Source organism: Mytilus galloprovincialis, chromosome 10 (assembly GCF_965363235.1).
Source record: "Mytilus galloprovincialis chromosome 10, xbMytGall1.hap1.1, whole genome shotgun sequence".
In the NCBI taxonomy this organism is placed as follows: Eukaryota; Metazoa; Mollusca; class Bivalvia; order Mytilida; family Mytilidae; genus Mytilus; species Mytilus galloprovincialis.
In genome coordinates, this window is record NC_134847.1 from 21,560,390 (window position 1) to 21,847,744 (window position 287,355).

The window sequence follows — 287,355 nt, forward strand, 5'->3', positions numbered from 1 at the left end:
GGAGATAATCAATCCAAATGACTTCATAGGGGTGAACAATAAAGATTTGTTTGATTTTGTCAGGTTTGAGGTAACGGTAGATTATCCTTTGTGTATAAAGTATTAAGGGGAGATAATCAATCCAAATGACTTTATAGGGGGATCAACAATAGAGATTTGTTTTATTCTGTCAGGTTTGAGGTAACGGTAGGCTATCCTTTGTGTATAATGTATTAAGGGGAGATAATCAATCCAAATGACTTCATAAGGGGTGAACAATAAAGATTTGTTTTATACTATCAGGTTTGAGGTAATGGCAGGTTATACTTTGTTTATATTGTATAAGGGGGGATAATCAATACAAATGACTTCATATGGGGTGAACAAAAAGATTTGTTTTATACTGTAATGTTTGAGGTAACGGTAGGTTATACTTTGTGTATAATTTAAAAGGGGAGATAATCAATCCAAATGACTTCATAGAGGGTGAACAATAAAGATTTGTTTTATACTGTCAGGTTTGAGGTAATGGTAGGTCATACTTTGTGTATAATATACACTGTATATTGTATAAGGGGGGATAATCAATCCAAATTACTTCATAGGGGGTGAAAAAAAAGATTTGTTTTATATTGTCAGGTTTGAGGTATTGGTAGGTTCTACTTTGTGTATAATGTATAAAGGGGAGATAATCAATCCAAATGACTTCATAGGAGGGTGAACAATAAAGATTTGTTTTATATTGTCTGGTTTGAGGTAACGGTAGGTTATACTTTGTGTATAATGTATTAAGGGGAGATAATGAATAGAAATGACTTCATAAAAAATACTTAAAAATTCTTAAATACACCTACCTTGACTGTCAGGTTACCATAAATTTCAATATAAATAATATGCAGATGTATATTTAATGGTAACATTCCAAAGTTATGCTCTCTGTGAGATGCAACAAAGAGAGCATAACTGAGAGCCAGTGTGTTAACAAAATTTAATTTTGTATGAATATTCTAGATCTCTCCAAAAGAGGCGTGGTTAGAGAAACAGCTGTATTCACAAAGTGCAACCTATAGAAAGAGACTGATATCATGCAGAAGTATTTCTGGAGATCATCTGGTTTTATCTTTCGGAAGCAGTCCACATGGAAAGATAATTATGCTAAACGAATGATATGATGATTAATATATAGAAGTGTAAAGATGACCCCATTACCCCTTAAAGTACTATATGGAGTCATTGTCATTCATTGAATACCAATTTTAGTGGATTTCGTTGGTACAGGTGAAATTTGAAATAAGATATTCAACGGCTGAAAATTTGTTTAAAGGCTTGAAAGCAGACTAAGCAAAACCCCAAATGAAGTATCCATGAATATGTAAGTTTTCCTTAATCCATGAAAATTGGTACCCACAAAAATAAATGAATCCACAGAAGATTATTTAACTGATTGATTCACTTGACTATGAATTGGAATTGCATAAAAAATAGAAAAAAGAGACAGGAAATGTCTTATATACCTGGTATACAACAAAGAAACACTTTTATTTTTATGCCCCACCTACGATAGTAGAGAGGCATTATGTTCTTTGGTCTGTGCGTCCGTTTGTTTGTTTGTCCATTCGCCCATTCGTTTGTTTGTCTGTTCCGCTTCAGATTAAAGTTTTTGGTCTAGGTAGTTTTTGATGAAGTTGAAGTCCATTCAACCTGAACTTAGTGTACATGTTCCATATGATATGATCTTTCTAATTTTAATGCCAAATGATAGTGCCAGTGGGGCGGGCATCCGTGTACTTTGGACACACTCTTGTTTTATTGCTGCTCTTCATAATCAAGTTTACAGCAAAAAGAACATTTAAAAAAAATATGTAGTTTTGAGTTGTTTATTTATGAAAAGGATGATCACTGTAGACTGATGTTGATAGTTGTAACGATTTTGGTTTGTTTATAAGGTTGTAAAACATATACTTTTTACTCTTCAATAGTCGGTCATTTATGCTGGATAGATTTTTAAAAATTATTTTGAACATTGTCTGGTTTTCTAACCAGCGCTTCTTTTAAAAGTGAAATTTGGTTTTGTGAAAAAGTACATACAGTTATGTATGTAATACTACATTATAAAAGTGATTATCATTAAAATTAGCATTTCAGATTGATAATTTTCTAAAATTTCTCTTTTTGTCAGTCTTGGGATAGTGAGATTGCAGGATAACAAGATATTTGAATTTCATTTAAACTCTTGGTCAAGTACAGACATTGTTAAGTAGCCCATACAACGTTTTCTGCCTTTTATATTTTCTGAGTTTCTTTCTTGATACTTTTAATTTCTCCTGCTAGTCCCGCATTGATTATAGTAAACCTGGACTATTTTTATTAGCTCACCTGGCCCGAAGGGCCAAGTGAGCTTTTCCCATCACTTTGCGTCCGGCGTCCGTCGTCGTCGTCGTCCGTCGTCTGTCGTCCGTCGTCCGTCGTCCGTCGTCGTTAACTTTTACAAAAATCTTCTCCTCTGAAACTACTAATCCAAATTGAACCAAACTTGGCCACAATCATCATTGGGGTATCTAGTTTAAAAAATGTGTGGCGTGACCTGGTCAACCAACCAAGATGGCCGCCACGGCTAAAAATAGAACATAGGGGTAAAATGCAGTTTTTGGCTTATAACTCAAAAACCAAAGCATTTAGAGGAAATCTGACATGGGGTAAAAATGTTTATCAGGTCAAGATCTATCTGCCCTGAAATTTTCAGATGAATCGGTCAACCCGTTGTTGGGTTGCTGCCCCTGAATTGGTAATTTTGAGGAAATTTTGCTGTTTTTGGTTATTATCTTGAATATTATTATAGATAGAGATAAACTGTAAACAGCAATAATGTTCGGCAAAGTTAGATTTACAAATAAGTCAACATGACCGAAATGGTCAATTGACCCCTTTAGGAGTTATTGCCCTTTATAGTCAATTTTTAACTATTTTTCATAAATCTAAGTAATCTTTTACAAAAATCTTCTCCTCTGAAACTACAGGGCCAAATTAATCCAAACTTGGCCACAATCATCTTTGGGGTATCTAGTTTAAAAAATGTGTGGCGTGACCCAGTCAACCAACCAAGATGGCCGCCACAGCTAAAAATAGAACATAGGGGTAAAATGCAGTTTTTGGCTTATAAATCAAAAACCAAAGCATTTAGAGGAAATCTGACGGAGGTAAAAATGTTCATCAGGTCAAGATCTATCTGCCCTGAAATTTTCAGATGAACCGGTCAACCTGTTGTTGGGTTGCTGCCCCTGAATTGGTAATTTTGAGGAAATTTTGCTGTTTTTGGTTATTATCTTGAATATTATTATAGATAGAGATAAACTGTAAACAGCAATAATGTTCATCAAAGTAAGATTTACAAATAAGTCAACATGACCGAAATGGTCAGTTGACCCCTTTGGGAGTTATTGCCCTTTATAGTCAATTTTTAACCATTTTTCGTAAATCTTAGTTATCGTTTACAAAAATCTTCTCCTCTGAAATTACTGGGCCAAATTAATTCAAACTTGGCCACAATCATCTTTGATGTACCTTGTTTGAAAAATGTGTCCGATGACCTGGCCATCCAACCAAGATGGCCACCACGGCTAAAAATAGAACAGGGGTAAAATGTAGTTTTTTGCTTATAACTCTGAAACCAAATCATTTAGAGGAAATCTGACAAGGAGTTAAATTGTTTATCAAGTCAATATATATCTGCCCTGAAATATTCAAATGAATTGGACAACCAGTTGTTGGGTTGCTGCCCTCCAATTGGTAATTTTTAAAGAAATTTTGCTGTTTTTGGTTATTATCTTGACTACTATTATAGATAGCGATAAACTGTTAACAGCGATAATGTTCATCAAAGTAAGATCTACAAATAAGTCAACATGACGTAAATGGTCAATTGACCCCTTAAGGAGTTATTGCCCTTTATAGTCAATTTTTAACAATTTTCATTAATTTGGTAAATTTATGTAAATTTTTACCAAATATTTTTCTCTGTTACTAATGGGCAAAGTTCATTATAGATATAATTGTAAGAAGCAAGAACGTTCAGTAAAGTAAGAACTTCAAACACATCACCATCACCAAAATACAATTTTGTCATGAATCCATTTGTGTCCTTTGCTTAATATGCACATAGACCAAGGTGAGCGACACAGGCTCTTTAGAGCCTCTAGTTTTACGTGTTTCCATGTTCTTAATGCCCCTTTACCATCCTCTTGAAATTGGAATACAACTTCAAGGGGAGTCAAGTACAATTAACAGCAAGATTCTTTCATTCAATGGGAGATAACTCTGTAAAATCTGTAAATGATTTTTTTGTGCAGTTGAAATTCAAATCATAAACCCCTTGAATTATTTCTTGGTATTCCATCTTCCATATGAATTTCACAAAAGATGTATAATGTCAATTTTCAATGATTTTCATGGTGTGGAAAAAAGACTTATAGATCTATTAATACATAGGTAGGTACCAGTATGTTATTCCTGTTTGGAAAAAAAATAGTATTGTAAAAATATTTTAGAAATATTATTTTCATGTGGTCTGAATGTTTATAATGAGTTTGATCAGAAATCTCCTCTTTCATCTATCAGTACAATAATATGTCTGATGTAATTACTCAAAAGTGTGTTGGGTTGCTGTCAACCATATGTTCTCAACATCTTTCACACATTTGAAGACTTTTTCTATTTAATATACATATAGTATGTCTGGAACTTATACATGTATTTGTTAATCCCAGAGTATATCAACAATGGTCCTTTCAAACCATTTTGAATAACTAAGCATTTTACATTTCAGGTTAGCATCACAGCTTGTCCATAAGGATGGAGGCTGAGAATGACCATTGGATGGGACTTTTATGGTAAGAATAAAAATAAAGATTTATGAACTATTCAGCTAAGAGAATGTTAATGCCACAGTTTTTATAGTTGTTGATCTTAGGTTTAAATGTTTTCTTTAGTTATAACTCAATGTTAAACTCGAAGGGACGTAAAAATTTTAGGAAATCTTGATGTTTTTTCGTTATCTTTTAAAAGTGTTGTTCACCTGTAACCATAAAATCTATGAAAATTGGTACCCCACAAATAATTAATCAACAGTATTCAAATTACATAAACACTTTTATTTGTTTCAAATATGCCTGTGTGATATCTCAATGTTTTTTCAGTGCTTTTAATAATTTGCAGGGATAAATGGGCATTTTCAGCAAGAGGTCTTTAGAACTTCAAGTACTGCACATTGTTTGTGCAATTTTATGCTGTGCTATGTAATCATTTTTGTTGTACAAAAATTCAGCTGAATGTCAATAATTATGTCGTTTCTATTTTTAGATGCTACCTTATGTGAAAATTCTGGATGTACAAACTGCTCCAAGACGCCATGGGGAGCAATGTGTGTTTGTGAACCAGGGCAAATATTGAGCTCAGACAATAAAACTTGCAAAGGTAAATGTAAACTGTAAATGAAAATATATTTGCAGACTGTTTTTTATGCCCCATCTAAGATAGTAGAGGGGCATTATGTTTTCTGGTCTGTGCGTCCGTTCGTTCGTCCGTCCGTTCGTTCGTTCGTTCGTCCGTCTGTCCCGCTTCAGGTTAAAGTTTTTGGTCAAGGTAGTTTTTGATGAAGTTGAAGTCCAATCGACTTCAAACTTAGTATACATGTTCCCTATGATATGATCTTTTTAATTTTAATGCCAAATTAGAGGGTTTACCCCAATTTCACAGTCCACTGAACATAGAAATGATAGTGCGAGTGGGGCATTCGTGTACTGGGGACACATTCTTGTTTCATTTTGCATTATCTTTTTATACGACCGCAAAAATAAAAAAAAATTTGGTCGTATATTGGTATCACATCGTCATCAGTGTCATCCGAAAAACAGATTGTTTCAGGATAATAACTTTTGAATAAGTAAAAAGAAATCAATAAAATTTTAACACAATGTTTATAACCACAAAAGGAAGCTTGGGATTGATTTATGGGGTTATGGTCCCAAAGGTTTAGGAATTAGGGGCCCAAAGGGGCCAAAAACAGCATTTATCTAGTTTCAGGACAAAAAGTTGTGTATTAGTATTTCAATTGTTTTGAAATTGTACCACAATGTTGAATACCATAAGTAGAAGGTTGGTTTTTATTTTAAGGGGTTATTTGGCAAACAGTCTAGGAATTGAGGGCCAAAAACAACTATTTTTCTAGTTTCAAGACAATAACTTGTGTGTTACTGTATGAATTTCTCTGAAATTGTACTTTAATTTTCCTTATAACACAAGGAAGGCTGGGATACAGTTTGGGGTTAATTTTCCTGAATATGTAGGAATAAGGGGCCAAAAAGAAGCCTTTTTCTAGTTTACAGACAATAACTTGTGTTTAAGTGTAATGGATGTCTACAAATTTTTACATGATGGTTCAATACCACTAAAGGAAGGTTGGGATTGATTTTGGGGATTATGTTCCCAATAGTTTAGGAATTGGGGGCCAAAAAGGGGGCCCAAAATAATAAGTTTTGTACTTTTCAAACAATAACTCATGTTTAAGTGTAGGAATCTCTCTGAAATTAAACCACAAGTTGCCATACCATGAAGGGATGATTAGTATTAAATTTTGGGGGTTATGGCGTAAAATGTTTCGGAATTAGGGGCAAAAAAGGGGAAAAACTAGGTATTTCTGGACAATGGACAATTATGACAATTTAAAAGCTGTAAGGGAGGTAATTCTAAAACATTTAACATACAATGTTGGGTATGTCTGGATCTACTTCCCTTACAATACTTGTATATTATGTATAAAGAAATATCAGGTTTTGGACTAATTGCAAAAAAAAGGGGATGGCAGTTGTTTTCAATTTTTTTTTCTTCAAATTTCTCAAATTCCCAATTTTTAAAAAGTTAAAAGAGGAAATCTTTAATTGCACAATATTGCGCAATAGATTTGTAAGATCTTGACATTTGTTTTGTGTCAGAAACTCATATTATGTCAAAAATTTGATAGCAATCCAAATTCAGAGCTGTATCAAGCTTGAATGTTGTGTCCATACTTCCCCCAACTGTTCAGGATTCGACTTCTGCAGTCCTATAAATCTGCGCACTGCGGAGCACCTGGTTTGTACAGAAATAATGCCATTAGTTTTCTCGTTTGAATTTGTTTTTCATTGTCATTTCCGGGCCTTTTATAGTGAACATTACGGTATGAGCTTTGCTCATTGTTGAAGGCCATACAGTGACCTATAGATGTTAATTTCTTTGTCATTTTTGTGTCTTGTGGAGAGTTGTCTCATTGGCTATCATGCCACATCTTTTTTTATATTGTCTATTTGAAATGAATTCAGTTTTCAATTTACTCTAAAAGTTTAGTGGCAAGTAACAATGTATCACCATTTTATAACATTTGATTGACTATAAACTATAAAGGAGACCAAGGTGAAGTATAATGTATCTATAGTGCTATCTACATGTATATGTCGTGTACAAGTTGCAATTTTGTACAGGTTATAACATGTACAAAAATATTGTACATGTTATAACATGTATAATGCAAAAATACAAGTTATAACATGTACAAAAGTACCTCATACATGTTATAACCTGTACAAAATATTGCTTAAAAATGGTTTTAACTTGTACAAAATTTAAGATAAATCTTAATGAAGTAAAATATACATTTAAATTCACCAATGCATAAAGAACAACAATAAATAGGCCAGAACGTGACTTTTTCTGTAGAGGACAATGCTCACAAAGTTTCAGAAATATATTTTTCATGACTTATGTTGGCAAAATGTGTTTTCATGTAATTGTATGTTTTATGCAGTCCATCATGGCTTAAATAAGTGTGACACTATTTACTAAAAGCTTGCATTCCCCAATGACAATTACATTAGATACTACAATGTAGTAACTAAATTCTTCCAAAAATGTAAAGAACGATGCCTAATAATGTCGGGTAATACTCCTCCCTCTTGTTTTATAGCATGCAGACTACAACAATGTCTTATATGCTTACTCTTTAAAAGCAAGAGAGAGCTGAAATATTCTTCATTGGACCACGCTTCATTATTAGCTCACCTGGCCCGAAGGGCCAAGTGAGCTTTTCCCATCACTTTGCGTCCGTCGTCTGTCGTCTGTCGTCCGTCGTCCGTCGTCGTTAACTTTTACAAAAATCTTTTCCTCTGAAACTGCTGGGCCAAATTAAACCAAACTTGGCCACAATCATCATTGGGGTATCTAGTTTAAAAAAATGTGTAGCGTGACCCCGCCTATCAACCAAGATGGCCGCCATGGCTAAAAATAGAACAAAGGGGGAAAATGCAGTTTTTGGCTTATAACTCAAAAACCAAAGCATTTAGAGCAAATCTGACATGGGGTAAAATTGTTTATCAGGTCAAGATCTATCTGCCCTGAAATTTTCAGATGAATCAGACAACCTGTTGTTGGGTTGCTGCCCCTGAATATGTAATTTTAAGGAAATTTTGCTGTTTTTGGTTATTATCTTGAATATTATTATAGATAAAGATAAACTGTAAACAGCAATAATGTTCAGCAAAATAAGATTTACAAATAAGTCAACATGACCGAAATGGTCAATTGACCCCTTTAGGAGTTATTGCCCTTTATAGTCAATTTTTAACCATTTTTCGTAAATCTTGGTCATCTTTTAGAAAAATCTTCTCCTCTGAAACTACTGGGCCAAATTAAACCAAACATGGCCACAATCATCATTGGGGTATCTAGTTTTAAAAATGTGTCCGATGACCCGGTCAACCAACCAAGATGGCCACCATGGCTAAAAATAGAACATGGGGGTAAAATGCAGTTTTTGGCTTATAACTCAAAAACCAAAGCATTTAGAGCAAATCTGACTGGGGTAAAATTGTTCATCAGGTCAAAATCTATCTGCCCTGAAATTTTCAGATGAATCGTACAACCTGTTGTTGGGTTGCTGCCCCAGAATTGGTAATTTTAAGGAAATTTTACTGTTTTTGGTTATTATCTTGAATATTATTATAGATAGAGATAAACTGTAAACAGCAATAATGTTCAGCAAAGTAAGATTTACAAATAAGTCAACATGACCAAAATGGTCAGTTGACCAATTTAGGAGTTATTGCCCTTGATAGTCAATTTTTAACCATTTTTCGTAAATCTTAGTAATCTTTTACAAAAATCTTCTCCTCTGAAACTACTGGGCCAAATTAATCCAGACTTGGCCACAATCATCATTGGGGTATTTAGTTTAAAAAATGTGTCCAGTGACCCGGCCAACTAACCAAGATGGCTGCCACGCCTAAAAATAGAACATAGGGGTAAAATGCAGTTTTTGGCTTATAACTCAAAAACCAAAGCATTTAGAGCAAATCTGACATAGGTGAAAAATTTTATCAGGTCAAGATCTATCTTCCCTGAAATTTTCAAATGAATCAGACAACCTGTTGTTGGGTTGCTGCCCCTGAATTGGTAATTTTAAGGAAATTTTGCTGTTTTTGGTTATTATCTTGAATATTATTATAGATAGAGATAAACTGTAAACAGCAATAATGTACAGGAAAGTAAGACCTAAAAAGAAATCAACATGACCAAAATGGTCAATTGACCCCTAAGGAGTTATTGCCCTTTATATAGTCATTTTTTTTAACAATTTTCACAAAATTTGTAAAATTTTACTAACATTTTCCACTGTAACTACTTGGTCAAGTTCATTATAGATAGAGATAATTGTAAGCAGCAAGAATGTTCAGTAAAGTCAGATCTACAAACACATCACCATCACCAAACCACAATTTTGTCTTGAATCCATCTGTGTCCTTTGTTTAGTATTCACATAGACCAAGGTGAGCGACACAGGCTCTTTAGAGCCTCTAGTTAATATCTTTGAATCTACTCTTCAACATTTTTGTCCTTCAGCATGCTTTATGTAAATTTAAAACTCAAATTTTTTTTATAAACTATAAGATCATTGCATGAAGCGAATGTCATTTTGATGTTTTAAATATATATCCTCTACTAGCTTTGAGAGCATGTATTTGTGGCCTTTGGATGTTGTGTGCTCCATGGCCGGGTTATTGTCTTTTAAACACACACCCCATTTCCATTCCCAATTGTCTTTGTAGACACATCTATCCTGGCTATCCTCTTATGTATTTTAGTGTCAACTAGAATGAAAGTATTTTACTATGCCTTTAAAGTGGACACTCACAATTATAATTCATCAAATAAAGATATGTCCATAGATATAGTCCTAAGAGGAGCATAAGACATGTCCTAAGATATATCTTATGACAGGTCTTAGGAATGCTTTGTAATACCAACCCCTAGACATTAACTGTATCAAAAAAGAACAAAACACACTAACAAAGTTACACGAAGGAATAATAAAAAAGTTATGAAAATATTATTGAGGTTAATAACATCTGTTGCAATAATAGAAACATATTCTTATTTTTCGATTTTGTACAAGTTAAAACCATTTTTAAGCAATATTTTGTACAGGTTATAACATGTACGAGGTACTTTTGTACATGTTATAACTTGTATTTTTGCATTATACAAGTTATAACATGTACAATATTTTTGTACATGTTATAACCTGTACATAATCGCAACTTTGTACACGACATATATACCATTTGGCTATATGACATAATAATAAGATGCTCTTATGTTTTTTCTATTGTCTTCAAACAAGAACAATTCCTTCAAATATTTTTTCTTCAAATTTTGCAGATGAAGTTGTACTGTATGATGAGCAAGAGTCGTCTGCACCTAAGAAGGTAAGATAATGTCATCTTTACATTATTCTAGGCAATGTATATCAATCATGTCAATGATACATGATTATCGGTCTTGTGTAGTACAAAAGGATTGATAAGTTATCAGGTCAATGTGACCTATGATGTACATTTGACATACATAGTCAAAACATCAACCTAACAATGTTAGATCTGTAAATTTGTTGTAGAGTTGTCACTGGTTCAGACATACTTTTTTCATTTTTATGAAGCCCATGCAGGTGGTCCTGTAGTCTAGCGCGCCGGTTACAGTGCAGGCGATTCGGTGTCACGATATCTCAGAAGCATGGGTTCGAATCCCGGGGAGGGAAAACAAAACAAATTGCGAAAGCAAATTTACAGATCTAACATTGTTGGGTTGATGTTTAGACGAGTTGTATATATACAGAATGTACACAGCCATGTATCACCATCACTACTGGTGATCCGATGGATAAATCTGTTGTAGAGTTGTCACTGATTCAGATGTACTTATAAATATAATTATTTCTATGACTGTATCTTACATTAATTGATAGGATCCTTTACTATAGATAATTTAGCTGATCTGTAAAAATAACATCCTCATGCCTTATATATCATGTACTGTAGTACGCCGCTTGATTAAAACTGACGTGGAAAGGTAACACCCGGCCACCGAAAGCTTCATTTTTATGAAGCCAAGGTGGTTGTGTGGTCTAGCGCGTCGGTTACAGTGCAGGCAATTTGGTGTCACGATATCTCAGTAGCATGGGATTGAATCCCAGCAAGGAAGAACAAAAAAATTTGAGAAAGCAAATTTACAGATTTAACATTGTTGGGTTAATGTAGATGTGCATATCAACAGGAAATTATGGTTCAATTTTTTTTCTAGGAGTTATGCCCCTTTGAACTTATTTGCTTCAATGTACTTCTGCAACAGTTTGTCATCTCAACTCCTCTGAAAACACACAACAGAATTTCATGAAATTTTGTAGATAATAGGACATACTATGTATATTGACAGGAAATTATTATTCAATATTTTTTCTGATACAATTTTTTTTTTTTATACTTATTTAATTTCTCCAATGACAATGTGGGGAAGTGGGGTATGTGAGCGTGCTCACTAAGGTTCTTTAATTTTACATGATTTCCAAAGCATCAGTAAATACAGGTGAGAGACACAGGCTCTTGAGAGCTTCTAGTTTATACTTTCTAAATAAATTATATTATTAACACTAGAACAAGCGAGACAATTCAGTGTGTTCACTCTTGTTTATTTTTGGTTGTATTTGGATGAAAGTTTGTTTTTAATTATTTTTATGCAACTCTCAAAAGAATGGCAAGACAATCCTCACTGTGAAAATTAAGCCATTGCATAGTAAATATGTTAACACTTATTAGACTGCAGTGGCTTAATCTTCCTTTCCACAACCAGTCAAACCATGCATACATTCATAAATAAACTATGTTTTCTTTTTCTCTTAGGTTCATCTATCAGTATGTATGTGTTCCCTGTGAGCAGTTGAAAGAATCAACTTCCTCCCTTCTCAAGATAGTCCAATGTGCCGTCCAAGAAAATGCAGAGAGGACAGAAAAACTGAATGATCTGAATTTCAAAGGTACCCAATCAATACAAAGCATCACCCATCTTAAGAATCATCTTGTTCACTGCAAGAACCAAGACAGTGCTAAAAGTGTATTGTTTGACACTATGAGTGAAGATGATGTCTTGTTTTAATATGTGACTGGTCGATGAAATATCTTCCAAAACGATATCGAGAAGACCAAACAGATTGGTTTGGAAAGTGTGGTTTACCTTGGCATATCACAATGGCATTCCAGAAAGTTAATGGCTTGGTTGAAAGTTTGGGTTTTGTCCATATCTTTGACTCCCAAATATCACAAGATAGTCTTACAAAAGAAGCAATCATGCTGGATGTCATAGACAGCATTTTAAAGTTCAGTCTCTGCCAAATTTAACCTGTGGTCTGACAATGCTGGGTGCTACAAGTTGACAGAAGTGATGTCCACATTAAGCAAAAATAAGAAAGTCTTATCATATGACTTTTGCGAATTCCAAAATGGTAAAGGCCCATGTGACAGGACTGGAGCAACTTTAAAATCAGCTATACGAAGACACATCAATCAGGGAAATGATGTACTGAATGCATCTTCAATGAAAAAGGTATTAATTTTAGCCAATTGATATAATGTGTTTTTCCTATACAAGTTTTCTTTGACTGATATTTTTAAATGAAGTTTTTTCACAACAATAAGCCTCTGACACCCCTTTTCATTTTTTTGCTTGTTTAAATTCCATTTCATATTAACTTATATGACTGAAGGGATTGGATCTTGTAAGATATAGAGAATCTAACACGGGAAATCTCAGACGCATGAGGGTAAGCTTTCTAGTTCTCTAACAAGGGCTTGCCAGAGTTTGAGAATAAAGACATCTTACTAGAGTGTATCATTTTCATGTAATTGCTGAAAATCAATAGACAAGTGACAAAAACCAGGAAAACAAAATAGACAAGCACTTTAATAAACATGAAATAACTAAAGGAATACACACAGAAAACATAAATAGACATATATTACTCATGCTCATAGAAAAAAAAAAAGAAATACATGATTAACTTGAATTTCTGACAGATCAGGTGAAGTACAGAGTAAGTGTTGTGGAAAAGGAACATGCAAAGAAATTCCTGCTATTGGCTCGTACTCAAATTTCTCTTTTGAAGAAGGAGGCATACATGTATGGAAAGATCATGGCATTGGAGAAGGTATATGCATGTTATTAATTCCCTTCAGTAACCATGGTAACTAATGTTTGGTTGAATATTGTAAAGTTAATGTCAATCATTTTTTATGCCATGAAGACATGAACTAGGGTTTTGTAAGCTTGCATACTTGTACATCTATAGCAGCCTGTCAGCATCAAAGTGTAATAGTACACTTGGATAAGGTTAAAATCAGACTTAGCCGCATCTCAAACTCAACAATTAACTATAATACTGAGCTTATATGGTAGTTTGCAGTGGCGGATCCAGAACTTTTCCTAAGGGGGGCCTCGCTCCAGTCATGCTTCAATGATTCCCTATATAATCAACCAAATTTTTCCCACGAAAGGGGGGGACCGGGCCCCCCAGCCCCCCCCCCCTGGATCCGCCTATGGTTTGTCAGCATGAGGATTACATTGACTTTAAAAGTGTGTGCTCTTATATATGTGTAGTTATCACTCTGACCTATGTTATGTATGATAACTCAAGTTTCCTTTGACTAAATTGAACAAAATTTATACACATTATTTATACATCAATTCCTCTTTTCTAAATGAGCATTTTTGATATTTCATATCCTGAGTTAATGTACATACTGGTCAACCTGATCAGGCCATTTGTAACTTTGGTTTTCTTGTCTTGCCTTGATTTACCAGTATGTTAAAATACAACTAATTTGTCTCATAGTTTTAATTTATTTTGGCTAATTTCTTGTGCTCATGCAAACTTAACTAATACATTAATGTGCATTTATGTTCCTTTTTCAGGCTTGTTGATAAAGAATGATCAGATTCCAGCAATCAACATCAGATATATCACAGTATTAAAGGAACCTGATGATATCACATTTCACCAGTTGCCTAAAAGAAATACAAAACCAGACACAGAAATTTAGTAATACAATGCACAAATGACGGCTGCTCAGAAGAGTTTTCCACTGAAAGGGAGCTTCTGAACCACCAGTTAGTTGGCAAATGCCAAATTGAAATTGAATTTAATTCTGGTTTGAATTCTGACATCACAAAGAAAAAGTATTATGAAAAACTACCAGAGTCTTCCTTTCTGAAAGGTGTGTTAAATTTGTCTGCTGAAACCAAACAGATGGTAGGGTTAGAGAATAGCTTGAGACTTGGTTGGGCCCTCAAGACAGAAAGAAAGTCCAAGCACTTTAATTAAAACCATAAAGACTACTTAACTGAAAAATTGGACAAAGCTAGGTCTCAAAACGGGAAGAAAGGAAGATCCCTTCAATGTTTCAGAGAATATGCTGCATGTCAAAAATTCTGATGGCACAAGGAGGTTTGCTTATGATGAGATATTGTCTCTACAGCAAGTAACAAGCTTCTTTTCTAGAATGTGTAAACAAAACAAACACCTAGAGGATGGTCTAGAAGCAAGGAGGGAAACCAAAATCTACCATTAGACAGGAAATCCTGAATGAATGATCAGACTTCTTCAAGTTTTGAAAGGAATTGAATATTTTTAGTTCAACCACCTCAACAATTTTTGTATTTTTTATGTGGAAGACTTGACATTTGGGACAAAATAGTCAAAACTTGTGATTATATAGGGGGTGACCTCAAGTATTTCGGCAAGTAAATGTACAAGGGTCATGTAAAATTGAATATAGGTATATATATGCATTATTGTAGTCTCTCAGTATCCATGTAGAATAGGTCATTGTGACCTAAAATTAGGTTATTGAAACTACACCTGTATGAGCATATTGATGTTGATAATGTGTAGGGAAATGTGACCATGTTGGTAACAATTTCAAAATGTAGATAACCTATATACTTTTTACATGCTGAGTAAATATTGTAACTAGATGTACCTTTACCTTGTGTAATCTAAATATCATAGACCTTTAAGCAAAACTCTTATTCAGGTTTTTGTCGAGCCATCGACTTTAGTCGAAAAAGCGAGACTAAGCGATCCTACATTCCGTCGGCGGCGTCCACAAATATTCACTCTGTGGTTAAAGTTTTTGAAATTTTAAACTATCCTTGATTTCTACCAAACTTGGACAGAAGCTTGTTCATGATCATCAAATAGTATCCAGAAGTAAAATTTGTAAAACTAAAATTCCATTTTTTCCGTAGTTTACTTATAAATGGACTTAGTGTTTCTGCCGGTAAATATTACATTCACCCTGTGGTTAAATATTTTAAGATTTTAATAACTTTCTTAAACTATCCTGGATTTGTACCAAACTTGGACAGAAGCTTGTTTATGATCATAAGATAGTATCCAGAAGTAAATTTTGTAAAAAAAAAAATATTTTTTTTCCGTATTTTACTTTTAAATGGACTTAGTTTTTCTGCCAGAAACGACACATTCACTCTGTGGTTAAAGTTTTTAAAATTTTTATAACTATCTTATACTATTTTTAATTTGTACCAAAATTGGACAGAAGCTTGTTTATGATCAAAAGCTAGTATCTAGATTCTAGAAGGAAATTTCGTTTTCTTCCAGTTAACATTACATTCAGTCTGCAGTTAAAGTTTTTAAACATTTATTACAGTGGCGGATCCAGGGGGGGGGGTTCCGGGGGTGCGCACCCCCCCTTTATTTTTGCCGATCAATGCATTTGTATCGGGACATATGTTTTGCACCCCTTTGCACCCCCCCTTTGCCCTGGGTTAGCACCCCCCCTTTCGAAAATTCCTGCATCCGCCCCTGTATTAGATTCATAAACTATCCTGGATTTTTACTAAACTTGGACAGAAGCTTCTTACAACCAAAAGATAGTATCAACAGGAATATTTGATTGATTTATTTCCTCGTTTTTGTTGAGCCTGTGATTAACAGAAAGAGTAGGCGAGACACTGGGTTCCGCGGAACCCTTAAGAATTTTTAATTCAATTAACTCTTGGCCTCTAGGGACATTCTTTCAATTATTCAATATGATAAGTGCTTGTGATTCATTTGTAGATTCTTAATGCTTTGACCACATAGTGAAAAGTCTAGATAGATTTATTCTTGTCCATCCTTACACCTGAGTGCCTTAATTTTTAGCTCACCTGGCCGAAACAATTTTTCGTAAATTTTTGTAATCTTTTACAAAAATCGTCTCCTCTGAAACTACTAGACCAAATTTAACCAAAATTGGCCATTGGAGTATCTAGTTTAAAAAATGTGTCCGATGATTTGGCCAACCAACAAAGATGGCGGCCATGGCTAAAAATAGAACATAGGGGTAAATGTAGATTTTGTCTTACATCTCTGAAACCAAAGCATTAAGAGCAAATCTGAAATGGGGTAAAATTGTTTATCAAGTCAAAATCTATCTGCCCTGAAATTTTCAGATGAATCGGACAACCGGTTGTTGGATTGCTGCCCCTGAATTGGTAATTTTAAGGAAATTTTGCAGTTTTTGGTTATTATCCAGTCCTGAATATTATTATCGATAGAGATAAACTGTAAACAGCAATAATGTTCAGCAAAGTAAGATCTACAAATAAGTTATCATAACCAAAAGTTATTGCCCTTTATAGTCATTTTTACCAATTTATCATAAATTTTTATACGACCGCAAAAATTAAAAAAAGAAATTGTCGTATATTGGTATCACGTCGTCATCGTCATCAGCGTCGTCCTAAGACGGATTGTTTCCGGATAATAACTTTTGAATAAGTAAAAAGAAATCAATAAAATTTTAACACAATGTTTATAACCACAAAAGGTAGCTTGGGATTGATTTTAAGGGTTATGGTCCAAAAGGTTTAGGAATTAGGGGCCCAAAGGGGCCAAAAAACGGCATTTATCTAGTTTCAGGACAAAAAGTTGTGTAATAGTATTTCAATTGTTCTGAAATTGTACCACAATGTTTAATTCCATAAGTAGAAGGTTGGGATTTATTTTAAGGGGTTTTTGGGAAAACTGTCTAGGAATTACGGGCCAAAAACAAGCATTTTTCTAGTTTAAAGACAATGACTTGTGTGTAACTGTATGGATCTCTCTGACATTGTACCACAAGTTTCCATATAACACAGGGAAGGCTTTGATTCAGTTTGGGGTTAATTTCCCCAAATATGTAGGAATAAGGGGCCAAAAAGAAGCATTTTTCTAGTTTACAGACAATAACTTGCGTTTAAGTGTATGCATCTCTATAAACTTTAACAAGAAGGTTCAATACCACTAAAGGAAGGTTGGGATTGATTTTGGGGGTTATGGTCCCAATAGTTTAGGAATTAGGGGCCAAAAAGGGGGCCCAAAATAATCGTTTTTGTAGTTTTCAAACAATAACTTTTGTTTAAGTGTATGAATCTCTCTGAAATTAAACCACAAGTTTCCATACCATGAAGGGATGGTTAATATTGACTTTGGGGGGTTATGGCTCAAAATGTTTTGGAATTAGGGGCAAAAAAGGGGGAAAACTAGGTATTTCTGGGACAATTAAGACAATTTAATTTAAAAGCAGTGTACAGTAAGGGAGATAATTCTAAAACATTTAACATACAATGTTGGATATGTTCGGATTTACCTCCCTTACACTACTTGTATATTATGCATAAAGAAATGTCAGGTTTTGGACATATTGCCAAAAAAAGGGGGGTGGTGGTAGTTGTTTTAATTTATTTTTTTCAAATTTCTCAAATTCCAAATTTTTGAAAAGTTAAAAAAAGAAATCGTTAATTGCACAATATTGCGCAATAAATTTGTAAGATCTTGACATTTGTTTTGTGTCAGAAACTCATTATGTCAAATATTTTATCGCAATCCAAATTCAGAGCTGTAACAAGCTTAAATGTTGTGTCCATACTTGCCCCATCTGTTCAGGGTTTGACTTCTGCAGTCTTATAAAGCTTCGCCCTGCGGAGCACCTGGTTGTAATCTTTTAAAAAAATCTTCTCCTCGGATACTACTAGGCCAAATTTACCAAACATGGCCACAATCATCATTGGTGTATCTAGTTTTAAAAATGTGTCCAGTGACCCGGCCAACTAACCAAGATGGCTGCCATGGCTAAAAATAGCACATAGGGGTAAAATGTAGATTTTGGCTTATAACTCTGAAACCAAAGCTTTTAGAGCAATTCTGACTGTGGGTTAAATTGTTAATCAAGTCAAAATCTATCTGCCCTGGAATTTTCAGATGAATTGGACAACTGGTTATTGGGTTGCTGCCCCCTAATTAGTAATTTTTAAAGAAATTTTACTGTTTTTGGTTATTATCTTTAATACTATTATAGATAGAGATAAACTGTAAACAGCAATAATGTTTAGCAAAGTAAGATCTACAAATAAGTCAACTTGACCAAAATGGTCAGTTGACCCCTTAAGGAGTTATTGCCCTTTATAATCAATTTTTAACAATTTTCATTAATTTGGTAAATTTTTGTAAATGTTTACAAAATATTTTCCTCTGTAACTAAAGGGCCCTGACAGTTTAACTATAAAATATATTTGCTCCAAGTCAGGAACTATTGCATTAGTGCATTTCACAATTATTTTATGTTTTCTAGCCAAAAAAGGTTCAAAAAAAATTTGTCCCTGCTCTGATCGGCATGAATGATTGTATTCTACGCCCCCTCTTTCAAATATCCTGGAAACGCCCCTGAGTTGGACATGTACACCTTACCGTCATTCCATGCACCAAATATATAGCAGATCCATTGCTTATAGTAATACAGATATGAACTTTGCCACATAAACTTAACCTTGTTCACTGATCCATTCAATGTAAAATCTGTAACACTTCACTGTAAACTCACAATCTTAACATGAGCTAAATATATGAAGGTGTTTAGAAACTAGAGGTGCTAAAGATCCTGTGTCGAAACAGTTCAAATGTCCTCTGTGGTGCACTTATTTAATATTCATTTTCCATAAATTTAATATTTCCAAGGGACATAACTTTAAAAAAAAAAATGATCATCCACCATTTCAGATCTGATCCAAGATATTGCTGATATTAACCTACATTAGAAGTTGATGAGGCTATTTGTCATAACTTTAATATTTCTAAGGGATATAACACTTTAAAAAAAAGTTGATCATCAATCATTTTAGAACTTGTCTGAGATATTGCTGATATTAACCTATGGTATAAGTTTTATAAAAATCTAACGGGAATTGTACCTGTGAGAGCGCTAATGAAATCATGTTCCATAAATTTAACATTACCAAGGGGCATAACTATTTAAAAAAGTAGATCATCAACCGTTTTAGACTATCCCAGATATAGCTGATATTAACCTATAGTATTTTAAGTTTTACAAAAGAGGGGTGAAAGATACTAGTCATAGATTGAAAAAATAAACTGACAAAGCCATGGCTTACAAAAAAAAAGACAGACAAACAATACTCCACAAAACACAACATAGAAAACTAAAGACTAAGCAACAAAAACCCCACCAAAAACTGGGGGAAATCTCATGTGATCCAGAAGGGTATGCAGATCCTGCTCCACATGTGGCTCATGTTATTTCAAAAATCTGGCAAGAATTGTACCTATGAGAGTGCTTACAAGACCTGACGGATTGACAGACACAAGGTCTGATGAACTCTCAGTATTTCCATGTTCCTGCAACGTGTTGCGCGAGTGACAAAAACAAATCATTCCTCCATTAAGAACAGTTTTTGGCCAGGTAAGCTTAAAAGGCTGTACAACCAGCATCATTGTAGACTTACACATCAGCTAAATATGTGAAGGCATTTAGAAAAAAAAGATTATCACCATTGTTTTCATGAAATTTTTAACTTAAGTTTCAATTTTTCTAAAACAGAAAATGATTACTGTAAATTCAGAAATTATTGGGAGGTTTTTATTTTTACGAAAAATGCGAGAAACTTGTGAACGCAATAATTTAAACTAGCATTTTGAAATATTTTATATGAATTCAGACTCAAAATCGTAAAAATTACAATCGCAATACAGTCTAAAACGACAAAATCGCAATAATAAATGCATGCAATAATTTCTGAATCTACAGACTATCTAGTCCATGCTATGTCAAATTTTCCAGATACACAGCTTTAACAGTAGTCAGAATAAATATTGAGGTCAAAACACTAGTCATTTATTATACATAAATTCTAAGCCAAAGGGTATATTTTTTGCTTCATGTCCAGTGGCAAATATTTCATACATATCAGACAAAAATGACAAGTACATTAAAAACCAATTGTTCTACGGTCTTTCCACCAGTACGGATCTATTTTGATGTGAAAAATATTAAAATTAAGTTTTAAATGTCAAATGACAGCTTAATGTATGTTGATTCCAAAAATACATGGTTTCTATACCAAAAAAATATAAATAAGGGAGATAATTTTTTTACTTCAGGTTTGAAAAATGTCACTTCCGGTATTGTTTGATAGTTAACTTGACACTGATTCCAAAAATATGAAGTTCTATATACTTTTACATTAATTTAATACAATATACAGCTACTTCTGGTTTACAAAAGGTCACTTCCAGTTAGCTTTTTCAAGGTCAAATGGCTTGAAACCTAATGCAAAAATGCTCATGGCTTTATCATGTACTTACTTATATGAGGTAAAAGCAAAAGTCAAAATATAGAACATGGAATCAACTTTTGACATTGCCCCCAATTTCAAGGTCATGAAACAAGGGCTTCAAATCAAAAGACCCTAGGTCTCAATTATATATTATGAATGAGTTATATCACCATACGTGTAATTTTTTATATAATAGGGGAGAAAACTCCCATTAAATGTCCTTGTACCCTTTCAACTCAAATTTACGTGATAAGACATGTCGCAAACAACAAACAATTTGTCTGAAAAATAGTGATAACAAGCCAAAATCATTTTTTTTCATGACCTTGACCTTTGACCTTGACCTCATTTTCATTTTTATGGACCAAGGACCTCAAATCAAAAGACCCTAGGCCTCTATCACTTATGGTTTTCCAGTTACAAACACATTTCACATATATCAAATACAAAAGGGGAAATAACTCTCATATGGAGTCTTCCTGAAGCTTCTGTTATAATAGAACCTAACATTCTGAGGATATAACAAGCAATTTTGGAAAAATAAATTTGTCACTTTCTCTCACAGCTGCGGAGGAGATCTCATAACAAGAAAAACAGTGTTTGGGGAGATAACTCTTACAAAGAAAAGTGTTTGGTTAAACATGGTCAGTTTCAAAGCATATAGACTGTATGATATATATACAAAAAAAACTTAGCGACATCTTTTGAAACAAAAATACAGCACAAGAAAAAAATTAGGTGGAAGAAAAAAAAATTAAAGACCAATTCTTCAGAGAGCAATTGAAAGTCTTTCCACCTCGATAATAAGAATGAAATTTAAAAAACAGTGTTGGAAAATGTCACTCCTGGTTTATGTAATTTTTTTCTTCAAACTGATATATAAAAAAATAAAGTATAGGTACTTTTCCATAGGATTAGTCTATAATAGTCTACTTCTGGTTAAAATAGGTCATTTCCGGTTGACCAGATAAATGATGAAATGTCTATAATCAAATACAGAAGACTTTATTGTTTTATAATGAAACAGTAATAAAATTTAACAAAAGTCAAAATCTAGAACGTCAAATTGGCCTTTGACCTTGACCTCAATTTCAAGGTCATAGATCAGTTATCTCAAATTGAAAGAAACCAGGTCAATCACTTGTATGGTTGTGGAGTAATACTGATTTCAAATACATAATTGGAGAAAACTCCTATAAGGGTTGACCAAAACACTTCGACTTAAATGGGTCGAAGTTGTGCCCTATCGTAAACAGTAATTTAGCAAACACATCATATCATTAACTGTTAAGGTTTCTTTTGAATAAAGATAACAAGCAAAATTCTAAATTTAGAACATGACTTTGACCTTGACATCAATTTCCTCCAAATGGCCCAAGGACTTCATATCAAAAGACTTAAGGCATCTACGTCCTATAATGTATGAATTTATCCAACATATCACACATTTTAAATTTTCTAAGGGAAATAACTCCCATAAGATGTCATCTGATCACATCAGTTGAAATTAATCAAACCATTCTTGAGAGCAGACAAACAATTTGGTGAAAACAGTTTGTTGAAATCTTTTACGGTTTTAGGGATATAATGATAACAAGAAAAAGGGGACGTGGGAGATAACTCCTATAGGAATAAGTGTTCGGTTACACAGGGTGAGTTTTTAAATCCCCATTACTGTACAACATGATTGACCAAAAATCTTTCAATGTGTTGTAAAACAAAAAAGCATCTCAGACGGCTGAAGAAAAAAAAATCAGAAGAAAAGCAAAAGGTCTTCCCGCGAAAAGTCCTCTAAGTGGAGATAAGGCCAAATAAACTAGTATGTGTGGTTCCAGTTACATCTAAAAATAAGTATGGGTAGGTACATGTAGGTAGAGATTTTTTTAAAACTTTATATTGTTTTGTTTTTTTACAGAGAGTCTATGGGAGCAACATTATGACTTTTACAGTGCTTAATGAAAAACTAGAGTGCATGTCTGGCCTTTTTTTTTTTTATTAGTCATTGATTTTATGTTGATCGTCCTAAATATAAATCTTTACTATAAGTAGTACAAACTTGACATTGATCCAAGAAAATGATTGATTGATCGACATTAGAATCAACGAAAAAGCTGAAGACCCGTCACTTCACGCGTCACTTACAGAACCACGCACAATTGATCAATTGCAAAGTTCAAATGAACCCGCCGGACCAGTGTTAGACTCTATTAATGATGAAAATGATTTGGTGACGGTCATGTTGGATGACCAGTTGTCTCTCGGAAGTCTCACTGAACGTGTTTTTGAAACTGACAAAGTGTGCAAAGCGATTCTGTATAAAGAGAACGATGGCCTTGAATTTCATAAAGACATTCAAAGAGATATACCACTTAATTGTATATTATAAAGTGTAATACCCCCTTTGTTACCTGGTCAGGTTGTATGTACATTAGATGTGGAGATTTACAATAGGCTGACCAGCTCTCTTCAGACTGATGCAATGACGATCAATGAAAAAGTTAGCGAGACGTTTGAGGAAGAGGAAATTGTACTGAGCTGTGAAAGGACGAGACGTGGGAGAACTGTTAAAAAAACAAGACACTTGATGGATTTCTATTAATTCTGTTCATATTATATTATATTTTATAGCAAAACTTAAACAAATATTTAAGGCCAGATATAGGTACACAGGTTCATTGGTTTTCTTGTCTTATGCCTTCACATGTGGGTATCTGTTTCCTCTAAGTATTTGGCGATTTTCTACAAATTTAAAAAGAAAGGATGCTGACAATGTCAGAGAGATACACTCCCTCCTCTAAACAATATTACATGTATTTAACGCGTTTTCCAGGTCACCTTAAAATATTTACGTTATCCACTTGACCATACAAAGTAAGGTGTTCTCGAGGAAAGGGAAAAATAGAGATGACACAATAAAAAAACTATGTCTAATTTCATGATCCTCATACATGACCATACATATCAAAAATGAGTTTCTTGACATTGGGGCATGCACAATGCACCTTTGACAACATATTAACATTGTGTATTAATTTGCGTACGAGTCAGAGGCAGGCCTTGTTCGTAAAATCAGTATATGCTTTCATAAATGCCACCTATTATGGTCATATATTCATTCAAATTTGTATTAAAATCGATTGATCTAAAAAAAAAAAAAAAAAGACGGTTGTTAAGGTGGGAGATGGAAGCAGAGGGGGGAGAAAGGAGAAAGGTACCCCCTTTCCACCCCCTCATACATGTTATTAGATCATATGGGTTAAATTTAAACAAATTAACATTAATCACAATCAATTATCTTTATTTTTAATTTTACTAATCATAGTAATATTATTACAATTACACGGATAAAATGAACAAATGAACAATTGAAATTAAATATTTGTTTAATTGTATATCTTGATCCTAATTTTGGCACTCTCAACCGATGTTACACTTGCTACCACAAGTAACGTACTAATATTTTTTACATTTCCATTTTTGCAGTTCGTGTATGTTCCTTAGAATTTGCATTTTTTTTGTAAAGTTGCTAAATATTCTAAAACAATTGTCCTCCCACATTATATTTACTTCCGATATTTTCAATTTTAGTGATCATAATTCAAATATTTTACTGAGTGATCGACATGCTAAATACAAGAGATTAACAGATGCAATTAGCGTGAATTTTTTAAGTCATTAAAATATAAAGTTTTTTTTCAATTACAATTAAACTTTTTTTATATCAATTTGAAAGTTGAGTTATATTGATCTGTTATGTGCATCTAATTAACTTTGCCAACTTCTTAATATAAGTCAGACCGTACGCGTACGGTCTGACTAATATTAAGATCGACATGCTAAATACAAGTTAACAGATTCAATCTGCGTGAATTTTTTAAATCATTAAAATATAAAGTGTTTTTTTCAATTACAATTAAACTTTTTTATATCAATTGTCCAGACCGTACGCGTACGGTCCAAATACTCATACGAGTCATACTGGAACATATATCTAAAGTTATTTTAATTGTGCATAAATGTATTTGTATCGTACATGTATGCCATAATCCTAAATGGATTTGTGTTTGCAAAGTTAATCACTACTTTTCATTTTTTTTTATACAAATAAGGCCGTTAGTTTTCTCGTTTGAATTTTTTTTACATTGTCATTTCGGGGCCTTTTGTAGCTGACTATGCGGTATAGGCTTTGCTCATTGTTGAAGGTCGTACCGTGACCTATATTTGTTAATGTCTATGTCATTTTGGTCTCTTGTGGATAGTTGTCGCATTGGCAATCATACCACATCTTCTTTTTTTATATATACAAGCACTACGTCAGTGGCCATATGTATCGACAAAGTTTTCATGGTATACCTCATATACAAAACGTTTCGGGACATTTTAGCAAATCGGTCACCCAATTTAGCGAAAAAATTGGATAGTACATCCATTTTAGCGAAATAAGAAAACACGTAGGTCACTTTACGGAAATTGCTTCGTGTTCCTTCTTCTATTTTGATTTGGATTGTAAGGATACGAAGTGGATGATGTGTTCATAAAACATTTTTTTTTTTTTTTTTCAATTTCTTTTATTTATATTTATTTATTAATACATGACTTAGGACAGTTTTCATCTTTTCTTATATACTTGAATATTGCGTACTATAATAAAACTTATAACGAACACACATTTCGCTAAACTGTGCTATATAAAAAAAAAAAAAAACAGACATGTAAACATATTTCTGATGATTGAGTTCAGAATAAAATAAATAGTACATCAATCTCATTCGTGTATTTCTCATCATACGACAGACAATCTATAGCTAGTGCTTTCTGTATGGTGTGATTTTAACTAATTTTGTAAGGTCTCCGGCACAGCGACTTTTAGGGTATACGATACAGTTTCGATCCCATGGTGATTTTTTTACGAAAATTTGCACTTGAGCTATTTTTCAACTTAGCAATTCAAATATGTTATAAAAAATATACCTTCATGTGCTTAAAGATGCCGTCGAAATTTTAAAAAAAAGCGAAAATTATTTTTTTGCATGTCACAGTTTGACGTCGCGAAACTAATAGTTTACGTTAGCAACGTCATTACCTCTCCTGCATGTAACTATATCGTACAGCACTTTATACGTTCAAAGGCCAAATTTTTGTACCCGTACCTTTATGTTGATTGTTTGTCTGATATGTTGAGGGATTTGGTAGCACAGTCTTCTCTTAAATATAGTTCTAAGATAAACACGATTATTTCATGTAAATATTCCGAATATTTTTATGATTTATTCTCTGAACTCGACTTTCAATTACATTCATCTTTGAAAATATATAATGTGGCGTTGTCCTTATTTGTTAAAGCCTACAAAGTTGATAAGTGATTGCATGACAGTAATCATATATTAACATCATTTGTGATTGACAGTAACCTCACACTACAACCATGCATATGGCACAATACAGCTTATATATATGCTACATTTACTTTTGATCCTTTCGGGACTGGTATTTTGAACAGTTATAGCGTTTTAAAGTGGGAAAACGTTATTGGAATGACCATCTTGGCTCACTGTGGCATTCAATGCGTAATATTGAAAGGATTTCTTAAATTCAGAGGTAACTTGTCCGTTAAACGTAAACGCCGTGAAGAATTTCATACTTCCCAAAATATATTTGACCGCACTTTAAAGCGATGAGAACGACAATTTAGACATTCGTTTTGTGTTGAAGTTGAAAACATGACAACATCGAACCCTAATGAATTTTGGAAATTTTTTTTAAAAAAAATCGGACCTCGTAAACCCCAGAGAATCCCGATGGAGGTATACGGCGAAGATGGAACGATTCTCACGGACGAAACTATATTGAATAAATGGAAAACGGAATTTCAGAACATATACAATACGGATAATGCCGCTTCAAATTTCTACGATGAATTTTATAGACAAGTTTCAACACACAAATCGTCATTAGAGGACAAAATGCTTGACCCGCTTTATAATGAAAATCAAGAAATAAATACGACTATAACCATCGAAGAAATTAGACGGCTTGTGTACAAAACAAAAAACGGCAAAAGTTGTGGTATAGATAGTATTGGGGGAAAATTTACAACTCGATATAAAACATTTACCTTAGTACTTCTGCTTGTGTTCGTGTGAACAACAGAAAGGTCCATAATAGCGCAACTCAGGTGTGGCATTCTTCCACTCAGGTTAGAAACTGGTCGTTTTGTAGGTGAAGACGAATGTGACCGTTTGTGTAAAATGTGTAGCGATAACTGCGTGGAAACCGAATTTCATTTCCTTATCAACTGTAACTTTTATAACCAATCTAATTAAAATATTGATCTCTGATTACGTTATACTACATATGAGATCTAACAACTATCAATATGTAGTTTCACTTCTGACTATTTCACACGTGACTTTTTAAACCAATTAGAATCAACCTTAACAAATCTTTGCAGTCCATTCGATACATAAATGTATAATATGGCTTATCTACATCATGACGATATGTCCTGAGAACATCGAAAGATACAACCCGACAGTTTGTTACTCGCTTCAAAAACAATGTCGATAAATAAATCATTCTTGTAGACATTGACATCGAATTAACATTACAAAATAACCTTCAATTGAGATGTTTCTCTAAGTAGGAAGCCTAAACAGACATGAATAATCTTAATTTGTTCCGCTCAGTCCCCCCCTTTTTTTTCGATAAAACGAACAGTGGCCAACTTTCAATCGCAGGGTTTTGTTACAATTTACCGGGTTTACGAACTCCGAAAAAAACAACAAGGTTCCATACTACAAATGAAAGGCAGGCATTGAGTTTGGAGGAAATTATTCCAAGGGGGTGGCGTTTTTCTCTCCAATTTCTTTAAGAGTTTATATTTGTTTTTTCTCAAGAACTATGATAACATTTGTTTGAATCCAAAATCTATAGAATTAAGATGGGCAGTTCAATTGATGCATATGTTTTGCGGTGGAGAATGGAGTTTCTTAAGGGCAAATTATTGTCGCAGGAAAAATGGGACACCAATATCGCAGACTAGGGTGAAGATTAAGACGCCATAAACCACAATGACTTTAGGCGTGGTAATATAAAGTGTGGGCCATTTTCTGCATTAACCGAGTTGTCCAATTTTAAGATACCCTATTAATATATTTGACTGAAATATTTGCATGCAACAGAGCTCTATTCTGTCATTAACTTGCATACCAAAATGCGGCTTTCAAACCATACTGAATTCTATATATTTGAAAAACCTAAAGTAACTTTACTTTAATTGAAACATTTTAAACAAGGCTAAAAGAATATATAAAGTTACAAGTACCTGAAGCAGTGACTTTCGTCTTCCACCTTCCTGAGTGTGATATTGACCAGTGAATATCTCGAAAGGTGCTTTTATTAGTGTACATGTATATATATGGTTAATTTTGACGCGCTTTGACTTCATGCACAACTCATGCCATTTGAATATATTTATATATAAATGAAATTTAAATAATGATAAAGAATTGCTTTAATTTTCTATTGTACTAATTTAAATATTCAGTACGTAAAACAAAACATAGCGTACAAAGCAATACATTGTTTCAAAATATGCAGCGCAAAACAATCGTCAAGAAACATGAATATGATATGAATGTGAAACATATAACACTGAAAACACAAATAACACAATATGTTCAATAATGAAACAAAATAGATACATATATATCCGGTGACACACCCCCCTATATATAGCTACCTGCAAAAAGTTCCGTCTTGAAACCAATATATCAAACCTATGACACTTTTGAAATTTGGGCAACCTAGATGTGCATGCGATAAACGCCTTTATACCATATAGCAATGACCAAAATTCAGGACACTTCAATAGGATTCAAACAAATAACAACAACAAAAAATATTAAAAAGTCAAATAAAATTAACAAAATTTCCCTCATTACTATGAATTGTTGTTGACAAACGATCAATCCAAATTCTTGCAAATCAAATGTAGGGTGTACCTTATCCACTAATCTGTTCCACAAATATCTAGATTTCCCACTCTTACATATAAATATATATCATTCAAATAATAATAAAGAATTAGGTCCGATCCATATATGCATACTTTTTCAAAATATGCATATGGTCTGAATGTACACTTTCGGTCTGCCAGATTATAAGACGTTGTTCAAGTTTATTCGATACCTATACATGTGTATCATTAAAAGTATAAACATCACAGTTCAACATAACCGAAATCTTAAATTAATATAAAAAGTTCAATTGAAATTGAAATAAAAAATTAATGTTTTAACTTTTAACTATTTAAAAGTTAATCTCCTGTACAGTATATCATGGAAGAAAATGGACATAAATTATATAAAAATCAGTTCCAAAAAAACTAAAAAATATTATAATAAAAAAGTGTTGAAAAGTAAGCAAAGAATGAAAAAGGTAACGTTGTTACTGTGAGAAGAGTATCTCTGAATGTAGGGTTGCTGATATTATTGGTATGGATGCAATTTTATACAAACTATTATTTGGCATATTGTTAGGTTATGTGTGCAATAGAACTTTTGACATACAAAATTGAAAATGCAATTTGTAAAACAAAAGGAATTTCATTGCATGCTGCTGCAAAACAAGCATGGAATGCAAATGCAAAGGAACAGGCATGAACAAAACATGTAAATGTAAGAAATCTGATGTTCCTTCCGCCAGCAAGTGTCACCAGGGACGAGAATGCTAAAATAAATTGAAACAGACAATTAAATACAGAATTATTCAATTTTAATTGATGTAGTGTTTTCCACTTTATTCCCTTAACTGTCTTATATTAATAAGTAATACTCAATAAAAGTATTTTGATAAATATGTGTCTAAAATAAACCCATATGTTCCAAATACATGTATGGTCAAGCTCGTACTAGACCATATGAGTATACTCGTACTGGACCGTACACGTACAATCCAAATACTTATATGGTCTGGAATATATAAACATAGGTACTTTCTCCTTGTAATGATGTATGAAAGTATAACAATAATTATTTTTAAATCATTTCATTGGATGGACCTATTCTTCAATGTAGTAAATACTCATGTACGATTGGAAATTTTGTTATGTAAGGCCATGTAACTTTGTGTAATTACAAATGACTTAAAAAAAATTAATAATTACATGTTTGGGAACATTCTTTAGATATCATAATATTGGAAAGTATTATATATATACCATGTATACATGGGCTTTGCTCATTGTTGAAGGCGGTACTATGACCTTAGTCCTATAGTCATAAGTTGTTAATTTCTGTGTCATTTTGGTCTCTTGTGGAGAGTTGTCTCATTGGCAATCATACCACATCTTCTTTTTTATATAACATACCTTGATCCTATTGTAGACTAAAACAGACCAGCAGCAATATAACATTTTTATTCCATTCCATACCTCAGGACTATGACAATCCAGCAACTTTCAGCAGCAGTACATGATGTAAATTAACTCATTCAAAATAATTAATTACAATTGCAAACTGTTTATTTAGAAGCAGTTTGACAACTGAATAACCATCTTGAGAATGATTTATGGTCACGTTTATTTTCCATCTTTTCAGCACATCAAACTAATAATAATTTATGACAGAATTCTGTAAAACAAAAAAAGACAGAAAATTTAATTCATTCAATCATTAATGAAATTGACAGTTGATATTGTGATACATAATTTTTGGTGTATATATCAAAAATGTATTTGAGAATAAAATTAAGATATAAATGAAATAAATAGACAATAAACTAAAAGTCTATCCAGATACTCTTTTTGTCTTTATCATCATGATCATAAATTCAAAGTATTATATCATTCATTATACATACAATATAATAATTACATGTACATGTACCATAGGCTAAGATCTGCATGTTAAAAATCTGGAGCTGGTTCACAACCTAGATCTGTATTGCCATTCTCAGATTCATCTCCAGATGCTTGTAGTGGCTTTTTCTGTGTCACTGTCTGTGTGTTTTAAGAGTTCCCTCCACCGTGTTATTTGTTTGGCCCAGTCACAAATTGAAAGAAACATTGTCAGAATCTAGGGTTTTTCAGACTGGAGTCCAAACTACTGTTTGATCAGACACTAACCTGAAATTAAAGAGTTTTATAATTAATCTTCATAAATTCCATATTTGTGTTACATTTATATATGTAAATGTCCAAAAATCATTTGTTGAAAAGCTGATAATCATCCCAAAATTTTTAATTTATATTGTTGACTTTGTATGACAGACAAAAATTTCTGGCCATAACAAGTTGTACAATAAGCTGTTTATGGTTTTTACCTATGATATTGTTTTCTCAAATAAATATATAGATCTGACAAAATGTCATGAGGAATCATGGAATATATATATGTATCCTTTGCATTTATATAGATTAAAAAGCGGTTTGGAATGAAGTGTGTAAGCTTTTAAACAAAGTGCTACAAATGGCGAAGTTAGAAGTCATCCCTTTATAAGTTTTACTGATGCTATCTGACATCATCAGTTAGTTGACCGTTTTGCAATATCCTTTTCACAGATGATCATGATGATGACCGAAATGTTTGTTCTGTCCTAACAAGAACCCTGCTTTTGATGGGGTTTGTAGTTTTTCCATGTTGTGTTTGTGTACTGCTGATTTTTATTTGGTCTTTTTCTTTTTTAGCCATTGTGTTGTTTTTTTTCCATATAGGAGTTTGAAGGTCCATGATGCATCTTGTATCTTTGGTCCCTCTTCATAAGATAAAACTACGGTATATTAATGGGAACATGACACCTCAACCTTTTACAAAATAAATAAAAATTGTAAGTTTACATGTTCATGATGTACAAGTATATGTGCAATAACAAGCCATTAAATGCACACTGACACAACAGTGTTTATCATTCCCTTTGCTTATCTTCTCTGCATCCACCTTTGTTAAATTTACCAACCTTATTCTTGATTTGAGTTTTCAGAATGGATTATATATAGTTACGATGTACACATATATATAGAGAGAGATTTTAACTTCTATGTAATTTTAGCTCTTGTGGAGAGTTGTCTCATTGGCAATCATATTTTTATAGCGAATCACTGAAGCATGTCTGGAGCCCCCTCCCCCATAGTTAAGTCAGCAGGACCTGTACACAAACCTGAATTTAGTTACTAAGCTATTGTGACTAGACGGTGAAAACAAAACGAGACAATAGTCAAACTACAAACATGCATTGACAGAACAGGCATATTTGAAACTGCTGTTCCTCAATATAAATCTTAACCAGTCATGCCAGTATATACTAATTTAAAGCACAGAGAAGGAGATGTGCGAAGAAAACTCAACAAAGAGAAAACTGGCACATTGGCATTGGAATAATTCGCACCTCCCCCCGCCTACTGAAAATTTCTCTATCCGCCAGTGGTGGTTTTAACTACAGTTTGTGGTAGTAAATTCCATTGAATAATTGTTCATGGGAAGTATATACATGTATGCCCATTTGTATGTGTCCTTGGAAAGTTGGATGTGTCTGTATGTCTGAGTATGATTTTGTCTTGTTCTGCTGTCTGTTTGTTCAAGAATATGGGATGGATGGCTACAAGACAATGTATTACTTTATAAAATAAAATAAGTCTGGCGTCTCTCAGCTAGTGGTGGCCATTTCAACTGATTAATAGATATAGGAAGATGTGGTGTGAGTGCCAATGAGACAACTCTCCATCCAAATAACAATTTAAAAAGTAAACCATTATAGGTTAAAGTACGGCCTTCAACACGGAGCCTTGGCTCACACCGAACAACAAGCTATAAAGGGCCCCAAAATTACTAGTGTAAAACCATTCAAACGGGAATTAAGCATGTTTGTGACACTGCTCGTGCAATCGTAGTTGTTGTGAACATAACGAGCAGCTTGTCTCTGTACCTTTTCTAATTGTATCTGTTGTTCTTTCATATGGGGGTCCCAGACACTACAGCAACTATATTCCATTTTGGGTCTTACTAGTGCCTGGTATGCTCTTGGTTTTGTTTCTGTGTTTGTTACTTTTAAAATTCTTTTTAAATAACCAAATGATCTCTTCCCATTTGATACTATCATAACTATGTTGTCTATATGTTTGTTCCACTTCAGATTCGATTGTACATGTTGTAGGGTAATGCCTAGATATTTTGTGGATGTAACTTATTCCAGGATGTGATTGTGGAGGATGTAATTATGCTGGTTATTATTTTTCTTTTGTTAGACGGGAAGGTTGGTACATTTATCAGAGTGAAATGTTATAAGCCAATCTGACTTCCATTGAGCTGCTGAGTGTAGGTCAAGTTGTAGCTTATGACAATCATCTTGTGTTTTTATAATTTCCCCGTAAATTATGCTGTCAGCAGCAAAGAGTCTAAGCTTGCTGTGTTGTATGTATTCTGGTAAGTCATTTATATAGATGAGAAACAGTATTGGGCCCAATACTGTTCCTTGTGGTACACCAGATGTTACGGGTACTGAGGTGGAGGAAATACCATTAATGACTTACTGTTTGTGTTCTGTCCTGTAAAAATGCCTGAATCAAATTAAGTGTGTTATTTTCAGTACCATAGAATTTGAGTTTGTAAAGAAGGTGACCATGTGAGACTTTGTCCAACGCTTTAGCGAAGTTCATTATGATCAAGTCAATTTGTGTGTTTCTAATAATTATTTGTTTGTGCTAGTTTTTGAATGAAGTCTATTAATTGTGTCTCACACGACCTTGGTTTTCTGAAGCCATGCTGAAGATTGTATAATGAGGGGGATAGGACCGTTATCAGGACTCTTAAATAGGGTATTTTTAAGCTCGGGATTCCGTAGTCCAAATAATTATGACGAGACGTCATAATTATTTGGACTAGGGATTTCGGGATCTGGGGAATTCTTTTTTTCGAATGTAGGGAGTTAATTTTACATAGATTCAGGACATCAGGATTTCCTGTTTTAAAGCAGCCTGTGATTTCAGGATCAGGACCCCTCCTACCCTCCCCCCCCCCTTTATATTAAAATATATGATGTTTTCGAGATGAGACATGATGCTACTTGTAATGATGTGCTCCACGAGCTTGCAACGTATGCAGGTTAAAGATATTGGCCTGTAGTTTACGGGTTTGTATTTTTCCACCTTTTTGAAGTCTGGGGCAATATTAGCATGTTTCCACTCCTGTAATACTAATAGGTGTTTCTCCAGTTTCAAGTGATTTTAAAATGTTAATGTACGAATTGGTGAGATAATTTTGTTCCGTTGCCCGTAGGAAGCATGACTTTACAATCTCTTTGCTTCAAAATACCTGAAAACTTTGACTTTGCTCATAATTTAGCCCTTAAACTTTGTGCTGAGGCAAAATATCTGTTAATTCGTTTTCCAAATCGTCTTTCATCCTTTGTCGCCATCTTCAAACATTATTATGAAGCCCTTTTCATTAGGACGATTTTGATTGGTCAATATAAATACTTTCTCGGGTCAAAAAAAGGTCACAAAAGCGAAACCTCTATTGATAGTTGTTAGATCTCATATGTAGTATAACGTAATCAGAGATCAATATTTTAATTAGATTGCTTTTATAACAATCTGCGACTGCAACTTTTCTCACAAATAGACAATTTATGTATACTATCAAATGAAGAACATTTTAAATATTTACTATGTCAACATCCGAGAAAAACTGCTAAATATCTATTGCAAGATTTCAGTAAGAGAAAAAAACTTTTTATATGAAAATTTTCGATAACATTTATTTATTTTTGTTCGTCGTACCATTGAAATTTATGTTTAAAGTGACTTATGGACCCAAAGGGTCGGGTGTTCTAATTATTGTTTTTATATCTCACTGTATTATATAATATTTTGTGAAAAACACTTGTCACTTTAATAAATAATTTACTTACTATAGCGTAAGTCATATTTTCGTTTGAACCTTATCATATGGTATGTCAACAGGGAGCATAGGCTGCATTTGATATAGCATAATGCTGTATTAATTATAGCATATCGTAGTGCTGTATGAATTATAGCATATGCTATATATTATAGCCTAAGCGACATTATTTACAGCATAGGGTACATAAATTATAGCTTAAGCTGTATAGTTTATATAGCATATGCTGTATAGTAAATGTAGCATACGCAAAATAATTTACTGTTTACCCTTTCCGTTCGCAATGAACAACCGTTGATGGACTTTTGTCTGAGCATGTTGCAAGAAAAATTGCTGTCCCTTTTCAATCTACCGGTAATTTCATTGTCCAGTGGCAAGTTACATTGATATTTTTTCATCCCGGACGGTATCTATTACAGGACATACCTATTGTATTTATTGTAAATGTTCTCACCCCGTACATGTATGTAATACTTGCAACTGAAAATTAAGCAAAAGTATGAGTACTTTATGAATACTAGTATATTATTATTATTATTTTTTTTTTATTTTGAAGACTCTCAGGGGGATAAGTTTTAACAAATGGGATTATCCTCTTGAAATAAAAATTATTGATTTAAGATATTTTTCAATTATTCAGTTTGTGTCAGACTATTGGGGTGTCGGACTAATGGGGTGTCGGACTATTTGGGTGTCGGCCCAATGTGATGTCCGACTATTGTGGTGTCGGACTTATGGGGCATCGGAATAACGGGTTGCCCCGAAACTAGGTAATAATTGTCCTGCTGTGCCCTATTTTTGACATTTTAAACCTATGATGTCTGTTTGTTTTGTTCACGCATCGTTGTCTATATAATCTGGAATTTGACTAGTGCGACTGTCATACGAGTGAGAGGTTTAGCTACCTATAAAACCAGACTCAATCCACCATTTACTACACAAGAAAATGCCTGTACCAAGTCAGGAATATGACAGTTGTTATCTATTCGTTTGATGTGTTTGAGCTTTTGATTTTGATATTCAAGTTGATTAGCGGGAACTAATATATACAAAGCAAGCTATCAATATTGTTTATTAGCTGTTGGAAAAAACAAATCGATGAATTTTCAGACAGTAAACTTTTATATAAAACAAATTGTGGTTTTGAAAAATATCCCAGTAACATTAATTGATCAAGAATTTTGAACTTAGAAGAAGTTTTATCAAGTTAAGTTACGTGTATCTTCTCATTAGTTACAAATAGAACTATGTAGATATCACGATATTCCCCGAATTAACAAATATGTAATAAATGTTCTTCCAATATTGCAAGTTGGAGAATAAAGGCTAATTTTCTATTTGATTGCATTACAAAGAGGTCACAGTGATAGGAATTGTATCATGTTTATAGCTAGTATTGGAATATGTAATTCTTATTTAAATCATATCAGAAGTCAAAACAAAATCATCTGGTTATTTAGCAGTGAAGATTAGTTAAAGAATTTACATTTGATTGGACATTGAGAAATATATATATTCATCTGAATCAGTATCACAAACATACTAGCCGATTTACTACAGAAAAAAAATATGATTAGATACATTATTTATTCAAATGATCTCACGAATATCCTTGAGGCATCGTCCCTTGATATCAATTTTATAATTTTGTTAGTCTACATAGGTTATTCAAACGAGCACATAACAGATTTCTTTATTTTGAAAAGGCTTTAAACGGTAAAATATTATCGGTATCGTCTCCGTTTTTGTTTTTTTTTCGTCGAATCCCAGCAGACGAATTTTAGCATGGGATTGCATTGCATTGTTTGTCTTTATTTGTTTTTTGTTTTAAAGCACTCATTAAATTAACTATCTACATAAACATGCAAGGTATATCCTATTAAAAGTATGAAAGTTTGGCATTACACACGGAACCGAATATATTTTACTATATCTATAGACTGATGTCTGATTTTTAACCAATGAGAATAGTGGAAATTATCTAATGCAGTCCTGTCGAGCATCAAAATATTTTTGTCTGCAAGTCGGATCCCGTAGGAATTCAGCAGCTGAAAAGTGACCCGTTCAAATTCTTTTAAATTCAGTGTAAGTTCAATCAATCACAACTTTCCAAAGAAGAAAATATCAAACAAAGGATTTGATCCTGTTCCAATGTTTCTTAGAGAGTTAAAATTAAGAAATAATTCGGGCTTGAATATATCGTGATTTTACCACGGCAGAGACAATATATATACACATGTGTATATATGTATCTGACCACGGGTTGTCCATTTATACCCATATTTTACTTATATGTATATCGTGATTTTAGCACGGGTTGTCTCTTTATGCCGATATTTTACTTTATATATCGTGATTTTACCACGGGTTGTCCCTTTTTCAGTTTATGCAAAATATCGACATAAAAGGACAACCCGGTGTAACATCACGATATAATTTCAAACCCCCATGAATAATTTCGATTCTAATACACCTTATTGTTATTCCCAGCTGACCCGGCCGCTTGTACTTTTGACGTCAACAACAATCACTTTTCCATTGTTGCATCAGATATTTTGTTTTATTACGTCAAAACTGTACAGGAACCTGCGTGATATCAAGTAATGACGGACAAATAGCGATGAGGTGTATAGGACAAATACCGCAATTCTTTTGTATCAAAGCGCTATAGGTGGAGGCAAATATTTGCCATTCTCATAAATATTAAAACGCACTATTAAATTGGCCTTAAAGAAAGGAGCAAACTGAAATAGTGACATGCTTAAAAACTATTTACAATAACATGTTTAGACAGCGGTCAAATCATAGTTTTTTTTGTGTACTGGCCAGCAGGACAAGTGGACTGAAAATTCTACTGGTCCTGCAATAATAACATTCATTTGACAATCACTAATATAATAATAATCTTCTAAGGTTTACAAGTTGGACATGTTTTATTGTCTCGAGGTATTTTTAGATATCTGCCCTTCTCAATGAGCAAATTATGGTCATGATCAGTAATTCTAATTTTGGTAAATCAACGTCTAGTTTCAAAATTTGGATATCTTAGATAAAATTCTTGGTCTTGTTTGACTTTAATATTTTTGTAAAGAAAAAATTTGTTATTTTCGTTCAAAAGTTTATTTTATTTTTCAGTAATTCTGAATAAAAGTTGCTTTTAATATTCCTAATCCAAGCTTAAGTCTTTAGTTTGTTTATACAGTGTACTTGTTCCATATTTTGACAGGACATATTCGGAATCCAGAGCTTTCCAATACATTATAGTGTTTAATATTGAAAAAAATAATTGATTGCTAGCATGGAAAAAACAAAATAAAAACTTTTGCGCTACCCCCCGCCCCCCCCCTTTGAAGTTAGTGCTTGCTCCTTTATGAAAGCCATTTTGATGATTTGCAGATACATGTACTAAAAATATTTTGATTACGCATTAGAAAACGTAGGCTGCATCAGCGTGCTTACAGACGAAGAAAACGGATTGAGATGTTAAGGAGCACTACATTTCTATCTTTCCTGTTTGTTTCTTTTTCTTTTGTTGGCATTTTTTCTTCAATGAGTATTTGGCAAAAGGGGGGGAGGGGTAATTTTTTTTTTATATATCTAAGTGTATTTTAACAGATCTGAGATACTTACAAAAAAAAGTACCTCACACTTTTTTAAGTAATGCATTTATTAGTGAGTAGTTGTTTGAGTAAAGACTAGTGGCAAATATTTCTGTGTACGTCCAGTCAATTTAAGAAGACCTTTTCAAACAAATTATTTCTTCGGAAATGGTGATGCTTTTAGTCTTGATAAGGGGTTAATAAAGCTACATTGAGTGTTATTTATAACATAGAAATATATCAAGTTTATACATATATCTGGTAAAGAACTTAATTAATAATTGTTATAAATATCAATTTTATTCACAAATAGCTCCTTCTTTATATATACATGGTAAAATTAATGTTCTAAATGCCTAGTTTTGTGTACACTTAACCTACACAAGGCCTACATTGACTATCGACTGCATGTTGACAAAACATGATTTAAACTACATGTAAACATTAAGTTTTATCAATGGGAACGTAATTTTGTTTAGTTTACATGTGAGTTACACTATACACAACACCGAGTTTAGGTCAATGTGAACACGGCCTAAGAGAATCAAAAAGGTTACAGGATACATTAACAGGGAAATTTCCTAAAAAGGCTGCATGTGTTTTTAATGAAGACAGTGCTTTCCTAGCTTTTTTTGGCTAAATCTGTTAAACTTGCAGTTAGATTTCCATTATTTTTTGTCAGAGTGCCCAGAAATTTATACTCAGTTATATAAATGAAAGAAGTTTACTATTATTTTAATTTTTTTTATACAGGCGGTTTAACTCCTTCCAAAATTCTACATTTTGTGAAGGACGCTCACCAGCGATATTAATTAACTTGATCATTTGATTCCAATGCAATCTGATTTTTATCGACAAATTTCTACTGGTCCGCCGGACCACTAGCTGACAAAATCTTCTGGTCTGACTACCGGTCCACCGCTAATTTCGACCCCTGTTTAGATAGTTTTGGATGAATTTAGATGATAATTTACTTTATATGTCTTAAATGTATAAAAAATTTGGGTTATAACACATTTTAGCATCATTTGTTTACGTTTCCTTGTTGTGATGATTTTCGATTTCATAAGCCTGAATTTTCCTGTAAAATGTTGATATTCTTACGTCATCATTCTGTGAAGTCGGGTAGTTATTCTTTAAAAGCATACATTTTTTATGTGGGAGTCTGATCAGAACAGCCAAGGCAATATATTCATATTTTACCACAGGTGTGTAATCAAAGCTTTGAAGGACATCATGTAAGAATTTGCAGTATCTTAGTATTTAGTAGTATTCAACACTACAGTACAGATCAAGACAGCTTAACTTAGCCCCAAGTCCAGCGTTGTCGACACCTTTCAGTTTCTTGTCATGTCTGTTAATTCCTTTTCTTCCAGACATAAATGTAGTAGACTGTGAAACTCCAATGAGGAAATAGGGAATTTTTATCAGGACTCGTACTACAGAGTTCAGTCTGTGCAAAACTTTTGACTATTGTAGGGTTTGTCAGACCGAAAGATTTTTTTCTTCTATATATGGTTAACTAAAAAATCTAAAAATTTCTGTCTGAATGACTGTCATAAAGTGAAAAATTAACTGAACTTGTTTTAAAAATGAAGTTGTAGAGTTGCCAATGAAATAAATCCATTTCCTGAGACTGTGCCTGTATAGCCCTGATAGTGATACATCTTAATGTTCACAATAGTCATACCTGCCCACTTTCATTTTTTGTGGGGGAATCATGGATTTTCCCCATGAAGGCTCCCAATTGGAAATTTAAAACAAAACAATAAATTTTACCATTGGTATAGCATTGTAAAATTATGAAGAATCAAATAAATAACAAAAAATTAATTTGAAGGCCCTTTTAAAGGTTTTGTAGGACCATGGCAATCATCTTGCATGTAAAATTCTCATGGGCATTTTGAAATGTTGGCAGGTATGAATCTTCAATTTTACAGCTGTCTTAAGAAATTCATGACTTAACTTGTGTGATAAAATAATCACCTTGCCACCACTTTTCTCCAATCAATAACCAAGGGAAATTGTTAAAACATAAGAATATGGGTTAACTCTGCCCCATGGACAACTCCAAAACTCCTTATGAATTTTTCTTCAACAATGCAAGGAATGTTTTTTTCTCATCAAAACCATTTTGACAAATTGACAACATTCTACTTTCTTCAATGCATTACTGGCTGCTGGTGCATGTATCTACCTTTAATCATCCTTGGTGGGTGGCATACATGTATGTACATTTTTATTTCAAACAATTAAATTTCATTCATTAAGTTAAACAATATTGATTTAGATTTTAATGCAGTAACAGTATTTAGTCTCACTCTATATCTAGATAGACCCTTTAAAAAAAAAATCACATGAAGCAGCAAATGAGATATATAGTGAACAATTGGAGTTATCCCTCTTTGTACTAATTCTTTCCTCCAATGTATATATCTCTAGTTTGTTCTAAATTGTTTTGAAATAAAAAAAAATGAGGGGGTAGTAAGGAGTGTCCTTTATGTTTTCTATATTTATATCATTCAGCACAATCACATGCAGACTGGTTTGAAAAAGGCTTTTAGAGGCAGCAAAATTTTATCACTGTATCAATTTATTCAGACAACAAGTCCAGGTATTGCAATAAACATATAAACAGTTGCCTAGCAAACAGCTCTTTAAAATACCAAGACAGTATAAGTACTTGGAAATTTAATTCATAAAAGTATAAATTTGATCCTTTTCTCCCTGAAGTCTCCTTTGTGAGTCGTCACATTTTCCTGATTAATTGGTCAATGCTATGTTTTCATGGTTAAGTCTGTATCTCAGATTCTCAAAGCAATTTGCTGTATGGAATGCATACCATTACAAGGTACAAATGTACAAGAATATGTCTTGTCTGGCAAGTTTTGACCTTGACCTCATTGTCATGGTCCATTGCTAAAAAAAAAGTTTTCTTGGTACGTTTTGATAGTCAGATATACTATAAGCAATAAATACATGTAGGAGAACTTTGTTGTTGTATGGAATTATTGTAAGGTGTCCATGTCGTCTGACACAAGTGATTGGGTTCATCTAACCTTGACCTTATCACCATTATTTATTGGGAATGTTAAATTTTGTAATACTTGTTGTATAACATTTTTCAATAAGACTCAGCATAGTTTCAATCATGATCAGTAAAGCTGGTGAGACATTTCAGAGTAGGCACTCTTGTTGTTTCATAAATTTTACTTTTAAGGACTCAAACATGCCTGTATTTAAAAGGATGTACCTGACATTCTCATCAAAATAAGATTTTTAGCATTTTGCAGCAAATACTGCTGTTTGGTGCACAAAAATAATTTTAAAGGATCAATCTTTTCATGGATTTTAAAGCCCTTGCCATAGCAGAGGGGGCATTAAGTTTTACCCTTGTCAGTCTGTGCGTTTGTACAGAAGTCCCAACTTCCTAAAATTGGTTTCCATTCTCTATGTCTCTTCAGTGATGTAATTAGGGATCAATGTCCAAAATAGAAATTTTTATATTCTCCCTTTCGTGAGATCAAATTTCATGTCTATCATGTTGTTAAGCATTGTCATGTCTCATTTTCATGGAGATTATTTGGCTCCACCCCCTCAGTCATGGTCTATTGACTTTGAAACTTTTTCTTAGTTTTCATGTATTAGTTTGTTATTAGGTTGGTTAACAAATGGTTAATGGATAACCACTAGTGGTAGGTCAATGGTATTTAGTTTGCAGTTGAATAAGCATTGGCATATCTCATAACCATGGAGGTTTTTTGACCATGCCCCCTCAGTTATGGTTTATTGACTTTGAAATTCTGCTTAGTTTACATGTAACAGTATTAGTTTGTGTTTAGGTCTGCATAAAGGGAACTACTTATGATAAGTCAATGGTACATGTATTTTGAATACAGTTGTATAAGCATTGGCACATGTTTAGCCATGTACTTTCAGTCATGGTTCATTGACTGTGAATATTTGCAAAACTTACATGTTAAAGTGTTGCTATTTTAATTTCAACATTTGCATTATCAAAATACAAAAAAGCGAGACATACCTCTGTGATAACAGTTTATTACCATATAAGACTGAGTTTTTGAGAATCAAATCAGTCAATCAATGAAATTGTTTACCTTTGTTTCACTTTTAATGCTGAAATTCTATTCTTTTTGATAACTGAGCAAACCTAATTCATGTGTAGCTATGGGGTTAAATGGAAGGTCACATGAATATGGATGAATTGAGGTTGAATTAATAACCTGTAAGGTAATAAGTTATATGAAATTCTTATTAGCTTATTTTGACAAAATTGAACCAAACAAGAATTATTATTTCACTATTTCACTTTCATTCATGATTTAATATGCAAACAAAACATATTTTGATTTTATTTTTTTATATATACCGGTACCTCGTACACATAGCTAATGCCCCTTAAAGGGCCTCTAGTAAAAATTTAATTTAAGAATAATACTTATAAGATTTTTGATCAATATTACTCTTTGGCAGTCTGTGCTTATTATAATTAATTGACCCTAATTTGAAATGTGATAAACTATATGTGAAACAATACACACACAGCATTGTAAACCATGTTCATCCAGTGTTCACTTGTCTCAAGATGATTTACTTAATTTAAGTCTAATGGAAATCAATTCTGTGTTAGAATATATAGTTTGGTCTACAATAATGTTAATACCTTTTAAATATAATTTAATACGCTTGCTTGTTTTGACCTGAAAAGAGTCATTGTTAACATTAAAACAATTTAAAAGTGAAATTAATACCTATATACCTATTGTAAACAATAACTAGTGTATTTATGTACACTAACACCATAGGATTAGAGGAAAAGCAGATTATAATGATCCATCATATAATATTGACTATTTCTACCTGGTATTGATTTGGAGTAATTATTGTCTTTAACACAAGATAAATCAGACATGTATGCTGGAGAACCCCCAAGGTAAATATTCCATTATTTATTGTTGTTTCTTATATATTAAAAATTAGCAGGCAATTCAGTAATGGATTTTTTTTTTCATTTTGAAATGTTTCCATGACAATAAGCCACAATGTTGTATGGATGCAGCAGCCATGTTAGTCATGTCAATATCTTGATTATATTGTAGCAGTATATTTTACAAAATGCAGTCTAAATGAAATTTTGCCTCTGTAACAGACTTTTTACATTTTGAATTTTATTTGAAATATTTTTTACAGTTCAGCTGAATTTTTTTTATATAAACTTATTTGTATTCATCCTTATTAGATTGTTTTTCCTTAAAAACTTAATGTAAAAACAAGATAATAGTACAGTTTATAAATAACACATAGCTGAGAGAGTGATAGAGCAGATTGTTACCCTGAGAAAACATTGTCAACTGTGGCAAAGTCATGTTTGATTGACCATGCTTTTTCGAGGGGCACCAATCTGCTCTCTCACCCTCTCAGCTACATGTATGTGTTATTTATTAAATTATAATGAATGTCCTATATAAATAGCTATCATTATTGTCTTTTACCGATGAATTTTATCTAACAAAAGTATTTTCAACGACCACATACATGTACTTCTGAAGATATGTATATTTTTTATTTTTTCATTTTGACAGTCGAATAATAAAATCTGAGTCAAAATGTAGAACTTAAGCATTGTCTTTAATTACTAGATGTAAATTCAATTCATTGTCCTTTAAATTATTGATTTTTTATTGGTCTTGATCACAATTTCTTGAAAAAAAATATATAAATACAACTTATAAGTTTTATATTAACAGCTAGCCATTTAGTTGTGCTTCATTTTTATTGTCAACATGTCAGACATTTACTCATAAACACTTTTACCAATTTGCATAATACTTTGGTGAATTGTTTATATCTATTGAGGTGAGCTCCCCTTCAGTTTTTTATAAATTTTAGATTTAGACTTTCCGAGGTATGGGGTTTATTCATTTATACAAAAAGGGGGATTTTCCAGTTTGGACTATAATTCGATAATGCTTTCGCCAACTTACAAGAAATTTTGTGGAATTGTTTATATCTACTGACATGAGCTCCCTTTTGATTTTAATAAATTTTAGAGGTTATGTTTTTCGAGTTTTGGGGTTTTATTTAAAAAAAAAGGGGGATTTTCCAGTTTTCAGACAATAACTCAAAAATGCTTGCAGCAATTCTCATGAAACTTTGGGGAATTGTTTATATCTATTGATGTAAGCTCCCTTCTCACTATACAAATCCTTGTCCATGCTAATAATTTTTTTATTAAAAATTTAATTCTAATTTTTAAAAGAAATATTACATTGGAAAAAAACTAGGGACTAACAGCTGCATAATATAATAAACAATAACATAGGGTTACTGCATGAATATTGGGGAATATTGTCCCGAGTAGAATTTTATATTGCACAAGCTTGTGAGTGCAATATATGTTCTACGAGGGACAATATTCCCCAATATTCATGCAATCACCCGTTTATTGTATAGCAATATAATATTTGAAAGTAAAAATTGGTTTAAACTAAGATTTTGTCGTTGATGACGTCATGAATTTTGAAGATTTATTGCACTAGTGCTGTATTGGAATTTATTGCACGCTAACTTTAGGTTACTTTCTGTGGGAAATATTATATTGCTATACAATAATATAGGGTTATTGCATGAATATTGGGGAATATTGTCCCGAGTAGAATTTTATATTGCACGAGCTTGCGAGTGCAATATATGTTCTACAAGGGACAATATTCCCCAATATTCATGCAATAACCCTTTTATTGTATAGCAATATAATAATTACAAGTAAAAACTGGTTTAAACTAAGATTTGATCGTTGATGACGTCATGAATTTTGAAGATTTATTGCACTAGTGCAATATATTACAATTTATTGCACGCTAACTTTTGGTTACTTTCTGTGGGAAATATTATATTGCTATACAATAAAATGAGTTATCCAACTTTGACATAAAAATTAAAAAACACAAAATTTGTGATATCAGATAAAAATTGAGGATAAAAGTGTACACTCTAATTGAAAAAGAACATAAATGCATAGCAGCTGTAGCCCCAATGTAATTTCTACTTTTAGTGCTAAAATGCTATATGAGATTAGAACATGTGACAGTATGCATTCCATATTGCTGCAATATGAAATATTAAATTTTTCCCAAATTGTTTCATGTGCATATAAAAAAAACAATTGAATTACTTCTTTTGATAAACATTCATGATCAACGTGTATTGGTGTTAAATCTTGTTACACTTTACAAGTATTATTTTTTTTTGTCTTAAGGTCAGCAAATGTAAAAATAATTTTGTATAAGCTGTTTAAATTGACAATTATTTAAACCGTTACCCGTTACATTCAAGCACTGGTAGTATTCATTGCAGTGACAAGTTCATTATTGTTGGGTTTTTGTTTACTTTATAGACTATTGTTATTACACATTGAAATATGTGACAAAGTAATTTAAATGAAACCTTTCTTTGTGTCTATACCTATACACAGGTATATCAGACCCGTTATTATTTCTACGTTAAATGAGATATTGAAGGAATATCTTTATATCTGTATTTATACTAAGAGTGCAGGATAAGGGATGTGAATTGTTCATTGTTATCAGCTGATACTATTACAGAATCAATAAGGACTGGATCTCTAGAACGTTTTGATAAAGTAAATACCTGGATCAATAGAGTTACCTGTAATAGCATGTTGACAACCATTTAGCGTCACAAACTAAGATGGCCGATTACACTTCCTGATCACTTGTTTTGGGGTTTTGTCTCAGATTTTTTTGACAGTTATTTGATTCTGTTGATAAAATGGAACCCAGCTATAAAATGGGGAAGTGGAGTCCCCAGGAACAACACAGGTACATGTAAACTCTACTTCAGTCTTGTAATAGCTTTAATTTGGAATATAAGAGAAGTACTTAACCTACATATTGACATTTTGACATTTCAAAATCATATGTCCAAATAATCAGTACTTATTGTTGTGTGAAGAGAAATTTTTCATTATATTTAATGCAATATAATTAAAAAAATTATATGGTTCGATGTCACAATTTATTGAAGTGTATAACAATGGGCTGAAAATGCCAGCCATTCCAAATTTATACATGATCTAATATGATGACGATTATATAAAGGATATATAGGGAAAGTACTGGTTTTAGTCAAAGTGGGGAGAAAGCAAATACATCAAAACGCATGTCCATTCAAATGTTTGTTTACATATATAAAAAAGTGTCCAAGGCCTGCATGCTTTAGCTTAATTGGTAGTTACTTAAAACTTCAATTGGTCTGTTGTAGAATTGAAGACTGTTGTATTGAGATTTAGATTGATTGTTGTTCGCTTTATGTCCAGTGGCAAATATTTCATACACATTCATGATGTAAACAAAGAAACGATTACATAAATGTAATATAAGGGGGTAGAATCTGGAATAGGGTGTCCACTAAGATGAAGGGGGTAGAATCTGGAATAGGGTGTCCACTAAGATGAAGGGGTAGAATCTGGAATAGGGTGTCCACTAAGATGAAGGAGTAAAAAACTTTAATATAATACAAGGGGTAGAACCTGGAATAGGGTGTCCACTTAGATAAAGAGTGAAAACTTTAAATGTCAAAGTGCTGGAAAATGAAGATATATAACTTAGGAAGGGAAAGAAATTTAGCATTGCAACAGGCCAGCTATTATGGATCCCATAAAGAGTCAAAAGGGTTCTTAACATGCACTCAATCTGCTTCTGTTTTAATTTTTATTTCACAACTTTTAAATTTGATTTTGATAAAGAAATCCACTTTGTTTAAAAGCAGACCACCAAGAGGACATCTGTGATGTAAACAATCGTTTGAATCTAAACATTGCTTTCAACAGTGGCAGGATACAAGGAGACAAAAAACATGATACATGTAGCATAATTATACAGTTATTACCTACATGAAGGTCTTTTCATACACTTGTATATGTGTTCCGGACCATATGAGTATTTGGACCATACACGTATGGTCATGACCATATTGGTATATACTCATATGGTCCGACCATACACGTATGGGTGGGGTAATTAACACTCTGTTACAGTTTACTTTTAATACTTCTAAACTCTTCATATGGTATGACCGTTCATTAAAAAGGTATATAGGTAATTTTATTATCATATAATAATAAAAAGATTAGCTAAATAAAAATTAGAAGTTTCACATAGTTAATTTTACCTACTTGTCAAAACTATAATAAACACATTTTATACCGATGGTCATTACCGATGGTCATCACCGATTTGTTATTACGAGTGTATGGCAATATGTCGGCTTAAAAAATAAAATTCCAAAATTTCTTAATGAACTGTTACACAAGAAGTCACTGGAATGTAACATAGTTTATTTAAGTTGTCTTTTAAATATGGTGTATTGCAATCAAGTTACGATATTTGAGATCTAGAGCTTCTTAAAAACACCATATACATATCAGAATGACCTCAGTATCACTGTACGCAGCTACAAAAAGACTAGCTTTTCACTCGCAAACAAAAGGTGTAAATGAAAAGGATATGGTCCAAATACTCATATGGTCCAGAACATTTGCACAGTAAAATGGTCTATTGCAGTTTTATGAAAATTTAATTGAAAAGTTGGTCTGGTCAATATAAACTAGTTTTGGTAACAAAGTTCTTAGGAATATCCTATTTGCTACTACCACATATTTAGAATTACAGAGAACTTAATGAGAAAATTAAATACTTTGTAATTTATTCTACTTAGAGACTAGGTAACTTAAGTTCAAGTTTCACACAGTCTTGGTCAAGGTTTTCAACTTTTTTGTTGTTCAAGATTATCATGATTAGGGTTGATTTGATGAGTCAAGATAGTTCTTACTGATTATTGTCTTGCTTCATTGAAGTCTTAAAGTTGTTTCTGGCAGTGGCAGTGTGAACAAAGCTTTAAGTTTGTGATTACGTCATTTTAAGGGGAACCACTAAGTTGTGGGTCAAACATTTGTAAGTCTAATTTCTATGTTGATTATATGACCTATGGCTCTCCATCATGGTCCATTTACTTTGAATATTTTGCAAAGTCTACATGAAAGTCAGTGATAAGTTCACTTAAGATATGAACTACTAATAATAAATATAAGATATTTGGTATGCCATTGTATTAGCATTTAGAAGTTTCATTTGCTTTGAGATAATATAGCACTGTCCTCTCATCAGGGTTCATTTAACTCGAAACTTTGGAACCTGGTGCTGGTTTATATAGGTATAACCCCTGTAGTTTAAAACACTTCAGCCTTTTACCATACACAATCTCCTCTCTTCAGTTTGTGTTAATGATGAGAAACATTTCTTAATAAATTGTTCTCATAATTCAAATATTAGATTAACATATTTTAATTGCATTAACAGAGAAAGTAATTCATTTGCTAATCTCACTGACAATGACAAAGTTATATATATACTTAACCCATCAACACCAACACAAGTGAATAAACTAGGATCCTTTATAAAAAAGTCAATGGAACTGAGGACAGGGGACCCTTTAATATTTACCTGAATTTGTGTATATATATTGAGTTACTTAGTTATTGTCTTTATTTGTTTTTGTTGTTGTTATATGTCACAAACTGTAAAGTTTATATGGCAAATTCGCAATAAAACTTTGAATTGAATTGAATTGAATTGAATTGTTAATGCCTCATTCGTCAAAATCTGAACCTTTTGCTGATAAAGGATAACACTACAATGTAAAAATGATTATCTTTTTGAAGTAGTATTTGTCTGTTAGATATTGATTTTTTACTGCATTAGTTACTGTATTAGTCCTTAAAACTAACCTTTTATTATTTAAGGATGAGTCATACTGGGTAAAGGGTTTTAATCAGAAAGACAAATACTCAGTGCCTTATGGTCTAAAGAGATATATTGGTATTTTTAACTTTCTTAATTGAAAAGCATATATATTTTAATTATACGTACCCGCCTACCCAGTATATACTCCTCAAAAAAATTATTCTAGAACATATAAATGGTACTGTAAATTCAGAAATTATTACATGCATTTATTATAGTGAGTTTGTCATTTTTAACTTAAATGCGATTTTAATTTTTGCAATGTTGAGAAAATTCTGTTTAATTCATATAGAATATTTCATAATGCGAAATTAAATCATTGAGATTATAACCCTGTTGCATTTTTGGTAATAATAAAAAAAAATGCAATAATTTCTAGTAATCACTTATTCTGTCCTTCCAACTATCAATGTGTTAAAAACAAATGGTTTTTGGATAAAAGCTAGAGTATCCCTTGACCTTGATTGAATGAAACATAAACAAATGGAAGATACATGTATAAGGCAGGGGAAGAAGGCGATTGGTTTTGGAGTCAATAGGTCACTGTTATGGACAATAAATAGACTTTTTTTTTAAATAGTTAAGGCATGGAAACTTGCATTATGATTTTTACCATTTTGGGGCAAAAAATTGAAGATAGAAAAATTGAAAGAGCAAAAATTATCAACAAGACTAGATCTATCAAATTGTGAGTCAACTTCTTATAAGATTTATTGCCCCATGAGGACAGTTTTTTTCCAATTGTTGCCTTTCAGGCAAAAAAGCTACAGTCTAAATTAAAAATGTTTATAAGAATGTAAACAATATTTATCGTCAAATTCGTCAGAAGTGCTGAAATACTGTGTTGACCTCTTGTAGGAGAGATTGCCCCTAATTTGATTTTTATCAATTTTCCAAATTTCAAATTTCCTTTCAATCATCCCAGTGGACATGACACCCTTTTGCAGAACCTACCTATTGTATTTATTGGGTAATTTATTCTCCTCCTAAAAGTGCATATTATAAGCCATAAAATACTTTTTTCACTGGACGTTGATGAGCTGAATATCCAAATACGTCACACAGCCACCTGAAGGGGGATGTCCAAAATCGTAAGGTTGACAATTATGGATATCTCCCGACTCATAGAGCCATAACTGCTTGATTATACTGAACAAATATTGGCCTCACTGGGGGTGAATATTAGAGTTCACCAAACAGTACAAATTGTCCTTACCTGTGATGCATAAAAAGGGTTATGTACTAGCTGTTTCTATTTGTCCAAGTTATTCATGGGTCCTACTGATTTGAATGAAAATATCTGAATTAATTCACACCTCATGATTTTTATTCTAGTCAAAAGATTTATTCAATTGTACTGTGAGGTCTAACAATAACAATTATTCAATCAATCAACAAATTGTAATATACGATTAAATATCTTGCATAACAACATGTACAATCAATTATATATAGTAATCCTGACTTCATAGCAAATAAAACATCATGACATCCAGCAATAAGATTCCATGTTTTTCTAGGAGCTTTAATCTTTAAAGAAGAAAAATATTGCATAAATTCCCATGAATAGAATAACTCTGGATTTCATCCTTTGTGTAAATGTAAATTGATTGTGTAATTTTTTTTATTTCATAATAAAATGACACAAATTAGAATAACAGTACTAAAAATTGACAAATATTATGAAAATTGATGATGTTAATTTAAGGTAATAAATTTAAGATTTGCAATACGATACGACAGCTGCACTCTTAAAACATACTTTTTTTTTTAATTAATCCAAATTAAATTGCTTAAATAATTGTTTTAATATGTCAAGAGAGAAGATATTGTTGCAATTTTCTTAAGAAAATGTAATAACCTAGTTCCAAAAAGGAACACTTCCCTATGATATATTTCATGTAGTATGATGTTGGGTCAGGTTACAGTATTTAATTACATTTTTTACCTTAATAATTGTCATTTGTTTACAATTTCAGTCAAATTTTATTTCATGATAATTAAAGGTTAAACAGAAAATGTTAATTACCTAAGTTCATTGGCACTCACATATAAAAGCTAACATGACATATTACTTTTCAACATTGATTTCTTATCATATGACACATATATACATGTAATTAATGAAATTAAGATAAATCCAATTAACCTATGGGTATAACTACATGTGTAGACTTGTTGTCCATTTAATAATAAAAGTAGGATAATATTATCATTGTTGTCCATTTAATAATAAAAGTAGGATAATATTATCATGGTATCTATATTTGACAAAAAAGATTTTATCAAGTAAGTGTATATATATAGTATATTTTAATTAACGTTTCCTAATATACTATATCTTTTTATATGTATATATTGTAAATTAATCAAATAACACACTTTAGAGTCTAATTAGGACATCAGTACTAGTAATAGTATGTCCAAGGATTTTTATAAACCAAACAAATCCATAGCCTGTCAATTGCAATAGGGCTTTAAACTGCAAAATCTGTTAAAATATTTTAAATTTGAGAGCTTGTCATTAGTATTTAGGTAGGCTTTATCAAAAAAGATACTTTGCTTCATGATGTCATTTACACAGATACCAATGTGAGTAGGATATATCTTTTGGGGTAATGCCTTGGCTCAAATTAATTCTACCCCAAAACTAGGTGTTAAATGAACTTTTTGTCTCACCTACAACAAAAGTTACAGACTGCAAACATAGTGATTACAATCTGTTGACAGCATGAACTATTGGTTAAAAGCTTTTATATTTCAGAAGATGGACAACATGTAAGCATCATGCCTCGATGCAGAAGTCTCATGTGACAATGTTTTAGTCTGTCTTTTGGTCCATTGTCGGTCACCTCATTTTCATGATTCAGTGATTGCTTGAAAAATATGTATTTTAGTTTAAAATACTCATGACATTTATTTGAGTAAAAGGATAATTATATATTAATATATCAGATCCTCGCAAGGTCTACAAGTCTGTTAGACAGAGTTCACCTGACCTCATTCTCATTTCATGGATTAGTGATCAAGGTGAAAGTTTTCATTGTAGAGTCCTTACCTCAGATACTGATAGCCCCAAAGAGGTCAACTATCTTTGGTGTATGAAATGTTTGTAAGCAGGTTTCATCTGACTTTGACCTTTTTTCATTGCTTATTGGACATTATTTAGATTTTGTAGTTTGGTCTATTCCTCATAGACTAAAATCAGTAGGTCACTGACTATTTTTGGTGTATGTACGTAAACTTGTCCCTCTGGTAGGTTTTGTATGACCTTGACCTTACAGACAAACTGTCATGGTTAATTTGTCAATGATGAGATCCATGATTTTGTCAGTTTAACAGATACTATCAACAATAGTTCAAATATACATTTGTATTTGGTGTATGGAATGATTGTCTGTTTCACTGTCTGACTTGGTGGCCTGACCTTGACCTCATTTTAATGGTTCATTGTCCAATGTATTTTTCTACCTAGTACATGTAATCTTGTTCATATTGTGTGATACCATTTGTGTTCTTTCTTTTCCAGTCCATCTGCAGATCCTTTTGGAGACAACACCATGAGTGGACCTCCTGGAAGGTAGGATCAGATAAACTTAATTAACAATACTGTGGATTCATTTATATTTGTTGGAAATCAATTTTTGTGGATTTCGTGAGTACAGGTTAACCACAAATTTAAATGTTCAAAGAATTGTAAATTTTCTATATGCTTTGTATGCAGAGATGTGCAATCCATGAAATCAAATATCCACGATTATGTAAGTTTTCCTCAAACCACAAAAATTGGTACCCACGAAAATAAATGAATCTACAGTATTTTACAAAATTTATTTCAGGCTATATATAAATAAAAACTGGGAACATATATATTTATTCAGTTTATCTCATATATTATTTACAAATAAATTTCTGTTAATTGAAACTACTTAGCAAGTTTTAACCTGATTTTTTATGCCCCCGTCGTAGCGGAGCATTAAGTTTTACCCCTGTTCATCTATATGTTCGTCCTAAAGTTGGTTTCTGTTCTGTTACTTCAGTCAAATTTCATGAAACATACCATAATGCTGATTGCCACATAACACAGATAAAGTTTGAATTTCAGTAGCATCACTTTAACCGACCTAGAGTTATGCCCTTGTCAATTTTGTTAAAACCAAACTGGTATATGGATAGGTCCTCTACAAATATGTCAAATGGTCCTTTTTTGGTTCAAATTGAATTAGGAATTAGGCTATTGCTGTCATTCTATGGTTCAGATTGAATAAGTTTTTAAACAGAACATGATTTTGTGACAGTGGTATATATATTGATCTTTATGTTGTCACAAAAATACTATAGTACATGTATTTTTGTGACATCATAAAGATCAATATATATAAGTGGTGTGCCCATGAATTACTTTGTGTCCCTTTCCTTTAAAAACAAAATTTCCTTTAACTATAAATAATCCTTCAAAAACAATTCTAGGGAAATCACTTGTCAGTGAACAGGTGATGATACAGGTCTGTAAATGTTATTATTAGATGTATATTCAGTGAACTAGTGAATGATTATTTTCCATTTCAATTTCTTTTATCCTTCAATTCTAGAAGTTTTGTGTATGCAAAAATGAGTGTTCGTTTCAAGTTTTAGGCTTCTACTTAATTACTGTGAAATTCATTTAATTATTCACTAAAAATTATTGAATTGATGGTTTATATTATACAAAACTTATTTATTCTCTTTATTTCAGTGTTGGTGATGATTATAATAATGCAATGAAACAACAAAAGCTAGAAAAAGAGGTAAGAAGAGAGATTTGAGAAAACTTGACATCTCAGAACTGTAGGATTTTTCCCTTCCCTTTAAAAGTTGAGACCATTCAATATTGTCAGACTTTTACAAGACAACTGAAAGTAGCCATTATGTTGCAATTAATTACTTTGATACCATCAATATTTTACACCAGTATTCAAGTTTTCACAATTTGAATATTGATTTGACATAATATCATGAATACTGTAGTAATTGTAATGATAGAATTATTAGTGTACAGTATAAACTTCTTATTTTATCAAGAAGCAAGAAAACCTTATGTAAAAGAGAGGCTAAAGATTCCAAAGGGACATTCAAACTCTTTAAGTCGAATTATAAACTAACAAGGCTTAAAGAAGAAATTAAAAGACAAACAATAGTAAACAAAATAAAACACAGAAAACTAAAAACTGAGCAACATGAACGCCACCAAAAACTTGGGGTGATCTCAGGTGTTCCTGAAGGGAAAGCAGATCCTGCTCCACATATGGCACCTGTTAAGTGCTCATGTTAGTACAAACAGGTTATAATTAGGCAGGACGCTTTTGGGGGAAAAGGGATAGCAATGTAGTTATAGCAATTGGAACATTTCCATTGTCATTTGTGAAACGATATTCAATAATGGTCAATCAACTCGTGATGGCGTCCGTAAAAATTTACAAAGGGACGATTATGTAAGATGTTCATAATCTCAAATATTTCTCTTGTTTTGATTTTATCAATATATGTGTGCATTATTTTAAAAAATAATTTTCATAGCAATGAATTTTTATAACAAAATCAAAATTTGATCACAATGAGGAAGAAAATAATATAAGTTATCTACGTTCATATCCGTAGATATGGATATTTTAACACCCTGAAGTACCCAAGTACACCATGAGGCGTAGCCGAAGGGTGTACAGGGTACTGAAGGGTGTTAAAATATCCATATCTACGGATATGAACGTAGATAACGAATTTATCCCCGGTCTTAGTCAGAATCGGGCGAGTTTTTATGGAAATTCGGGTACAAAGTGTAACGTGAAAACAACGTTTTTTTCATTATCTAAAAAAGTTTTATTGAAATTTGGAAATTTTACATAGTTTCTACTGGGTGTAGGGATTACCTTTGGTAGAACCCTACAGGTAGTCAAATATAAGACGTTTTTAATACGGAGACAGAGAAACTGGATTGAGTCAAATTTGGCGCTCAATGTTGTGAGAGTTACGTCATAGATGGTGTGACGTCAACGTGGGTCATTTGCATAGCTAGGTCAGTAGTCCCATTCCTTGAAAATTTGGCAGTCAAGTGATGCATTTAATGTAATGAGTGAAAATGATCGGCATTATAGGACAAAATCGTTAATGAATTAAATATTTAATTACAAACATCATGGATAATCTACAGAATTCAATATTTTACAAGGAGCAATCATAAAACTTAGGAAAATTTGCGTGAAGTTCCCCGGGATAATGGTTAGCAACGTCCGGGGATATGGGTTAGCAACACCCAGGGGCTATGGGTTTTGTAACGACGTGCGTTAACCAATCAAAATCCTAGATATATACTAAGCCGGGGATAAAGGTTTTTTCTTATACAGCTAGTGGCAGATTAAAGAAACACTTATTAAGGCTGTATCTTATAAATATACATAAACTCAAAAGATATAAAAGAGTTTGAATTGAAAAAAAATTTAATATATTGTGATTTGAACAAAAATGAAATAATCAGAATCAAATTTCTCATTCAGCCCAATAAAGAATGAAGGGTAATAGATACATTTTTTTCAACAACGGTTTTAAATTAACACAAATTTTTAATTTGTTGAGTCTTGCCTTTGAAGTTGTCAAACTTTTTACATTTTCAGAGAAAAAGAATTGAAGACCAAAACAAGAAAAAAAGGCAACAGTTAGGACTGTTCCAGCCAAATGAAGATATTGGACGACCTAATTCTGGGGGTCGTAGGAGAGGTCGTGAAGAACATCGCCCTTTAGTGGGTAATTCTAAACCCTCCACACCCACAAGTTTTGGTAAGACATAGATAATAACAGATGTACTGGGGGCCTCCCATTACCAAGAGGTCTAGGTAGTTAATCTACTGCATCACTAGCCTGTCAAAAATAAGGTTGTGAGTCAAACTCTGCATGGTGTGTTTGACTGCTACCTTAATTGACTAGAATTGTCTGTTTAACTGCTGTAGGTTAATGGTTATCCCTGTGAACTCTTGGCCTTCTTCAACCGATAAAGAAACTGATTGCCACTATTTAGCCAGTAGTACTGAAATATGCTTTAAACACTACCACCAATCAATCAATAAACTAAATGTGCTTATTTGACACAAATACAGTTAATATTTCACTTTACACCGAAAATATAAAGACTTGGGATAAGTCACCCAATAGTAGGGTCAGTCAGGTAACCATAAACAGACCTATATTTTGTTTGGCCTTAGGAATGTTCCTCACACTGTTCTCTCTTGTTGTATCATTATTTATCAGAAGAAACAAATATTTTGATTTCATTGAAGATCAAGTTTGAAACATTTTACATCAGCATTTAAAAAAATCAATGCATGCCACCATCATAGATGAAACAGGCCCAACTAAAAATATTTACAAATTACTATTTTCTTGGTGTTTTTCAAAGAAATTGATACAAAGATCTTACTATGTATATGCAATAAGATTGAAATACAGTTGTACATTAATGTTGATTTTGGTTTGAGTTTTTTTGATTGCCTAGACCATGTCACAAAGGCAAGATTGAGATGGTGATGGTCAGTTGCATCAGCCTCAACAATGTAATTAGTTTGAGATTCTTTCAGTACTGCAGTATGTTGATAAAAAAAGCACTGCTAAAAAGTTAAGGTGTTAAGGATATATTTGAGTTTAGGTTGTGTATTTTACAGAATATGTTAATCCAGCTGCATATGAGGACGAATCATTTCCTGAACCACAACGTGACACAGTTACTGTGTTGAATGTTACAACAGATAGTCACAGTGATGGTGATAGTGATATACCAGAAATATCTGCAGGTCAGTCTAATACTAACTCAGACAAACCTCAGGTCCATTGTACACTTCATTCAACCCACCATGATTATACTTCTCTAATGTCAGTAATGGGTCATACTGTGGATTCATTAGTATTCATTGGATACCTATTATCGTGGTAAGGTCGGTACCAGGGAACCACAAATTCAAATGTTCAACGAATTACTCATTTTCTATTGGCTTTGTAGCAAACAATTGGCAAATCCAAGAAATCAAATATCCACGAACATGCTGGTTTACCTCAATCCACGAAAATTGATACCCAAGAAAAAAAATGAATCCACAGTATATGGATTAGTAAAGTCCCATGAGACTCTGCTGTCTGATTTTAACAGTATGAAGATATTTACATTTTGGTTTTAAGAGATAGCTCTACACCTTTGTAAGTTATCTACAGTTGTAAAGGATATTTCTGAAAAATTTAGTACAATATCTAGTTTGATTGTACCAGTATATATTACGTCTTTTACGATATATGTAAGTACTACTGAACCAGTTACGACTCTACAACAAATTTCATCCATCAGATCACCAGTGATTGTGATACAAGGCAACCAAGTGCAAAAATATAGTGTAAAAAATTCTGTTGAAATGACTTGACTTATCAGATATGATGCACATGAAAACAACTTACGTAAATATAAAAGACACAAAGTAGCTATCCTAAAGAGTACTTGCAGTTACTGAAATCTAATTAAATTAAGCGAATTAAAACTAACAAATAAATTGTGTTCCCCTATTTGGCGGTCCCCAAATTGAACCTATTTTGACAGTTTTTTCACCTACATGTATTTATACAGACAAAAGTTTGTTCTGTGTTTTTATTTTGAAGATGTGTCCTTATTTACTATATGGTTCCATCAATTTTATTTAAAATCCTTATTGAATCATGGAAAAATTGGGTTGAAATGACCTCAAAACGATCCAGGAATCTGTAATGAGGAGTACCCAAACTGCATCCATGCTTAAATTCACATCCTTAAAAATCATATAACATTATATTTTTTTTTTTATTTCTTCGATTATTTAAACAATTTGATGTTTGTCCATGCTTACTATTCAATTTTTTAGAAATGGATGCTTGTAACATATTTAATTTGCTCATTTTTGAACCTGACTTTTTATGAATGTCACATTCCTTTTTCAAGTGAATGCTTCATCTGTTGATCTATACTGTGAATGTTCTATTTATATTTGAATATTTTTACCTTTGAAGAAAGACATGTATAATTTCAAATGATAAAAATACAAATTATTTAGTCTGAAAGAAAATTTTTATGACCATTTTCCCAGCAATTTTTTTTTAATAGGTGCAATTTGGGTACTCGGTGCAATTTGGGTTCTGTGATGTTAGAAAGTTAAGGAATAGTTCTAAACATTGTAAATAGGATTTTTAGTTTAGCAATGTTGTCTTTACTTAAGCTGAATTGGAACGTTAAAAGAAAGATTGAAGTTGAATATATACATGGTTTATATTTTTATTAAGACATATGTCTGTTGCAGGGTAAGTCTAAATCAATATTTCAGTCAATGCTTTCTACAGTACCCTTTTGTCAGTGTTGATATTTTGTAATATTATTGTTTTTTAAGAGTTTTTAGTAGATAGATTTATGGTGTTGTCTGTAAAAAAAGAGTTGACATTAAGTTTTCTATTATCTATCTCTAAACGTACTTGAGATTTAGAATCATTCTGATGCCGATTTAAAATACAAGATGGCTGCAACTATAAAACTAAATTTACACAGGGTCCTTATGGAAATAAATATGAAACATTTTTCAATGAGTCTTTACTAAGCATAGATAATGAGGTAATGAGTCCACTGACAACCGGGCAAAACACTCATGAATAGTCAATGTTGTTAAACACCTGGCCCCTAATAGTAGTAGAGTAAACTGTCTTATTCCAGAGTATGTTTTTCATTGGATGTTTTATGGTGTGGGTGTGTCCTACTGTCCCTCTGTACACAAATTTGCAAGGACCTAGAGACACAAAGTAAAAATATCATCTGAATAATACAGTTTAGAGGCGGCATAAAGCAACATCAATCAATGAATCTTAATTTTAGCATTGGGTGTGTGAAGACAGATTTGCATAATACTTAACATTTTCAAAGCAGTAATCTGTGCACATTTAACTCTTCTGTTGTGGCATTAGGCAGTCAAATCACAATGAGATTAGCATAGATCTCTCAAACAAGCTTAAAGTGTTTAGGAGAATTTAATAATTAAATCAAGTACAAGATGAACTGTTGTAGATATAATTTATTTTATTGGCTTAAAGTTGTTTCCTTGCTTTTTTGTAAATGCAGTGTTGTACAGAATCTGAAATGTGTCTTTCTTCCTTTGTCTATGTTATGTTGTATAGAAGCTGGAATGTTTCCTGTTTCATTTGTCAGTGTTATGTTGTACAGGAGCTGGAATGTTTCCTGTTTCATTTGTCAGTGTTATGTTGTACAGGAGCTAGAATGTTTCCTGTTTCATTTGTCAGTGTTATGTTGTACAGGAGCTAGAATGTTTCCTGTTTCATTTGTCAGTGTTGTGTTGTACAGGAGCTGGAATGATTCCTGTTTCATTTGTCAGTGTCATGTTGTACAGGAACTGGAATGTTTCCTGTTTCATTTGTCAGTGTTATGTTGTACAGGAGTTAGAATGTTTCCTGTTTCGTTTGTCATTGTTATGTTGTACAGAAGCTTGAATGTTTCCTGTTTCGTTTGTCTTTGTTATGTTGTACAGGAGTTATAATGTTTCCTGTTTCATTTGTCTGTGTTTTGTTGTACAGAAGCTTGAATGTTTCCTGTTTCATTTGTCAGTGTTATGTTGTACAGGAGCTAGAATGTTTCCTGTTTCATTTGTCAGTGTTGTGTTGTACAGGAGCTGGAATGATTCCTGTTTCATTTGTCAGTGTCATGTTGTACAGGAACTGGAATGTTTCCTGTTTCATTTGTGTTTGTTATGTTGTACAGGAGTTAGAATGTTTCCTGTTTCATTTGTGTTTGTTATGTTGTACAGGAGCTGAAATGATTCCTGTTTCATTTGTCAGTGTTATGTTGTACAGGAGTTATAATGTTTCCTGTTTCATTTGTCTGTGTTTTGTTGTACAGAAGCTTGAATGTTTCCTGTTTCATTTGTCAGTGTTATGTTGTACAGGAGCTAGAATGTTTCCTGTTTCATTTGTCAGTGTTATGTTGTACAGGAGCTAGAATGTTTCCTGTTTCATTTGTCAGTGTTGTGTTGTACAGAAGCTGGAATGTTTCCTGTTTCATTTGTCTGTGTTTTGTTGTACAGGAACTGGAATGTTTCCTGTTTCATTTGTCTGTGTTTTGTTGTACAGAAGCTGGAATGGTACCTGTTTCATTTGTCTGTGTTTTGTTGTACAGGAACTGGAATGTTTCCTGTTTCATTTGCCTGTGTTTTGTTGTACAGAAGCTTGAATGTTTCCTGTTTCATTTGTCTGTGTTTTGTTGTACAGAAGCTTGAATGTTTCCTGTTTCATTTGTCTGTGTTTTGTTGTACAGAAGCTTGAATGTTTCTTGTTTCATTTGTCTGTGTTTTGTTGTACAGGAGCTTGAATGTTTCCTGTTTCATTTGTCTGTGTTTTTTTGTACAGGAACTGGAATGTTTCCTGTTTCATTTGTCTGTGTTTTGTTGTACAGAAGCTTGAATGTTTCCTGTTTCATTTGTCTGTGTTTTTTTGTACAGGAACTGGAATGTTTCCTGTTTCATTTGTCTGTGTTTTTTTGTACAGGAACTGGAATGTTTCCTGTTTCATTTGTCTGTGTTTTGTTGTACAGAAGCTGGAATGTTTGCTGCTTCTTTTCTGATTGATGCATTCCATAGCAAACAATGTAGGAATCTGTTGTTCTCAACTGTTTATTGATTGCACAAAAATGCGTGCTGATTTCTTAGAATAAAATTGTCATTTGTCAGATGTTGTTTATAAATAAAGATATACTACATAGGTTAAAGGATTAAGGTGTTCTGTTATTAAATATGACATTCTCCATGCTCTGATCTTAATATTGAAAAAACCCAGACAAACCATATATTTTTAAAATTAGATTTCAATGTGAATCAATTTAATTTAGAATATAGTGTTTCTACAATTTTGTAGTATTGAAATGTTGTTTTATTGTTCTCATAGAGGTCTTAAAATTGTGCTTTACAAGTGAATCATACATACTTGTGTATGTCAATTTGAATTTTTCTCATACTGGTCTTCTCATAGACAAAAATATATGATTTTTAGTATGTTTTGATCAATGTATATGTACATTTATACAGCACTAAAAATGTAAAAAATAATAATTATGTCACTAATAGGGGATGGCAAACATATGTGCATGCTACTATTTATAATTGTTGTACAATGAAAACAAGTCTTGCGATAAATTTGCATGGTAATATTATTGCATGTTTGTCCTCAATATTTGGTGCAGGTGATGATATTCATACTAAAAAAGGAAAGAAAAATAAACATGCCGGTCAATGGACATTACCGCCACCAACATATGATAGTGTTTCTTCACAAAACACAGATCCTCGTACAAGGAGCCAAAGTAGGAGTCCTATTCCTCAAAACACATTTGAAATACCAAACATTGATCATCAGCAACAAAAAACAATGGAATACTCCTCCTCATCTCAGGATTATAATGGTGATAATGATGTCTCTATTCCTATGTTAGAAGGTATTGGCTAATAGGACGTTCTTTGTTAAAACACTTGTCATAATGCTTCATTATGTATTACAGCTTATTTCCTAATGCTTGTAGAGTAAGACTTTGGTTGGCTTCTTTGCTTTGTTTGTATAAATGTTTATTCAAGCTTTTTACTTAAGATTGACATCTTCATAAATAGGTATGTAAACCCGTATATATGATATTTAAATCCAATTGGACGTTATCCAAATATAATTCTACAAAATGTACAAACAAAGCAAGCAAGCTAACCAAAGTGTTGCTCTACATACAGTAGGAAATTAGCTGTAATGTAGACCAAAGAAATTATTTTATCTCCTCAATTTTCCAAAAAGGTATCATTTTACTTATGCATGTTTTATCCTGGAAAATATGACCCACGTGACAAGTGTTTATATCTAATAATCATAATCATAGTTATATATACTACTAATTTTAGTTATTAGGTTTTAAGCTTCAAAACTAACTCTGCTAGAATTTTTGGTGAAGGTTTAAATGGATGTTTATTCAAAGTCATTTCTTTTTGTACATTAATTTTTAGCACAAGTTATGTAAATGCATGCTTTATAATGGTAATAAGTAAGAAAATATTTTGTTTTATACTCCTGACGCATCTAGTTTTTAGATTCAAAGTCAACAAATTTTATCAGCAGTCTGTGCTGTCAGCCCCTAGTCTGATACCCCAGACTAGTAAAATTTTATTTGGACTAGTTGGTTGTGGCAAAACTTTGATTAGACACATAAGAAAAACCTGGACTATTGGTCTTCGAAATTAGCAGTCTGAACTGATTTTGGTGCAGACTTGATCAGTAGTCAAGAGATGGTTTGTCTTACTTGTTTGAATTACATTACATTACATTTCCAGATAGCTATCGCTGCAAAAAATAGTTTTACCATATCTAAAATATTGTATTTTTAAAATTTTATTTGAAATACTTGGTAATTAGACAAATGGTTTACAACTGATTTGGCTCAAGTTGCATTAAGATTGTACCCTTCAAAATAGAATGGATTGACATTGAATTCCAAAATTAAAGTTGACTTCCAAAGAAGACCATAATTATTGTGAAAACTGTTAAAACTCTCTTTCAACTTCTTATATCCAAAAAAGTTGTTTCCAGGAAGCAAACGGTACATAAATAAAATTTTGTCTTGTGTTGACGAAAAGAGAAAGCGAGACCTAGCTAGGCATGCATTTCCCATGGAGATTGTATGGCCTCACCCCTCATCAGAGTTCATTGACTAGAAAATTCGCCATAGTTATCAAGTAAAAATTAAATTTTACGGTTAATAGTTCTGCTCACCAAACATTTTTTAGTTAGATGACCTTCGGTTTGTAGGCAAGGCTTGATTATGATTTAGAGAAATTTCACTTGTTTTATTCCTTTACCGTAACATGAAAGAAGTTGATGAGGACTTGTATGCTTGGATGAAGGCCTTGTATCATGTGTTGATAGCAGTGCTTTTCACTTCTAGCTGATATTCCTGACAAAAGTGTTGATATCTTTAAAGTACTGAGTTAAATTGGCGACAAATATTTTTTCTTTTTGGTTCTGTTTTGAACTTCATGAATTCGAACTTTGTGAACTCATATAGAATTTCATTTGTAACATTCATAAATATTTTTGTAAGTTTGTTGATATGAATAAAACCCAATCTGACAGGAAAGCAATTGTGATTACTGAATATTAAATTTAGATAAATCAGACTTACAAGTTACAGGTAAAATAAGGTAGGGAAAATCTAGAAACTCAGTTTCAAAATATAGAAATGATCTGTAGTTTTGAAATAAAACACACAATATTTCAGACATAGATTTATAAGTTTTGCATTTAATTTAATGATTGCAGATTGATATATATATTTACCTTTTGTTTTATAATGAATACATGTTCTTGAATAGAGGGTTGTTATACTCAAGTCTGTACATGTTCATAGGATTCTTTAAATCTTGGGGTTCACTAAATGAGGTTCTATATATACAAACATGGCTACTGCAAATCAGTTAGTAGTGAAAGAGTTGAATGATTTGTCAGGTGACTTACAGTACGTGACAAACCCTGGATTTTACATGGAGGATCCAGAACCCTTTCATTTAAATCTTGGTAAGACTTTTGTAATGCAGATCTTAAAAAAATAAATGTCTGTGTCATTTTGGTCACTTGTGGACAGTTGTCTCATTGGCAATCATACCACATCTTCTTTTTTATACTTAGTAATTAACTTTTGCATAAGATTTGATTTAGTATTTAATAATAATAAGTTTCCAAAAATAAAAACATACATGATTTATAACATGAGAAAAAAACTCCCAGCTTATGAGACCTAATTAAGTCAATCTTCTTATCTCAGTTGATGTAGCATTAGTGGAAGAGACTAAAATATTTATAAATAGATATACGTGATTTCTTTTGACGAAATAAATAAAGCATTGTAAAAAGTGGTCTATAAAGACAACACTAATATATTGGATAACTTTTATCAAAACATCTATTTAATTTGATAATTTACAGTTGGCTATCTATCAAATCTATGTCTTTATTACCGAAAAAGTTATTTTGTAGTTTCATAAATACAACATCTGATCAGCCATGCACATTTTTGTACTGATGTAATATTATAATAAATATTCTATGGTAGGCTTGTTTAAATGGTCAATATGTTATCTTCTTTATTCAACTGATATCAAATAAAGTTTAAAAATTTGGAACAATATCAAAAAGTCTGTGTAACTGCAAAAATTCTTATTTCCGTTAGGTTTTTTCATTTCTTCTTTAATTTTGTATTTGATTTTAGAGTCTTAAAAGTGATGTACACAAAAATATATTAACCACATAAACAATACATTGTAGTTACCATAACCAATTACTATATTTGACAATATTGAACCTGAACTAGATAACGAAATGAACTTAGTTCTTATAAACATATGCTATATAAGTTTGAACTTAATTAAATCTTCAAGTGGGTGACTAGAGTGGGTTTGATCAAAGGAATGGAAATATACTATGTACTATCCAAAGGCTCTACATTTCCTATATGCCAGTTACTGATTATGTCTGAAATTAATTGAATAGTTTTTGCTTTAATGATTTGGTAAAACAATAGTGCTTTATGATAGTATTTTTCAAAGTGATGAAAAAAATTATAGAATAAATATGTATTCATTTTTTTCTCGCCAAGATAGAGTTTAAAAGCAAGACATTAAAGTATGCTGTTTTCCGGCGGCAGCAACATCAACAATGTATTAGTTTGTGATTAGGTCAGTTTATGGGGAACCACTAGTGGTAGGTCAATCATATGGCAGCAACAAGTGAAAAACTTCAAGTCTTTATAATTAATATTTGCTGTCTCTTGGCCTTGGCTAAGCATACATATTTAGCAAATCCTAGTCTGCTCAGAGTTTAATTAATTGTCCTTGTGAACTGACATGTTAAAAATCCTAGTCAGCTGAGAGTCTAATTAATTGTCCTTGTGAACTGACATGTTAAAAATCCTAGTAAGCTGAGAGTCTAATTAATTGTCCTTGTGAACTGACATGTTAAAAATCCTAGTCAGCTGAGAGTTTAATTAATTGTCCTTGTGAACTGACATGTTAAAAATCCTAGTCAGCTGAGAGTCTAATTAATTGTTCTTGGGAACTGACATGTTAACAATCCTAGTCAGCTGAGAGTCTAATTAATTTTTCTTGGGAACTGACATTTTAAAAATCCTGCTCAACATGTCAGGCTAGTTTTAAGCAGGGTTCAAATTCGTATCCCATTTACATGTTCTAATCCTGATAGTGCATTTAATTCTCTGGATATGAAAATGTATAATAATTAGAAAAAAAAACTATTACCCTTATGGCATTGCTGTGAATAAGTTGTTTCTTGATAAGTATTGGGACTATTACTCATCAACAGTCTGTTGATAGTCTGTTGATATCACATATTGTTATGATTATTTAACGGACTAATCAGCTTAATACATTGACAGTATAATACAGTCACCAGCTTTTACTATAGGCAGAGCATGCTAAACAAGACACTGTCAAACATCAGATGAAATCTTTAGTAGTGAATCTATTATTAACATTTACACATTTTAATGTAATGTCCCTTGTAGTACTACATAGTTTTGCTTCCATTTGTATACAATAATACTGTTTTACTAAATTAGCTTAGTAATGGTGTAGGTTATATAACCAGTAACAGTAACATTGAAAACAATATCTTCTCAAACCTATTTGTTTGTTATATATGATTTTTGTCTTGCAAAAGTCTGATTGTAAAAAAATACGTGCAATTAAATGTATTTCAACTTTGTCTTCCTTCATTAATATCTTATGAATATGAATTAGAAAAATGTGATTCATTGTAACTCTTTATTTAGTTTATTTAATGATTATGAAGAAGAAACACAATTTTGATGAATTGCATAGTTACAGAATGTATGTGAAAGGATTTTTTCCACTATTAAATATATAGTTAGCATACAGAAGTTCAGAAAAATAAAAAAAACTATGTTTTATTCCAGACACAGGAAAAAAAAGCAAAAAGAAAAATAAGAAACCAAACCGACCTCCCCCTCCTCCATCAACACAGAACGATATGATAGCAGGTGGTAATCAGGGATCTATGGGGAGCTTAGAAGACGACAATGAGCCAGATGAGATCAGTGTACCAGTGGCTCCATTATCCATGAAACAGTCTCCCAGTACAGCTAAACTGAAAAATATGTATAATAGTGAGGTAAGTGTCCAAAAATAGATTTAGTCATTTGGCTTAATTATATAGGGTATTGATTTCTTCGAAAAGTTGTCTCATAGGCAATCATACCACATCTTCTTTTTTATGCCCCACCTACGATAGTTTATGTTTTCTGGTCTGTGCCTCCGTTCGTCTGTGCGTCCGTCCGTCCATCCGTCCGTTCAGGTTAAAGTTTTTGGTCAAGGTAGTTTTTGATGAAGCTGAAGTCCAATCACATTGAAACTTATTACACTTGTTGCTTATGATATAATATTTTTTTTTGAAGTCCAATCAACTTGAAACTTAGTACACATGGTCCATATGATATGATCTTTATAATTTTAATGCCAAATTAGATTTTTTACCCAATTTCACGGTCCATTGAACATGAAAAATGATAGTGCGAGTGGGGCATCCGTGTACTTTGGACACATTCTTGTTTATATTTATGTTTATGAAACGTTAGTCTGTTAGTCCTCTTCTTGTAATCTCAACTCCTCTGAAATTACACGCCAGAATTTCATGAAAAATTGTAGATAATAAGTACATACTATGTAGATGTGCATATCAATAGGAAATTATGATTTTTTTTATAGGAGGTATGCCCCTTTGAACTTAGAATTTTGGCCTAGGTAAATATACTTGTGCAACTGTTTGTTTTCGTAACTCCTCTGAAACAACAAAACAATATGTTATGGAACTTTGTATAGATAATTAAAACATACTATGTAGATGTGCATATCCATAAAATATAGGTATCAATTGGGGGAATGTGAGCCTGCTCACAAAGATTTTTTAATTCCATAATGTGCTCTTCATGTTAGTTATGTATGTTAGGCTGCCACCAGTGTCATATGCTACATTCCACTGAAGCATGTGAAAATAGAAGATTATTATTTTTACACTCATGAAAACACTGATGTTGATACAACTTATACTAGGATAACTGAGGGAATCTGAAGTCATGCTATCGTTAGAATTTCCATGACCTTTGCCTCATTTAAACATATAATATTGACCTTTATCATTCATTTATCAAGTTGTTAATATGTCAGTTTCTTGTCTTAAGTAATTAAATGTCAACTCTGATTTATAGGTGTGTTGTTGGTTGATTATAATTGTCTGTCACCTTGGTTATAATTGTCTGTCATGATTCATGTGAGGTTTGGTCTATTAGGCCAGTTTCTTGGTTACAATAGATCAACTGGGACTGTCCCATAATCTCTTTTTAAAAGATGTATGAATCAGATATTAGTTTACCACACTATCCTAAATTACCAACCACAGCAAAAGTTACACAAAATTGCTTCAGTATATACTGAAGGTATTTTAATCCATAAAAATCTAAGCTATTGCTGGTCAAATTTGCAAATTTTTAAGTAATTGAAGATTAGTAACTTACTCCTAGTATTTTATATTTATAATTTGCTCTTTCAGCAGGCAGATATTTCCGAAGGAGTAAGTGAATAAGTGTGATGACCTTTACACCCTGTATATTCTAATATTTGCTGCTATTCACTTTCACTTTTGATATGTTTACTCACAGCTTTTTTAGCAATCACTACATTTTTTTATCCAGGGGAGAATTACAACTAAAAATTACACTGTCACCTTGGAGACTTGGTTGTATGTAGTTATTATTACTGATGGCATTTCTAAAATGATATAGCACTAGCATTGATTACATAGTACCTTGTTCCAGTCCAATAACAAATATGGCTCCCAGAGACAATCTTTGACTCTGATTGGCAAATTTTTAAAAATCTACTTTGCAAAGTGAATGATTTAAAACTTTATAAGTTTATAACAAGTTATCTTCTCTTCAGCAGATGGGTTTGAATCCAGTATAATTACAAACAGTACACATCTTTATCAAACCATTAGTATATACCAGTACATAAATTTAAATCCAGGGCATTGCAATATTATGACCTTCTGTTATTTCACATCCCATATTTTATGGCAATATTCTATAAAAAGCACAAATGTTGTCATTCACCATAATAGCTAATCAAACTTTAAACAGACTTATTCACAAGGGATATAGTTAAGATAATGTTGTCAAGTCAAGTGTTTTGGGTATGACCGTAATATTACGGCCCCTGCATTGTAAGGGTTAATAATGGCTCATTTTCTGTAAAAATCATATACAACACCTACTTTAAAGCTCAATAATGTTTTATATTTTAGGGAAACACAAATGGTGATGATTCTGAATTAGGAGCTACTGGTCGAAGCTTTACACCCGAAGGAATAGAAAAATTAGATGACTATGTATTACAGCCAGCACCTCAGGGTCAAGTCATCAAATGTCGAATAACACGAGATAAAAAGGGCATAGATAGAGGAGTTTATCCCACATACTACTTACATCTAGAAAGAGAAGATGGCAAAAAAGTGAGTTATATAAGATGGTTTTTGTTTATTTTGACCAACACCATTTAGAAGACATAGCTAAGCTGATATTTATATTTTATCATTATTATACTGGTTGTATAGGTAAATAAGAGTCAAAATATTTATTGAAAGATATGATTAATCAGTGGAAATTCTTATCTTTTGGCCCATGCGTTATAAAAGTGTGTCAACTTCAGTAATTCACCATACTATATCACAATTTTTTATTTGCCAATTTCATTCATTATTATTTTATTTCCATTTGTATACCCCACACAAGAACACATCATAACATCATTTGATTGGACAATTTTGAAGGAATTTCTTAATTTTTGGCTCATTTGACACACAGTACATGTAATGACACTCTCAGACCATTGATATTTCTCCTGACCCCTCAAGTAAATGTGTAATGTTAGAATAGTACACTGTATTGTTAAAAGTTACAAACATTTAGCTATGATGGTGATGACATATTTGTGAAGTGTACTATGTAAAATTATTTTTATTTTACAGACATTTTTATTAGCTGGTAGGAAAAGGAAGAAAAGCTATCCATCTAACTATTTAATTTCAACAGATCCAACAGATTTATCTCGTGGTGGAGAATCCTATGTAGGCAAATTAAGGTATGGATTGAGGTGGTGAACTTTTTATATGATGTTGCATCCTTTACATATAGTTTAAACATATTTATTTATAGTGGATTGGGAAACAAGTTTTGCAACTTATATTAATCCCTTTCCAATTTGCGGGTGTGAGTGCTGCCTTGTAGCGGCATTAGCCTGCTCTTTTTCGAAATCTACAAGGGTGTCTTTAACATGCAAGAGATATGGCTCTCTCTTTACACGGGCCATCCATTTATCGTCCCCTTCCGACGGACCATCATCGTTTCCTTAAGACCATACTCTCAAATGGTATCAAGGGAGAGACGAAAATTCAGTCCCTGAAATTTCATCCGAGACGGGAATCGACACAGGAACCTTTGTGTTAGTAGTCCAATGCACTAACCACTACACCACGGCTCACATATCCTTTACATATGTTCTGTTGTAGAACAAAAAAAATAATCATTTAACTTATAAGATGATAGACAGTATAATATATGAGCTGTGCCAGATAGAAATCAGCATTTACATTGATAAGACTTTGATTGATTTTGGAATATTCAAATACAAAATAAAAGCTGATTGGTGGTATGTTTTGTATAGAGGTCTTATATCATGTATATCGCCTTAATTTTCCAACAGTTAAAGACTTTGCATTGAGATTTTTTTCAACCCAAAACAACTAAATACATGTACTGATATTCATTTGCATAAGGTCGATTTTTATCCGATGTAGCTCATATGTGATGTGCATTTTCATTAGGAATGTTTATATCAAAATGTGAACAATAGAGTGCAAGTTAATGCGCTTTTATACAAATTAAAATTAGTCCTTATGTTCAATAAGAAATAGTCGCAATTGATATTCTTTGTATGCAGGTATGCAATAAAATGTGGATTCATTTATTTCGTGGGAACCAATTTTCGTGAATTGAGGAAAACTTACATTTTCTTGGATATTTGATTTCATTGATTTGCCATCCTTAAAGAAAATGTACTTTTCATTGAACATTTAAATTTGTGGTAAACCTGTACCCACTAAATCCACCAAAATTGGTACCTAACAAGTGATAATATATCCACAGTATATGAATAGTCTGAAGAAGACATTTTTATAGTACTACAGATCAAGGTTTAATTTTATTCTATGTCAAGTTCAAGTTTTGTCTTCTGAAAAAAAAATGGAAAATGTAATGTACATTAACTGCCTGTTATGTTGCAGAAGATGTTCAGATTGGAATATGAAATTTTGTTCAATGTCATGTGGTATAGTCTCAACCAATCAAATGTTGATTTTGAAAATCATTTATAAAAAACAGCTCACAACTCATGTGTATTGATCATTATGTTTTACACCTCACTATATAGCTATAAAGGTTCATTATGTGGTTACCCTCCGTAATGTGGTGAAGGCATTCTGATCCCATTTCACATGCCAAAATATAGTAATGGATTGGTTATAAATGTTTGTATTGCTTATAATTGTAGGTCAAATATATTGGGAACACATTTTACGTTATTTGATCATGGATGCAATCCTAAGGATAATTATGAAAATGCAAGGAAAGAACTGATTGGTGTAGTTTATGTAAGTAAAATTCTTAGAAATTTACTGTTCTGGTCTCAACCAAGAATTTAGTTTAAATAGTATTTAAGGGGGTTCGCGGGTCTAAATCATTTATATAGGATTTCTCTATATTTTTCTATAAATGAACTTTATCTTATAGTTAATAGAAAAATAAAATAAAAAAGTGGGGTCACCGTTTATTTGCGCTCATAATCTGCCTTCGAAAGAAGCATACATTTTTGTAAAGGTGGGTTTTTTCTGTTGAAGTAATAGGAGAAATAAAGGTAATATCGAAATAAAAAAAAGAAATTTATTACAGAAATCGCTCAAATTTTACAATAATTTAGTTCAAGTACAGCTTATATGGAAATTATATTAAAAAATATAGGTCACCGATGAGTTAAAAAAGATATTTCAATTTTAAAGCCAAAAAATGGCATTTTTCTACCAAAGGGAGATAATTTGGAACTTTTTCAATGATGTATTCATTTCAAAAGTCTTCTGGGGCCAACACGAATTGATTGTTTTGAATGATTTTTGTACCATATGATAAAGTAACAACTACAAAAGGTAACAAATAAAATTTGTAATGAAAAACAAATGTTTAATTTTTTTCTCAAATTTTTATACCCTCGAGCCTCCTTAAATCACTTTGAATATCAATATATAACAAACATATTGATATAATTTAATTTTGGATGTAACATGTCTTCTGATTGGTTGACATTATTTTGTTTATCATCTCATAGACATAATTTTGTCATGTGATCATGACATCATCAACGTTTTAGTGGTTTATGCTGGTTTAAATGGAAATTAGAATTAAATTATAAGAAATGACTGTATATTTTTTTCTGTCTATTTGAAATAACATCAAAAATGTTTTGCACACTTTAAAATAACCTAAGTCTTAGCAGGTTATGCAGTGTGCACCACATTTTTTATGTTATTTCGAATAGACAGAAATAATATTACAGTCATTCCTTAAATAACTAAAATTACACATTTTGTATATCATTTTCATGCTGACAATTTTGTTGTATTGCAAATGTAATAATTAATATCATTTATTGTTTTAACAGGAAACCAATGTGTTAGGATTTAAGGGGCCAAGAAAGATGACCATTATTATACCTGGTATGAATTTGGACCATGAACGAGTTGACATTAAACCAAGAAATGTAAGTTTTGTACAAATATTTGACCCAAACAGTCAATATGAGAAATGTACTATCAATTTGCTTAAGTTTTGTTTCAACTTTCATAGTACTGTATGGCTATACTGTTGAGCTGGTTTCATATTTAACAGCTAGTTTTTTGGTTTTGATGAATTCTAAATTTTCAGTTGACTTAATGTATGTGGAACTAAATGTAAGTCAAATAAACTTATCAGAGATACCAGGTTTGAAATTTTATATTTACGCCAGACGCACGTTTTGTCTACAAAAGACTCATCAGTGACGCTCAAATCAAAAAATGTTAAAAAGGCCAAATAAAGTACAAATTTGAAGAGCATTGTAAGGTAAATCCTAGGTAAATCTTCAAATGCACAAATCAGACCGCACCTTTGGTATACAAATACATATTGTTCTTTGAAGAAAATTTTTTGGAAAACAACTGCATTTAAAATAAAACACTAATTAATATTTGGACAAATAATACTTAAACCTATAAAAGCAAAGATGTGGGGTGATGTTTTTCTTAAATAATACAAACTATAATGCAACTTTATTTGTTGAGTGAACTTATTGAAAGGTGTACATGTTTTTTTTAGTAGTTTTATATGACATTAACCTCATTTTCATTTTTCTTTGTTTACGGTGAACGTTAAGTTTTCGTTTTTTTGCCAGTTTATCACATACTGTAAGAAGTAGGTCAGCTTTTTTATGCCCCACTTACGATTGTAGAGGGGCATTATGTTTTCTGGTCTGTGGGTCCGTCCGTCCATCTGTCCGTTATTCTGTTCGTCTGTCCTGCGACAGGTTAAAGTTTTTGGTCAAGGTAGTTTTTAATGAAGTTGAAGTCCAATCAACTTGAAACTTAGTACACATGTTCCCTATGATATGATCTTTCTACAATGGAAAATGATGTTTAAATCATTTGTATTTATTAAATAGGACAATAGAACTGACAAATGTTTAAATAGATAGAACAATTAGAGATGATTGTTTACAATTCTGTTATAGGATAATGATGGTTTGATAAACAGATGGAAAAGGAAAAACATGGAAAATATACTTGAACTGCATAATAAAACACCTGTATGGAATGATGGTGAGTATAGGATTATAATATTATAATTAGTCAATTGATCTATAAAGGGGGGGGGGGGGGGGGTCGGAGGGTCCCTGATCCCGAAATCCCATGCTTAAAATCATGAAATCCAGAGGTCTTGAATTTAAAGAAATTTAAATCCTGACATTCCACAATTCGAAAAAAAGAATTCCTGGATCCCAAAAGGATCAATCCTGAAATCCAGAGCTTAAAAACAATCCTGATGTTCTGAAAAAAGGTCTGATACTCCCGTCCCCTCATCTATCAAATTAGAAAATCCTTTGATGTTTTATTTAATCAAGATTTTCAACATTGTTCCTATTGCAAATTAAAATGGAAAATGATGTTTAAATCATTTGTATTTATTAAGTGTGACAATAGAACTGACAAAAGTTTAAATAGATTAAACAATAAGAGATAAATCTGTGGAAAAATTTCATTTTGTTCTCAATAATTCACACAACTTTTTCATAGATAAAAAATAGATTGTGTGAATTTGGCTTAAAAGGGCTTCTTCTAAATTAAATAAAGCATCAGTGAAAATAAGTTGGTTAGCAGTAGTTGTTAGGATATGAGATACATTTGAAGTGGGTAGTTTCCGCCCTTTTACTTTTATTATTGAATTGAATTGAATTGAATAATTTCAATGTACCTGTATTCAGTAAAACAATTATGTATATTTCAGAAACACAGTCATATGTATTAAATTTCCATGGAAGAGTAACCCAGGCTTCAGTGAAAAATTTCCAGATAGTTCATGATAATGATGGTAAGTCAGAAAACATATTGGTAAAGAAGTAAATTCAGTAAGGGCCGATTTTGGCCTCAAATTTCAGGTTCATCTAACGAAAGATTTTGGACACTTTTTAAACACTTAAGTGTCTATTTCAATTGATTCAATTAGTTTATGTGAAAGAGTTTAACTGATTAAGTCATTAAAAACACTCTGATTCAAGCTTAAATATGACAAATCTATCAAATATGCCAAAAAACGTCACTTTTCAGATGGTGTTTGTCAAAAATGAAAGTGGCCACATCTGTGTTCATCCTCAACCTTTATATATGTTATGTATATCATTAAATACAACTTACATTTCAATATTATGAATGAACACGAATGCGGCCACTATTATTTTTGTCAAAAATGAAAGTGGCCGTATCTGTGTTCATCCTCAACCTTTATATATGTTATGTATATCATCAAATACAACTTACATTTCAATATTATGAATGAACACGAATGCGGCCACTTTCATTTAAGACCGAAACCGTCTAAAATTTAACTAAAATGCTAAAATTGTGAAGATTTCAGTAATTTAGCATGACTTAATGATGCTAGTCCTTGATATATGTGCATTGTATTGTAAAAAACAGCCCATACTTATGTAGCAGAAGCATTCTACTTTCCAGTAAATAGCTAAAAGATTACATTTTCACAATTTTGTAAAACTGCTATATAGTCTTACTGAACCTAGTCCTTTATAGAAAGACATTTCATACATGCCAACATCAATGATTTAGTTGATGACCATTATTTCTCCTGGTACATTGTATAAACAACCCATCAGTGTAGACATAAAACCAATACTTGTACCAAATATCCAAGCATAACCAATACTTGTACCAAATATCCAAGCATAATCAATACTTGTACCAAATATCCAAGCATAACCAATACTTGTACCAAATATCCAAGCATAATCAATACTTGTACCAAATATCCAAGCATAACCAATACTTATACCAAATATCCAAGCATAATCAATACTTATACCAAATATCCAAGCATAACCAATACTTGTACCAAATATCCAAGTATAAACACTCTGAATATACACGCCATAAAAGGCTATATTAAATATCAAAGACTTTGTAAAGTGGATAGTTGCACAACAACGGCAATGCTGTATATTAACATAATTCATACATATATCTTCACATATAATATATAATTTAAACATCAGTATCAAACAAAAAACTCTTCAAATATAAAGCTTAATAAGCTTTAACCAGAAGTAAAATTTACCAAGAAAATTTGAATGTTCAGATTGACGATGTCGTGCTGAATGATTACATGGGCAATAAAATACAGTGAAAATAATTTTGAAGCAGGAAAATCTAACGCCCTCTATGCTACATATGATGAAAACACCCAGGAGAAATTAATTTCACTCTAATGCACTGCCTGTTTAAACGAATGAAATTACAAATTTTCAAAGTTCAATATCCATGAAAATGCCATGTACAATTAGTTAAGATCGGTGTAAAAAAAGGCTTGTTTATTCACAATCTAGCCTCACTTTAAAAAGGTAACAATTGCTATCAGCAGAGCCCAGCTGATAAATGTCACCGACAGTTACAAAGACCAACCTTGTAGACAATAAAACTTTCATCATTTTCCTTTTAAAAAAAAAACAGAAATGACTGAAGAATGTTGCATTCCACAGTCCAGATTTTTATATAGTCAATGGGCTGGTTACCATTAATTTCTTATGTCTGTCATACATGAATGAAAAGAGACGAAGAATGTATGTAGGATTTTTGCCAACAAGTCAGCAATCCAATGACACAAACAACAAAAAGACAGAAATGTGTCATAACAATATTCTAAGTTCTAGATTGACACATATATTGACACATATATAATCTTGTAATTAACCTTTATTTCTTTTTCAGTTGAATATATAGTGATGCAGTTTGGCCGTGTTGCAGAGGACGTATTTACAATGGATTTTAATTATCCTTTATGTGCATTACAAGCTTTTGGAATAGCAATTAGTAGTTTTGACAGCAAACTTGCCTGTGAATAAATTCAGTATGAATGTATAAAATATCAGCTTTAAACTTATTAAAAGTGCTCATCTCCAGAGTTGGATACGGGATATGCATGAGGAAACATTTCTTAATTTAAAAAATTGCATTATCTGTTTACTGTGTGAAAGATTAAATTATGTGTCTTATTTTTACATACAATTTTATCGTCAGGTTAAATGATTCAGCAACTTATGTTTTATTTTAATTCTGACAATAAGCAGAATAAATTGGAATCTGTTTAGCAAGAGGCTATTAATAAAAGAACTATCTGCATTGCCAGCATTCAGAAATTGATAATGTATTATCAATATTTGGAAGCCATTTAATTTTTGTGAAATATTTGATTTCGAAGTAGTTGTAAAGTAAATTTATAAATTTACCCCTTCCTGTATGTCTCTTTTTATAAGAGTGACATTATTTTGACATCCTTCATATATATGTGTTAAGAATATCAGAGAATATTAAAGATTTACTTAAGAATTGATGTAAACTTGGGTGTTAATTGGTTGTTATTGAAGGCCCCAAGGTGTTAGATTTTTTATTGATTTAATGCTATTTTTTTTCTTTTTACTTTACTTAATATACTTAATGAAATTCAAAATTGGAAAGGATGGAATAGTTTGTTAATAGATTGTATTGATCATACATACCTGCCAACTGTCACTATTTGTGGGGGATTTCCCCCATGGAGGCTCCCAATTTGAAATTTTGAAAGTGAAATTTTGTCTAAATTTTCAAACTAAATAATCAATTTTACCATGCATATAGGATTGTAAAAGTATGAACAGGCGAATAAACATCTTTAAATAAATTAATTTGAAGGTCCGTTTAAAGGTTTTATAGGACTATGAATGCCATATTGAATGGAAAACCCCCATGAGCATTTTGAAATGTTGTCAGGTATGATCATATAGCAATGGCATCTGTCTATACTTTCATTTTGAGTCTCATTAGTTGGTTGTAGTAATGTTTACCCCTATTATGTTTTAAAGTTGAGATTTACAGAGGATCCAAATACATCAATTTCATTAGCAGCTATAAATAGATTAGTTTTAAGTTAGCATGTCAATGAGGTTGTATGAAATGTAATACATTATTATGGACATATGTTTGTTCTCGTCACTTTTTTAAATGTTGGTTATGTGCAATTATTTCATGTAAATTTGTTATATGTCAATAGCCTAATTTTCAACTCATAACTGGACAAAGTTTTTGGGTTATTGTTAAGGGGGCAAACAGATGCTAAACAGTTGAACTATGGTATATATTTGTGTTTTTATGTTATAAAATGCAGTACTTATATATGAATTAGCAGTGTGTGAAGTCTATAATATTTTGCCTTACTTGCAATTACTCTGGTCCAATTTTTATTTTGAATTTTAACTCTGAAAGTAGGGGAGATAAACAAAATAAGAGCTGAAAATAAGGTCTGTTTAAGGACTTGATGTTCATTTTTTTTATTGATGTGCTTTATCTTGTTGATTCTCATGACTAATTATATTATTATATAGTATTTATTTTAAATTATAGATCAAATTATATGTAATTATGTAAACATTGTAGATAATTTTATATTGAAATGTTGTTGCATGTACATAGATGTAAATACAGATGTCACCCCACAATAGTTTTCCAAACATACATATTAAAGTATTTCCCTTAAATCAAGCTTCGGTGCAGTAAATGAAGAAGAAAAGTTATTGCTTTCACTGTTTTTTTTTCTAAATTTGAATTTTTGCTTCAGAAATCAACCACATGCATGAACCAAGATAATTTATAATTACATGTTTGAAAATTTAGTTAGTATCAGTAAATTTGAAGGCAAATAATTCAGTCGTTAAGTTCTGCTTCTCTATGAATGATATATCTCCCTGATGCCCTCTTCAATGATATATATTGTAAATTATTTTCTTCTTTTGGTAACAATTGCAATTTTTTAATATAATTGTTTGAGAACATAGTATTTATCTTTGTGGGTAATTTCATCCGTCCTCTAAAGGGTACATAGTTTTTCTGCCATTTTTTGTTCAATTTTGAATATACTCTGCTGTCCATGCACAGTTTGACTGCTTAAATAGATTAACTAAATGTTGGTTAGAAGAACCTTGTCTCTTACTGTGGATTCATTATTATTTGTTGGATACCAATTTTCGTGGGTTTCGTGGGTACAAGTGAACCACGAATTCAAATGTTCAACAAATATCATATTTTCAATAGGCTTTGTATACAGAGATTGGCAAAACCATGAAATCAAATATCCACGAATATGCAAGTTTTCAGCAATCCACGAAAATTGATACCAACGAAAATAAATGAATCCACAGTATTCATTTTCTTCAATTTTTAGTTTTTGTTGGGATGAAGTTGATTTATTTGGCATTATAGACACTGTTTGTCTGCTAGTCTGACAACTTGAAAGCTTTTGTAGAACACACACTATTGAAATGCATAACAGTTGAACATTTAGGGTAAAAAGTTTCATTGCATTTTTTCTCTCTTCCTTACTAAAGTTTCAAGGCTAGAATAATTTAAATTTCCTAAATGTTTGTTTAGATATCATAAAAATATTTTTGAATCAATTCATTCCACTATTTGAAATAGAGTAAAGCATCATTTGTGTATTTAAGACACACAATACTTGCAGAGCATACAGCCTAAAACTTCAAACACATTAAGATTTATTGCCCATATACATGAACTTTGTTAGTGAAATTCTTATGTTTTATCATTTATGTTGACATGTGTACATTGTTTGACTTGACTAAAGGATAGGTTTATCCCTGCCCCCATTATCCATGACTAGTAGATAAATGTTAAAATATTTTAAGAAAATTTAAGAATCATACTCAATTTTTAATTTGAGTACATTCTCTTCAACTTTCAAAATTAACAAAAACTGAATATGTTCACAAAGGCTGATTCTATTGTTTGTATATAAATTGCAGAAAATTCAAACTTTTCATTCCTAATCATTTGAATTTGGTTTTCATATAACATTACTATTAGTGCTTAGTTTTGCCAAATATTATGCATATTTGATTGCCTATTCAAAATGTGTTATAGTTGTGAATATCTTGAGTACCCCTTGCAGTATAAACCATTACCAGAAGATAGTGTTGTGAAAATGTTTTAAATCTTGAGAAAAAAGGTCACACACATTTGAAAGTTGCCCTCCCTAGGTCCTTGTTTATGAATAATGTAAAGTTGTCAATGTCATATCTTAAATACTAGTACCTCTTAGGATTTCTTGATGAAATGCATACCACACATTTGTCAATCTCAAGAAGTGTACAGTGCCACACATGTCCTAGTGATATTAAATTTTTAAAGTTTTAAAAATTTGGAAGGTTGTAAAGATTGTTAGTGGTGCATAATTATGAAATGATATGCCCAATTAAACGTAAGGTCAGAATACATATGATATTTTTATCATAAATTCATTAGGCTGTGATATACAAGAGCTATACAGGATTTTGCACCTGATACTTTAAGGTTGTTTCAAGTATTTCATTTTCAGTGTTAGAAAATAATAGAAATTTGATGCATTGAGTAGCAGAATTAATATCAATTCCAAACATATCTAATTATTTTCCACCCTTTAAGTAACCATGGAAACATTTATTATCAATCATCACGGAGAGAAAAAAATCAAACTTGACTCAAAACTTGATCATATGATTTGCATTATAGTTTGTATTTTATTTTATTTGTTTTGTTATCTAGTCTTTAATATCCCACCACTCTAAATATCCGTCCTATTTTGTGAGATTATTAATATCTATATAATTTATATTTCAAAAATGGTTGTTATCATCAACTCTTACCTCTAGATCAATCCAAAAATCAAATAATCCTTTCATACGAAACGAAAGTTAAGTGTAGGTTCCTTATGAGAAATCATCTAGGGATATTTTTTAAACTTAATTTGAAGAGAAATGTAAATTATAAGAAAATGTTTGAAATGCACTGTGCAGTTATTTGTACTTAAGAAGCAGAAAACCTTGTTTTCTTACATATATCCTCTTCTACAATGTTTAAAAAAATATATACTACTGTGGATTCCTTATTATTTGTTGGATACCAATTTTCATGTGTTTCGTTGGTACAGGTGAACCACAAATTTAAATGTTCAATGAATTACCAATTTTTCAATAGGCATTGTATGCACAGATTGGCAAAACCACCAAATCAAATATCCATGAAAATGCAAATTGTCGTAATCCACGAAAATAAATGAATCCATAGTATAAAGTAATACCAATTATCATATGTTGATTATTCATTTATAGATGATTTGTTATTTTATTTTTTTTTATCTCATATTGAAGTAAATGTTTATAATGGAGCACTTGCATTATCCAAGTATTTGCTGGAATATCCATATCAATGTATCATATAAAACGTATATGAGGAAAGGATAAATTAAGTTCAGTTGGCCGCAATGAAGATATTTTATAATGCCTTTGATTTTAATTTAGTTTTTATTGAGGCCGGGGCTAAATCATTATTTAATACAAATCTGCCTGGTGTCGATCCGTTCACGTATTCAGAAATGTGAATAATGCAAATGCTCTAGTAATGGTAATGGTACTAAGATACATGTACTAATTTTATGTTAAGTTTTACTTTGGTTTTATATCACAAGCAGGAAACTGAAAAAGTTTCTTAGTTTAGGTATAATTTTGTCAAATATCTCATTTATATAAGATAAAGAAATAGTATAGGGAAAACTGACATTCCATCAAACACCGTCCATGTTATGAAAGTGCTGTCTTGTGAATTGTCGCAAGAAGATGATCTGAGGATAATAAAATGTTCACATAATTTGTCTTGTGTTACTTGATAATTATTGCATCTGTTGCTTGAAACAAAATGGATCAAACACAAATTAAAACATACTTGACATTCATACCACATCTTATTTTATGCCCCACCTACGATAGTAGAGGGGCCTTATGTTTTTTGGTGTGTGCGTTCATTCGTTCGTCGGTCTGTCCCGCTTCAGGTTAAAGTTTTCAGTCAAGGTAGTTTTTGATGAAGTTGAAGTCCAATCAACTTGAAACTCAGTATAAAATTGAGAATGGAAATGGGGAATGTGTCAAAGAGACAACAACCCGACCATATAACAGACAACAACAGAAGGTCAACAATAGGTCTTCAATTATACATGTTTCCTATGAAATGATCATTTTAATTTTAAAAAATGCCAAATTAGATTTTTGACCCCAATTTCATGGTCCACTGAACATAGAAAATGATAATGCGAGTTGGGCATCCATGTATTATGGACACATTCTTGTTATATTATGTAGTCTTCTTCAGAGTACAATATATTTACTTTAAAAAATTAAAGTGAGCATGCATAATATACTAAACTGGAAAGAATATAAGAAGTTTGACAAGATAATGATGACCATATGTGTTTTATCTTTGTTGATAAATTCAGATAATATACCACAAGGTATAAAGATTTTAAAACCTATTGGACAATTGAATATTTTTGTCATAGGAAAGAGCAACTTTTCCTTAAAGCAAGATCTTTGTGTCCAAATTTTATCCTGCACATATTACCCTTTTATTTGGATATAACAGTAAAAAAAAAGAAAGGGTTTGAATCCTTGATATCCAACCCACATTGACTGATTAAATATAACCCCTAATAAGTCATTGTCTCCATAGGAGCCCAAAATGACACAGAAATTAACAACTATAGGTCACCAGCAAGCGGGAGATTTCATCCTTTTAGCTGGAGTCTCCCACTCAAAACAGGAGGGTTGGCAGGTATGCTGTATGACTTTCAACAATGAGCAAAACCCATACCACATAGTCAACTATAAAAGACATCAAAATGACTAATGTAAAACAAGTCAAACAAGAAATAACTCACGGCCTAATTTATGTACAAAAATGAACGAAAAACAAATATGTAACACATCGGCAAACGACAGGCACATACCTATAGAATGTGGTGGGGTTAAACATGTAAGCAGAATCCCAACCCTCCCCTAACCTGGGACAGTGGTGTAACATTACAACATAAGAATGAACTATAAAAATCAGTTGAAAAAGGCTTAACTCATCAGATGAATACAAATAGAAATACTAGACAGAGCGGATGTGGCCGGTACTTGTATTTCCCAACAAAAAACACTAAAAAAAAAGTACAGATCTGAGAGTACTTGCTGTAACTCTCAGCTAGTTCAAAGCCACTAACAACTTATATCATGCATCTATAATATTTGGTGTAAGGTGTACATGTCCAACTGGTAGGTGTCATCTGACCTTAACCTCATTTTCATAGTTTAGTGGTTATACTTAAGTTTTGTGTTTTGGTCAATTTTTCTTGTACTGGATGCAATAGTACTACTTTAATTGATGTATGGAATGATTGTAAGATGTACATGTCCAATTGACAGGTGTCATCTGACCTTGACCTCATTTTAATGGTTCGTTGGTCAAAGTTAAGTTTTTGAGTTTTGGTCTTTTTATGCCCACGCCATAGTGGAGGGGGCATTAGGTTTTTCCCTCGTCTTCAACAATGAGCAAAGCCCATACCGCATAGTCAGCTATAAAAGGCCCCGATAAGACAATGTAAAACAATTCAAACGAGAAAACTAACGTTGGTTTCTGTTCTCTATCTTTAGTTTGCCTCAACCAAATGTTATGCAACTTGTATACAATGTGTGTTACCTCAAAACACAGATCAAGTTCAAATTTTGGGGGGTGTCAATTTTATTGTTCTAGAGTTAGTTATGCCCATTTACAAATTGAAAAAACAAATCATTTCTGTTCTCTTACTTAAGTTTGCCTCAACCAAATTTTATGAAACTTATACACAATGTTTACTACCAAATATTTAGATCAAGTACAAATATGGGTAGTGTCTCTTTCACCGTTCTTCAGTTATGTCCCTTATTTTATAACTTAATATGAAATGATGCAAGGCATCATCTGTCTCCCATGGACACATTCCCCATTTATTTTCTAATACTATATGCAATAGGTCAACTATATTTGGTGTATTAGTATTTTATGATGTACATGACAGTCTTGCAGGTTTTATTTGGCCTTGACCTCAATTTCATGGTTCATTGTTCATTGTTAAGATAATGTGTATTGGTCTGTTTATTTAAACCAGAGACATATATACACATGTATTTATGTCTCTGTTTGAACTATAAGCAATAGGTCAACTATATTTGTTGTATGGAAGGATTGTAAGCTGTAAATGTCTGCCTGGCATGGTTCATCTGACCTTGAAATCATTTTCATGGTTCATTGGTCAATGTTTAGTTTTCTTGGTTAAGTCTATTTCTTAGAAACTATAAGCAATAAGTCACCTATAACTAGTGTATTGAATGACTGTAAGGTGTACATGTAATTTTTGTTTGGTCTATATGACCTTGACCTCATTTTCTTGAATCATGTGATACTTGTAGTAAAGCTTTATATTCAGGACTATCAACATAACATCAATGGTGAGTAAAGAAGGCAAGACATTTCAGCATGTACTCTTGTTTAATTACTTATTAGATTCATAAATCATCCTGGATTTTTACCAACCATGGTCAGAAGCTTAATTAATAGAAAGTTTCTATAGGAAAATTTAAAAAATAAATCCCATTTTGTTCAGCCTACAACTGACCACCAATGTAGGCAAGACACTGCATGGGTTCCGCGGAACACTTACAAAGTTTTTATGCAAAAGACAAAAGAGGTTAACCCTTGTTCATATGTATGTCCATCTGAAATTACATCTTAACCAAATGTTTTGAAACTTTGCCCATCACCACCAAACAGATTACGCAGACAAGTTCAAATTTGGGTGGCATCTTTTTTGTCGAGCCTTTGGCTTTAGTCGAAAATGCAGACATAGCGATCCTATTTTCCAGCGGCGGCGTCCACAAATATTTACTCTGTGGTAAAAGTTTTTGAAATTTTAATAACTTTCTTAAACTATCCTGGATTTCTACCAAACTTGTACAGAAGCTTGTTTATGATCATAAGATAGTATCTCAGTCTAGAAGGAAATTTTGTTAAAATTTTGTACCTGTTTATCCCTATTTTACTTATAAATGGACTTAGTTTTTCTTCCAGTAAACATTACAGACAGTCTGCAGTTAAATTTTTTGACAAAACATTTATTAGATTCATAAAATATCCTGTATTTTTACCAAACTTAGCTTCTTACAATCAAAAGATAACTACTTGTCAAAAGGAATATTTTCATATTATTTTTTCCTCATTTTTGTTGAGCCTGCGATTAACAGCAAAAGTAGGCGAGACACTGGGTTCCACGGAACCCTTACAAATTTTTACCATTCTAGAGTTATAAAATAATTTAATTGAGAAATTTAACCGCCTAACTATAACAAGAAAACAATTTACGAAAAACAAATAGGACAGACATGCATGAGCCAACAACAACTATTGAACTACAGGCTCTTTTTAATTGGAAAAATTGCTCAATGAGCCATTTCTGAACTTTCTTTTCCCAAATAAAATGTTCTGAAACTTATAACCAATGCTTATTACCACCAAACATATAAAGTGCAAATCTGAGTGGCACCACTTTCACCATTTTGTGTTATGCCATTTTTATGCCCCCACTTGGCGAAGGGAGCAATAAGTTTTACTCTAGTCAGTCTGTCCATCCACCACAGTAAAAACTGAGGTCAACAAATGAATCCAAATCATTAGAGCTGAAATTGTTCTCATCTGTTCAAACAAGATTTTACTACAAAATAGTTGAAAATTGGATGATTCTGGAAGAAACTTTAGTTTGCCTCAACCAAAGGTTATGAAACTTATAACAATGCTTATTACTAGTATCACAAAATACAGATCAAGTATAAATTTTGATGGTGTCATTTTGACTGTTCTAAAGTCATGCCCCCGTTTTCAAATAAAAATTTTATTTAATTTTCCTTCTGTTCTCTAATTATACTTTTGGGGTAGTTTTACTACTGCAATCACTACCCAGTCAACACCGAGGTTGTGAGTTTGAACCCTGTCCGTGTGGTTCGACTTGACTCCAATCTTAATTGACTAGGAATGTCATTTTTCCTATCAAAGGACAGTGTTTTTTTCGAGCACTCAGGCTTCCTCAACCAATAAAAACTGGCCAGGCCGCAACGAAATAGCCCAAAAGTGGCACCGGTTAACTGAACACCAACAATCAATCAACCAGTCAAAATATTTTTTTTTTACATAAATAAGGCCGTTAGTTTTCTCGTTTGAATTGTTTTACATTGTCTTATCGGGGCCTTTTATAGCTGACTATGCGGTATGGGCTTTGCTCATTGTTGAAGGCCGTATGGTGACCTATAGTTGTTAATGTCTGTGTCATTTTGGTCTTTTGTGGATAGTTGTCTCATTGGCAATCATACAACATCTTCTTTTTTATAACTTTAGTTTGCCTTCACCAAGTGTAATGAAATTTATGCACAATGCTTCATACCACAAAATACAGATCAAGTTTGAATTTGGTGGTGTCACTTGTACTGTTTAGGGAAGTGTTATTTTGCAGGTTGCGGGTTGCAGGTCACACATATAAATATTATACATGTATATGTAAAAAGGTCATACATTTGGGTAATCAATACATTTAAAGTCTACCCCATGACTGATTGATTTACAAATAATTTGTTATAGTACACATACTGTAGGGTAGAAGTATTTTGTCAGTAATCAGTTGTCAGTATTTAATTTTGTCATGTTTTTTTTTTTTTATCATCTTCAAATTCAACAATCATAATTTATAGTTTTGGTGCTTACCCTACTGCTCATTTGCATTAATAGTTCTAAACTTTGAAAAAACTACCAATTGACATAGGCTGAACAGGTTCTATGGAACACATTACTCTGTCTTAATCTAGTTACATTTAAGAATTGAATGCATCTTTTTGTCACTTTATTGGGGTGTAAAAGCGTTGACCGAAGTACATTTTGTATGAAGCACAGTAGCGCATCATCCTAAAAATGTGCGCACGGTCAAGGCTTTTACATGTAAATTGATAGATTTCTATTTTTAGTTGAAAGTTTATAATTTTTACACCAGAAATTAAGCTGTTTAATGTATTTGGATACCCTGCCTTTAACATTGATAAAAGAATTGTGTAAGTTAGATTCAATCCCTCATGGTAATGTCCTTGTGATTAATCTACTACTTTAACCAGCAACCCCCAACCAGTAACCTGCAACCCGCAATCTGCAACCTGCATTTTAGACAATTTCGTTCATTTGTAGTATATTTAGTATTCTCAAGCAATTGTTATAAAATGCGGGGATGGTAAATAGCTTAACATATTGTGTATACTTTTGTCCATCGATGAAGTCAGTGACTAATATGATTCAAAAAACATTATCTAAGAGGCATTTTTTTTGTTTGGCTGCTGTTCTTTTGATTTTAGTGCAGTTAAATCCTTCGGATCATTGTGGGTGCCATATTTCCCATTTAGGTTTAAAACCTGCTTTGTATTTAGAAATAAGACGATGAGGTACGACTTCAGATTTTTCCCACTGCAGTAAATACCCATTGATGGCCTTCGGTTGTTATCTGCTCTTTGGTCAGGTTGTAGTCTCTATAACCAGAAGATTTGGACAAATGTGAATTAGAATTAAATCAAGTTCAGACAATATATTTTAAGTGCTAAGTTAGGTAAACTATCCTCCTTTAATAGTAGACTAATTGGACAGATAAGCAATCTATCTGTCTGTAGAATTAGGCTACTTCGAAAGGAGGGTAGTACACCTTACATAACAATGACTTCATGGTTCAGCTAGAAAGCAAGCTAACCAACGATATTACCTTTAGCTACACATTCATCGAAATTGGCTGTAACAAAGTCAGAAGTTTACTAACAACCAATAATGCAATCGGTTAGCAGACAGCTGGGTATAAACTCCATTAGCCATTGAGAAATCTGAACTAAAAAGTATTTTGTATAAGTGATTGAAGAGGGTGGTAAAGGCTTATTTTCGTGCAACGTGATCGCCGTTTTTTATTTGACGTTCAACATGTTTTTACTTTTTTATTTGACGTTCAGTCGTGCAAGATGGGTGCCTCGTTCATCGTGTTCTGCTTATTTAATTTTACATGCATCATGATTTTCAAAGTCTTATTTTGCGTGCTCGGTATTTTTTAAATAAAATTCAAACACTTGGCAGGGATCGTCAAGAAATACTTTTTTAAAAGCCGTAAACCAATTATATCATAAATGTGTATACTAAATCGGGAATACCAAGTAAAACAAAGAGTTAATATATACAAGAAGACAGTGACTCAGTCACAAAAGGTTCACATGAAAGTATTTATTTTTCGTGCAACGTTTATTACAGAATCTATTTCACGTTCAACGTGAAATTATGTCTTATTTCACGATTTTTTCATGCAAGCACCCCCCTTTACCACCCTCATACCTGTCAACTGACCCGGAGCTAGTAGTCTCATTTGAAAAAATAAATTTTAGATGATGACAAAAAGTAAAGGACATAAGACTGTGATACACAAATTTATAAAAATCTTTAAAAGTGTTATGAAATAATAATAAATAAGATTTAAAATGACTTAACCAAGTGAACATGCATTGATGTTTTGGTATCTTTGATATACATTATAAGAAAATGTACCATAAATACTGAAATTCAGCTCGAAAAAGTTCGTACGCGTTATGACCTGAGATTTGATTCTTCAATGCAGGTCATGACCTGCATTTTCATCGTCACAGGTTGATAGGTATGCACCTTCATTGAAACAAATGAACTTCACACAGAAGAGTAACTCTTTAGGTTGACTTGAACAATACTTGCAATGCCTTTTTTTCACAAAATAAAAATAAGAATCACATTTTAATTTTAATCAGACCAGAAAAATTAGAAAAACCTGACATGATAAGTATGAATATTTAACAGTATCAATGTTCAACGTGATCAAGTATGTAATATTAATAACTATCAAAGTTCAACGTGATCAAGTATGTAATCTTAATAACTATCAAAGTTCAACGTGATCAAGTATGTAATCTTAATAATCTTCTCAGTCTTCTGATCAGTGCTTCAACAAATCCATAGTGGCTTCTGTTTTTGCAAAAACTCTGAAAAAAAATTTTAAAAAAATTAATAAATAATATGTACAAGATATATTTTTTTATTTCCAATTAAGGACCCACAAGGGTATAGAGAATACAAGTATAAGGAAAAAGAACATTGATTAGCATAGATACTTATCGCACCACTGGTAAAATATCACGATGTGATTGGTTTAGCGCCGTCACGTGGTGACCCCCTATGGGACTGTAGGGGGTTAATAAATTTCATAGGGGTTTCATCACATCACATCTACTGTTAAGGTGATGTTGTCAATCAATGTTGTTGTGTTTATTGTTTATTTTTTCCACAAAACGCAACAGAAAAAGTCCAGTGTGTGATAAATTCATTATACAGTTAACTACTGACCCCCTACGGATCCATAGAAAGTGAATAAAATCCATAGGGAATTCGGCCTCCGGCCTCACTCCCTCACTTCCCAGTAGCAAACCATATAACTTATAATAGAGTTTACACACACAATTACAATACAATTAGACTGTAAATAATAAAACCCTTGCTTTACTATATTTAATATATTTAAATGAGAAATTTTTACATCTAACTCATATTGACTTGAATAAATTTTCCAACAGCATTAAGAACCTGATTGTCTATGTAATTACTGTGACTTGATTATAAGTGAAAAACTATCTTTTGTAGTTCATTAAAAAATCTGACCCCTGTTCCATCAAATATATCAGAAATTATGTAAAAATGTCCTCACAAATTTAGGCATGAGAGCACTTATAATGATTTTGGATATTGTATACTTTCTACAGCAATAACTTCTACCAATATTTTTAATCCTCAAAAGATTTATGATGTTAACCTTTTCGATGAAGAAAAGTAACAGCTACTGCAATGTCATTTTAATCTATTATTTACATTTCAAAGATAGATTAGTGGTAATACATCTGAGTTACTTCTATTATAAACCTTTTATGATTTCTTTATTCATGTTGATGAGAAAGATTGGGGCAAGAGCACTCTCAATTTACCATAGTATATTTCCAAAGGCCATTACTAAAGAAAAGTTATTGGTCATTGCTGATTTTCAACATGCTTTAGCCATCAGCATTTCTATATCCTTAAACACGTGTTGGTTCCATTGATTGTAATTTTGTACATCCTTTGATTTATGAACTTAAGAATGTTGACAGATTTACAACTTTGACAGATTACCTGATTGATCTCCTGTATTTTTTTCAGAAGTGACTCACTGACAACATTAGTAACATTACTCTTGAATGCTGCCAATTCTTCTCTAGAAACAATCTTTGACATCTCATCTGGGTCCTGTGTATACTGGTGTTGTTGTTCTAAAATACTTCTTGGTGATCCAGTTAAATCTAATTTTCATGAGAAACATAAATTTTTTTATACATAGACAGTCACAAATATTCAATATTTAGAGTAATAACAGATACAGTTCGTAAATTTATAAAATTCATTTATAGACTTTTTGACCTGGAAAAATGTGCATATCTCAAAATTTAAATTATAATTGATACAGCAAGGTTCCTACTATATGAAACGAGAAATAAATACTGTAAATGTACTTTTTTTCACAGAAAATTTGCAGAAGGAATATTTTCTCTTTAATAAATAAACGCTAACATAAATACAATGTTCATGCATATCAAAAACCTTGAATACAATGTGAAATATGACCTTGACAATTGTAAATGAAAGTATGATATTTGTGCTGATTTTAAAAAAAATCTCAGGGGAGATAACTTTGTAAAAGTTAAAGGAAAACAATAGACCCAAAGGGATAGAAAATTCACACTGGCCCAAATGCCAATGGATGGCAAGCTGAAAATTGCAGTACAGCTTCTTCTAAGTGTACACTAAAACATAGGCATTTTACATCTTATAGTCATAATATTCAACTGAACAAAAAATAATGCATATTTCAAGAAGTGAACTTAATGTTTAGAGTTAATTTTTGAAATTTCAGAAATTATTGGGAGGTTTTTATTGATGTGAATAATGCAACTTGGTGAGTATTGCAATAATTAGAACTCTCATTTGGATATCTGATACAAATTTTCCTGAAATTGCAATAATTAATCTGTCCATTTAAAAAAAAAATTGCGACAGTAAATACATGCAATCATTGTGAATTTATATTATCTTGACCATAATCTTACCTTGTAAACGCCTCATCTGTTGTTGACGCTGAATATGAACTTGGTAGATGGAGGGCTGCTGGTCATTAGGAACACAGTGTACTAAATAATATTCAAGGTGTCTCCATAATATAAATATACAATTCTCTATAATATCTGATAATTGTTAAGAAAAATGTGCAGACATTTGAGATAGAAAAATAACACTAACCACAACTTTGCAACTGTAAGAACTGCTCCATAAATTAACCACACGAATCTAATCGTAACTAAATACAAGTTTTAACATAAAGTAGATATATTTTGTCATATTAAATGACCAAAATAAGTGTAATTTATTTGATGTGAAGTGTTTTAAAATGGTTTGTGAATTTGGGAATGCAATACGAGGCATTTTTTCAACACCCTGTTTGCATTCTGTAAACCATCTGTGATGAAATTAATGCGATTATAATAAATTTGAAGTGACAGATTACAATTTCTATACACTTAAAAACTTAGTTTGAATGGCATTTTATTGATGTTATCAGAAATAATTAGGACTATAGTAAGTATGTTTTCAACACTTGTCCATTTCCATTTTATTTCTTTATTAGCAATGACCCAACGATAAAATTAGCTACAATTAGGTAGTGTCAAGTCCCTCCAATATATATGCTCCTGTGCAGAGTTAAGTCAAAGTGAAGAAAATCCCATATGATGGAAATATACATCTTACAATAATTCTATTTGTGAAATCTGTTGCCCTAAAAATGCCTCCTTTTAGCAACTAGTATTGAAAATAACTATTATCATTTGCTGCAAAAATGAAATGTACAATTGGCCCTATTCTTGCTAAAATCATCTTATTTTTATGAAATGTCTCGTCTTCTTTAATAATCATTGATATTATGTTGATAGTCCAAAATATAAAGCTTTATTACAACTGTCACATAAACTTAACATTAACAAAGAAAATTAAACATTGACCAATGAACCCACTGGTTTCCTAAAAGGGCTTCAATGGTTCCATAAACAATCAACCAAGTTTTTCCCACAAGAAATGGGGAGGGGTGCCCCCTTCCCCTAAATCAGCCTCTGTGACAGATTACACTTACTCAAAGACTGGTATTTGTTGTTTTTTTCAAACCATATAGTTTTCTCTATTAAGTCTGCATTTCATAGCTGGTAGTGTTATTTTCTGTGATTTACGATAAAGTATAGAACTAAAATACTTTTTTAGACAGTTCTCTTCATTAAAATTGAACAACATCTTGATTGTTGGTGGTCTTTCTGATACCATTTGTGGTGTTCTTTCTTTTACAGACCATTTGAAACAATTCACCTTTTGAGAAACTAGAGGACTATGGGTAATCTCATTGCTCGTACACCAAAATGAAAATATTGTTACGTCATTGGTTGAATTTCAGTTGTTTAAATTGTTTATAACCAATCACAATGTTTTGGTGTAAGTTTTTGAATATATTACCCAGAATGCACTAGATTCTGAAACGGCAAATTGGCACAATAACTTCTGTGAGTTAGTCTCATCTAGATATGCAACAGCAGTACATTTGTTTGTTGCTTAGGGTCACCTTATTTTTCATCCCTATTTATGCAATTATTACCATTATTTCATATCTTATCAGTGTAAAAAGTAATATCACAACTTTAAAAGCTCAAGTTTCCATGCTTTATTCTATGTAATATTAATACCTTTATATATAATATGTGCACTTACAAATTAAATTATCATAAACAAAGCTTCTCACAAGGCAATTTATCTTCCAAATGTCTTTCAGAAAGAAAAAAAAAATCATCTGTTAATATTTTGTCACTGAAAATACCAAGAACAAATTCACTGTACTAATAGTTGTCAAAGGTACCAGGATTATAGTTTAATACACCAGACGTGTAATACACCAGACGTGTACTAAACCATTCCTCAATATGAAAACATAACAACCATAACAACCTCAGAGGAAGTAATTTTTACAGTAATGCCAACCAAAATACTTGTTGGACAATAACAATGGTGTGAATAAAACATTTAGTTTGTGCAAAAAGAGTCTTGGGTAAATTAAATACATATACAGTGAAACCTGTTCAAACTGAACCTCTTCAGGACTTAGGATTTTGTTCGGTTTTGGTCTATGTTTGGTTTTATCAGGTTCACAACGCACATTATTTTATATGACGATGCTTAAAAACATGTTTGGTTTATGCAGGTATTCAGTTTATGCAGGATTCGGTTTAGTCAGGTTTCACTGTATATAGCTAGAGTATTGTTTGGAGGATACATGATAACTGTTGCATTTCTCTCCATTTATCATTGACAATTTGTGATAATCTTCTCCTGGCTAACTGCTGTCGTTGGTGTGAGGCAATCTTCTCTGTCATAGGTACTCCAGAATACTGAAGAAAAACAAATCTGACTAAAATATAAACTATATCATTTCTACCAACTAATTAATTCTCACTTTAAGCCATAGATTCAGTAAAAATTATTGAATTTAAGGAGCCTCATAACTCAATTTCAAGATATCCATAATTAATAATGGACCTCATGAAAAATTTCAGGACCTCTGATTCCATTTTGGATTTCTGGATATATTTCAGTACCTTCATAACTCTGTTTTTGGATATCCAGAATTATTTCAAGACCTTCACAAATAAATGATTAGAAAAGCTTTTATTTCAGGACCTTTTAATCTAATTTCAAGATATCCTTAAGTATTTATTGAGGGTCAAAACAAATTGAGGACACCCAGAATTCAAATTATGAAACTGATTGATTGTTGGTGTTTTAACGTCAATTTTGGGTTATTACCTGGCAGTCAATTTATATAGGTTGAGGAAGCCAGAATGCCTGGAGAAAACCACAGACCTTCGAAGGAATTCAATCCTAGTCAATTAATATTGGAGTCGAGTGCAACTCACACCCTCAGTGTTGACTAGCTAGTAATTACGGTAGAAGAACTACTTGCACCACATGGTCACCGAGGCCCTAACGAAATTGAATAATAGAGTTCCTTTAATATTTCAAATGGCACATATTTTTCATGAAAAGTTTAGATTAAAGTCATAATAATGGAGGTCAATAAATATTTAGGAAAATCTTGAAATTGATTTGTGAATGTCCTGAAGTAATTGTGGACTTCCATAAATATATAAGGACATAATACCAGAGATACTATTCATAAATAGACCTGACCAAAACTTTTCAAGTCACAGGAACAAGACACAGTGTGTTTCAAAGGGGCCTCGTTAGCCAAGTGGTCTAAGTAGTTGCTACTGTAATCACTAGCCAGTCAACATTGAGGTTGTGAGTTCGATTCCACTCGTGTGGTTGCACTCAACTCCAATCTTAATTGACTAGGATTGTCAGTTTTCCTATCGAAGGTCGGTGATTTTCTCAGAGCTCTTCGGCTTGCTCCTACAATAAAAACTAGCTGCCACGAAATACCCTAAATGTGGTGCTTAAAAGTGGAGTTAAAACACCAAATATCAAATAAAACCAATGTGTTTTAATATACTACATGCAACTAAAACAACCAAGGATACTGATGTAAATGAATACCAAATCATATTTATTCTGAAATGAATTTAATAAAAAAAACTTTTAACATTAAGTATAGACCAAATCATATAATCTGACAACTATGCTGTAATTCACCCCTGAATTACAAATATTACCACAGATAATGGTGCACAAAACTAAGACAAAATGATGGTAATGACTTACAATTCTTTTTAAAAGCCAGGTGAAATCCATACTTTTTTCTAACAGGTAACACATGAAATTTTGATACAATTTTTCCTACAAAGATTGACACAGGTGAATTTAGGTTTTTCTATGTTAGGGGTCATCCATAATTGTCAACCATTTTCCAAAGTGTACAAAACATACACTTTTTCAGACCCCCCACCCTCCCTCAAAAAGTGTACATCAACCATTTTTAGATTTCAAGACAAGAATCAATCATTCTTAATAAAAAGAATATCCTGTCTATTATAGTTTAGTTTAATATAGAAATTTGCTTTGAAAATAAACTGAAATATATCTGACTGTTTTATTCAATAAATACAAAAAAAAAAGCATACTGTAAAAATGTTGATTTTTTTACCCCTTCCCTCCATGTGTATGTTTTGTACACTTTGGAAAATGGTTGACAGTTATTGATGACCCCTTACCTCTTTCAAGTCATCTGTACTAAGACTGCTGTGCTGTTTGCGTTGATGTTGCTGGTGACTATCATAAACATACATAAAATTACTAGCACACTGACGCAGCTGATAAACAATGACGCCAAGACTTGGAGTAAATGGTAAACTAGATACAGAATACTCTGAAAAGAAAAAGAAAAAACATGTATATATAACAAAGCTAAACCTGTTAAAAGTTCTCTGTTTCTTTTAGACAGGTAATGGATTAGAATCCTTGCCTCTTCAGTTTTTTGTGTGTTTACTTTTTGCAACAAGCATGCACCCCATGAAATGTTTTTCAATTTACCTAAGTTTTTTGCAAGATGGTTAAACCTTTTGTGAGAAAATGTCTGTCATGTGACAATGGATTGATGGACAGACAGACAACGGTATGCCATAATATGTCACGTAAACGGGATTATAAAGATTGGATACACAATCCTAAAGTGTAATATCGAAAAAAGGCACACTGTCTCATACCATATTTAATGCATTTCAAATTCACAACAGAATACTCAACCTCTGAGGAGTCAAACCTTGGATAAGTCAATACTTTGGTCGGTCCCATGGACTTCAAAACAACGAGGTTCAACTGTATTTTATTCTTCAGTAGATTCAACTGTAAGAGATATGGAATTAACTATTGTGCAATGTACTATCTCTGTATTTTTACCTTCACTGCTCCTTATATCCCTGGACAAAGCCTCTTCAAGACTGGGGCCAAACAGAATTCTGCAGTATTGGGATGATAGACCTAAAGAATAAATAAAGTTTGTAATAAAGCATCATCTAGCTTAATAACCACTCAGTCTAAAAATCTATTTTATTGTGACCTAAGCTTACGTCACTGAACATGAGAATACAATAAATTCCTTTGTCAAGAGCAGCTGGATACAACCACAGAGGTCCCACCGTGTACAGTTGGGGCAAAAATGGACACAATATTCAGGTTTGATACAGGTCTGAATTTGGATTGTAATTAAATATTTGACACATAATAGGTTTCTGACACAGAATAACTGTCAAAGAACTTGATATCTTAAATCTGAAATGAGAAAAATTGCCCCTCCCTACAAGTTTTTTTTTAACCCCTTCATAATTTTCTTTTCTCACCTCCCCTTTTTTTCCCCAAAATTTTTTCTTTCCTTTAAGATATGGTCATAATCCAATTGAGTTTGCAACCATATTTACCCATTTAAATACATTACAAAAGTCTTGAAATAGAAAATAACATAATTAATCATGGCTTAAATTAATATTCCTTAATCAGCATTTAATAGTTACTTCTAAAAATAAATTGAGAGCTAATCATCTCAAGACAATACAACATTTCTTTATACATGACTTACAAGATGGTCCACAGTGGGCATCTTTATACAACCGCAAAGGTCAAACACTGAACAGTTGGTGGCAAGTATGGACACAGCATTCAAGCTTGATACAGCTCTGAATTTGGCTTGTGACCAAATTTTTAACATAATAATATGTTTCAAAAAAAATGTCAAGATCTTACAGACCTAATATGCCATATTGTGCAATTAAAGATTTCTTCTAGAAACTTTTCAAAAATTTGAAATTTGAGAAAATTTGAAAAAAAAAATTGAACCCCTTAAAAAATTAAAAACCCCCCAAACTTTTTGAATCCCTCCTGAGAGCAATTAACCCAAAACTCGATCCCAGGCTTTTAATATATTTAATATATAGAACCTTGTGGTACAATTTCATGGAAATCCATACACTTAAACACAAGTTATTGTCTGGGGACCAGAGAAATGCTTGTTTTAGCCCTTTTATGGCCCCTAATTCCTGCATGAATGAGGCAAAAAACCCAAACTCTATCCCAGTCTTTCTTTTGGCATTTTGAACTTTGAGGTACAATGTCAGAGAAATCCACACACTTACACACAAGTTATTGTGAAGAAACTACAAAAATGTTTGTTTTGGCACCTTTTTGGTCCTTAATTCTTAAACTGTTGGCACCATAACCCCCAAAATGAATTCAAACCTTTTACTTGTGGTATTTAACATTGTGGTACAATTTCAGAGCAACCAAAATACTTATACATAACTAATTATCCTGAATGTAGAAAAATGCTTGTTTTGGGCCCCTTTTGGGAAATTAATTCCTAAACAGTTGGGACCATGATCAGCAAAATCAATCCCAACCTTCCTTTTGAGGTATTGAACCTTCTTAATAAATTTCAAATCAATCCATTCACATGAACTTAAGTTATTGTCTGGATATCAAATGTGTCTTCGTATGACCCAGACGACAATGACATCATACCATTATACCATCCTAATTTTTTTTTTGTGGATGATAAAAAGCAGTGTAAGGGAGATAATCAAAACATTGTGTTTGGATTACCTCCCTTACACTGCTTTTAAATTGTCATCAGTAATGTCTATTAATCAGGAAACCATTGTTTTTACCACTTTCTTGCCCTTAATTCCTAACTGTTTGAACCATAACCCCCCAAAGCCAATCCTAACCATCCATATGTGGTATGGAAACGTGTGGTATAATTTCAAGGAGATACTACACTGTTCCACAAGTTACTGTCTGGAAACTTAGAAAAATACTTATTTGGGCCCCTTTTTGGCCCCTAATTCCTAAATGTTCGGACCATAACCCCCCAAATCAATCTCAACCTTCCTTTTGTGGTTATAAACTTAACCTTGTGTTTAAATTTCAAAGATTTCTATTTACTAATACTTAAGTTATTGTCCTAGAACCAAATGTCTTCGGACAATGCTGACGCTAACGATGTGATACCAATATACCAGGCTAATGCCTCTTTAAGGAAGCACTTGCACCCGAAAAGTGGAAAGGGATTAATATAATATAAGCAAAACTTGTTTCCCAATCCACTATAAATACATATGTTTAAACTAATATACAAATTTTTTCTATCGTATAAAAACTTGGTCGTAAGAAAAATACTGGAAATAAAAATGTTTTTTTCAAAAAGTTTATATTATCACTTTAATAATCATAAAAAAAAAATCTTAACAAGAATGTATTCTTAGTACACGGATGCCCCACTTGCACTATCCTTTTCTATGTTCAGTGAACCATGAAATTGGAGTCAAAGTCTAATTTGGCATGAAAATTACAAAGATCATATCATAGGGAACATGTGTACTAAGTTTCAAGTTGATTAGACTTCAACTTATCAATAACTACCTTGACCAAAAACTTAAACCTCAAGCTGGACAGACAGACAGATGGATTGACAGACAGAAGTAAAACAGTTTAACCCCACTTTTTTAAAGTGGGGGTATAAAAGATAATTATCTTAAATTTTTCAGATAAATTCTCAGATGTTTATGGTTATGTTGAATACCTGATGCTGAAATGACTGTCCTACAGTATGATGTGACATACCTGATGCTGAAATGACTGTCCTACAGTATGATGTGACATACCTGATGCTGAAATGACTGTCCTACAGTATGATGTCACATTAGCTGCTATTTCTAGGTAGGTCAGTAGTAACTCCACACCAATATCTCTCCCTTCCTGGCCACTCTCAAAATTTTTCCACTGCTTAGTCAATTTTTCAGATAAACAGAATTTGGGGAAAAGGGAGATCATCTGACGTTCAATCTGCATCTTATGTGCTCTAAACTCAATTGCTAAAGTGTCAAAGTCATTAAATTCAACATCAGGAACACCTGGAAAAAAATTAATATGATTTCACTCTCTTGACCAAAACAAAAGGTTTGATTATTTGACTCTAGGTATTTAGAATATTGAATGAACTAAAAAAATGTCCTATGGATAGTATAACAAGATGAAGCTTGGCGCCTTGTATAAAGAAGCTATGACTTGTAGTTGCTGAGAAAATTGTGACAAAACTTTATATATGTGCATGCCATTTTTTAAAAGACACAAGTTTGTGACAAACAGATAAAGGGAAGTAAACATGAAACACTGTACTTGTATGGTCGTATGATTTGTTGTTTATTAAGTGTTGTATATAACACAATCTAATGATTCATAAGTGTGTTGTTTTCATCATTTGATAGATTGATTGGTGCTTGCTTTACGCCACATTTGATTATCAAACATTATCCTGCACATGTACCATTTCATTATATACATGGGCACTGAAAATCCTTTTGGAATTACATGTAAAAATAATTTATCGCTATTTTACAATTTTTTCCTTTGATTTTGCTGAATGATAATTTCCATTCTCATAATGAAAATTATCGTTAGAAACTAAAGGGAACACATGCTGTTGTCAAGGAAATTAACAATGTCTTCATAGCTAAAAATAGCAATAAACAGATTATCATTGGTCATCTCTTCTTGATTGCTTTTCTTATGTTCCCAGTAGCGGCTCAAGTGAGAAAATCAATCTCGTGGAAATAACCAACGATAATCTATAAATATCTTTATAGGTTCCAAATAACCTTACCTAATCACAAACTAATATATTGTTGTTGACCAATAGTGGTTCCCCATAAACTTACTTAATCACAAACTAATATATTGTTGTTGACCAATAGTGGTTCCCCATAAACTTACTTATCACAAACTAATATATTGTTGTTGACCAATAGTGGTTCCCCATAAACTTACTTATCACAAACTAATATATTGTTGTTGACCAATAGTGGTTCCCCATAAACTTACCTAATCACAAACTAATATATTGTTGTTGACCAATAGTGGTTCCCCATAAACTTACCTAATCACAAACTAATATATTGTTGTTGACCAATAGTGGTTCTCCATAAACTTACCTAATCACAAACTAATTTATTGTTGTTGACCAATAGTGGTTCCCCATAAACTTACTTATCACAAACTAATATATTGTTGTTGACCAATAGTGGTTCCCCTTAAACTTACCTAATCACAAACTAATATATTGTTGTTGACCAATAGTGGTTCCCCATAAACTTACTTATCACAAACTAATATATTGTTGTTGACCAATAGTGGTTCCCCATAAACTTACCTAATCATAAACTAATATATTGTTGTTGACCAATAGTGGTTCCCCTTAAACTTACCTAATCACAAACTAATATATTGTTGTTGACCAATAGTGGTTCCTCATAAACTTACCTAATCACAAACTAATATATTGTTGTTGACCAATAGTGGTTCTCCATAAACTTACTTAATCACAAACTAATATATTGTTGTTGACCAATAGTGGTTCCCCATAAACTTACCTAATCACAAACTAATATATTGTTGTTGACCGATAGTGGTTCCCCATAAACTTACCTAATCACAAACTAATATATTGTTGTTGACCAATAGTGGTTCCCCTTAAACTTACCTAATCACAAACTAATATATTGTTGTTGACCAATAGTGGTTCCCCATAAACTTATCTAATCACAAACTAATATATTGTTGTTGACCAATAGTGGTTCCCCATAAACTTACCTAATCACAAACTAATATATTGTTGTTGACCAATAGTGGTTCCCCTTAAACTTACCTAATCACAAACTAATATCATGTTGTTGACCATTAGTCAACTGTGAAGAGCCCTATTTAATCCCTACTTTGAATTACTAAACAAATGCATTATTTCTTCCTACCTCTTGACTGGGCTCTAGCTATCACAGCAGTGGTCAAAGATAACTCCTTCAAAGCTTGAAGATCTTGTGGTGGCTGTCTGTCTCGTAAAATGTTTAGGAATATTTCTCCATGGGAAAAAACAAACTGCAAAACCTGAAAACAATTAAATTAACATGGAGTCTACTATATATATCTATTCCTATAAAAATTAAAATAGAGAAAAAATATTATAGTCAAAGTTGTCCCACTTAAAAATTTATGATTTATACTCTGTGAAATTAAGGAACATCTTGAACTTAACTGTTGACAGTTGAAAAATTAGGCATTCAAATTCTGATGCTTAATCAGAAATTTTATTTGAATTTGACCAAATTTATTCACCAAAGAAAAACATATCCAAATCATCATTCCATAAAGGATACAGACTACATTGCAGTTTTTAAAGAAGAAATTCGAAAAATTGTAAATTGCCAAATTTCTTTTATCAATCATCCAATAAACAAATTTCTTATATTAATTAAAAGACATGGAAGCTTTACCTTTTTTACCAAATTACCTTGAGCAAAAACTTAAGCCTGAAGCAGGACAGATGGACAAGCGAACCAAAGGACCCATAGACCAGAAAACATAATGCCGTTTTTAGGTGGAAGGTGGGGCGTAAAAATCTTTTTTTTTTTATTCAATTGCTGAACCATGAAAATGAGGTCAAGGACAATGGACATATAACAGATGTAAACTTCGTAACATATGGCATCTCTATGCAAAGTTTCAAGAACCATGACTTCCTTTTTATAAAATATAAATGTTTAAGTTGTGAACTTACGCTGCCACAGCCACCTGATTACTATATGTCAAGCCTCTATAACAAAAGGTGCAGGCTTGACAAAAATTCAATGTGTTACTGTATATTGCAATCATTACAAAATGTTATATCATAAGCACACAAAATTAAATGCTTTTGACCCATTACATTATAAATGAGTACATGAATCTTGCACATTATAGGTACATACCTGATTTCCAGCATCCTGATTCTCTATACCACAGGAGGTAAGTATGGCTAGACAGAGTTTTAGACAGGCAAATAGTAACAGTCTATACCTGGCCATGGGACTAGGAATAAACTCATCTTGTGTCAGCCCCAATTCATTCTGTAACCTATGGCATATAAAAAGACATTATCTATCAAGAGACAGTTTGCATCATTTGCAACATTTATTAAAAGAAGCAAAAGAAAATTACACAACTTCATCCTTTATTCAGCCTTTTAAACCTTTTTTTTAGGCAAACATAAGTCTTTTCAAGATGAAACGCCCTCTGGTGCAAATACCTGGAATCTATGATGAGTTTATTTACAACCACTGGGTCAATGTCAATGTCGGTGGAGTTTTTTTTCCCCGTGGGTAACAGACCATATCTAGGTATTCCTTTGGAGTATGTGAAGAACAAAATAAAACATGTAATGTTGTAACCGTAAATTCAGATGATTCTTTAAATGTTTTTATTATTGACAAAAGTTGTGACATAATAGATTTCAAATAAGATAAAAAAAAAAAAAGTCTTTCAAGTGCCGATCCAGGATTTTGAAAACAGTTTAATATCCCATGACTCCCTTAAATATTGTCAAATCAAAATGCAATATGATCATACAATGTCCAACAATCCTTCAAGTATAACAGATTTCTGTCAAATGGTTTCAGTACCACTCACAGGGTGACACAATAATAAACATTCCCTTTTTAATGGTTTTACACTAGTAATTTTGGGGGCCCTTTATAGCTTGCTGTTTGGTGCGAGCCTAGGCTCCGTGTTAAAGACCGTACCTTGACCTATAATGGTTTACTTCTATAATTGTGACTTGGATGGAGAGTTGTCTCATTGGCACTCATACCACATATTCCTATATCTATGAGTGCACATGCTGATATGTCTTGCCAGTTTTACTTATTCAATTCATGTTGAAAGTCTGTAATATGAAGTTTTTACTACAAGTATCTCACATAAACTTAACATTATAAATGTTCTATGAAATAACTTCAAAAATGTGATGCACACTGAATAACCCACGTAGTGGGTGATTTTAAAGTGTGCACCACAAGTTGTTTCGAATAGGTAGAACAAATATTTGAGTCATTTCTTATAATTTAATTCTTAATTCCATTTTAAACCAGAGTAAATCATGAAAAAACCTTGAAAAAATTATGCCTATGAGCTGATAAACAAAACAACATCAGACAATCAGACCATGTGTTACATCCAAAATTAAATTATTAGTTTGTAGTAGCATTCCTTTCAATTTAAATCCCTAGTCAGCATAAGATCAAATTTATCAACATACCTGCTAGTCTCTGGTCTCATATCAAAGTAGTTACATGATGAAAGTCTGCTAACCTGCTAGTCTCTGGTCTCATATCAAAGTAGTTACATGATGAAAGTCTGCTTACCTGCTAGTTTCTAGTCTCATGTCAAAGTAGTTACATGATGAAAGTCTCCTTACCTGCTAGTCTCTGGTCTCATATCAAAGTAGTTACATGATGAAAGTCTGCTTACCTGCTAGTCTCTGGTCTCATATCAAAGTAGTTACATGATGAAAGTCTGCTTACCTGCTAGTCTCTGGTCTCATATCAAAGTAGTTACATGATGAAAGTCTGCTTACCTGCTAGTCTCTGGTCTCATATCAAAGTAGTTACATGATGAAAGTCTGCTTACCTGCTAGTCTCTGGTCTCATATCAAAGTAGTTACATGATGAAAGTCTAGACATAATTCCTGCTCTTAGTAAAGCATGAGCTCCAGCAGTGGATTCAGCTATCCTTGTCAATAGACTCTGAATTAAAAACATGTACCAAAAAGTGATGAGTTATACCTTTACTCTAGAAACTTAATAACATTGATGCTTACGAAATGGTTAAAAAGTTGGATGTATGAAAAGAGTAATTGTTTGGCCGATGCATTTCCGTCAAAAAACTTTGATTTTAGTGAATGTCATTTGTGTGTTTAGGGGCGTCATCACTTCTGTTCTAATGTTGAGCGAGTGGTTGGAAAACTATAATACTATATTGTACAAATTTTTCGGCAAATTGAATTCTCATAATTGACAATCAGTACTCCTGTGATTAGGGAATTGTGATTAAGTATCTACAGAACAAATATTATTTCTAGATTATCCTGCATAATGATGATCACTATGACGCTTGATGAACTTTAATAGTGCAGGGATACAGGCGATCCCCGCTATCTGGTAAATGACGTCATAAAGCTACGCATAATTGACAAGTTTTTTCCAGTGAGGGAAAAAGGTCTATTGTTATCTGCTACTTCAAAATCCATGATGGAGTATGACATCCCAGTCACCTTAATCCTTGTTCAGATTCCTAAATAGTTGAGAGGTGATTAAATTTTTTAAAAAATAGGATAGAATAATATCAAAATGAACATTTTATAACATAAGCTACTTTTCTTTTAGATTATAGTTGGGTTTTGAGATAAGTTATCAAAATATGATATAATAAATTACATATGAATTATAACTAAAAATAACTCAAGTTGATATTAAGCAACTTCCAATTCTCACTCGTTATTGAACAGATAAATAAAAGAAAATCTTACCATTTTAGATTCATATATATAAAGAACTTTAAGCTGTGGGTTTGGACCCAAGAGACTCTGGAGCTGGTTATCATCATTTATCAAACTATCCACTAAATGTTGTAAATATCCTTTTGATGTCATAAAGTTTAACCACTGCTGGAATTTGTCCATAGATAATATTTTGTCCAACACAGATAATGCCAGCATCTAGAAAGATAAAATGTCTACAGAATATTAGTTACAGGAAATAATCTGTAATCTAATTTGTTAATTTATATGGAGATTTGTCAGTTTGCTTACATATAATTAGTTTGCTCTGATATCTTTTCTAACAGCAGAAGCATTTCTTTTGTACTGGGTGTATTGTTGTTTGTTTGTTTAATCCACATTGGCTAGAGGTATAGGAGAAGGGTTGAGATCTTATAAGACATGTTTAAGCCAGCCACTTTTTGTGTCTGTCACAAGTCAGTAACCTCTAGCCTTTGTTAGTCTTGTGTGTTATTAAAATTCTCGTTCATTTGTATGTTCTTGAGTTTAGTGCAGAGACAATTTTGTTGAACTAATAAACATTATTAAGGGTCCAGCTAAACCTGCCTGCTGGTGTGAGATTTTGAATTGAAATGCAAAAAGTATATGTATAAAAGGTGTATGTTAAATATATATTTATAAGTAATTCAACTTTTTGGTTAGAGTAAATATTATGTTTTTGACCTACCCTAGTCATGCTAGTCAATATTATGTTTTTGACCTACCCTAGTCATGCAAGTTAATATTATGTTTTTGACCTATCCTAGTCATGCTTGTCAATATTATGTTTTTGACCTACCCTAGTCATGCTAGTCAATATTATGTTTTTGACCTACCCTAGTCATGCCAGTCAATATTATGTTTTTGACCTACCCTAGTCATGCTAGTCAATATTATGTTTTTGACCTACCCTAGTCATGCTAGTCAAATAATTTTTTGGCCTACCCTAGTCATGCTAGTCAAATAATGTTTTTGGCCTACCCTAGTCATGCTGTCAATATTATGTTTTTGACCTACCCTAGTCATGCTAGTCAATATAATGTTTTTGACCTACCCTTCCAACATCATGACCATCACATGCATCTCTACATACAGTATCCATAAAGTGATTGCCATAAGACAAAATGGTGGCTACATTCTCCTTGGTCAGCTGATCATATTCAGAATCTGTACCAGATAAAAGTCTTTCTCCAATTCCTTCTACTGATTCTCCTATCATAATAAATAAATAAGCTATCAGTGAACAGTACAGTCTAGTCCTTCATTTCCCTTTAAATCATAGTCTGTACATTTTCACAGGGGAGCCAAAATTAAGGCACTATCAATGTGACTAAATTGTTTCTCTATTCAATTGAAAACAAAGTGCTGATGATAAGATGGACTTAATCGCGTAGTGGAATTAACTATTTATGGATTCTTATAAATTCTATATATAACTTTTGGACTAGTTTAAATCTCGGTCTATTTCTGAAATTTATTCTTACATACTTTTAATTTTTTAACCCTGTATGCTAACATTGCCTATGTAAATTTTAAAATTGTTTGTATGCACATTGAACGACAAATTTATGTGACGTATAAAATTTTCCGACGTCAGACACTCAAATCAATGAATGTGTTCGTAGATAGTAGATGTTTTTGTGTTCTGTTAAATTGTTCCTTTTAAAATTGTGATACGATGATGACTGATGTAACCTTATTTTGACTATTTTATTTATTGTGTCTGTTTATTTAACGCATCAATGTAAATATAACGGAATTTGATGAGACTGTCATTAAAGTGAGAAGGTTAGCGCTATAGAACCAGGTTTAATCCACCATTTTCTACATTTGAAAATGCCTGTACCAAGTCAGGAATATGACAGTTCTTGTCCATTCGTTTTTGATGCGTTTTGTTATTTGATTTTGCCATGTGATTATGGACTTTCCGAATTGATTTTCCTCTAAGTTCAGTATTTTTGTGATTTTACTTTTAAATAATCAGGTTTTATTTGGCGATTTGTGAAAGAAGATAGAAGAAAAGGATGCTTTTTGCAGGAGTAAACATCAGTGGAAAAAAGTTATATTTACGGATGAGATGATGATTGTGATTAAACCTGATAGAACACTTAAAGTTTGGAGGAAGTCTTATGAAATATTAATTTCCAAAATATCTTTCAGCATTTATTGTGAAATGAACAGTGCATGTTGATCTTTCCAAACTTTATGTGCAGTTTAAGTATGCTGTTAAAATTTGTGACAGATGGTATTTTCCATTACATCATTCTGGTTTACTTAGGATAATTCCTCGCTATTCATAGATTTCACCTCTGAAAAAGATTGTGTTGTGATGGTGATATAATTGTTAACTATATAATGTACCTTTCTGCTGACTTTTAGGTTTCTCTGCAATCTGTAGATAGTACAGAAGGGCTCCATATAAGTTTGCCCTCACCCTCTGTTGACCCCCACCTAAAAATAAAAATATCCAAGACTGATCATTGCCAACAACAGCTAGTTTTCATAATTGAATAACTATATCGTCTGAAAACTGGAAAATCAACCCTTTTTATGAATGAAATCCCATATCTCGGAAACATAAAATCTAAAATTTATCAAAATAAAAAAAGAGAGCTCATGTCAATAGATATAAATCAATTCACTACAGTTACTAAGTTGCATAATGCGAAAAAATAATTAATACGAGATTTATGTTGATTAACTCACCAGAACACATCACATGATCAATTAACCCTTTCAATACAAGCTGAAGCGAGGTTGCAAACAGTGTACGTGAACCAGAACTTTGAACCCATGGGGTTTTACTTCCCGGGTCCTCTAACATACTGGAGTATTTTGAAGAGCTTTCCCTGTTTACTTGGGACTGCTCTACAACAAAACATTGTTTCAAATTGGCCATCAATGTTAGAAAGGTACCAGAAACAGGAGCCGTCAATTCAGTCAAAGCATCTTCTTCAGCCACCTAAAATATACAATCCTTGGATCATATACAAATCGTTTTTCTTGATTATTCTTAGGTTTATAATTTACAATATACAATCCTCGGATCATATACAAATCGTTTTTCTTGGTTATTCTTATGTTTATAATTCAATCTGTTTAGTTTTAACCATTTATACCAAACATTTAACATTTACACAAAGGGTAAACTTCAATTTGCTCACTTAAAAATAATCTGTCATACTGATATTTTTTTTTAAATGAAAGTGCATTGAAATGAAAACAAGGTGCAAGAATGATTTCTAAATCTCTAGTGCCAAGATATTACACTATAAAAACTCACATGCCGAAGAGGACCTGGCTTGCACATTTTAGTATGAGGCAATGGAACAAATAATATGAACTGTATTGGCTCACTAATGATTAAAAAAGTGTGATTAAAATCACAAAAATGTAGTTGTTTAATCTGAAGTTGATGAACAAATTCATTACTCATGCTGTTTGACACTATAAAATTTTTTAACATCTTGCTCTTTGGGGAAGTGACCATATATTACTAGGCCAAATGAAAAACTTTACTTATGCAAATTTTGTCCAGGATTGCTGAAGAAATTGCCATTTATAGGCATGGAGAGTTGTCTCATTTGCACTCATACCACATCTTCTTATAGCTATATAGAATCAGTAATAAGTAATGAAATGTAAATTGTTCAAATGTTTGAAACAAGCCATTTTAATCACACTTATTCACCAGTATTCTGCCGAAAAACTTTAGAATCCCAGAGTGAGCTGCTGCGCTACCTAACTCTTTTCAAATAATCTTTGCAACAACATTTTACATACGTGACTTTTTGAAAAAAAAAATCTGTATGGTTGCCATTGGTTGGCGCATTTTACTTAGTCAAACATGCCAAATACTAAATAAGTAATACCCATTCAGTTTTTGAAGAATCAAATTTTGTTTTACCATCTGATGAATGTATCAATGATCAAGATTATATATGGACCTTCTTTATTTGAAAGAGAGATTATCTGATCTTATCTTAATTTCACCCTACCCTTTTGACAATGGTACAGGTTTAACCAAGTTTTTCTCCAGTACCAGACAATCAGACAAGCTTTATGTATTACACAGTGTAAATGCATAATCATTTGAAGCTGAATGTACATAAATAAGTAAACAACTTCTATATAATTGTGGATTGTAGTTTGCTTTATGTCCAGTAACAAATATTTCATGCATGTTTAGGGTTGAAACAGATTAACAATTAATATAATAGGTGTGTCCTGTTATAGGGGTCGGCCAGAATGAAAACTGAAAATTTAAAAGGCCATTTGAAAATGAGTGCAAATTCAATATGCACAGAAATGTAGCCTTGCAACAGACCATGAGGCACCTGCAGAATCCTCAGAGAGTAGGGGCAATGGTGGCACTGACTCCCAGATTTAGAGTCCACATTGTGACTGGACAATGCTGAGAATTTATAAATGCAGTTCAACCAAAGTGCCATCTTGGTAAGAGTTTCATTATTTGTCAAGGATACTGAGGAATGACAATATTTCTACTGTGGATTCATTTATTTTTCATGGGTTCCAATTTTCATGGATTGAAGAAAACTTGCATTTCTGTGGATATTTTATTTCTTTGTTTGGCAAAGTCTGTATATGTTCCTTTAGAAAATTTGCAATTCATTGAACATTTAAATTCATGGTTCCCCTGTACCCATGAATTCCACAAAAATTGGTATCCAACGAATATTAATGAATCCACAGTATATGAAAAATAATTGCGTACTTTGCTGAGTAATTCTTGTAGAAGCTCAAACAATACAGTTTGTCTAATTTCCCTAGGCATCAGATCTTCTGGACACGAAGTTAACCAAATCTCTGCAACTTGTCTCCAGGCATCATAGGATTGCTGCTTTACAGACAAACTTTTTCTCACACTATTACGGGAAACAACATTCTTCAAAATTCCTTGAACCTCCTAAAAAAAAATCAAATTAATAGTTGATGTGTAAAATCTTTTCATATCAAAGCCAGTTCAAACTTGTCTGACCAAATTTGAGCACTTACTTATCTAAAAAGACCTTTGTGTTGTAATAGGTTCAAAATATTGGATATGTCAAAGCCCTAGTTATCAAATTACAGTACTTTAACTATCTAGAGTCGAAATCAATTGATTTTCAAATAATGGTAACTAAATTATATTTTTAAATCTCCTCAAAGAAATTAACAAAAATATGATGAACAAGAATGTGTCCTCAGTACACGAATGCCCCACTCGCACTTTCATTTTCTATGTTCAGTGGACCGTGACATTGGGATAAAAACTCTAATTTGGCATTAAAATTAGAAAGATCATATCATAGGGAACATGTGTACTAAGTTTAAAGTTGATTGGACTTCAACTTCATCAAAAACTACCATGACCAAAAACTTTAACCTGAAGCGGGACAGACGGACGAACGGACGAACGGACACACAGACCAGAAAACATAATGCCCCTCTACTATCGTAGGTGGGGCATAATAAAAATATAATTTTGGGAAGAAAACAAAACATTTAAAGTTAGAAATACTGAGTAAAATATTAATTTTGGATCTTGTCAAAGACATGGCAGAAAAACAAATCTTGAGAGGAACTCACAAGAACGGCAGACAGACCAATGACACCTGGTATTGCAATACATCCTCCCTTCCATCAAACAAATCATCTCAAAATTATCCTTCTTTTGACTGAGGTATATTGCCACTTTTTACTCTTTTAAAAGACAACATTATCAATTTGATTCATCATGACTATCATAATATTGCCATTATCATAAAGGCCTTCATTTAGTAGATTAAAAAAGTAACCAATTATTGTATCATCCAATAATCTATTTTTAGTCAAATTTACAGGGCCACATAAACACAATATTTTATCTAGTCCTTTACTTCAATTTCGACACAACTGATATTTTACCTCTAGAATTCTAGGTCTGTTGGCTACCATAACATTACTCTGGACATTAGATAATTCATTGAGTAATATACTGTGTAACAATTTAACGTTGCAATAGACGGTATCATCTTCTGTCTTTGACTCAGTTTTCTGTATTACTTGTTCTATCATACCAGGATCAAAATACTCAAGTGTGAGCGGCTGAGGATATACTTGAGTAAATTCTACCGAGTCTAACAGGCTTAAGATCTTCCTTCTTATCTGACGACCTGATAATAAAAATGATTACAACTTTATATTCGATGTGTTTATTTATAATATATCATGAAATCATAGATAAATATAACCCAAAATTTTCACAATTAATTTGTGCACATTTTAATGGATATTTTTATACATTTAAAATAAACAGCTGAAATAGGAGTGCCAGGAAGATAGTTAAACTTGGAATATATAATTCAATCTACACAAATTTAATTGGGAAAAGGGTGTAAAAGGGAAGGGATTAATTTTGTAAAGTTATTTTAAATTTTAGTCTAGTAATATCTTAATCATTACTGGATTAAATGTCCAGTAACTTAAATATCACCAATAAGAACAAAGACAACTTCTTTTACTGAGTTTATTATTAAAAAGTCCATTAATATCCCCCCCCCCCCCTTTCCCCAAAAAAAACAAACAACCAAAACAAACAAATAAAGAGACCCTACCTTTAGACCCAATCTTTTTTATGACACTCTGGTTTTGGCAAACCAACATTTTTTTTTTTAAATGTATCCCTACACCAAGAATTGATAGACCAAGAAAGGAGTCTGTTATATATTTTGTATTGATCAATTACTTTTAACAGATCATAACTTTTATTGATATGATAAAAAATATGAATCCAACACGCAATGTTTTAGTTTTATTTCGTCATATTTGATATTTCATTATATTAAGAAACAAAAAATTACATGCATCCTGGACTCATCAAAATCTTTTGGGACTCACCACGAAAAATTCCTTGTCCGAACCCTGATATGCTAGGAAAGAATTGGAACTAGAAAAACTGACATGTAAAATTAAGAAGATGTGGTATGATTGCCAACAAGACACTCTCTACCAAAAGATATAAAGATATAAAAGTCTCCTTGTAAACTAAAGTTAGAGCAATACTGTCCCAGCATTGAATCTAGAAATGTTATAGTTGTTATAAATCAGTTGAGTTCATTATTGTTATTTTATATCTATCATAACTGATTTTTTATGTTTGTTTGTATATTGTGCTGGTAAATACAATTGCAGGGTTCAAGCTAGACTTTGAGGGTTTTAGTAACTTTTACGTAATAAGATAATCAACCTTTCTTGTGTACCAGCTTAACAGGATAATAGAAGAACTTTAAAAGTACTAATTGCATAGGGTTTAATACATGAACAACAAGAATGTGTCCTCAGTACACGAATGCCCCACTCGCACTTTCATTTTCTATGTTCAGTGGACCGTGACATTGGGATAAAAACTCTAATTTGGCATTGAAATTAGAAAGATCATATCATAGGGAACATGTGTACTAAGTTTGAAGTTGATTGGACTTCAACTTCATCAAAAACTACCTTGACCAAAAACTTTAACCTGAAGTGGGACAGACAGACGAACGGACAGACGGACGAACGGACGGACGGACGGACGGACGGACGAACGGACGGACAGACGAGAAAACATAATGCCCCTCTACTATCGTAGGTGGGGCATAAAAACATCAATATTTTCTTTTTCAGTATTTCATTCTATACAGGGACTTATGGCACTAATAAAATGAATCTATTGGTCTATGTTCCTGTTCTTATAGTTTGCTTAAGTACTGTGTATGATACAGAACAGAAAAAAATGATTGAATATTAAAGAAAAAGAATAAAGAAAAATGAACAAAAAAATGAAGAAGTGAGAGTAATGGGTGCTTACAAATTCAGAATAGAGAAAATGTGTATTTACATATATATATAAAAACAAGAGTGCACACACTGAAATGTCTCGCCTTCTTTACTAATCATTGATATTATGTTGATACTCCTAAATATAAAGCTTTATTATGACTGTCACATAAACTTAACATGAATCATGAAATGAGGTCAAGGTCAGTTGAACCATATGCCAGGCAGACATGTACAGCTAACAATGCTTCCATACAACAAACATGACAAATATAGTTGAGCCTATTGCTTATAGTTTAAGAAAATAGACCAAAACACAAAAACTTAACACTGAGCAATGAACCGTGAAAACCAGGTCAAGGTCAAATAAAACCTGCGCGACTGACATATAGATCATAAAATATTTCCATACACCAAATATAGTTGACCTATGACATATAGTATTAGATAAAAAGACCAAAACTCAAAAACTTAACTTTGACCACTGAACTATGAAAATGAGGTCAAGGTCAGATGACATCTGCCCGCTAGACATGTACACCTTAGAATCATTCCATCCAACAAATATAGTAAACCTATTGCATAAAGTATGAGAAAAACAGACCAAAACACAAAAACTTAACTATAACCACTGAACCATGAAAATGAGGTCAAGGTCAGATGACATCTGCCCGCTAGACATGTACACCTTACAATCATTCCATACAACAAATACAGTAAACCTATTGCATAAAGTATGAGAAAAACAGACCAAAACACAAAAACTTTACTATAACCACTGAACCATGAAAATGAGGTCAAGGTCAGATGACACCTGCCAGTTGGACATGTACACCTTACAGTCCTTCCATACACCGAATATACTAGACCTATTGCTTATAGTATCTGAGATATGGACTTGACCACCAAAACTTAACCTTGTTCACTGATCCATGAAATGAGGTCGAGGTCAAGTGAAAACTGTCTGACGGGCATGAGGACCTTGCAAGGTACGCACATACGAAATATAGTTATCCTATTACTTACGGTAAGAGAGAATTTAACATTACAAAAAATCTGAACTTTTTTTTCAAGTGGTCACTGAACCATGAAAATGAGGTCAAGGACAATGGACATGTGACTGACGGAAACTTCGTAACATGAGGCATCTATATACAAAATATGAAGCATCCAGGTCTTCCACCTTCTAAAATATATAGCTTTTAAGAAGTGAGCTTACACCGCCGCCGCCGGATCACTATCCCTATGTCGAGCTTTCTGCAACAAAAGTTGCAGGCTCGACAAAAATGTGAACAATATATCAATTAAAATTACCACCAGCAGTCTTTGGAGGTCATCTTGATGGATAATTCATTCATTGGAGTCTAGTTTTAAATAAACAAAAATGCTGATACATTGTAATGAGTCAATGCATTGTTTCTTTAGGACTTTTTGTAATTAGAAAGAAAGTTTCAGTGTTATAAATTAGACATAATAATTTGGGTTAAATTGGTTAACATGAATTTGACAGCTTATGCCCCTTTAATGTAAGTTAAGTAAATTAAGGGTAGATTTTCTCACCTTGAAGCTGTTTGGTTGTGTGTGAATGAAAGGATGACTGGAAATAGGAAGTGTCAGAAAACTTATCAAATCCTGTGTCTACTGTCTCATCAATACCCGGAAGTATACCTAAAACAAAGTCACATGATCAGCAATCGGGAACAAAATTTACAATTTATATTTTGAAAAATTTGATACCTTGCAGACCCAATGGCAGCCTTCGGTTGTTGTCTGCTCTATGGTTGGGTTGTTGTCTCTTTACATATTCCCCATTTCCATTCTCAATTCTATTAAAGTATCATTTCAAATTTTTCAATTTTTTGGATACCAAGATAAAAATCTACAAATATTAATAATCTTTCTAAATTTTGTATGTCAATTTTGATTGTCACTCAGTTGGATCAAGATGCAACAATGGCTTCTCTCCAATATTAGATTCTAGAATTCATTACTATGACCTCCTTTTTGTTTATTTTATATTGCAGATTGACTTGATTTACAATTTTAGCATTATTGACCCATTTGTAGATCATGTATTGCTGATCATATTTGCTGTTTACAGTTTCTTTTTTTTCTTCTTTAGTATTTGACCAACACATAATGACAATAACACCTATAAGGAGTCAACTCCCCGGCCCAGCCACCCCTTTTCTCGGAAAAATTTGTTTGATTATAAAGGGAATCACTGGAGCATGAACGAAGCGGGCCCCCTCTTAGGCAGTCAATGGCTCCCACTTATGAAAATTTCTGGATCCCCCATTTGACAATATCAAACTAATCACACAAAAATCCTCATTGAGATATTATATGAAGAAGGCAAATAAATATGTTTTGTTTCTCCTCCCACACTGTTAAACTTTACACATATATACCTTGTTCTTAATACACCCCCCCCTCCTTTTTGAGATGTAAACTAACTTTACACATACCTTGTTCTGGATCATCAATATGATCATCAAGTAAAAGTTTCATCAGCCGCTGTGTGTGTGACCTCTGACGGTTTAAAGTTGTCATGCGTAACTCTATAGCTACAGTTCTCAGTAACCAAGACTGGTGGTTTGTCACAAAAGGACCTAAAAGATCAGAAAAAAATAAAATGCAGAGAATCGACAAAAGTCGCAGGCTTGACAAAAAAAAATCAAAATGTTTTAAAACATTAACAGGGGGTAACGTCGCAAAAGGCAATCCCTACGTTCAGATAGGAATATGATACTCAGAAGGGAATATGAAGATTTGTTCCAAATCATGTGGGAAAGTTTCAACCAATCAAAATCAACATGCAGTGGAATGATATAAGTTATTGATATTATTGACTTTGAAAAAGCAATGTTTCTTTGCATTTTTGAGTGTTATGAATTTGTTATGAATATACACTACATCCCTCTTTTCCATAGTATTTCAACCTTGTTACCTTTTAGACAAATTTAAAGAAACATGACTATTTTTGAAGCATTTCAGATAAGAACTTAATTGGGTAAATGGCAATTAAATATGTTAATATAGATCAATATTTTACAAAATAAATTTTAACTAACCATTAAATGGCACGTGCTGGAGATGCCTGTACAGAAAGTCCCAGGATGTTCTAAGATATCTTAAGATGGCTGCTGATGTATCTTTGTTTGCAGCTAACATATAAACCAACTTGTAGAAGAGTTCTGACAATTTTGGGGTCTCTATCAATGCTTGTGGTCCTCCAAGTGTTCCTATTCCTTTATCCAAAATTGTCAACAATGAATGAAGACAAGTCTTCTGGGATCCAAGAATACCTTTTTGAGTAAAAAATAAAACAAATCTTTTTACTGGTTATCGAATTATATCCCTGGATACATGTGAATGATGCGCACTAAATTGCACATTTCTTGAGTATTATACATGGTTTAAAATGCAAGTATGCTCAGCCCCTAGGAAGGATAAATAAAACATGCACTATTATTGAAAATTTTTACCTATATAATTGTGTTACAAATCATAATAGGAAACTCGATTTATTAACCAAAGCAATATGATGACTGCAGGACTGTATGCCCCAGGAAGTTTAAGATAGCAGGTGTCTAGAAAACAAAATTGTTACTTATACTTTCTCAATAAGCATCCTGAGAGTATTGCATGGCAATACATAGTCCCCTATCTCAATAAACACATACATATTTGTAAAGGGTTTGGCATGTGAACAATAAGAGATTTGATAAAGCCAAAAAATTATTTTTTTTATTTTTCATGCATTCCCATTTGTTAACAAGTGAATTTGTTGGTTACTGATCACTAATGATACCCCCGCCTGCTCAAAAGTATAAGGTAAACAAAAAGCTGTTGAGTGATGAATCTGAAAACGCTTCACATATAGCTGACTAATAAAAACCCTGATTTAAATACATTTCAAGTATAAACTTTGAAATCATCACGGTTCTCTAGATATAGAGCAGAAACAAAATTGTTATGGACAGACGGACAGACTGATCACTATAGGGCGACCCAACAATAGGGGAATTTATAATTTCTTTTTTTCATATTTACTTCATTGTAGGCTAGTTTGTATACTTTTTATATATCAATTGAATTATAATCAAGTGATTGTTTATAGTATGTCTCCTGTTTACATTAATGTTTACAAACAAATGACAAAGCATCTATAATGACATATATGAAACAGTGTGACACTTTCCAATTTATCTTTTATACGAGGACTTACATCAGTACTTTTTTTTAGAAAGTTTATTAGGTTCTGTGTCACTCTCAAGTCTTTAGTTTTCAATTTATTGTTTTGTGGACCGTCTTATTTTTGGCCATGGCATTGTCAGTTTCCCTTTATATATTCATGATATTCTAAAGCTATTTTTGTATCCCATCTCAGGATCACAATAATAAAAATTTATCTACAAAATAAAAAAATACCATAGCGTGTTGACAACATTTATTGTTTACTACTTACCAGGGTCTTGTAAATTTGTTTTGTTGACAGGTTTGGAAAGTTCAAATCCCAGCAGGTAGTGAGCAAGATTTGGTGCAGGCTGTTCTAGTGAGTAAATTATAGTGTGAAGTAAATACTGTCTTGTAGAATTTCTCACACCAGATAATGATACCTCTTCATCTAAAAAACACAAATCTTACTTTCAATATAAATCAAAGCTTTTCAAGTTTAGAATAGTGCATAACTCTAGATCATATTGTGACTTGATTTTGTTCCATTTCTTTTGAAAACTTTTCTGGTAATCCGAAATTTGTCAATGTTTTACTTTTGCTTGATAAAGAATTACGTGTATCTTATGAGTCTTCTTCCAAATAAAATTGTACGCCAGAAAAGGTGAGGTTGGTTTTGATTTAGCACCACTTTAGCTCAGTTAGATCATCTTTAATGTTACGTACTTGGCGTTTTAGAATCTAAAGAATAATGGGTAATTTCATTGTTCGTACCCCAAAATGAAAATAACTTCACATCATTGGTTAAATTTCCATTGTTTATGACATTTTTCACCAATCAGGACGTTTTAGTGTACACTTTTAAAAATATTACCCATGATGCATTAAATTCTGAAACAGCCAATTCACAATCTTCATTTTAACTAAATCTTCTATGTTGCATTACTGCAGTTTCCAAACTTATGATTAAAAGTTTTCTTTATTAAGATCCACTACCACTTTGAACATATACCACCCATGTTTTCAACACTCCCCTCAATTAAAGTGCTCCAATACATCACAAGCTCAAATTTCTTTTCTAAATCATTTTTTTTAGAAGCGATTCACAATTGCATAACAACTACCTTTTCAATTAACTGTTTATAGACTTTTCAAATTCATGCTGAAGATGACGACCAACTTCCTATAAACTGTTAAGAACCATAGCAGTTAAGGTGTAAATAAACTCATCATAGATACCAGGTTTAATTTTTATTTAGGCCAGACACGCTTTTTGTCTACAAAAGATTCATCAGTGACGCTCGAATCCAAAAAAAATAACAGTATTAAGGTACTATTTCTAATGCACCATAATTATAACACTGTTTAGACCAATAGGATACTTTTGGAGACTTCATCAAATTGAAGGTATTGCTAGGTTTAGAATTTTTATGAATCTTTCAAATTTCAAATTAAACCTGTAAAGCTATATCAGTCACACATTCAAATTCATGAAAGGTAATATACTTAAATATGGTGATTTCCTTATGTTGTATACACAGATCTAGAACAAAATCTGGAATTATTTTTGAATTCCTGAAAATTGAGATATGTATCATGAAAACTAACCAAACTTTCATCACTAACTATCCATAAAGGGCTTAGTTTTCATCATACAATTTCTTATCAATTTTCAAGAATTCATAATTATTCCAGATTCAAATCATACTACATGAGTAGCTCAATATAGTTTTTGTCTTCCCTGTGTAGAAAGTCTCAGAATTAGAGACATGGGGATTACAACTTGGTGATGATGGCGTAAAGGTATATAATATCTAGAAAACAGAATTTAAAACAAATTTCAGTCTAACAATAGTTGTCACCTTTAACCAAATATCAATTGAGATTTTCCTCACCTATGGCACAAGCAGGCATGGGGTAATCGTAATCAGTAATCGTAATCAGCTGTAATCGATTACATTTTTCAGTGTAATCCTATGTAATCAGTAATCATGCCATTTCTGATTACAAGTAATAGTAATGTAATCGATTACATGGCAAAAAACAGGTGTAATCATGATTACTTTTAGATTACTTTAAGATTACATTCATATGATTACTTGCTGATTACAAATCTTGTATATATATATGAAAATAGTTTTTGATAGACAAGATGAAAATAAGAAAATGTAAAGCTTGAATGAAAAATCATGAAACTAGTAATCACAATGATGGGACCTTGTTTAATGTGATCATCTATATAACAAATCTGTATACTATAACCAAGTGTTTAATTTTTTTAACAGTTTACAAAAGGAAATTTACTCTCCAATATTTCTTTGTGAGATTGAGCTCTTATGATACAAGAATATGCCTTGAAAGCATATTTCCTTGATTGAAAACTTCTGATATTAACTCCAATTTCATATCAGTTTACCCAATATTTTTACATAACTACATTGAAATTCAAATGCAGAAAACATTTAGTTCCTATTTGACTTTGATGGTCAGCATAAATTTATAAGCCCACTTAATTCAAAATGGAAGTTAAACCCAGGTTTCATTTATTGACAAAACTGAATAAATTTTATTTTCCATAAATTTGTGTATAATATGTGCTTTCTTATTTTTATTCTTTATTAACTTTGAGCCTTAAGGCTCACCAGTATAAACAAGTACATGTACAGTGTATACAGTGTATACATATGGCATAATATTACAAACAATATGCATAGTAAACAATAGGTGACGTCAGAAGTTTCATCAATACAAAATATCTTTTAATACAGTAAACTGTTTCTTAATATAAAGAGAAATGTATAAAAGTTAAAAAACTGTTTTGTGTTTTCACCTGACAATAATTCTATTTATTACTAATTAGATCAAGTATTAAAAAATTTCAAACAAATAATGACAATCAACCACTTTTAACTTTATTGATATTGTTATTAAGACAATAAAATTTTAATACCCAAGCCCACCTATTGTTTGTTTAAAAAAATGGAAGTAGTGATTAACACCTGTAAAAACATTAATGGATGTGTCAATTATGTCCCAACAGACAATAAAACTATACTTATTTAATTTTTCCTTATTTTCAGTATTTTGTTAATTAGGCAGTTGGTTACAATTTGTAGTTAAAAATAAAGTTATATCTTTTACATAGAGAAAGGACACGTGTCTATAGCTATTTTATCAAATTACACATTTTACACTGTATTTGTCTATAAATTCTTTTAAAAAGATGAATAAATTAAGGCTTTTAAAAAAACCCACCAAAATAAGCTTTATTGTGAGGATAAAAAGTTATAAAAAAACTTTGATATAGCAATATACAATGTAATCATAAGTAATCTAAAGTAATCATGATTACAATAAAGAAAAGTAATCTAATGTAATCGATTACATATGAAAAAGGGTGTAATTGTAATGTAATCGATTACATTTTATTAGCAAAGTAATTGTAATTTAATCGATTACATTTTAAAGTAATCGACCCCATCCCTGGGCACAAGATAGGCAAAGTTGGTCAAGAAATTTCATCCCCAAACCAAAATATTGATGTATGGGTGGCATTAATCATACTTTTAAGCTGAGCTTGATTTAATAAACACAAAGATCACGAATACAAATGAACAAAATCACAAAACAAACCTTTTTCTTCATTCAGAATAATCATGTTGTCTTGCGATACTTCTGGGTCATCAACTTCTAAACATTCAACAAATCCATGCAATAATTCACTTTTAGTTTTCTGTAATAAAAACAATTTGAAATTAAATGAAATAGAAAAATATAACAAAGTAGAAGGGACAAGGACATACCTGCTAACCTCTGATACCGTCAAAGAGGGAGATCTCCCCCTTATCTATGACAGCTTAGTGGGAGATTCTGCACAAACAACATTTTCAAGTGTGACCTGTTTATTCATTCATCTACAAAACACATACAAGTGTTAATAGATATACTTTATTTCTTTAAATATGGTTATATGATCCTATACAAGGTGTGTTGCGTCTTTTTTCTTTTTGCATCATCTTTTTTTATAAATGCATCCCATCAGAACAACTGTTCAATCTGATATCTCTAGTTTCAAGTGATCAACCATATACTCATTTTTTATACATAAATTAGACCGTTAATTTTCTTGTTTGAATTGTTTTACATTGTCACTTTGGGGCCTTTTAATAGCTGACTATGTGGTATGGGCTTTGCTCATTATTGAAGGCCTACAGTGACCTATAGTTGTTAATTTCTGTGTCATGTTGGTCTCTTGTGGAGAGTTGTCTCATTGGCAATCATACCACATCTTCTTTTTTTGTCACAGATGGTGCATGAATTGTATACACATTCACATTATATTCAATAATCTTGTTCAATACATTTGTTATAAATTTCAATTCAAACAATAAATAGAAATTTAATTCTTTTAAGTGATTTTTAAAATATAATTATTTTTTTTTGTCCTAAGGCATACACAATCCTTTAATCCTGTGTTGATCTTCATTGAAGTTACTGAAAATATTTCATATTGTTTCCAAAATAACTGCTCAAACAAATATGTAATTGAATTGATATTTCTCAAAATATTTCTTAGGTTTAAAAAGTCAAGCTTGGTCTGTAATTTGATACATAAATACCCAATAAAATTGAGAATGGAAATGGGGAATGTCAAAGAGACAACAATCTGATTGCTAAGTTAACTTTATCACTACTCAGCTTATTGAAGAATTTATTGATATTTATACATTAAGCTGTACTGTAGAAGTAATATTATTCTCTAAATAAATTGCTTTGCTGAGGGCAGCTGGATAGGACCGCAGAGGTCCAACCCTTAACAGTTGGGACCAAATTGGTCACAATATTAGCACTTGATACAGGTCTGAAATTAAATTGTTATTAAACATTTGACACATGAAAGGTTTCAGACACAGAATAACTGTAGTCAAAGAACTTAGAATTTGTTATATGATTTTAATTTATATTTAATTTTTTGCTATTGTGCAATACACTATGCTGTTGCGAATTTCCCTCAAGATATAGTCATAATTTCAATTCAAATTTCTAATGGAATTTGCAACCATAATTACCCATTTAAATACATTGTCCTATCAATGTGATTGGATAACCTCCTTTAGACTGCTTTAATATTGTTTTAATTGTACATTAACCAGAAAACCCTTGTTTTTGTCCCTTTTTTGCCCCTAATTCCTAAATGGTTTGAGCCATAACCCCTTAAAGTCAATCCTAACCATCCCTTTGGGGTATGGAAATTTGTGGTTTAATTTAAGAGAGATTCATACACTTAAACACAAGTTATTGTCTGGAAACTACAAAAATTCTTATTTGGGCCCCTTTTTGGCCCCTAATTCCTCAACTGTTTGGACCATAAAACCTAGATTCAATCCTAACCTTCCTTTTGAGGTTATAAACCTTGTGTACAAATTTCATGGATTTCTATTCACCTATCCTAAATTTATTGTCCTGAAACGAACTGTTTTCGTACGATGCGGATGAAGACGACAACAACGTGATACCAATATACGACCACAAAAAATTTTTGTGGTCATATAAAAATTGTCTTTCCTTGTGATATGTTTTAAACATTTTTTACGCAACTATAATGGGTCACCATATCTTTTTTGCTGTAATAACTGTGTATACGTAATATCTTTGGAAAAATATATACAATCTAGATATTTGATTTGCCATATCTCAGAGAGTATAACTGTTACGCATAGATTTTTTTTCATGTTCATGTGCAGCTCTTGATAGTATAGTTGCATATGGATTCCATAAAACTCTATGACGTGATAGTATAGTTGCATATGGATTCCATAAAACTCTATGACGTATTCAATGGATCGCATCAACTCTTCATTGTGTATCTCCATATCAAAACAAACGATATCATCCATCACCTTATGAATTAATAATATACAAACAATAGAATACCTGATCAGCTATGGATTGAAGAGATCACCTTATGAATTAATAATATACAAACAATAGAATACCTGATCAGCTGTGTATAGATTGAAGAGATCACCTTATGAATTAATGATATACAACCAATAAAATACCTGATCAGCTGTGTATAGATTGAAGAGATCACCTTATGAATTAATAATATACAACCAATAAAATACCTGATCAGCTGTGTATAGATTGACAAGATCACCTTATGAATTATTGATATACAACCAATAGAATACCTGATCAGCTGTGTATAGATTGACGAGATCACCTTATGAATTAATGATAATCAACAATAGAATACCTGATCAGCTTTGTATAGATTGACGAAATCACCTTATGAATTAATGATATACAACCAATAGAATACCTGATCAGCTGTGTATAGATTGACAAGATCACCTTATGAATTATTGATATACAACCAATAAAATACCTGATCAGCTGTGTATAGATTGAAGAGATCACCTTATGAAAGAATGATATACAACGGTTTTACAACCAATAGAATACCTGATCAGCTGTGTATAGATTGACGAGATTTAATTATATACTGTGAAAGTACATTAATTCGTGGGTATCAAATTTCGTGGTTTGAGCAATATTTACATGTTCGCTGGTTTTTAAATTTGTTGATTTTAGTTTAAAAAAAAAAATTAAATTGAAAAATTAAAGCCTTTTTAAAAAAAAATGTAGGTTACAAATAGCCTGAATTGAAGGAAAGTGCAATGTAAACATTTACCCCGTAGTGACAACACTAATTAACCCAAGATAAAGTGATCAACAGATTTAAGACCATCAAAGGTGTTAATTAGGCCATAAACATGTCACCTAAAGAAAACAGTAACATACACAAATGCTAGAAACCTATCTTGAATTGTCAAATAATTCTTATCAAAATCAAGCCCATATGTACGAGAACTATGAGGATATAAAGTGAACACATTATCATACAAGCATATCAATACCGGAAATCTGTCTTTCATCGATCAAAAATATTTTTTATGAGAATTAAAAGATCAAAAGTTGTACTGTTCAGGTTATAAATATTAAATGGGTATAATCCTGCATGCAGTTGTAGTTCTGTGACTGTTATTAATGTATTCTCAGATTTGTCATGGTTCAATATATTCTCTAGATCATATCAGAAGTCAAACCTATATGGGGATCTTTCCATGTCTTGATTTTGAAAATGGTTGTTTTTTTTCATTGGACACTTAAATTCGTGGATAAAGTGATCCAAGAAAACCACGAAAATTGATACCCCACGAATAAAAGTACTTTCACAGTACAAGCAATAGAATAGCTGATCAGCTGTGTATAGATTGACGTGAATTATTAATATACAACCAATAGAATACCTGATCAGTTGTTAATAGATTGATGAGATTTAATAATATACAAGCAATAAAATACCTGATCAGCTGTGTATAGATTGATGAGATTTAATAATATACAACTAATAGAATACCTGATCAGCTGTGTATAGATTGATGAGATTAAATAATATACAACTAATAGAATACCTGATCACCTGTATAGATTGATGAGATTTAATAATATACAAGCAATAAAATACCTGATCAGCTGTGTATAGATTGACGGAGATCACCTTATGAATTAATGATATACAAGCAATAGAATACCTGATCAGCTGTGTATAGATTGACGAGATCAGCTTGTATGCCTGCAGCTCTGCTCACACTGAATAAAATCTTCATAGCTGACATAGCATGATAAGGCATAACTTGGTTAAAAGTTATGTATCTGCAAAGTAAGTAATGTATATAATATACTATGAAAACTTTAAGGTATCTGGAAAGTAAATAGTATTTATAATATACAATAAAAAGTTTAAGTCTAGACAGTAAGTGGTCAATGTATCATTTTCTGTATTAACCAGGTGCTCCGCAGGGCGCAGCTTTATACAACCCCAGTGGTCGAACCCTCAACAGTTGGGGCAAATTTGGTCACAATATTCAAGCTTGATACCGTCTGAATTTTGATTGTGATCAAATTTTTGACATAATATAGGTTTTTGCCACAAAATTAATGTGGTTCAAGATCTCACACATCTATTGCACAATACTGTGCAATTGAATATTTCTTATTGAAACTTTTCAAAATTTGAAATTTGAAAAATGTTGGAAAAAAAAAAAATCCCTTACAAAAAATGGTAAACTGAGATCCCCCCCAATTTATTGAAACCCCCGCCCCCTTGGAGCAATAACCCTTAAACTCAATCCCATGCTTTCCTTTGTAATATTGAACCTTGTAGTACGATTTCAGAGAGATCCATACACTTAAACACAAGTTATTGTCATGATTGTTTGGAAACTAGAAACATGCTTCTTTTTGGCCCTTAATTCCTACATATTTTGGGCAATTAACCCAAAACTTAATCCCAGCCTCCCCTTTGTTATATGGTACATTGTGGTACAATTTCAGAGCGATCCATGCAGTTACACACAAGGTATTGTCTGGAAACTAGAAAAATGCTTGTTTTGGCCCCTTTTTGGCCCTTACTTCCTAAACTTTGGCCGACATCATACCATTATACGAACCCAAAATTTTTTTGGGGTCGTATAAAAAAACAATGGAAGATAAGTTTGAATAAATCAGTATTGCCTGATGACACAATTATTGCCTTGTGATTATAGTTTTTTACAAATAATATCTTTAGTGTGAATAGTGATTACTTGCAAAATTTTCAAACACCTTACAAATTTATTTTTGCATTGTTTGGAACCAAAAGAAAACTTTGACTCATATAGAAAGCTGGATCACTATCCCTATGTCTGGCTTTATGTGACAGAAGTAGGCTTGACAAAAAACCCAAAAAAAATTCAGCAAATTTTATGTTTATAAAAGGGGAATAACTTATGAACGGTAAAATTGATGCCACCAAATTTGGAACTTAATCTGTGTTTGGTGGTAATAAGCATTGTGTAATAGTTTTTTTTAACATTTGGTTGAAGCAAACTAAAGTTAAAGAACAGAAACCAATTTTGGTGACATACAAATCAGAACTAATCTATAAATAAAAGACTTACTTAGCCACATTAATTAGATGGTCAGATTTTCCTGTTCTTGGGTTTATCCCTCTTAAAAGCCTGTCCATTTGAGAAACCATTATCGAAACTCCCATTTCTCTACAAGCATCAAAAAACTCCTCTGCTTTGTCTAAGGTGTATTCAATCAATTGTAGACAACAAAGTGAAGCTTTTTCCATGTACTTCTTTCCTGAAATATAACTGAAAGCTCATTTTAAACTGTATATGGATTGAAATTACAAGATGCATTGGTGATCATTTTTTCATGCTTACACTTTCTGTCTATCTTGTCTATCTGTATAGTTTTCATAATCTAAATGGTATCTCTTGATTTAGAAAAAGCTTCTTTAAATTTTTAATGAAATTCCGTGTAAGTTTATTGATGTTTGAACTTTAACCCTAGACTTCACTAAATGTTGAATTAAAACTGTACAATTGATATAAAAGTTTCAGACAATTTGTTAACATCATGTCTTGTTTCCTTGACATTTTTTATTTTTAAAGAGATCTTTTAACCCCTTTATACATGATATTTTTCAACAACAGTCCCTATAAGGTTATTATAACGGGTCTAAATCATACCTGGAACATTTGAATAGGTCTCTAATACTTTTGCAACATCATCAAGAATTCGTAAAACCTGTAAATGTAACATAGAAATTAACATTATACTTATGACAAAAATAATTAAATTATTTAACTGAACCACTTTAATTTGCTGTATTTTCCTTTTTGATGGGGACATTAAATCCAAAGCTTTAAGGAGCATGCAATGCTCTATGCACATTGAAGAACTCTCACTAATTGGTTGTCAATTGCTAAATCTGCCCCTAAATAATAAACCCTCTTCATCCAAGGCAGATTAAATCTTCCTTTTATATAATATCTGAATTTACAGTAATATAATTTTTGAAAGCCACTAGAAACATTGATTAAATAAGCCAGGAAAATGAGGAAATGGTCAGATAAACTTATTTAAATCAGACAACTCCTTCAAAAAAAAAAGTACAATATCTAACCTTCTTTAAAAGTCCTGAATGATTGAGCATGTGTATGAGAGTTATCTAACCTTCTTTAAAAGTCCTGAATGATTGAGCATGTGTATAATGAGAGTTATCTAACCTTCTTTAAAAGTCCTGAATGATTGAGCATGTGTATAATAAGAGTTATCTAACCTTCTTTAAAAGTCCTGAATGATTGAGCATGTGTATAATGAGAGTTATCTAACCTTCTTTAAAAGTCCTGAATGATTGAGCATGTGTATAATAAGAGTTATCTAACCTTCTTTAAAAGTCCTGAATGATTGAGCATGTGTATAATAAGAGTTATCTAACCTTCTTTAAAAGTCCTGAATGATTGAGCATGTGTGTAATGAGAGTTATCTAACCTTCTTTAAGAGTCCTGAATGATTGAGCATGTGTATAATTAGAGTATGTCCTGGAGATTTGTTAACAGCTACAGTTCCTCCGGTCTGTAACTCGACCATTTCATCTGTAAAGTCTTCAGCCCTTATCTCATGGCATTTCAACAGTTTAACAAATATCTCCAAGGCAGCTGAAGCAACTTTCCACTGAAATGCAAAATTATTTGAATATTTCTACACTACATGCAATACATATGATTGTGCAAAGAATCATCAGACCTATCTACTTTCAATGGAAGAAAAGCCATTTTGTGTGCCAAAAAAAAAAAGAAAATGTAAAGCCAAAAAGAAGAGTTTTTATTGCTGATATCGATCTTCATCTCAAAATCATTAGGAGACTTTCAATATGAAGCAATTATTTACACCACCTACAAATGAAAGATTGTTCCTATCACTGGTTCAAGTGGAATGCTTTGCTAAAACACAAATGTATGTTTGTCTACTAGCTTGCTGCTTGTGTATAGAAATTTCCTACCAAAGGGTGGTGGTTTTCAACCAGCAATCAGGCCTCCTCCACCAAAACAACTGATTACAATAAAATTGCACAATAATGCTGAAAGTGTCATTAACCACCAATGTTATGCATCAAATATTAAAAAATGCAAGTAACACACTGTCCACAACCTAGACTATATAAATCAAAGGATGCTAACAGTGTCCCCTGACCAACTGTCTCTGCTGACATGAAGGATTGCTGACTCAGGAATATTTTAAAATGTCAAACAACAAGTAATTAGCATCATTGTGAAAATGGTTACCGTATCTCGCGGACTAAAAAACGCACCCCTAAATAAGCCGCACGGCCGTTTTTGGGGGGGAGGATTGTTTTTGTCCTTACATAAAACGCACCTGAATATAAAGCGCACCTTGAAGGAAACGTACATTTATTCTACTGACCTTAGTGTTATGAATGTTCTCTCCTTTTGTAACTCACACCGTTATATGTTTCATTTCTATTTTCAGATTAGTGAGAAAGTTGAGAGTATTTTTGTATATATTTATTTGTGTCATATTAAAATAAAACATCTTAATAAAATAATTATACTTTTCTCATTGTTTTAATTATGCCAGTTTCGTTTGTTGTTGTTTTTTGTCAACAATGGCCATGTGTTGACAGCTTGGGTGTCCATTGAACCTTGTTGTTTTGATTAAAATTAGTATGGTGCTGATTGCTTGTTTATTGTTTGAATTGGAATTAAGGATTTTAATTAATCTTGAAAATGTATTCATTAAAGGTCACCCAAGCCATAAAACTGCCATTGTTTACCTTGATTGCGACCTACTTACCTGTACCCACGTGTTAAAACTGTTCACCCATAAGTCAGAAAGAAAATTAATTAAATCAATCTTATGAATTTTATTGTTGTTTATAAAATAAAAGTTGAAGTTTTAAAAGTAACAAACATTTTTCAATTTTAATTTGGATGAATACCACAAACAAAACCATTCAGTTTCTGCAAGTCATTGTCTATTTTTAAATGAAAGTGATATGGGCCACGGAAAGGGGAATTCAAATAAGACGGCCATAAGTAAATGTCTTAGCAGATTAAATTATAAAAATAAATATCCTTTTTTTTTTTATTTAAACATCCGATTATATGTGGCTACAATATTTCATAAAGATATTTCATTTTGAAACACAATAAAACGACAAACAGATACTCCTCAATAGTATATCCTGTATGATACCTCTTTTCAAACACGCTTATCTTTCTTTGTTTATGAAACACTTTAAAGTGTCTATTTAAGCATATGCATCACCATCGTTATTAAAAGAAACTTGGAATATTGGGCAGACACACAATCACATTCTTAATTATTTCATTAGAAAATTTTATTTTAAAACACATTAAATCAACAAACAACTACATATTTATGATAAATACACAATCAATATCCTGTATGGTACCTCTTTCAAAACACAGTTATCTCTCTTTGTTTATAAAATGAACACGAACACATGGTTATCAACTTCCCAAACCAACAATGATTGAATGAAATAAAGAACAAAGGATAAAGTAAATATATTTATTCATAACAAAATATGCCACATTAACAATTTATCAAGTCACTGCAAGCACTTGACAATCTGACTGTCTCCAGAAAAAAAAATCCAAATATTTTTTTTTCACGCTCATCCTGAAAACAGAAAAAAATACATACATAAAGCGCACCTGAGTATAACACGCAGGGACAAAGACAGAGAAAAAAACCTGCGGCTTATTTAACGATTTTAACGGTAATCTTTAAAAAAAGTCAATTGGCGAAAATTTGTCACTACAAATAAACACACAAAGCTCTGAAACGACAGATAGATTTCTTATACTTAATAGTGTTACAGTGAAACCTGGCTAAACCGAATCCTGCATTAACCAAAAACCTATATAAACCAACATGTTCTTAAGCACCATCATTTCAAGTTGTATGTGTTGTGAATTTGATAAAACTGAACATTGGCTAAAACCAAACAAAATCTTAAGTCCTGAAGAAGTTCGGTTGAAACAGGTTTTACTGTACTATAAATATGTGGTGACTGATGAGACATTGAAGAAATCAAAATGATAAACTGATACATGGTTTACCTTTTCAGCTGGATCCTTGTATGCTCTGGTATCAAACTTTAAAAACACATCATCTCTAATAAAACTGAGATACGGATCAAAACCTGGAGATCTTAGCCCTGTGACTAATCCTGCTGGCACAGGAATATCTGACAAAGAGTTTATCAGACCCAGGAAAGCCAGGATCATTGGATATTCTTCATTTCTAGTCTCTATCTCTTCTAGCTCTATCTAAAATATAAAAATTAATGGAGCATGAGCAAATTCATGATCACCAATTAGAAAGATAAATATTAACGGGGCATTAGCTGTCAAGTTCATGTTCACTGTGTTATAAACATTGTGTTAAAATTTTATTGATTTTTATTCACTTATATTAAAGTTGAACATATTTAAGACATAAATCTTACTTGAAGTCCACTTGGCTGCTTCCCTGATCCAGAACGAGTTGTTGGTATAATCTAAAAAATTACAAGAATTATTATCATGCTATTAAGCAATCTCTATGCGTTTTATATATTTTTTTATTTTTTTTTATTTTATACTTGATAGGATAAGAGACACTCTATACACACCTTTTAACTATTTTTAAAAAAAATCCTTAAATACAAATTGTAAAACATAGTAAAATGTCAAAAATGCTTTAAAATCATCCAATTTAAAAAAAAAAAATCTTTTGAAACTTGTAGTATAATTTCAGAAAGATCCATACACCTTTCCACAAGTTATTATCTCTGAAAACTGGAAAAATGCTTATTTGGGCCCCATTTTGGTCTCTATTAACTGTCAAGACCATAATTCCCAAAATCAATCCCAATCTTCCTTTTGTGATTATAAACCTTGTGTTTAAATTTCATAGATTTCTGTTTACTAATACTAAAGTTATTTTTCGGACGATGTGATAACAATATACTGCAAATTTTGCGGTCGTATAAAAAGACAACTCAATCAAATCATATACATATTGTACCTGAGAAACTTCTAAGGTTTGCCACAGATTAGCAGCAATATCAGGTGTTTTAGCTATAGCTGATAGTGTCAGTAGTATCTGTGCTTTAAGACCTGGTGGTACACTGCATGTTAGAAGACCAAACAAGCAGACAATCAAGGACCACTGTTGGTTTTCACAAAAGGCTATTCTACAATTCTCATTCTGTAAATAAATAATTACAATAAAAAAAGGCAAAAAACAAGAGAAGAAACTCTTAAATATCTTATAAACAAATAATAACTAAAGAAGTTTTGTATCAAACTTAAAAAGCAACAGATTCATTCTTTTCATGAGGAATGTGTATGTTTTTACAAAACTTTCACATGCACACCCACTTGCCTAGAATAATGTATCACAGATAAAACTGTAAACATCACCAACATCACCTTTAATCCAAAATACATTAAATGCATATAATTAAGCAGGATAGACAGACAAACAGACAGACAGACAGAAACAGATGCAGAGTGCAGTTCGTTACAATTGCAGCCCTGAACAGTCGGGGCAAAATATGGACACAATATTCATAATTGATACAGGTCTGAATTGGGATTGTAATTAAATATTTGACAAATAATAGGTTTCTGACACAGAATAAATGCTTATTTGGGCACTTTTTTGGCCCCTAATTCCTAAACTGTTGGGACCACACACATCAGTTCAATTTATCATAGTTTTTCAAGAAGACTGTATTTATTAAGACTGACATCAGTTGTGTAATTATTACCACTGTATTTACCTTCTCAGCAATAACATTGGCAAGTCTCAAGACAGATATAAGTCCCTCTAATTCCTTTAATGTTATGCCTCTGATATGGGGAGCTCTTTGTGACACCTCTGAGGAGGTTGGTGTCTCTCGTCTCAAGCTTGAGTAGTATTGGTTCAGAGAGACAAAGATATGGTTCCAGGATACAGAACTTGAGGGACCACCTGTAAATCATAAAAATCCATTCCAGTTTATGAAAAAGTTTAAAAGCATGCACAGCAAAATTATTGACCCTGCTTTTTTATTTTGTACCACTATAACATGAACATGCATCTAATGTTTTTAATTTCAAATGTCTTGTTGTTTAATGCGATACATAATACTATATCTAACCTTCCATATGGCATGTGGAAGATTATTTTAGGTGTTTTACCATCATGACATGCAGAAAGTTTTTTGTTGTTTCTAGAATCATGTGTGAAATGAAATTAAACTGTTGAAAAGATTTTTATGTTAATCCCATTACATTTATCTGAATACCTGATGCTAGACCATTTGCTTTCAGTAGTTCAAAACAATGGAGTGCTGACTGCGTGTTGCTGGCTAAACCTGTCAACATGTTGATATAAGGTACATACAGTGAAGGTGGCAGTAGGTCTCCAGCTAGACGTATAAACTTATTTAGAGACACCTGAAAAATGAAACATAATAAATAAAAAAAAGCTTTTTTTCAAAAATAAGACCTTAGAACTATATAACTAGAGGCTCTAAAGAGCCTGTGTTGCTTACCTGTATTTACTGATTCTTTGGAAATCATGTAAAATAAGGTTAAAATCATAATTTATAGTAAAAGATATCATTAGATACTATAATAATATCTAAAATATTAGAAAAAACTGCAAAATTTCTGTAAAATTACTAACTCTGAGGAAGCAACCCAATGACTGGTTGTCAGATTTGCCTAAAAATTACAGGGCAGATATATCTAAATCTGATTTACATTTTTGCCACCAGTCAGATTTGCTCTAAATGCTTCAGTTTGAGAGATATAAACCAAAAACTGCATTTTACCCTATGTATTTTTTTTAGCCATGTCTGCCATCTTGGTTTGCAGGCAGAATCATCAGACAAATTTTTTAACTAGATACTCTTATGATGATTGTGGACAAGTATGGTTACATTTTGTCTTAGTAGTTTCAGGAGAAGATTTTTGTAAAAGAATACAAAAAATTAAAGAAAAATTGGTAAAATTGACTATAAAGGGCAATAACTCCTGAAGGGGTCAACTGACCTTATTTGTAGATCTTACTTTGCTGAACATTATTGCTGTTTACAGTTTATCTCTATCTATAATAATATTCAAGTTAATAACCAAAAACGTCAAAATTTCTGTAAAATGACCAATTAAGGGGTAGCAACTCAACAACAGGTTGTCCGATTCATCTGAAAATTTCAGGGAAGATAGATCTTGACTTGATAAATAATTTTAAACGATGTCAGATTTGCTCTAAATGCTTTGGTTAAAAGCCAAAATATATATTTTACCCCTATGTTCTATTTTTAGCCATGGCGGCCAGCTTGGTTGGCTGGCCAAGTCAACGGACACATTTTTAAAACAACATACCCTAATGATGATTGTGGACAAGTTTGGTTTAATGTGGTCCAGTAGTTTCAGAGGAGAAGATTTTTGTAAAAGTTAATGACATCAACGACGACAACAAAGACACCAGACGCAAAGTGATGAGAAAAGCTCACTGGCTCTTTGGGCCAGGTGTTTGACAAGAAAAACTTACCACAATACAGATCTTACAGTTGCCAGTTTGGACAGTGATGCTACATATTTTTTTTTAGCCACATAAAGATAAATATAGCCCCACAAAAAGTACAAAGTAATAATATGTAAAAGTGAAAATTCTAAAGTTTAAGAAGGCAAATAAATATAAACAGCTGCACCATGAGTGCATGGTACACATGTCGCTTTTTCAAAGAATGAAGTTTAAAACTTGTCAATGCAAACAGGAATGTGTCAAAGAGACAACATGAACAATTCAACCAGAGAGCAAAAAACAGCCCAAAGCCACCAAAGGGTCTTCAACACAGAAAGAAAATCACACACCTGGAAGCAAACTTCAGCTGGCCCCTACACAAAAATGTGTACTAGTTTCAGTGTTCTCCCCAGGGCCTTTTAGCATCATGGTAATGTGATTCTATATTGCTAGAATGTGATCTGAAATTATTTTCTTATAGATAGTGTTATAGATGTGATGCTATAATTTCTAGAAACAAGATGGTATTTCATAATTTCCTTTTTACCAGGATGATGTAAATCATTTCTAAGGAGAACAATGCTAGTTTAGCAAACTTTTTTTATAACTATGATTACCTGTTTTTGAGGAGATCTGTAATGGTAAACAGATTCATGCATATTACTTTCTTGAGGGAACCAGTATTCAACTGATAAGTTCATTCCAAGAGGATCTTTACCATATATATTTCCTATCTGTAAATTAAAAAAAAAATACTGACCAATAAAGCATACACATGGTTCATTTGACCTTTTGGCACAATTTATAATGCATTTTTGTTATTCAATAATTGCTTCCTGAGTTATATCTTGTCTCACTATTTTTTACATTTTGTCCCAGGTTAACGTTGTTTTTTTTTAATTTTTTACATATATTGTGTCATAGATCAAATTATCGTTCAGCGTATAATGACTTGTTTTTGTCACTATCTCTTTTGATTTTCAATTGATATTTTATAGTGTGTCTTTCTATGTTGTAATGTTATACCACTGTTTCAGATTCTTGTGAAGGTTGGCACCTGCTAAAACATTTAAAACCGCTGCATTTGTATGCACCAGACTGTACTTAGTCAGGAACCTGTTGTTCAGTGGTAGTTGTTTGTTTATGTGGTTCATAAGTGTTTCTTAGTTTTTATATAGATAAGACCATTGGTTCTCCTGTTTGAATAGTTTTACACTAGTCATTTTTGGGCCCTTTAATGCTGGCTGCTTTGGTGAGATCTGAGGCTCTGTGTTATAGACCTTACTCTAACCTATAATGGTTTACTTTTACAGATTGTGACTTGAATGGAGAGTTCTCTCATTGGCACTCATACCACATCTTCTTATATCTATATATGAGTATTCTAAATATATTAAGTTGTGAATGTTACTACAATTTCTGACATTAAAATCATTATAAATGTTTTACCAAAAGTAGAAGATACTCAAATCCATGGCTTGCTGATACAACATCTGATTCTTCCACTAAAGTCTGTGAGGCCGATAACCTTGCTACCTCATCACTTCTATTTCTTAATTCCTTTACCTTAAATCAAATATTTGTCAAGATGTGCTTATTGTTATCTTTCAATCATTAAGTACCATTAGATAAAATCTTGTCTTATTGGAAGAAACATTTATATTTCTTAAGAAACAATGAAAAACATAGAAGTAGAGTACTCTGCAGTACTCTGGTGTGTAGTTTTTTCCTTAGCAAACAATCACCACATCTCCTGAATTTTATATTGATTGCACGGTTTGTTACTCCTGCTGTGGGGACGTAGTAGAACCCTATTTTTGGTATATGCCCAGTTATGGGGTTTTTGCTTGGGAAAGACCTGTCTAATTCAGGAGATAACATTGCTACTTCATCTCTTCTATTTCTTAATTCCTTTACAGTGAGTTGACTGTTAGTGTTGCTCTCCATCAATTGCAATTCATTCAAAATTTTGACCAAATTGCAATTTGTTTTATAAAATCAAATTGTTCAACTGGTCAGAAATTTGAACCAACTGCTGTAGAAAACCACAGCCAAGTCATGAAAGTGCAAGGTGATAAAATAAAACATACTTACAATCCTATAAGATTTTAACTCCACTTTAATGATGTTGTGACAAAATTAGTTTTCAGTTTGTATAGTTATATTATATTCATTTCCATGCTGAAGGGGAACTGTTTATTTTGAATTGCTATTAAATTGTCCAATCTAAACTTTCATATAGTTTTTCTTTCTAAAAGTATTCTATATTTATAAGAATCAGACATTATGTGAATTAAAACATTTCATATTCAGTAAAATATGTGTAAAATTGCAATATATGTTTGTAGGAAGTTTCCATGGGGGAGATAATAACTTTTCTTTCAAAAAGTCTTTATTCAAAAGAATAATATTTTAGGTTATCTCCCCTGAAAACTTATTTTACTGAATATATGATGTTTTATTTAAAATGATATCTGATTCTTATAAATATAGAATACTTTTAGAAAGAAAAACTATATGAAAGCTTAGTTTGGACAATTTTATAGCAATTCAAAATAAACAGTTCCTCTTCAGCATGGAAATGACTATAATATAACTATACAAACTGATAAACTAATTTTGTCACAACATCATTAAAGTGGAGTTAAATTCTTATAGGATTGTAAGTATATTTTATTTTATCTCCTTGCACTTTCACATTTTGACTGAACAATTTGTTCAATATTCTGACCAGTTGAACAAATTGGTTTAATAAAACAAATTGCAATTTGGTCAAAATTTTGAATGAGTTGCAATTGGTGGAGATCAACACTAACAGTCAAGTCACTGTAATTTAAATAAAATATTTGTCAATATGTGCTTACTTGTTATCTTTCAATTAATAAGTATTTTTTCAAAATGTGTCCTTACTTTACAAATGCACAGTGGTTTGATGTCATACAGAGAAGGAAGTATGAATGACAGATGTGAGGGAGCAAGGCAGGTGGATATATGGGGTTAAATTAACAAGTCCTCACCATTCCCTATTGGGGATTATCATAACATTCCTATCTTTTCTCAAAGGAACAAACCAAGACCCAACTTTTCAAGGAGGACATCAAAAGAACTGATTGAAGAATTTAGTTTCCTGTTTGTATTTAGAACATTTTGTTTTTTTTTAATATATGAACTGATCAACTAGAGAAGTTTATGCATGATACAAGATGATTTGATGAAGTGAGGTTACAAATCAATTCAAATACCTCTCAACGTTAGCAACAATATTATGTAAATGTATGTATTTGTCGATTATAAAAGCTCAGAGAGCTTTACATGTTTATTTGTTATGTAACATACTGACTATAAATAAAGCTTTGAATTGAATTGAACAGGAAAATATAAACTTAACAACATGAACTTCATAATCTATCAACAAGCAATTTCTAGAAAGATATTTGTTTACCTTGAGTGGCATAAAGAAAATAAAGTCTGTAATTAGTCCATGGATTTTCCTTAAATAAAATTCCTGAAAAGAAACAGAATTCAACATAAGTTTAATGCTTATAGCTAAAAAAGAGTGCACATGCCGAAAAGACTTGCCTGCTTCACTAATCAATGATTTTATGTTGAAAGTCTAAAAGATAAAGGTTTTACTACAAGTATCCTATAAATTTCACATTTTTCAGATCCATGACAATGAGGTCAAGGTCAGATAGACATGTATACCTTACAATTATTTCATACACTAGATATAGCTGACCTTTGCCAACATGTACCATACCTGTCAACGGACCCTTATTCTGCGAGTCACACCTGCCAATTTCACCCTATACCTAGGTTTTTTTAAATACCTGCCTGGTCCTCAAATAACCTGTGAATTCCGAAATGACTGTTTTCATCAGGATTCTTGACTGACAGCTTGATTGCCCATTAAAATTCTTAATTCAGCCTAGACAGCAAGTTCAAATAGCTGTGATAACTGTCAAATTATGAGAACCGTTAAAGTGAATGGCTTCACTTAACAGCTTTGGTGTCAAACACATTGTTAATTAACACCAATTACCGTAGCTTTAGGTCATAAATACTTTGTCTATTTCAAAATTGTTTAACAATAAATTAAAGTTACTTCCCATTTTTTGTCACCTTTCACAATATACACTTTTTCATGGTTTATTTTTGTGAAAAGATTAAATATCAACATAAGTTGAATGCAAATACCAATCATAATATTAAATTCTTTTCTTTTTCTATCATCTTTATATGTTCATAATAACATAAAATATACATTCACCAAGTTTTATAGCGTATAAAATCGATGTATAAATACTTTATAAATATGACCTAAGGCCAAATAAAAAAGTATGTGTGGTTCCAGTTACATCTGAAAAAAAGTTAGGGTAGGTAGGTAGGGATTTTTTTTTATTTTATGGTTTTTTTTTACATTGAGTCTATGGGAGCAACATTCTGACTTTAACAGTGCTTAATGAAAAATGACAATAAAATCTTTAGGGTAGGCTACTTTTAAGCCGAAAAAGTAGGGACGGTAGGGTTACTGGAACCACACATATATTTTTATTTGGCCTAAAGTAAACGTGTTTCACACTATTTCAGTTCATCAGCAGTATTAACCATTTTCACAGTATTTTTCAGTAAAAACACCACTAGCTTGGTAAGAGGACCTGGGAGCTTGCCCCCTCCCAAATAATAATTTTCGAAATAAATGGGGAATTTTTCCATAGGACAGGATGATGCACCTGCTATTATATCATATAAAGTTATAAAGGGACATAACAGAAGAATGGTAAAAGTGACGCTACCCAAATTTGTACTGAACTAAATATTGTGTATAAGTCTCATAACATTTGGTTGAGGCTAACTAAAGTCAGAGAAAGGAAACCTACTTTCGGATGTACAGCCGGACGTAGACGGACAAGGGTAAAACTTGATGCCCTATCGCAGTGGTATAAAAATACATGAAAAAATTCTGCATTTGGAGAGCTTTTGGAGTTAGTTGCCCCCTTTGCAGCCGACATCATTTCATAACTTTATGCCACCTGTCATTTAATACTTTGAAACAAACAATTGATAAATATAGATTCAACAACTGCAACAAGTGTATTACGATATTTCTCCACTTGAGACAGTTAAATTATAATATTTAAAGCGTGAGGCTTGCCGAGCTTTTTAAATAATTAAAATTTAACTGTTTAGAATGGAGAAATATCGTAATACAGGAGTTACAGTGGTGGAATCTGTTTCTCTTATGATTTTTATTCTTTCTTTTCAAAGATTTGAGGACAGTTGTGTACTTTTGATGTGACGTCATCAGGCATGGTGGCCTTTTTTCATGACGTCACTATAAGAAAACAAGAAAATGTAACGTCACAATTAAATTTCAACCAATCATTTGCCGAGAATATATTTTTCACTAGTGAGGAGAAATATTTTACTCACACCGATCAGGAAATGTGAAATAGCACAAAAATTAGAGAACAGCTGTTCCAACAGCTGCGGAAATTCCTATCTCTATAACATCTTTAGATATGTAATTTCTGTCACTGCTCATTCAAGTACTTTAATGTAAAAAAAACAAGTGAAACTGCGAGCTACTGCTCACTGATGATACCCCCACCGCAAGTGGATAATATTAATAGTGTAAAAATATGCAAGTGTTCGGTAAACAGGAAGTTGTCGAGTGATGAATCTGAAAACGCATCACACGGTATAGCTGACTTATATTAATCCTGAAATCAAATTTCAGAAATCCTTGTATTGTAGTTCCTGAGAAAAATGTGACGAAAATTTTCAACTTGGCTATCATGTGTAAAATCATACAAGTGTTTGGTAAACAGGAAGTTGTCAAGTGATCAATCTGAAAACGCATCACACGGTATAGCTGACTTAGATAAACCCTGAAACCAAATTTCAGAAATCCTTGTATTGTAGTTCCTGAGAAAAATGCGACGAAAAATATTCATGGGACGGAGGGACTGACTGACGGACTGACGGAAGGACAGACAGAGGTAAAACAGTATACCCCCTTTTTTAAAGCGAGGGTATAATTATTCTGAAATGGAAAGGAAATTGTACTGGCTTGGATTAAATTTGTGGTCTGTATTTTGCATTCAAAGTATGTGTAAAATACAAAATATCTGTAGTAAACCCCTCTAAGGGATGGTTTGTGACTATTTGTAACACAAGATATGACTGGCCTACAGACACTGAACTGAAATACTGATGAACTGAATCATTTCACCTCTAGTATAAGGAACATCAATAATATAGCATTCTTTATATTTACCTCATGATGGAAATTTTCAATAGCCACTACAGCATTATCAAGAAAGTGGAAAACATTATTGTCTGTTGCCATTGAAATGACTATTTCATCTTCTTCACAATATTCATTTACACCTTTAAAAAAACAGAATAAAAAGTATGACAAAAGTGCCCAATTAGTTATTAATAACATATTATCCAGCTGCTAGATTATAACAATCACACTTGTTTTGCCATTCAGTGGATAGAATGCAAATCTAGGGTGGTAGAATAATGTAGCTTAAATGCCTTAAAAGGTTTAGACTACAATTGAATATAAATAATGTGTAGATAGTTTAACCTACTGTATGATTACTTAACATTCAAATGCATATAAAATTTATTTATCTGATGGTATTCCAGTATATTTAATTCTAGCTTAGATAAAGCCCCTTTACAATTTCTGAAAGCCTTTACCATCTCTTTTAATGCTGCATATATATACTGTTAATAGACATAGGAAGATGTGGTATGAGTGCCAATGAGACAACTCTCCATCCAAGTAACAATTTATAAAAGTAAACCATTATAGGTCAAGGTACCGCCTTCAACACCAAGCCTTGGCTCACACCAATCAGCAAGCTATAAAGGACCCAAAAAATTACTAGTGTAAAACAATTCAAACGGGAAAACCAACGGTTCGTTGGTACTAATTTTCATGGATTAAGGAAAACTTGCATGTTCATGGATATCTTAATTTCATGTTAAATATGATTTTTATTGAACATTTAATTTGTACTTAAAACAATAATAATGAATCTACAGTATCTTAAATGCAATGAACAGCAAAAAATAAAACTAACGGTTCTAAAGAGCCGGTGTCGCTCACCTTAGTCTATGTGCATATTAAACAAAGGACAAAGATGGATTTAGGACAAAATTGTGTTTTGATGATGGTGATGTGTTATTAGATCTTACTTTAATGAACATACTTGCTGCTTACAATTATCTATATCTATAACGAACTAGGCCCAGTAGTTACTAAAAATTGACTATGAAGGGCAATAACTCCTTAGAGTTCAATTGACCATTTGGGTCATGTAGACTTCATTGGAAGTCTTACTATGGTGTATATTATTGCTGTTTACAGTTTACCTCTTTCTATAATAATATTGAAGACAATAACCAAAAGCTGCCAAATTTTTTTAAATTACCAATTCAGGGGAAGCAACCTAACAACAGGTTGGCTGATTGGTCTGAAAATTTCAGAACAGATAGATCTTCACCTTATGAACAATATCATCCCCCCCCCCTCGTCAGATTTGTTCTAAATGTTCTAGTTTCAGAGTTGTAATCTAAAAACTGCATTTTACCCCATTGTTCTATTTTTAGCAATGTCCGCCATCTTGGTTGGTGGGCGGGGTTATCCGACAGGTTTTTTAACCTAGATACCCTATTAATGATTGGGGCCAAGTATGGTTAAATTTGGACTAGTAGTTTACGAAGAGAAGATTTTTGTATCAGTTAACAGACGATGGATGACGGATGATGGACGCCAAGTGAGAAAAGCTCACTTGGACCTTCAGGCCAGGTGAGCTAAAAAATTTTATGCATGCATAAATTTTACCTTACACTTGTGTTGCAATAATAAAAGATAAAAGTGTGTTTTTGAAAGAAGATCTGGAATTGTAGACAGATGTATTATTTCCTAACATGTTTTATACCTGCTGGTGTTTGGTACTGTGATAGTTGTCTCAATGTCAATCCCCAGGACAGTTGAGCCACACCCTGAAGACCAGGAATGGACCATGTCCTGTCATTGGTTAACTCTTTGTGGACATCAGCTATATACGTTCCATCAGTAATAAGTGGTAATCTTCTTATGTAATCTGTAAGTACACAACATTATCCCTGCTATGAGTACATGTAATTGTAAGCAAGCACAACAAAACATATAACTTCAAACAATAGATAAGTACTTTTAACATAACAAGATGGCTCTGACAATAAAAAAATTCAACAATAAGTATTTGGTAAATAGAAGTTGATGAGCCATCACACAGTATAGCATGCTCACATAAAGCTTGATACCAAATTCTAGAAAGTTTCCAATAATATCATAGCACAGTTTCCTTGAAAGTGATGGTATAATTATTTGACACATAAAACATTTTTTCGATATGTTCTAGTAAAACTTGTTTCCCTGTTCCAAATCCTAAACTGAATGAAAAAGAGTATGGGTTTTGCTCATTGTAGAAGGCTGAGAGGAGACCTATACATTAAAGTCATATGAAACCTCAAATTAAAAAAAAATCATGCATATGTTTTTTATAACTAAATGGATAGTTTTCATTATACAACTTATGTACATATACTTTTTTTCTGAGGAAATTTCTTTAATTTGTCCACATTTAGAGGAAGATTACTTATTTTTAATTGCTTGCTTACAGGAAGCAATTGGCAGACATATTTTTCATATGCATAGTGACCTTAGTGTGACCCTCCTCGTAAAAATTGTGTAATCACAATACGCATGGATCTGTCATTAAAATAAACAATTATCTGACTGTACATGTTAAACACACGCTCAATACCCATGCTTTTTGTTGATTGTTTACTATACGGTGACAATCGGTAAACTTTGGCTTCAAAACACGGCATTTAATGAGCAGCCATATTTGTTAAATCATAACAGACAGAGAGAAATAAAATTGACGATTATACGATATATTTGCGTAAAAAAAATTATAAAATTATGCACAGAGAACTAAGTTTATGATATATACATGCATTGATTCAAGAATTGGATAAACATTATTTTTCACCAGTCACTCCTTTCATGTGACTTTAACTTCTATGTCATTTGGTTTCTGGTGGAAAGTTGACTCTTGACAATCATACCAAATCTTCTTTTCAGGTTTCTAATTGCATTATGGATAATGTCAACTTATAGTTAGGTTGACAAGGTGAACATGTTTTTAATTGCATATATGCAGGTTCTCATGGTTTACAGGTTAACATTTAGAATTGATGAATTGAATAAATTACTTTTTAAATACTCGACAGAAAAATACATGGAATGCATTTAAGGAAATAGTTGTCAAAAGAGAACAAAACTATTACCAATAATTAAATAAAACATACAAATTTAAATAAATAATTTCTCCAAGCTTGCTGAATATTCCTTTTGATTCTGAAAGGAGAATGCTATAAATTCATGGTTCATATTCACATCACATTAATATATTCTGGTCATGATACTTGCTACTGGAAGACATGGCCTAAACAAAGCAATGTTTTACTCTGTGCATGTGCTTTTTCTCATCTTACAAATTAAAGGTAATGGTAATTTGGTACAGTAATACATACTAATTCACTGGACCAGACATTTACTGGACTTTGCCCAATGTCCGGCGACTTTGGCAACAACTTCTGTTACACAAAATAATACTTTTATAGTCATGTTTGACCCAACAATAAGATAATTCAGAAATGAAACTTTATGTTATCTTATAATAGGCTAGGTGTTTACCTGAATTATTGTCATCTTCAAGAACACTGACATCAAAACAATACAACAATGTTATGATAAGGCAGAGAGTTACTAGATCCAATGTCCCATCAGCAATACAACTTCCATTCTGCTTTAGGAAGGCTATTAAACGTAAGGTGTCCTCTTTCTCTAAAGGACGTTGTGAGGCCAAGCAAAATAAACAATCTGCCAGAATAAGTTTGATCTCGCTGTAAATATCTTGTAGCTGTAATAAAACAAATAAAGAATCAAAACACAAAATATCAGTTTATATTTACTTTAAATATGTTGTCATCAATGCTAGTTTCTTTAGTTGCATAGAAGGCTAACAATTACCTCTTTTGCCATTCTAATTTCAAACAAGAAAGAACACAAAAGACATGTAATCTTCCAGCAATAGTAATATCTATTAACTTTTAAGCCCTCTTCCATCCCTCCTGTTAATAGTTCATATCTCAGTTGTTGTTTTTTTTGTGTCACTGATGAAGGTAACTTTTACCTGTAAATCTAATTTCTAGTAGAATCATAAGGCCTCACTTGACAGCCTGGGTGTTAAATATACTATCAATTAATTATTTTGACCTCAGACTGACTGCTGATATGTAAGAAAGGCTTTGTAAATTTGAAAACATTTGAAAGCTGTTATCCTAAAGTTAGCAAGTCAACAGTTTGGTTGAATTGCTTGCTTCGTTGGTATATATAAATGTTTGCTCAAGCATTGCAATTAAGATTAACATCTGTTATCAATGGATAGGCGGGGCTTCAGCTTGTATTACATGTACATATACTTATAAATGTTATCGGAAGTTCAGTTATGTATACAAGTTGAAGCCCCACCTATCTTTTGTTTGCAGATATAAATCTTAATTACAATGTTTGAGCAAACATTTATACAAACAAAGCAAGCAAGCCAACCAAACCTTCAACTTGCTAGCAGTAGGATTTCAACTTTTAAGAAATGTTGGGTTACTTCCCTTGTTTTATCATGTTTTAAGATATCCTGCTTGAAGTACTGTGGATTCATTATTATTCATTGGATACCAATTTTCGTGGGTTTCATGGATACAGGTGAACCACAAATTCAAATATTCAACGAATAACATATCTTCAATAGGCTTTGTAAAAAGAGATTGGTAAAACCACGAAATCAAATATCCACATATATGAAAGTTTTCAGCAATCCACGAAAATTGATACCCTCGAAAATAAATGAATCCAGAGTAATGTAAATAGATAAAAGAATATAAATGAAATACCAATTGAACAAAGGATTATATAAGAATGGCAATTCAATGATTTATCATTATAAACATGTTTAGGACAGATAAGATAATATTTTGAAAACTATTTTAAGGATCTGTACGTCTTTTCAATGTCTTAAATTAAAATTTATAAGATAAGTATTGACATATAGAAATGGTATTACTGACTATTAAGGTGGTACCTTACACTACCGGGAGATAACTCTGTAAAGTCAGCTAAACATTTTAATTACGTTGTGTTGTAAAGGGAATATTAAGCTTCTCAGTGATCAAAATTGGTGTTTGTCAAACTGCTATATAACCAGTGTAATTTTTCTGATAAATGTAAGCCCTGGTTGGTTCAAAATTTTCGAAATTTTATATTTTTGTTAAAAAGGGTCAAAGTTAATACTTTGTCAAAATTTTATGAAAATTAAACGAGCCAATTTTAGTGAAAAGTGTTGGGTATCACCTTAAAGACCCTCAAACTCAAGACTCAAGACTATGAAACTTATCAATTACAATTAATGTGATGTATGTGAAAAGGAAGTAGACAAATCATTCATTTATTTTTATAATGTTCTGAACTAGTAAAATTTCATATGTTTGTGCAACAAAAGTTGTTAATTTTATTTGATATTGTTGACTCTGACAAGATTAATAATGTAGTTTATTAATTAACTGCACTGTTATTGGACTTAATATGATGAAAACTGCCTATGCAATATAATGTGTAAACTAGGCCAATACAGAATAACTCGGCCAATACAGATTTTTTTCTGTATTGGCCGAGTTATTCTATATTGGCCGAGTTGACACAAGTGCAGGAATTCGGAACGTCTCTAGATTTTACATCGAAAGTCACGATAAACACAAACTGAAAGTAATCAGTTGTTTTGAAGACGCAGTTGTCATTTAGTGATCTTAAACATGCTGAAAATGTCAGTATGGCATACATTTCAGGCGAAAGACGGTCACATTCATTTAAAAGGTATTTTGAAAGCAGACGATAGAACTATTTCAGGTTTGGGGAACGAGTAGATTATCACAAAGTTCATTTCTTGACGACCTCATAATTTCACGATTGTACACATCGATTTTTAATTAGTTTCTGCATAACACATGCAATGGCAGTACCTTTCCAATTACTATTTATGTGTTGCGTCTAAATTTAAGTTGTAACACTTTATAGTGACTGAAAAGGGTAGAAAAATTCATCAGATGAGAAAATGCTGAAGACACCTGGAAACAGCACCAGACCATTATGGAATTGCATCTAATACAAAGAAACAAACTGTGATTTTGATAGTTCCACTTCAAGGTAAAAATATTTATCTCTTGAAATGATATTAAGAAAATATTGTAACATTGTAGTTAATTAATAAAGATATTATTACGTGTATTTCTGTATTGGCCTTGTCATTGGTCCTCGGCCAGCTGTATTGGCCTTCGGCTTCGCCTCAGGCCAATACAGCAAGCCTCGGACCAATAACAAGGCCAATACAGAAATACTTACGTAATAATATCATAGTATGAAGAGGTATTCATTTTTAGTTTATTCAGATATTTCAAAGGTGTAAATGTAAGTTTGTCAATTTCTTGTTATCTTGAGCAAGATATTGTATCTTCAGAAGAAGGAATTTACTTATATAAATATATAAACAGTAATGTGATCTTATCTGACTAAATATAATTAAATACACATATGCTATGAATGCTTGAAATTGAAAAATTCAACATAGAAAGAAATGAGCCAATGTTAGGGGTGTGCCTCCTTTATAATCAGTAATTTCATAGGATATTACTGTTTCCATGTATCAAATATCCATGATTTGAGACAGGCACATTAACTAGTTGTTTTATTTTTAAATCTGTACACCACCCACATTTTTTTTTTTAATTCAGAGGACTCACTACAGAAAAGAACAAGAATGTGTTCGAGTATCATTTTCTATGTTCAGTGGACCGTGAAAATGGGAAAAAATCTCTAATTTGGCATTAAAAATTAGAAAGATTATTTCATAGGGAACATGTGTACTAAGTTTCAAGTTGATTAGATGTCAACTTCATCAAAAACTACCTTGACCAAAAACTTTAACCTGAATAGGGACAGAAGAACAGACAGACCAGAAAACATAATGCCAATAAATGGGGCATTATAAAAAAGCTACAATAATAAAAGAACCCATGCATATTTTTATCTATTTAAGGATAAAGGACCAAAATTCCAATATATTTTATTTTGGAAATTTTTAACTTTTTCATAAATATCCCACAAGTAATGATGGTTTTAGAGTGCTAACTATACAATTTACTTTATAATTTTCATTTCAAAGGGGCATTTCTCCTCTCAAATAGTTGATTGGCTGTGATTGTATAACTTTGTCCAAGTTTGGTTAAATTTGGTCCAGTTGTTTCAGAGAAGATTTTTGTAAAAGATAGCCGACGACAACGGAGGTAGACAACAGATGCGAAGTGATGAGAAAGGTGATTGCCTAGATGAGCTAAAAACTAATAACAGAAAAGTCATTTACTCTTTATAAGCTGTATAATGTGTAACAAACTGAGATCAGATTTGCAGTTTTTGTTTTTTTGTCATCACTTTTCCACTTAACCCATTACAAATATAAATATAAGAAGATTATGTTAGAGTACACAAATGCCCCAGCTCTATAACGGTTTTAATGACTCTCTGCCTTAATTCGAACTCTAGTCTACAGGTGTGTTAAGTACTAGCATTGTGTATGATTTTCATAAAATTTGCATGAGGCAAACTTGTAAAAGTGGGGAAATAAAATTTTCTAAGGTATAAAAGGTCTTAACTCTAGAAGAGTAGACTCAATTCCCAAATTCAAACTCTGTTTGCAAGTTTTGGTTCTTGGCATTTTTAAGAGTTTCATAAAATTTGGATGAGACAATTTTATTTTAGCACACTGAAACAATAAGGAGACAAATGGAAGGAAGGTCAGGGGTAGCACCCATGTTAAGAATAAAAACCGGGTTAACTGCATGAGATGAATCAAATAATTACACGAAGCTACAGGAGTATTTGTCATATCTCTGGATTCTATTACCTGTTTTTTATGCTTGGGAGGCCCCACAGCTCGAGCTGATTGTAATTTGTTAAGCTGTTTATTCCAATCCATCTCTGTTAGTAAATCTAAAACAGAAGCATCCTATATTTACTATGATGATACAATTATATATTTGGTTAAATACTTAGGCACAGAAGATGATGTAATCACAAACTAATACTTGTTATCTAAGCAAAGTTTTCAAAGTCAATAGACCATGACTAAGGGGGCGGATCCAAATAATCTCCATGGAAATGAGATATGCCAATTGCTTATACAAATGCATACCAAATATCATTGACCCACCAATAGTGGTTCCCTATAAACTGACCTAATCACAAACTAATAAATGTAAAATAAGCAAAAGTTTCAAAGTCAATAGACCATGGCTGAGAGGGCAGGGCCAAATAATCTCCATGGAAATGTGACGTGCCAATGCTCATACAACTGCATACCAAATATGATAGACTTACCACTTGTGGCTAACCATAAACTAGACCTAATTACAAACCACAAACATTGCCACCATCGTAGCCCCTGGAAACAGCATACATATGTCTCGCTTTTTGACTCTGTCAAGGCAGGACAAAAAATGCAATAAAGTGTCTATCTTGATCATGTGTTCTCCTGTCAGGTGTGTCTATCTATATGTACAAGTGATTAGTAATCTTAAGTGATATCCCTGAGGGTTTTAAAACTGTAATCAGGAGGACCCTTTGGGTTATATTTCAAAAAAGCCTACAACATTGTATAAAGAGTTATGCAGTTACATGCAATTGAATGTAGTTGCTAACAAAAATGATGGTGGCTAGAGAAAAGAAAAACAAATTATGACAATTCAAGGGACCAATGACTATGGCGGAAGATAATTTAACAATGGCGGGGATCATTTGAAAAAATGGCAGAAGATATTCTAAGGGTGGTGGTGCACTATCATCAACGGGTAATGGAGATCCCTGAATTATAAGCTAGTAAACTGCAACGAACCATGCTGCATTCTAACTCAAGTGACCATGTTTATAGTTATATCAAACCCTAGGATACATTTTTAAACTAGATTTCATAAGAAACTTTCAGATTTGATAAAATTTAGCTGATTTGTTTCAGAGAAGTTTTTAAGTTTTTTTTATAAGTTTACAATAAAGGATAACAATAGACCTAAGTGATGGTCAAAGCTCACATTAGAAAATTAGTGTATTCTTATGACATTCGTGCTTTAGTTTTTATTTTCACCATCATACCTAAAATCTTATTAACAAGTTTATCTTTGACAATCAACTGGTCTGTGTATTGTGTGATCTTATTTGTGAGGTCAGATGAAAGCTCCATTGTCCATGTACGGCCCTCTCTGCACTGTAATAAGGTCCTTAAAGAATTGACTATACTTTTCTGACCATCAAAGTATAGCAATACAGCTATTAAGCCTCTTGTTAATCCAGGAAACTCTGATTGTTTACGGTCACCTAAAAACATAAAAAGAAAATACTGTAATAAAAGTTAGATTGTAAATTAATTTTAATTCTCTATTTCCTGATTTTCAGTATCTACCTGAGTATCTCTATTGGGATACATACCGGTTTTATAGTGTGCAGTGCTACACCAATTATCTGGGGTAACAATCATTGTGGCTTTTTTGTATTAAAGGCTTTTTACTTTAGAAATAATAGTATTTATTTCTGGTTTTTTACTTGTGGTACACTGATGATGTTCTAATAAAAACGTTTTTTTCTCTTTTGCGTTAGAATGCTTATATTAATTAATAGAGGGTTGATTGTACATGCATCAATATTAAATCATAAGTTCTTAAACTTATTATTTCAAATATTCAACTATTTTCATATTTTAACAATATAAGCCCTGTTTACCCACCATGATGTCTATCAGTAGAATTGTCAGTAGTTTTGCAATGTTGCCAGTAATACTCTTGATGAGTGCTGCGAAGCGGTATCAACCATCTAGGGAGGTTAAGGGACATGCCACCCACGAAAATTTTGAAAAATTAGATGGCAACTTACTGCATTCTGACAGTATCTAGTCTTATTCAGATATTTTTGCAACAAAGATTATAACCTAAAATTTGCATGATTTGACAAAAAGTTGAGCTAAAGTTTGGAATAAGTCAATACATGCAAATCTGGTATTCACTGTGTACTTATAAAGAAACAAGATATGTACATTTAAAATTTCATTAATTATTTAATCTTGTACAACACATTAAAAATACAAAACCTCAAAATAATAAACTCAATAGGGACTAGATGACAATACTTCTGACTAGAAATTTAAGTTCAACAAGGTACTATGTAGATCATATTCAATTCACAGTTGAGAGGATCTTTGGTTTGGTTCGGTTTTTTTAACGCAAGAAAAAACTTTTCTCAATGTGCGCTACTGTGGGGAATTTTCATAATTCCAAACGCTGACATCCCAATTCATGCCGTCCATGAAATATACTTGATCGCTATCATTTTGCTTTAAAGAGCGGCTATTCCCAGTCAAAAAAGCTCTTTAAGACACTGATCGCCGTAAAGGGAAGCAACTTGGATTGTTTTTTTTCGGATTGTTAGAAAATCTGTACTTTTTCATGAAGAATCTATATTGAGTAGTTTTACTACAAAATCTGTGTAAAATACAGATAATCCATACTAGTAAACACCTCTGCAATATGCAAGCCTTGTTTTTGTTTTTAATGTTATTAATAGAAAGGGCCCAGTTTATCGAAATAGTTTTCACGTTGTCCCACAAAGTTCGACGAGGGTCATAACTCTACAGTGAACTTACCTGCCATTAACAGTTCTACAGCTGCTATTTCACTCATGTCAAAAAGGTCACTTATAATCAGAGCTTCCTCTATAAATTCTATGGGAAACGTCTGCTTGATCTGTTCACCCTTTACTGGAAGGCCATCAATGTGTGACTTTTTAACTGCATCTCTGTACAATGAACTCTTTGGCTAAAATAGTGGATGTACAAAATATAGTATTCATAAAATGATGGAGTTTCCAACTAAATTTACTATAAAAGAACAAAGTTCCAATGTCCCCTTCATAAAAGGGACTAAATTGATGTTGTGTAATCATTGATCATTGAATATGATCAATTTCTGTGTCATTTGGTCTCTTGTGGAGAGTTGTCTCATTGGCATCATACCACATCTTCTGTTTATATGTATGATATAAACCTAAATAGACAATCATATCAATACATGTAATGCAGTGTTGTAAATCCCTCTCAAGGAACAGAAACCTATTGTTGTTAATGTCTGTGTCATTTGGTCTCTTGTGGAGAGTTGTCTCATTGGCATCATACCACATCTCCTGATTTTTATATTGTGCCAATGTGATGTCAAACTTACAATGGTTGAAAATTAGAATTGACATTGGACCACCACTTAACTTTCTCAGTTGTTAATTCCTAAATTGATATTTGTGCTCTTACAATGTATACAATGTATTAACCTGCTGCATTTCTATGCACTGTTCATAGTCACACGCTTGTTGTTCAGTGGTTGTCGTTTGTTGTTGTGTTCATGTTCATAGGCGTTTCTCATTTCTCATTTTTTATATACTAAATAGACTGTTGATGCATTAGTTTTTCCTATTTGAATTGTTTTTCACTGGTCATTTTGGTGCCCTTTACCGATTGCTGTTAGTGTGAGCCAAGGCTCCTTGTGGAGGTGTATACCGTACTTTGAACTATAAATTGTTAATTTTTTAATACATTGTGACTTGGATAGAGAGTTGTCTCTTTGGAACTCAAACCACATCTTCTTAATAATATACATACTGGATTTTTAAGGAGAGAAATAAAATCAGGTTTATGTCTCTTCAATGCAACTTCAAGGTCGTGCACTGCATCCACCTGCTTCCTTCGAACTGCTGCATCAACTGTTCTCTCCAGTTCTTTATATGGTCCCCATAGCTGGGCCTCTGCAAGAATATATTGCTTTTAAATTAATAATCAATAAGATAAAGAGAACTGTTTATCAAAGGAAAGGAGCCTATATAAATGTGAAATGTGTTTTTCTAAATTATATTTAAATTTTATCAAGTCCATAAAAAAGATGTTTTCACTGGCTTTACAGTATCATTTTTTCTAACTTGTCCATTGCAACACAAGTGTCCATTCAGACAAGTGGCAAGAACCATCTTATTAGTCCCATCCAACCTCTGACTTAACTCACTTGCCCTAATCAAAAGTCACAAATCTTGCATATTGACATTGTTCACAGTGGCATTTTGGGCTTTTTATATATAATACCAAAGGATTCTGACATTTTTTCACCTAATTTCGGTCATTTTGAAGTTGGTGCCCTTTTCAAAAAAAAATTTGTCAAAATCACATTACTGAGTATTTTGATACTCATCAAGCTCATAGCATCAACAAACTAGTTTTAACTGCATTTACTTCATGAATTTTCTTACCATTTTCTTAAATCGTCGTTGTTCAAGAGCAGGAAGGCAACAATTTGAAAATGAAATGATTTGAAAGACTCAAGATGATAAATTTCTCAGACATTGCTAACGTTTCTTCTGCTTTTGAACTGGAAGTTTTGCCACAATAATAAAGCAAGCAATTCTGGACTCATTTCTGGGATTAGTTTTGTTTATCAAATGGACAGGAAATCATCAGCTTTTTAATTTTTTACCTTTGATAGCATGAATATTAATGATAATAGTTGCACTTTGTTTTATTTCGCATGAAATCATTTTGAATTTATGATTTAAGTGTCTAATCTCAAATTTCATGCATGTGCATAAAGTAGTAAACAAAGCATGTGTATTATTAGAGAAAAATTACTTTTTTCTACATAGATTAAATCTAGTTTTAATCTTATTTTAAATCAGAATTGACAATTGTCTTACATGTAGCTGAAAAGTAATTAAATAACAAAGACAGTTGTTATGGAATTTTAATTCTTTATTATAATATGTCTCAGCTTGTGATCAATATTCAGACATAGTCACCTAGATTCAACTAACCACTGTACCTCCATGACCTCGCAACTGGTATATATTGTGACTTTAGAGAAAAGTAGATATTTTATCGTTTAGATTTCTGTTTCCTATTTTACTAGAATAATTGTCTCACATAGCATTTTTTTAAAGGCAAATTCAGTATAAATTTATTCTTTAAATGTGCATTTACATTTTATTTTAACTTTATCATGTTTTCTTTAACACAGACAGTATAGTTTTATTCCTTTAGTAAAAAGGAAGAGCTTTCAATTTACGTTCCTTTTACTTTGGATTCAGATGCCAAAAGAGGCTGATACATGTAATCATCACAACAATCATGGTTAAGACAATACAACAGTTCCAGAAAGTACGGATTCAACATACAGATATACAACATTTGCAATATTTGTTTTAAATTTAGATTGAACTAATAAATTATAAGTTGCCCTTCTCTTCACTGCATTCACAAAACCTGAAAATCACTGATAATTTCTGTGTATATTTCACACTTTAACCCTGATGCAATGACATTTTACTATAATAAAACTTAATGTGGATGTGTTTAGCCTACACAGGCCAATTTGGCAACTCGTCAATGCTTGGAGGGTTGCTCAGACACTGCCTTAAGAATGAAATTATGCACTTATACATGTACATGTAATTACACCTTATCACTATCCCCGGCTGACCTGAGAATCTGTCCCACTTGTACTATAGACGTCATACAACAATCACTTTTCCATTGTGGCGTCAGATATTTTGTATTATGATGTCAAAATGTTACAGGAATCTGTTTTATGTCAGTAATGGCAGACAAATAGCGATTAGGTGTACAGTAATACAAGGTGAAGACTAGATTATTTATACTAAATAGTTCTTGTTATGCAGGGGTTAAAAATTTTTGTTACAGCTAACTAGCCCAGAACTTATAGGCAGCCGTATTTTACTAGCCCTGTTGGAAGAACTGCTTGTTCATCAAAACTGACTGGCTAGTCCGAGTATGCCTTAAAAATTAGATTTTGCTTCATAATACAACACAGTGGGTGTCACTGTTTTGAAGGTGATATTATACACTGTATTTAATATTCTTTGTTGATCTGCTATTTATTCTGTTGGTGCTTAAGGCCACAATTAAAAATATTTTGGTTTGCCCAAACCCTACCCAAGGTTGAGACAGTGGGTAGGTAGGTAGGCATTTTCTTTTTTTTTTTTTTTTTTAAAGAAATTTACGTATCGGATATTTATTAGTCTTCATGCCTATCTGATTAAAAAAAAACTTCTTCAAATCAGGACAATAAAAGAATTTGAGTAGGCAGCTTTTTTCTGGGTAGGTAGGGTTTGGGCAAACAAACCTATTCTTTTTTATGGCCTAACCTAACTTAGTTGTTCCCACATACAAAGCAGGCTTTTTATTGGCGTGCTTGGGGAAATAACGACAATTTTCACAGAGCATCGTCTCTGGGGTTTTTTCATCAGCAACAGCCGACCTTGCCCAGGGGAATCAATCTGTATTTTTTTCCCCCTGCTTTTCTCGGTCGTATTTGGCAGATTTGGGGGATGAATTTTCAGCCTCGAATTACCCTCTTCATCTACAGTTTTTCGTTTTGAAATTGACGAAGTTCCTTGGGTGCCTGTACTAAAATATTTAGAAATATTTTGTTGCATGGTTTCATGCTCAACAGCCGTCCGTGCCAAAATGATCAATTCTCCATACCCCCAATATGGTTAATTGAAAAATCTCGGCATTAGCATTAAGCAATCAAATAAATATACAATACCACAGGCAGGGTATGAGAAATCAATATTTATACATGATACCGGACCACCCAGAGTTATTTGTTCTATTTAAAAGAAATATGTACAAAACCATGAGTGTACAAACCAGTTCAAATTCTTGGAATTCGGATGACGTACATTTGTAATTGAATCTGATTGGCTAAGATAGAATAGTGATGAAAGGATTTTCAACTTTCTTCCTTTTTATTTTGGAAACGTCAAAAAATTTGTGATACTAGTCCGTCGGGCATATTGGGTTACACATTTTGATTGCCCGATGCGTAAATGCTCTAGTCCCGGGTGTCGGGCTAGCGGATTTTTTAACCCCTGATTATGTACTTGTGATTTCTTTCATATAGGACAAATGAGAAATTGTTTGAATGTTATAATACGAAATTTCATAAATAATTTTTCACATTTTAGCTTTTGTTATTTTTATAGGAAACATGTCAGACAAAATCACATAATTTCGATTTGTTAACATAAAATATATGTTCTGGAAACTTTGTTGTAAATAATGCCATATCCATAAACTTTATTCCGTATTAAAGGAACAATTTTATACTGTAATATTTGTTCCAGTGGATTATTATAAATTATCCATAATATTTCTTCTTTCTGGGACTGAATCATGAATGAGGAGGAACTTAAAATATATTGCATGACACTTTGACAGGTGTTGTGTAAATCTATGGATGGTGCCAGTGGGAATCCAACCCTCAAACACGGGATCTAAAAGCAGCGCTCTAGCCAATAACAATATGAGCCAAAGAAGATCTTAACCTTTTCCCGTAATTAAATAGTAAAATTCACCTGAATTTACCGCCATGCCCCCAGATGCCATAGTGGCTGTAAACTGGTATCCTGATAAAATCTCGATGCTTCACTTCAAACAGACGGTAGCGAGTATTTTGTATAAGGAACCCAGATGAATTCACGTTCTTTCGGCACTTTACAGTATCGACCTATACAACTCGACCCTTTGATAGAAATGGTTCTTAATCGTGTATTTTATTTTAAAAAAGCAGAGACATTTTTATATATGTATATGTCTCTAAAAACATGCATTATCATATTATGATTATTGTGAGAAAGAAAATAGGCCAAAGAAAATAATGATTATTGCGATAAAGTAAATGGGCCAAAGAAAATAATGATGAAAGATTGTTTACCGTCTTTACCGTATCTCTCGTTTGTGATGGCTGCATATACATCCTTTATGTCAAGGATTTGTATAGTTTACTATCCTTGTCCTTATAAAAATTATTCATAAAAATCAAGTTATACAAAAACTTTTGCATAACTTAAATCCGAACAAATCAGCAGAACCAGATAACATTCCATCATCCGCTTTGCTGAGAAGTCAGCCTATAACTGGTATTGTTCCAGTCTGCCAGATGACTGGACAACTGCCCATGTCTCTCATGTAAATAAAATCAAATCAAATATTGGTGTAAATTCCTAGACAGAAATAATACCAGCCGACATTTACAAATACAAAAATAAACAAACAAACAAAAAACATACATATTTTCTCAATGATCATGATAAGAGATACATATTTTATATTTACATTGCGTGGAGGTGTTATTCATACAATATTATTAATTCAAGCTATTACAATCAGCTTTAATACTATAAAAGCTCTTAACAACATTATGTTTGCTTTAAATGAATGTTCAAATCATACATATCGCTTATTCCAGCTACACTTACAGTACTAATGTCCGTATCATTACTTTTCAAAATGAAACTAAACTTATCTTGTTCACACATATTAACAAAAGATGGAACTATATCACTTAAATTACAAAAGAGTACCTTTCTATTAAGTTCTAACGCTTTACATTGAATGAGGAAATGGAACTCATCTTCAATTCCATCCCTACAAAGTGGACAAATTCTCTGTTCTAAAGGTGTTCTAGTATATCTACCAACTTCTATTAGTAATTTACTATTACTAATTCTGATTTTTACCATTTTAGAAATAACACTTTTGTTAAGGTCCAGTAGAAGATATTTTTCTAATTCAAAATTATTTTTAACTTTGCAATATGTTCTTTGGTTTATTACCATGACTATTACCATTATTAGAGTTAAAAAAAGCTTGTTTCCAGTATTTTATGAATTCCTCTTCTAATTTCTTTTGAAATGAAAAAAAGTAATTTTGTTCTTTGACATAGTATTTTGATTTTTCCAGACATGCTGAAAACCAAGTTTACCTAATAACACTTTTAATTTACTACAAAAACCTTTAGGAAAGTTTAAGTTTTATATTGTATGCTTTCTTTACCATACTCTCGCTGTCCATGTTAATGATATGAAGCCAGAAGTTAATTGTATTTTTAAGGGCTGACAATGAAAGTGGGAATAAACCTAATTCAGAAAGTGCAGCATTATTATTAGCACCTTTATTTACACATGTTACACCCAATAAAAATTTAGCAAATTTTATTTGAATTTTATTTGGGCTGAAGTTTGCATAATTTGACTCGATGGTAGTATTTTGTTTCACTAAACTAATAGTAGCCCATGTCTCTCATGTAAATCAAATCAAATCAAATCAAATATTGGTGTAAATTCCTAGACAGAAATAATACCAGCCGACATTTACAAATACAAAAATTACTAAAAAAAACTTCACTGCTATATAACAGAATAGGTTTAACGCATGAATCAAAAAGCTTTAAGGATGTACTTAGGTGAGGTTAGGTAAAAATTAAGAAATTAAGAAATTAAAACTGATACTATAAGCTGGTAGAGCATCAATTAAGGATAAAGATACGCTAAAAATATTGATAGATCTCATGGACCTCCTTTTCTAGATATTAGAGAGTTAAAATGTGGCGGGAAAAGGCTGACTCGTACTTTTACCTTATATTTGCATTGGTATTAGTTGGGTCTCAAAACAAAAGAAAGAAAATCAAGAATCTTCTAAAATTTTGGTAAATGACCTTTCATGAGCTATTAGGTCTTATATGAAGTCCGAACATTTGACACAAATTCCAAAAGCTCACCAAGTACATCCTTAAATGTGGTAGTAAATTCATCTTTTCAGAAAATAATAGTTTTCTAATACAAAATATAGCTTTGCTAGCCTTTTTAAATAACTGATCAATTGCTATAGTAAAAGATCCAGATGGTTTAAAAATTATACCTCAGTAGATACTTGTATTCATCAGTTAACTCTAGTAATTTTCCATTATAATAGAATTTGTGCTTTTTAATAATTTTCCCTGCTTTATTGAATATTATAATTTTGTGTTTTATTAAAATTAACAAATAGATTCCATTTTTCACAAAATATATTTAATTTATCTAAAGTATTTTGTAGGCCAGACGCAGATTATGATATTACTACTAAATCGTCTGCATAAAGAAGACAAGACACTTGTTTATTATCAAGGCATGCCGGATCACATTTGTGGTCAAACATTTCAACCAGTTCATTTATATACAAGGAAAATAATGCAGGGCTTAATATACAACCCTGTTTTAATCCTACACATGAGGGAAACGTTTGTGTTAGTCCCTCTTTCAATTTTACAGAGAAAGATACATCTTTGTACATATCTTTTAAAATATTGAAAAAAAACCTTTTACATTAATTTATATGTATACAAAAAAGGTCAAAAATCATGTATAACCCTAAAAACTACCACCTTATATCCCTCACATGTATTTGTTGCCTTTTAGAACGTACACTACAGTAGTTCAACACATCATCATGGAAACATGCAGATAATCGCAAAATCTCAGTTATATCCCAGAACAGCATCAATTTCGCGCCAAAACTACATAGTATAAAACATTCATAGTATGAAACACAACTACTTTGATTTATATATGAAGTATCACTTAACATTCGACAATTCTCTTCTAATTAATAAAAATAAGATAAGCGAATAACGGGCAAAAAAATGAAGTTTAGAGAAATGCGTGGTCTAATTTTTGAAGATTAGAGAAAAAAGGGGTTAATTTTTGGAAGATTAGAGAAAAAAGGGGTGAAAATTAAATGTTTACAGAATAACAGACCCCCATCCAGACCCTCCAATATGGGATACAAGGGGACCTAAATTTATTGATACAATTTTTTTTAAACAAACGCAAAGTTGAAACTGGCAAGAGTTTTAGAGGGGGAAGTCTGAGTATGTTGCAGTTGAGTCAGGGTACCACAGGGGTCAGTTCTTGGACCAAGTATTTTCCTGTATTACTATATAGTATATAAATGATATTCCAATCACCAGTGCATTTAAATTTATTTGCAGATGACACAATATAGAATAGAAGATGTGGTAAGTGATTGCCGATGAGACAACTGTCCACAAAAGACCAAAATGACACAGAAATTAAGTACAGCTATATGTAAGATCCAGGCAGGGGGTGATTCATGTATGTCTCAGAACTGCTTTATTCTTTTATATAATAGGCAGTCAAAATTGAAATAAAGTTTGCAAGCTTATTTTTTTAATTTTGTTGAACGGTTGCTATGGAAACATGCAGCCATTTTTTGAGGAATTTATGATGAAATCAGACATGAAAATTGGAAAATGTCTACTTTTTGGTTGCAGCAATTTTATGATGACAATTTTAAGAAAAAAAAAATTCAACATATAATTGAGCAATATTTGAAGTTTATATTTTGATGTTGGGTTAAATGTTTTTGGGATATAAGCTTAAATGGTATTTAAAAATGTGCAAAAATGATCTGTATTTTGACATTTTCTGAAAATAGCTTAAATATCATATTTTAAATCAAGAAAAATTGACATTTTGCAGACAAGTTCATTATAAACTATGATTAAAAACAGGGGAAAAAAATCTGTTTTTTTTGTAATTTTTTGTTACTATGGCAACAAAAATTGGTAAAATTCATAAAAATTACAAAACACAATATTGTTCATCATCAAGATTTTGGCTATTTTTTTTATATTAATGTAATTTAACAGACAATAAAACTTATAATTTGTTTGAAAATGATAAAAAATATATTAGCTTTAACTTAAGTGGCCGAAAGACCATAGCAACATAAAAAAAAAGCCCTAGCAACCGGTCTGAAATTGCTGAATTAATTCAGAATCAGCATCAAATACATGGTTTTCTAGGTATTGGATACATATAAATAATGGAGTTTGAATTATATACTCAACAGTTAGATAGTTAACACTAGATCTGCTTTTGGTAACCATGGGAACAAAAAAGTTCCGATTTGATACAAACCATTATGTACCTTATAATATCTGTTTTGCAGCACTGTAAATGGACTTCTTTCAACCATAATCAACAAGCAATTATATTTCTCTATATTAACAACTCATATCTCTTGATTTCATGAAAGGGTCATTTGGTTATTGTAATAACAATGTATGGCATAGAAATTTTAGATGGAGAGACAGAGTTAATAACGTAGGACTGCTGAATTTGGTGGTTCCTCAAAAATGTGTATTCCTGGATTTTTCTCATAATCTCAAAACTCAAATTGCATATTGGTCTAGAATCGTAAAAGTAAATGCATGTGGTACTTAAACATCTTCGCATTTCAAATGTTTGGCTTTGAGCGTTCCTGATGAAGGTAAATCCAGAAAAGCGCTTCCGACGCAATAATTTATTAAACGTGTTGTTTTCAATTTTCTAATTTCTGAATTTACAGTATCATCGAAAAACAATTTTCCAGTGACACATCTATTGATAGACATTGTGATTTTACTGTTGATCTGCCCAACTCAAAGTCATTATGACTTTCCTAGTCATCTCTCAAGTTTAATTTCAATCATTTCAGGGAAACCTTTATGACCAATTGGAAATATAAAAAAGAAGATGTGGTATAATTGCCAATGAGACAACTCTTCACAAGAGACCAAACTAACACAGAAATTAACAACTATAGAATATCATACGGACTCCAACAATGATCAAAGTCCATGCCGCATAGTCAGCTGTAAAAGGTCCCAAAATGACAATGTAAAACAATTCAAACGAGAAAACCTAGCGACATAATTCATGTTAAAGAAGTGAACGAAAAACAAATATGTAAGACATGAACAGACGACAACCACTGAATTACAAGCTCCTGACTTTGGACAGGCACATTCATAGAGAATATGGCCGGGTTAAATATGTATATATAAATTCATTCTCAAGTAAAACATCTTTATATAGATAAATAAGAAATGATTAAGCATTTGACATATTGTGTAGACACCTATAACTACTAGTATTTTTGAAATCTGTAAGTTGCCTGCTAAATGTCATTAGTTGTTTTTGTCGTTTGATTGCTGTGTTATTGGCGTATAACCTACATCTCCTTCAGTTATAGTTCCGTTTTTGGTGTACTTCCAAATAGGTGTATGAAAAATCATAATTGAATATAGATTTATTGCTTTTCTTTCCCTCAATAATATGCTTAGAGAAAGATGAACCAAGGAGAAATGTACCTCAATTTAGAAAGTTAAATGAACAGAAAAAAGGTTTCTCTTTCCAATCTTAAACTCTCCCTATTTTTTCCATTTTTCATCCAATAAATTGTTTATATTTATTGACGGGAGCTCACTTTAAATTTGTATACGTTTGAGGTTACGTAGAAATGTGATTTTATTCATAAACTAGATGCTCTAAAGAGCCTGTGTCGCTCACCTTGGTAGATGTGGATATTAAACAAAGGACACAGATGGATTCATGACAAAATTGTGTTTTAGTGATGGTGATGTGTTTGTAGATCTTACATTACTGAACATTCTTGCTACTACCAATTTTCTCTATCTATAATGAACTTGGCCCTTTAGATACAGAGGAAAATGTTTTGTAAAAATTTACCAAACTTATGAAAATTGTTAAGAATTGACTGTAAATAGATATTGACTTGATAAACAATTTGCTCTAAGTGCTTTGGTTTCAGAGTTATAAGTCAAAATCTACATTTTACCCCTATGTTCTATTTTTAGCCCTGGTGGCCATCTTGGTTGGTTGGCCGGGTCACCGGACATAATTTTTTTTAAACTAGATACCCTAATAATGATTGTGGCTAAGTTTGGTTATGTTTGACCTTGTAGTTTCAGAGGAGAAGATTTTTGTAAAAGATTACAAAAATTTATGAAAAATTGGTAAAGAATGACTATAAAGGGCAATAACTCCTTAAGGGGTCAACTGGCCATTTTGGTCATGTTAACTTATTTGTAGATACCGCATAGTCAGCTATAAAAGGCCCCAAAAATATGACAATGTAAAACAATTCAAACGAGAAAACTCACAGCCTTATTTATTTAAAAAATGAAAGAAAAAACAAATATGTAACACATACACAAACGACAAACACTGAATTACAGGCTCCTGACTTGGGACAGGCTCATACATAAATAATGTGGTGGGGTTAAATAGTTTATTTGGCAATACAATCAAATTCTGTCGATGCATCCACATCACAAAAAGATCTTGACAAATTAATTGGCATCGTAGTAAACTATGTGGAAACAGCATTCCACCCAGATAAGTGTAATGTAATTTCAGTCACCTGAAATCTAAAAAAAATAACATTTAACTACACATAACACAATTACTCCTTAGAACATATAACAACAGCAAAATATCTAGGGGGGTAACCATCAGCTCAAACCTAAAATGGGATGTACATATAAACGTGAGTGCAATAGGCTAATAGCAACCTATGCTTTCTAAGGAAGAACCCGAACATAAACTCAACACCCATTAAAGAGCTGCATACAAGATATTAGTAAGAACATCACTAGAGTATGCTTGCTCTGTTTGATATCGTAAAGAGCTTCATACAAGTTCCTAGTAAGATCATCACTAGAGTATGCTTGCTTTTTTTTTAGATCGATACTTACAACAAGACGTCATACATAGCATTGAAAAAATTCAAAGGAGGACTGAGCGTTTTGATACCAACAAAGACAGAAACACATTTAAGCGTTGTGATAGATCCATGTTTGACTTGCCCGGATTATTAATATTAAAAACACTAATTTGTATCGATTCTATATTCTCAAAAAAAAAACTACATATACAGTTATGCTACAAATCTACAACTCTCGTTTTTGGCTACACGTGCTGTCCTTATCTATATCATGAATGTTCATTAGGGAGCTACCATTTGATTTTTATGGGGGGGGGGGGCCTAGGATGAAAAATTTTGTCCTGCATTTTATTTTAGTTGTAATCTCTGTCCTGCCTTTTTATTTTTCACTCTATCCGGTCCTGCCTTTTTTTTATTAGGGAGCTACCATTTGATTTTTATGGGGGGGGGGGGGGGGCTAGGATGAAAAATTTTGTCCTGCATTTTTTTTTTTAGTTGTAATCTCTGTCCTGCTTTTTTATTTTTCACTCTATTCGGTCCTGCCTTTTTTTTTTATTAGTTTATCCTGACTTTTTTTACCTAAATTGTCATCCTGCCTTTTTTTTTGGCAAAGTGTCTCATCCTGCCTTTTTTTTTACTCAAAACTCCTGTCCTGCCTATTTTTTTTCAAATTTCATCCTAGCCCCCCCATAAAAATCAAATGGTAGCTCCCTTAGTTTATCCTGACTTTTTTTACCTAAATTGTCATCCTGCCTTTTTTTTTTTTTGCTAAGTGTCTCATCCTGCCTTTTTTTTTACTCAAAACTCCTGTCCTGCCTATTTTTTCAAATTTCATCCTAGCCCCCCCCCCCCCATAAAAATCAAATGGTAGCTCCCTTAGCTATGTAGACGTGTCAAAATCGTATCATACGCGAGAATGACCAGCCAGTACACACTGTTATGATTTCATTAACCAGTATTCAAAAGATAAACATAACATCCCCCGCCCACAAATTAGAAATTTCTTAAAATTTCTTACTGGTAAATGAAATCTATTTATATAAAAATTATGAATAATAATGATGAAAATTAAAAAAATTAAAAAAATTGAAACAATCTCTCAGCAAATACTAATTGTACTTTAATATACACACATTTAAAACTTGAAAAAAACATAAGTTCTCATTAAATAATAATTCTATGTGTTAAATTAAATAAATTCAAATTTTGTTTAGTCTAAAAAAAAATTTAAAAAAAACATACAGTTTTAAAAGATCTTGAATAAAAGGTTTCCTTTTCTTCGTTAAAATATGCAGAAAAAAAAATATTATGTCGAAATATATATGATATCTGAAAACAATAAAACATTTTTTCAATTAAAATCAATGATTATGGTTTAAACTTAGTTCCCAGTGTAATTAGACTGCAGTCTTGAAACGAAAATTCTGTTTATCTGATCTGTCAAAATGACAAGTGTGCATAAATTTAATAGTTACAAATCAACTAATCTTACCACTAAATCTCATTAGAACTCATTATGTAACCAGATGCTCCGCAGGGCGCAACTTTATACGACAGCAGAGGTTGAACCATGAACGGTTGGGGCAAGTATGGACACAACATTCAAGCTGGATTCAGCTCTAAATTTGGATTGTGATTAAATAGTTGACACAGCATAGGTTTCTGACACAGAATGAATGTGGTCTAATGAACTTTAAATATTTTTTTTTGCCTTTGAGCAATTCACTATGCTGTTGAATATTAATCCTCTCAAAAAAATGTTTGAAGAAATTTTCTTTTTATTTATGAAATCTGAAATGAGAAAAATTTACCCCCCCCCCCCCATTTTTTTTCACATCCCCCTTTCCCTTTTTCCAAAACTGATCTCAATTCAAATTTCTAATGGAGTTTGCAACAATAACTACTCATTTAAATACATCATAAAATATTAAAATGTAAAATAAAGTGCTTGTTATCACTGAATGGTAAAGATTGTTTTAATTTATCAGTTGATATATAGTAAAAGTGAATATACATTGTATATTGTATAAAACAATAATTTAAGTTGATTCAACTACTATTCTGGAAAAAGAAAGATAACTCCAATTGAACATTTCTTGCTATTGCACAATATTGTGCAATTAGATATTTCTTGCTATTGCGCAATACTGTGCAATTGAAAATATTTGCTATTGCACAATACTGTGTATTGAAGATTTCTTGCTATTGCACAATACTGTGCAATTGAAAATTTCTTGCTATTGTACAATACTGTGCAATTGAAGATTTCTTGCTATTGCTGAATACTGTGCAATTGAAAATTTCTTGCTATTGCACAATATAATATAATAATTTTGGATCCTGATTTGAACCAACTTAAAAACTAGGCCCATAATCAAAAACCTAAGTACATGTTTACATTCAGCATATCAAAAAAGCCCAAGAATTCGATTTTTGTTAAAATCAAACTTAGTTAAATTTTGGACCCTTTGGACTTTAATGTAGACCAATTTGAAAACGGGACCAAAAATTAAGAATCTACATACACAGTTAGATTTGGCATATCAAAGAACCCCAATTATTCAATTTTTGATGAAATCAAACAAAGTTTAATTTTGGACCCCGATTTGAACCAACTTGAAAACTGGGCCAATAATCAAAAATGTATGTACATTTTTAGATTCAGCATATCAAAGAACCCCAAGGATTCAATTTTTGTTAAAATCAAACTAAGCTTAATTTTGGACCCTTTGGACATTAATGTAGACCAATTTGAAAACGGGACCAAAAATGAAGAATCTACATACACAGTTAGATTCGGCATATTAAAGAACCCAATTATTCAATTTTTGATGAAAACAAACAAAGTTTAATTTTGGACCCCGATTTGAACCAACTTGAAAACTGGGCCAATAATAAAAAAATCTATGAACATTTTTAGATTCAGCATATCAAAGAACCCCAAGGATTCAATTTTTGTTAAAATCAAACTAAGCTTAATTTTGGACCCTTTGGACATTAATGTAGACCAATTTGAAAAAAACGGGACCAAAAATTAAGAATCTACATACACAGTTAGATTCGGCATATGAAAGAACCCCAATTATTCAATTTTTGATGAAATCAAACAAAGTTTAATTTTGGACCCCAATTTGAACCAACTTGAAAACTGGGCCAATTATCAAAAATCTATGTACATATTTAGATTCAGCATATCAAAGAACCCCAAGGATTCAATTTTTGTTAAAATCAAACTAAGCTTAATTTTGGAACCTTTGGACCTTAATGTAGACCAATTTAAAAACGGTACCAAAAATCAAGAATATACTTACACAGTTAGATTCGGCATATCAAAGAACCCCAATTATTCAATTTTTGATGAAATCAAACAAAGTTTAATTTTGAACCCCGATTTGAACCAACTTGAAAACTGGGCCAATAATCAAAAATCTAAGTACATGTTTAGATTCAGCATATCAAAAAAGCCCAAGAATTCAATTTTTGTTAAAATCAAACTTAATTTAATTTTGGACCCTTTGGACTTAATGAAGACCAATTTGAAAACGAGACCAAAAATTAAGAATCTACATACACAGTTAGATTTGGCATATGAAAGAACCCCAATTATTCAATTTTTGATGAAATCAAACAAAGTTTAATTTTGGACCCCGATTTGAACTAACTTAAAAACTGGGCCAATAATAAAAAAAATCTATGTACATTTTTAGATTCAGCATATCAAAGAACCCCAAGGATTCAATTTTTGTTAAAATCAAACTAAGCTTAATTTTGGACCCTTTGGACCTTAATGTAGACCAATTTAAAAACGGGACGAAAAATCAAGAATCTACATACACAGGCAGATTCGGCATATCAAAGAACCCCAATTATTCAATTCTTAATGAAATAAAACAAAGTTAAATTTTGAACCCCGATTTGAACCAACTTGAAAACTGGGCCAATAATCAAAAATTTAAGTACATGTTTAGATTCAGCATATCAAAAAAGCCCAAGAATTCAATTTTTGTTAAAATCAAACTTAGTTTTATTTTGGACCCTTTGGACTTAAATGTAGACCAATTTGAAAACGGGACCAAAAATTAAGAATCTACATACACAGTTAGATTTGGCATATCAAAGAACCCCAATTATTCAATTTTTGATGAAAACAAACAAAGTTTAATTTTGGACCCCGATTTGAACCAACTTGAAAACTGGGCCAATAATCAAAAATCTTTGACGCCAACGTGATACCAATATACGACCAAAAATTTTGCGGTCGTATAAAAACCACAACATCATAAATATCTCTCTGTGAAATCCCTGACACAGATGTTCGATACCATAGGTCGTAAAATCTTGACCATTAACCTCTCACTTGCTTATTTTACGGATACTTCCAAGAGCACGACAGATTACAACTGTCAACTTTGCTCAAGTGAACACTTGCGATGCATAAAAATGTAGCTTTAAAAATAAACATACATGTTTCAAAGTGATGACACTAGCAGAGACCCGAGACTCTTAATACAATTCAAATAATAATAACAAGTCTATTTCACACACTCACACAATTATTCATGTCGACTGAGATTAAAGATTCTTACAACATTCATTCAAAATAGATATTAATATATGAAAACATAGGTTATTTCTGGCATAACATAGTTTGCCCTACTACATCTGTTGGTCAACGTTTAAACAATTAACAAATCACGGCCACCAATTTTCGGCTTCTATTACACTTCGTATCTCTTGAATCATTGATTCCACCTGGCCACCAATTTTTGGCCACTATTACACTTGAATCATTTGATTCTACCCAGCCACCAACTTTTGGCCACTTTTAACTTTTTATCTCTTGAATCATTTGATTCCACTTAAACAATCCTCCTCGCCTCAAGATTTTGGGATTGAGTGTATGAATATTGATTCGCCACCTGTAATGTGATTGTCTCGCCACTTTCGATATATCTAAATACCAAACCAGAGATGAAAGAATATTTGTGTGACAAAATGAAATAAGCAGGATATGTGCCTATTATGTAATTCAGCTACAGAAGATACAGAACACTTTATGCTAGAATGCAATGCACTGAAAACCGAAAGAGAAAAACATTTAACAACACTAAAATCATATGTGAAAAACAATATAGGCAACAAGATATTCGAAAAAATTGCTGGGGCGTAGCTGGGTCCCTTTGAAGTGCACGCCAACCAGGGGGGATTGCCCCCAGGGGGGGATTGCCCCCAGGGGGGGATTGCCCCCCCCAAGATTTTTTTTTACTAGACGCAAAATGGTGGGTTCTGAGGGCCTAAAATTGATTTGAATGACAAATAATTAAGACTGAATTTGATCATATTTTATTGAGAAACATCAATAGTTTTCAAAAATCTGCCCTTCGTTTTTTAGCTGCAACAAACACATCCATGGCCTTGTCTAAATTGACCTCAAAATCACGGTGGATGTGCATTAAACCCAAAGCCGACAATCTGTCATTTCTCATTGTGGAACGGATGTACGTTTTCAAACGTTTCAGTACGCTAAACGACCTTTCAGCTGTAGCACTAGCAACGGGCATTGTTAGGAGAACACAAAGTATTGTATCAATAGACGGATACAATGCGGGGTTGACGATATCAAGCGTTTGACACAGTGTTGTCGGCACTTTGTCTCTTGGTAAAATTCGACAGCGAGCTCTCCAGCGTTCAACTTCTCTCTTGAAATCTTCTAAAGACAACCCAATATCCATCAGGTAGGTGTGATGAATTGTGACAATTTGATCATTAGTTATCTGTTCGACCACACACGGAAGAAGATACTGTGCATTAAAACGGTTTTCTGACTTCAGGAGTCGAGAATCAAGTTCTGTGATCATATGATCTAGAAACGGATAGTAGAGAGAGATTCGCCAATATTGTTTGGGTGTATCGGCTGGATGGTTAGCTCTAGATGTCTGCCTTCCACACCGTCTAGGAACATTTTCAACTATATCAAAAGGCTCTTCCATATCTAGAGCGGTTTGGTATAGCTCGTTCCAAACATTATCATCATTTCGCTCAGAACGCAACATTTCAACTACGGTTTTACATTCCTTCACAGCCTCTAGAAGGTCGCATTCAGCACCTTGCAGGAAAATTGACAAATGAACTGTACTTTGTAACACATGCTCTGATACTACTAATGCAATTACAAACTGGAATCTCATTAGCGACGCAAGATGTTGGCCTGCCTTGTCGTCACCTAAGTTTTGTAACCGTTCTAATGAGTGGACAACTACCGGAAACGCTGTTTTGAACGTATACAGAGCATCTGCGCGACTAGTCCACCGAGTTTCGCATAGAGTTCTTAATTTAGTTCGTTTTTCCATATTTTCCTTCGTAGCCGCGTCTGATGAAAGCTCGTCAAAGAAAGCTTGTAGTCGCTTTGCGGAATAGTCGAAAGCAAACCCTATTTCTTGGACGACTGTCATGACGTTTCGAACCGAATTGTCCTTGCAGCTGTGAACAACCGCTAAGTTGAGACAATGCGATTTGCAATGTACATATGTTGCTTCTGGTATTATGCTTGATATTCTGGCCTGCACACCGTTATATTTGCCGGACATGTTGGCAGCTCCATCATAGCCTTGAGCTCTCATTTTGGCGATGTTACGGGAAATGTTATATTTGAATTTCATACTCGTTTGTTTTATTTCGGTGTAAAACATTTTTTTTAGAACTCACGATGTGCACGCCATGGCGTGACAGCGTATATTGAGCTACGCCACAGAATTGTGAATGAAGGACAAATGGTGCATCATCTGCAAAGATCATGCAGATAGTTAACATCAAATATCAAAACATCAGAGACATTGAGAATATCACACGAACTTTATGCTATGGTCTACATACAAAACGAACAACCCTGTTGAACAAGAGTTAAATTTGTCTAAATGAACTATATCAGTCTATCAAGTGAAAGTAGGAGTTTCTTGGTTTATGGTGTTACTGTACAGGTATTATTACTTTAAAGTTTAAATGTACAACTGTAAATAATGTACATATTTAATACTAACCTAAATAATTCCCATTGGGAGTGACCCTTAGAAAGGGTGAACCTACCAGACAGGTAACAGGTAACAGGTAATAACTTTGACATTTTGATGATATGTTTTAGAATTGATCTACATTGAACTGTTAGTGACATTAAGGTGATATGAACCTGACAAAATAATAATTAAAGTAACATAAAAAGGGTGTGTACTCAAAGGGATAATATCCATTGTCAGAAAAATAAAATAAAATTGGCATGTACATGACACCGTTTCCATGGCAACGACCTCTGAATATACCATATTTGAGTTTATTCTCAAATAAATAAATTTGGTGTATTTTCTGTCTTCTGATTGGTTAAAAGAATTAGCTTTATTTTCAATGTTATCAATTTTATGGCGACACGCCCACTCTAACATTGTGTATTCATACGCAAACACCTGTGTACGTTGTTATTCGTATTAATATACATCTTTGAGCCTTATTTTTGATAGAAATTTATTTATAATGAATGGCAATAATTTATTTTGAATTTATTGAACCATAAAATTAATTTTTGACTCTTCACATTTAACATAATCCGCTTCGCGGATTATTCAATGTGAAGAGTCAAAAATTAATTTTATGGTTCAATAAATTCAAAATAAATAACAGCCATTCATTAAAAGAAGGATATAAGGGTAAAAATCAACAAAAAAGAGTAATTGTATTTGTTGGAAATTGATTTATTGTTAGTTTTCACATGTCAATGGCATCAGCATTCGGTAAATAACAAAAAAATATGAGATTACACAAACTTGTTTAAATAAGATATTCCAGAATTTCCAAATTTACTAAATTTTCACTGATTTTATAATAACCATGGCCTATATAAATGACATAAAATATAATTTGCAATAATTAATCTTCTTTTTTTTGTTATCATCTTAAAGCCTTTACAGTACGCTAAATTATTACAGAAAAAAAAGTATGGGTACATGATTTTGAAAAAAAGTTACAATAACAGGGAAAATATAACTTTACCATCTCAAATTATGATGAGCTTGTCCACCTAATAATGGTGCAGTAGACAGTACATAATAAAAGTATAAAATGATTTTACCTTTAAGATGTTGTTACTTTGCCCTAAAGACAAATTTTGTAAACCTTAAATTTCAACTCAAGCCAAAAAATGGCGGGAATTTTTTGACTGGTTATATAGGGGAAATTTGGAGGGAAAATTTTCATGCACTTTTCACTATTTTATCTTTTAAAAATATTTCAGAAAGTTTATGTCCAAGTTATTGGGAATAAAATAATCTATTTCTATCTTTGTTCAAAAGAAATAATTTTAAATCTGAATAATCCACAGTTCCTTATGTTTAGATTAAAAAAAAATTCTGCTTTACTTGATGTATGATTTTTTTTTTTGCTATTTTCTAAAGACAGAAAAAAAAGTATATGTTAGATAAGAAAGATCCAGGACCTTCCTTGGTATTTGAATGGGATTTGCCTAAGATGCAGATTAAAAAAAAGCCCCCCCCCCACTCTTACTATATCAATAAGGAATGAGACAGAGGACAGAGTACAACATTGGTTACCTTCCCTTTACACTGTTGGTCTGCAATCATATTCGATTATGCACATAATAGTCGTGTACAGTAGATTTGTAAAGTTTAATAATAACATTAGATGTATGTTTCATTACAATACGTTATTCTGATTGGCTAACTGCACATCATGTGTTATTCCTTATGCAGTTGTATCACTCAATAAAACTTCTCATTCATGATGACAGGAGGTCCCACAATAAAGTGCACAGGTAAATAAAATAAAAACTTGATAAAAGGCGTGTTTTCATGATCCTTTAGGTAAAACTGTAATTATAAGTATTGAATGCTTTTTTTTGTAACTTTATAGGGTTGTAAAAGCGTTGACCGTGCGCACATTTTAAGTATGAAGCGCTTCTGCGCTTCATACAAAATGTACTTCGGTCAACGCTTTTACACCCCAATAAATTTACAAAAAAGAGCATTCAATTCTTAAATGAAACATCCAATTACCCTACATCAAGCTAATAATGAACATAAAAAAGTACCCTTATTACCCATAATTGATAGGATATAATTTTCTGCCTTTGAGGGGTCATTATTTTAGGACACAGCCCTTACACAAATACAATTTCTTTTTTTCATCTAAATATTGATAAATAGTGAACAAATCTATCATAAATTTGGTTATCTTTCCTTTACACTTTTGGTCTGCAATCATATTCTTTTATGTACAGCATAAGCAGTGTACAGTAGCTTTGTAAAGTTTCATGAAACATCCAATTACCCACCTCAAGCAAATAATGAACATAAACAAGTACCCTTATCACCCATATGATAGAATATAATTTTCTGCCTTTAAGGGGTCATTATTTTACGACACAGCTCTTACTCAAATACAATTTCTTTTTTTCATCTAAATGTTGATATATAGTAAAAAAAATCAACTACAAATAAAATCAAGCTAGTCTATTTTGTCAATAAAACTATATCTACATGTGTAATATAATTCATTCCTCCAAGTCATTCAGATAGGTTGATATTGCCTGAATTATTTTTTTTGACTTTGTTACACGAGCTTTGGATGTATGTCCACATATTTCAGTAAATAGATTCTCTATTCCTTGTTGTCTGTCTCTTTTATGTGCCAGTTTAAGATGGCTCAGACCTAATCCACTACTTGTAATTTTCGTAGCATGATACAGTTCATTATAGTTTTGCTATTTGTTAGAGGTCTCAGTGTTGTAAGCAAACCTTTTGTACAGTTTCTGTGTTGATACAACTGCATAACAGATTCATTCACTGAGAATTTGGATTTCAATACAAGACCAGGTGATATTTTTTCAAATAAACGACGTAGAGCAACAACATCTTCCATTGAATCATGAGCACTATACAGTTCACCAAATAAAGTGTTGTAAATTTTTGGCTGTGAATATGATGGTTGATTTGGAACACACTCTTTGAAAAGAGGAAGTGTGTCAATGAATCCTTTCACTGATGACATAAAGTTATTAAGTAGACCATTTTTTTCAAGTGCAGTAATTAATATTGGAACATCAAAAATTTTGGAGTTATGCCCAACAAGTACAGTGTTATTAATCTCTTTTAGAAAGAGAATAAAGGCGTTTAAGGCATTAGAAATTTCAATACTCTGAACTTCTTTATCATCATTGTACATTTTCCCATTTTGAAACTTCAGACCAGTCACTTCAGAGGCTTGGGGTAATATTGGTCTAGCTGGTTTTATGTATCTGTTGAATTTTGTTTTTTGGCTGTTGACAGCAGACAGCTGTATTATGTGAGAATCTCTGCCTGAAATAAAAACAATATAATCTAGAGGTTCAAAGTTACCTGTTAGACAAATTAGTATTAGTTACCACCTTGTTCAAAATATTGTCATAAGTTCAGAAGCATCAAATGTCAGTAACAGCAACCCAATTTAGTTTGGAAGCTGACCTTCTATCCCTGATGCATCTTTATGCAAGGTTGCTTGATCCTACCACATATAGTCTAGATGCTGATATATGAACTTGAACATTGAATAAAGCAAAAATGTGATGAAGTATAAAATGTATGTCACAGTGATCTATGTTGATCAGTTACCCACCTCTGTTCTTTCATGCTCCTTCCACATTTTTTACAATAACTTCTGTTTTGAAAAGTTGGGATGACATTAACTGTATCAGTAGAATACTTTTAATTTACTAAAATTCAAACATGGTAATCAAATTTAGCTGATGCAAAAAAAAAAACCAAAAACAATGTTTTTGTAGATCTCAAATATATATGATATTGGTTTTACACTAGTCATTTTTGGGTCCTTTATAGCTTGCTGTCCAGTATGATGAGCCAAGGCTCCATGTTGAAGACTTGGATGGAGAGTTGTCTCATTGGCATTCATACCACATCTACTTTAATATATATCTATATAATAACATTACATGTATGTTTCATTATAACACATTATTTTGATTGGTTAACAAAAATCTCGCATCATTCTAAAAGTAACCTTTACTTCAAAATGACATGTAACTTTCTGATGACACTGGCTTTCACATAAAGTGCACAGGTGAATAAAAGAAAAAACTGGAAAGAAATCTTCTTTTCATGATCCTTACAAAATAGTGTAATATTATTAATGAATGCTTTTTTTGGTAATTTTATAGGGTTGTAAAAGCGTTTACCTTGCACACATTTTTAGAATGAAGCAAATCTGTGCTTCTCCAAAAAGTACTTCAGTCAATACTTTTGTCATAATAAGTAATCCTTACCAAGTCCTGTTGTTTCAACATCAAAGTATGTCATGCAACTGTCATTCAAGGTCTTTGGTTCCAAAAGAAGATATTCTGGAGTAATAACTCAGGTGCAGGAATAGATTGAATATCATCCGATATTGCTGCATCAAAAGAACATCCTGTTTGATAAGAGACACCCTCTCTGACTTCTGCAGATGCAAGCTTTTGATGCCTAAATAAAATAAGATTTACTTCAATTATCAAGAAAAATAGTTACCCAATCTTTTTTTTTACCATTTGGGTCTTTATGCTTTAAATTTTCAATATTTTTTGTCTTGAAAACTACCATTAAAGTTATAAAAATATCAAATCTAATTTTAATAAAAGCTTTTTACTGATTTAATTGAAACAGCAAATATATATGCGGTTTCAGTATTAATCTATGAGTTACAAGAAGCTTTTGGAGGTTAATTGCTAAAAGTTGTACTTTTCTAGGGTAATCCCCCTTTGAAAAATAAGGTTATTCAATAGATGTGGTTTTCTAAGGTGAAAAAAAAATATGGGTTTTCGTTGAACATTGCTATTTTTCTTGGGTTATACCCAGCTAAATAATAGGATTATATTTTGAAATAAAATATACATTAATTACATCTTAGCTTTCTTTTCCATTCGTTTTCTTTTAAATGCTCTTGTAGTTGCCAATGCCCTCTGCTTTGATCGCTGATAATCTCTTAATCTGGTAAAGCGCTGAGTATGGTAACCTGGTGAAAGCCCCAACTTCTTATTAACCTGAAAAATAAAGAATAACAAATAAGACTTCATATTTATATTAACTTTTTTTTCTTACAAAAAACAAAATAATAAGTGCTTAGTAAACAGATCTACACTACAAGAGCAATTATTCTTTTGAATGCTGACCTACAAAAACAAGACAGAGGTGTTTATTTAACATTATGTGAAGTTTTCAGTATAATTTTAATCTTTACAATTTATGCTTCTACATACAAAGATATATATCTTGGATGTTAATTTGAATTTGATGAGCCACAGTCAAAGTCCTGTAACTCTTAAAAAGTTAGTGTAATCAAAAAGGTGGGAAAATATGCAAATCTACTATGTCTACAGACAAATGGGTGGACAAAAGGACACCACAAACACTATATACTGCCCCCTTTTCAAGTAGGGGCTCTTATAAATAAACTGTGGATTCATTTATTTTCTTGGGTATCAATTTTGTGGTTTTCTGAAAACTTGCAAATTCGTGGATATTTGATTTCATGGTTTTTCCAATTTCTGTATACATAGCCTATTAAGAATATGTTATTCACTGAACCATGAAAATTAGGTCAAGGACAATAGACATGTGACAGAAGGAAACTTCTTAACATAAGGCATCTTAATACAGAGTATGAAGCATCCAGGTCTTCCATCTTCAAAATATAAAGCTTTTAAGAAGAAAGTTTACGCCACCACAAATGCCCGATCACTATCCCTATGTTGATCTTTCTGCAACAAAAGTCGCAGGCTTGACAAAAATAAGGAGATGAGGTATGATCAGCAATAAGACAACTGTTCATCATTTCCAAATGGCATGTTTGTACATGTAGTTAATGTTTGTTTACTTGATATTTGACCTCATAACAGTCTATTGACGCAACCTGACTTGAAAGATATAAATATCTAACATGAAATGGTGAAAATGCTCTAAAGACCATCACGTTTTTCTTGTTTCTTGGTTTTATTTGTAATATGATGTTATGTCAATGTCTATTTTCATTCTTATAACTGATGGTGTCTAGTTCACTACCTGATTTGCTGTCATATGCTCTACCACTTCCTCTTTTCTGCCATCCTGCATCTACAGTAACCAAATGTTTACCCTTCTTTCTGTAATTTATAAAAGTACTAGTAAATAAACTAAACATAATATAAAATGTAACTGGAGATGTCAAAGATTGTATAAATCAAATGAAATCGACAATTGTAGTCAGAAATATAATGTTTGTCATTGTGTCCCAACCCATATTAACCATAAGCATTATTGGATCAAATTATTTAGTCAAATGTTAGAAATCTAAATAACTTCAATCAATGCTTATTATTATATTGTACTGTTATACCACTGCCCAAGGTTAGGGGGAGGATTGGGATCCCGCTAACATGATCAACCCCGCTACATTATGTATGTATGTATGTATGTGCCTGTCCCAAGTCAGGAGCCTGTAATTCAGTGGTTGTGGTTTGTTTATGTGTTACATATTTGTTTTTCGTTGATTTGTTTTAATGTAAAATAAGGCTGTTAGTTTTCTCGTTTGAATTGTTTTACATTGTCATTTCGGGGCCTTTTATAGCTGGCTTTGTTCATTGTCGAAGGCTGTACAGTGACCTATAGTTGTTAATTTCTGTGTCTGTTTGTTCTCTTGTGGAGAGTTGTCTCATTTGCAATCGTACCACATCTTCTTTTTTATCATTATAATTCAAATTAAAAGTATCCCATTAATGAATTTGAGTTTAGTTTAATGTTTTAATTTTTATTATTTTTAGGTACATACTGTTCTATAGCTGCCAATTCATTCTCCAGTGCTTCATTTGTTGATTCCTTGGCTACCTCTTCAACAACATTCCCTACTTCTCGCAGTCTTGCACTAACCAGTTTATAACTAAATGCTGGAATATTTAGCTCTGATTGGAAACTGATAGCAAAACAGATGGCCATGACTGGATCTAGATAGGTTGGAAGCAATTCTTGTGATAAACTGTCTTTTTCATAATAAACAATGAGGCTACTTTTTATAGAACCCTGTAACTATGATTCTTAAATATTTTCCACTTATTTTCTGGATCTCTATACCATTTTTATCCTCAAATGCCAATCTTGACTAAGTTGTCCATTGCTCATAAAGCTTCTTCCACCTTCAAAGAAATCGTTTCTTTAAATTTGATGTCTTTTTATGTGCTAATGTGCATATATTTTACCAAATAAAACTTTAAAATTAGTATAATTTGGATAGGTTGTTTTAAGGTGGTACACTTTACATCAAATAAAAATAATTGACGTTTGACTTAGAGTTAAGAAAAGAACCACAACATTTTTCAAACAATTTACAAAAGAAAGGAAAAATAAATCCAAAATATCATTTATCATAAGTACATTTGTCTTTAAAAATTCTATTAAACTTATCTGTACAGTTTTCAATTAACCTTTAACGATGTTCATTGTCATTTTGCTTATATCCTTATGTTACCTATTCTGACTTCGGACTCGGGCTTTTTTTGAAGTGAGTTTTTCTACTACGTATAGATGTGTGTTTGTTTATTCTACGTTGGCTAGAGACATCGGGGAGAGTTGTGAGATCTCACAAAACATGTTTATTCCTGCTGCATGTGTGTGCCTGTCCAAAGCCTTTGTTAGTCTTGACTTATTATATCTATATGTCTCGGATAATACGAATTTCGTCACGGGCGAAACAAAATGTGCACAAGCCACACAAATCTTTCATACGATTACAGGTGACAGACATAAAAATCTTCCATGTGGTACAAAAAAGTTTTATAATGTTTCACAAGGTATCTAGATGAGCATGTACTCTTGTAAAATGTAAAAATAATTCTTCCCTATATGATTGAATGAAAATTAGTTATATGCTTCCACACAAAGTACATGAAAATTTGTACCAAATAAGTAAATACATGTTTGTGGACCTGAATAAGACAAAACAGTTCATTGTCTTCTTGTATATACAGGAAGATTAAAGTTATGCATGAAGTACCAAGCAAACTTTAAGTATTGGTGACTTGGACATGTTGGAACAAAGAAAAATACACACATCATTTTAGAATATTTTAGATAAATAAAAAATAAAGAGATGTGATTTAAAAAGTTTTTATCGATTCGATGTGCTGCATATTTTTATAAGATTAGAAACAGGTGAAATTATAAATAATCTTGCCCCGACCCCCAAAGAAAAACATAACAAATCCCCCCCTTTATGCTTTAATGGATTCGAGATGTAGACAGTAGAACTGGACTCTGCAAATTATCAGAACATTTATCACAAGTACACAATTGGTTCATGTTTAGACAGTAGGGTGCATGTCCCAGGTTTTTGTTAACATAAACCAAAGGTATTTGGTTAAAGTCCGGTTTACATAAAACATAAGGACATCTTTCTATTTATTTCATATTAAAGAATTAGTGTAAACAATATTTTTTATTCAGAAACAGATAAATAAAATATTAAACAATCGAAATTTCTGGGAATTCATTTGCATTAACATGATCAATGAAAATTGCAACATCAAATGTTATATTGTTGTAAACCAGGCATAAATTGAGGTCACAACTTTCAATAATTCAAAGATTTATTAAAATAATAAAATAACAATTTTTTTTTGACAATGATCAAAATGTGAAATTGTAAATTAATTGCAAACATTAATCTACAGCATTCAGAAATAAGCCCCTCCCCCCTTAAACCCTTAAACTGACAGTGTAATGTGTTGGAATCTAGACCGTATTCAGAACGGATGCAGAATAGCATCTGACCTACTCTGCTCGGAATGCAGTCTAGAAACCAGTTAATCCAGTTGGGAACTAGTAAAACAAACACATGTATGGGAAAAGAACCACAGTTTAATGCTTAGTTTTTCATATTAATAAAACCACAAACAACAGTACAGTTTTCAAACAATACACAAATTAATTAATGAACAATCTGTGGTATTCCATATCAAAACTAACATATTATACAAAACTGTGTGTTCTTGTAAGTCAAACTACTCTAAACATATTTATATACACAAAATAAATTGACACAATAATAATAAACCAATATTATGCTTTTTAAAGGGTGGGTGAGGATGGGATTTAAAAATTTCCAACTGCAAAAATATAATGCTTCTGCTTCATGCAACTGAATTAGCTTGAATGCCTATTAAGACGCGCAATTGTTAGAACAAAGAACCAACAGTAATTAATTATATGATTGGACCTTTTTGAAATGAGCGCTCTATTTGATTGGTTCTCTAACTAAATCTCACTAAACAATTAGGGAACGAGATTTCAACAGCAGCAAGTAACTTAATATGTTGTAAATAAACAGCAATGCAATCACAAAGATGAATTGCATTTCACTATACTGTATATTAATACTCAATTTTTATTTAAACAAAAATACCACATTAATCTACAGCATTCAGAAATAAGCCCCTCCCCCCTTAAACCCTTAAACTGACAGTGTAATATGTTGGAATCTAGACCGTATTCAGAACGGATGCAGAATAGCATCTGACCTACTCTGCTCGGAATGCAGTCTAGAAACCAGTTAATCCAGTTGGGAACTAGTAAAACAAACACATGTATGGGAAAAGAACCACAGTTTAATGCTTAGTTTTTCATATTAATAAAACCACAAACAACAGTACAGTTTTCAAACAATACACAAATTAATTAATGAACAATCTGTGGTATTCCAAACTTCCCAAACATGTAAAGTGAAACCAGTAGGGGTAGGTAAGTATAATTTTCATTTCCCAAGGGCTGAAGCAAATTTATTCATGACTTTCTGTCGATGAGCAAAGGAAGGATCCAAGTATAACTTATATGCATCTGATTTCCAATCACCCTGAGATTGAATATGATCAGCTGGTATCCCACATTCTAAGGCAAAGGAGGCCCCCCTCTACGAAAGCTATGTCCCGAGTATTTGGTGCTGTCATAATTTAACAATGATAAGTAATGTTTTAGCATTTTTACAAAGGTGGGATAGGTAAGAGGTGTTACCTTGCCCTGCACTAAGTACAAGAACGCTGGTGATGGGGAGCTTATGGCTGGTACCTGCTTGAAATTAAGAAGGAGAGCCTTAGAGGGACATAAATGAGAGTTGTTCACTCTTGGAAGTGGGATTTCTAAAACACGCTCTGAAAATTGTATGGTTTTGGTTTTCACTACTCTTAATCGGACACCCTCCGCATCAAAAAAAGATATCTTCTTGCGATAACTGTTGCACAGGATCAAAAGCGGAAAGAGACGGAACAAATAAATTTGACTTTCTTAAAAAGGAAAAGAAGGCAACTAAGCAGGCTGTCCAAAAGCATAAGTCCTTACTACTGCTTAATGACAACAAAGTAAATATTTCATTTAAAATCTTTGGCGTTAAAGGCAACTTGCTATGAACTGTGCATCCTAATACACGCTTAGCACCTTTTAGTACTGAATCCATAAAAAATGACTCCAATGGAGATGTAATTCCTGCTTCTAAATGTAACAAACGGATAATTGACAAGTAATTATTTATGGAGTTAAACTGTAGTCTGGCAGACAAATAGGCTACATATCTTGCTAAGTTCACAGGACTCAAAGGAACAAGGGCAATGTTAATTCTTCTACAGAATTCCATATAGGATTTTAAATAGTTCTGATATGTCTTTTTGGTAGACTCAGCATATGTATGATTTCTAAATTTTGCCACAATACTATCCAGTGTTGTCATCTCCTTGGATGCCAGTAAGCCTAAATAAAAGAAAACGAAGGGCGTTACTAGACATATGCTTAACCAGATCTCGTACAAACAATGGTGGTTGAACATAAAATCGCAAAAATTTTTCACAGTAAGTTAAATCATGTAACCGCGAAATGTGATCTGCAAGTATATTTTCTTTGCCTGGCACATGCTTAGCTATGATATGAAAGTTGTATGTTGCTGACAACCAAAACAACTCACGCAAAAAAGACATCAAAATTGCATTTTTTGATGTACATTTATTAATGCAACTTACTGTAGCCGCATTATCACAGTAAACTATAATACGCTTGCCACGCCAATTTAGGGCCCATCGCTTTACTGCCAACGCCACTGAAAACGCCTCTAACTCATTAATGTGCAACTCTGTTGCAAAGGGGTAATCTTCAACCCAGTTAACATAAAACCAATCACTGTGGTAGAAACCCCCTGCACCTGATTTACAAGCATCAGTCACTACTGAAGTGATAGGAATTTTTGCCAAGAAAAAGGACTTCCCATTAAAAGTCGACATAAAGTCATGCCACCATTTTATATCTATGGTGTACCATTTGGTTCAAAAGGTATTTTTGTCGGTTAACCGCTATTTATATACCGGTTAACCGCTATTTTTATCGGTTAATCGCTATTTTTATCGATTAACCGCTATTTGTATGTCGGTTAACCGCTAATTTTATCGGTTAACCGCTATTTATACCGATGAATCACTATTAATATGTCGGTTAACCGCTATTTTTATTGGTTAACCGCTATTTTATCGGTTAACCGCTATTTCTTAGTGTTAATAACTTCTAATTTATCGTCTATGCACAAAACAAATAATTATTAAAAATAAGTAAGTGATTGATGGAGGAGGTTTATCGCTTAACCTGTTAACACAGTAGTTTTAATTGCTTACTCCTCCCATTTTGGTCAATTAAAATTACTTGAAGAACGCCCACATGTTCCGAGCGTTGAGCACGTGGCAATATTATAGCACATAACACTATATCGCACGTCAGTAATCTTTATTTTATTTATGACAAAACGGATTGTTTTGCATGAATTAATCACCAAAAAATGGATTCATTTACTTATCAGCTTCCCCTCTTCTCCCACCCTACCTCCTTTTTATATTTACGCCGACATAACCACACGGTAGACGCTTTCCTGGTGGTAGAATTTCTCCTCTTCATTCCTTAATATCATAATTTCTAGATCGATTTGTGAATTATTGTTGGTTGGTTCATTCTCTTTATAAAAAAAATGGGAAAACATATTAAGCGCTAGTTGTTTTTGGCTTTTTAACCATCTTTAACGCTTCCAAAGGATACGTAAGACGCAGAAATTAACAACTATAGGACACCTTCAACAATGAGTAAAACCCATACTGCATAGTCAGCTATATAAGGCCTCGAAATGACAAACGTAAAACAATTCAAACGAAAAAACTAACGACCTAATTGATGTACAAAAAATAAACGAAAAACCAAAACTGTAACACAGCAACAAAAAGTAAATAAAAAAAACATTGGATGACAATAAAGTAGAATGTGCCATGGGAGTTTACAAAACATTTAATGGCACAAGTAACACGATACCGAATTGCATATCTCCCGATTTTTTAAATATTTGTACACTTTTTGACTTTAATCCGAATTAAATCGGAATATGAAATACAAAATAGAGGTCACAATTTTTGTTTTTTTTGTAATTTTCATTGGAAACTTAAATTTTATGCCAGGTTCACACTGCCGATCAGATCAATTCGATGATCCCTATTGTCCCTATTCCACCACCAAGCGAAACCAAAATCTTGATCGGGCCTGTTTACGACTTCTACCCGACTGTTATTCGACAGACTGTACACGACTTTAACTCGACCATCCACGACTCCAACCCGACAACTAATTGATTAAATATTCGATAATTCCGACCAATTTACGATCCACACGATGTTTACTCGACTTGTTAGACCAAATCAATTATACTCGATCACAGCCTGATCTCTACCAAACCAGATCGACCGAATCGTATAGATAGTCGGGAATTAGTCGGGTATATACAATTTTTATATAAAAACATCATATTTTATTATGCGACGCCGCAGTGTAGGGGTCATTAAGACTAATACCGAGTTCACACTATAAAATTTATACCTCGGGTTGCTTTGCTACACCTAAAAGTGAAGAAATGGTTGCCTTTGTCCGTCCGTAAGTACATTGTGTACGTACGCTCTCTTCAAGCTTCGTCACAACCTTTGACCTGTCTCTCTGTGCTCTATAAATCCAACTGCTTTATTTCCATATAGATATTCTAATGGTTTTACTCGGACCTTCTGTGCACTACTGAATTTAACCAAACAAACGAAGAATGTGTCCATGGGACATAGATAATGCCCCAGCTTGCATATAACGTTATAAAGGTTCATTCCCCAAGAACGACAAAAGTGACGCCTTCCAAATTCGATCTTGATCTGTGTTTTATGATAATAAGTGTTGTGTGTAAGTTTCATAAAATTTTCTTGAGGCTAAACAAAATTAGAGAACGGAAACTAATTGTGAGGACATACGTAGAAGACGAACAAGAAGGCGTAGACAGCAACGGATGCCGAGACGTCTAGGTTAGGCAGTGTGTAACACGGCGACCACTGTGTGAGTAGCATCAGAGACTTGCAGGAGTTCGACAAAGCCTGAGGACCCCAATAGTTGAAAACTTCTTCAGAGTCTAAGCTGATATGTTTTGGGAGTTTAACTGGTCTTTAAATTTCTTGAAAATGACACCACAAAATGAGATTTGTCACTGGATTAGTACTTATGTTAGATAGCAATATACATAAATTTGACCATCCCCTTTTCCTTGCTTTTTTACAAATGAAGCTTGCTGTTTGTGTCATATATATATGCATACATGTATGTGTGTATCAATTACCTATTGGCTAAAAACTATTGTAGAAAGGTGGTAAAGCTGTCATATATTTCCCAAAAATTGACCAGAAGTAGACTTGTAATCCCCTGGAGTGAAACCTTTTCTGAAACTGTTTACGTATAACTATCAAGAGATCAAATCAAAATCAGTTGTCTTTCATCTTATTTTCTGTAAAATTGCGTCATAAAGTTCGTTTGTACGGTAACAGATAGTTGTTCATTTCTGTATTATTTGGTGTCCTGTGGAGAGTTACCTCATTGGCAATCATACCTGATCTTATTTTTATACTACACAACAGTCAAACAGAAAATAGTTCATAAACAGGTAAACTCCACTTTGGAGGCTATATTAGTCATTAGCATTCTAATAATGATTTTTTATTGCACAATTACTTTCATATCTGAAAAAACCCAAGGGACCAAAATGCAGAATCTATTTCCCTTCCGGAACACCTGCACGAGATAGTCCCAGGTTTTGTAAGGTTTCGTGTTGCTAATTAGTTTTAAGCTTTCTATTTTGTGTTATGTGGACTGCTGCATGTTTTTCTTCTCGTCGTTTTTCGTTTTTCTTAATTGCTGTGTAGGTATTTTCGAAATTTCAGTTTGATTGTTCCTTTGGTATCTTTTGACTCTCTGTTAAAATTTTACCCCTCCTTGCAAATGTACAGACCAGTACTGTACATGGAGGATTTTTGGTACAATAAAAAATAAATAGTGACAATATATTTTTTATTGTACCAAAAATCCTCCATGTACAGTACTAGTCTGTACATTTGCAAGGAGGGGTAAAATTTTAACTTTTGCGAAAGCAAAGTTATGAGAGTTATTCAGATTTGCAAACATTTTTACTGAATCGTGAAGCAATCATGTGTACTTGTATATGGCCGAGTAAAGATCGAAGAGATGTCGAATATGGTCGCGTAGAGATCGGGTATTGGTCGATTTGGTCTGGGGTCAAAATAATATAGAGGTCGCGGTGATCTAAGCGATCGGGCATCGGTCGAGTTCATCTGGACCACAGATCAAACAGGTTGGCGTTGATCGGGAAATGATCTGATACTAATCAAGCAAAGGTCGAGATGATCGAGTAAAGATCGGTAAAATATTTGTATTCCACCCAAACTCGATCTTTACACGATCATTTCCCGATCAATTCGACCGTTACTCGACGAATAGTCGATCTCTTCTTGTGTATATCATTTTATTCTGGTATCACCTAAGCTGAACAAAGGTATACAGAAAAACATATTAAATAACATTACATTGCATTGTACATTTGGAAAGGAAGCATTAAATATGAGTGACTGGCTTCTCGATCCTTACTCGAATGTTTTTAACATGTCAAAAATTATCGGGTAGAATTTCAGATTGATGACGACCAAGATAGACAACCTCGAGCATTCTTGTCGATTGAGTCAGACCAGTATCCCGATTACTTAATTTGTCATGATCGGGATTAATCGAGTTGATCTGATCGGTAGTGTGAACCTAGCTTTAGTTACCCGCACAAGATCAGCCAGATTCACACAGCCGATTAGATCAACTCTATGAACCCGATTGCTCAAATTCCCACGATCAAGCGGGACCACATTCTTGACCAGGCTTGTTTACGACTTCTACCCGACCGCAATCCTACTGTACAAGATTTTAACTCGACAATTCACGACTTCTTAATGACTACATCATGACTCCGACCCAACCACCACTAGAATAAACATTCGACTATAAGACGAATTCACAATCTCTACAAGATCTCTACAAGATCTTTACTCGACTAGCTAGAACAAGTCAACAAAGCTCGAACTCAGCCCGATCTAAACCAGAATTAATAGACTTGATCGTAAAGGGGTCGTAGGGATAGCCGGGAATTGGTCGAGTTAGTGCAATTTCATTAAAAAAAGTCGGATTGTCTTATGCCTCGCCGAAACAAATGAGACATTTAGTGTTACACTTGTCAATCCATTCGTCCGTACGTCTGTTCATTCCACATATTAGTTTCCGTTCTCTAACTTTGGTTTGCCTCTATTAACCTAATGTTATGAAACTCATACACACTGCTTATTACTAGTATCCTAATCAAATATCACAGATTAAATATCGTTATATGCGAACGGGGGCTAAAGCGTCCGGATAAAGTGCACCAAGGACTCTGGTACACTGTACTGCAACTACAAAGGATTATTCTCAGTCACACTATTAGCCCTCGTTGACGCATATTACAAGTTTATATGGTACAGAGATGGAAGTGCGTCTGACTCTTCAATCATTCTGAATAGAGGACTTTGATTGAGGAACTAGAAACACCCACTGCCCGGCGATATGGAGAACACTCATACCGGTACCTCATGATTGAATATGATGCATTACCATTGAGATCTGGATGAAGCCGTACTCCAGAGATATCAAAACCGAGACTATCTTATATGCACTATTTCAAAATGCCAGCAGGTTCAGTTGAGTGGCAAGAGAGTATGATTTTGTTCATCAGTGCTATTGTAAATTAAGCTACTTGTAGTTTTATCGTTAAACCACTGATGTAGTTATTTTAATATGGCACCTTGTTTTCATGTGTTATAAAGTTGTCAAGATTGATTTTAAAATAAAGGTAATTATGCCTTGTTTTGTTTAAAACTGTACTAAAGCTTTGGTAGATGTTTTGCCTTTTTTTACGTTTCAAAAATGATTCGAAACGTTTGTATTTACTTATTTATTAGATTTACTGCTCTTTTCTTGAAAATGACACCACTAAATGAGACTCGTCACCGGATTTGGTACTTATGCAATATGACAGGTGCAATGTGTATTTGGTGGGTTTCGTGTTGCTAAGATTTTAGTTATAATGAGTTGTGGACTGCTGTTTGTCTTGTCGTCGTTTTTAGCTTTTTTCCATGGCTGGGTCGGTTTGTTCTTGACCTCTGGGTGTGATTGTTTGTTTGGTATATTTGCCTCTGTTAAAGTACAGCTAAGTACGGTACACGGGGAAATTTTTGCGGATTTCATTTTCGTACATTTCAAAATAACAAGGACAATATATTCTTGCGGGAAAAGTTATGAGAGTTAATTAGATCTACACATCGAAAAGTGGTTGCGTTTGGTCGAATAGAGATTGGGTATTGGTCGAGTTGGTCTGGGATAAAAAAAAATAATAGTAGTCGCATTGATCGATGACGTTGGTTGAGAAACGATCGCATTTTAGTCGAACAAAGGTCGTGATGATCGAGTACTGATTGTTCAAATATTTGTATTCAGACCAAACTCGATCCCTTTACGATCCTTTTTTCGATCAAATCGATCGCTACTCGGCGAAACTCCGATCTCTTCTCGAGTGACTGGCTTCTCGATGCTTACTCGAATGTTTTTGAAACGTCAAAAACTCTCTGAAATAAAGTCAGATCGATGACGAGTAAGGTAGACCACCCCGAACCTTCTTGTCAAACTAGCCAGACCAGTCTCCCGATCACTTAATCTGTCTTGATCGGAATTGATATAGTTGGTCTGATCGGCAGTGTCAACCTAGCTTTAGCTTCAAAAATACTAGACTTCTTTGTTACTTAATTAAATTCTCATCAATAAAATGACCTTTAGCTGTCATATATCACCATTTCAAAACCAAATTCAACTAAATTGTTGAATTAAACAGCTTTGCATAAAGTTTAACCTATAGAAACCATATACTAGTATATCCCGAATTTTTCGTGTATAATTTGTTATGCCAATTCATAGCCAATGTTTAAATCTTTAAGAGACAGATGCCGAATCACTATAACGACCGAAAAAAAAAATCCCTAGGACAGTGTGAAAACCTTAACACATTAGCACATTTACCCTAAAGTCTTAATGCAAATTAATTGACTAAATTTGTGGCTAAATTATATCATCTTATAATTATTTTGCATTAATTTTTTATCCCTTATTTTTTTGCCAAGCAACAACATCAAAAGAGCTATATAAATGTTCGTGAGAGTCGGACTCGATGATGTTAAAATTGGCTTTATTAAGAGTATTTTCATAGATTGAAATGATTTCCGTGTACATATTTTATTATCATGCATAAAACGATGCATCCAATGTCGTCTGATAGGACCCGACACTGTTTTAGTATGTCGGCAGTTATAACTTAGGTTTGTCCTCTAGCTTAGACTTGATTATAATTAAATATAAAAAAAAATCAGTTACCAGTACATGTTAAATCAGTCATAAATCTATAAATGATTCATCAATATCATGACAGATATGCCATCATTAGGGGTACAACTATCAATTGTTTGTTTTAAAAGTCTTGATCTATAGTTCGCATTTCCCCTAGACTTTTGTGATTGCTCTACATAACTAATGGTTCAACATTTAACACTTGTCCTCGTCAGACTGCAATAAATTTATGCGAATATTTCATGATACTTTATATTTTGCTATTAAAAAATAATGAATATATTCTTTCTTGTTTAAGTTTCTGTGCTGCAATATTTCAGTAGAATCAATAAATAATAATAATACATATATATATGTTTTGTAATTATACTAGTTTCGTCGTTTTTGACGTTATCATAACCACTTATACTAATCTAAAATTTGTTAGATTTGTATTAATTTTAATGGTCACCTGTTGTTTCTGTATCAGTCGCTTCATCTTTAATAAACCCTTGGAATACATGCTGTGATGGACAGCTATTGTGATTCAGATTGATAACATTTGTTTCTTTTAAATGTATTTCAAGGTCAAGAATGCCATATGTTGTAAATCTTAAACCTTTAGTTACAATAACACCTATGAATAGTTTGACCAGACGATGCTGATCTGATGCTCCATTATATATTATAAATCCATAACCCTGAATTTTCCGTGACGTTTCGTTTTCAGCAGAAACTATCTTATTCATTATTTCAAACATATAAAAATTTGCCACAGATTTCATGTTAAAAGACTGCCGTCAATTATCGGAACTAGTACATTAATTGTTGTTATTTAATTTTATTTTTTAATATATATTTTTTCCAATAAATTCAAACAAAATGTAATCTATAATGAGTTTCAGTCAACAGATGTATTTTATTACATTGACAGTGTGAAAACATCGACTTTGAATAAGTCAGTTTGGATTTTATAATAGTATATGGAGCCCAGGGCCGTAACTACATGGTCTGATGTTGGAAATAAATTTTAAAAAGTTGAAACAAAAGCTTTTCTTCAGATCATATTGTTTTCACGGCGAGTGTCTTGCAAAAATCAGCTGATTTCTCTTCACTTTTTGATGTTGCCCCTGTATATTTTTCGTGATCCATCTTTATAATCAGTGTTAAAGGTCTATTATTGTAGTTATGTGTCTTATCTGTACCCGGGTTTGTTTTTTGTTCATTTATTGTCCTACTTTTTGACTAAATTCTAAGTGTTGATTTTCTTTTGCAAATCTAGTAAAAATTTTAACTTGGGAGTTTTCTTATACCGAAGGACCTTTTGTCTAATTAAAAAAAACTACATGAAATTGTTAGAATATTATCGAAATTAGAGCTACGATGACGGGTGAACGGTTGTGTGGTGTGACAATGCTGCATGTCAACCGATGTCCAGATATTGTGCGAGAAAATATTTTAAGAAAATACGATGCTACTGAACACAGAAAAAATTATCCTTTCTTCATGGGAGAATTGACTTAATATTAAAGAATAAAAACTGGCCCTCTTTTTGTAGATAAAACTAGATAGCTGACATGCGTTAAATTAACACGAGGCCACCAATCTCCCGGTATAAAGTCAATTAAAAAAACAACATCAATGTATTGCCATATGACCTTTAACATTGAAGGACTAAACTTGCATTAAGTCGTGCGAATATCAATCTTTTTATGCCATATGTAGATCTTATTTGAGTTGTTGGGTTACTGCGTGTTGATGTTTAAATCCAAAATCATTATTATTTACTTCTTAAATAAGAAAAGTCAAACAAACTTTAGTTAATCGCATGAATTCACCGTTACAACGTACGGTCATGGTTACAAGTAGAATATAAAATGAATGAAGTGGTTATCGCGCATTAAATTACATACAATCAATATTTCAAAAATATAGTCTCATCATTTTATGCCATTTATATCAATACAATATGCATTAAAATCTTTTATCTTGAATAATGCAGTTAGGTGAAATTAAACAAATATCTGGAATTAAGAATTGATACTAGTACTCTAAATCCGAAGAGTATTAGTACAGAAGCGTATTAGCGCCACACATTTTTATTTTTTGTTTTTCTCCCTATCTTATCGTTATAACACAAACCTTTGCGAAATAACACAAACATGTGTGATCTAACACAAAGTGATCTTTGCGATATAACGCAAATCTTTGCGAAATAACGCAAACCTTTGCAATACAACGCTAACCTTTGCGTTATAACGCAAATATCTTGATTGCAATCATTCATTAAGTTTTGTATAAATGTCCGTCTGTCATTCATTTCGGTTGTAATTTACTAGTTACTGTAGATAAAAAAAAAAGATACATACAAGGCCAAATCATTATAATAAATATGCATAGGAATAATGGAATAGTTGAAGTACAATTATACATAAATTAAGACTGATTTGTGCATCAGAAAAGTATATAATTTAACAAGAAAATAGATATAGTATAGTATATAGGAAAGATCAAGAATAATGTCATACAATTGTGAAACTTCATAGTCAAATACACAAAATGATATTTTTGCTTTAAAATGATTTATTATTAATAAGGAAACATTTTTTTTTAATTTTGAAGCAAAAATCTCAGAATATGATAAAGACTTTTTGATAGAAAGTTATTGAATTTTCATTTCAATATAGTTAAGTACTTTTAAGATGCCTGGGTAGCAATTTGAATGGAGAGAACATCATTTTATTAATTAAACATCTTCATTCTATACATTCATTATCAAAGGGTAGCTTGTTTGAATCTAACCAACTTTACACAGTTCTCAAAGAGAACTTACTTTGGATGTATATTTATATTCGGTTATAGCTATATTAGCAGGATTGATTTTTTTCTTCGGTATAACCTCAATTTTCTTGGTATACTGGAAGTAACATGGATATCGTTTTGGGGGACCTTTATATAGTTTGCTGTTCGGTGTGAGCCAATGCTCCGTGTTGAAGACCGTACTTTGTCCTATGACGGTTTACTTTAACGAATAGTGACTTAGATGGAGAGTTTTCTCATTGGCACTCATACCACATCTTCTTATATTTTCTGCTCATTATTATTCAATGATATGTTCTAATTATTCAAGCATTTTACTTTGCAATGACTACAAAGGTGATAAATTTTAATATATTCAGGCTCCTGCATTAATAACTGCTGTTTCTTTTAAATCTTTAATAAGATTATATTAAAAACAAATGTTTGCGTTATTTCGCAAAGGTTTGCGTTAAACGCAAAGATATGAAGAATAATTAAAAAAAAAATGTGTGGCGCTAACACGCTTCCGTATATTAGTTTTTAAAAGTATAAGCTAAAATAATTGATAGGTAATGGATTTCCTTTTTGAGATATTTTTTTTCGAGGGAATTGGCTGACTTGGACTTTTACCTTATTTAGCATAGGCAATATTTGGCTTTCAATCGTGAGAGAAAAAATCTAGAATCAGCTTGAATTTGGTTAATGACCTTTTATGAGATATTGATTGATTGATTGTTGGTTGCTAGGCGTTCAATGGCAAATATTTCATGCATATTCAGGACGAGAAAAAATTAAAAATAAATGCATAGGTAGGTTCTGTAATAGAGCATCCGGGATTAAGGTCAGATAAATTAAGACAACCAAGGAAATGAGGGTATATTGGATAGGGACAGACATTTAGCCATGCGGACTCAGCATGGAGTTGTTGCAAGGAATCTTAATTTTCAAAGAGCGTGGCACTCTCTATACACATGACATCGGATTGGATGTCTCCATTCTGACCAGATGTTGCTGCACATTTGTACATCCCGCACAGCCAAACGGATGACCCTATTTGACGAGGGTTTAAATACCGGTCCCCAGTTACCCTTGTGGATATGATAAATTGAAGTCTTATATGCAATGAAAAGAGGGTAATACATGTATGGGGGAAACATCTTACCCTGTATTGTTAAAAAAACAAACCACAAGGAGTCCGAAAAGTTCACACAAATTCCTAAACCTGAGATGAATACATGCTTACATGTATTCCTCTGTTTCTAATTTCCGTCCCATATTCCTTTTTTGCTTTAAAAAAAAACACCCATTTTCAAGTTGGTTACTTACTAGTAATCCTCATTCCTTATTCGTTACATTACACGCTTATATTGTAATTTCACCTCTAAGAATCCATAGCTAACACCTGGGGTTTAAGTCATAAAACTTTGCTCAGTGTTCGGAGCACACAAATTATGCTCGAAACATGAAATCTAGCATTTTGATTGGTTGATTTTGGAGTATGAGTACAACAAATTTATTCGAAAGTTTTATGACTTCAAGGCCAGAGACAGAGTATACCACACTCATTACAAGCGAATAAGGAATGAAAGGTAACAGTGTATCAGTCGAGCGCCGAAACCAGTGTGTACACACTAATAGGGTTACTTCACATAAAAGAACCCATAGCTAACACCAGAGACAAGAATAAAATCGGAATTAAATGGAACGTAAAACACACGTATTACAAACGAATAAGGAACGAATAAGTAACTGAGTATCAGTCGAGCGCTCAAACTGGTTCATACGACTTAATGGGGTGATTTCACCCCGAAGAACTCATAGCTACATGTAACACCAGAGACAAGAAAACAATTGTAAAGATTTGTTTAAAAGGTACAACGTAATACACACGTATTACAAGCGAATAAGAAACTAATAGGTAAAAGGGTATCAGTTGAGCGCTGACACGGGTACATACGCGCTAATAATGTTATTTTACTTCTAAGTACCCATAAGTTACAATAAAGACAAGAAATTTGTTTACAACAATTTATTTGAAAAGTGCAAAGTATAACACACGTATTACAAGTGAATAGTAGACGACGAAAAAGTAACCGGGTATCAGTCGAGCGCTGAAACGTTTCACCTTTTAGAACTCATAGCTAACACCAGAGACATGAACAAAAATGAAAAGATAAAATTGAGAATGCATGAGAATGCATATGTCAGGTAAAAAGACAACAACCCGACCAAAGAGCAGATAACATCCGAAGGCCACCAATGGGTTTTCAACGCAGCGAGAAAATCCCGCACCCGGAGGTGGTCATCAGCTGGCCCCTTAATAAAATTGTGTACTAGTTCAGTGAAAATGGACGGTCACACATTACTCTAAAAGTAAACATATACAAGTACTAAAATAAAACTAGATACCCTAAGGACCATTTAGTTAAAGTTTGAAGGTATTTGGCCCTTTAGTTTCAGAGAAGATTTTTTTAATAGTTAACCACGACAGACGACGGACGACGACGGACGCAAAGTAAAGGCATAATCTTAGATGGGGCCCTCATGGCCCCGTTGAGCTTAAAATACACAGACTGTCAAAATCAAGCTCATGACTTGAGACAGGCGCAAAAATACGGAGTTGTCAAACCAAGAATTTATTTAAAAGGTGCAACGTATAACAAGCGAATAAGGAATGAATAAGAAACAGGGCAAAGTCGAGCGCTGAAGCGGGTACATACGCGTTTATAGGGTTATTTCACCTATAAGAACCCATATAGCTAGCACCAGAGACCAGAAAAATCAGAATGATTCTTTTTAAAGGTGCAACATATAACACACGTATTTTAAGCAAAAAAGGAAATAATAAGTAACAGGGTATCAGTCGAGCGCTGAAACGATTACGGGATCCCACTTACTTGTTTAACCCCGCCACATTCTGTATGTATGAGTCTGTCCCAAGCCAGGAGCCTGTAATTCAGTAGTTTTTTATGTGTTACATATTTGTTTTTCTTTCATTTTTGTACATAAATTAGGCAGTTAAGCCTCGGTCACACCTTACCGGATGGCACTAACGGACGCCTAACGGATGAAAATAAAAGTTGTCCGTTGACAAAATTGTTATCCGTTGGGAGTCCGTTGATGTACTGACCGAATAAAACGGACGCTTAACGAATGTATAACGGACATGCAACGGATATGCAACGTACGAGAAACGGAAACGTACCGGACAGAACGGATGTCGAACGTACACCCAACGGACGAGTGCCGCATAAAACGAACACCTAACGGAAGCGTACCGGATAAAGCAGATGAGCAAGATATACGGAAAAATTAAAGACGACAATAATAATACATGTAAATCGCATAAATATTCAAAATGTTTCTGTGTAACTGGTTTTGGTTTGTTCTTCAAAATGCCGCCAGAGGGCAGTGTCTGGCCTGAATAAGAGCTGCTTGATTGTGAAGACGTGCCTTTACTCTAAGATCGATTATGAATAATAAGTATTCACGAACCTTAAGAAATCTGACATACCAACAATTGGCATTTCTGACGCGAAATTTTCAATTGGCATTTATCCGTTTCAGATCCGTTCACCATCCGTTTTATCCGTTATACGTCCGGTAGGAGTGCGTTTCTCATTCGTTTTACATCCGTTTTATCCGTTTAACGCCCGGTAGAAGTCTGTTGGTGAATTTATCTTCCAGACCTCGAACGGACGTATAACGGACACGTAACGGATACAAAACGGAAACGAAACGGACAAGTACCGTACAAAACGGAAACGAAACGGACAAGTACCGTACAAAACGGACGGCTAACGGACGTTCAACGGACATTTTATCCGTTGGACGTCCGTTCAAAGTTTTGAACATGCTCAAAATTTTCCACCGGACAGAACGGACATCGACGGATAAAACGTACGCTTAACGGACATGCAACGGATATGGACGGACGTCTAACGGATAAGAACGGACGTCTAACGGACATGAACGGATTGAAAAAAAGTTATCCGTTAGGCGTCCGTTCGAGCTATCCGGTAAGGTGTGACCGAGGCTTTAGTTTTTCTCGTTTAAACTTTTTTACATATGTCATTTCGGGGGCTTTTATAGCTGACTATGCGGTATGGCTTTGCTCATTGTTCAAGACCGTACAGTGACCTATAGTTGTTAATTTCTGTGTCATTTAGGCTCTTGTGGAGAGTTGTCTCATTGGCAATTATACCACATCTTCTTTTTTATACATATGCGCTAATAGGGTTATTTCACCTCCAAGAACCTATTGCTACATGTAACACTAGTGACAAGAAAAAAAGTAACCGTTTTTTAAAAGGTGCAACGTTTAACACATGTTACAAGCGAATAAGTAACAGGGAATCAGTCAAGCGCTGAAACGGGTACCTTCGCGCTTAAAGTAATTTCACCTATTATATACAAACCAAGAAATTTTACCAGTGATATTAAGAAAAGCACGTAAATTGTAGACATATAAGGAGTAACAAATAAGGACTAATGAATAGGTAATGAATAAGGAATAAGTAACGAATAGGTAACAAATAAGGAATAAAGAATAAGTGACGAATAGGTATCGAATAAAAAATAAGTTACGAATAAGGAATCAGGAATAGTAACCAACTTGACGACCCTCATTTTGAGTACCATTTTACTTCAAATTCAGCATTTAACACTACATACGTAATTTTTCGAGAGCAATATTAAAAACGTCTAGTGTTTCTTTGTTTAGATTGTAATGGAGCTGATTTGAATCAATATTTTTTTTAGTTTTTTGTCGAGCCTGCGACTTTTGTCGCAGAAAGCTCGACATAGGGATAGTGATCCGGCGGCGGCGGCGGCGGCGGTGTTAGCTCACTTCTTAAAAGCTTTATATTTTAGAAGGTGGGAGACCTGGATGCTTCATACTTTGTATATGGATGCCTCATGTTACGAAGTTTCCGTCAGTCACATGTCCAATGTCCTTGACCTCATTTTCATGTTTCAGTGACTACTTGAAAAAAAAGTTAAGATTTTTTGTAATGTTAAATTGTCTCTTATTATAAGTAATAGGATAAATATATTTGGTATGTGCGTACCTTGCAAGGTCCTCTTGCCCGTCAGACAGTTTTCACTTGACCTCGACCTCATTTCATGGATCAGTGAACAAGGTTAAGTTTTGGTGGTCAAGTTCATATCTGAGATACTATAAGCAATAGGTCTAGCATATTCGGTGTATGGAAGCACTGTAAGGTGTACATGTCCAACTGGCAGGTGTCATCTGACCTTGACCTCATTTTCATGGTTCAGTGGTTATAGTTAAGTTTTTGTGTTTTGGTCTGTTTTTCTTATACTGTATGCAATAGGTCTTCTATATTTTGTGTATGGAATGGTTGTAAGGTGTAGAGGTCTACCTGGCAGGTGTCATATGACCTTGACCTCATTTTTATGGTTCAGTGGTCAAAGTTAAGTTTTTGAGTTTTGGCCTTTTTTTCTAATACTATATGCAATAGGTCAACTATATTTGGTGTATGGAAATATTTCATGATCTACATGTCAGTCGCGCAGGTTTTATTTGACCTTGACCTCATTTTTTACGGTTCATTGCTCAGTGTTAAGCTTTTGTGTTTTGGTCTGTTTTTCTTAAACTATAAGCAATAAGTCAATTTTATTTGTTGTATGGAAGAATTGTTAGCTGTACATGCCTACCTGGCATTTTTCATCTGACCTTGACCTCATTTTCATGGTTCAAAGGTCAATGTTTAGTTTTCTTGGTTTATGTTAAGTTTATGTGACAGTTGTAATAAAGCTTTATTATTAGGACTATCAACATAATATCAATGATTAGTAAAGAAGGCGCGACATTTCAGTGTGTGCACTCTTGTTTTTTATATCAATTACACATAAATTACGTTACTTGAAATCTAATATCCTATTGCATACGCCGGCATATAGAGAGAAAATACACACAATAATCTGGGTCCAAAGCAACTTTGCCGTCAAAAAAAGGAAAATTAACAACAAAGAACAAAAAATCGTCTCTTTTTTTAATAGTAAGAGTTTTTCGTGTGAAACTGGAATATAATCATTCAAATCTAGCAAAATACAATCATTTCTGTATATTAAAGATTTATTTTCAGCAAGTTCCTATGCATAAATTTCCGCAGAAAATGCGATTTTTTTTTAGTTAAAGCAAAAATATCATCAAGATAACGGTAAGTGTTTTTTAAATTTACTCCAGACGGATCTTTTCTGAGATTGGCAATTAACACTCTTATCACAGTTTCAGAAAAAGGCTTTTGTATGAGTTACAGAAAAATAAATCTGCAATCGTGAATTTAACATAACATCAAAATAAAACCTTATAACATGACCGATTAATTACCGAACCACACTGTGATATGATTGATCTTCCAGGTGAAATAACATTCAAGTTCATTTGATCCAGCCTGTGGTCACTGTTGTATTTGTTTTAACTTCTGCGTTTCGAGACGGGAGCTTTTTGGAGGAATATAAACTCTACCTTTATTTAAATAGCTGGAAATGATCAATTTGACAAAGATAATTGATTGTGTCATTAGTAAGTAATATTCCAAGATAGGATTGCCTTGAAGTTACACCATGACCTTCCCTTTCTGTATTTTGATTCTAATGCAGATGATTTAAGTCCAAAGTGTTCAGTTTCAATAAGAAAACCCTGAGTATATTAGATATTGTTTTTATTTCATGATTTTTTTTTCGAATATAAAAACTGACAAATTCATGTTGACATTGCACAAAATAAAATGATAAATTATAAAAATATCTTGAAATTTAACTTAATCCTTAATGTACAAATAGTCCCCGAACATCCTATTTCCATTACTGATTTCCCCGGTTATAAGTACTGATGTTCCAAATTTTGAAGCAGTATGCAGTATATCCTTAAAAAATAAAGATATAACCAGGAATATTTGCAGTACATATAATATATATATATAATAGTACGAATGAGGGTTTGGTGAAGAGGGGACTTATTATTTCGTGGTCAATACCTGGTTCGATTGGCAGTGTATTAAGACCGAGATGCTGGTCCAAACATCATCAGAAAAAATATCTACTAATAAAACGAGTTAATCAAATATATCATTAGTTTATATGAAATATTCTAGTCTTAGTTTTTACTGATTCTTGAAGGACTTCAGCGGGAAAATGACCAAATACAGATTGTTTAGTATCCAACGTTATCAAATAACTTAGAAAAGTCAGACAAAAAACAAAAAAATAGAAGTAGCTAATTTTTTTTAGACTGAGTAATTATAATTAAACTGCTTAAAAAAACACCATGTATATACTTTTCTATGAGTTGATGAACAGTTTGCCATTTTAGGCGGAATTTTGACAATATTTATAACACGTTTGTTTCTCGTTATTAAATACAGTTAAACTTTCTTATTAAACCACTCTCTCCATTGCTCTATACCATCACGACTTGTTACATATATCGGACATAAATCGGAACGTGGATGCTATATCCACCTTTTTTTTAAGATTTCAATAACAATTGCAATAAAACAATTATAGAGAAGATACATTCTTCAAGAGATTTATTAAAAAACTATTGAATTAAAGCATTGATAGAGTTTTTGAATATCATCAACAACGTAATTCAATAATATAGAAAACGTATGATAGATACTGTTTCATGTCTGTGGGCGAAATATGGTAGAGGACACTTTTTCCTTTTCTTTTTTAAAACTAAGACAAAATTAATATAATTATGTGCATGTTAGAAGATTACGTTTCTCGTCTTCATTACACATGGTATCATCAATCGAATTATCATTTATACAGATTTGTACCTTTATATTGTAGGAGTGGAGTATAATAAAATATACAAGTACCTCTATTTAAATTTAAAACATCGTCATAATTATTTAATATTGGTCCATGAAATCCAATACATTTTCTCGTATTAAAAGTGTAAAATAAAATAAATAAAACAAAAATTGTTGCATACAATAAAGTGTAATGTGCTACATAGAATTGCTACGTGTTCAACACTAAAATTTTGTGTGTTCGTTTGCCGATTAACAATTCTATAACTTGGGTGGGAGTGATTGGCCAACAATAGATATATGGGAGGCGTAAACAATCCACACTACTGTTTTAACAGGTTGAGCGATACAATTTGTCCATCAATCACTTACTCATTTAAAATAATAAGTTATTATGTGTATACACTATAAATTAGAATTGATTATGTTATAAAAATAGCGGTTAACAGATAAAAATAGCGATTAACCGATGAAACAGCGGTTAACCGATAAAATTAGCGGTTAATCGATAAAATTAGCGGTTAATCGACATAAAAGTAGCGGTTAACCGATAAAATTAGCGGTTAACCGACATAATAGTAGCGGTTAACCGATAAAAATAGCGATTAACCGATAATAGTAGCGGTTAACCGATAAAAATAGCGATTAACCGATAATAGTACCGGTTAATCGATGAACCAAATGGTACACCATAATATCTTGTAATATTTCACCTGACATACGCAATTTATGCCAATCCTGCTTTAAGCGCATTATGCCATTTATGATTCTACGGAGAAAAACTCTCCCGCCTCGAACCACTGCTGACGCCCAATTAAGCTTCCCTGCCAGGGATTGCAATTGCTTTATCGAAGCATGCTTACGCAATAAAAATTCAGCAAGTTCTGATTTCAAATCAGTTAATTTTGATAAAGGCAACCTAGTCTCTAAATTGGTAGAATCTATCTCAACCCCCAAAAATACAATTTTTTGACATGGGTCTGTAACTTTAGACCAGCTTATACAAAAACCTAATTTTCGCAACAATGCAATTAATACTGCTAATGCCTGAGCACAACGCTTTTTTGTGATCTCGCAAATAAAGAAATCATCTAAATATGCTACAATGGTGAAACCTCTGCGTGACATCATTCTACGAACAGCTTGGGACAATCTATGAAAAATGTCTGGTGCTAATTTGGACCCAAATGGCAGTTTTTTTATCAATAAAAGTGTATTCATGACCATCAGGAAATGCCCATTTAAGCCCAGTAACCCTTACCAAACTGAAAAGTTTGCGGCAACCTTGCGGCAACCTTGCAGCAAACCTGCGGCTACTTATTTTGTTCGCCAAAGACTTCAAAAATTGTTTGCGGTTGTTCGCCGCTAGCGGTGATCTTCTGGTGAACAACAGCAAAAGTTTGCGGCGAACTTGCCGCAATATCTCATAATCCAAATATGGACAATCAGCGGCGATCTTCTGGTGAACAACAGCAAAATTTTGCGGCAAGTTCGCCGCAAAATCTCAGAATCCATATATGGGACAACCATTGGTGATCCACTGGCAAACTAATGTTAAAAGTATATATTCAAGGACAGAAGCAACTATAATGTGATGAAACAAGTAATTATTCTTTTTTTAAAAAATGTCATGACTTTACTTTATTGTATCCTGTGCGTATTTTTAATGTGTATTTAAGTTGTTCTTTCAAATTAAGTTAATTTCTTTTTTTAAATGCAGGTAGTTTTTAATTATTGGATTTTTTCCCTAATAAAAATATGGCAAATGAACAAATCCCTATTCATATTAGTGTTGGAAGTTGCAGACCTTCTATATAGCATTTAAAGACGGCAGTGAAACCGGTCTAAACTGAACCTCTACTGGACAAGATTTTCCTTAGTTTTGGCAGGTATTGGTTTAATCGTTCACAATGCATAAAATGTGATATGATTGGACATCAGAACAAGTTTTATTTAGACAGGTTTCACTGTACCATGATTATATGTCAACATGGTCAATAATATTGTTTCAAACATCCAAAATGACTATTCAAATACATGTAACACGAATAAAGCTACAATACGATTGAACTTTTGTTTTTCATTCTATAATAGGACAGCTCTAAATGATCATGATTGTAATTTGTTATTTGTTTCTGGGTAGATATCAATATAATATTAAAAAGAAGATGTGATATGATTGCCAATGAGACAACTGCCCACAAGAGTCCAAAATGACACAGACATTAACAACTAATGTCACGGTATGGCCTTCAACAATGAGGAAAGCCCATACTGCATTGTCAGCTATAATCGGCCCTGATAAGACAATGTAAAACAATTCAAATGAGAAAATAAGCTTGTGGGAAAAAATGTGTTTACAGTCAAGTGTTTATATAAATGCTCATTATAATGTCATTAAATGATAAAAAAAACAACTTGTATAATTGGAATAAATAAATTCTATTCAAAAATCAAACATGTAATTTTCTCTTAATCAGATTCTTTTAAATTTGGCACTTCACAAAGAAAATAATTTCCAATATCATCAATTCTAACATTCACCATTACAGACATTATTTTTGATGTATCCACAACACAAAGAAAACATGTTTTTTTAGTAACTTTGATATGGTTAGCTTTTACTGAAAGAAAGTTCGGCTTCACGATTGAAGTTTTTGTTTCTTCATATCTGTGCATCACAGCAACTAGTGAGGAATCACAACTACACAAATCATCCAAACATTCACATTTTTTGGCAAGAATATAGTACAAAATAGATCCATAGCAGAGACTTTTCCTTTCAGGCTCAAAATATTTAACTGTGTATGTGTTCCTTACACTGACTCTACTATACTCTAATGAGTGAATAGTAAATCCACGAAGTGATATTCTTCTAAAACATAAACACTTGGAAGGTTTAAACTTGACAGTTGTAATAAGCTTTGAATACACCTCATCTGACAAATGCATTTTCATCTTGCATCCAACTGGTACTGACCCAGTAAGAGTACCAGTATATTTTTTTGAATTTTCTGACACATTTTGCATTTTTTCTGCGAATGCTTTATGAACTGGATCCTCAATATTGCAAAGCAAACTTGGCATATTCTGAACAATACTCAATGAACTAATGATCTGAAGCTCAATATTCTGTGTTCCATGGAAAAGTTTGGTAAGCAAACCATTTGCATTTTCATAAGGGAAACATGAATATACCCACATTGGGCCTAAGTCCTCCACACACTCGGGCAAATGCAAAAGTGAATGCATATTGAGGGTCATGTATCTTTGCCCATATAATGCTGTAAACATGTGAACAAAGTAAGATAACATGGTTTGACTTCTTTTCAAATCATCTGGAGTAATGCAATCTGTGCATAAGAGATAAATTCCTTCAACAAAACAAGAATAATGATGAAAATAGTTTTCAGGTAGTATGTCACATAAAATTGGAAGAGAATAAAAGAAGAGCCATGTCCTTAATTCTGATGCCTTCCAATACTTGATGTGATTTGATATAGTTCTTGGTACTCTGGTTATGTATGAGGGTGGTTTAATCCTCTTCAGACGTTCATCAATTATAGATATGCTTGATGATATTGAAAAGTGTTCCTTACTGTTGCTTCCATTAGTCCATAAATTGATTAACAGTTTTGTTATACCAAGTAATACTCCATGCATATAGTCAATGCTAGATGACTTTACAAAGTCATAATATTTAAGGGCCATTAAAAAAGATGGTCCCTTAATACCATTCACAACGGTTCCATTTTGTATAGCTGTTACCGCATTGTTAATGCATTCTTGTGTTGTTCTTTTCTCAGGGTCTGGTTCAGAGCTGTTGTAAGGAAAAGTTCTGACAGTGCCTCCTTTTGAGGTTCTATATGTTTCTCCTGAATGCATACATCTGAGGCAGCTATATTGTCCATTAAACTGGTTACAATTCATTACTATGCTTTTTGCTGGTAAATCTGCAGTGCCACAAATTAAAAAACACTTACTGTTGTGAGTTTGACCATTGTAATCAAAATCTATTCCATTTGTTTCTATATCTTTTAAAGTGTTGACCAGAGGTTTTGTAAAACCTCCCATAAAAGGCTTTGATTCTCCAAACCACAGTCCATATAAAATCATGTTTTCTGTCTGCATTCTCTGTTTGATTGGCAGTTCATTTATAGTGAGATACAAGGGCCATATTGAAACTTTTGAGCTTTTAAATATTGGTATCCCATCAGTATTCCATGTCAAAGAAATATTGTTAGGATATTTGGCTGACAATGGTCCACCTAATTTAGACAAATCACTGTAAAGTTTCCCATCATATATATCTTCTATTCCCAAAATATTTTTCTTTTTTCTTTTAAATCTTTGATTCAAAATTTCAACTGTTCCTTCTTTTTCCATAAATGTTTTAATTTGGTGTTTGACAGGTATTTCAATAAAGTAGCTTTTCTTCTTCTGGTTTAACTGGTGTTGACAATTTTCATTCGGACATACGTCTGCATCAAAATTAATGTCACCGAAACAAGTTGAACAATAATAGTGTTTTTTCATAGGTGATTGCAGATCTGTGAAAAATCTTTTGAAAGTGTACATACTCTTAAGTCCGTCATGTGAATGCATGCAATGCAAACCAATGATTGTTAACAAGTCATTCAACTGGGCACCACTAATGCTATGACACATAGAATAAAGTAAAATCAATACCATACTAGTATAAATTGTCATATGGTGACCAGGGTATATTGTTGAATTTTGTTCAAAGTCATAGCAATTGTCTACATTTTCATTCTTTGATTCAGCGGTGTCAAAAAAATTGTCGGCATCATCAGCTGTTATTTCTGGGTGGTCCATTAACTCGTGCCATTTTTCATCAGATATTAAATCACCAGCATCTGCATTACTTTGATCTTTATTTTGAAAAGTTGCCCCTTCAATCAAGCTACGTATAGTATCTATAATATCAGAGTCATCATTTTCCTCTTTTTCATTAACAATAGTGTCTAATTCTGAGTCTGATGTCTTAAAATGGTCAACAAATAAGTTTATTGGACTCTGATCCAATTCAGTAACCAATTCAGGAACATCTACATTTTCTTCTGCTGACTCCACTTTTTTTGCTTTTTTCGGTGGATTTTTCTTGTGACAGTATGATCTAGGTCTTACTCTTCCAAGCTTGTCTACTTTTCTAGTTGGTTGGTTGTCATTACCTGAAAGTAAGATGATAAAAAATAGAATAAAAAGAGTGCAAAAAATATAGATTTTCAATACAGAATCACAACGCCACCTATGTACAGGACACACCTGAAAAGTCTTGTCGCTCTTGTTAAATCTTGTTTGATCACTAAATTTTAGTCAAGTATAAATAGCTTTCGGTTCTTGTTTTAATATGTTGCATTGTAATAAAAGAGGCAATACAGAATACAATGGGAATGATGTGATAATAAGAAATAATTAATGGCAGTTGTAGATTTGTTTTCATTTAACTATGGGTTGGGCATTTATATACGATTATTTTACCCTGAGCGTTAGCGAGGGGTAAAATAAGAATATAAATGCCCAACCCATGGTTAAATGAAAACAAATCTATGACTGACATGAATTATTTCGATTCTAATTGGACAAATTCATTGGGTTTTTTTAATCGCATTTTTGACATATATATATTTTCTTCCAATGTATGTACACTTTAAACAATTTGTACATTAAAGTTTCACTTGAGATGATGACAAAGTAGCTGCGGAACCGTAGCTCTTAGGTCCTTATGTTATTTTTTTACTATTTGCGGACCATAGAGCTACGGATTTTTCCTATTTCAAAACGTTCGGAATTGCGACCCAGGTTCAGGTCGCACTTATTTCTCAAAAATATTTTGTTTATAATCCATGCAAAACTTGTCAATATATATGGTTCGTTTCGTTAGATATTTTTCTAGGATATGACGTACCTATTTATGTTTGAATATTCATTTCCTTAACACTATTATCTAATTATTTCCATTTGTATACATTCTCCGCCTATTTTGTTCGGCCATATTGAATCTCGTCGTGACGTCACAAGAATTAAAATGGTCCGCAAATAGTAAAAAAATAACATAAGGACCTAAGAGCTACGGTTCCGCAGCTAATGACAAAGCTGATCGAACTGCATCTAAAATTGTAATACACCTTTTCACTATTTGCCCGCCATTACTGCCAATTTACTGGTAATACAGACATGATAGCTGAGGTTCCGTAAAATTTGACTTCACAACTGACACAATTAAGAGAAAAATGTCTGATGCACAAAAGAAAAGTGTTTGACGTCATTATAGTTAAAGTGTTTGAAATCATTATAGTTCAAGTGTCACAAATTCAGGGGTCAAGTGTTTCAGATTGTCAAATAGCGAAAAGGTCTACATTTTTGTATTAACAAGTGAAACTGCGAGCTACTGCTCACTGATGATACCCCCGCCGCAAGTGGATAATATTAATAGTGTAAAAATATGCAAGTGTTCGGTAAACAGGAAGTTGTCGAGTGATGAATCTGAAAACGCATCACACGGTATAGCTGACTTATAAAAATCCTGAAACCAAATTTCAGAAATCCTTGTATTGTAGTTCCTGAGAAAAATGTGACGAAAATTTTTAACTTGGTTATCATGTGTAAAATCATACAAGTGTTCGGTAAACAGGAAGTTGTCGAGTGATGAATCTGAAAACGCATCACACGGTATAGCTGACTTATATAAATCCTGAAACCAAATTTCAGAAATCCTTGTATTGTAGTTCCTGAGAAAAATGTGACGAAAATTTTCAACTTGGCTATCATGTGTAAATTCATACAAGTGTTCGGTAAACAGGAAGTTGTCGAGTGATGAATCTGAAAACGCATCACACGGTATAGCTGACTTATATAAATCCTGAAACCAAATTTCAGAAATCCTTGTATTGTAGTTCCTGAGAAAAATGTGACGAAAATTTTCAACTTGGCTATCATGTGTAAATTCATACAAGTGTTCGGTAAACAGGAAGTTGTCAAGTGATGAATCTGAAAACGCATCACACGGTATGGCTGACATATATAAATGTTGATACCAAATTACAGAAAGGGTGGATGTGTAGTTCCTGAGAAAAATGTGACGAAAGTTTCATGGGACGGACTGACTGACGGACGGACTGACGGACTGACGGACGGACTGACGGACTGATGGACGGACAGACAGAGGTAAAACAGTATACCCCCCCTTTTTTAAAGCGGGGGTATAATTAATTTGTATATTCCATTTGGGGGGGGGGGGGAGGGGGGGATATGCACCTTAAACGTATGGCAATATCACCAGTTCGTTGATTCTGGTCAGTATCTGCCAATTACAGATGAGAAGTGCACGGTCCAACTTAATATACTCTGATAAACAATATCATGTACGCCTAAATATTATATTTTTGTACGATACAAATAAATTTATCATACCTGCAACATGTGCTATATATGTCAGAATTGTGTTTATACAGTAAAAAACTCGCTTCTAAGTATATAGTTTACTTACCCTTATTATCCAACAATAAATCATCCATGTATAACGATTCTTTTGACATAGTTTGTCTTAAAATGTGTTTTCTCTGGATCTCGTTCGTGTGTTTTGAATCGGCATATACCGGAAGCGGAAATTTATTTTGATAAAACGAATCTAGTGAAGTAGATCAATAAAATATATATACAAAGAAGTTTCAATTCACTTTCTATGTAAATAAATTGTATGTGTACGTACAAATTTATTGCAAATTTGTATGTATCTATATATTCTATCTAAAAGTTATTTTATTAACTAAAATCAGTTTGTTTCGTATCGTTAAAAATAACTTTCACTAATCGACTTTTCTGACCAATCAAATTGCTACGTGAATTCCGCTTTGAATTCAATATTTTGAAACAATTCTAGAAGTGAAGAAAATGTCAACAAACAACATGAACACGAAAAGAAGAGTTAAACTGCCAGGAAGATTTTCTGGCGAAGAGAGTAAGTTGGTTTAAACAAAACTTTTATTAAATTTTCCTGGAAAAACTTCGTTTCGATCATTTTTTCTGTTCTAATAAATTTAAGTTTTATAGCCCATTGCTGATAAATTCTAAGACCTTCTAACTGATAGACAGCTGTAAGTTGAATATTATGCCAGGAAAATCAATTGTCTAATCTCGAATTTCTTGTCAAAATCTCGATTTCATGATGTACGTCTTTTTGAAAGAAAAATGTAATGTACTAACAGGGCATGCACATTTATTTTTATAAAATAAAAAAAGGGAGGGGGGGGGGGGGGGGGGGGGTGCATGTACATATGTTCTGTGGCTGTCTGAATGCTAAGTAAACTAATAACATATATATATAAGGCAGTTTCAAATTTTGTCCAGCTTGTCAGCTGATTTGATTTCTTAAACGCATACAATAACAATATTAATTATTAATACACCTTATCGCCATATTTGTCCGCCATTACTGGATATTACACAGGTTCCCGTAAAAATATGACGTCACAAAACAAAATATCTGACGCCACAATGGAAAAGTGATTGTTGTATGCCTCAAAAGTTCAAGCGGCTGGGTCAGCCGGGATAAGCGATAAGGTGTATTATATATATTATAAAGAGATGTGTACGTGTCATTTAAGAAATAATTCTATCCTGCCATGCTCTACATGTATGCTCATTTTAACATGGGTAGGCATTATATTTGTTAATATCTTAATACCGAGCGTGAGCGAGGTATTAAATGTTTACAAATATTATGCCTACCCATGTTAAAATGCGCATAGAGCATGGCAGGATATAGAATATTATTTCGATTCTAATAGGAATATTTGAACTTTTTCACTTCGAAGCGGACCTATAGTAGACGCTCGGAATGTCGCCATTTTTATTTCATGACCCAAAAACGTTATAGAAAATCAGCAGTTTATCAATAAAAAAAGAACAGAAGCATTTAAACTTAATTACTTTTAGAATGTTTTTATTTAATTTCCTAGCGAGCAACACCAACAAAAATGTCCATTTTGATCTCTGGCGTTGTTCAAAATTCATCTGACGTTGCAATTTCAATTACAAGTGACGTCAATCACGTGTAGCCCATGTTCTATTTGAATTAGAACATGGCTTTGTACCCAAAGCTTAAGAAGAGCGTCATATTAGAATGGCAATTAGACAATGGTACTCTTCACAAGACACAAAATGACACAGAAATTAACAAGAGGTTGCCGTATGGCCTTCAACAATGTGTAAAGCCAATCACTCATGCAGCTATAAAAGCTAGGCCCTGAAATGACAAATGCAAAACAATCCAAACAAGAAAACTAATGGCCTAATATTATATACTTGTAGCATGTACATGATATATATATGCATGCATGTACAAATTAATAAATGAACGAATAACATATATGAATAACAAATCTGATTGAATCACAGCAACAAAAGATAACCACTGAATTACAGGCTACTGTTGGGGAACAGGCATATACGATACATAATGTGGCAGGGTTAAACATGTTAGCTTGCAAGTCTTTTTTATGTGCAACTTAATATAATTAAGTTAATTATAATTATATAATATATCCTGTTCCTGAGCCTGATTTTAAGGTCGCATATATCTCTGTGTGCATGTTTGTTTCATTTAGTATACATGTACTATAGTTTTTTTTATATTATTTTTTATTTTAAGGAATAAGGCATGTAAGCTAAGCTACTATAGGTTTTCTATTTTGTGTGGATTATTTTATTTACCTATATACAATTTATCTATTTCCATAAGAATGGTTTGTTGTCCGGTTTGATTCGGACCAGGAGCTAAGTTCACCCTTACAACCGAATCAGATTGAGGACGGTCAAAGTGGAGAGACCGGAGAGGACAAGAGATTTCAAGTGGGAGATCAGGTGGAAGCCCCATGGATCGATGGAATTCTATACCCGGGGAAAATAGAATTTGAAAGTGGTATGTTACATATAAAAAAGAAGATGTAGTGTAATTGCCAATGAGACAACTCTTCACAAGAGACCAAATGACACAGAAATTAACAACTCTAGGTCACCATGCATACGTAAGGCCTTCAACACCTACATGAACATTTTTTCTCAGGCCAAATAAAAAAGTATGTGTGGTTCCAGTTACATCTGAAAAAAAGATAGGGTAGTTAGGTAGGGATTTTTTCTTTTTTTATGTTTTTTTTTTTACATTGAGTCTATGGGAGCAACATTCTGACTTTAACAGTGCTTCATGAAAAATGACAATAAAATCTTTATGGTAGGCTATTTTTAAGCCGAAAAAGTAGGGACGGTAGGGTTACTGGAACCACACATATATTTTTATTTGGCCTCAGGGAAAAAACCTCCAAACTCCAGTTGTTTCCATGCAATAAGCAAATTACTATACATGTAGGTATTAAATAAGATATCAAATAAAGAAAGAAACCATTGATTTTATAGTTAGTTCATTAGTTAATTATGATTGAACAGGTGCCAACTTTCAGCCCAACCTGAGACAGTGCATGTGTAACATTATTACGACATAAAAAAAAAAACAACACAAGTTATTAAAAAAATATTGAAAAAGGCTTTAACTCATCAAATTTCATCATTCATGATTGTTACTTTCAATTCATTGAAATATTGAAAGGCTGTACATCTTAAGGTGAGAAGTTTCATGCCATTATATCTTACTCGTGTAAGTCATGTAAGTGTCGTGACAATATTTTATTGTTTAATATCCACAAATATTTCTTGTATAGAGAAGAAAGAAGATTGTTTAAAATACAAACATGACAAAGAATCAAAGAAGAAGGTTCAAAAAAGGAAGAAGAAAGATCAGAATGGTGAAGATGAAGAAAGACCAGCTGCAGATTCCCTCAAAAAAAGAAAGAAAAAAGATCAGAATATTGAAGATGAAGAAAGACCAGCTGCAGATTCCATCAAAAAAAGAAAGAAAGGTTGATAGACAAAATAATTTACACAAGTTCAGCATTTAATTATATTATATAAAAGTAAAAGATTGATCTAATTAAGCATTATAAAGCATTAATTACTAACTTTTGTTTGATGGTTATCATTGTGCATAAACCATAGCATGTAAAATAGCCCCTTTTCTCAGAATAAAAAGAAAGTGCTACTACATGTACCATATACTACAGATACAATATACTTTAATAATTTTACAAAAAAAATCAACAATGACATATACAAAAAATGATAAAGATCAAGAAAATTAACACTAACAGCAGCAATTTTACTGCACTAGATCATAGTGGAATATTATATTTATTTCAACAATTACAATGTCTCTTCAGGGATTCTCAAATTTAATTGTTAAAATTAAATTAAATTCAACTTTAACATGTTTAATGATCAAAGTCATAAACAAAAAATCAAGAAAGAAGATAAACTAATACAAATTTGACATACATGTATTTACTTGCGATTGATAATTTAAAACTGGTTCTTTGTCAGAAACTTTAAAATAGTACAAATTCATATTTTTCTAAAGTATTCCTATTATGATTTTTTTTCATTAGCAATTTGATACACCAAAACTAAATAAAATATTTTATTCTTCAGAAAATAATGAACAAAAAAAGAAAACAGAAGCAGCAAGAAAGCAGACAGCAATTGAGACAGCTCAAGAGCTATTTAAGAATAGTCTAAAAGAGAAAATAACAGCATTGCATGATGTGAGTGTTAGTAAAAACTTAACAAGTGTGTCTATTATTAATACATGTACAGCACCTTCTACTGCTACTAACAGTACACTAACAGCATCTTCTACTGTTACTAACAGTACAGCAGCACCTTCTACTGTTACTAACAGTACATCATCATCTACTGTTACTAACAGTCAAGCCCAGGCTAGCTTCATGTCTCAGTCATCCCCTGCATATGAACCCATTTCCCCTCCTAAGGATACTCCACCATCCCAAGCATGTCCTGTTGATGCTTCCCTGCCTGCTCCTTCTAGTAGAGCTTTTACTTTCCCATCCCCTTACAGTTCTTATCCTCCATTCTTTTATCCAATGTTTGGACCTAACAAAAGTGCATACCCAGTCTTTGGTGATTTTGGCATGATTCCCAATATGTCTCCTGGTCAAAAAATTAATCAATGCATGTCATCTGAACCACCACCATCTATCTCTGACAACTCTGCAACACTTCTTAAATTGAATGTAACACCAAGGAATGAAGAGAATGACTTCCAGTGTTCTAATGTTGAATCTCAAAGCATGTCTCAATGTAATAATAACCCTATTACCACTCAATCTGATGATGCTGAATATCTTGAGTCCAGTGACAAAAACCAGTCTCTGTCACACACAGCCTCAAATCCAACTTCCTTCCTGTCTGTACTATCAGACAATGGGTGTGGGGAGTGTCTTTTGAAAGACACGGAAATCAATAGCTACAAATCCTACCAGAGGCAACAGGACAGCGACATCATTTACTGGAAAAATGAGGCAATGAAGTTTAAAGCACAATTAGGTTTATACTTTTATTTTTGTGTTTTCAGACATGACTTTATAATTGCATGCAACAAATGTTTAAATCCTACATGATTAACCAAGCTGTTTTTTTACAAATTAAGGATGTACTCCGGTGAGGTTAGATGAAAATTTATAAATTAAGAAGTTAAAATTGATACTATAAGCTGGTAGAGCATCAATTAAAGATAAAAATAAGCTAAAAATATTGATAGGCCATGGACCTCCTTTTCCAGTTAATTAAGATTTAAAATATGGCGGGAAAAGGCTGATTCTGACTTTTACCTTATATATTTAGCATTGGTATTATTATACCCCCGCTTTGAAAAAAGGGGGGTATACTGTTTTACCTCTGTCTGTCCTTCCGTCAGTCAGTCAGTCCGTCTGTCCCATGAATATTTTTCGTCACATTGTTCTCAGGAACTACACTACCAGGATTTCTGAAATTTGGTTTCAGGCTTGATATAAGTCAGCTATACATGTATACCGTGTGATGCGTTTTCAGATTCATCACTCAACATCTTCCTGTTTACCGAACACTTGCATATTTTTACACCATTAATATTATCCACTTGCGGAGGGGGTATCATCAGTGAGCAGTAGCTCACAGTTTCACTTGTTGGGTCTCAAAACAAAAGAAAGAAAATCAAGAATCTTCTAAAACTTTGGTAATGACCTTTAATGAGCTATTAAGTCTTATATGAAAAAATAAATGGGTGTTAGGGGACAAAATATTTTACATTGTATTGTATGGAAAAACACCAAGGAGTCCGAACATTTGACACAAATTACATAACCTTACCAGAGTACATCCTTAAGGTTAAGATAAATATCCTACTTTCTCTATAAAATCTAAGCTGGTGGATTTATTCATTTTCTGACCTGGTCCATTATATTTGAATAAATGAGTGGTTCAATTGACCTTTGTACCTCATCACTGGTCAAAATGCAATTATGATGTTCAATTTTATGTGTATACCTCTGAATTTCCTTTGTTAAATATAATACATGTACATCTGCACATATAAGTAATTAGCTAAATAAATTTTATCGGAAGCAACAATTATATGTTTTCAGTTAAATACATATGAATACAGGGTTCTTACTAAGGCAACCCCATGAGTCCTGGGCTCATCAAAATCTGTCTGGACTCCCCATTTTCAAAACTGGAATATTTTGTATAAACTGTGATAAATATTTGATATAAACACACTATACATTGTACACTGTACATTAATCAATTGTATTTATTTTCCACTGCAGAAGTATTTCAACAAAAGGAACCCAGCTCTTCCCCTCTTGGAAATGTTGGAAAAGAAAATACTGATGTGAGCAATCACTACATGCCAAGTAGAGGCATTTGTGTTGAAAAATGCATATACGTAAGTGTATAATATCGTCAATTATTATTGTTAGATACAAAATTATTAATCGTCTTCTCAGTAGTCACACTAAAGAAAAGCTGCATGGTTAAACATTACATATGAAGTTAAAGCAACTTAATTATAACTACACTAGAGGTCAGTTAATTTGCGTTTTAACAATTTGTTAGCAAATTTATTCACTTTATTTTTGATGTTCAACATACCTGTATAAAATATTTGCCACTGAACATTATTATATCTGTCAAAGTGTAGCTGTGATTATTTGTATAAGAAGTCAAAATTGTTGACAAGATTATAGGCTTTGCCTTTTAAAAGAAATGTTTAACCTTAAAGGCGAGATTACTAATGAAATAAATAAATCAAAGAAAATGCTTCGGCAGCCTATAAACAATTTATAATGTGTTATTTCTATACCTGGCTTTTAATTTGTTTTAAAAGTAATTTGCATGATATACAAGAATCATTTTGTACCCACTGATATCTTCCCTTTATCAGCGAAAAAGTGGGCTGCCATGAAATATGATTCCCAACCAAATCGAATCAAGTAAAATGAAACAAAGTTTACAGTATAGTTATTTTCTGTTTATGTACATCTATTCTTCAAAAAAAACTTATCATCATTTGCCATGTGACAAGTCTTTTTCTAGAGTTTTTTAAATTACGGAAAGTACGCAAGTGACGATCAATATGGTGAATATGCTTTTTTATTCAAAAAACAATTTATATAGAAAAAACTACTGAAAAATACTAATTTGGGACATCATGATTTGTTTTCTTGCCCCAGTCTATTTATAGTTAATATAATTAAGTATACTTTCATTATTATTAATTGTTTTCATCCACATTAAAATTTCAAAGTTTTATGTTGTTTTTTGTGATTTTAGGCAGTAGCAGAGAGTCCAGAACAAATCCCACAGGGATTTGTTAAATTTACAGATGGCCATTCAATTTTTGTAGAGGCAAAGTGGCTGGCCAACACTCAAAGCTTATTCAGGGGAAAAACAAAACCCCACTGTTTGAAGCTGGTTATAAATGGGTTTTATGAACCATCAGAATTGAGAAACACAACAGCAATGATGCTGTTGAAGACCCCTGTTGGTCAAGCTTTGAAAGGTATGAATACTTTAATATTAAAGTCTTTTAAAATTTATATTCAAGCTGTTAAAGTGGCAGTAGCTATCAAAATCGTATTTTTTTGTGAAGGCTTTTGAGTTGATATTCTAAAAATATTAATGAAAAAATATGTTTCATGATAATTTTGGTACATTTATGAACGGCATTAAAACACTGATGTTTGTTTCACCAATTTTCATTAATTTTATAAGGAATGTGTACTTATGGTCATGTGATATAAACCGTGTAGGTGGAATTAAGTCACAGTCTGTACACATTTAAAGATTTCTGTTTAATCCACGTGTTAATACCTTTCATATGGTTAATCTAGTTTCTTCACATAAATATGAGCATGTCTTCTTGTAAGGTTAGCTTTTAAAAATGCATATGGGCGGTTTGCATTTGGAGGTGTTGATTATAAAAATGGATTCTGCATATAAAAACATTATTTTTCACATTGATAACAACACTATATTAATTGGGCATCAAAATATTGTCCGATAGTATTTTATTTACAAAAAACATCATTTTCTTGAAGGGGTGGGGGTGGGGGCTTACGTTGGAAAAATTTGATTGGTTATATTGAAAATCTCTAGAATGGCCCCCCCTTATAAAAAGTTCTGAATCAACCAATGATAATAACTTTAATTATAAATTTACATTCTGAACAGCTAACTAAAGCATGACATGAATTAAAAAAGATCAAAATCAGATTGATAAACGTACATGAACAACATATTCATTCTTCAATGAAAATTTAATTTTAATGCCTTTATTTTTCAGCATATGGAATAACTTCCATTGGAATGGACGGAACAGAGGTAGTCCGAGCCATAAACAGTAAAATAGGAACAATGTGTCGTGCCATCAAAGAAAATAGAAAATCAAAATGAATTTTTAAATGGATAAAAAGTTTCTTGTGAGATGTATACATGTTGATATATGTGAAGTTATAGTATAATTAATTAAAATGGATAATAATACGTGTCAGAATTACTGTATTTTATGGATTAATAGTGAAATAAGTCTTTCAGTCATGATTTGCATTGTGTAAGTAGTATGCATGTTTTTTTTTATATAAATTAGCAACCATGAGAAAAAAATTACACCTAGCAATTATTATTGTGCCCATGAAAATGCATTCATGCAATCAAAATATTGAAAAAATGCATAAATTAACTGATTGATAACAAGTTGAGATATGTTTCAAACTTCTGAATTGAAAATACATGTAGATGTTTTATAAGGACTTCACTAATTATGTTATTTGAGCAACTATAATGCAATTCAACAACTTAATTTGAAGAGAGATCGCGATTCACAATCAATGTAAAAGTGAACATTAATATCATGCTTTTTGACCAAATTGACCAAAAGGATGTTAGTTTGTTTACTTATATGATATTGATTTTGCTAAGATTTGCTGCAATTCAATATTTATATAATTAAAATTTCAATTACATTCAAAAGTTGAATAAAAAATAAACTTATCAGTAGTTCACCACAAAGTATATATGGCTATCAGAGGTTTGCCAGAAGTTCACCACAAACTATATATGGCTATCAGATGTTCGCCAGAAGTTCACCACAAACTATATATGGCTATCAGGGGTTCGCCAGAAGTTCACCACAAACTATATATATGGCTATCACAAGTTTGCCAGAAGTTCACCGCAAACTATATATGGCTATCAGAGGTTCGCCAGAAGTTCACCGCAAACTATATATTGCAATCCAAGGTTCGCCAGAAGATCACCAAAAACTAAACATGGTTATCAGAGGTTTGCCGCAAGGTTACCGCAAACTTATTTGAATATTATAGAGACCTGTTGATTGGATGTAAAATTATGCCAGAAGTTCGCCGCAAAATATATATGGTAATAAGAAGTCGCCGCAGATCTGCCGCAAACCTCATTTGCATGGTAAAAAGTCGCAGCGAGGTTGCCGCAAACTGTTTGCGGTAACTTTGCCGCAAGGTTTGCGGCAGGTCTGCCGCAGAAGTTCACCAGAAGCCTGATTTTTAGGTAAGGGAACCTCTTGACTTTGTTTACTTATTCTAACAGACCTATAAGCAGCTTTTAGGTCCACTTTAGCCATATAAAAATTCTTTGACACTAACTTGCAAGCATCATCTACTGTTTGAAACCTTTGTTTGTCAAATTCACCTGCAAAATCATTCACTGCAGAACCCATTGGTCTACTACAGTCATGAATGATTCGAACTCCACCGTCAGGCTTTGGAATCACTCCCAGTGGACTAATTATTTTAGGAGGAGTATTTACAAAAATATAGTTCCCATTTTCAATTTCTGTTAGGATCTGCTGATGGGCCTGTTTATAGAAGGGGCTAACCGGTTTTGCTGAAGGATGATTTTTTGAGCGTATATTTTTTGGTATGGGAACATTCATGATAATGTCAAACCCATTTTCAATGCCAAACAACAAAAATTCATTATCAAAGTCATCAACCAGTTCATCTGTCCATGTGGACAGATTCAGTACACGCGAAGGCTTCACCATTGTTCTTAGTTTTTTGTATGCTGAAAAGCCGGATGTTTATCAGCACATGCAGGAATAGCACATACATGTTCAAATTTGCAGTGAGACATAAAGCAGCCCTTGCGACTATTAAATTTCTTACAAATCATCTTACCACTTGGTGTATGAGAAGCATATGTGATTAAATGTTGCTTATTGCTCATTCCTTTCGAGCCTTGAGTTTGAGGTGTAGTGTGGGAATACTGACCCTGCAAAAACTTTGGCCTCAAAAACACAGAATGGAGATGTGGAATGTCAGTGCCCCATCTGAACTGATGTTGTTTTTGCAGACGCCGATATTCCCGATCAAAAAACAAGACAGACACCAACTCGCAGCTAGAAAGGAAGAGGTAAACACGCATGGTGTATGACAAATAATCCATAACTTGCGATGAGGCAAGGTCCCCTACAGCTAACAACTTATGCATAATTGACAAATTTGCCATGGACCATTGTGTTACAGTTAAAGTTTCTAATTTGGGCTTGGCTGGCCCTGACTTAAACACAAGTTTTCCACCTGATGCTTCTGAAACTAATTTTTCTTCTGACTCAGTCAGTTCCCCTAATGTATTAGGTAAAAAATCAGTGATATCAAAATAGTTTACATTAGGATCAAAAGATGCAGATTTTAAAAACATTTGTGGATCTTTCCATGAAAAAATGTCATTGATAAGCAAATTATTGTCTCTACCTTGAGAATGAGAGGATTTAGCATTTAAATCATTGAATGAAAGTCCAGTATTGTCCTTTTGGCCTGCCATCATTTTCATAATTTCCTGGATATATGTATCGTCCGCTCTAGTAATGTTCGCATGGGCGCCGCCATCTTGAATGTTTACGGAAGTGTTTCTGCCGCCATCTTGGATATTTACGGAAGTTCCACGTGCACTGTCGCCATGTTTATTGTAAACCCCGCCTCCAATCTTTCTTGTGACTCCGCCTCCGCTCTCACTAGTGTTGCGCATTGTCGCACCATTAGAAATACTTCCACCATTCTCGTCTCGACCGGTCTTGAAAGTTTTCTGCAACGCTTTTAGCAAAACTTTTTGCTGGCCCAACGGGATGTTGAAAGTTGGCATATCTTCGGGGTCAATCATCGAAATTGCCTCCATAGTGTCAAATCCATGTTTCAATAACTCGGATGAGGTGTTTTCATTTAATTTCATTGTTCCTGCCCACAATTTCACCCGATCACTGTCATTAAAAATCTCTACTTCAGGGTCGCTGTCGCCATTATCCGACATTTTCGCAAATCTTTAAATGAATAGAAGCAAACGTGGTATTGTTCCAAACGAAAGTTCACATTAAATCCCAACTAATCGGACCTGCTTTCTACTTTGACGCTTCCACACCACAAAAAGAGCACCCATTACAACATGCTGCACAGTCTAATCTAATGCTCCAGTAAACGTGAGCACGATCACCCGACGATTCAACGATGTATGATTTAATTGTTTCCACTTTTTCTGGAGTTAATAAATACCATTCTGGGATACGTAGAAATGTTCTTACAAATTTTTCACTATCCATGGTAGAAATGATCTATCCATAAAGGAAGTTTTACATATATAATTTGTAATTTAAAAATTTCCAACTGCAAAAATATAATGCTTCTGCTTCATGCAACTGAATTAGCTTGAATGCCTATTAAGACGCGCAATTGTTAGAACAAAGAACCAACAGTAATTAATTATATGATTGGACCTTTTTGAAATGAGTGCTCTATTTGATTGGTTCTCTAACTAAATCTCACTAAACAATTAGGGAACGAGATTTCAACAGCAGCAAGTAACTTAATATGTTGTAAATAAACAGCAATGCAATCACAAAGATGAATTGCATTTCACTATACTGTATATTAATACTCAATTTTTATTTAAACAAAAATACCACAAAATGTTTGACTTCCGATCCATTATAGAAGGTGTCACTGCGAAAATGTAAACCTCGAACAAGCGGGAAACCTCTGCAGAATTCCCTACTCTGTTAGATTGTACGACCTGCCGTAGCCTCGGGTCCTGGCTCACTGATTGCTATAGCCTGTGATCCTGGGTCACTGCTCAACCATAGATCGAGTATATAAGATAATGCTAACAAAATAGAAGACTGGATTAGGACGTCAGTTTGCCGGAAGAATCTCAGTACGACATATATAATTGATTAATGATTTTTACCTAAGAAAAAGGAGCAATATAGGGCAATATACTTTATATCGATCAAAATTGCTGCAAGTTTTGTTCAACTGACATCGACTTTATATATAGTTATCCATATTGGTCAATCATTGTTTCCCAAATTAAGTTAAAAATAGGAGGTAGAGGGGTCAGTGAAAAAACTATATGAATTAAGTTTTGTATCCTACATTGAACTCTTGATGTCGTCCCTAACAGCACACATACCGTTAACAAAAGGAGTATGAAAATAACTAATCCACCTTAGCAGAAAAGACCAAAACCCAAACCCCATTTTAATTTAGAATTATCCATATTTTTACATATAGCTGGACAAGTCTTTTCTGTAATTTTGATATAATTTGAACCTATTCATTTTTAAAATGAGTTCAAACCCAGGATAAAAGATGGGTTCCAATCTTATGTACACATTCAGAAGCTTTTGAAAAAGGGGGGTTCCAACACCTTAAACACACGTCTTGAGCCAAAAGTATTTCACGCTGTAAAAACTTTTTTTCAGTTAGAAAAGGACTGGTGTGAATTTTTAATTTGAATTTATTGTCTGAAAAAAATGCAGACAAAATATTACCCAGAGTTTATAATATATTTATAGGTTTACTGACTTGGACTTTCCCGTTCTATTGATAGGATATCTGTTGAGGAGTTGTTTTTATTATTAATCACATAGCATTCCTCCTGACTTGGGTTTGTGAAAAAGGAAATAATTTTTTTTTTTCAATGCGACTGTCATGTCTGATAAAGTCAGTTTCTCAATTAATGGAAAGTAAAGCATCCTAGATTTTTTTCTCTTCCTCCGTCATAGTTTTATCATTGTTGATATCCATAAATCTGTCTGCGCATAATATCATTACAGAAGAACCACAGTATCCGTGAAAGGCTTATAATTTACTGTATTATCGCGATACATACGTAAAATGTCATTTTCGAGAGTTCAGGTTTCATTTCCTAAATTTGACTGTTGAGTATTGATTTGATATTTAAAATTCCTTTTCAGTTTTTGAGAAAGTTTTTTAATTTTCTTCCCTTGTATTTTAAAAGCTCAATACTGGTTGGAGTATATCATGTTTATGTAGGCTTCCTGTTTATAAATACACTTTTCAAACAGCGTAAACACATGCACTGAATTTACTTAACTTTCAGTGTGCTTCTTCTGAGCTTCTTCTGTATCTGCTGTCCTCCATTGGACTGCTTCTGAAAGAAAAACAAAGAATATGAATTAGTAAAACAAATTAAAACACAGTAAATGGGCCTATTTAAAGAAAAATTTACTTAACTTTTAATGTGCTTCTTCTGTGCTTCTTCTGTGATTCTTCTGTGCATCTTCTGCATCCGCTATCCTCCAGTGGACTGCTTCTGAAAGAAAAACAAAGAGTATGAATTAGTAACAAAGTTTAAAACACAGTAAATGGGCCTATTTAAAGAAAAATTTACTTAACTTTCAATGTGTTTCTTCTGTGCTTCTTCTGTCCTTCTTCTGTTCTTCTTCTGTTCTTCTTCTGTTCTTCTTCTGTATCCGATATCCTCCAGTGGACTGCTTCTGAAAGAAAAACAAAGAGTATGAATTAGTAACAAAGTTTAAAACACAGTAAATGGGCCTATTTAAAGAAAAATTTACTAAACTGTCAATGTGTTTCTTCTGTGCTTCTTCTGTTCTTCTTCTGTATCCGTTATCCTCCAGTGGACTGCTTCTGAAAGAAAAACAAAGAGTATGAATTAGTAACAAAGTTTAAAACACAGTAAATGGGCCTATTTAAAGAAAAATTTACTTAACTTTCAATCTGTTTCTTCTGTGCTTCTTCTGTTCTTCTTCTGTATCTGTTATCCTCCAGTGGACTGCTTCTGAAAGAAAAACAAAGAGTATGAATTAGTAACAAAGTTTAAAACACAGTAAATGGGCCTATTTAAAGAAAAATTTACTAAACTGTCAATGTGTTTCTTCTGTGCTTCTTCTGTTCTTCTTCTGTATCCGTTATCCTCCAGTGGACTGCTTCTGAAAGAAAAACAAAGAGTATGAATTAGTAACAAAGTTTAAAACACAGTAAATGGGCCTATTTAAAGAAAAATTTACTAAACTGTCAATGTGTTTCTTCTGTGCTTCTTCTGTTCTTCTTCTGTATCCGTTATCCTCCAGTGGACTGCTTCTGAAAGAAAAACAAAGAGTATGAATTAGTAACAAAGTTTAAAACACAGTAAATGGGCCTATTTAAAGAAAAATTTACTAAACTGTCAATGTGTTTCTTCTGTGCTTCTTCTGTTCTTCTTCTGTTCTTCTTCTGTGTCCGTTATCCTCCAGTGGACTGCTTCTGAAAGAAAAACAAAGAGTATGAATTAGTAACAAAGTTTAAAACACAGTAAATGGGCCTATTTAAAGAAAAATTTACTAAACTGTCAATGTGTTTCTTCTGTGCTTCTTCTGTTCTTCTTCTGTATCCGTTATCCTCCAGTGGACTGCTTCTGAAAGAAAAACAAAGAGTATGAATTAGTAACAAAGTTTAAAACACAGTAAATGGGCCTATTTAAAGAAAAATTTACTTAACTTTCAATCTGTTTCTTCTGTGCTTCTTCTGTTCTTCTTCTGTATCTGTTATCCTCCAGTGGACTGCTTCTGAAAGAAAAACAAAGAGTATGAATTAGTAACAAAGTTTAAAACACAGTAAATGGGCCTATTTAAAGAAAAATTTACTTAACTTTTAATGTGTTTCTTCTGTGCTTCTTCTGTTCTTCTTCTGTTCTTCTTCTGTATCTGTTATCCTCCAGTGGACTGCTTCTGAAAGAAAAACAAAGAGTATGAATTAGTAACAAAGTTTAAAACACAGTAAATGGGCCTATCTAAAGAAAAATTTACTTAACTGTCAATGTGTTTCTTCTGTGCTTCTTCTGTTCTTCTTCTGTATCCGTTATCCTCCAGTGGACTGCTTCTGAAAGAAAAACAAAGAGTATGAATTAGTAACAAAGTTTAAAACACAGTAAATGGGCCTATTTAAAGAAAAATTTACTTAACTTTCAATCTGTTTCTTCTGTGCTTCTTCTGTTCTTCTTCTGTATCTGTTATCCTCCAGTGGACTGCTTCTGAAAGAAAAACAAAGAGTATGAATTAGTAACAAAGTTTAAAACACAGTAAATGGGCCTATTTGAAGAAAAATTTACTTAACTTTTAATGTGTTTCTTCTGTGCTTCTTCTGTTCTTCTTCTGTTCTTCTTCTGTATCTGTTATCCTCCAGTGGACTGCTTCTGAAAGAAAAACAAAGAGTATGAATTAGTAACAAAGTTTAAAACACAGTAATTATGGGCCTATTTAAAGAAAAATTTACTTAACTTTCAATCTGTTTCTTCTGTGCTTCTTCTGTTCTTCTTCTGTATCTGTTATCCTCCAGTTGACTGCTTTTGAAAAAAAAACAAAGAGTATGAATTAGTAACAAAGTTTAAAACACAGTAAATGGGCCTATTTAAAGAAAAATTTACTTAACTTTCAATGTGTTTCTTCTGTGCTTCTTCTGTTCTTCTTCTGTATCCGTTATGCCCAGTGGACTGCTTCTGAAAGAAAAACAAAGAGTATGAATTAGCAACAAAGTTTAAAACACAGTAAATGGGCCTATTTAAAGAAAAATTTACTTAACTTTCAATGTGTTTCTTCTGTGCTTCTTCTGTTCTTCTTCTGTTCTTCTTCTGTATCTGTTATCCTCCAGTTGACTGCTTCTGAAAGAAAAACAAAGAGTATGAATTAGTAACAAAGTTTAAAACACAGTAAATGGGCCTATTTAAAGAAAAATTTACTTAACTTTCAATGTGTTTCTTCTGTGCTTCTTCTGTTCTTCTTCTGTTCTTCTTCTGTATCCGTTATTCTCCAGTGGACTGCTTCTGAAAGAAAAACAAAGAGTATGAATTAGTAACAAAGTTTAAAACACAGTAAATGGGCCTATTTAAAGAAAAATTTACTTAACTTTCAATGTGTTTCTTCTGTGCTTCTTCTGTTCTTCTTCTGTTCTTCTTCTGTATCTGTTATCCTCCAGTGGACTGCTTCTGAAAGAAAAACAAGAGTATGAATTAGTAACAAAGTTTAAAACACAGTAAATGGGCCTATTTAAAGAAAAATTTACTTAACTTTCAATCTGTTTCTGCTGTGCTTCTTCTGTTCTTCTTCTGTATCCGTTATTCTCCAGTGGACTGCTTCTGAAAGAAAAACAAAGAGTATGAATTAGTAACAAAGTTTAAAACACAGTAAATGGGCCTATTTAAAGAAAAATTTACTTAACTTTCAATGTGTTTCTTCTGTGCTTCTTCTGTTCTTCTTCTGTTCTTCTTCTGTATCCGTTATCCTCCAGTGGAATGCTTCTGAAAGAAAAACAAAGAGTATGAATTAGTAACAAAGTTTAAAACACAGTAAATGGGCCTATTTAAAGAAAAATTTACTTAACTTTCAATGTGTTTCTTCTGTGCTTCTTCTGTTCTTCTTCTGTTCTTCTTCTGTATCTGTTATCCTCCAGTGGACTGCTTCTGAAAGAAAAACAAAGAGTATGAATTAGTAACAAAGTTTAAAACACAGTAAATGGGCCTATTTAAAGAAAAATTTACTTAACTTTCAATCTGTTTCTTCTGTGCTTCTTCTGTTCTTCTTCTGTATCTGTTATCCTCCAGTTGACAGCTTCTGAAAGAAAAACAAAGAGTATGAATTAGTAACAAAATTTAAAACACAGTAAATGGGCCTATTTAAAGAAAAATTTACTTAACTTTCAATGTGTTTCTTCTGTGCTTCTTCTGTTCTTCTTCTGTTCTTCTTCTGTATCCGTTATTCTCCAGTGGACTGCTTCTGAAAGAAAAACAAAGAGTATGAATTAGTAACAAAGTTTAAAACACAGTAAATGGGCCTATTTAAAGAAAAATTTACTTAACTTTCAATCTGTTTCTTCTGTGCTTCTTCTGTTCTTCTTCTGTATCTGTTATCCTCCAGTGGACTGCTTCTGAAAGAAAAACAAAGAGTATGAATTAGTAACAAAGTTTAAAACACAGTAAATGGGCCTATTTAAAGAAAAATTTACTTAACTTTCAATGTGTTTCTTCTGTGCTTCTTCTGTTCTTCTTCTGTTCTTCTTCTGTATCCATTATCCTCCAGTGGACTGCTTCTGAAAGAAAAACAAGAGTATGAATTAGTAACAAAGTTTAAAACACAGTAAATGGGCCTATTTAAAGAAAAATTTACTTAACTTTCAATGTGTTTCTTCTGTGCTTCTTCTGTTCTTCTTCTGTTCTTCTTCTGTATCCGTTGTCCTCCAGTGGACTGCTTCTGAAAGAAAAACAAAGAGTATGAATTAGTAACAAAGTTTAAAACACAGTAAATGGGCCTATTTAAAGAAAAATTTACTTAACTTTCAATGTGTTTCTTCTGTGCTTCTTCTGTTCTTCTTCTGTTCTTCTTCTGTATCTGTTATCCTCTAGTGGACTGCTTCTAAAAGAAAAACAAAGAGTATGAATTAGTAACAAAGTTTAAAACACAGTAAATGGGCCTATTTAAAGAAAAATTTACTTAACTTTCAATCTGTTTCTTCTGTTCTTCTTCTGTATCCGTTATTCTCCAGTGGACTGCTTCTGAAAGAAAAACAAAGAGTATGAATTAGTAACAAAGTTTAAAACACAGTAAATGGGCCTATTTAAAGAAAAATTTACTTAACTTTCAATGTGTTTCTTCTGTGCTTCTTCTGTTCTTCTTCTGTTCTTCTTCTGTATCCGTTATCCTCCAGTGGACTGCTTCTGAAAGAAAAACAAAGAGTATGAATTAGTAACAAAGTTTAAAACACAGTAAATGGGCCTATTTAAAGAAAAATTTACTTAACTTTCAATCTGTTTCTTCTGTGCTTCTTCTGTTCTTCTTCTGTATCTGTTATCCTCCAGTTGACTGCTTCTGAAAGAAAAACAAAGAGTATGAATTAGTAACAAAGTTTAAAACACAGTAAATGGGCCTATTTAAAGAAAAATTTACTTAACTTTCAATGTGTTTCTTCTGTGCTTCTTCTGTTCTTCTTCTGTTCTTCTTCTGTATCCGTTGTCCTCCAGTGGACTGCTTCTGAAAGAAAAACAAAGAGTATGAATTAGTAACAAAGTTTAAAACACAGTAAATGGGCCTATTTAAAGAAAAATTTACTTAACTTTCAATGTGTTTCTTCCGTGCTTCTTCTGTTCTTCTTCTGTTCTTCTTCTGTATCTGTTATCCTCTAGTGGACTGCTTCTAAAAGAAAAACAAAGAGTATGAATTAGTAACAAAGTTTAAAACACAGTAAATGGGCCTATTTAAAGAAAAATTTACTTAACTTTCAATCTGTTTCTTCTGTTCTTCTTCTGTATCCGTTATTCTCCAGTGGACTGCTTCTGAAAGAAAAACAAAGAGTATGAATTAGTAACAAAGTTTAAAACACAGTAAATGGGCCTATTTAAAGAAAAATTTACTTAACTTTCAATCTGTTTCTTCTGTGCTTCTTCTGTTCTTCTTCTGTTCTTCTTCTGTATCCGTTATCCTCCAGTGGACTGCTTCTGAAAGAAAAACAAAGAGTATGAATTAGTAACAAAGTTTAAAACACAGTAAATGGGCCTATTTAAAGAAAAATTTACTTAACTTTCAATCTGTTTCTTCTGTGCTTCTTCTGTTCTTCTTCTGTTCTTCTTCTGTATCTGTTATCCTCCAGTGGACTGCTTCTGAAAGAAAAACAAAGAGTATGAATTAGTAACAAAGTTTAAAACACAGTAAATGGGCCTATTTAAAGAAAAATTTACTTAACTTTCAATGTGTTTCTTCTGTGCTTCTTCTGTTCTTCTTCTGTATCCGTTATTCTCCAGTGGACTGCTTCTGAAAGAAAAACAAAGAGTATGAATTAGTAACAAAGTTTAAAACACAGTAAATGGGCCTATTTAAAGAAAAATTTACTTAACTTTCAATGTGTTTCTTCTGTGCTTCTTCTGTTCTTCTTCTGTATCCGTTATTCTCCAGTGGACTGCTTCTGAAAGAAAAACAAAGAGTATGAATTAGTAACAAAGTTTAAAACACAGTAAATGGGCCTATTTAAAGAAAAATTTACTTAACTTTCAATCTGTTTCTTCTGTTCTTCTTCTGTATCCGTTATTCTCCAGTGGACTGCTTCTGAAAGAAAAACAAAGAGTATGAATTAGTAACAAAGTTTAAAACACAGTAAATGGGCCTATTTAAAGAAAAATTTACTTAACTTTCAATCTGTTTCTTCTGTGCTTCTTCTGTTCTTCTTCTGTATCCGTTATCCTCCAGTGGACTGCTTCTGAAAGAAAAACAAAGAGTATGAATTAGTAACAAAGTTTAAAACACAGTAAATGGGCCTATTTAAAGAAAAATTTACTTAACTTTCAATCTGTTTCTTCTGTGCTTCTTCTGTTCTTCTTCTGTTCTTCTTCTGTATCTGTTATCCTCCAGTGGACTGCTTCTGAAAGAAAAACAAAGAGTATGAATTAGTAACAAAGTTTAAAACACAGTAAATGGGCCTATTTAAAGAAAAATTTACTTAACTTTCAATGTGTTTCTTCTGTGCTTCTTCTGTTCTTCTTCTGTATCCGTTATTCTCCAGTGGACTGCTTCTGAAAGAAAAACAAAGAGTATGAATTAGTAACAAAGTTTAAAACACAGTAAATGGGCCTATTTAAAGAAAAATTTACTTAACTTTCAATGTGTTTCTTCTGTGCTTCTTCTGTTCTTCTTCTGTATCCGTTATTCTCCAGTGGACTGCTTCTGAAAGAAAAACAAAGAGTATGAATTAGTAACAAAGTTTAAAACACAGTAAATGGGCCTATTCAAAGAAAAATTTACTTAACTTTCAATGTGTTTCTTCTGTCCTTCTTCTGTTCTTCTTCTGTTCTTCTTCTGTATCCGTTATCCTCCAGTGGACTGCTTCTGAAAGAAAAACAAGAGTATGAATTAGTAACAAAGTTTAAAACACAGTAAATGGGCCTATTTAAAGAAAAATTTACTTAACTTTCAATCTGTTTCTTCTGTGCTTCTTCTGTTCTTCTTCTGTATCCTTTATTCTCCAGTGGACTGCTTCTGAAAGAAAAACAAAGAGTATGAATTAGTAACAAAGTTTAAAACACAGTAAATGGGCCTATTTAAAGAAAAATTTACTTAACTTTCAATGTGTTTCTTCTGTGCTTCTTCTGTTCTTCTTCTGTTCTTCTTCTGTATCCGTTATCCTCCAGTGGAATGCTTCTGAAAGAAAAACAAAGAGTATGAATTAGTAACAAAGTTTAAAACACAGTAAATGGGCCTATTTAAAGAAAAATTTACTTAACTTTCAATCTGTTTCTTCTGTTCTTCTTCTGTTCTTCTTCTGTATCTGTTATCCTCCAGTTGACTGCTTCTGAAAGAAAAACAAAGAGTATGAATTAGTAACAAAGTTTAAAACACAGTAAATGGGCCTATTTAAAGAAAAATTTACTTAACTTTCAATCTGTTTCTTCTGTTCTTCTTCTGTTCTTCTTCTGTATCTGTTATCCTCCAGTTGACTGCTTCTGAAAGAAAAACAAAGAGTATGAATAAGTAACCAAGTTTAAAACACAGTAAATGGGCCTATTTAAAGAAAAATTTACTTAACTTTCAATGTGTTTCTGCTGTGCTTCTTCTGTTCTTCTTCTGTTCTTCTTCTGTATCCGTTATTCTCCAGTGGACTGCTTCTGAAAGAAAAACAAAGAGTATGAATTAGTAACAAAGTTTAAAACACAGCAAATGGGCCTATTTAAAGAAAAATTTACTTAACTTTCAATGTGTTTCTTCTGTGCTTCTTCTGTTCTTCTTCTGTTCTTCTTCTGTATCCGTTATTCTCCAGTGGACTGCTTCTGAAAGAAAAACAAAGAGTATGAATTAGTAACAAAGTTTAAAACACAGTAAATGGGCCTATTTAAAGAAAAATTTACTTCTTAACTTTCAATGTGTTTCTTCTGTGCTTCTTCTGTTCTTCTTCTGTATCCGTTATTCTCCAGTGGACTGCTTCTGAAAGAAAAACAAAGAGTATGAATTAGTAACAAAGTTTAAAACACAGTAAATGGGCCTATTTAAAGAAAAATTTACTTAACTTTCAATGTGTTTCTTCTGTGCTTCTTCTGTTCTTCTTCTGTTCTTCTTCTGTATCCGTTATCCTCCAGTGGACTGCTTCTGAAAGAAAAACAAGAGTATGAATTAGTAACAAAGTTTAAAACACAGTAAATGGGCCTATTTAAAGAAAAATTTACTTAACTTTCAATCTGTTTCTTCTGTTCTTCTTCTGTATCCGTTATTCTCCAGTGGACTGCTTCTGAAAGAAAAACAAAGAGTATGAATTAGTAACAAAGTTTAAAACACAGTAAATGGGCCTATTTAAAGAAAAATTTACTTAACTTTCAATGTGTTTCTTCTGTGCTTCTTCTGTTCTTCTTCTGTTCTTCTTCTGTATCCGTTATCCTCCAGTGGACTGCTTCTGAAAGAAAAAGAAAGAGTATGAATTAGTAACAAAGTTTAAAACACAGTAAATGGGCCTATTTAAAGAAAAATTTACTTAACTTTCAATGTGTTTCTTCTGTGCTTCTTCTGTTCTTCTTCTGTTCTTCTTCTGTATCTGTTATCCTCCAGTGGACTGCTTCTGAAAGAAAAACAAAGAGTATGAATTAGTAACAAAGTTTAAAACACAGTAAATGGGCCTATTTAAAGAAAAATTTACTTAACTTTCAATGTGTTTCTTCTGTGCTTCTTCTGTTCTTCTTCTGTATCCGTTATTCTCCAGTGGACTGCTTCTGAAAGAAAAACAAAGAGTATGAATTAGTAACAAAGTTTAAAACACAGTAAATGGGCCTATTTAAAGAAAAATTTACTTAACTTTCAATGTGTTTCTTCTGTGCTTCTTCTGTTCTTCTTCTGTATCCGTTATTCTCCAGTGGACTGCTTCTGAAAGAAAAACAAAGAGTATGAATTAGTAACAAAGTTTAAAACACAGTAAATGGGCCTATTTAAAGAAAAATTTACTTAACTTTCAATGTGTTTCTTCTGTGCTTCTTCTGTTCTTCTTCTGTTCTTCTTCTGTTCTTCTTCTGTATCTGTTATCCTCCAGTGGACTGCTTCTGAAAGAAAAACAAAGAGTATGAATTAGTAACAAAGTTTAAAACACAGTAAATGGGCCTATTTAAAGAAAAATTTACTTAACTTTCAATGTGTTTCTTCTGTGCTTCTTCTGTTCTTCTTCTGTTCTTCTTCTGTATCCGTTATCCTCCAGTGGACTGCTTCTGAAAGAAAAACAAAGAGTATGAATTAGTAACAAAGTTTAAAACACAGTAAATGGGCCTATTTAAAGAAAAATTTACTTAACTTTCAATCTGTTTCTTCTGTGCTTCTTCTGTTATTCTTCTGTTCTTCTTCTGTATCTGTTATCCTCCAGTTGACTGCTTCTGAAAGAAAAACGAAGAGTATGAATTAGTAACAAAGTTTAAAACACAGTAAATGGGCCTATTTAAAGAAAAATTTACTTAACTTTCAATGTGTTTCTTCTGTGCTTCTTCTGTTCTTCTTCTGTTCTTCTTCTGTATCTGTTATCCTCCAGTGGACTGCTTCTGAAAGAAAAACAAAGAGTATGAATTAGTAACAAAGTTTAAAACACAGTAAATGGGCCTATTTAAAGAAAAATTTACTTAATTTTCAATGTGTTTCTTCTGTGCTTCTTCTGTTCTTCTTCTGTTCTTCTTCTGTATCCGTTATTCTCCAGTGGACTGCTTCTGAAAGAAAAACAAAGAGTATGAATTAGTAACAAAGTTTAAAACACAGTAAATGGGCCTATTTAAAGAAAAATTTACTTAATTTTCAATGTGTTTCTTCTGTGCTTCTTCTGTTCTTCTTCTGTTCTTCTTCTGTATCCGTTATTCTCCAGTGGACTGCTTCTGAAAGAAAAACAAAGAGTATGAATTAGTAACAAAGTTTAAAACACAGTAAATGGGCCTATTTAAAGAAAAATTTACTTAACTTTCAATGTGTTTCTTCTGTGCTTCTTCTGTTCTTCTTCTGTTCTTCTTCTGTATCTGTTATCCTCCAGTTGACTGCTTCTGAAAGAAACACAAAGAGTATGAATTAGTAACAATGTTTAAAACACAGTAAATGGGCCTATTTAAAGAAAAATTTACTTAACTTTCAATGTGTTTCTTCTGTGCTTCTTCTGTTCTTCTTCTGTTCTTCTTCTGTTCTTCTTCTGTATCTGTTATCCTCCAGTGGACTGCTTCTGAAAGAAAAACAAAGAGTATGAATTAGTAAAAAAGTTTAAAACACAGTAAATGGGCCTATTTAAAGAAAAATTTACTTAACTTTCAATGTGTTTCTTCTGTGCTTCTTCTGTTCTTCTTCTGTTCTTCTTCTGTATCCGTTATTCTCCAGTGGACTGCTTCTGAAAGAAAAACAAAGAGTATGAATTAGTAACAAAGTTTAAAACACAGTAAATGGGCCTATTTAAAGAAAAATTTACTTAACTTTCAATGTGTTTCTTCTGTGCTTCTTCTGTTCTTCTTCTGTTCTTCTTCTGTATCTGTTATCCTCCAGTTGACTGCTTCTGAAAGAAACACAAAGAGTATGAATTAGTAACAATGTTTAAAACACAGTAAATGGGCCTATTTAAAGAAAAATTTACTTAACTTTCAATGTGTTTCTTCTGTGCTTCTTCTGTTCTTCTTCTGTTCTTCTTCTGTATCCGTTATTCTCCAGTGGACTGCTTCTGAAAGAAAAACAAAGAGTATGAATTAGTAACAAAGTTTAAAACACAGTAAATGGGCCTATTTAAAGAAAAATTTACTTAACTTTCAATGTGTTTCTTCTGTGCTTCTTCTGTTCTTCTTCTGTTCTTCTTCTGTATCTGTTATCCTCCAATGGACTGCTTCTGAAAGAAAAACAAAGAGTATGAATTAGTAACAAAGTTTAAAACACAGTAAATGGGCCTATTTAAAGAAAAATTTACTTAACTTTGAATGTGTTTCTTCTGTGCTTCTTCTGTTCTTCTTCTGTTCTTCTTCTGTATCCGTTATTCTCCAGTGGACTGCTTCTGAAAGAAAAACAAAGAGTATGAATTAGTAACAAAGTTTAAAACACAGTAAATGGGCCTATTTAAAGAAAAATTTACTTAACTTTCAATGTGTTTCTTCTGTGCTTCTTCTGTTCTTCTTCTGTATCTGTTATCCTCCAGTGGACTGCTTCTGAAAGAAAAACAAAGAGTATGCGGTCAACACAGGTTAACAAAAGGTGATTGAAGGTGACATCCAAAAAAGCCGGTTTCATATGCCTGGTCTACGCCAAAATGAGCGTGATAGAGCAGTGGGAATGGCACAAGCAGGTATGCGCCATATTGACGTCGCAAACAATTTTGGTGTTTCTAAATTGACAATAAAAGATTAACGAGTCATTTAAGACAGACTGGGTACTGAAATGACAGATGACATAGTGGACAAAGTGGACGTCCAATAGAAATGACGTTACGTGAAGAATGTTGAATAAGATTCGCTCAAACTGAATAAGTTTGTATGCTTTTATGTTATTATTCCATAAAATACAAAACTAAAATAACATTGTTGAAAAATAAAATAGATTTGTTTGATAAAATCTGGGTATCGTTTCTTTTTGTTGCTAGTATATATCGGTCAAGTGAAATACCTATCTAATGAATCATAAAAATAGAGTAGGTGTGTTCGAATAGCTATTTTTTTTACTAAAAGTACTTGACGACAGTCTTTCAAGTTGGATGATGAAAATGCATATCTTCGAAAAAAAATCAATTTTTTGTTTGTGATAACTAAGGTTTATAGTCTTCAACTACTAAAAAAATCTAGTCTGCCCTTCCACAAAATATTTAATTAGAATTTTTTTAAATGATTATGAATTTTTAAAAATTCCACCTGACAACCAATTAGACAATAGTTTTAAGTTGAATCAATGCAGACAAGATCATTGACTGATGCTCATTAGCAAGTTAAGATATTTGCCTTTTATAATACAACTGACATATAAGGATCGTAATGGTGCTAGTATGCGGATAAATTTATCGGTTTCCAAGAGCAAAATTGGCAGTGCGTCATTCCTACAATGGCTTCTATTTCTACGATTGTGAAAAGAAACTGGCATAATGGGGAGATAATTTTGACAAAGTAGATTCCTGACTGTACAACAAACTACATAACAACCTGTGATTCAGTAAAATCAATATATTACGAAGATAGCAGCATAGTTCGATTATAATCCAAGTTGATTTAAAAAAAAGTTATAAAAAAAATTAAAGTGTACTATCTAAATTTTGTCCAAATTGCCAAATCCTAGCTTTTTCAAACCTAGTTTAATTTAATTTTGAAAGGAGTAGGTCCGGTAAGGGCCGATTTTGGCCTCAAATTTCAGGTTCATCTAACAAAGATTTTGGACACTTTTTAAACACTTGAGTGTCTATTTCAATTCATTCGATAAGTTGATGTGAAATATTTTAACTGATTTAGTCATTAAAAACGCTCCGATTGAAGCTTAAATAGGAAAAATCTATCAAATATGCCAAAAAAACGTCACTTTTCAGATGGTTTTTGTCAAAAACGAAAGTGGCCGCATCCGTGTTCATCCTCAACCTTTATATATGTTAATTTAATTATCATTAAATACAACTTACTTTTCAATATTATGAATGAACATGAATGCGGCCACTTTCATTCAAGACAGAATTCTAATTCTAATTAGAATGCTAGAATTGTGAAGATTTCAGTAATTTAGCATGACTTAATGATGCATGTACTCGATATATGTGCATTTTATTGTCAAAAATAGCCCATACTTATGTGGCAGAATCATTCTACCTTCCAATAAATAGCTGAAAGATTACATTTTCACAATTTTGTAAAACTGCTATATTTTGGGGCCAAACAAGGGTCTTACTGAACCTACTCCTTTGACAGCAAAACACCAAACTACATAACAACCTCAGATTCAGTAAGATTACTATATAACTAATTTTAAGATAGCTGTATAGTTTGATGAAAATCCAAATTGATTTGAAAAAGTTATGAAAAAAAAATAAAGCGTACTATCTGATTTTTGTCCGAAATTGCAAATCTAAGCTTTTTTTTAATTAGATTAATTGAAATCTTAGATTTGACAGCAATACACCAAACTACATAATGACCTGGGATTTAGTAAGATCTATATATTACCAAGGTAGCTATATAGTTTGATGAAAATCCAAGTTGATTTGAAAAAGGTATAAGAAGAATTAAAGTGGATCATCTGAATATAGTTCAAACTGCAAATTCTAGCTTTTTTAATTAGATTAATTTAATTCTTAGATTTGTCAGCAATACACCAAATTACATAATGATCTGGGATTCAGTAAGATCTATATATTACCAAGGTAGCTATATAGTTTGATGAAAATCCAAGTTTATTTGAAAAAGGTATAAGAAGAATTAAAGTGGATCATCTGAATATAGTTCAAACTGCAAATTCTAGCTTTTTTAATTAGATTAATTTAATTCTTAGATTTGTCAGCAATACACCAAATTACATAATGATCTGGGATTCAGTAAGATCTATATATTACCAAGGTAGCTATATAGTTTGATGAAAATCCAAGTTTATTTGAAAAAGTTATAAAAAAAATTAAAGTGTACTATCTGATTTTGGTCTGTAATTGCAAATCCAAGCTTTTTTTAATCTAGATTAATTAAAATCTTAGATTTGACAGCAATACACCAAACTACATAATGACCTGTGATTCAGTAAGGTCAATATATTACCAATTTAGCTATATAGTTTGATGAAAATCCAAGTTCATTTGATAAAGTTATAAACAAAATTAAAGTGTACTATCTGAATTTTGTCAAAACTGCAAATCCTAGCTTTTTTACCTAGATTAATTTCAATCATTGATTTGACAGTAATACACCAAACTACATAACAACCTGTGATTCAGTAAGATCAATATATTACAAAGATAGCCACATAGTTTGATTATAATCCAAGTTGATTTGAAAAAGTTATCAAAATTTGTTTTTTTAAAAAGATGCTCATCTGAAATTAATCATTTTTTTTACCTATTAATTAAATTCTTTTATTTCACAGCAATGATTCAAGCTACCAAATATACTGAAATTTTGTAAGATCTATATTTAATTTAGTTATATGGACTGATTAACACCAGTCAAGACTAAATTTGAAGGTCAAGACTAGTCAAGACAGGTCAAGACTGGTAGTGACTGAGTTGAGACAGGTTAAGACTGGTTGAGACTTAGTAGAGACCATTTCAGACTACATCAAGATCATCAAGTACTGAATCAGACTAATTAAGTAAAGTTGAGAACTAGTCGAGTACAATTAAGTACAGTTAAGTACTCTCGAGTCAATGTCAAGACTTGTCGAGTTAAATGTGTGCTTGACTTTTCTGATCAAGAACAAAATCTGGTCTTTTCAGACTCTGAGCAGTTTGTAGTATATAATAATAATATTATAATAATAAATTCTTTATTTAAAGAGGGTAAACACAGTTAGTTACAATTACTAATCTTCCCTGAGGCCCTCATATACATGTATACAATACAAGTAAGAAAAATATATTGAAATAATAATAATAAGAGAAAAAAAGCAGACATACAACATATAAACACAATTGTATAGACATAATAGTTCAATGTACATGTACCATGATTAAAAGATATAAAACAGTTACAGATTGCATGTAGTAAATAGATATAACATACAAATCATTAAAATCATTCATTCTAAGAGTAATAGTTGCAATTATTTCAGACTGAATATTGGGACTGTCTCAAGTATTGTTTTATAATTAATTTGTTTAAAAGAATAAGTGTTTTGCACTTTACGCATTTCATATGGTAGTCCGTTCCATAAAACGGATCCAGAATAAGCAAAAGATTTTTTAAACAGTTCAGTTTTTGGCTTTGGAACTATCAAATTACCTTGAGTAACACCCCTTAAAGCGTGAGTACTAACTAGACCGTTTTCCATAAATTTGATATTTCTAATCTTAAAAACATTTAAAAAAAGTTAATTGAGATATTGATGATATTAAAGGGGCACTAGCTGTCAAATTAATGGTCACCGATTTGACTCAAATTCTCATTTTTGATTTATAACAATGTAAAACATTTATCCAAACTATCAAAAGTCTAAAATAAACAGTTTACAGAGCATGGGGTAGATAATATATAGGTTCGTTTCGTGTGTATTTTAGTCCAGACGCCATCTAATTAACTATCGATTTGACCTCAGATGATCATATAAGCGATGTAAACATAAATAAAGATATGAATAGATTAAACCAACACGTGCAATTGGATTTTTATTTTATTTATTTCTTTAAATAACCAGTACACGTACAATGCATGCGTTGTCAATCTCTAGCTAGGGGTTAAATTGAAGTTCACATGAATACGGATTTAAAGAGGTCGACTCATTCACTTGCAAGTGTATAAGGGAGCTACCATTTGATTTTTATGGGGGGGCTAGGAGGAAAAATTTTGTCCTGCATTTTTTTTAGCTGTAATCTCTGTCCTGCCTTTTTATTTTTCACTCTGTTCGGTCCTGCCTTTTTTTTTTAGTTTATCCTGACTTTTTTTTACCTAAGTTGTCGTCCTGGCTTTTTTTTTTTTGCAAGTGTCTCATCCTGCCTTTTTTTTTTACTCAAAACTCCTGTCCTGCCTATTTTTTTCAAATTTCATCCTAGCCCCCCCCAATAAAAATTAAATGGTAGCTCCTTAACTAATTACCAATGTTTCTTAGAGTAATTTGACAAAATTGAACCTTTTTGGCTGCAAAAAGCGAATTGTTATTTCACTATTTCACATTCATTATTGATTGAACAAAAAAAATCAACTTTAGATTTTTTATATATCTCGTAGCTAGTGCCCCTTTAACCTATAGTTATTTTTTAAATTTCTGACAAGAATTGTATTCATGCCAGTGCTAACACAGCCATTACATAAATTTCATATTTTCAAGGGGCAATTTATTATACATGTAATATGTTGACATCCACCATTTTAGATTTTGTCCTTGATATTGCTGATACATGTATATATACTGAGTGCCAATGAAAACGCAACAATAAGTTTTTTAGAAATAACATTTTTATACAAAATAATATTTTATAAAAGTCAAACAAAAATGTTCAATTACCGTGATTCCAATGCAACACGTTTATGCAACACAATGCTACAATTCAATAACTCACATTTCCAATAATGAATGTGTCCACCGCGTGCTGCAACGCAATCTCTACAAAGGATGCGGCATTGACCTGACCAAACGTTGGATAGTGTTGTGCAATGTTTGTCTATTCTTCCTGCAATGCAATTTCAATCTGGCGCAGTGTAACTGGTGGTGTCTGTCGTTGTCTTAAGGCTTGTCCAATTTGATCCAATAAGTCTTCAATTGGACTCAAATTCTGCGAAAAGGCTGTCCATGGTAATGTATGAACATCGTGTGGAGTGTGCAGGTGCATTATCTTGCTGAAAAAGATTAACATCTTGATGCCTAGCCATAAACAGTATAACAGTCAGCCATAAAAACTTTATCAATGTAGTGTTGAGCGTTTAAATTGCCACTGATAGTGATGAGGATAGTTTTATAATTGAGATGATATTCCTCCCCATACCATGACACTACCACCACCCCAACAATCTGTCTCTTGGATACATGAATCTGCATAGCGATCTCCTCTTCGTCTCCACACATGAGTTCGTCCATCACTACGGCAAAGATGGATTTGTCCATCCATAAGACAGTTGTCCATCGCCTGTGTGACCATCTCTGACACTGTTGTGTCAATCTAAGACAATTTTAGCGTCATACTGCTGTCAGCATATTACCAGGGAAAAGGCCTCCGTGCCCTTAATCCACTGCGTCTTACATTTTTTGCTCCATTTGTGTCCTATGGACGGCAACAGTCTCCCTAGCTGTTTGGACAGCCATATGGAACTGATCTCGAAGATGCTGAAGAAGAATGTATCGGTCCTGTTGGGCAGTAGTTGCTCTCTGTTTTCCGGGACGTGGTCTATCATTCAAAAAGTTTGGTTGAATCTTTGGATAATTTTGGTGATTGTTGAGGCTGGACACTGCATTCTGCATGCAATTTCACTACTTGAAATGCATCCTTGCACATGCATTCCCCAAACTTTATGTCTCTGATTGTCTGAAAGTCTTGGCATCTACGCTTAAGTTTTTTGCAGTGGCTTACAAAATAGGATGGCAAAGTTCAACTCTTAAGCAAGGCTATCCAAAACAAACATGAGAAAATCACTCTTGCATAAAATAGCGGTGCACTTGACTCATCCCCCTTTTCTGTAACCAAGCAGGTAACTTTATTTCTAAAATCATTCCAGCTTAAAGTTGTCAAAAGAATTCTGATGCTTCATTTTCAAACCGATAGGTAATCATTATAAAAAAAATATTTATATATTTTCAAATATTTGAAATTAACAAGTGTTGCGTTTTCATTGGCACTCAGTATATCTATATTAAATATGTGTTTTACCAAAATCTTGCAAGAATTGTACCATTGAATCGCAAACCAGGTCATTTTCCATGAAATTTAATATTTCTATGAGGCATAACTTTTTAAAACTAGAAGCTCTAAAGAGCCTGTGTCTCTCACCTTGGTCTATGTGCATATCATAAACGAAGGACACAGATGGATTCATGACAATATTGTGTTTTGGTGATGGTGATTGGAGATTATATAAATAACCAAAAGCTGCAAAATTTTCTTAAAATTACCAATTCAAGGGCAGCAACCCAACAAAGGGTTACCTGATTGGTATGAAAATTTCAGGGCAGATAGACCTTGACCTAATGAACAAATTAATAACGTTAGATTTGCTCTCAATGCTTTGGTTTCTAAGATATGAGCCAAAAACTGCATGTTACCCTATGTACTATTTTTAGCCATGTCGGCCATCTTGGTTCACAGGTGGGGTCATTGGACACATTTTTTAAACTAGATACCCTAATGATGATTGCAGACAATTTTGAAAAATTTGTATGAGTAGTTTCGAAGGAAAGATTTTTGTAAAAGCTTACAAAAATTTACAAAAACTTGTTAAAAATTTACTATAAAGTGCAATAACTCGTTAAGGGGTCAACTGACCACTTTGGTCATGTGACACTTTTATAGATCTTAGTTTGCTGAACATTATTGCTGTTTATAGTTTATCTCTATCTATAATAATATTCAACAATAGATAATAATCAAAAACGACAAAATTTCCTTGAAATTACCAATTCAGGGGCAGCAACCCAACAACGGATATCGGATTCAATTGTACCCCTGTCAGATTTGCTCTAAACGCTTTGGTTTCAGAGATATAAGCCAAAATTTACATTTTACCCCTATGTTCTATTTTTAGCCATGGTGGCCATCTTGGTTGGTTGGCCAGTTCATCGGACATATTTTTTAAACTAGGTACCCCAATGATGAGTTTGGCTAAGTTTAGTTAAATTTGGCCAAGTAGTGTCAGAGGAGAATAATTTTGTAAAAGTTAGCGACGATGGACGAGGAATGACTGACACCAAGTGATGAGAAATGCTCAACTGACCCTTTGGGCCAGGTGAGCTTTAAAGTTGTTCAGACACCATTAAGGAACTTGTCCGAGATATTGCTCATATTAACCTGTAGTACAAGTTTGATAAAATCTGAAAATTTAAGAGTTATACCTGTGAGTGCTAACAAGACCATTACATTAATTAAATTTTTTCAAGAGGCTTATATAACTCTTTTGAGATATGTGGATGTCTATTTAAGAATTCGTCCAAAATATTGCTGATATAAACCTATAATTTACATATTAGTTTTATAAATATTTGACTAAAATTGTACCCGTGAGAGCGATAACGAGTCCATTTTCTCAAAATTTAATATTTTCATGAGGCATATCTCTTTTAAAATAACTTGATCGTCCATCATTTAAGAACTTGTCTGAGATAAAGCCAATATTCACTTATAGTACACAAGTTTTACATAAATCTGGCAAGAATTGTACACATGACAGTGCTAACATTTGACTGAAAGGACACACACACTTCCTTTTTTTAGATAAACAACAATTTTACTTGGAGTGGCCGTGCGTAAAAAGTATTTCAGAATTTTTCTTCGCAAAATGACTTTTGTGATAGTATTAAATATCTAATTTGCAAACTTTTTTTTTCTTCTCCAGAATAGGCTTTTAAAAAATATCCTACCTACTATATATGTGTAAAATTTTGTGAAAATATAAGAAGTGGCAAAAAATTCCTACCTAAATTCATACCTTTAGTTTTATTATTAAAAAAAATAATACGGACTAGTCCAGTGTCCAGTTTGAGTCATTTAAGTTATTCATGCATGATATAATCAATGCATGTGTATGAAAAAACTTACAGTAATATGAAACGAGTGACTGGTGAAAAATAATGTTTATCCAATTCGTGAACCAATGCATGTTTGTATCATAAACTTAGTCTTCTGTGCATGAATTCATCATTTTTACGCAAACATATCGTATAATCGTCAATTTATTTTTCTCTCTGTCTTATATTGTGGGAAAAGATGTTGATGACCAGATTGACACCTTATAGTAAACAATCAACAAATAAACGTGGATATTGAGCATGTGTTTAACATGTAGAATCAGATAATAGCTTATTTTAATGACAGATCCATGCGTATTGCGATCACCAGATTTTTACGAGAAGGGTCATGCTAAGGTCACTTTGCATACAGAAAATATGTTCGGGAATTGCTTCCTGGAAGCAAGCAATTAAAAAACATAATCTTCTTCTAATTGTGAACAAATAAAAGAATTTTCTTCAGAGTACATAAGTACAAGTACATAGGTTTAATAATAATAAACTGTTATCACAGAGATATGTCTCACCGTTTTGTAATTTTGATTATGCAAATGTTGAAATCAAAATAGCAATACTTTAACATCTTACACAAGTTATGAAAATATTTAAAGTCAATGAACCATGACTGAGTTACATGGCTAAACAATCTCCATGTAAATGAGATCTGCAAATGCTTATACATGTTATACAACTGCATACCAAATACCATCATGACCATTGACTTATTATAAGTCGTTTCCAAATCTAAATACAAACATTAACTAAGTAAACTACAGAAAAGTTTCAAAGTCAATAGGAGAGGGTGGGGCTATAGGTGTAATACCACAAAATCATGGTACGTCACATCCGGTTGTATACGAAAATAGGTAGAAAAGAAATATTCCCTTGAATTTGACAGTTGTAGGTAATTAATCCTACAGTTATTGCAGTAAAATATTTCTGTGTCATAAACATATGTCTTGGGTATTTCAAAGCACCATTATTTTTTTTATTTGTGATTGCTATAGAATATTTTGTAATCTTGAGGTAACATGGTGAGTAAACCTTGTACACAGATAAAATAAGGGGAGAAATTTTATTTGTTAACTTCCAGTGATGGTTATTTTTTTATATGCAATGAAATGTTATGTGAAATTTTATTTATGGTACTGGACAGGATAAAACTTTACTCATGCCAAGTATTTCTTTATTTGAAACAAAGATAAATTTTTTGAAAAGTGCAAATTTAACAAAGACTTATACATGTTATAGGGGAAAATAAATGGTGGTATTACACCTATATAATCTCCATGGAAACGATGCTTGCAAATGCCAATAAATTTGCATACCAAATATTATTGGCTTAACATTACTAAGCAGTTCATCTTAAACTGATCTAATCACAAACTAATACATGTAAACTAAGACAAGTTTCAAAGTCATTAGACTGTGACTGAGGGGTGAGGCCAAGTACTCCATGGAAATGAGATGTGCCAATGCTTATACAACTGAATACCAATTAACATTGGCCTACCACTAATGGTGCCCCTTGAATTGGCCTAATCACTAACTAATACATGATAACTCAGAAAAAGTCAATATACCATGACTAAGGGGGAGGAGCCAAATTATCTCCATGGAAATGAGGTATGCCAATGCTTACACAACTACATACCAAATATCATTGACCTACCAATTGTGGTTCCCCATAAACTGACCTACCGGTAATCACAAACTAATACATGTAAAATAAGCAAAAGTTTCAAAGTCAATAGACCACGATTAAGGGGGCAGAGCTAAATTATCTCCATGGAAAAGATTAATAAAAATTTCCTCTCGATACTTTCTTTTGATTGTAAGAAGCTTCTGTCCAAGTTTGGTAAAAATCCAAGATAGCTAACTGTTTATGAGTCTAATAAATGGTTCAAAAACTTAAAAACTACAGACTGTATGCAATGATAACTGGAAGAACTATAGGTTGCATTTCTGTAAATATTGACAATGCAATTTCCCATAGGAACTCCTTTTACCGCTAAAACTGTACCACTTTTACTAAGACGTTTTATCCTAGAATTGAAAGTTCATTTGCAATACAACTTTTTTTCAAAGGTCAAAATATAGGGCTGTGTGGCATATTTTCAACATTTATATGCCCTGAACATTTCAGAGTTTACGTACACTAACACAAATTTTCTTAACTACCCCTATCACGAATGATTCAGGTTACCACAGATTGCAATGTAAACAATATGCATAATGTATATTTACTGGTAACATTCCCAAGTTATGTCTCTATGAGATGGAAAACAGAGAGCATAACTGGGAATCAGTATGTAAACAAAATTAATTTTCTATGAATATTCTAGATCTCCCAAAAACTACAGTATATTTACTGGTAACATTCCCAAGTTATGTCTCTACGAGATGGAAAACAGAGAGCATAACTGGGAATCAGTATGTAAACAAAATTAATTTTCTATGAATATTCTAGATCTCCCAAAAAATATCAGTAAAGGCATGGTTTGAGAAACAGCTGTATTTACAAAGTGCAACCTATAAACTGAAAAACTAAATCCATTCATAAACAGGTACAAAATTATAAAATGTGGATAAAAAGGTAAAACTTTCCTTCTATGTACTAGCTTTTGATCATAAATAAGCTTCTTTCCAAGTTTGTTAAAAATCAAAGACATTTTAAGAAAGTTATTTAAATTTTATAAACTTCAATCACAGATAGAGTGAATGTTAATTGTTTCCCGGTGTCATATGGTATTTTGAACCCCATGGTAAATTGACCATGGGTCAAAATACTGCTATGGAAAATTGACCCCCACCCCCTGTGTCTTGAATATTTTAATAACTGGAAATTATAACATATATACAGATGTAAATTTAAGGGTCATGGTGGTAACAAGCCTCTTTTAAAAGTGAGACAAAATATTTTAGCCGAGCATAGGGAGGTGAAAAAGATTTGGCGAGTGGTCTTGGTCCCCAGAAGCTCTGATGAAAATAATGAAAAATAGTGCATTCTGAGCGTTTATGTTTCCCAGACTCTTTCTTACATTGGAACGAAATTAATTTTTAACCATTCTTATCAACCAATATTCTGGTCTCAAAGCAAATATATAGACGTCTTTTGGGTTTTAGGGACAACATTAATAGACCGATATTTAGGTTAAAGCAAAAACGACTATCACGATGAAGAACAGCATAAAAACACGGCAATACATTTTTGTTGTTTTTCAAATTATTTGATACCGGGAGACTGGTGGTGTTAGTCTTTAAGTTTAACCATTTCAGCTATCTAGTTTTATCTATAAACTAGAGGCTCTCAAAAGCCTGTGTCACTCACCTGTATTTACTAATGCTTTGTAAATCATGTGAAATAAGGTTAAAACATAATTAATAGTATTATAGATATTAGATATTACCAGATACTATAATGATATCTAAGATAATAACCAAAAGTTCCTTAAAATAACCAATTCAGGAACAGAAACCTAACAATGGGTTGTCGAATTTGTCTGAAAATTTTGTGGGCAGATAGATCTTAATCTGATGAACATTTTTACCCCCTGTCAGATTTGCTTTAAATGCCTTGGTTTCAGAGATACACTCTACATTTCACCCCTATGTTCTATTTTTAGCAATGGTGGCCATCTTGCTTGGTTGGCTAGGTCACTGGACACATTTAAAAAAAAAAAGGATACTTCAATGATGATTGTATAGCAAAGTTTGGTTAAATTTGGGCTAGTAGTTTCAGAAGAAAATTGTTAAAAATTTACTATAAAGGGCAATAACTCCTTAAGGGGTCGACTGACAATTTTGGTCATGTTGACTTATTTGTAGATCTTACTTTGCTGAACATTATTGCTGTTTACAGTTTATCTCTGTGTATAATAATATTCAAGATAACCAAAAATGGCATAATTTCCTTAAAATTACCAATTCTGGGGCAGCAACCCAACAACGGGTTGTCGGATTAATCTGAAAATTTCAGGGCAGATATATCTTAATCTGATTAACAATTGTACCCCATGTCAGATTTGCTCTAAATGCTTTCTTTTCAGAGATATAAGCCAAAATCTACATTTTACCCTTATGTTTTGGTTAGTTGGCCGGGTCACTTGACACATTTTTTAAACTAGATACCCAAATGATGATTGTGACCAAGTTTGGTTAAATTCGGCACAGTAGTTTCAGAGGAGCAGATTTTTGTACAAGTTTACGGATGACAGACGACAAACAACTGACGCCAGACGACAACGGACGATAGAGGCCAAGTGATGAGAAAAGCTCACTACCCTTTCAGGTCAGGTGAGCTACTTCTTGATACTATCTTATGAACATAAACAAGCTTCTGTCCAAGTTTCATAGATATCCAGGATAGTTTGAGAAAAGTATTAAAACTTCAAAAACTTTAACCAGAGTGAATATTTGCAGTGCAGGCGTAGCCAGGGTTGAAATGATGTGGATGCCAAACTGTCGCCGAGCGTAGCGAGGCGAAACAATTTTGGAGATCTTTTTATGCAGAAAATTATATATTTTTTTCGGACATTTCCTATTTGCACGTGTACTCCCCCAGAATCCGACAATTGTTATATTTTTTATGTAATTTCAAAGTACCCACCCATTCATATATTTCAAACATAATTTTATTGTTTTCTCAAAACTACCATCATTCAATTCATAAACATGATAAACATTTGATGTAAAAGTTTCCACCAAATCTTATATTTGACATCTCAAAAACGGACCCATTACAGCGGCACATCTGTTTATGCCGGAACTTCGGAATATAGTGATTATTCTTTCGCTTAACGCGTTGCAGGGGACATGGAAATATCGGGCGTCCGTCCCTCCGTCTTTTCGGTCTTGTTGGCACTCGCATGTGTATAATTCTTGCAAGATTTTTATGAAACTTAAATCATCAACAATGTCTTTGACACTATCAAAAATAAGTCCTCATCAAATATTTTTAACCGGGTATGCCCCTTTGAAATAAAAATTATAATGGAAATCCCATTGCATTTGCTCTGAAGCTTTTATTTCTCTTTAGATATTATTTTTAGTTATTGTCCTTGCTTCTTGGATAGATAAAAAAAATTGCAATATGGGGGGCATTGGCTCTTCTTTTATTGAAAAATTATTATTTGTATCTAGACGGAAACGGGTATATATAAGCCCATGAATGATCACACTCTATTACAAATTCACGTTTTTATGACGTCGTCTTTCATGTCAGAGGAAACGATATCAGGATATAAATGGTGGTTTAGTTGTTAGTAACGTTGCTACGTCAGATGTAGAAGCCATATCTCCGCTTGGCCCAATTTCAGATGAGACATCTCCGCGGATCTGCCTGTCATCATCCTCTGTCTGGGCTTGCCATAGCTGACGACATAGACTTTTCACGAAAAAAGTCAGAAAGTCAGAACACGTTTCTGCGATTGATACATCTTGTTTACATAAACTAATTGATCAAACATAAAGACCGTGCATACTGCTTTAGAGATGATTGGACGTTATCCTTATATCTCCATTCTTGTTACATTTGGATATATACGAGTTTAACTCCTATGAACACATTTTTTTTTTAAATCTTTTTTATCAAAATGATGTGGATGCTTGAGCATCTGAGCATACATGCAAGCTACACCACTGATTTGTGAACGCCGCCGCCACCACCAACGACAACACAGACGACGACGGAATGTAGGATTGCTATGTCTCACTTTTTAGACTAAAGTTGAAGGCTCAACAAAAAAAGAACCAGTTTTGTATTCTTTGAAAATCTCTTAATGAAGAAGTGACCAATTTTTCTGTGTTTTCGTATCTTCTTAAAATATTTTCTCACACAATGTCTGAACATTGGTGGACATATGCAAAATTGCCAAACCACACCTAGACTTTAGTCATAAAAAAGGACAATAAATGAACAAAAGACAAACACTGGTACAGACAAGACATAAATAGACCATCAACACTGAAAATAAATGAAAGTAAAATAGCAACATGGATCACGAAAAACATGCGTGGGCAACATCAGAAAGTGAAGAAAACTTGCTTCGTGCAAGACACTATTATTGCTGTGAAAACAATTTGATATGAAGACAAGCTTTTGGTTTTTTTTAAATTTCCAACATGAGGTCAGAGACCACAATTATTTCATAGCGCATTTCTTTTAGACAATAAATGCAAATTAAAAAAATCCCACCTGCGCTTTCTTAATAATTTTTTTACAGTGTGTTGTACTACTTTTGGGACAAATTATATCAAAAATATAGAAAACTTCATGAGCTCTAACTCAAAATATGGACAATTTTATGTTAAGGGGGTCTTGAAATCCTTTGACAGCTTCCAAAGTGTTAATTTTTAACCTTTTTCAACTGGACCATAATCATTACTTTACTTTAAAATTCATTACCCAAATTTTTTGCAGTGTCATTTCATCCCTTGACTTACTATTTGGGGCATAAAACATGGAGAAATACATCTGGAAGGGGTATAAAAAAAAATTGGTAAGTAACACACTGTCCACTCTAGGGACTACATTCGTGGACAACGAAAATCAAGGGACGACAATTGTGGTCTCGGACCTAATAGGATAGAAAAAGTTGACTAATCTTAATAAAAGTTGGTATGACTAAAGTTTAATAAATTATAAAACTGCTTGCAAAGTTTCATGGCAATAGGACATGTATTATAGACAATATGATAAATTTTATATTCAACTTTGCGTGTTAAATTTCGATGTTAAAATTGAAAAATTTCAACTATCAACATTTTGGGCTTTAAAAATTAAAATATTGCAAAAGAAAATACTTTTTAAATTCCTTTAAATATAATATATTATGTATTAAAAGCAGTAGAGTACTCATTTGATTTATCAGACTTAGCATAATTATTCAAAAGTCAAATTTATATGAGCCTGTGCCTAAATATTGAGGTTTTCCAATGAAAGTGTGCCTTTCATAAAGATGTAATATCATCCAGCAATTTTAAATTTGTGAAGCTTTTTGGTAATATATAATCCTGAAATATGTATTTAATGTACTTAAAATTGAAGGAAAAGTGACAAATAACATATCATATTAGTTTAAAAGGGTCTTAGGCCAAGTAAGTCTGAAAAATTTAGGGACAATTAAGTCCGTAGCACATATTTACATTTAAAAATGTGTATTGAAGCTATAGGAAACAAAAATTTGTGTTTTTTTTTTATCATTTCTATACTCAGGTGACATGATACAATAAATCTGAGCACAAAAAGACTCTTGGATTTAACATTTTTTGTAACAGTTTGGTCTGATACAAAGTTTTATTACTTTATAGTGAAAAACTTGAATGTAATTTTAGTCTCAACCGGCTTAATTATATTTGAACCACTTACTATTCTACAGAAGAAAAGAAAGATATTACAGTGTTCCAGCTAGGTTTTCAAAAGGGCAATCCTGAAAAAGGGCATTTAACGCGCGATATGATAATATGAAAAGGGCATATTTTAATAAAAGATGTTAATCAAACATTTGTGTTTATTCGTTGAATCACAGGTTATACAAGAACAACATCTTTAGCCCATATAGAACTCTATCTTTCTACTTTTAAGGCTGAAAAACTTGTCAAGCAGCTTGTCACACAAGTTTTTTTATCATTGCTTGGCACAGTTGAACTTTATATGCAGTATGTTTTGAAAGGAGATCTGTTTCATACTGTTTCTATGGTCTACCACATTTTACCAGTTTCACCTTTCTACCCCTGCTGTGCTTGATGGCAATACAGCACAAAACAGCTAATTATGTGAAACGAAACAGGTACAAAGACATTGTAAAGTGCTTTTTATAAAAATTTAGTGAGGTCTTTATCATGGACTTCAACTTTTATGTACCAAGCTCCTCACATTTAACTTGATCCATACAGGGCATTAGACGAGTGCCATTTATGAATTTTTTGGTCCTAAATGCTCTTCAACTTCGTACTTCATTAGGCCTTTTTAACATTTTAACATTTTTGATTCTATTGTGACTGATGAGTCTTTGGTAGACGAAATGCAGGTCTGGCCTATGTATAAAATTTCAATCCATGAGTTTATTTACATAGTAATTATACTTCAATAAGTAGTTCGTACGCATTTGAATGATCAATGAACCATGAAAATGGGGTCAAGGTCAAACAAGGGTGCACACACTGAAATGTCTCGCCTTCTGTACTAACTATTGATATTATGTTCTAAATATAAAGCTTTATTACAACTGTCACACAATTTTTACATTAACCAAGAAAAATAAACATTGACCAATTAACCATGAAATGAGGTCAAGGTCAGATGAACCATGCCAGGCAGACATGTACAGCTAACAATTCTTCCATACAACAGATATAGTTGACCAATTGCTTATAGTTTAAGAAAAACAAACTAAACAAGTGAAACTGCGAGTTACTGCTCACTGATGATACCCCCGCTGCAAGTGGATAATATTAATTGTGTAAAAATATGCAAGTGTTCGGTAAACAGGAAGTTGTCAAGTGATGAATCTGAAAACACATCACACGGTATAGCTGACTTATATTAACCCTTAAACCAAATTTCAGAAATCCTTGTATTGTAGTTCCTGAGAAAAATGTGACGAAAAATTTTCAACTTGGCTATCATGTGTAAAATCAAACAAGTGTTCGGTAAACAGGAAGTTGTTGAGTGATGAATCTGAAAACGCATCACACGGTATAGCTGACTTATATCAAGCCTAAAACCAAATTTCAGAAATCCTGGTAGTGTAGTTCCTGAGAAAAATGTGACGAAAAATATTCATGGGAAGGACCGACTGACGGACAGACTGACGGACTAACGGACTGATGGACTGATGGACTGATGGACTGACAGACTGACGAAAGGACAGACAAAGGTAAAACAGTTTACCCCCCTTTTTTTCAAAGCGGGGTATAAAAACAAAAACTTATCACTGAGCAATGAACCATAAAATGAGGTCAAGGTCAAATAAAACCTGCACAACTGACATATAGATCATAAAATATTTCCATACACCAAATAAAGTTGACCTATTGCATAAAGTAATACAAAAAAAAGACCAAAACTCAAAAAATTAACTTTGACCACTCAGAACAATGAAAATGAGGTCAAGGCCAGATGACACCTGGCAGCTAGACATGTACAACTTACAATCATTCCATACACCAAATATAGTAGACCTATTGTATACAGTATAAGAAAAACAGACCAAAACACAAAAACTTAAATGTAAGGCCAAAAAGAAATATATGTCTATTTACAGTTACCTGACCAACCCTATTTTGAGCGCCAACCCTAAGCCATTTTATTTCCGTGGTAAAGTGAACCAGATGTTCTGCAGGGCACAGCTTTATACGACCCAAAAAGTGGAACCCTGAACAGTTGGGGCAAGTATGGACACAACATTCAAGCTTGATACAGCTCTGAATTTGGATTCTGATAAATTGTTGACACATCAAAGGTTTCTGACACAGAATGAATGTGGTCTAATGAACTTAAAAAAATGTTTTATTCCTTTTGAGCAATACACTATGCTGTTGAATATAATCCCATCAAAAAAAATATTTAAAGAAGATTCATTTTAATTTCTGAAATAGGAAATGAGAAATTTTACCCCTTCCAAATTTTTTTTCACCTCCCGCGTTTTCTTATTCCAAAAAATATCTAAATTCAAATTTCTATTTGGGTTGGCAGCAATAACTTCTCATTTAAATGCATCATAAAATATTAAAATATAACCTGACATACAGTCATGGTTATACAGTAACTTCTAACAATAAATTTACTACTACACATCTCAAGACAATCATTTCTTAATACATAATTTTCAAGCAGTGTAAGCGAGGTAATCAAGTAATCAATCATATATATAACAGTGTTTCTTTAAATTTTAATTGGTTTACCTCCCCTTCACTGCTTTTAAATTGTCTAAATTTCTAAATTAACCAAAAAAACCTTGTTTTCCCCCTTTTTTGCCCCTAATTGCTTAATGATTTGAGCCATAACCCCCATAACCATTCCTCAGTAGTATGGAAACTTGTGGTATAATTTCAGAGAGATTTACACACTTAAACACAAGTAATTGACTGAAAACTACAAAAATGCTTATTTAGGCCCCTTTTTTTGGCCCCTCACTTATTGACCCCCCCCCCCTGAAGCAAGAACCCAAAAGATCAATTCCAGCCTTTCCTATCTAGTAAGAAACCTTGTAGCATAATTTCAGAGAGATCCATACACTTAAACACAATTTATTGTCTGTAAACTAGAATAATGCTTCTTGTTGGCCCTTTTTTGTTCCCTTATTTCTTAATGTTCAAAGATATTAACCCCAAACTGAATCCAAGCCTTCCCTTTGTTATATGGAACCTTGTGGTGCAATGTCAGACAGATCCATACTCTTAAACACAAGTTATTGTCTCGAAACTAGAAAAAGTTTGATTTTGGACCTTTTTTAACACCTTAATACTGCATGAATTAAGCAATTAACCCAAAACTCAATCCTAGCCTTCCTTTTGTGATATGGAACCTTGTGGAACAATATCAGAGAGATCCATAAACTTACACACAAGTTATTGTCCAGAAACAATAAAAATGCTTGTTTTTGGCCCCTTTTTGGTCCTTAATTTTTAAACTGTTGGCACCATAACCCTCAAAATTAATCAGAACCTTCTACTTCTGGTATTAAACATTGTGGTATAATTTAAGAGCAATTGAAATACTTATACACAAGGTATTATCCTGAAAGTAGGAAAAAGCTTGTTTTGGTCCCTTTGGGCCCCTAATTCCTAAACGGTTGGGACCATCATACCCAAAATCAATCCCAATCTTTCTTTTGTGGCCTTGAACCCCCTTTTTGAATTTTATAGAGATCCATTGGCGTAAACTCAAGTTATTGTCCGCAAACCAAATGTGTCTTTGGATGACGATGACGACGACGCAGACGACACAGTTGACGACATCATACTATTATATGACGCAAAAAAAAATTTTGAAGTCGTATAAAAATCTAAAAACATATGGTTAGATTCAGTATATCAAAGAAACCCATAATTTTATTCAATTTTTGTTGAAATCAAACAAAAAAAAAAGTTCAATTTTTTACCTCGATTTGGACTAACTTGAAAACCCTTTGGACCTTAATGTAGACCAATTGGAAAACGGGACCAAATATCAAGATTCTATATACACGGTTAGATTCAGCATATCAAGGAACTCCAAGAAAAATGCTTATTTGGACCCTTGTATGGCCCCTAATTCCTAAACTATTCGAAATAAAACTCCAAAAATCAATATAAACCTCCTTTTTGAGGTCATAAACCTTGTGTTGAAATTTCATAGATTTCTATTAACTTATACTTAAGTTATTGTGCAAAAATCAAGAAAAATGCTTATTTTGACCTTTTTAGGGCCCCTTATTCCTAAACTATTCAAAATGAAACTCCAAAAATCAATTCTAACTTTCCTATTGTGGTCATTAACCTTGTGTTTAAATTTCATAGATTTCTATTTACTTATTCATAAGTAATTGTGCGAAAACCAAGAAAAAAGCGTATGTGGGCCCTTTTTTGGCCCCTAATTCCTAAACTATTGGGACAACAACCCGCATAAATCAATCCCAACCTTCCTTTAGTGGTATAGAAACCTTCTTTTAAAAGTTTATAGAGATCCGTTCACTAAAACTAAAGTTATTGTCCAGAAACTAAATGTGTCTTCCGACAACGACGACGATCTAGACGACAACATCATACCGTTATACGAGGCAAAAGTTTTTTTGCGGTCGTATAAAAATAATCTGAACTCATGTCAAAAGTGAAGATCGTGTTGCTTGATATATCCCAATGTTCATAATCATGAATATAATAGCTGTTTTAAGGAAATTTGAAACTCGTGTGATGAAATAAACATTTTGCCGCCATTTTTTTCTACCCAATAAAAAGGGAAATCATCCAATCATTAAAATTACTAGTAAACTTGGCCAATGATCAAGAGGAAACTGCACACTCAAAATCATGTCACAAAAAATAAAATTAAAAAAATAAAATAAAATGGAAATACCAACCTACCTATCCTATTTTTTTAAAGCATGTAACCTTGAACAGACATATATTTTTTTGGGGCCTAACCAATGAACCATGAAAATGAGGTCAAGGTCAGATGACACCTGCCAGTTGGACATGTACACCTTACAATCATTCCATACACCAAATATAGTAGATCTTTTGTATACAGTATAAGAAAAAACAGACCAAAACACAAAAACTTTACTGTAACCAATGAACCATGAAATTGAGGTCAAGGTCAGATGACACCTGCCAGTTGGACATGAACACCATACAGTCCTTCCATACACAGAATAAACTAGACCTATTACTTATAGTATCTGAGATATGGACTTGACAACCAAAACTTAACTGTGTTCACTGATCCATGAAATGAGGTCGAGGTCCAGTGAAAATTGTCTGACAGGTATGAGGACCTAGCAAGGTATGCACATACCAAATATAGTTATCCTATTACTTATAATAAGAGAGAATTCAAGCTTACAAAAAATCTTAACTTTTTTTCAAGTAGTCACTGAACCATAATAATGGTCAAGGACATTAGACATGTGACTGACAGAAACTTCCTAACATGAGAAATCTATAAACAAAGTATGAAGCATGTAGGTCTTCCACCTTCTGAAATATAAAGCTTTTCAGAAGATAGCTAACGCAGCCTTAGCTGCCACCAGATCACTATCCCTATGTACAGCTTTCTGCGACAAATGTCACAGGCTCGACAATAAAACCTGCATGACTGACATATAGATCATAAATTAAAATATTTCAATACACCAAATATAGTTGATTTATTGCATATAGCATTAGAAAAAATGACCAAAACCTAACTTTACCCATTGAACCATTAAAATGAGGTCAAGGTCAGATGACACCTGCCATTTAGCCCCCCCCCCCCTTTACTTGCATTTTTATTTTGTTTTTTTAATTAAGATTTGTCAATGAGACACATTGTACAAAATATATTTTATTACATATATATATTCTTAGAAATTCAACAACACTTATATTTATTTTTTTTATTTTTTTTCCAAATAATAACTGTATATATTATATGCTAGTATTTTCAACATGAATAAATAAAACTAAAATCAAATAAATTGAGTAGAAATATTATGTACTCTAGAGAGTGGACTCCGGTCTGCTCGATCAGTATATTTTAAATGTTTACCTTTTTGGGCAGGAGGATATTGGACTTAAATGAATATCGTGGACAGGTAAAAAAAAAAAGACATTAATCTAGCCATAAACAGAAGGGGTATGCATATTCTGCCGACCAAAATTCAGACTAGTAAACCAATGTTGTACAAAAACATAATTACTTACCCAGCTATACGGCCATTTTCATGTTGTCAATAAGGAAGCTACCATTTGATTTTTAGGGGGTGGGCTAGTATAATATTTAAAAACAAGGCAGGATATGAGTTTTGGGTCATAAAAAGGCAAGACTGAGAACATACATGTAAAAAAAATCAGGACAGAATAAAGTGAGGAGATTACAAGTAAACAAAATGAAGGACAAAACTTTTCATCCTACACCCCCCCCCCCCTTTTCCCTAAATATCAAATGGTATCTCCCTAAAGAGAAAAGACTGACCTGAATTCTTATACGGTCGCAAGTTAAGATATGTTATGTTTCAAACAACCAGTTCTGATCAATGATAGTGTTTAACTTATATTTAAGACTTTCCTCATATTAAAGAAAAATTAGAACAATAAAATTTACCTGCCAAAAACATTAACCAATAAATGGATGTACGGCACAGGCACTCACTCGTCTCAGAAAAAAAATCCTGTATACCTTTATATAACATAAAGAGTAGACATTTACTAGGGGGAATCTGAGACGAGTGCCTGTGATGTACGTGGTGTAACAAAACTTCAAGAGAATATTCAAATCAATAAAAGTCACTAAAACCTTCAACTGCATGGAACTGAATATTGAGCCCTTGACTAAAACTAATTTCAAATTCAGTCCCTGCAGGTACTGGTCAAGGCTTTGAATAATAACAGGATTCTCATGGAAATCATATAGCTGTATCGATCTGAATTTGTACGCGTAGAATCCTATAAAACACTTGTATACACCGTGGAGAAGAGCGCAAGGGTCGGATCCAGCTATTTTAAAAAGGAGGGTTCCTAACCCAGGACAAAAAAGGGGGGTTCCAACTGCATGTCCCCATTCAAATGCATTGCTCGTGCAAAAAAAGGGGGTTTCCAATCCCCTGGATCCGCCACTGAGCGCCGTTGGTTATTTGCGATGTTCCTATAGAGCGGTCTTGAATACATCTACAGAACCTGCATGCACAACTTTATCTTGCAGATGGTTCCAATTGTTTCTACAAGAAATGAATGTTGATATTTTTGCTTATTAATTGTTGTCTGGCATGTAAGGTTCTCTTGTGTTGTTTATTTTGTGCCGTTCAAATATATTGTCTGTTTCACAGTTTGAACATCTATTTGGCTTTGCATGGATTGTTCTGTTCGGTCTTGCCAATTTGAAAAAGTTGTCGGCTGGCATAGCCGGTGTCCTATATTCATTCTCCCCATACCAATTTTTCCGGGGGGAACTGGATCTTCTTTGCCTCTTCAATTGTGTCCCTCCGAAACACTTTAGCTGACACTCTCTTTATAGGAACAGATGATAAATGTTCGATTTTTAACAGCTTTAGTAGGTACATGCCAATTTCCAAAAATATGCAGGATCATGCAGTGCCAGCGTCATGTGCGATTAAATCTTGAGAGAAAGTTGCATACACTAGGGATAAATAATCGATATACAAACCAGTTCATTAAAGATATATTTGATAAAAATGTTGGACTTGCAGATTGCTTAACTGACACTGACTTCGAAAATAAATTGTTGAAATTGAATTTGAGAGAATATATCGGGAAAACGACGGAGCCAGTGTTTTATACATGGTTTTTGAATTATAAAAAAAACTAGTGCAAAACTGCTTATTACTTCCATTAAGAATTAGTTGTGGTTTCGGTTTTTCGCATTACACAACAAATGCGAACGAAAGTTTGAATAACAGATTAAAACAAAAGTCGGATTACCAAGAGAACGAAGTTACCGTATTCTGTACCAAAATGCGGGAACTTGCTGACGAGCAGAAAAATGACACAGAGAAGGCGATTATTGTTATGGGACCCTATCAGATCCGTACCGAGTACATAGAACACGTGCAGCCATGTAATGCTTGGTTCAAACTTTCCGAGTCGTCCCGCAACAAGCATATAACAGCCTTCCTAAAGGTTCCACTTAAACCGTCGCAATTTAGGTCATCAATACGGATTTCCATTGGTGAACAGGCTGGAACTTCAGGAACATCTCTTGACCCACAACCACTTCATAAAAGTTTATCTATATACTCATCTTGATCCCACAATTCATGAGCCAATTTGGAAAAAAGCAGAGTCGCTTGTTAATTCTGGTTTGGTATATAAAGCGCCTGGTGTCCAAAACGGGTTTATGGTTGCTAGTATATGAGAGGCCGATCATGTCAAAAACCCGATAAAGTAACGCGTTAAAATTTAACGCGATAAAATTTAACGCGATAATTTTAACGCGATAAAATCACATTTAACGCGATAAATACAGTTTTAACGCGTTAAAACAAGACTTTAACGCGAAAAGAAATCAATATATTTAACGCGTTAAACTTTGCAATTATCAAGTTTGGGATTTATCCCGTAGGTGAAAATTGACGTTTATCGCGATAAAATATCCGTCGCACTGGCCACATGTGTCATAATAAATCACATTAACGCGTTAAATTCAACACAAAAACGTTGAGCACTACGATACATTAGTTTTACGCGTTAAAACATCATTTAACGCGTTAAAACATCATTTAACGCGTTAAAACATCATTTAACGCGTTAAAACTTCATTTAACGCGTTAAAACATCGTTTAAACCCTCTTGTTGCCAAAGGGACATTTATGGCTTCTACACACAAATCTTGTTGATTGTGTAGAACGTCAAAGGTCCATTGTAACGTCACAATACTCAGGGGCACCGACAACTTCAAAAGACGCCGTCAAAAGGGCGATTTTGGCGGGAATGAAGCAAACTGAATAAAATGCTTTAAAGTATACTTAAAACGGATGTTAAGAAATGATACAGGATCATAAGCTTGTTTATTATTAGTACTATAATACCAACTTTTTTAACGTGTTTACTAATTATCTAGACTTAATTTTTTTTATTTTCATTCGAAATGGGGATGTTAAATTAGTAGTAGACACAATGATTTCTATTCCTATCATAGATATTCTTTCCCAGTGGCAACCTCTTTTTTCTGACATTCAACACAGGTCTTTTACTTTGTAGGACCCACTGAGAAATAGATTTATTGTATATTGAATTTCAGACGTCCTTAATATTGCATGAAATACTTGCCACTGAACGTTGAGAAGAGAACAATTTATCAATTAACAGATTTTAAAGATATTTCGTGTATGTCAATTACAGTGTGTACTTATCATAGTAAATGAAAATGAATTATTATTGATTCAGATTCACTTGTAGACAATAGAAATTCATTTTAGAGAATTTCTTCCCTCGTTTATACTATGTTTTTTTATTCGTATTCTCTAAAATTTTGAGCAATAAGTGGTCAACAAAAGAATAATAAACATGATTAAAAAATAAGCAAAATGAATATCGATAATAAATTTTATGTAAAAAATATATCCTCGCCTTCCGAAACAAGGATTGAAATCATGATAATTTTAATCTGACAAGTTTGATACTTTACAACAAGAAGTAGTTACTAGAATCATAGAGCAGCTGCTCGGAGATTTTATTTATTTTTATTAATTTTTACACGCTTTGTTTTTATTTTCATTACCATTGGCCGGTACCGTTGTTTCGCCGTTTATATAATGATTTGAGAGGGGTTTTTTTTTCAGTATAATTCAATTACCCATTAAAAAAACGAGAATACATATTTTAGTATTTTATAGGTGGTTAAGAATCGTTTATGAATTTCACTTGACAAAGATAAACCAAAGTCGCCTTCCTGGACAAGGGTCGCCTTCAAAGCTAAACGAAATTGAATTAACCCTCTTAGTGCGTAGCTAAATTTCAAAACATTGTCCAGAAACGGGACAATTTCAGTAAAAAATACCAAAAATATTAAATTGTTACTTAGTCTTGAATAACAGCATGTTAACTTAAATAATTGAGGAATTACTGGGATATAAAGTCAAGATGTTTATTTTTTTTCAAAATTACGTCATTTACATGTCATTGCATAACGTCATAAGGTTAGAACGTCACGTCTTCAGCAAGTTTGGCGCTTTTCAATTAAATAACGTCAAGCACTTTGTAATGCTAAACAGGAAAAAAAAATTTTCACCGAAGTGTAATACAACCACAAAAAACTAACGAGAACTATTTGAACCCTATACAATTGGTTTTTCTTATGTCATTAATTTAAGTTTGAGGCATAAAACTGTATCTTAATTTGGTCAACAGAAATAAAACATACATATTTCCAATATGTTTATTCTGTTCAAAAACAGTTCACCTCACAAATCATTACAAATCGTATATATATTTATCTAGCAATACAGTGACGTACACAGTGTAATGAATTTAATAAGTTAATTTACTCTTCGTGCACGTCTTGACGTTGCTTTTGTTTGTGGAAGTCCTTGAAACATTTTCCTAGACAGAGACCTTCTCTGCACTGTTGGCACCAAGTTCTAACCTTCCGGTTATGACAGGAAACACAATTCCTTCTCTTTCTTCCTGGAATTTCAAAGAGGAAATGTTCTGACGTTGCTCTACTAGTCATACCTTCTCCAATCGTACCAAAACTCTACGCTGAATTGTATGGTCCCCAACTAAGCCAGTCACAATTTCCTGTTGAAACTGGAGATGGGTCAACTTTCTACCCAAGAGGATTCTCTTGTGGCATATGTATGCATTCACTGTAAGCAGGAATAGTATAAAATATATATAGTAACATAAATAGTTGTTTTGAATTCTTTGGAAATATTTTACATAATTATGTTTTAACTGTGAAAAAAAAACCGGCCAAAGATTGTTTCAGCGATTACGTCATTGTGTTGCTGCCGTACAGTGACATTACAAATTTAGGGACGACATCAAAAGATCGATGTAGGATAAAAAACTTAAATCAAATAGTTTGGGGGTGGGGGTTAAAATTCTGCAAGTTTTGTAAATCTAAAATCGATTTTTACATATATCCCTATTCGTAAATCAATTTTTCCCAAATTAAGTTAAGAGAGGGGGGTCAGTGAAAAAACTATGTGAATTAAGTTTTTTATCCTACATTAAACTTTTGATGTCGTCCCTTAGATACTACTTTAATATGATAAAAATAACGAATATTATAGCATATGCACGTTGAATTGTTTGCTTATCAGACGGACGTTGATATTCTTTATATCATTTGAATCAATTTATATACGTATGAACAATAAATAATTTTATTATTGTATTATAAATCACTTTAATACTAACCACAAGCAGTCAATAAAAGATTAACAAGAATCTTTTTCCATAGTTTCACAGAACGTATGTCTGGATCATACACTGATATAAGTTGATCTCCTCAATCTACTCCTCCCATGTTTTCATTGTAAGTATGGACAACTCCCGGAGCGACCTTTTCCTTTCCCTTAGAATTTGATGCAGTTTCCAACCTTACAATAAAAATAACTATCAAATAAGATTTCTTATAGAATATAACTCTAATTTCATATTATAGATTTTCCTATATTTGCTACAGCAGAAAATTATCATCCATCACAATTTTTATCTATTGTTATCATCGCCAATTATCATAATTGTTGTTGTGGTGTTGTTGTTGTTGTTGTTGTTGTTTACTTTTATTTCTATAACTATTACTGTTATCATTAATATTGTTCTTATTAAAATTATTATTACTATTTTTGGAACACTCTATACATCGAATTACAAAATTATTTAAACTTCATTATTCTGAAAATATGAAGGTTCTTAGACAGCTATCTATACATTTGTATATAGCTTAAATGAAAATAACAAACCTGCAATGATCAGATGATGTAAGAAATCGCACCTGTCGACGATCAGACCAATGAATTGCCAGTATATTTCCCTGCTTCTTAGCATTACCGTTCCTTTAGGGGTTTTTAATGTTTTAAAACTTAATGGCATTCCCTTTCTGCCTGTTATGACGGTTCCAGTAGAGTAAGTACCATTACCCAGCAAGTCATGTGTTAGTTTAGGACTGGTAAAGAGACTGTCTGTTGTTACATGATGAAACTTATTATAATGTGGCTCCACTAACTCTGTAACAACTGAATAGCCAACTCCATTAGGGTATGGCTGCTGACGGTTACGTCTTCCAAAGTACAACTGTACGTGCACAGTATAACCTGTATCAGATTCACTTAGAACCCATACCTTGGCTTCCCACTGATGGGACTTTTTCTTTGAAATGTACTGGACGATATTATGTCTACCTTTAAATCCGACTATTCTTTCATCTACACAAATGTCTCTTCCTAACCTGAGGGAGAAAAGACTTCTAATGAAAATCACTTTATTTTTCATCGAGTTTTTTTTCTTTTTTTTTAAATATGTTGTCGCGGTCTAATTAATTAAAATCTTTATAAAACAACAAAGAATTAGAAAAGAGGATAGTATTTTAATAAACATGATACACACGTATAAAAAAATATATTTATTGACCGAATCAACCTTAATTCTATGGCAAATTTGTCATTTAGTAAAAGAGGGACGAAAGATATCAAAGGGACAGTCAAACTCATAAATCTAAACCAAAGTGACAACGCCATAGCTAAAAATGAAAAAGACAAACAAAAAACAGCACACATGACACAACATAGAAAACTAAAGAATAAACAACACGAACCCCCCAAAAAACTAGGGGTGATCTCAGGTGCTCCGGAAGGGTAAGCAGATTCTGCTCCACATGTGGCATCCGTCGTGTTGCTTATGCAATAACAAAAAATAAAATACACATCGGATAAAGCTATCCTTCTTGTATTCTTAAAATTTAACGTTTCTGCATGGAAAAACGTCAACTTGTACATGTATGTTGGTAACACGGGGTTATGTCAATTAGTAATCAATTTACTTGTATAGCTACTGTTTTTTTTATTTGTTCGTGTAGTAATTTAACCAATCTATTTACTTGTTTGTTTATGTAAATCTTTACAATTGACTTTTGTCCGAGTTTGCATGTAATATTAGCCACTGGAAATTTATAACTTGTAACATACTTTTTCATTGGATGACAATGAAATAATATTATAGAAAACATTAATGCTGTACCTGTAATTCTTCCTAAATGCCGTGTTGCATACATCGATAGCTGGTCTCACTTTATGCATTGGATCATACTGTGGATGATCCCTTGGCAGTGCTGTCTGGTTATTATTTATGTGTAGATTAGACAAAATGGCTAAAAATCGGTCCCTTGTAATCACGGAACGGAAAGAAGGCGTTCGTCTCAACCACAGTTTGTCTTCTGTTTCCCAATACGAAGCTAATTTTGGCTTCTGTATTATTCCCATTAGCAGCAGGAGTCCCAGAAAAGCTTTCATCTCTTCATTACTGACTGGACGCCACATATGGAGCCTTGATCGTGGTTTCAAATTTCCCACTGCTTTCCGATCTTCTGCGTATCTGTTGGTTTCTTTTACTAGAAGGTCCACCACATTGTTGTCTACATTTTCCGGGTCCGTCACCATTGATAGGAACAATTCATGAGGCTTATCATCCGGCCGAACATCAACTGGTCCCAGACGATTTCCCCGAAATTCCTGCATTTCTGGCATGTAAAACTCTTCAGTGTCAAATACGGGGAACCATGGACCAGGATTCAACGTTTCATCTTCTGAATCTGACGCTATTTCCATATCTATTTCTGATATTTCTGAATCGTATTCCATAGATTCAAAATCGCTCATTGCTGTTTTTGTTAGCTCTATTTTACCGTCAAAATGGTCAACTCGAATGATATGTCTTATGACGTCATATAAGTTATGACGTAATCATGACGTTTTACGAAAAAGAAGAGTAAACAAAAACAAATATTTTATAATTCTAATATTTTTTAATCTATACAATAAAAGAGGGAAGGGTTATATAGTTTAACACATGACGCAACGTTAGATATTGCTACTACCACGAAAAATAGCGCTAAGTAAATATTTGATAAGGAAATTTTCTTAGAAATGCTGAAATAGATATTTCAAATTATATATGAAAATAAAGATTGCGTCTTAAATTTTCACATTATGATAGAGAAAGAATAAAAACATAATATTCATAGGCTTCGGAAGACACAGATTATCAGCAAAAACGTTTACTTAGCGTTGTCCCATGTAACAAACTCGAAACATAAAACTCGAACAATTCGCGAAATGTTCACGCAACTCTTCGAAATTTTGCATGGATGTTGTATGACGTGATATATTTCAGTATTGGTTTACATGGCCGTCTCCATATAAAATTTGAATAGATATTTTGAAAAGAACGTGAATAAATGACTGTCCCAGGGGAAATTTAGTTTGGAAACTTGAAACATTTCAGTTAAAAAAATAAAAACTTCAGTGTCATAACTTTAAGCCATTTAATTGTCTCTTGTCCCACTGCTTAAATAAAATCATACTCGGGTTGTTTATATAATGCAGCAATATTCCCCAAAAAACACATAGTTACTAGGAGTAAAATTGAATATCCTATGTAAATTATAAAATCATATTGGATTGGAATCTCTCGGCATTTCTACTTGTGTGTTATACTTTGCATTTACCCAACAAGGAAAGCAGGAAAAACTTGATAGTGCGCATTTGTAATTTAACGTTATTTTTCAAGTCCAAGGTTATTAAAAGAAGCTTCATCGATCATAAAATATCCTCTTTGCAAATTATTTAATTTGTCATTAAGGAAAGCTGAATTTCCTAGCCAATGGAAAAAAGCTAATGTCATACCTGTCTTTAAAAATAGTTCACGAAACGAAGTTAAAAATTACAGACCTACTAGTATATCTCTTCTAAGCGTCTTATCAAAATGTATGGAACGCTGTATTTATAAACATATTTATAATTACCTAAGACAGAATAATATTCTAACGCAAAACCAGTCTGGCTTCACCAAAGGGGACTCTGGTGTAAATCTTCTCATTAAATTACAGAGATATGGTATATCTGGAAACCTACTTAAATGGATAGAAAATTATTTGAATGGGAGGTCTCAAAGAGCAGTTATAAATGGTTCAAATTCTGACTGGTTATCTACTAACGCTGGCGTCCCACAAGGTTCTATATTAGGTTCCCTTTTGTTCTTGGTATTTATAAATGATATGGGTCATTTTCAAAAAATGTCGAATTTTGAAATTGAAAAAAATATTAAAAGTTACTTATTCAAACAACCCTCTACATAAACAAATCAAAACAAACAGTACTTTAAGAACAACATATTAAAAGATGCAATCTTAATGATGTCATACAAGAATATGTTGAAACATTTTTTGATCGGTGGTACATTATTTTGTCTATCCTGTTACCATTTTCAAAAGAAATTTTGGGTTATTAAGAAAAGGTTTAGATAAAATGTTAAGCTTGTTTTTAGTAGACAATTAGATGGGTTTCAAGAGAATAAACTTCTATATATATTCATTCTGTAATATGATAGATTATTTGCCAATTTTCCAGGTTGTACTGAAAAATGCCTCTAAAAATTGGTTTTCAAAGGTTGTAAAAATTACCACCAGTAATGCAAGTCTAAGATAGCAATTTATATTGTTCGGCATTTTTTCACCCTTTCAAATAAACCCAACATCAAGTAAATCCCTCATAAGTTAGTTTACTTTTCTCTATATTTCATTGGTAACAGGAACGTACGTTTCTGATATATTACTATATAAAAGTCTATCCTGTTACCTTTTTGTCTATCCTGTTACCGATATCAGAATGGCACCAGCGAATGCTTAATTGGGACGATTAAGACGTTATAACCTTAAGATGACTTCAAAAAACGAAACATTTCATTCGTTTTGCACCTATATGTTAAGATAAAAAAAATAACGACGTTTTTGTCTACAATTGTCTATCCTGTTACTGTAACCATAGTTACCATAGTAACAGGATAGACATAACAGGATAGACAAATTTCTTCGTTTTTGATTGCTGTTGTGAAATAACTACTCCCTTTGGTGAAGTGATTATGTTTTTCTATTGTGAATTTGGTTTCCAACACGTTATTGCACTTTTTACAAGTATACTGTTGGTGTATTTAATCAAAATTGGTGGTAACAGCATAGACATGAAAAAAAGTACGCTATATTTTTTTCACTAAATGTCTTGAAATTTCTTTTCTCTACACTGTCGTTCAAGAAACGAGGCGTTTTAAATGTAAAGATTACTTTGTACTTTTGAGATCAACACTGACTGATTCAATATTCATAGGGAGAATAATTTAACGGCTGATTTAAGTAGCGGTAACAGGAAAGACATGAACCTCCTGTACGCAGATTCGATTTAGTTTGTAAATAATATGTTACATACAATGATATAGAAGCTACGATTTTTCGTTAAAGTAATATTTAACGTTCTTAAAAAGTCCCTTTTGCAGATATCAAGCCGATCAGAAAATCGCAAAAAAATCATTTGAAATGTGATTTTCTGACACTGTACGCAGACAAATACCCCCAAAATGGGTCTTAAATGCAGTTTAATCTTATCAAAATAGATGTAAGGTGTGTTTATTATTAATGTTCTGAATCACAAATCTGACAAGCTTTCATTTAAACCATTACAACTGAAATTTCCATTAGAAATAAAAAAGTTAGCATGGGTGTACTGAAAATTCGACATTTTTTGAAAACGACCCATATAGTCACTGACATTGAAGCCCAAATTAAGCTTTTTGATGACGATACAAGTCTATATTTAACTGTTGATAACCCAATAGAGGGCGCTGAAATTTTAAATAGCGATTTGAATAAAATTCACGAATGGTCCCAGAAATGGCTTGTAAAATTTAACCCCAAGAAAACTGAAACCATGACTATTTCCCGTAAAATTTCAAAACCTTACCACCCACCTTTAAACATGAACAACGAAGAACTACATGTAGTTGAAAAGCACAAGCACTTAGGAGTCTATTTTTCTAATAATGGTTCATGGAATGTCCATATTGATTATATTGTACAGAAATCATACAAAAGACTTAATATATTAAGGAAAATAAAACACACTTTAGATAGAATGACCCTGGAAAAAATATATATATCGTTTATAAGACCTATTATTGAATATGCTGATGTTATCTGGGATTCAGGAAATCAATCTTTAATGAATAAACTTGAAAATATCCAGTTGGATGCTGCTCGTATAGTTACAGGGGGGACTAAGCTCACAAGTACGTCGATGTTATATAAAGAAACGCAATGGGAGAAACTTTCAGATCGAAGAAGTAACCACAAATTAATATTGCTTCATAAAATTGTAAATAATAAAACCCCAAATTATTTGCGAGAGCTATTGCCTGGCTATGTCTGTGGTCGACACGACCACAATACAAGACAAAGTAATAATCTTTTACATGTTAAATCACGTACAAAACTTTATTCGGATTATTATCTTCCGTCATCCATCAAATTATGGAATCACTTACCGTTAAGTGTGAGAAATTGTGAATCTATCTCTCTATTTAAGAAACAAATTTGTAATCAGAACGATCGCGTCCCTTTATACTTTTATGCTGGATGTAGAAAAGGCCAAATTCTTCACGCGCGTGATACGGTGCTTTTTGTCCGCAATTCGCTTTTTGTCCGCTTTTGCTTTTTGTCCGATAATTTTGCTTTTTGTCCGAAACTTTTGCTTTTTGTCCGTTGCTTTTTGTCCGTTTTGCCTTTTGTCCGATTATTTTGCTTTTTGTCCGACACTTTTGCTTTTTGTCCGTTGCTTTTTGTCCGTTTTGCCTTTTGTCCGATTATTTTGCTTTTTGTCCGAAACTTTTGCTTTTTGTCCGTTGCTTTTTGTCCGTTTTGCTTTTTGTCCGATAATTTTGCTTTATGTCCGATATAAAATGTGTATATTTTTGGCAGGTTTCATTTTGAACTTCAAAATACCATGTCCTTTTAGGAGTTAAATACAGACCATACTCACATTATAAATGATTTGTACATGAAATTTCATGTCTTTTACAATATATCGCATTACCTCTAAAATGGCTCGAAGCACTAATATCCTAGACCCGTAGGTGTTGGCCAACAGAGGGCAAGGGGAATACTCTTGTATATCCCTGTCTAAAAAACAACTATTGAAAGCTGGCTAAACTAAGACATACTCCAGGTAGGCCATTATACCAGAAGAAGAGGTAGTCAAACCCTTATAAATGGCTTATAGCACTTATGTCCTGGATCTACACGAGTTTATCAGCAACGAATTAAAAGGGGCATGAGTTTCGCCGGTATATCACGAAGTAAAAATAAACCTCATTATTGCCAGCTCTTCAAACTAAGAGATTCTCCACGTTGGCCATTATACCAGAGGTATAGGTAGGCAGTGCCTCTTAAATGGTCCATGGGCCATGGCACTTATGTCCTCGACACGTACGAGTTGGTCAAAAGAGGGTAAGGGGAATACTCTAGTATATCACACAGTCCACCAAAAATGGTGACGGCTGCCCAAACTAAGACATTTTTAGGTGCGCCCTTATACTAGATGTTGGAGTAGTCATTCTCTTAAAAATGGCTCATAGCACTTATGCTATAGACCCGAACGAGTTTGTCAACAATGAGTTAAAAGGGGGATGAATTAGCCCGGTATATAACGAAGTTGAAATAAACTGTTGCCCGCTGGCTAAACTAAGAAATTATCCACGCGGGCCATAATATGAGAGATAGAGGAAGGGATTGCCTCTATAAAATGACCATGAGCACGTATGACCTAGACCCGTACGAGTTAGTCAGCAAAGTGTAAGGTTGGTACCCTAGTATATAATAAAGTCGAACTAAACTATTGCTGGATGGCTAAGAGATTCTCCGCGTGGGCCATGATACCAGAGGTAGAGGTTGTCATTGCCTCTAAAATGGCCTAAATCACTTATTCCCTAGAGAAGTAAGCGGTATCATCAAAGGGTTTAAAAGGGAGTTGGAACCTCTGTTTACAAAGAAGTCGAAATAAATTATTGCCGGCTTGCTTAAGTACGAGATTCTCCAAGTTGGCCATTAATCCTAGGTTAAATGTGTGCATTGCCTTTTAAATGGCTGATAAAACTAACGTCCTAGACCTGTACGAGTTTGTCAGCAAAAGGTTAAAGGGGGGATGCGATGCCTCTTTTTACAACGAAAATATAAATTAAGCCGACTGGCCTAACTAAGAGATTCTATACGCGGGGTATTATATCAGAGGATGAGGTAGGCATTACCTCTAACATAGCCATAACACGTATGTCCCAGACCCGTGTAAGTTAATCAGCAAAGGGTAAGGGGGGTACCTAAGTATATCACAAAGTCGAAATAAACTATTGCTGGCTGGCTAAACGAAGAGATTCTCCACCTGGGCCATGATACCAGAGGTAGAAGTGGCCATAGCCTCAAAAATGGCCACTTATGCCGTAGACCCGTACCAGTGCTTCAGCAAAGTGTTAAAAGGGGGAGGTGGTATCTATGTTTACAACGAAGTCGAAATGAATTATTGCCGGCTGGCTGAAATTCTCCACATAGGCCATTATAACAAAGGTAGTGGTGGACATTGCATCTAAAATGGCCCATACTTCTTATTCCATTGATCTGTACGAGTTTGTCAGCAAAGGGTAAGGAGGGTACCCTGGTATATAACAAAGTCGAAATAAACTATTGCCGGATGGCCAAAAATAAAAGATGATCCACGTTTATCATGATACCAGAGGTAGAGGTGGGCCTTGCCTTTAAAATGGTTTATAGCACTTATGCCAGCAAAAGGAAAGGAGGGTATTCTAGTAAATCGCAAAGTCGTTATGAAATATTGCCGGCTGTTCAAACTACGAGATTCATCACATGGGCCATGCTACCAGAGGTATAGGTGGTCATTGCCTTTAAAATAGCCTATAGCACTTATATGGCATATACCCGTACGAGTTTGTCAGTAAAGAGCTAAAATGAGGAGGTGGTACCTCTGTTCACATTAAAGTCAAAATAACTGTAGCCGGTAGGCCAAACTCCGGGATTCTCTACGTGGATCATTATACCAGAGGTAGAGGTTTATTTCGACTTCGTTGTAAACAAAGGTAACACCTTTTATTTTTAACCCCTTGCAGGCAAAATCGTACAGGTCTTTGGAATTAGTGTTATATGCCATTTTAAAGGCAATTACCATATCTATCTCTGGTAAAATGGCCCTGTGGAGAACCTCTTAGTTTGGCCAGCCGGCAGTACTTTATTTCGACTTTGTTGTAAACAGAGGTACCATCTCCCCCTTTTGATTCATTATTGTCAAACTCGTACGGGTCTAGGGCATAAGTGCTATAAGAAATTTGTATGGCAATGCCCTCCTCTATCTCTGGTAAAATGGCCTACGTGGAGAATCTTTTAGTTTGGCCAGACGGCAATTATTAAAGTGTATTTCGACTTCGTTGCAAACAGAGGTACCACCTTACCCTTTAATTCATTGTTGTCAAACTCGTACGGGTCTTGGGCCTACGTGATCTGTGCCTTTTTTTAAGGCAATACCTACTTCTACCTCTGGCATCATACCCCACGTGGAGAATCTCTTGGCCAGCCGGCAATTGTTTATTTCGACTTTTTTATATACCAAGGTACTTCCCTAACCCTTTGCTGACTTACTCGCTGGCTTATCCCTTATTGTAAGTAAGTAAGTTCAATAAATATAAGACTATATGCCAGGTCTTTCTGACAACCAATTACAAACAAATTGGGGTTTATCTAATGAGGCTTTTCCCAGGATGCAATTGCTCGTAGACTGAATACAGTTGACCAAATAATTCACAAATTCCGCAAAAGGATCTTTTAATTATAGGCCATGTCTATTTAGACATTAAGCAACAAAAGCCCAGCATGACCGATGCATTTGTCTTTAACATCTCCGATATTGATTCCGCGTGGCCTTCCAATTGACATGAGTGTCCATTGGTGTTCATTGTTAAACCTTTGGAGCTATATCAGTTTGTGTGGAAATTAAGAGCACGATGACCTTCCCTTGGTGATAACAACATGACCAACAACCATATCGTGTGTTACCAAAAGCCGTCAGCGATAGTCACACCGACAATTTGCTACCTTCGTGGACAAAAGCCTGGCTTTTCGCTGGATCCTAATTAACATCTAGTGTTGTCACTACCATTTGCTGTAGAGATTTAGTTGCACAACATAACAGAAACATTCTTTGAAAATACTCTATGTTGATATTTTGACATTTGGATGGTTCATATACCAATTGTAGCCGAAAAATGATAATGAAACATTTCTGTTTAATATCGATCTATTGTTGAAATTGTAAATTTTCATATTCAATTTTTGTTTGTTTAAAGATGACCATTTTAAATAAAGATTTTAATTTTTTAAAAAGCAAGTGTTAGACTTGTGCTTTTATTGCCACTCAGTTCATATAACCTGTCATTTTAGTCGAGCCTGTAACTTTTGTTGCAGAAAGCTCGACATATGAATAGTGATCCGGCGGCGGCGGCGGCGGCGGCGTAAGTTAACTTCTGAAAAGCTTAATATTTTAGAAGGTGGAAGAATTGGATGCTTCATACTCTGTATATAGATGCCTCATGTTACGAAGTTTCTGTCAGTCACATGTCCAATGTCCTTGACCTCATTTTCATGGTTCAGTGATCACTTGAAAAAAAGTTCAGAATTTTTGTAATGTTGGATTCTCTCTTATTATAAGTAATAGGATAACTATATTTGGTATGTGTGTACCTTGCAAGGTACTCATGCCCGTCAGACAGTTTTCACTTGACCTCGACTTCATTTCGTGGATCAGTGAACAAAGGTTAGAATAAGTTTTGGTGGTCAAGTCCACATCTCAGATACTATAAGCAACAGGGCTAGTATATTCGGTGTATGGAAGGACTGTAAGTTGTACATGTCCAACTGGCAGGTGTCATCTGACCTTGACCTCATTTTCACGGTTCAGTGGTTATATTTAAATTTTTCTGTCTTGGTCTGTTTTTCTCATACTTTATGCAATGAGTCTACAATATTTGTTGTATGGAATGATTGTAAGGTGTACATGTCTAGCGGGAAGATATCATCTGACCTTGACCTCATTTTCATGGTTCAGTGGTCAAAGTTCAGTTTTTGAGTTTTGGTCTTTTTATCTAATATTATATGCCAAAGGTCACTATATTTGGTGCATGAAAATATCTTATGATCTATATATAAGTCTCCCAGGTTTTATTTGACCATGACCTCAATTTCACGGTTCATTGCACAGTGTTAAGTTTTTGTGTTTTGGTCTGTTTTTCTTAAACTATAAGTAATGGGTCAAGTATATTTGTTGTATCGAAGAATTGTTAGCTGTTCATGTCTGCCTGGTATGGTTCGTCTGACCTTTACCTCATTTTCATAATTCATTTGGTCTTTGTTTAGCTATCTTGGTTAATGTTAAGTTTATGTGGCAGTTGTAATAAATCTTTATACTTAGGGCTATCAACATAATATTAATGATGAGTAAAGTAGGCGAGACATTTCAGTGTGTGCACTCTTGTTTAAATGTGCTTATTTATCCGAGTCCTGGACTGCATTCCAGTGGCTTTCATTCGTTTACTTTTGTGTAAATTTTATACAGATCAGTATTTTTTCAAATGTTTTACCAATATTTTAGCTGCATGTAACATCTTGAACACTCAAAACAGCAAAACAAAATTTAGATTTCAGAAATAAATAGCCTTTAGTCATCGACGAATAGCCGATGATTTCAAGAGTTGTTTCCGTTAAAGGACGATTCCTTTTTTTTTTGTGCAATACTTGCTCTTTCGGAGGCTCGAGGGTAATTTCAGCAAAAATTTTATCATTTTTGTTTTCATTACAAATTTTATTTATTACACTATTAGTTATAACTTTATGAATTGGCTCAAAAATCAACCCAAAAAATCGAATGATTTTGGCCTCAGATTTATTTTTCAAATGTTTATATCACAGTAAAAGCTCCAAATTGTCTCCCTTTAGTGCAATAGTGACATTTTGTTTTGGCATTAGAATTAAAATGTCTTTTTCAACTCATCGGTGACCTATAGATATTTTTCAAATATGCTTTACGTAAACTAAACAGTTGTAAAATTAAATCGATTTCTGTAATTTAGTTCTTTTTTTATTTCGATATATATATCTCTCTATTTCTCCTATTAGTTCAACTTAAAAAAAGTACCTTAACAAAAATGGTTGCTTCTTTCGAGGGCAGATTGTGAGCTTAAGTGAACGATAACCCCATGTTTTTATTTGATTTTTCTATTTAGTATATGATAAAAGTTCATCTATAGAAAAACAAGCAAAATCCTACATGTATATTTAAAAAATAATGGATTAATACCCTCCAGTCCCCTTAACGACAAAAAAAAATAAATAGAACATTACGTTTAAGTATCACCTACAGTATTTTACAACCTCCATTGGTGATACATTATATGTATTTCTGCTGTTGTTTTATATAAGTTATTGTCCTGAATAAACATCTTTATGCGTTTTTGCGTTTTTGCGTTTCAGTTTTTATTGTGAAATTTCTTCAATCAGCCAAGACAAACTTTAAATTTCGCCTTAACGATGTTTTCGCGAGAAATCCATGTATTATTATCGAATTACTACATTTAATCATTGTCTAGTGCCCTAAAATGAGATTTTCCGAGACGCTGGGTTTGAAATGGGATACCCTGTTTAATTTAAACAATATTTGCAATCTTTTCAAAAAGATGCAGATGGGAATTTTCGTTCCTTATGAAAGTGTTCGCAAGGAGTTAAATTATAAACTCCTTATAGGATTATCAAAAAGCAACTATTAAGGACCCCCTTGGAATAAAGATCTTCCAAGACAACGTGTTCGAGAGTTTGAGTTTAATACATGACTTTTTAAAACTTAATGGACGGAGCAGGATTATCTTACTCTTCCAGTTAACCATACATCATCACAGTTGCATTGGTTCTTGTTGCTCAGATTTTAAATTTCAATGATTTCGTCCGAGACCACAATTGTCGTCCCTTGATTTTCGTTATTAGTCCCTAGTGGGTTACTTGCCAATAATTTTTATACCCCTTCCAAATTTATTTCTCCTTGTTTAATGCCTCACATTGTAAGTAGGGGGGGGGGGGGTGAAATTACACTGTAAAAAAATTTGGGTCCAGAATTTTACAGGAAAGTAGTGATTTGGTCCAGCTGAAAAAGGTTAAAAATTAGCACTTCGGAAGCTGTCAAAAGATTTCAAGACACCCTAAACACAAAATTGTCCATATTTTGAGTTAGACGCGATGAAGTTTTCTATAATTTTGATATAATTTGTCCTAAAATTAGTACAACACACTGTAAAAGTTTCATTGAGAAAGCGCAGGTGGGATTTTTTTAATTTTCATTTATGTTCTAAAAGAAATGCACTACGAATTAATTGTGTTCTCGGACCATTTGTTTTGTGGACTGTTGTGTATCTTGTTGTTTTTCATTCAGCTGCGGCTTTGTTGGTTTGTTTCAACCCTTTTTAGTGTGATTATCCTTTGGTACACTTTGCCTCTCTCTTATATATGATATCGCAATAATTATATATACGTAAGCGTTCATATACATTTACATGGATACAATATTGAATTAAAATAGACATAATAATTAGATGAGTGAAAAAAAGAAAATGAAGTAATAATTGTACGTGTGAGGAGTTGGCATTCTTATAAAAAAGAAGATGTGGTATTATTGCAAATGAGACAACTATCCACAAAAGACCAAAATGACAAAGACATTAACAGCATTAGGTCACCGTACGGCCTTCAACAATGAGGAAAGCCCATACAGCATAGTCAGCTATAAAAGGCCCCGATAAGACAATGTAAAACAATTCAAACGAGAAAACTAACGGCCTTATTTATGTCAAAAAAATAAATGAAAAAACAAATATGTAACACATAAACAAACGACAACCACTAAATATACAGGCTCCTGACTTGGGACAGGCACATACATAAATAATGTGGCGAGGTTAAAGTCTTTTACACTCGAAATATTTTAGATCTTGTTATATAGACTAATTCTTATTCATTCTGGTCGTAAGTTAGTCTGTCATCCTCAAACGTGTGAGCAATGGTGTACGTACACCAATTTGTAGCATACATGGGATATTCAAAGACTTAAACGAACGTTAAGTCTCAGAGGCATGACTTTTTATTAGTTGTTAGTGGCTTTGAAATAGCTGTCAGATAACTTCGAGTACTCTCAGATCTGTTCATTGTGACTTTTTGTGTCGGGATGTATAAGTACCCGGCCACGTTCACTTGTATTTGTGTCTATCTGATGGGTTAAGCCTTTTTCAACTGATTTTTATAGTTCGTTCTTATGTTGTACTGTTATACCACTGTCCCAGGTTAGGGCGAGGGTTGGGATCCCGCTAATATGTTTAACTCCGGCACATTATTTAAATCTGTGCCTGTCCCAAGTCAGGAGCCTGTAATTCAGTGGTTGTCGCTTGTTTATGTGTTACATATTTGTTTTTCGTTCATTTTTTTACTTAAATAAGGCCGTTAGTTTTCTCGTTTGAATTGTTTTACATTGTCTTATCGGGGCCTTTATAGCTGACTATGCGGTATGGGCTTTGCTCATTGTTGAAGGTCGTACGGTGACCTATAGTTGTTAATGTTTGTGTCATTTTGGTCTTTTGTGGATAGTTGTCTCATTGGCAATCATACCACATCTTCTTTTTTATATGCTCGAAACTTTAGAATAGTTTAGAAATTTATCAAATCAAATAATCCTTGAGTGATGGTTTCGTTATTGAAATTCTAAATTGATGTTTAACCGCGCTAAATATTATATATGATAATCATACGAATAAATCAGGAACGGAGTTTCAATCTGTAATTCAATAGTTGTTGTTTGTTTCTGTATTTGTTTGTCGTATAGTGTTTTGTAAATCAATGGTTTTCTCGTTTGAATAGTTTTATCATTATGTTAAATGGTGTCGGCGTTTGCTACATGTGGAAGTGCACACATTTACGACATGTTATTGCTTAAACGCACAGTTTCTTCTTCCCGCTAATAATATATAGTCACCATTTGCACTTATATGCGAATGGCCGATTGACAGTCGCTCCAAAATATTTTGCAACATTTCAGTTAAAAAAAAACTTTTTTAAGTCTGATAATATTTTCGTCATATTTCCAACAACTTTGTTTTTCTTAAACATTACAAATATTACAAATATAACAAACAAACAAACTTCATTTTTGGAACACTATCACGAAGTTTACGTAATACATGTGTAGCTATTTATTTAGATAAACTGTATTAATCCATACATTTCGGAATTATTTAGCAACTATATCCAAATGACGAGGAAGTTCGAGGTTATTCAAATAATAAGATTAAGGAAACTTTGGTTAACACAACAGCATTTTCAACAAAGTAGTTTATTTTTGTTTGACAAACTCGAAAAGAGGGGGAAAAGTAATAAAATGGTTACTTAAGCATTTACTTAATTTCTATCACGAAATAAATGCGTTTAATATTTTAGATACAGATACAATATAGTGCATTCGTAAATGTAAAACACTTTTTAATAGAAAATTTAAAAGAGATACATCAACAATGTTTATTTTAGAATTGCTCAAGTCTGTAGGGCTTATTCCCGATTGTCCCACTTTTTTTTTAAATTAAGAGCTCATATTGTCCCACATGAAAAGTTCTGACTGGTCCACATTATTTTATGAGGCGAAATGTTCTTATCCCTTGTTATATTTTGTCTCTATGGTTTTGTTTCAGATATATAAGCCAAAATCTACATTTTATGCGATGTTCTTCTTTTAGACATTGCGGCCATCTTAATTATTGGGCGGGGTCATCGGATACTTTTTTGAAACTAAATACCCTAAGGATGATTTTGGCCATGTTTGCTTTAATTTTGCCAGTAGTTTCAGAAGAGAAGATTTTTGTAAAAATTAATGACGACGACGAATAATGAGAAAATGAGAAAAGCTCACTTAGTCCTATGGTCCAGGTGAGCTAAAAAGCAAAACGGACAAAAAGCAACGGACAAAAAGCAAAAGTGTCGGACAAAAAGCAAAATTATCGGACAAAAAGCAAAACGGACAAAAAGCAACGGACAAAAAGCAAAAGTATCGGACAAAAAGCAAAATTATCGGACAAAAAGCAAAACGGACAAAAAGCTACGGACAAAAAGCAAAAGTATCGGACAAAAAGCAAAATAATCGGACAAAAAGCAAAAGCGGACAAAAAGCAAATCGCGGACAAAAAGCACCGTATCATGCGTTTTTGCGTTTTTGCGTTTCAGTTTTTATTGTGAAATTTCTTCAATCAGCCAAGACAAACTTTAAATTTCGCCTTAACGATGTTTTCGCGAGAAATCCATGTATTATTATCGAATTACTACATTTAATCATTGTCTAGTGCCCTAAAATGAGATTTTCCGAGACGCTGGGTTTGAAATGGGATACCCTATTTAATTTAAACAATATTTGCAATCTTTTCAAAAAGATGCAGATGGGAATTTTCGTTCCTTATGAAAGTGTTCGCAAGGAGTTAAATTATAAACTCCTTATAGGATTATCAAAAAGCAACTATTAAGGACCCCCTTGGAATAAAGATCTTCCAAGACAACGTGTTCGAGAGTTTGAGTTTAATACATGACTTTTTAAAACTTAATGGACGGAGCAGGATTATCTTACTCTTCCAGTTAACCATACATCATCACAGTTGCATTGGTTCTTGTTGCTCAGATTTTAAATTTCAATGATTTCGTCCGAGACCACAATTGTCGTCCCTTGATTTTCGTTATTAGTCCCTAGTGATAACAGTGGGTTACTTGCCAATAATTTTTATACCCCTTCCAAATTACACTGTAAAAAAATTTTGGTCCAGAATTTTACAGGAAAGTAGTGATTTGGTCCAGCTGAAAAAGGTTAAAAATTAGCACTTCGGAAGCTGTCAAAAGATTTCAAGACACCCTAAACACAAAATTGTCCATATTTTGAGTTAGACGCGATGAAGTTTTCTATAATTTTGATATAATTTGTCCCAAAATTAGTACAACACACTGTAAAAGTTTCATTGAGAAAGCGCAGGTGGGATTTTTTAAATTTTCATTTATATTCTAAAAGAAATGCACTACGAATTAATTGTGTTCTCGGACCATTTGTTTTGTGGACTGTTGTGTATCTTGTTGTTTTTCATTCAGCTGCGGCTTTGTTGGTTTGTTTCAACCCTTTTTAGTGTGATTATCCTTTGGTACACTTTGCCTCTCTCTTATATATGATATCGCAATAATTATATATATGTAAGCGTTCATATACATTTATATGGATACAATATTGAATTAAAATAGATATAATAATTAGATGAGTGAAAAAAAGAAATGAAGTAATAATTGTACGTGTGAGGAGTTGGCATTCTTATAAAAAAGAAGATGTGGTATTATTGCAAATGAGACAACTATCCACAAAAGACCAAAATGACACAGACATTAACAGCATTAGGTCACCGTACGGCCTTCAACAATGAGGAAAGCCCATACAGCATAGTCAGCTATAAAAGGCCCCGATAAGACAATGTAAAACAATTCAAACGAGAAAACTAACGGCCTTATTTATGTCAAAAAAATAAATGAAAAAAACAAATATGTAACACATAAACAAACGACAACCACTGAATATACAGGCTCCTGACTTGGTACAGGCACATACATAAATAATGTGGCGAGGTTAAAGTCTTTTACACTAGAAATATTTTAGATCTTGTTATATAGACTAATTCTTATTCATTCTGGTCGTAAGTTAGTCTGTCATCCTCAAACGTGTGAGCAATGGTGTACGTACACCAATTTGTAGAATACATGGGATATTCAAAGACTTAAACGAACGTTAAGTCTCAGAGGCATGACTTTTTATTAGTTGTTAGTGGCTTTGAAATAGCTGTCAGATAACTGCGAGTACTCTCAGATCTGTTCATTGTGACTTTTTGTGTCGGGATGTATAAGTACCCGGCCACGTCCACTTGTATTTGTGTCTATCTGATGAGTTAAGCCTTTTTCAACTGATTTTTATAGTTCGTTCTTATGTTGTACTGTTATACCACTGTCCCAGGTTAGGGGGAGGGTTGGGATCCCGCTAATATGTTTAACTTCGGCACATTATTTAAATCTGTGCCTGTCCCAAGTCAGGAGCCTGTAATTCAGTGGTTGTCGTTTGTTTATGTGTTACATATTTGTTTTTCGTTCATTTTTTTACTTAAATAAGGCCGTTAGTTTTCTCGTTTGAATTGTTTTACATTGTCTTATCGGGGCCTTTATAGCTGACTATGCGGTATGGGCTTTGCTCATTGTTGAAGGTCGTACGGTGACCTATAGTTGTTAATGTTTGTGTCATTTTGGTCTTTTGTGGATAGTTGTCTCATTGGCAATCATACCACATCTTCTTTTTTATATGCTCGAAACTTTAGAATAGTTTAGAAATTTATCAAATCAAATAATCCTTGAGTGATGGTTTCGTTATTGAAATTCTAAATTGATGTTTAACCGCGCTAAATATTATATATGATAATCATACGAATAAGTCAGGAACGGAGTTTCAATCTGTAATTCAATAGTTGTTGTTTGTTTCTGTATTTGTTTGTCGTATAGTGTTTTGTAAATCAATGGTTTTCTCGTTTGAATAGTTTTATCATTATGTTAAATGGTGTCGGCGTTTGCTACATGTGGAAGTGCACACATTTACGACATGTTATTGTTTAAACGCACAGTTTCTTCTTCCCGCTAATAATATATAGTCACCATTTGCACTTATATGCGAATGGCCGATTGACAGTCGCTCCAAAATATTTTGCAACATTTCAGTTAAAAAAAAACTTTTTTAAGTCTGGTAATATTTTCGTCATATTTCCAACAACTTTATTTTTCTTAAACATTACAAATATTACAAATATAACAAACAAACAAACTTCATTTTTGGAACACTATCACAAAGTTTACGTAATACATGTGTAGCTATTTATTTAGATAAACTGTATTAATCCATACATTTCGGAATTATTTAGCAACTATATCCAAATGACGAGGAAGTTCGAGGTTATTCAAGTAATAAAATTAAGGAAACTTTGGTTAACACAACAGCATTTTCAACAAAGTAGTTTATTTTTGTTTGACAAACTCGAAAAGAGGGGGAAAAGTGATAAAATGGTTACTTAAGCATTTACTTAATTTCTATCACGAAATAAATGCGTTTAATATTTTAGATACAGATACAATATAATGCATTCGTAAATGTAAAACACTTTTTAATAGAAAATTTAAAAGAGATACATCAACAGTGTTTATTTTAGAATTGCTGAAGTCTGTAGGGCTTATTCCCGATTGTCCCACTTTTTTTTAAATTAAGAGCTCATATTGTCCCACATGAAAAGTTCTGACTGGTCCACATTATTTTATGAGGCGAAATGTTCTTATCCCTTGTTAGATTGTCTCTATGGTTTTGTTTCAGATATATAAGCCAAAATCTACATTTTATGCGATGCTCTTCTTTTAGACATTGCGGCCATCTTAATTATTGGGCGGGGTCATCGGATACTTTTTTGAAACTAAATACCCTAAGGATGATTTTGGCCATGTTTGCTTTAATTTTGCCAGTAGTTTCAGAAGAGAAGATTTTTGTAAAAATTAATGACGACGACGAATAATGAGAAAATGAGAAAAGCTCACTTAGTCCTATGGTCCAGGTGAGCTAAAAAGCAAAACAGACAAAAAGCAACGGACAAAAAGCAAAAGTGTCGGACAAAAAGCAAATTTATCGGACAAAAAGCAAAACGGACAAAAAGCAACGGACAAAAAGCAAAAGTATCGGACAAAAAGCAAAATTATCGGACAAAAAGCAAAACGGACAAAAAGCAACGGACAAAAAGCAAAAGTATCGGACAAAAAGCAAAATAATCGGACAAAAAGCAAAAGCGGACAAAAAGCAAATCGCGGACAAAAAGCACCGTATCACGCGCGACTTAGAATGAATAGTAGTTCTTTAAACTGTCACTTGTTTCTAAGAAACTTAGTTTCTTCCCCTAAATGTCACTGTGGTGACTTAGAAACTAGCTCACATTTTTTATTATTTTGCCCACTTTACTCGGACATAAGACAAGAACTGATAATGTCATTTGGAAGCCTAAAATTAACGGCACTTATGGACACCGAACTTCTATTAAATGGCTCAGATACAATTTCGAATGAAGAAAACATTAGTTTATTTCTCATGGTACAAAGGTTCATTATCAAAACTAAAAGGTTTACAAACTAATGACTCACACAATAAACCTGTAATCATTTCGTCTTATCAGTTGCATTTTTCTTTACTTTTCAGTTCATTATGTAACTCAACTGACAATATCAATATTTTTATTATGTAACAGAGCATGTAGTTTTGATTTATTTGTATATAATGTATTTAATTTATCAAGGAGACAGATTAATATAAGCAATTGTTGCTTGTTTCTGGATCCTTATTGTGAATATGTGTTTATAATTTATACTTGTATTTATCATATTAATAAAAATATTGTTTACACTAAGAAAATAGATTTTTTCATAATTTGCCTAAATCTAGTTCATATCAAAACTTTTTCTCAAAAATATACTACAAAGAATGTGTCCGGAGGTTTTTGCGTATTAAAATTGTCAGATTTTGTATAAACAAATAGAATTTCAGGATGATAAAAAAATAACTCTTATAATGAATGTCCTTTGAGAAAATAAAAAAAAAAATGATACCATAGCACATGTGCCCTTGTATTGAAAAAAAATGAGTACATTCGCTACACATGTTTCTTTAAATTTACATCATCTGAGTTTTCTCCATTTTTTTAACGAAATTGCAAGGATAAAAAAAAGTGTTATTTCAAAAGCAAAAAAAGTTTAATCACGAAATAACTTGTACTCTTTAAGATGAAATGAATTACATTTTTACTATTTTTCACATTTAATCAAAGATCTAGACCGATATGTTGCTGTCGAAGACAATCGATCTAACTGCACGAAGATGGCGCTAATATAAGATGATGATCATTTGACTCGCAAAGATTCAGAAAATAATATAAACTACAAAACCTGCTTACAAAACAAAACAATAGAAGGTATATTATTCCATTGTCTACTCGCTGGAAAGGTCCTTTTTATACTTTTTAGATCAATATGCAATTTTGTTTAAGTGTTCCCTGCTGTATAAGCAAATATCTTATAAACACAGATCACAAATGACCGTTCCGGAAGCTAGAGTATAAAAACTTCAAATTATACCTCTTGCATTACACACCACGAAACAAGTTAACACTACTTTTAAATCTCTAAAACATACTCACTGCTAGCGTCTTTGGCTAAAACATAAGAAAAATGTTAATAAGTTTAATTGCTAAAAATGTTGAATCGTTTAAATCTCCAATGACCTATAAAGTTGAAATCGAAAACATTGTCGTTATGGTCGTTATGATATGGTTACCAAAACCTGCTTTGATATTTTAAGTAGAAGAAATACCTTTTTATATTCTTAAAATGAAATTATTTTAATAATCGTATGTATTTTAACTAGTTTTATATGGAAATTGTTTTATAGTCTCTCATAATTCTTAATAGAATGGTACTTGTAATTTATATTTGTGTATTGTCTGTTTTATAGTGTGTATATATACTCTGTATGTACTGTATATTTATGTATTGCAAGTAGTGAGACTTTAATAAAATATTGAATGAATGAATGGTCGAATGGAGGGGTGCGATCAAAACAGTGTTTTTTTTTTAATCTGAAAAAAGAAATCCATCTATCTTTAATGTAATGCTAATAATATGTGTAGTGGACTATTTGGAATATAGTCGATGGATATATGAATAACGAATTACAAATGATAACTAGAACTAGAGGCTCTAAAGAGCCTGTGTCGCTCACATTTGTCTATGATCATACTAAGCAGAGGACATAGATATAGATGAGAATAGAACTCCTGAGAAAATTATGTTTTGGTGATGATGATGTGTTTGTCAATCATACTTTACTGAACATTCTTGCTGTTTACAATTTTCTCTATCTGTTATGAACTTTGCTCAGCAGTTTCAAAGGAAAATATTTTGTAAAAGTTTACAAAAATTTACACAATTTACGAAAATTGTTTAAAATTTACTTTAAAGAGCAATTACTCCTTAAGGGGTTAATTGACCGTTTTGGTCAAGCTGACTTATTTGTAGATCTTATTTTGCTTTATATAATTGTTGTTTTCAGTTTATCTTAATCTAAGATAATAACTAAAAACTGCAAAATTTTCTTAAAATTACCAATTCAGGGGAAGGAACCCAACAACGGGTTGCCTGATTTGTCTGAAAATCTCGGTCTAGTTAGATCTTGGCTTAAAGAACATATTTAAATGAATGAGATTTGCTCTAAATGCTTTGAATTCAGAGATATGAGCCAAAAAATGCATTTTCCCGCTTCAAACAACATATCCCAAGGATGATTGTGATTAAGTTTGATTGAATTTGACCCAGTAGTTTTAGAGGAGAAGATTTTTGTAAAAGTTTACGGACGACTGACGACGGCCAGGTGAGCTAAAAATAAGATGCATGAAAGGAGTAGGTCCAGTAAGACCCCTTTTTGGCCCAAAAATATAGCAGATTTACAAAATTATTAAAAATGTATACTTTTACTTATTTTTTGGATAGGAGATTGCATCTGCTATATAAATATGGGCTGTTTTTGACAATACGATGTACAAATATCGAGTTATATTACCATTAAGTCATGCCAAATTACTGAAATCTTCACCATTCTAGCATTTTGGTTAAATTTTAGACGGTTTCCGTGTAAAACGAAAGTGGCCACATCCGTGTTCATCCAAAATATTTTAATGTAAGTTGTATTTGATGATAATACATAACATATATAAAGGTTGAGGATGAACACGGAAGCGGCAACTTCCATTTTTGCCAAAAACCATCTTAAAAGTGACATTTTCCGGCATATTTGGTAGATTTTTCATATTTGAGCTTGAATCGGAGCGTTTTTAATGACTACATTAGTTAAAATCCTTCACATAAATTAATTGAATCAAATAAAATAGACACTAAAGTGTTTAAAAAGTGGTCAACATATTTCGTCAGATGAACCTGAAATTTGAGGCCAAACTCGATCCTTAACTTACTCCTTTATCTGAGGTTTCGGTTGTTTATTTTTTTTCATCTTTTTTTTAGAGGTGCGTGGACAGAGGTTGTAGTCGTTCTATGCAGTGTATAATTTATAGAATAACGCATAAAAGCATTCAAAAATAGCAAATATAGGCAACTATTTAACGAACAACACAATAATTCCCAAATGCGTGAAGTGCATGAGTTAATTAGCATGGTTGATCGGCCACGAGTTCAATGTGTTCTCGATCTTTGAATTCTTTGATTCTTTTATTGCATTGTTAATTGGCCTTTAAATTGAATAAAAGTAGAAAATGTAAGAAACTATATCTTTTTTTTTTTCGTATTCACAATTTGCCTTGATACGACGTCATCGACAGCGTATTGACAACAACTATTGCAGTATGACGTTAGAGGAATGACATGATCTAGTTTATTCACGTGTGAAATTTCGGTTTTTATTTTGCTGGAAAAACACGGTAATTCTTTGCAACAAATATAAAAAAAAAATTGCCTGCATGATCACAAAGTAGTTTAAACAGATAACTTCTATAAATGTCCACTTGCAAATATTTCGTTAATTTTAACCGACTATGAGACACTGGAAAACAAGGTCTGAATGTTATCACTTGAAGTCATAAAACTTAGGGAGCTACCATTTGATTTTTATGGGGGGGGGGGGGGGGCTAGGATGAAATTTGAAAAAAAAGGCAGGACAGGATTTTGAGTTAAAAAAAAAAAGGCAGGATGAGTAACTTGGCAAAAAAAAAAGGCAGGATGACAATTGTTGTAAAAAAGTCAGGATAAACTAAGAGAAAAAAAAAAAGGCAGGACCGAATAGACTGAAAAATAAAAAGGCAGGACAGAGATTACAAATAAAAAAAAAAGGCAGGACACAATTTTTCATCCTAGCCCCCCCCCCCCCCCCCCAATAAAAATCAAATGGTAGCTCCCTTACATTAGAACATTTTATTGAAATTGATTATTGAAATCAACTAAATATTCATCTGTGTAAAAAAAGCTCTGTAATATATAGCATGCATAAGAAAAATGACCACAAAAATCAACATGAGACAGAAAGTATGACCACACAGCACCAAAAGATAACAAAAGGACAAACAGCAGGAAAAAACAGTACACAAAACAACTAAAGACTGAGAAATTTGAATCCCTCCAAAATGAAGCCTGATCTTATATGCTCTGGAAGGATAATCAGATCAGATCCTGCTGCATGTACATGAAACACTGCTTAGCTCATCGTGTGTTAAGAGATATTAAAGAAGTGAAAATAAGGCACACTTTTTTACTGCCATTCCAAACTTCCCTATTTAGGGAGCTACCATTTGATTTTTATGGGGGGGGGGGGGGGGGCTAGGATGAAAAATTGTGTCCTGCCTTTTTTTTATTTGTAATCTCTGTCCTGCCTTTTTATTTTTCAGTCTATTCGGTCCTGCCTTTTTTTTTTCTTAGCTTATCCTGACTTTTTTACAACAATTGTCATCCTGCCTTTTTTTTTTGCCAAGTTACTCATCCTGCCTTTTTTTTTTACTCAAAATCCTGTCCTGCCTTTTTTTTTCAAATTTCATCCTAGCCCCCCCATAATAATCAAATGGTAGCTCCCTTATTCAGTCAAGCTCAGTCACGAAATATGGTGCCTAACACATGTAACACTGTCACTCATGTATGTAAATAAAGTCATTATATAACTGGATTCAAATTTGTACCACAAACCAGCATTTGTTCTACAAAAACCTAACATTGACCCTCAAACAAAAAAGTTTAAAAGGTCAAATAAAGTACGAAATTAGAAAATTGAAATTGTATTTTGTTTTAGGTTTAGTCAACTTTAAAATTATTGCCACTTGATAATCATTCTTTTTGATTTTAAACCCCAGATTTTTACCTTTGCAAGCTTAAAAACCCTGAAAGTCTCTCACTCTATGCCAGGGTTTCTGATATTTGGCCGGAACATAAGAATTCATTATACAATTCAAGTACTCATATATAGAGCATCTTGGCTTTATTTACAGGTTTCAAATTATTGTAAGATGTTAATATATTTTGATCTTTACACCAGTTTCTGTTAACTCATGCATTTGCAGTCATTTTCAATATATCAAGAAACGCATAAAACAATTATATAAATATGGATAACATAATAAGGAATTTATTAGTATTCAGTCCCTAGTATAATTATTTCATACTTGTACAAGTCATTCAAATATACTGACAGACCCACCCATAGTGTGTCTATAGTTTATATTCATACATGAAATCATGGAATAACAAATGTCAACTTCAAAAAACAATTTAATTAGGCAAATTCAAATCCATCCAAACACTACCATTATCTAGCAATGTATACACTTGAAACTCTCATTCATAAATATCTTCCATTCATTTATATGTTAAATAGTCCTTCATACATGTAATCTAGTCATTCACACATGTTATCCAGTCATTCATATATGTAATCCAGTCATTCATAAACGTAATTCAGTCATTCATAAATGTGATCTAGTCATTCAAACATGTTACCCAGTCATTCATATATGTAATCCAGTCATTCATAAATGTAATTCGGTCATTCATAAATGTGATCTAGTCATTCAAACATGTAATCCAGTCATTCATTCATGTAATCCAGTCATTCAAAGAATAAATCAAGTCATTTATACATGTAATCAAGTCATTCATATAAGTTATCCAGTCATTCATATATGTTATCCAGTCATTCATACATGTAATCCAGTCATTAATACATGTAATCCAGTCACTCATATATGTAATCCAGTCATTCATACATGTAATCCAGTCATTCATATATGTAATCCAGTCATTCATTCATGTAATCCAGTCATTCATAGAATAAATCAAGTCATTTATACATGTAATCAAGTCATTCATACATGTTATCCAGTCATTCATATATGTTATCCAGTCATTCATACATGTAATCCAGTCATTCATATATGTAATCCAGTCATTCATACATGTTATCCAGTCATTCATATATGTTATCCAGTCATTCATACATGTAATCCAGTCATTCATATATGTAATCCAGTCATTCATATATGTTATTCAGTCATCCAGTCATTCATTCATGTAATCCAGTCATTCATAAATGTAATTCAGTCATTCATATATGTTATCCAGTCATTCATACATGTAATCCAGTCATTCATAAATGTAATTCAGTCATTCATATATGTAACCCAGTCATTCATACATGTAATCCAGTCATTCATACATGTAATCCAGTCATTCATATATGTAATCCAGTCATTCATATATGTAATCCAGTCATTCATATATATAATGCAGTCATTCATATATATAATCCAGTCATTCATATATGTAATCTAGTCATTCATACATGTAATCCAGTCATTCATATATGTAATCTAGTCATTCATATATGTAATCTAGTCATTCATATATGTAATCCAGTCATTCATATATGTAATCCAGTCATTCATACATGTAATCCAGTCATTCATATATGTAATCCAGTCATTCATACATGTAATCCAGTCATTCATATATGTAATCCAGTCATTCATATATGTAATCTAGTCATTCATATATGTAATCCAGTCATTCATTTCAGCTTATCCAGTCATTCATATATGTAATCCAGTCATTCATTTCAGCTTATCCAGTCATTCATATATGTAATCCAGTCATTCATTTCAGCTTATCCAGTCATTCATATATGTAATCCAGTCATTCATTTCAGCTTATCCAGTCATTCATATATGTAATCCAGTCATTCATAAATGTAATTCAGTCATTCATAAATGTGATCTAGTCATTCAAACATGTAATCCAGTCATTCATTCATGTAATCCAGTCATTCATAGAATAAATCAAGTCATTAATACATGTAATCCAGTCATTCATATATGTAATCCAGTCATTCATAAATGTAATCCAGTCATTCATATATGTAATCTAGTCATTCATATATGTAATCCAGTCATTCATTTCAGCTTATCCAGTCATTCATATATGTAATCCAGTCATTCAAACATGTAATCCAGTGATTAATCTGCCTGACCAAAAGAATATCTTCTTTGTTGATTGAAATACATGTATAAACTAACATAAACTGTATTTGTTTGATACAGTTTTTATTCAATATAAATAATATATTTTCCATCTGTTCAATATAAGCACTGATTTAATTATAAAAAGTTTATTTCTGATTTTTTTTAAATTACTGCATGCATAAAGAATTTTCATCTTTTTTGTGGTTGTTCAGTTATAAATATTGTTGTTATTGTTTTTGTAAATCCAGTCATTCATATATGTAATCCAGTCATTCATAAATGTAATCCGGTCATTCATAAATGTGATCTAGTCATTCAAACATGTAATCCAGTCATTCATTCATGTAATCCAGTCATTCATAGAATAAATCAAGTCATTTATACATGTAATCCAGTCATTCATATTTGTAATCCAGTCATTCATATAAGTTATCCAGTCATTCATATATGTAATCCAGTCATTCATACATGTAATCCAGTCATTCATATATGTAATCCAGTAATTCATATATGTTATCCAGTCATTCACACATGTAATCCAGTCATTCATATAAGTTATCCAGTCATTCATATATGTGATCCAGTCATTCATATATGTAATCCAGTCATTAATACATGTAATCCAGTCATTCATACATGTGATCCAGTCATTTATATATGTAATCCAGTCATTCATACATGTAATCCAGTCATTCATATATGTAATCCAGTCACTCATATATGTAATCCAGTCATTCATAAATGTAATCCAGTCATTCATATATATATAATCCAGTCATTCATATATGTTATCCAGTCATTCATACATGTAATCCAGTCATTAATACATGTAATCCAGTCACTCATATATGTAATCCAGTCATTCATACATGTAATCCAGTCATTCATATATGTAATCCAGTCACTCATATATGTAATCCAGTCATTCATAAATGTAATCCAGTCATTCATATATATAATCCAGTCATTCATATATGTAATCTAGTCATTCATAAATGTGATCTAGTCATTCAAACATGTAATCCAGTGATTAATCTGCCTGACCAAAAAAATATCTTCTTTGTTGATTGAATTACATGTACATGTATAAACTAACATAAACTGTATTTGTTTGATACAGTTTTTATTCAATATAAATAATATATTTTCCATCTGTTCAACATAAGCACTGATTTAATTATAAAAAGTTTATTTCTGATTTTTTTTAAATTACTGCATGCATAAAGAATTTTCATCTTTTTTGTGGTTGTTCAGTTATAAATATTGTTGTTATTGTTGTTGTAAAGAATACATTTATGAAGACCTTTATTTAAACATTATTATTTCAAGTTTTTATTTGTTAAAAGAAAATTTCACTAGGTAAAATGTTGAAACTTTTATTAATTTTTAAATCAGTGTTTATATCAAACAAATTGTAAAAGTGTTATTGATTGAATGAATAAAACATCACATGCAGTTTAAAATTACTTATAATTATTTCTACATGTATTTTCATCATTGGCAGTTCATTTTTTAAATTGCATTAATAAGGATGTCTTTTAAAAAAGCCAACATGGGGATAAAATATCTGGACAATTATTTGTCATTGCATTTCAAAAATTGTATACAGCCCGTAACAGAGAAGTGGTCGAATTCGCGTTTCTTTACCGTCAGAATAAGTTACGTTATCGACAAACTTATTTCAGAAGTGACATAATTTAATTTTCTTCATCGACAAAATATTTCATGTACAATGTGTAAGTTTTCATTCTTTAAGTCGAAGTTTTTTTCTTTATATCGTCTATAATCTCTATACTTTCGTTTCCATGAAAAGGCAAATATAGCTTACGTTTACATAGAACAAGAACGAATTGCACTGTACATGCTGTAGTTTATACATTGTTTCTTTGAAAGTCGTTATAAAGAATTATTTACATCACTGTATACAGGTTCATTTAATTTTAGAAATAACCGATTATTTATTATACACTGCTTGCACTGTGAATATTTATGGGATTCAACACTGTAAAAGTTTTTCTTTCGTCTGATACAGAATACCCCATATCTTTTCTTTTTCATAAATGGTCTATCTGTTTATTGTGTCCCCGGGATTATGTCAATCATACATTGTTGCAATACCGACATATAAAAAAGAAGATGTGGTATTATTGCCAATGAGACAACTATCCACAAAAAGACCTAAATGACACAAACATTAACAACTATAGGTAACCGTACGGTTATGCGTATACTTTGTCACAGAAAAAACTGAAATAAATTTCTTTCAAATCGAAGCAAAAAATACAAATGTACCCTTTAACATTTGAAATTTGAAATGTTAAAGACAAAATTGCTCTTTATCTTAAGTTATTGACGAATATTTGAAATTTAAACCTCTATAAGATGTGATGTACGGCATTTCATTTTATCATTGGTAATGATCCATATCTGACAGAGAAGAAATATTCATAATTCTCAGAAAGTTTTCGTAAATATTGTTAGATACCACTAATCGTTCCAACAATCAAGACATCAGAGACAAACAGGAAAAAAAATATGAAAATGAAAAGATATGACTTAAGTGTTAGCATGTTCAGGGAGACGGCACCCAATTTACAAAAAAATAATTGATGTTTTAAGAAACTGTAGAGAACTCCACAGGTTTTCAACAAGGGTAGAATTCAAAACCTTGAATATGAAAGCCTCGAAATCCATGATACTTTTTCTGTGCGGTAGTTATATCTACAAAATCCAATCATGTACACGACATATAATACATGTATATTCATACATGTATATGTATATATTGGGAATTTATTTTTGTTTCCAAACAGAATAATAAGGTTATGTATAAATGCCTACGTTCACTGCACAATTGTAAATTGTCTTCCTAACGACCAGCAAAAATAAATGGCACAAGTTCACGTAGTCATAAAAAAAAGTCGTATAATTTACGTTATCGAACAAAAAATCAGAAATACGGAATAGTATAAATTCAAATTCAAATATTTTATTGGACAAAGCACATATGATACAATGCGTATTCCAAGATATAAACACATTAAACATGACAATTTATGCAAATACAACATAAAGAAAACATTTGAAGTACCAATTATATATATATATATATATAATATCACAGTATTACATAGTATTATACTTATGGTAGACCAACTGACATTAGATTATTATTACGAGCTTCAAAAGCTTGACTTAAATAAGTGAATGGTTAGGAAATCCCGTTTCCCCTGCGTGTTTTAAAAGTCAAAGACAAATGTTTTCCCTGATACAAACGTTTTAAGAACTAGCTTTGTGTAACCTATAGACAAATTCGACTGTATATAAGGAAGTGAATATGTTTACTCTGATTTGAAACTATCTTATAGAACTTGTTTTAGTAATTGAGAACCTATGTTGTTTATGGGTAATAGGTGAAATGTTGCATGACCCATCAAAATGACAGCAAACGCAGTTTTCCGGACGATTTTTATTTGTACACTGTTAAAAACTGACAATCATGTGAAACGGACGAAGACATATTCTAACAGAAGTACAAATACCAGTCCTCCCTTTTGTGTATACATATGAGAAAACATTTCAAAGTTATTAATTGAATTCAAATCCATCACACATACGGTACACATTGTATTCCGAAACAAGAATGTGTCCAAAGTACACGGATGCCCCACTTGCACTATCATTGCACTGGCATTAAAATTAGAAAGATCATACTATAGGGAACATATTTACTAAGTTTCAAGTTGATTGGACTTCAGCTTCATCAAAAACTACCTTGAACAAAAACTTTAACCTGAAACTCCCACTTTCATTTTCTATGTTCAGTGGACCATGAAATTGGAGTCAAAAGTCTAATTTGGCTTTAAAATTAGAAAGATCATATCATAAGCAACAAGTGTACTAAGTTTCAAGTTGATTGGACTTCAGTTTCATAAAAAACTACCTTGACCAAAAACTTTAACCTGAACGGACGGACGGACGCACAGACGGACGGACGAACGAACGGAGCCACAGACAAGAAAACATAATGCCCCTCTACTATCGTAGGTGGGGCATAAAAATAAAGGACTTCATTCCTATCAAACACCTTTTTAATTGTTTAAACCAGTATATTTCTTTTAGTTTTGGGTAAAATTGTAAAGGAAATAATACTACCAAGACGTCCTTCCATAAACCTTCTTTTTCTGTTCTGACTTTGAAGAAATGACTTCTTTTCACCCAATCGAAATGGTGCATGGACATATTTTGTTCCATATTATTAGAATTATTTTCAATATTATCGGTATTAAACTTGATTATCGACACATGAAAGTCTGTCAGCATTGTCAATCTTTTTAACGTTAAAGTTCCAATAGTTCGGTCACTACTCAATTAAAAACGGTAAAGAAACACCAATTCGATCACTTCTCTGTTACGGGCTGTATCTGCCTTAAAACTAATTTTGAAATACAAAAAAAAAATCAATGTATCTGAAAACATGTGAAGGGACAAACAAAAGTAATGCTTCTTTCCACCTATATTTTTTTTACAGTCAGAATTGCTAGGAAATGTATGGTCTTGGAAGAGTTCTATAAAACAAAATATATTCCTGGTCCTTGCAGTTCTGGAATGACAGGTCAGTTATGCTTGTTATCTGAAAATAAAAACATTTATAACTTATAGAAACAAATATTATTCAATGTCTGATGCATTTTTTTTATATACTTCGTGTATTTTCATTTAATTGTATTTTTGAGTTTGAAGATTTCGGAAAAGTTGATGTAAAACTGAATGCATTGCAATTGTTGTTGCTCTCTCTCACCTCATGAGGTATGCAATAACTGTTTATGACTAAATTATGAAAATAAAATGAGAGAATTATGAATATCTTTGAACTATACAATAAATATAAGATTTCTTTTCACCTTCATGTCATCAATTTTGTATGGAAGCGTATATGGTACAAATTAAGTATACTTATTGTCAAAGAATTTCTGTTTGTTTTTTTGGAATTCTTACTTGTTAAATAGGAATTCCGACTTGTTAACTAGGAATTCCGACTTGTTTTCAAGGAATGGCGACTTGTTAGCAAGGCCAGTTAATATGTTTATTCTATTTTCCTTGTGGTGTTATTCCATGAAATATTCCTTTCTTTTTCGTTTTTTTTTATTGAATACTTCCTGAAGTGAAGGTGAGCGTTCCCATTAGACAACTTGACAACTTAAAGTTTATAAAGACATAATAATAGAACAAGTCTACATCTATTTATGAAGAAAACTAGATTGAAATGTACTCTGGAAAGTTTTGATTAAGCAAAAGAACTGTTGATATATTTTCCCATGGCAGCAGATTTAAGTTACCTCGTTTGACACGTGTTATACCAGAGATGATATTGAGCTTGTACCGATACCAGCATCGTAGGATTGATGTAGTTTGGTGGATAGAAAGTCTATTTGATGAGTAAGTATTTTATAAAATAATTGTTGGGGTGTTGGGGGGGGGGGGGTCTATA

The 287,355-nt window shown here is 32.7% G+C and overlaps 3 protein-coding genes, 2 long non-coding RNA genes and 1 pseudogene across 14 annotated transcripts; 2 read left to right on the forward strand and 4 right to left on the reverse strand.

Moving 5' to 3' along the window:
* Window positions 1–36,672: 36,672 nt before the first annotated feature.
* LOC143047156 (tubby-related protein 3-like) lies at window positions 36,673–81,086 on the forward strand. Of its 9 annotated transcripts, none has more exons than XM_076220118.1 (15): window positions 36,673–36,980; window positions 52,868–52,918; window positions 54,074–54,125; window positions 55,986–56,148; window positions 57,027–57,155; window positions 61,610–61,861; window positions 66,389–66,603; window positions 68,038–68,058; window positions 68,791–68,997; window positions 69,514–69,626; window positions 71,094–71,193; window positions 72,255–72,353; window positions 73,359–73,446; window positions 74,132–74,215; window positions 76,123–81,086. In XM_076220118.1, exons 2-15 carry the CDS (start codon window positions 52,899–52,901, stop codon window positions 76,254–76,256), a joined length of 1,677 nt encoding a protein of 558 aa, XP_076076233.1. In that variant the 5' UTR covers window positions 36,673–36,980; window positions 52,868–52,898; the 3' UTR covers window positions 76,257–81,086. The 9 variants fall into 9 exon arrangements, with proteins under 9 accessions (XP_076076233.1, XP_076076231.1, XP_076076235.1 ...); XM_076220116.1 differs by lacking the exon at window positions 36,673–36,980 and adding an exon at window positions 43,306–43,448; XM_076220120.1 differs by lacking the exon at window positions 36,673–36,980 and adding an exon at window positions 44,262–44,371.
* Window positions 81,087–88,103: 7,017 nt separating this feature from the next.
* LOC143047157 (nuclear pore complex protein Nup205-like) lies at window positions 88,104–153,992 on the reverse strand. Of its 2 annotated transcripts, XM_076220123.1 has the most exons (41): window positions 153,900–153,992; window positions 150,139–150,281; window positions 149,134–149,305; window positions 147,594–147,815; window positions 146,353–146,438; window positions 142,038–142,263; window positions 140,230–140,394; window positions 138,549–138,661; window positions 135,711–135,773; window positions 133,718–133,834; window positions 132,886–133,002; window positions 131,043–131,193; window positions 130,536–130,726; window positions 129,776–129,958; window positions 129,216–129,266; window positions 128,827–129,036; window positions 126,209–126,391; window positions 125,404–125,461; window positions 124,822–125,011; window positions 123,415–123,535; window positions 119,447–119,546; window positions 116,106–116,264; window positions 114,709–114,942; window positions 114,103–114,246; window positions 113,195–113,302; window positions 109,742–109,989; window positions 108,570–108,761; window positions 106,541–106,796; window positions 106,196–106,285; window positions 104,889–105,046; window positions 103,826–104,014; window positions 102,928–103,043; window positions 101,232–101,376; window positions 100,239–100,371; window positions 98,097–98,345; window positions 95,341–95,421; window positions 94,656–94,810; window positions 92,762–92,876; window positions 90,504–90,638; window positions 89,533–89,699; window positions 88,104–88,355 (listed from the first exon to the last, which is right to left on the reverse strand). In XM_076220123.1, exons 1-41 carry the CDS (start codon window positions 153,928–153,930, stop codon window positions 88,272–88,274), a joined length of 6,051 nt encoding a protein of 2,016 aa, XP_076076238.1. In that variant the 5' UTR covers window positions 153,931–153,992; the 3' UTR covers window positions 88,104–88,271. The 2 variants fall into 2 exon arrangements, 1 of the variants encoding a protein (XP_076076238.1); XR_012969422.1 differs by lacking the exons at window positions 88,104–88,355; window positions 89,533–89,699; window positions 90,504–90,638; window positions 92,762–92,876 and having other exon boundaries at window positions 94,752–94,810; window positions 98,015–98,345.
* Window positions 153,993–176,508: 22,516 nt separating this feature from the next.
* On the reverse strand, window positions 176,509–198,139 carry LOC143048896 (uncharacterized; annotated as a pseudogene).
* Window positions 198,140–198,744: 605 nt separating this feature from the next.
* On the reverse strand, window positions 198,745–204,100 carry LOC143047165 (uncharacterized). Its single transcript, XR_012969425.1, has 2 exons — window positions 203,829–204,100; window positions 198,745–201,510 (listed from the first exon to the last, which is right to left on the reverse strand). It is a non-coding gene; the product is annotated as an uncharacterized LOC143047165 (long non-coding RNA).
* Window positions 204,101–204,211: 111 nt separating this feature from the next.
* On the forward strand, window positions 204,212–212,274 carry LOC143047162 (uncharacterized). The gene is made up of 7 exons (XM_076220132.1): window positions 204,212–204,299; window positions 206,082–206,261; window positions 207,055–207,252; window positions 207,878–207,990; window positions 210,055–210,173; window positions 211,061–211,289; window positions 212,073–212,274. The coding sequence occupies exons 1-5, from the start codon at window positions 204,233–204,235 to the stop codon at window positions 210,121–210,123; spliced, it is 627 nt and encodes a 208-aa protein (XP_076076247.1). The 5' UTR covers window positions 204,212–204,232; the 3' UTR covers window positions 210,124–210,173; window positions 211,061–211,289; window positions 212,073–212,274.
* Window positions 212,275–255,058: 42,784 nt separating this feature from the next.
* LOC143049039 (uncharacterized) lies at window positions 255,059–257,440 on the reverse strand. The gene is made up of 3 exons (XR_012970018.1): window positions 256,776–257,440; window positions 255,503–255,987; window positions 255,059–255,136 (listed from the first exon to the last, which is right to left on the reverse strand). It is a non-coding gene; the product is annotated as an uncharacterized LOC143049039 (long non-coding RNA).
* Between the last annotated feature and the right edge of the window lie 29,915 nt (window positions 257,441–287,355).

Coding starts and splice junctions, on each gene's coding strand:
- LOC143047156 (XM_076220113.1), top strand. CDS start 46,307: ATGGAACCCAGCTATAAAATGGGGAAGTGGAGTCCCCAGGAACAACAC. Junction 61,862..66,388: donor CTCTATTCCTATGTTAGAAG/GTATTGGCTAAT, acceptor GTTTTATTCCAG/ACACAGGAAAAAAAAGCAAA. Junction 68,059..68,790: donor AGGCAGATATTTCCGAAGGA/GTAAGTGAATAA, acceptor TTTATATTTTAG/GGAAACACAAATGGTGATGA.
- LOC143047157 (XM_076220123.1), bottom strand. CDS start 153,930: ATGGCATCTGGGGGCATGGCGGTAAATTCAG. Junction 123,536..124,821: donor CATCTAATTAATGTGGCTAA/GTAAGTCTTTTA, acceptor CTTACTTTGCAG/ATACATAACTTTTAACCAAG. Junction 88,356..89,532: donor AAATACAGGAGATCAATCAG/GTAATCTGTCAA, acceptor ATTTTTTTTCAG/AGTTTTTGCAAAAACAGAAG.
- LOC143047162 (XM_076220132.1), top strand. CDS start 204,233: ATGTCAACAAACAACATGAACACGAAAAGAAGAGTTAAACTGCCAGGA. Junction 206,262..207,054: donor GAAAATAGAATTTGAAAGTG/GTATGTTACATA, acceptor TTTCTTGTATAG/AGAAGAAAGAAGATTGTTTA. Junction 207,991..210,054: donor AAATAACAGCATTGCATGAT/GTGAGTGTTAGT, acceptor TTTCCACTGCAG/AAGTATTTCAACAAAAGGAA.